The sequence below is a fragment of the Dermacentor variabilis genome, chromosome 3, assembly GCF_050947875.1.
Source record: "Dermacentor variabilis isolate Ectoservices chromosome 3, ASM5094787v1, whole genome shotgun sequence".
Classification (NCBI taxonomy): Eukaryota; Metazoa; Arthropoda; class Arachnida; order Ixodida; family Ixodidae; genus Dermacentor; species Dermacentor variabilis.
The window spans coordinates 117604297-117892654 of NC_134570.1; the positions used below are offsets into that span (position 1 = coordinate 117604297).

General features: G+C 45.6%; 1 protein-coding gene across 2 annotated transcripts; it reads left to right on the forward strand.

Moving 5' to 3' along the window:
* Positions 1-36579: 36579 nt before the first annotated feature.
* LOC142574124 (uncharacterized) lies at positions 36580-213266 on the forward strand. 2 transcript variants are annotated; one of them, XM_075683280.1, is made up of 4 exons: positions 36580-37003; positions 168724-169058; positions 185749-186014; positions 212604-213266. In XM_075683280.1, exons 1-3 carry the CDS (start codon positions 36944-36946, stop codon positions 185933-185935), a joined length of 582 nt encoding a protein of 193 aa, XP_075539395.1. In that variant the 5' UTR covers positions 36580-36943; the 3' UTR covers positions 185936-186014; positions 212604-213266. The 2 variants fall into 2 exon arrangements, with proteins under 2 accessions (XP_075539395.1, XP_075539396.1); XM_075683281.1 differs by having other exon boundaries at positions 168724-169049.
* The last annotated feature ends 75092 nt before the right edge of the window (positions 213267-288358 follow it).

Here is a 288358-nt window from a genome sequence, read left to right on the forward strand (position 1 = left end):
CTAAGTACACCGCCCTGGGGGACGCCGCGGTAGCTATAATGTAGGCAAGTATGGCCTTCTTCGGTGCTTACAAAAAAGGATCGCATGGATAAATAGCTCCGTATCCATTTAAACATCCGACCACCCACTCCAACCTCTGCGAGAGCAGAGAGGATGGCTTCATGCGTAACGTTGTCATACGCCCCTTTAACGTCGAGGAATAAAGACGCGCAGAGACGCTTAAGGTATTTCTCATGTTGAATGTAGGTGACCAGGTCGACGACGTTATCGATCGATGATCGACCGCGTCGGAAGCCCGCCATGGCATCTGCGTAGGCGTTGTGGAAGTCCAAGTACCACTCCAGGTGTCCTAGGACCATCCTCTCCATTACTTTGCCCACACAGCTCGCCAACGCGATCGGGCGATATGATGAGAGTTCCAACGGCGACTGGCCAGGCTTCAGCAGTGGAACAAGGCGACTTGTCTTCCAGGTTGTTGGTAGTGTGCCATCTCTCCAAGATTCATTGTACACCTCAAGGAGAACTCCTCTCGCTCGCTCCCCCAGGTGACACAGAGCTCGGTAGGAAATTCCGTCAGGTCCTGGCGCTGATGTGCGGCTACACAAAGCTAATGCTGCCTTAAGTTCGTGTATTGAGAATAGTAGATCCATCCAGTGATCACGTGGTGGCGGACAGCTACTCGAAGGCGATGGAATGTTGGTAGCTGTGAGTTGACCGGATAATCTGGCGCAGAAATCCTCTGCCACGTCAATCTCCGATCTCTTTTGAGAGAGGGCAAGCGCCTTGAATGGGAATCGCTGTACGGGGAGTGTCGGGAGGCCGCGCACCGTTCTCCATAGTTGCGATAAAGGCTGGCGTGGATCTAGCGACTCACAGAAGGCAGTCCAACGTTGCGATTCGAGCTTGTCTAACCGGCGCTGTATCTTCTTTTGCGTGCGCCTGGCGGTCCGTAAATCGCCCATTGTTTTCGTACGTCGGTATCTTCGTTCAGCACGTCGTCGGATTGCTCGAAGTCGTTCTAGTTCCACATCAAATTCATGCAGTTTCGAAGAGCATGTGAGAGTACGCATAGCGACTTGCACCGCGCTCTTGATTGCCTCTTCCAAGTCGAAAGATGGATTGGCGTCGCAGTGTTCTTCCATGATAGACTGAAATTTAGGCCAGTCCACGCTTTGGATCGTATCCCGTATTTTGGAAGGGGACAATCCTCTGATCTTGATGTACGTGGGGATATGGTCGCTTCCGTGCGTCTCTATGTCTGCAAACCACCCTGCACGTCTGACAAGGCTTCGTGAGACGAAAGCCAAGTCAAGACAGCTGCTGTAAGTGGAGCCACGTAAGAAAGTAGGACTTCCATCATTCAGCAGCCAAAGTTCATTACTGGAGGCGAAAGATACCAGAGCTCTGCCTCGTGCGTTGACCATCGGACTTCCCCAGAGTGTATGATGGGCGTTGAAATCTCCAATGATGACCCAGGGATTGCAGGTTGAGGAAAGGATGTCTTGTAGTCTTTTGTAATCAAATCGACTTGACGGAGATAGGTAGGCGCCCACAAAAGTAAAGGCCAAATTCTTTTTCCTTACGTTTAGGCATATATATTGATTATTGTCATTAGGTGGTACAGGCTGATGAGTGTAGGTGAGGTCACGGCGAATACACACCAAAACCTTACTGTTTTCATAAACAGTGGACGACATAAATAATTCATAGCCAGAAAGCTTATTGTGTTCGATAAGTTCGGCTCGCAAATGACGATAATGGGAAACATATTGGCGTACACGAAGCGACGGAAATCTGAAAGGCGCGCTCTGAGTCCACGCGCATTCCAATGAAAAATGGCTGCTTGTCGGACCTCTTCCCTTAAAGATCGTGGCTGTGGAGCCATGTTCTACTCAAGGGTTGCAAGCACCGGACTCAGAGCATCCAGTACTTGAAGCGCCCTTCTGGCAGACGGTTTGTGCATGTTGCTTAGCAACACACGAATGGCATTCATTAAAGGCCTAATAAGTGCTATCACTTGCTCATCTGTTTTCCGCGACTCCTCGGATACAGCACCTTGCTGTACTGGGGGCGGCTTCTTCTGCGGCTCTTCTGGCGGTCGTGTACTTGGAAGTGGCGGCCATTCCTCTGTGGAGAGAGATGTGGCAGTTTTCTCCCTTCCAACATCTTTGTTCGGAGGGCTGGAAACTTGCGCTGATGATGCTGATTGACGAGTTGACTGTTCCTGAAAGCTTGATGTTTTCAGTCGTGAAGACCTTCGACGGTGACGCCGTCTTCGCCGTACTTTCACAGCAGCCTCTTTGTGGGTAGAGTTGTCTCTCACCATTTGTTTAAGAATGGTAATCTCTTTCTTGATCTGGGGACAGTCCTTGGAAGAGGCGCAGTGATCACCCTGACGGTTAGGACACTTCAACGTGATTGCGCTGTAGGTGTCTTCTGAGTGGGGTTCGGCACATCGAGGGCACACGGCCGAATTTCTGCAGACACCCTTCACATGGCCCATCTTCTGACAATTGAAGCATTGCATTGGTCTTGGAATAAACGGTCGAACCTGGTGGCGAAAGTGGCCGACCTTCACGTAGGGTGGAAGGCAGTCGCCTTAGAACGTTAGTCTCACACAACGTGTGTTGCCGAGGCGACAAACATGCACAATGACGTTGCGTTCACTTCCTGGTTTTATAAGAACTGGGAGGTCTGCATTAGGAATTTCATTGTCAATGTCGTAGATGACTCCTGTTATTGTAGCACCATTCGTTGGCATGATGGATCGGACCTTGATGTTTCCCAGCTGCGTTACATGTTGTAGTATGGTCAGCGCGCTCGGGTTCATCACATCGATTGCCAGGATGTTTCGCCTAGTGTTTATCCTGACATCCTTGATCTCGTTTGGCACAGTGTTTTCGAGATACACGGAGAGTGCTTGCCTGTTGAGGACGCGCAGGTTGTCGGTAGCGTTCTGTGGCACAAACAGGATGGAGTGAGGCCATCGTTGAGGCGCTGTGTTCACAGTGTTCGAGCTAGACGCCGAAGATGAGTTGATAATTCTTCGTTTGGCCTTGCGGTACTGGACTAGTCGAAAGCCGTCTTCCGAGGACTCGTCACCTGAAGCGGAGTACAGCTCTGTGTCCTCGCTACCACTCGATGTATTTCCTCGCTTCCTCGAACCGATGTCCGCGGGTGAACGGGAACCAGGAGGATCCTCGGGGTGTTGCACATCCATCACCGCAATGGAGGGGGCGGTAGACCCCACAGGTGCAGTGAGAAGTCCAGAAAAGCACAGAGACAGGCGAGATGTGTTCCGCAAGAGAAGCACTTCGTCTTCCTTCTTCGCTTGGGAATTAAGTTCCAAAATCAATAGTTGATTATGAAGCTCGCCTTAGTAGAGAAATTGGGAATTATTTTGCCTACTTGGAGTCATTTATAGTGCACCTAAATCTAAACGTTTTTCGGAAGCACAGTGCCAGTGGTCCACCCTCACAGAGTGTTTCATCTGTTATTCGCTGTTTTCGTATTTCTTGACATTCAATTCTTAATCCTCAATGGCTCCCTATGCTCTGTGCGTTTGTGAAGTGGAAAAGAACATGTTAGGAGTCTACGAAATTCAATTAGGCGAATGGGACTTTCTTTCAAATTTGCTATAACCGCTGCAGTTACTCAGTAGCTATGGGTTCACTTTGCGGAGCACGAGGTTGCGGGTTCAATCCCAGCAGCGGCGGCCACATTCTCATGGGAATGGAATTCGAAACCTCTCGCGTGCGGTGCAATAGGGTGCACGTTCAAGAACCCCAGGTGGCCGAAATTAGTCCGGAGTAACGTTATATAGCGCGCCTCATTATCAGTATGGCGTTTTAGCACGCAAAACACTAGAACGTTATTTTTGTTTCATATTCGCCACTTTGCATAAACCATAACTTCACCGCTGTTGTCTAAAATATCCGCGCACACTGTTTTATTGAACTTGAGTTTCTTCTCAAGTGATGGGATAATGTGCCGCAATCGAGATACAAGGGACGACAAAATTATTATTAAAAGGCAGCTAAACAAAACGGCTACAATTCGTGTCTACAGGAACAGTACAAGATTTAGGCGTCTAGGCGATGTGATTTCACAGTATTCTCACGCGTCGTTTACATGCATTACGCTTGCATTTTTTTACCGAGTTATCGCGGTTTTAATGCATTGTCACTCAGTGTAAAACACGCCCACAATGTGGGATTCTTGAGTGTTGTCGCCATTATTATACCAAAACAAGCGTGTCCGATCACAATGCACGTGCTCAGCGAATATCCTTACAAATTCTCGAACGCACAAGAGCACCAGTGATTGCTCTGAAAGCTACAATTCGACCTGTATAACGTAGAAGGAATTTATCCGCGCGATCAAATATTATGGTTAGTGATGATTGCTGGCCAGAATCATCGTAATTTTAGTGTTGCGGGCACGTATATTATAAAAATTATAAACACTCAGATGAGGTTCATAGAGAGCCCGAGAGATAAAAGCAAACGAAACACACAGAGCTTAACCAGGGAACATCTTCGGTGAGCCATCCAGTTTGGTGCACTGGACCATCGGCAACTGAAGTACCACGAAGTTAAAGTAAACCACAAGTTTTCTTTTTTGAAAACTGAATACTAATATTGTGTTTAAACTGAATGTGAACCGTGGTATGGAATACATTTCTTAGCATTTTCGTTCAAATAGTTTTACTCTCTGTTTACTGAGTGCCCTAGAAAAATGGTCAAACTGACTGCCTCCAACTCTCCACGAAAGCATTCATTGCCAACACAGCGGATCACTCGAAATAAGCTGCCATCAACAAAGCAAACCTTCCACCCAGCATCAGTCCTGTCCTTAACTCCAAGCTCATTTCTACATGCGTCATTCTCCGACGCGAAAGTGGACTTGTCCTGCCTAATGCACTTGTCATGTCTATCACAAATTATTCGCAGCCATCCGCTTCGGTTCCAGTGACACGTCCCAGAAGCAAGTTTCCTGCAGTGCTTTCTTTCGCTGAGCAGTAGGACGTATAGCAAAGACTCGGGTACTCAAAACCATAACTCGCCTTTTTGCTTCAAAACGACAGTGATGACTGTTAAAACAGAGTATTGCCTGCTCTTTGCGCGGCGCTCATTAGCGTTGACGCACAGATGCAAACTTCCAGGAATTCGCAAACTACTTCGGGGTGACCACTCCCAGCGTTCGAACTGTTCAGATGAAGATACTGGTTCGGCTAACACTGGCATGTGAGCATTACGCTTGCAGTGTTCTTCACCATCCACAAATCATTTCCCCGGCAAAATATAGCAGCCGGTCCAGTTGCTTGATCTGATGGCGGCCAGTCGAGCCTTCAGCATTCGCGTTGCTCTACAACTAGATCGTCCGTAAAGCCGCCGCTGCTTGCTCGACAATTTCAAATGATGGCTTTTGATGAAGACATTAGGGCAGCGAGGTAAAGGTTCCTATAGATGCACTTTATATGTACGGACCCTACAAGCTTTGAAAGAGGACACGTGCCATTTGAACGAACCGAAATTTTTACTAAATGTGACCTAATGAGTGGTAAGGCTTGCATGAAGAGCATTAAATTATGTTCGCATTCCTTAAATAGCGCTTAGCAGAACAAATGTTTCAGAGATATGGTCTACATAGTTGACAGGCCCAATCTTACGTCTCGATCTTACATCTCTTACATCTCGCTTGATAAACAAGGTGAAGTAGGTATGAGTGCGAAAATAAAATATCCTTGAATGTCCACTAGAAGGTTCAATAGCGCGTGGATATATTTCGAATTAGTAAAGGATCCTTGAAAACACAGTAATAATAATATACGGTTGGAGGTGCAGAATCCTGATTTGTGCACTTTTTGCACTTTTTGTGCACAAACTCTGTACGTTTGATCGAGATCTTGGAAAGGATTCGTCTCATGCTACGTGTCCCAGATGTGTCACTCGACCATAACGAATTCTGCTATAAAAAAGAAATTATCGCTATCTAATACTTCGCTCACAGTGATTTCGGAGCTTCTAAAAATATTCTTGCCACGTAAGGTGCTTTCACAGTTTGATCAAATACAGAAAACGTGGCCTTGCAAAAAAAAGTATTATAAAATTTTTGAAGGTATTAACGCTTCAAAACCTGGCATTCTGTACGTACAAGGATTTGTCTTGACATATAAAGTCTGCCATTGGCAATTTCACACAGAATTCCCTTAGGAGCCCCAAATTATGAAACGATTGACCGAATCGGCCCTTATTTCTTGTCAAAACTACAATGGATTTCTTTATTGCAATGACTTCACTGTATTATACCAGAGCTCTACGATACACTGAAATAATTCAAGCGCCAGTACAGATGAGTCAATCTTTAACATAATGCCAGAGATACAAAAATTACGTTTTGGACCAATGTCGTCGGCGATTTTCACAGTGGGGTACTCCTTGTAAATATATCACACAAAATGCAGTAAATAAAGCTGCTAATTGACGTGTGATATCCGACATTGTCACTATCTCATATTGATTTTTGTTTCAAATTATATATATATATATATATATATATATATATATATATATATATATATATATATATATATATATATATATATATGGCTGAGGAAATCACGCTGGCACCGGTAGTAAAATGAAGCAATAGAGTACGACGTACGTTGGATAAGCACAGTTTAATTGACTGATGTTTCGCGTTTGTACAGTGCCCGTACAGCTTTGTAATATAACGCGACCTTCACCAGCACGTGAGGACACGACTGCGCAGCCCATTCCCATCAAGTATTATAATATTTCTGTTCATCTTATCTTTTTGTCGTATTTCCGACAGTGCGCAAGGAGCCAAGACGTCGTGCGAGATCTCTTAGCGTTCCTGCTTTTTATTTTTTTGTGGCGCCTTGCCTTTGTTCCCACTCCTGCCAAAGGAACTTCAAAGCACACACCTCAGCGCAGGCGTGCAAGAAGACTAGTACTTTTGGATTAATACTCCTGGAGTATTCATCCAAAATAGAAGATACAGCTTACGATGCTTTTCTATCCAAACTGAAAGCTATTTACGACACTTTTTTTCGTCTGAGGCACGCAAGAAAATGCAAAAATAGAAAACCACGGATAACGACAGAACTAATTCGTGAAATTAAATTAAAAGACAAGTTATTTACGCAGTTAATTAAATTTCGGGACCTTGCAAAATTAGGCGCATATAAAAAATACCGTAATCAGTTAAACCGAAAACTGAAGAGGGCGAAATTGGAATATTTTAACCATCTTTTCGACCCCACTTCGAGAAACAGTGCCCGAGACCAATGGGACCAACGAAATCGCTTCCTTAACTTCCGTTCACGCCGTCCCATTGCTTTCATTGAAAAAGAAGGCGAAGTTCTGTGCGGAAAGGAACTTTCCAACCAGTTAGATAGGTTTTTCATTAGTATTACAAAATCACTTTGTGTCGCACCAGATGTGCCTGTCAGTTATGCCTGTGCGGCACCAAGCGTTCACTAAACCTTATTTATGTTTCCAACTACCAAATCTGAAATAATATTCGTGTTTTCGAACCTCCGGTCGAGTAAATCCAAGGGTAAAGATGGTTTTCAAATCTAACCATTTAAATTTGTAATAGACTTATTAGCCCCGACACTAGTATATTTTATAACCTTTGCTCAAGTACCGGCGTCTTCCCAAAACAAATGCAGATCGCCAAGGTTGTTGCCATACATAAAAGTGGATCTGTTTCTGACTTTTCCAATTACAGACGAATATCGATTCTTCCAGTACTGTCTAAAGCATTAGAAAAAATTATTAATTGCCGGTTGACTAACTTTCTAAGTAAGCATTCTGTTCTTTCTGACTACCAGTTGGGATTTAGAAAACAGAGATCGACTGAGATGGCATTGACTAAACAACAAGAAATTATAATTTCCGCCTTTGAAGAAAAGCTTCTTGTTCTCGGGGTATATATCATCATCATCATCATCAGCCTAGTTACGCCCACTGCAGGGCAAAGGCCTCTCCCATACTTCTCCAACTACCCCGGTCATGTACTAATTGTGGCCATGTTGTCCCTGCAAACGTCTTAATGTCATCCGCCCACATAACTTCCTGCCGCCCCCTGCTACGCATCCCTTCCCTTGGAATCCAGTCCGTAACCCTTAGTGACCATCGGTTATCTTCCCTCCTCATTACATGTCCGGCCCATGCCCATTTCTTTTTCTTGATTTCAACTAAGATGTCGTTTACCCGCGTTTGTTGCCTCACCCAATCTGCTCTTTTCTTATCCCTTAACGTCACACCCATCATTCTTCTTTCCATAGCTCGTTGCGTCGTCCTCAATTTCAGCAGAACCCTTTTCGTAAGTCTCCAGGTTTCTGCCCCATATGTGAGTACTGGTAACACACAGCTGTTATACACTTTCCTTTTGAGGGATAGTGGCAACCTGCTGTTCATGATTTGAGAATGCCTGCCAAACGCACCCCAGCCCATTCTTATTCTTCTGGTTATTTCAGTCTCATGATCCGGATCCGTGGTCACTACCTGCCCTAAGTAAATGTAGTCCCTTACCCCTTCCAGTGCTTCGCTACCTATCGTAAACTGCTGTTCTCTTCCGAGCCTGTTAAACATTACTTTAGTTTTCTGCAGATTAATTTTCAGACCCACCCTTCTGCTTTGCCTCTCCAGGTCAGTGAGCATGCATTGCAATTGGTCTCCTTAGTTACTAAGCAAGGCAATATCATCAGCGAATCGCAAGTTGCTAAGGTATTCTCCATCAACTTTTATCCCCAATTCTTCCCACTCCAGGCCTCTGAATACCTCCTGTAAACATGCTGTGAATAGCATTGGAGATATCGTATCTCCCTGTCTGACGCCTTTCTTTATAGGGATTTTGTTGCTTTCTTTGTGGAGGACTACGGTGGCTGTGGAGCCGCTATAGATATCTTCCAGTATCTTTACATATGGCTCATCTACACCCTGATTCCGTAATGCCTCCATGACTGCTGAGGTTTCGACTGAATCAAACGCTTTCTCGTAATCAATGAAAGCTATATATAACGGTTGGTTATATTCTGCACATTTCTCTATCACTTGATTGATAGTGTGAATATGGTCTATTGTTGAGTAGCCTTTACGGAATCCTGCCTGGTCCTTTGGTTGACAGAAGTCTAAGGTGTTCCTGATTCTATTTGCGATTACCTTAGTAAATATTTTGTAGGCAACGGACAGTAAGCTGATCGGTCTATAATTTTTCAAGTCTTTGGGTATATATAGACTTACCCAAAGCATTTGATCTAATTGACCACTTTCTATTATCGCAGAAACTCAGTCACTATGGCATTAGGGGCATCAGTCTTGCTTTAATACAGTCTTACCTAAAGTACCGTAAACAAATGGTGGGTTTAAATGAAACCTCATCAGATGTTGAGCCAATTTTATCCGGTGTGCCCCAGGGAAGCATTTTTGGGCCTATGTTGTTTTTAGTTTATATAAATGACATTTTCCATACCCCCTTTCCGGTTCATCTCGTAGCTTACGTTGATGATATTGCAATGCTTGCCACAGGAAACACACTAGCTCAGTTATCCATCCGTGGCAACCAACTTTTGGAACATTTGCGCCACTGGTGTAATAAATATTGTCTTAAAGTTAATACGAGTAAAACAAAGGCTGTGATATATAGAACAAAAGTAAAGTAGTAAGTGGTGATATCGAACTATTATTAGGTAATGACAAGAATGGTATTGTATCCAGTATAAAATCTCTTGGTGTTATATTCTCTGAGATACTCCATTGGGACGTACAAATTGAAAATATTCGTGCTAAAATGAACAGGTTAAATGGCGTGTTATGTAAACATAGGTTAACGCTTCCCACACAGGTTAAGCTCCTCATTTATAATTCATACATAGTGCCAGTAATTACTTATTGCCACACAGTTTGGGGTACAACGACACAGCACAATAAACAGCGCCTTCTAATTGCACAAAAGCGTGTGGTAAGGCTAATAGCTAATATACCGTGGAATGCTCACACCAGGGAATATTTCAGGCAGTTTAATATTTTAAGTATAACTGCCTTGTATATGTTCAAACTGCTTTGCATTTACAAAACTGCTGTAGCAATGAACAATAACCTTATGCTAACAATGTTTCAGCTTGTACGTCATGAACCTACATCTGATGTGCGTCACTCTATGTGATGGACCCTACGGCTAAGTCGCACCAAATAATTTGCCTAGGTACCTAAATGTTCCAGAAGACAATAGTTTTTCTCTTAGGTTGCTTTCTACAGAAACTTTCATGGAATTGATAAATCTTTTCGAGCCTTGGAACGAATAGCTCACCTGTGTAACTGTATGACAATGCATTGTAGCGTACTTGAATGAATTCTATTTATCTGTATTTTTGTCTACGTTGGCGTTTGAATTGTGTAATGGGAATTGGCGAAGAAATGATGTAATTGCATTAACTGTGTAAAATCATGACAATATAATAGATTACGTGTAAAATTACAATTATGCAATAGATTACGAGTATTGTGATTTTGAATTCTGTTTCTGTGTATACTTTGTAACCGGTCGCATTGCCCTTGTTTTTCACCACACTGCTACTCTGTAGGGCGTAAGGCGTCCTCAAGCTGCATTCGGCAGCTTTTTCCCTTCCGACCTCTCTCATTTCTGTACTTTTTTTTGAGAGAAATAAATCTATCTATCTATCTATCTATCTATCTATCTAGTAGAAAGCGGCTTCTGCTAGCTCTGTCGCAAGCGTCTGTGCCCGAAAACTGATTACAAGGTGCGCCGCTGAGTGGGCGCATCGAGGTATCGTTTATGAACAATGTAACTACGCATTGCCATCGGTGAGTGGTGTCGACCAGGGGCGTAGACGGGGGGGGGGGGGGCTTCAGCCGCCCCCCTATATTTCTTTATGCTGTCCGTGCACCGCCGACCTAAACAACACCCGGTGCCAGAAGTGATTCTGGATTTTGTCTAGAAGGTCTTTTTCACGCACGAAAAGACATCTCAGCGCGTACATTGCACATTCGGGCTAAGTTTCGCGGCGAAGAAGTCCCGTCCCAGCACAAAGTTTCAAGGGGGTTTTGATGGCGAGAGAGCTCGTTGCGCCATCTTGTGGAGGCCGCGGTATATATTGAGCGCATGAATTTCAATTCCCAGACTTTATGGATCTAAAGTTCTCATAAAGTTTTCGGGCGAAAGGTGCATTGACATTTCTAATGTCCTGTTTAAATTTTCAATCCCGGGATTTTGTGGGCTTAATGTTGTTATAAACATTTGACGCGGAAGATGCAATAATTTTTTTAAAGCCGTACATCGGAACACCCAACGAGACAAGCCAAATCAGCCCAATATCAGAGAAGTTGACAAAGCACGCAACGAGGTCCGATGAGGTGAAGCGTTCGGGTGGTTCATTTGTGCCATCATTTCACGCAAAAAACTATCAACATTTTTTAACCTATGCCAAAGCATCCATGTCAAGACACTAAAGCCAGCAAAGGTAACTCTTATTTATCTTTCTACTCGGACTTTTATTAGCGAAGACGCATTGAGCCTCTTCAATTTTCTTGTTCTCGCTATCCTACTCGCGGCCTGCCAGAGCCAGCCAGAGGGCACGCGTTCTTCTCGTGTTGCCCCGACCACCGCGCGGCGCGCTTCGGTGCGCGTTCGTTCATCTTTGGCCGAATGGATTTTCGCCTGGCAGAGTAATGGACCCCTTCTGGCTAGCAAACGATAAAAAGGAACAACGGTCACTCGCGGCCATCACTGTGGCGGCTCGACGTATTGTAACTCGTTCGCCTGAGAGCAACCTCTCCGGAAAGTTTCGTATCGCAGGAGTAGGAGACCGAGCAGTATGCGTATGGTTCTCTGTGGACCAAGCGTCTCACGTTTTCTTAGGTATTCCTTCTGTAGCCACATTATGTGCCCAAAGTAGGCATTACATTGCGGCAAACACACTTCGCGTTTCTTGATTGCAGTGCCGCAGCCCCACAAAAGAAAAAGAAGACATCGCGGCGGCGAAGTGCACCATGGGAACATTACTCTCCTAAAGTTCTAAGGATGTCATTGAGAAATTTTCATTTTTCTCCTTGACCTCGACTTGGAAAGCCACTCCACTGTCGCATTTATACGGGGTGTTTTCTATAACTTGAGCCAAGCTTTAAATGTGCGCGAATGCTACATAGCTGGATTGAACCAAGGTAATATTATTTGCCATCGCTTGGAGATACTCACATTACTCTTTTTTGATTCCGCCTAATTAGATCATTAGTCCTAATTGATTAATAAAATTCTCAATTATTATAATTAGATGAGAAGTGTCAATGAGAAAATGATATAGCAACATGAAGTACTTCCGATACACGAGTAGGAGAAGGAGGAAAAGGGCGGAAGGAAAGGTAGAGAGGTTAACCAGACGCACGTCCGCTTTGCTACCTTACACAGGGGAAGCGGTTTAAGGGAAGAAAAAAGCGAGAGGGGAGAAGAAGGTAATATCTGTGTGAAAACGTGGGAGTACCCATAACCTCACGCCTACAATTGGTCGCTGGGGCCAGTCGCTTTCATGAAACGTAGTAGTGTCCACGTTGCTTTGTAAGCCTGCGACGCGTGAGGTCATGGTCCGAGAATCTTAGTCTCTGTAAATGGTCTGTTATCTAATCGGTTTAACCCCCTCCGAAGACCATTGGGTTCGTTGTCATAGAGATTACAAAAACATCTCTTAAAGGTCTTATTGAAACGACGATAATCGACGCAAAGTCGGATGGAACCATCTTTCCTTTTAACAAGAACGATTACAGATGCCCATGGACAGCTTGATGGATGAATAACGCCTCTACTGAGCGTGTCGGTCACCTGTTCATCAATAATCTGCCTTTCTGTGTCGCTGCCGCAGAGGAGCCTGAGAGCCAGTGTCGATGCTATGGAAGACAGCTGTGGCACGACCCAAAGAAGCAGTGCTGCAATCAAATGAAGAGCTGAGTTGATGAGGACGACTGAGAATCTCGTTGCGCTGCGTCGAAGTAAGGTTACGGTCGACTGATGAGGCAAAGGGGCGCGGTAAAGAATTCGAAGAGAAGATCTACAGCAACAATGTAAGCGGCAGGAGGATCTCCGTGCATGTTGAAAAGTAATAATATAATATTTGGGGTTTTACGTGCCAAAACCACTTTCTGATTATGAGGCACGCCGTAGTGGAGGACTCCGGAAATTTTGACCACCTGGGGTTCTTTAACGTGCACCTAAATCTAAGCACACGGGTGTTTTCGCATTTCGCCCCCATCAAAATGCGGCCGCCGTGGCCGGGATTCGATCCCGGGACCTCGTGCTCAGCAGCCCGACACCATAGATGTTGAAAAGTAAGTGTACCGGCTAAGCATGGCCGAGGCACTGGCGGCATAACAAATGAAGTGGGACCGACGTTGCGTTACAAACACACATGTAATTGACACCAGCATGGAAGCAAGCACGTCGAATCACAGCACAACCATTCGGCGACAGCCGAAGACGTCGGACGGCATAAAAGGCGCACTACCGCCCCACTGGGAGCTGCACGATAAGGAGGTGATCAGAGACGACCACGAACCTATATCGATGTCTTCTGTAAGGACAAGTTTGGCAGGTGACTCTTCTTCAAATGGCGTGTCACAAAGAAGAGCGAACGCAACGTCGGCGCGGGCCCAGTCAATGACGGCATGGTGGAGTGAAAGAAAATCCCCTCCCAAGATGTCTTGAGAACAGCAGCAGTGTACAAAATATTCAATAACATACAAATCCTCTTTAGTGGTGATTCGGGCTGTGCAGTCCCCTAATGGCTCAGTGTGTTGCATACTAGCTCTGCATAGCGAAAGACCTAAAAGCGACGTCATTGCTTTCAAAAGTCTGCGGCAGAAGCGGGCATGCATTACCGAAATGGCGGCTCCTGTGTACTGTGTACTCTGCACTCCTGTCAGAACCACATCAATCGTGTTACGAGAGGAAATCGGAGACATTGAATATTTGGCAGGGCACGCAGTTCTCACCTCCCGAACTGCGGTGACCGGTTTTCCTGGGGCCGAGTGGGTAGGTCGATGCTTCATGGGCGATATGGCGCGCTGGCGGTGGGAAGGCGGCGGACGACTGGCGAAAGCGGATTCGTCCAATGAAGTCATAGAATAGAAAGGCGTATCCGGTGAAGCACGGCGTTGAAATTCTCTTGGCGGTTAGTTGAAAGTCGGTTGCGAGAAGCGAGCAGTAGCTGGTACATGCGCCGGTGGAAACGCGCCACGTGGCCAGCGATTCCACACGAATAAGAAATCGGCTGTTGTCTGGTGTGCGCCATAGGTTCTATTCTGCATGCGTGGATAGTGTGACACTAACCGGGTGCCAAACTCTGATGTCCGCGTTGGTGCCACGCATTCGCGTACTTTCCAGTGCCATTCCTCTTCCTTGCACAATCTCTAACTAGACTTGATCATATCTATCATGCTGAAAAGCAGGGGAATTTATGCAGTAGATCATTAATGAAATTTAACCGAAAAGTCAATTTCTTAGTTTTGGGAGGAGTTTCAGCGCATACGCTAAATTATAGAAGTTTGAAAATAGCCTATCTGTTTCATCTATGTAGTGAATGTTCAATCAAGATAAGCCACATGATCATGCGAAAGTTTGAGGATCCTGGGTTCTTTGGGCACAAAGACTACATCACCCGCAACAGAGTTCGAAGCTCCGCCCTCTCTTGGCGACAGAGTTACAGCTACCGCGCAGCTGGTGCGCACTGATCACGGAGGCGCGCACTCATTGGCGATATGACTGGGCGTCGTTCGCCGCTCACCATTCTCCACAGCTGCTTCGGCTCTGGCGAGGACTGCAAACATGGCCATAGAAAATCAGCCTTACTTCAGCGTAAGGCGCCATAGCAAATAGGGATAGGCCACGATACCTTAATCCAACGAAGCAACAGAACCTATAAAACTTTATTTGCAAACGCGCAAAGAAGAAGCCATTATATATTGCTTCGCGCCACGACACTTCTCCTTGAAGGAGTTTCGACAGTAATTTTTACGTGCATACTTGTACGTTACAATGCATTTGTCGTGTCCGAGGGCAAAAATGTGGGCCGATCCCGATGAAAGTGAAATACCGGGCTCACCAGCGGCTGGGTAAAGCAAGCTTCAAGCCCTAATAATAACAGGAAGAAATATTAAACAATTTAAATAAACAAAACAAGATTTCCACCTATCTTTGCTGTTTTTGCGCCAATAATAAAAAGGGTGAGCGTGGGCCAGTATCCGAGAAAGTGAAATGCTGGGCCGACCCGCGGCCCAGGTGAAACAGGCTTCAAGAACCCCGCCCTCAATGATAATGACGTAATCGTGATTACGTAGGAATATTGCAGCGCCAAGGTTGCCCAAACTTGTGGACCGGGACCCATGTGTCACGCATAAGTTAACGCCTGGTACGCTTGCTTGAGGGGGCGGAAGGAACACACGAACGCAAGATGCAGCACACACGTAACATTCATTCAATAGGCTATTTTAGCAACAGGAACACACGGTAAGATTCAACACATTGCACACGGCATGCGTCCTCCCTTACTAAGCTTTTCGCTCACACTACCGCGTTTACAAACGTCTGTGCGGCGATTGTCTATTCGCTGTAGTAGGAGCGCTTACAGTACCGGTACTGTTCGACGCGAGTATCGGCGTCCCCCCGGTCTGTGGTCTGTCGATGCGGTCTGGTCGTCGTCAGTCGTTGTTAGTGTCCGGCGTCACCGATGCCCCAGCCGACCTGACGACGGCACGGTCGCTGCGGGTCTGTCGCGCTCCGGCAGAGCGCGGCTCGTGCCGGCTGGCGCTCCCGGTGCTCACCGGCCCAGCGTAGTTCTCCGGACGGGACAGTGACTGGCTGTAGCCAGCCTCCGCGCGTCCACGGTCAGCGGCAGCAACGCTGACGTGTCTTGGCGGGTAGGTCCGGGCCAGCGGTCGTTCCAGGGACGTCGGACATCTGCTCGCCGAGCCTGGTACTCGGGCGGGACGTCGATGTGTCGCCTAAGATCTGGGGCAGGACCCAGACAGGCGATCTCCGGCCGTCTTCTCTTGGAACGCTGCGCCCGGTCACCACGTCCTTCTCTGCGCGCGCCCCTTTCCCAAGATGGCGGCTCCACGCGCCCGCTCCACTCCTTCTTCCTCGTCCTCTTTCTTCGTTAACGCTTGTCACTCCTGACAATGGCCCCCTTGTTTTCCGAGTTTTCGCTCCGCGAAAACTTCCTTCACTGCTCGTCACCACTTGGGTTTAAGACACTGCACTTCCACTTCACTACACCACATATAACTTCACTGCGCCACTTCTTCACCCATCACTGCATTTCACCGCGCTTCACTGTACTACACCACATGTAACTTCACTTCGTCGTTTCTTCATTCACACATCACTACACTTCACCGCACTCCACTACACCCACGCGCACATCACGTACATTTCTGTCAAATCTTAACGATACGTCAGTGTCAACGACAGCACCATTCACAATGCATTCTCTTCCACGAGTGTTTTTAGGAAGACTCCTCAGAAGCTCTAAACACTATATGCATGCGCCGCAAGGTGTTCCCGAGTATACGAACATATTCACACAGTAAACACGTAAACGAACATATTCCGAAAAGTCAGTGATGTCCTTCGTGTCACGTTTACTCACTAAATCCGCGTACTCCTGCCTACCGGTTGTTGTCTGACATCGATACAGCCAGACAGGAAGCTGTGCACTAGTCCTGATTCTCGACGCTGGCGTCTCATCGCGACATTGCCTCGAGTAGAATGATTTAGATGAAACCAGGAGTTGGGGCGGGACCCAGCCCTGCATGCCCGGGGCTTGTCAAAGTGGTCGGACACAGCGATGATGCGTCCATTACTCTTCAATTCTTCAGTCCGTCTTTTCTCACATACGCTTGGTTTCGACATCATGCTTGTTATCTTCGCCTTCTTAGGCGTAATTTCTGTTGCTGGGATGTCTGCTTGGTAGGGGCTTTCAGCAACCAACTCTGTCGTGACCATTCCGGCGTCCTTTTGGAATGGTTGCTCAATAATAGGCGTAGTCCCTGGAGATACGTTTGATATCAACCTTTTTGGTGTGTTTCTCTGACATATCTCGCAAGATCTCACAAACCGTTTCGTGTCACTTTGCATGCACGGCCAAAAGAATTGTTCTGATACTCGGCTGGTAGTCTTCCTTACTCCTTGATGGCCAGCCATAATAGTGTGGTGCGCCAGCTCGAGCACTGCTCTTCGTAAACTCACTGGCACTACTAGCTGTCGTGTTTCTCTTCCATCGTGAGTTCTGGCTATTCGGTAAAGTAATTCTCCCACCTTCTCAAACTTATGTACGACCTGGCTTCTCTTATTTGGAACACATTTCCCTAGAATTTCAAAATACCGTCGCAGAGTACTGTCCGCTTCTTGCTTTTTCTTCATTTCCGTCGCGGTTATATCCATGGCGGTGCCTGAAGTGTTCTTTATACGGACATCTTTCCTCTCCTGGTTCCTTGTGCTTTTCTCTACTGACAATATCCTAGCTTCTCTGGTATACGGATCCGAACTTCTTTCGTTGTCTCTGCCCCCGGCTTCGGTGGATTCATGCTCCATCCTACGTGTAATCTGGATATTGGGAAAACTCCAGAGGGGATCTGGATCATCCACTCTTCTGGCTCCTGGCACATTCCCAAGAATGACGTCGTACAGCGGTTCTTTGACGCATCGGGCTTCAATCCAACCCCAATAATAAGGCGTCAAAAGCAACACACGAGCCCTAGGCATTCGCCGTACTGTACCATCCGCCAATCGAACTGGCGTTTCTGTACCGGTGATATTTCTTTCCGGCACCATGGATTGTCTTACTAGAACAATGTTGGACCCAGTGTCTCTGAGTACAGACACTTTTCGTCCCTGCAGCATTCCCACTACTACTGGCATCGAGGTTTCCGGGTCTTCTGACCTCGGAACTGTCATGACAGCGCCTGCCTTGTCGCTGTACTCCGGCTCCATTTGTGTCCTGTCACCTTCGATGTGACTTTTGCTCGCAACAACACAGGCAGTCTTATTTTCTGAATTACCTCGGCAGGTTTGTATTGTATGTCCATGCCGTCCGCATCCCTCGCACTTCAACGTCGAACTGCGAGTCCGACCCAAGGGGCAATTCACAGCCCGATGCCCTATCCTGTCACACATAAAACATTTGATTGTACTTCGAGTCTGTTCTCTCTCATCTGGCGTCTTTTTATCTTCCTTCCCCTTTCCCAAATTCTTTTGGCTTTGGGCTTCTAAATAGCGGTCGGCGTGTTCAGATAGTTCCGCCACCGTCCTCAAGTTGCGTTCTTTCAGGAATATTGCCACGCCCTGATGACATGATCCTAGGAACTGTTCTGCAATCATCTTGTCCCTCAAGTCTTCAAACGTCTTCTCCATGTTAGCCATCTCCAACCAACGATCAAAGTAGTTGGAGATTCGTGCGGCGAATTGCTGACCCGTTTCATTTTCTTGTGGCTTGGAGTTTCGGAATTTATCCCTGAAACCTTCGGCCGTTAGTCTGAAGCGTTGTAGGAGAGCCTTCTTCACCTTGTCATAATCTAGTGCGTCAGTCGCTGTCATCCGACTGTACACGGCCAACGCTTCCCCCACGAGACACATACTCAACCTTGTCGCCCAGTCACTCCTCTGCCAGCCTTGTCCAGTTGCTATTCGCTCGAAACGTTGTATATAGGCATCTAGATCATCTCGCCTTTCGTCAAAGGGGGCGATAAGCTTTTGGGGACACACTGTCGCTATTCTCTGAGGTAGCACGTATGAGCTATTTCCTACCTCTTCTCCACTATTACTCATGCGCAGCTGCAATTTCTTTTCTGTAAGCTCTTTTTCCAACATCAAGTTCCTATATGCACGCTCGTTCGCATCTTTCGCTCTCTCCTCAGCGGCCTTGGCTCTCTCCTCAGCGGCCTTGGCTCTCTCCTCATCTTCCTTCGCAGCCTCTCGCGCCTCTGCGCGTTCTTCTCTTAATCGCTTCTGTTCCTCGTGATACAGTGCTATTATGGCCTCAGCCGACATGCCCGCGGCACTCCCTGCCGTCATCAAACGTTCAAGGTCCATTCCGCTGCTCAAGACACACCGAGGCACGTGACAAAGTTAAAGGGATCCTGGCAGGCTCGCCAATGTTGTCACGCATAAGTTAACGCCTGGTACGCTTGCTTGAGGGGGCGGAAGGACACACGAACGCAAGATGCAGCACACACGTAACATTCATTCAATAGGCTATTTTAGCAACAGGAACACACGGTAAGATTCAACACATTGCACACGGCATGCGTCCTCCCTTACTAAGCTTTCCGCTCACACTACCGCGTTTACAAACGTCTGTGCGGCGATTGTCTATTCGCTGTAGTAGGAGCGCTTACAGTACCGGTACTGTTCGACGCGAGTATCGGCGTCCCCCCGGTCTGTGGTCTGTCGATGCGGTCTGGTCGTCGTCAGTCGTTGTTAGTGTCCGGCGTCACCGATGCCCCAGCCGACCTGACGACGGCACGGTCGCTGCGGGTCTGTCGCGCTCCGGCAGAGCGCGGCTCGTGCCGGCTGGCGCTCCCGGTGCTCACCGGCCCAGCGTAGTTCTCCGGACGGGACAGTGACTGGCTGTAGCCAGCCTCCGCGCGTCCACGGTCAGCGGCAGCAACGCTGACGTGTCTTGGCGGGTAGGTCCGGGCCAGCGGTCGTTCCAGGGACGTCGGACATCTGCTCGCCGAGCCTGGTACTCGGGCGGGACGTCGATGTGTCGCCTAAGATCTGGGGCAGGACCCAGACAGACGATCTCCGGCCGTCTTCTCTTGGAACGCTGCGCCCGGTCACCACGTCCTTCTCTGCGCGCGCCCCTTTCCCAAGATGGCGGCTCCACGCGCCCGCTCCACTCCTTCTTCCTCGTCCTCTTTCTTCGTTAACGCTTGTCACTCCTGACACCATGGAATAGGGGGGGGGGAAGTAGGATAGAGTATGAAGTCGCTCAACTAGGCTTGGAAAGTTAACACCGGCTCTCGTCCTTGCATACGCCTGGAAAGCTGCGCTTTCTCACAGCTCTGACACAGGCAAATTTTCATCCCGCCTGCTTCGCTCCTGAAAAGAGACGAGTTGAAACCACCGCAGCAGTCACAACTAAAACGAGGTGACTAGAAGCTACCGCTTTCCCATCAGGTACCGGGGGCCTACATCACTTTTATATGTTTTATTCACTATAGCCTCACGATTCTCACGTGACGCTCACTCACAAATTTTAATGCAACGTATTCTTGTCGACTTCAATCAAGTTTTCTTTAACAAGTATGCAACTAGTAATTTCCCGTTATAATCGGCTGATCTCAAATATAGGGCTGTTTAGAACCCCATATCTGCACATACTCCGCACCGGGTATGTGCAGTTTACAGTAAATGCCTTGTGCCGCTGGACATGTGCCCCTCTTCAAGGAACCTCACTGACTCGGGTATAGCCACTGCATATGTGCTACTTGAGCCACAGGAGCTTCCGGGTTTGAGCCATTGTGTATATGCCCTTGGGAATCTGCCATTTTTTTGTGGACATCATTAGGTGAACTTGGGTATATTTTACTGGGTATGTGTCCCTGAGGCCTCTGGGTATGCACCTCTAGGTATGCGCACAAGGGGCTAGGAGATATGCGTTCCATAGGTGCTATAGGATAGGTACCATTGTGGATGAGCCTCTACTTAATGAACCTATTTTATGCCATAATGGGTCACTAGGAATCACAAAATTACTTACAACGCCTACGTAGTTAGTTAGATCTACCTAATATTTCGTGATTTCTTTCTGGCTTTATAACACTCGAACTCAATTATGTGAAGCCAACAGATAATGAAACCAAGGGAAATATTTTTTGCCTTATTGACTAATTTATCTTATCTATTGTCTTCACTATGATTCAAGAAATTGCGACTAACAAAAATATGGCCCTCCGGTTCCATATTCGAGAGTCTGGATTCCAGCAGTTTGATGCCTTCAGCTAGTAAACGCAGGTTTATTGGCCAGCTACCTGGTCTTATATTTTCATGTGCTACGTGGCACCAGCTCTCAATAGGATATGCCACATTCACCGCTACGGCCATGAGCTGAACTGGCTCACTCCCAAGGTCAAATCTCGTACGGATATTAAATATTTCAGGTCATTGTTATTGTTACGTGGCATGCCTCGTATGGCTGTGTTGTACAACCATGTTACACCACGTGACGGGTTTGAGCACAAAGCTAAACTTCGCTACCACTTGTATTGCTTCGCTCTTTGGTCGAAACTGCCCTTTTTTTCTCTACAGGGAGCAATGAAACACACAGACCTTCAGACATTGCACATAAGCTTGCGCACCGAGGCTCCCATAGTTTTAGAATCATCATAATTTGGTGAAAAGCAAAGTGTGATTTGCGCGGATCATACCACTAGGGCACTGGTTTCGGGTGACAGTTTGTGTGCAGTTGGTTTACTTGTATACCTTGTCAACTCTCACATCTAGGTGGCGTCATAGGCATGCACGTTTGCGGTAGCGCTCAGCTTTGTTCCGCTACTCTTAAAAGACTAGTTTGCGCTGCGCTGCACACCATACGAGAGTGTTAGCGCTACATTTCTCCTTTACGCTAAAGCGAGTATATTAAGTTCTACTACAGCTCTCTAATAAATATTCAGGCAAAACCTAAGGATGGATCTAGACGTTAACGCGATTACAATTTAAGCTATGAAGCGACACACGGATAGTATTACTGCCAAAACGCGTCATGTGTGAGCCGTGTGTGAAGCCTGTATTGCGCTTTTTGTTGCGCATGCTGTGCCATCTAGCGGCACAGCCAAGACGACCGCGTGTACCGCGTGTGTGCATAGATATACAGAGAAGGCTGCGTGAATAGATATGACGTGTGTTCAGCGCCGCCCAAGAGCGGCGAATTTTGTTTTTTGAAGCGAAGCTTTCTTTGACTCAATCGGTCTTTTGGTCGCTAGTCGGGTTCTTCTCGAGTAGACTGAATGTAACCTAAAAGAAAGCACGTTAAGCGCCGGTATTTTAACCTTGACCCGTCAGCGTAGTCCAAGCCAATAACCGTTAGGGCACAAACACACGTATACTTCTCTCATGCCAACCAGACCTGGCTGTTTCAGATGGTGGCCGCGTGTTGATGATGATTGCGACTTTCATACTATGGGCACACTGCTACAACGTGCGACTGGCCAAGAAGTGTGCAAGACATCTCGTGCCACAAACTAGGTATTTGAGAGGATCGCCGCATGTTGATGATGATAATAACTTTAAGGCACACATCCGGAATAAGGTATCGGCCATGAAGCTTGTCCGGCTGGTAATTATGATAATAATTTCTATAATTTGGCACATAACCATAACGGACTATCAGACAGGAAGCGGGTGGTACAAACTGCACCACCAAGTAGATCTTCGACATGATCACTATGCACTGATGATGATTAAAATTTCCTTGTATGGCATATAGCCACAACGAGGGATCGGCCAAGAAGCGTGTCCACGTGTTGATAATGATGCTGACGATTTACATACAATGGCACATACCTAACCAATGGGTGGTGTAACGGCATATGCCAACGACAGGAGATTTGCCAAGAGGTAAGCGCTACATACGGTGACCATGCCAACTATCTCTGTGTGATTATGAATGCCTGTTGATGATTGTAATTACCATACTACGACACATGGAAATAGAAAATCGGCGAAGAAACATGTCTGCATGTTGATTATGATGATGATTTCCATGCTATGACACATGGCCACAACACGTGATCGGCCAAAAAGAGGGTCCGCGTGTTCGTAATTAAAGTGATTTTCATACAATGGCAGAGACCCGCAACAGGGGACTGACCTAGGAGCGGGCGGTCTGTATCGGGCCACCAACTAGCTCTTTGAGGTGATCGCCGCGTAATGATGATGATTATAATTTCCAAACTATGGCACATACACACAACGGGAGATCGGACACAAAGCGCATACTCATGTTGATAATGAGAGTAGTGATTTCTATAGGTAAGGTTCATACTGGTGTATCTGACAAATATTCAACGGTTTTCAGACTTTCAAGGCCCTCGGGGTGAATTTTCAAGGACCACATTACTTGTTTGAAGACCAAATTAGACAGATGTAAAGGTATTGACAAAGACTTAAAATGATAAGAATTCGCTGAAAAGCGGGAATGTCGCTGTAGCCAACGTTTCAACAACGGGACAAAACGAAGGCTCCAGCAATATTTCCTTCATCGACCATTTCTCATCATTGTTTGTTAGAGTTACACGGATGGCCACTTTCAGTGTGTTAGAAAAAGCAGACGTTTCTTCGCTAAAGCAGATAAACCAAGCAACAAACACTCACTCAATCTTTAGGTGGCCTCATGTTGCTTCTCCTCAATTTTTACGTCAATGTCCAAGATCTCCTGTTGCTTGTACTTGGCAGTTATCTTTAGGCTGTTTCCCTTCATGATGCAAGTCAGCTCACTGGTTGCCTCCACTTTTTCTTCGTGTGAATCTGCTTAAGCTGTCAATTCTGCAGCAGCGGCTTCTAGTTCGTTTGTCTTACTTCTGAGAGTTTCAACCTCTTCATCAATGCTCTGTTTCTTCCTCTGGTTCGCAACATCACGCTCCTGCTTTTTCTGTGTTTTCGAAAAGGCACGGTATTGGTTCCTCGCCGAAGACGCAGATGTTCTCAATTACTTTGTAATAGGCACATTGAAAATGCAATCTGCTACGTGCACAGCGCCACACATAATGTGCTGTGAAATGTGAGGCACTTCTGTAGTGTTTTCTGCTGAAAACTGGCAATTCACGCTGCATCCTCTATCTACGCTTGCTGGGCCATGACTAAGTGTAAGCAGCAGTTTTACAATCCTCCAAAGCTCAGCATATGCTCAGCCAACCTTTAGAAGCTCACGGATAAACTTGTCAAGTGTAGGCGAGCTCCTTTCAAATAGCTGCAACTGATGTTTGCACTCATACAGCAGCTCAATCAACTGTGCAAGCACAGTATCCATTGAATGCTCATGGATTCTCTATGCTGCAATGAGTGCATCCAGAATTTCCTTTAAGCCTTACAGACACCAATTAGGCTTCGATGACATCTGCCTGGCGTCTAGTGAAGAGAGGCCTCTCACAATGGGATATGGCAGGGAGCTCTTGTCCACCTTCTTTTTTGTGACACTTAGAAAGAACTGCTTGCACTGGATGCGAAATGCAAATGCAGCTTTCACACTTACTTTGTGACTTTTAAAAAGCTCCTCAGCTGTGTAACCAACATCTATCTTCTCGACTGGCACACGTTTGTACAAACCTTGAATGTAAACCTTCATGAGGCCAGTGATTCTCACCGATCAACAGAGAACAGAAGATTTGAGAAACTTTGTTAGCAGTTTTCTGAAAATATTCTCAATTATTCTCAAGGTCCTTTTCAAAAAGAAAACAACTAGCTTATCTGTCTAAAAGTGTGTCAAAAACGGTTGAAAGGTCATCGCAATAGCAAGTGCAAATGTGAGCTTTGCTACCACTAGTGGATAGCAGAAAAAGTCACAAAGACATTAAAAGAAATCGCACTTGGGAAAGTTCACATGCTTGCTTCTTGTCACATCCACATACTCTTTGACGCCAGGCTAGAGAAGTAGAACCCGCCCTATGACCGCAACGTTCTCGATCCACCGATGTGCACATAACTTAAGAGCAAACGGAGTTTGTCTGGTGACAGCTACGAATTCTTCTCTCTGGGCAGGTGCATCAACAAACAACCTGCTCACACTTGAGAGCACAATGTACGACCTCTATTTTTTTGCTGCGAGACCTCCCTTTTAGGTATTATGCACAGTGTGAAACCTACAGCTTCCAAAGTCTAAGCACCTCACCTGATAGTTCTGTAGGTGCTCCAGCAGCATTTTGAATGCCTTGAGATTCACACTGGAACCATCCATTGACATTTGAACTATTTTATGTAATGGAGGTAGTTCTAAAACATCAAGTAGTCTTTTTGCATGTCTTCAGCCCTAGCGCGGCCCATAAACACAGATGTGAAGTAGCATACAGTGACCGACTGTGATGCATACCAGTTTTTTAGATGAACGTCCTGTTTGCTTTTGCTGGTGATTCTCATTCAGAGACTCGTGGAACAAGACGACGTAGTAGTCGCTGTTCTCTCTCTCCCGCCCCAGAGAGGACAGAAAGAATAGCCTAAAGCCATGGCACGCAATATCCGAGAACTTCTGCTCTCTGCATGTGAAAGCTTGTGCCACATCCACTGTCTGAAAACTTCCTGTTAAACTATTCCCTCACCTGTGATGACGAATGATATGAATTGTGCAATGTTATGACATTCAATGTCCACAGAATTTCTGCGTCCATCACAAGTTCATCCTTGCATGCATCTATCATGCTTGACGACTGCGGTGGCGCTGGCTGTGGTTCATTTGGTTGACATTCCGAGATCGTCAGGAAGCTCATTATCATGCAGCTACTCCAGACGGCTTGCATGTGCTCTCCATAATTTACAATTTTTAGGATGCTTTTTAGTGCCGACTCCCTCATGGCAGTCACGTCAAAGAATTTAAAGCAAACATTGAATTTCGCCTTCTCCGGATTTTATATGTCCGGCGCAAGCCACTCTCTGTAGTAGCTGTAAAGCCACGACCGCTGAAATTGGCGTTTTCCAGGCATTGTTGGAATGCATGTTTACTGGCACACGCTACGCTACACGTGCACAAAATGTCACGATACCGCCGTACATGCACACATAAGCACTACACGTGCGCTACCTGTCGCGTTACAACCATACATACACACATCAGCGCTACATCCGCACCAAATGTCGACACAGCCACACACGTACGCATAAGCGCTACACGTGCACAAAATGTGACCGTAAAACCGCACAGACAAATGCTAAACACGCAGAAAATGTTACGATTCGACCACACAAACCGCACACAAAGTAGGGGCCATTTCTCTACTCAACTCGAAAGTAACGTAAATCGTGTACAAGCCTAGATGTGTCACTGTGGCTTAACATTCACCAGCGTCCGCTAGGAATGTGCTTAATTCACATTGTACGAAACTTAGGCCATCTTTAATATCGCAGCGAGAATTCAGGGCGGCTAAAATTTTCCGATTACATTCAGTGGGAGTTTATAAAAATTAATATTTAAGAAATTTAAGGATATTTAAGGATCTGCTAAAATTCCAGGACTTTCAAGGTCTTGAAAACTATCTTTTCAAATTCAAAGGTTATCAAAGGTTTCAAAGACCCGCATGAACTTTGAATTATTAGATTGGCACACTCCCAGAACGGACGATAAGCCATGAAACTGCCGGTACATTGACGACAAATAAGAAGAAATGATGAAAGATAAGCCTATAAAAACTTCTTCCATTGCGTAGCACGGATGAGAGAGAGCACATGCGCAGGCCTGTTTCCTTTACACCAAAGGCGAAAGATTGAAATGGGCAAGTTTACAGGCATTTTATTAACCACTTCATGAAAACTTCGCTTCACATAGATTCAAGCGTGTGCGCTGCATCTGCACTTCTTCTTGTGATCGAAGAATGGCACATACTCCGTGATGTGAATTCGTAGGTCCATTGATGAACGAGACACTCCCAATGGCACAAAGCCAGTGGCCTAAGTCGGCATGAAAGCGCTTCATAGAAGAGCTGAACATGCCCAGCAGCCATAACTTGCATCAAGGAAGTACTTAGAGTAGTGTCACTGATCTTGTTGCACATATCCGGTTGCACAAGCTAACGTCGATGAAATTTATTTTATGGCCGAACTTGAGAGCCATTACGAAAGCCTTGTAACACTTAAAACAGACACAGAAGTTCTCCGCGCCGACACAACTAAAGCTACTCGCTTAATTTCAAAACTAGAGGCACGTTTTGATGATGCGGAAAACCGAACGCGACGGAACAACTTAGTATTCTACGGACTCCCTGAAACTACACCTGAATCGTACGCACAATCAGAACAACTTATCATTAAACACTGCCGCGAGCATTTAGATATACACATCGACACAAAAGAGATAGAGCGCGCCCATCGTCTCGGACGTCATTCGGACGACAAACCCCGTCCAATAATAACAAAATTCACATTTTTCAAAACAAAAGAAACTGTCCTGTCGAGCGCCCGGAAACTAAAAGGTACCAATTATAGTATTGGCGAAGATTTTTCTCGTGCAGTTCGAATTGCTCGCAGCCAGCTCGTTGCATTTGCCAGAAAGCAATCTGCCCCATTTAATCTGCGCTACAAAACCCTGCACATCGGACCGAAGCGCTATGTGTTTGATAGCGTATCTGAAGCTGTAAGAGAAGTGTTATAGCAATCGTCCGCCCGAAAAAATGTGATTACCCGCCCCCAAACCATGCCAAGAAATAATCTTTCATTGTCTGTCATATTCACAAATATTCGCAGTTTCCTACCTAAGCGTGAACTCGTGTCTAACATCATGATTTCTTCAAACAGCAGCATACTTATACTAACCGAAACATGGCTTACCCCTGATGTCACTGATACAGAAGTACTTGCCGACTTGGCAGGTTTCGAAGTTTTTAGAAATGACCGCAGGTGCACTCGATGGGGCGGTGTCTTGATTGCTGTGGGCCCTAATTTATCGTGCACACCATTAGACATCGTCTCTGATCTGGAAATGTTATGGTTAATTTTTCGCTCACCGGCGCAATCCGTTTTGCTTGGTGTACAGGGCACCGCATACTTCACCTAACTTTGCAAGTGAGCTGAACAGTATTCTGAGTGATCTCGGTACTGCACATCCAAATTCACATATATTGCTATTCGGAGATTTCAATTATCCCGGTATCGACTGGCAGAAACTAGCTCCCTCAGGTGCGAACCACAGAGAATTAAAGGATTTTATAGAAGTATGTTTGAATGCTAATCTCACTCAGTTAGTAAGGGAACCAACGCGTGTTGCTGGCGTGAGTGCTAATATCTTGGATCTTATACTAACTACGAATCCTGAGAGCTTATCACATATAACTTACCTGCAAGAAATTAGTGATCACAAAGTTATCCACGCCGAGTTTTCGTTCTGCCTTGAACGGCGCGAAAAATGTAAGAAAACAATCCTTCTATATGAGAAGGGTAACTATGACGCAATTAACTACGAGCTTAGAAATTTTTTCCCGTTATTTGAAGCCCAATTTTACAGCATGCCTCTCCAGGAGAGCTGGGAGGTATTCAAATACAAAATACAGGACTTGGCCAACAAATTCATTCCTAAAATTACTTTCCGTGAAAATCGCCAAAAGCCATGGTACACTAAGGCACTAAGGCAACATTAGAAGGCAGAAAAAAGCGCTTCTTTCGTGCTGCTAAGGCAAGAGCCTCGTCTAATGCGTGGCAGCGGTACTATACTGCCGAGAATGCCTACCTGATTGCTGTGAGAAATGCTAAGTTCAAATTTTTCAACAACGATTTGACAAAATTGTTAAATGATAACCCGAGAAAATTTTGGAAGGTCATCAACCCTATCGAATCGCGCGCTATCACTCTGACCAACGAATTGGGAGAAACCGTCGGGGACCTAGAATGCGCTAACACCTTCAACATTGCTTTTAGCACAGTTTTCACAAAAGAACCCAGCACACCTCTGCTTACGACACCAGCTAAAACTCTGTCTACTATGCCTGCTATCACAATAACTCATGATGGAATTTTATCTTTGTTAGATAACATTAAGCTTTCTTCATCGACAGGCGTCGACGAAATCAATTCCAAGCTGTTAAGGAACACCAGACATACCATTACTGCGTATCTGTGTATTTTGTTTTCTCATTCACTCTCTGTAGGTCACTTGCCAAATGATTGGAAAGTGGGGAAGGTTGTTCCTGTATACAAATCTGGTAAAAAAGATTCCCCGCTAAATTACCGCCCCACATCATTAACAAGCGTCCCGTGCAAAATCATGGAGCATGCCATTTATTCTAATATCATGGCATTTCTCGATAAAAATAACTTTTTTCATCCATCTCAGCATGGCTTTCGAAAGGGCTTCTCATGCGAGACCCAACTGGCCATTTTCATTCATGACTTGCATGTTAACCTCGACACCAACATACTAACTGATGCCATTTTCTTAGATTACGCACAAGCGTTTGATAAAGTGCCGCATCAACGATTACTTTTAAAACTAAACCAGTTAAACCTGGACCACGACATTCTGATTTGGATCAAGGAATTCTTGTCTAACCGGTCCCAACACGTCCTTGTTAATAATCATACCTCTGACCCTGTTCCTGTAACATCTGGTGTGCCCCAAGGTACTGTTCTCGGTCCTCTCCTATTTCTAATATATATTAACGACTTGCCTCAACACTTATCTTGCCAAATCCGTATGTTTGCTGACGACTGTGTAATTTACCGATCAGTTTCTAATCATTGCGACGCAGCAAAACTTCAGCATGATCTAGACCGTGTCCAGGAATGGTGCGACCGCTGGCTAATGACCCTTAATCCGACTAAATGTAAACTTCTTTCCATTACTCGCCAAAAGCACCCCGGTACATTCCCGTACATAATTGCTAACGAACCTATACAAGCAGTAACATCGTTCAAATACTTAGGCGTTACTTTCTCCAATGATCTCTCATGGCATGCACATACTACATACATCATATCATCGGCAAATAGAACTCTCGGTTTTCTGAAACGTCACCTTCGTAACGCTCCCCAACAAGTTAAATTACTAGCCTATAAGTCACTTATCCGTTAAAAACTTGAGTATGCGTCAGCCATATGGTCCCCACATCAAGCATGCATCGTAGATGACCTTGAAGCGGTACAAAATCGTGCCGCCAGATTCATTCACTCATCTTATTCTCACGAAATCTGTGTTGCCGCCCTCAAAGCGGAATCTGGGCTGCAAGCTTTATCCCTCCGCCGACGCATCGCAACACTTTGTCTATTCTATAAGCTTTACCATTCATCACTTAACAGTGCCCCTTACATAACACCACCCACATACATATCTCCGCGCACTGGTCACCAACTGCAAGTTTCCCGTACACGTATGAGAACTGTTAATTTTTCAGCATCTTTTTTTCCTCGTGCAGCCAAAGACTGGAACGGCCTTCCTCGCAATATCGTCGTTCTCACCTGTCCATCATCTTTTTCTGCCAATGTGACTGAGTACCTGTCGTCACAAATTTGAGTGTTTTATTTTTTAGGTACACCCACCCCTTATGTAATACCCCCTAGTGGGGTCTTTAAGGTAAATAAATGAAATGAATGAAATGAAATGAAATTTATTTAGATTCGGCACACACACCGTTCCACATTGTTGCCAGCTGCCTAGTTGGCATCAAACAGATTCCATCATATATGGCACGTACCCAGTGCCAGATATCCAGTGACCCACTTTGTTCTTACGATTGCTTTCGAATCCTTATGCCAATACACTACCCATAACAGTAGCACCAGTCATCTAAGTTGGTGGAAAAACAGTTAAAGACATGCCAGATGTCTGTCCAGCTGCCCCAAACATTTAAAAATTGGCCTGTGGGAGATAGCACATTTCTCACCTTCTAGCTAAATTAATCGATAACGTGACCATCACTTCAAGAAGAAATCAAAGTTCTTAATTTAATAATTAGTCCAGTTACGATAACTAAATTTTAAGATAATTACGTTATGGCACATACCTCAATTCAGGAATTGTAACTAGTGAATTCCCAAGGCCTATCCACCTCAAAGGATTTCTACGAACTACACCAGTTTCCAGATAATAATTGTAAATGTCTGACGAAACGCATTAACATATCAGTTACTATTGTGCATTATAGCATAAAAGAGCGTTTTAAAAAAAAGTGACATTATAATGCATTTTCATCGCAAGGTAAAATGTGGCGCGCATCTCAAAACCGGTGCCTACATCAGTGTTTGTTACAAGTAGATATGCCGTTCAAACTTACTAGCTACAATTCGCAGAATAAAATAATTACGTAAGGTAAAAATTGAACGGTAATTAGTGTAATGATGTTAACCGTTTATTCAAGCATTTTATGACAAAAATATGGTAGAACGCATCTCACGATTTCTGTCGGTGGTAATGCGAATAGCAAGCGAGCGATGCAGCGACAAACCGCATTCTTGAAGTTAGGTTTATTCAACACGTGTAGTGGTAACTATGAGACTGTCGCTACTTCGGTTATATGTGGTATACTGATATTGTCGCACTTTGATATGGCTCTCGCTTGCGAAGATGACCCATGAACAGGGAGGTATGACAATGCAGTGGCGACGCAGTATGACGCCGAAGCAGCGACGATGCAATGACAAAGACAGAACGATTATGGCGATGGTATAACGACGACAACGTGACGACGACTGTATGACGACGATGGCATGACGACAACAGTATAAAGACGAGTTGAAGAAGCGCGAATGACGATAATGGTACTTCCAAAACGGCATGAAGAGGATGGCATGACAACGAGTGCATAGTAGCGTCTGTGTGATGACGCAATGATGACGATGGCATGACGACGGTGGCATAACTACAATAGAATGACAACATTATGATTTCGGTGGAATGACCAACAACGTATGACGTTGATGGATCGATGAAGGTGGTATGATTACGATGACATGACGACAATGGGATAACAATACTGAAGTGATGACGATTCTGAAAAGTAAACGTGCTGCTGATGGCTTGGCGACAATGGCATGGCGGAAGTCAGATAACCATGATAACGATGAAACGACCGCGATGGCATCCGAACGACACTATGACAAAGGTTGCATGATAACGACTGTATGGCGACGATGCAGTGACGGCGATGGCATGACAATGGCATGAAGACAATGGAGTGTCGAAGAGCATACGATGACAATGACTTGATGTTGACTGTATCACGAAAGGTTTATGACGATGACGGCCTGATCACAAGCACATGACGAGAGTCGGCAGACGAAGTGGGAGTGACGGTGATGACAAAACCACGATGGCGTTACGACGACGGTCTGACAATGGAGGCATGATAACGACTGAGTTCACAGCATGACAAAGGGAGCCATAATCACCAATGACGAGAGTATGATTAAATACAACAAATGAAGTTTGAGGCCGAGTGAACACAGGAAGGCGGAATGACGATGACTGCATGACGATAATGGGATGGCGTTACTGAAGCGATAGTAAATATAAAACGACGGCGTGACGACGGCGGCATGATGGCGAATGTGCGACAACCATGGCTTGGTGACGATGGCATGACGAGAGTCGGGTGACAAGCTTGGAATGACGACGCCGGAGCTACCACGACAGCATTAGGACCCTGAACACATACACAGTGCCAAACAGGGACCATTGGGTCAGAGTATAAGGAGTGATTACAGCAGCATGACGAGGTTCAGATTAAGAAGCTGCAATTGTGATGATTCAACGACCCCGACGGTGTCACCATTGCGGCGTGACCACGAACACATGACCATTTCACGACGACGATGGAGCGCCATACAGTGTCATGCACTGTACGCATCCTAGAAGGGGTCGACCGGAACCTCCTTTAGAGCCTTTCTCATGGCCGTTTGGATGTCTTCGATGGTCCCAAAACGGACTCTTTTCAGGGCGCTCTTGATTCTCTGGAAGATAAAAGAGTCCGCCTGAGCCATGTCAGGACCATAGGGGGGCTGGTGCAGCGTCACCAGGTTGTGCTTGGCCAGGAACTCCCGTACGCGCAGAGAAGTGCGGCTAGGAGGGTTGCCATGATGCAAGTGGCAGATATCGCCGATATCCTTTCGCGCTCGGAGGATTCTTTTTCTTAATCTCTCGAGCACATCTACGTAGTAGGCAGCGTTGACTGCCTGCCCTTGCAGTAAGAATTTCTTGTGAGCCACACCCTTGGCGTAAAAAAATAAATAGCATTTTTATCACTTTCGACTTTCTCATGCTTGCCTTCTGGGGCGAGGGGACTCTGAGGTGTGCCATTCGGAACTTTGACGCTTCGTCGAAGGATCGTACTCAAATACCCAAGTTTCGTTGCCGGTAATGACGCTGCCCAAAAAATAAGGTTTAATTTCCACGCGTTCAAAAAGTTCGTTGACGAGCCGCACTCGGTTGTTCTTGTTGTCAGTTAACAGCTTGGGGACCAGCTTGGCGCACACTTTCCGCATGTTCATATTGTCGCTTACGATGCCGTTCACGGTGGTTTTTGGAATACTGAGAGTCTGTGCTATCATCCGCACACTCATTCGATGGCCGGTGTTTAAAAGATCACAAACACGAGAATCATTTTTGTCACTTTTGTTCGTTGATGGCCGTCCAGATCGGGATTCTTCATCCACGTCTTCTCGGTCCCCGTTAAACGCCTTCAACCACATTGAAACTTGAGAACATGACAAAGCAGAATTTCCGTAAGCTTTCTGAAGTATTTGGTAGGTGTTGGCAAGACTCTCACCAAGTTAAACGCACAACTTGATTGCGTACCATTGTTCGCGTGCGGATGCCATCGCACGTCGTGACAGAGCACTATCAGGAGGTTCACAGAAACAGCGATCTCGACGCTCCCAGAGCGTGGAGCAGACTGCGCTAGGCAATGATGAAAACCTAAGGGTCCCCCGCACCTAAACCAACCAATCCGATCATGGTACGTACAATAGCAGCGCCGCAAAAAAAAAAATAATTGCGTTACTTTCTGGACACAGCCTGTATGATGCGTCGTTTATTATGAAGAGCATCATGTACGCAGTGACATGACCGAAGTTAGCGTTAAAGAGATTAAGGGAAGAGTGGAGCATACCTAGTGACCGATGTGGGGGTGAAACATGTTTATTTCATAGCGGTGCATATCCAATGACACATGCCCAGTGACTCAAGTTGACTTGAAAGAGATTAGGTTACACGCACGCAGACAGACAGACAGACAGACAGACAGACAGACAGAAAGGAAACTGCGTGGAGTTCAATAATATACACCCTAGACACAGTTACACCCTTTGGGGAGTATATTTGCCACAAAACAATAAATGTCACCTGTTTTGCTAGCATTTCCTTTCTTTAATGCTACGAGCGCGGCACTTCCAAGTCGGGAACGACATGCGCGTTATTAACATAACAGAGCATTCTTGACAGGAAAGTAACGAGCGCAGCATTTTCACGAAAGGAAACGCAAGCAAGACAGATGACGATTATTGTTGTGGCAAATATACGCCCCAAAGGGTGTAATGGTTCTTAAGGTGTAGGCCATAACTTAGCACCAATAACAATTTTACTATACGACAGCGTGTATAGATAGTGGTGATCTTGAAAGCTGTGGGGTCGTGCATGTAGAGCGAGCTTGTATACCATTATTTATTCAAGGGACCATTTCGTACATTGTATCATTTTTAGCACACAGTATGACCTCATCACGTAAGCTCAACACATTTCGAATTTTCATGTGGTACCTAAAAATTTGGAAGAAGTCTTCGTATAATGCTATAAAAATTTACGTACCAAATGGGGGATCAAAGCTCTGTCATCCAGCACAGCAGCCCAATGCTCTAACCACTAAGCCACGAGCGCACGCATGCTTGCTGCGTACCAAAATCACTCTTTGAAACATCTGGCGCGTGCGTGATGTGCAAGTTGATGAGACTCTTCAGAGAAGCGGTGTCGTGCCACTTCAGTTCTTTGTGGAGCTCACCTCACAAGCCATGTGTGATCAATGGTCTCAAAAGAAACCAAGCCACCTTACTGCTCCGCATTCGCACGGGCTCTGCTCGTACCCCTGCGTGGAAGTATAAAACTGGCCTGGCGTTATCACCATTATGTTCAACGTGTGGTGTGTACGGTGACATAGAACATTACCTAATGTGCTGTATTGTGTATAACGCGGAAAGGAGGGTGTTATTCTGGTCCCTCAAGAACACAGGACTTCCTCACAGTTCTCTTCAGGACATTGTTTTCCCGCGCGGGAACCGATTGTGTAGGACGGAGGTCTCTCGCCTTCTGTTAAATTACCTACAGGACACGGATTCGGCTTCCACATGGTGAACTGAGGAGTGACCATTTGTAATTGGGAGGTCTGTGTCTGATTATGTGATTTATTTATTTTAAGCGTCGCTACGGTGGAGCAATTGCCGGCAGCAACTGCAAGGCTAATCCCACCAGTAGCCTACAACAACTCAACTCAACGCATTATTCCCTCGTGACTGCTAGTGCTTTGAGACGCTGTGTTAGACTCCGCTGCCTTCAGGGTCGGCCCACATTTTTCGTTTGACGGATACCTACAAAGAGCATGCGGCTTGCCTTTAATGCTGCTGCGTTAAAGATGCACCTTTACGCAATCTCAATAGCAAGCGCCACATCTTAGAAAGCACACAGGCTTTTCTTTTACTTGTTTCGTTTTGTATTGCCATCTTCGGTGTCCCATAGACTATGGCGTAACTGTGGCCTATTTCTAATATATGTTGAATTTATAGCACGTAAGCTCCTTCATTTGAGCAATGCATTGCTAAATGAGAAATCTGATTGAAGGAGAGTTACTTCAATTATTGATAATCGCTTGAACAGTTCAATCACCGATTATATGAATTCGAACGTCTGGCTACGTAGATAAGAATAGGAAGCGCCGTATTCCTTCCTTTTGTAGGAAAATAGTAGTATAGTTATATCTACGTAGAGGTTGAGATTACTTAATTTGGAAGAAGTACACTATATTAAACGACATTTCATCTATCGCACTCACTTGCATACCCTCATTTGCTATGAGTGCTCTTTATTTCACCTTGTCTGCGTACTCTTCGCAGCCAACCTCCGCAAACAGTCACCAAACCACATAAACACACCCAAACAACGCACGAGCACATGAACCCATGACACACACACACACACACAAACGCACGCACACACTTCAAGTAACAAATGATTCAGATGTTAGCAATAACAAATGTTCTAAATATATTACAACTTGGACGAAAGCCTTGGGATTCCTATCAATCAGTTTTCCATCAATCAGCTCTACTTTTCACATTTTGTACTCATTTATGTCCATAATTATGCATTTTTTTCTTTGACGCTTACTGTCATCCGGGCAGTTCAGTCTAATGACCCAATAGCTCTCCAACATACTTTTTTTCTCTCTACCGACTTTCAACCTTCTGCAGGCTCCGCACCTTTTCGTCCTTTTCCCGTCCCCGTCATACGAGCTTGGAATAGGCAAACAAAAAAATGGAGAAGCTCTGGAAAAAATAGGAGAGCGAACCGACAACTAACTCAGAGAAATGTGGACCTTCTCCGCTTCAAAATTTCCCGTGGAAGAGGAGCGTTATGCCCAGCTGCCATGCGAGGCGCCACCCCCTTTGCCCGACAGAATCCGGCGAGCTTCCCCTCTTCCATCGCCCACACCTCATCCCGCTAACTCCCGCGCACTCCCGGCTCCCTCAACCCGCCTTCCCGTGCATCGCGCTCTCTAACGATTGGACGCCCAACTCCCGGTCACGTGGGTGCCGGCACGCGCTTCCATAAAAGCGCGCCGTCACACGAACGCCAAACTCAGAGTGCTCGCGCGGCACGCCGCAATTCGTTCACTGCTGTTTCATTTCTTCTGCAAGTGTCACGTCACCAAAGGAAAATAAAAATAGTGTAAGCGGTCTTCAACGTTAGCAAGAATCATTGAGCACGTGTGGTTGCAGAGTAATCTGTGAAAAGAAGGTGTTAATCTAAACGCTCAGTTTTACTAGGACAACGGAAAGGCAGTTAGCGAAGAAACGAAGGCGTCAGTCACTTTGCTTCGAAGTACACTACAGCCTAGCTAGCTTGGCGCAGCAGTTCGTTTTCTCCAGTTAGAGTTAACTTATAAGACGGCGGGTGTAGGGTAGCACAGACAGGCACTACTGCACTTCGCTCGCAACTTCAACTGCCTCGCCGACCATGACGTCCCTGTTTGGCGTGCTGCTGCTGGTCACCGCGTCGTTGTGTTCCGCCCTCATCGTAAGTGTGCTCGTTTTTGTTATGCGCAAACCTTTGACAAGTAGATGTCACTGCAGTAATGCGGCAGGCTTAGGGAAAAAAGAAAAACGTACGCTCATTGCCAGAATTATATCATGCTACGCTCTCCTATTTGTTTCTATAAGCGCGTCTATGTTCTGTTCGGTCAACTTTCTTTTCACAATTTCAAATTTGCTTTATATTGAAGCTTTGTCCGCAGAGTGCATATCTTGGCGAATTAAGCGGCCTTGTTGAGTGAGCATCAAATAATTTAGGGGCAGAGAACGTCATCAAGAGGTCTTGTTTCAAGTGTCACAGAAAGCTTATTCTAGGAAGCGTTGTCTCATGGCGCGATGGCGCGTTGCCTCACGCGTTGGCTACTGTAATCTATAACTAGTCATTTAAAAGGATCCACGAAACTACATGTTGCCTAGGAGAAACAAAAGATGTGTGCACATTATGACTTTACATTTACTTTCTTTACAAGCGAGTAAAACATCTGCCGCATTGCTCACCAAAAGAATAGCTCAGCCTCAAAGCCCTCATGTTGATAGCTCTCATGTCGGTCGTTTAATTGTTCAGTTCAGCTGCTTTCGCTGCACAGAAATCCTGCTCGGTCATAAGACTGGCATAACACTGGGCAAGAAATTTGCTGCTAACTAGACCCGCCACCGAAGCAGTGCGAACGAGGGCTTACTCCCTCCCAGGTCGCTCCTGCCAGCTCCCTCACAACAAACGTGGGAGGAGCTGCTCAGAACACCGGACGGAAAACTACAAAAAGCCCTCGTTGCCTGGGCTGAAAGGGTCGTTCCTCGTGAGGGTCCATTCTAGGACTCGGGCCTGCCAGATCATAACTGAGCAAAGTCTCAATAAAGTTGTTACCACCACCATTACCTAGACCAAATACGTCGGTTGTCCACTGAACTAGCCCACTGGCTATGGTTTTCTGACTCTGAGCACGAAGTCGCGGATTTGATTCCCGACGGCAGTGGTTTTTTACTGTTGGGGAGGTCTGAAATGACGGTGTGTGCAAGTGGCCCAGTTGTTCAAAATATAAAAAGAGGATGATGTAATAAGTCTTATCTTAAAGCTTTCGTATTTCTCTGGGTTGTCACGATCAACCAATAAATAAAATCAACAAAATCAACCGATCCACCACTCAATTAAACGCTTTGGTGTCGGTGCCAGGGCTAATGGTTCCATATGGTATACATTAGAATTGCATAGATTAGCGATACTCAAACAATGAAGAAGAAAGAGAGCCACGTCGGTTCAATTCATTATCTTGGTGTAAATCGATAAAAAATTGTAGAATATAGCGCGTCATTTGAGGGGGGGGGGGGTATGGGAATCGCAGAATAACTTTGGCAACTAAGTTTTTCATTTAAATGGCAATGTATTGTTCCACGTGGTTCTCATGTACATCAATACCGCGCTAGTGCAAATACGCTAATAAATATGACGCCATGCTGAATACAGCAAGGCATCTTGCTTTCTTGTACGGCAAGTCATTACAATAAAAGCTTCTTCTGCAGTGCGAATTTAAGAAAAGGAGAGCAGGAAATGCACAAATTTTTAAAGTCACTGCCTCTCTATGATTTAGTGGTGGTGTTATTGCACTGACTTAGTTACGCGCGTTCACAACCGCGGACAAGCTTGCACAAGTAAAACCTACACCGAGCTTTCCAAGGCCGAATGACAATGGCAGCGAGAAGCTTGTATGTCCTGCTCACGAGACAGTCGCATTACAAGTGTTTTCGTTTTCTCTTATGCATTCGTAAAAGCCTATCGGCATGACAACATCGACGGGCCGGCGTGGACGGCCTTCCAATCTTCACTGGACGTTTTCTTCTCTCCGTAAGCCCATGACAGAGGTTCCCACAGGGGGTTCACTCACAATATAGTGCTCGAGGACCTCCTCCTCTATCCTAGTTGATGTATTACACTTAGTAAATCAATAAAACATGACTCTGATTCTGATGGAAAGAAGAGGCGGAGAAAGAAACCGAACAGCCAACTCTCGTATTACCTGTTTTATGCTAAAAATCGATGCCGCTGTTCGATACCGCCCAAGATCGGCACCAATTTTGTTGCGGATCATTACGAGATTGACTTCGGAGAGTAATGCGGTGCAGCCAGGCTTCCTTCAAATGCCATTCGGCCGCCAACAAAATATGGGAAGTATCTGCTTAGTTCGGCTTAGGCATAGCATATGATTTAACTATGCCTGCTTAAGTGTTGCTGCTGGCAAAAGGACTGCCACAAAGGAGCATTAAAACGTTTCAATATTTAACTTAGTGAGCAAAATTATTCACCGGAAACGCTATCATGAGCTATATCGCCTCGCCAGTAGCAAACTTTTCTGACCCGCCGCTGTAGGTTAATGACTCGAGGTCGAAAGTTCGATCCCGACCGCACTGCTGGCCGCATATCGATGTGGGCCCAAATGCGAAAACGCTTGGACAGTTAGGCTTATGTGATAGTTAACGAACCGCATGTTGTCGCAAGTAATATAGTGTCCCCGACTATGGCATCTACCAACCGAGATTTAGTACATTTTATCCCGTAAACTATGATAGAATATTCGTTCTCGGCATGCAAGTCGTTGTTAAAGATCGCAGAGCCACACAGTGTTACTTCAAATGGTATGTGTAGCCAATGTAAATAATACAGACGTGCCGAGGAAGATGGAAGATTGAAGTTTGAAGAGACCAACAGTGGCCGCGCAACAAATGTCGCTGGAGTCGAAGATGCCACGAGGAGACGTATCTTCGTAAAACTTGCAGCCTTGAAGCAACATTAGCCCAAATACGTTATTCATCCCACTGCTGTAAATTACGTGCAATTAAAATAAATGTGAACTGATGGGCCACACGTCACCAGAACAGCACGAAATTGCCGAACTGCAAGCGCGCAGTGATTACTTGTAAAAGAGAGAAATTAAGAAGTGAAATGAGGGAAGGGGGAAATATAGGTGGGAACTGAGTTTGTTGTAATGCGCTCAGGTGAACTTGCCGCCTGTCTGGCACAGCACCTTTGCTAATTTCCATGGTGGCCTAATGACTTCAGAAACAGATTTTTTTTCATTGTAATACGCGTGTACGAAATTATGTGCCACCGAGCGCATTCAACACGCCCGCCTCACCGTCAATCACAATTCAAATTCCACAATAGCGTTCAAAACCGTGAATTAAGTGGTTTGTACTTTATAATGTTTCAGTTTCGTTGCACTTGTTCTCCTAAAGACAGACTATGAGCTGCGACAACAGGAATCGACAGAAGGCTTTCTTTATGTAAAAAAAAGAAGTTGTTTTGTGACATTGAATTCTGAGCTTTTACGTCTCCAAAACCACGACCTAGGTATTATGCACGCAGTAGCGGGTGACTCCGCAATTAGTCATACCACCTAGGGTCATTTACGGTGCGCCAAAATCTGAGCACGCGGGCGCTTTTGGATGTAGCTTCCCACAAAATCTGAGCACCGTACTGGGATCCATTCGCATTGGCATGTGCTCGGCAGCACAATGCCATACCCACTGGGCTGTCGCAGAGGGAAGCGGGGGAGTGGGAGGGGGGGGGGGGGTGTCCTTAACATATTCGTCTCACTACTGGCATTCAATTGCGTGCTTTTTCGAGTGTAATGTAGCCTCTCCCAGAGCGAACAAGTAAACTGCGAATAGTGCTCTCCAGAGGGCACTTTTGGGCAAGTTTGGCAAAGAACGCAAATGTTTACAATAGGTACGTGGTGTTCCGGGATATGTGTAAAGGCGTAGTGATTGCAGGACTTCGAGTATCGCATCGATTGTTTCCTCGCGCATAAGCACACATTTATAGGGCATGTTTCCGCTGGCAGCAATAGAAGGCGTTGGCATGGCTCAGTAGTAGAGTCGCTGACTCCCACACAGCAGGCCTGGCCTCGATCCCGGCAGGAACGGGGTTACTTTGTTCTCATCTCAGGCTATTTCGCTTGGCACAATATCGCCAACCGATATGGCTATTGGAATGAGCCCATAAGAGCTTGCGTTGTAATATGCCTAAAATCAGTCCCGAGCCTCATAGACATACAAATGATAATGAAGGCGCTGACTCTCCCTGCGACATCTCTATTTCTCCGAAATTTTCACTTGACTTAAAGCCCTGCAACGCTATGTGTTGCAGCACTTCAAGTGAACCTAAAATTCAGGCCAGCAACAAGAAGGAAATTGCAATAAATTAAACTATATAGCAGATAGATGAGACGCCGTTAAGAGCTAAACAAAGTGCCATAGAAATGTGACACCAGGTGAGGATGTATGGAAGAGGAAGGAAGAATTTCCCCTCACAGTCGCGTGATTATTTCTCACTTCACTGTGTCGACTGATCGTGACGCTGAGTTTCTAACTGTCCGGACCTCACTATCGAAAGACATGTCTAGAAACAAAATTACAGCGCGCGAAGCACCCATTCGTGAAATACATGTATTTTACCCGGCGCCATGTGCTTAAAACACAAAAAAACGCGCAGATTACGCGGACCACATTATTCCGTCAATTAATCTGGTTCGTAGCCAATGATCTATTTATTTTATATATTTTTTATTGCGTCTAATGCTTTTTATTGCGTTGACGAGGCGTGTGGGTGGACGGGTGCAAATGAGCTGTCGTCGGCGGACGTCTAATTCGCGTTTAACGATTCTGCCTGATAAGACGGAAGACGCCGTCCGCGTGAGTCGTGGACAACCGTGTATCTGGCCTCTTCGGTCTCATTATTTAGCTCCGGAGATGACGGTCTCACCGGACACACCCCTGTAAGGAATCTGGGTCGAGGAAGTTTAGGAGTGCCAGACCCAGCTGTAGCGCAATTAAGAAAGCGGAGCTAATTAGTTGGATTCGTGGGGTCAACGACTGGGTAAACTATCGCCTAAATAGATATTTCATTCTGCTTTTTGTTTAGCGTTTTCTAGGTTGATCAGAGAATGCATGTACATTGCACGACATTTTTCAAATCTTTATTTTTGCATGTCGCATATGAATGTTTAGGGCACAAGGTGAAATATGAATAGATGCAAGCGCAGTGCTTTTAACTTGCGTAAGGATTTCCTCAGATACATCAATGCTTTGATGGGCTGACCAAACATTGTAATTCTGTGCTTGGAGGTCAAATGAAGAAAATGGATATATAATTAAAGGGGGAAATAAAGGAGAAAAAAAGAAACAAGCATATAAATAAATAAAGAGAGAACGGACGAAACAAAGTAAGAAACTGAGAAAGAATCACGTAATACGTAATACTAATTATTACGTATTACGTAATACGTAATAGTATACGTAATAATCACGTATACTGTAGTGGGCGCCTCTTCTATCATGTGCGGGAGATTATCAAAATATGCGGAAGGGCGCAACAAACATCGGCGATTGAACGCTGACTGCACTCCCTTTGATAAAACTCCGACATAAAATTTCAAATCAGAATATACAATTCTAATAACCCGCAAGGAAAATTTTAGCCGACGTGTCCTTCTTGTTGATCAGGACTGTGTTCGTCGCCGCCGAGTACATTTCAGGACATAAATTTTTTTTGGGTGAGTCGGTGTTTGCTGAGCGTCGTGATATTCTAGAGCAAAAAGAAAAACGACAAAGAAAGATTGTAAGTGACTGACAGAAGAGAAAGAAAGGCGGCGCTATCTTTCTTTCTCTTGTGTCGGTCACTTAGAATCTTTCTTTTGCCGCTGCATTGTGCTACGATATCATGGCGTTTTACGAGCAAGAGAACGAGATTGCCTTGGGAAATGCACGAACGAAATACTGCTTAATATGGGCAAGAACTTTTAATTTCGGAGAAAATTGTAGGAATCTTAATTTCCTACTGTAATGCTTCCTGAGAAGCTTCAGGATTCTATAGCAAACAGTGATTTCTCAAGTACGGGCACCTCTAAAGCGGTAGTTATGTGGGACGTATGTCCGGCGTACATGCACAGAGGCGTCACTACGTTGCCGTGCTCATTTCGGGCTGCGGCTTAGCGGTTTTGCAATTCAAGGTGTTGTTGTTCCTTGTGATTACCTGCGGGAATTTTACAACCAGTAGAGCACACACCCCTTAGTAGTTGTATCATCGTCAATCGGACACTGCGCTTCAAGAAGCGCGAGGTAGACGGAAGCTGACAAGCTGTAAGAATGGACGTTTGTTTTCAGTTCACGTCGCAATATAGGGGCAGGGAAAGGAAAAATAGCAAGAGAAACAAGGTAAGGGAAAGACAAGATCCATGACCGATCCCCCAGACAGGGTTGCGCCATTCCACTAGGAAACAACAACAGAATAGGCAGCCGGGATGGCACGTGTACCTGTCGGCTTCAGTTAAGCGAAGATATAACAACAGGAAACTTACAACAATAGTCGCAACACTGCAGTTGCAAAATTGTTCGTAGCTAGAAAATCTACTCTCCTGCGTCAGGAACCAATCGCAAACTTCTTCCATAGTGGCCCGTCTCCATAGCTGTTTCTTAAAGAAGAGACAAAGAAGTCTACAGCCTAATTGCGTAACAAAGGAAAAACACTACGGACAACGACGCTAACACTGATGCTAAAAAAGAAAGGCGAGTAAAAATGATCATAGTGAGGCTATGTTGAAGATCCCATGTGCCAAGGGAATCAATGTTCCACGAACAATTTTGCAGGTAGCTGTGGCGAAATTCACAAAGCCTTTTCTTTGTTAGCGCTTTTTTCCATTGACCAGCCGTCTTCTCCATTGATATTCGTCCAGGGTCGCCATTCGCTGAACTATTATTTTACAAGCATTTCTACCGTAAGGGCTTTTCACAGCGAAGCTGTATGTGGCTAGGCATTTTCGTCGTCCGCGAACAGCCCGCACACTACTAGCTCGTTGGCGCCCCTCGGCGCAACGGCGCAAACGTAGTCCTGCAGCTGCTCACGCGTTCGTCGTCGTCGTCGCCTTCCCCAGCTGGCTCCGTTGCCGCTCATTGCTTAAGGGCGTGTGAACCATTGATTGGCAAGATGAAAGCTGGCTCCGTTGGCGCTGTACATTCCAGCGTAGAATTTGATTTCTCTTCTGTCGTCGTAATGCGAGGTCGCAGTGAATTTTTTTTATTTGCGGTGGCATGAACGTTTGTATAAAGGGACTTCTTCCATTCATTGTCTGACGCATTTAATAACAGAGGCGATACGAGAATGTGTGTGCATACCTACCATCACGATGTAGACCGATCAAGAACATAAATGCGTTCGTACCTTTCTTAAAAATTTATGTCACCTCCGTGTCATGTGCTAAACAGCTTGGATGGTCATGCATTTTCTCATAGTGGAATGGCTCATAATTTGTTGTAATTAAGAGAGTCCTTGTCAGCAAACACCGTTTCGATTTGGCCTAGTTAATTGCAGAGCGCCGACCTCCGCTGCGACAGGCTGTGGGTACGATTTCCACCGCCGCCTGGCACGCGCTGGTTTAAATGAGCACAAGTGTGCGCCACCCTCGCATTCGACTTCCTTCACGGTGGATACGCTTGGAAGAGGAGCCTGTGCCTAAAATTTCCGTCGGAACCCTCGTGAGCGCAAGAAAAAGGAGAGCGTGTGTGCGTGCGTGTGTGTGGAAAAATCAGCAGAACATCAATGGCTGGGAACAGGATACTGCGGTATAGTATGACACTGGTGAGGAAGCCGTCTTGTAGCGCACTGCCGCACAGGACACAACCTTACTATCGTTTGATGCTTATCTTTAAATAGGGCACCGTCTAAAAACTAGGCCGAAATGCAACCCTGCGCCACACTGGCACAAACCCGTCCTGGAGGATTGACCAAGAACAGGTGCGCACCCCATCTCTATGAAACAGATGTGCACATGCCCAGTGGCCGAGGAATAGATTAGACAAAGTACGGCACATTTGACAAATTTACAGAGGCTATTGAATTTCATGTATGATACCAACAAAAGGCCTTGTGCCTTGGAGGTACCAAGGAGTAGACATTATATGTGCAGGATTTACGTCTTCATTTGAACAGAGCTGCCCTGACTCGCACTACATAGGCGCTCGATCACACTTTGTTACCCGCTCACTGTGGGAAGGCCCAACATGGCTTCGCTTTAACAAAGCCAGTCTCGGGATAGAGGCTTACAGTATATACATAGATCGAGCAGAAAGCGCTGACATCCCAATACAGAGAAGTTCGTATTTGCGCAAGCGCTATTATCGAAGAGTTTCGCCGATATGACATAGGATGCAGTTAATGAGCGGTATAATAGGCCAGCATGGGGAGAAGGAGCTTTTCGCGTCGTTCTACGTATTCACTGGCCGTAAAAACTTCCGCTGCGCATCTTCTTCAGAATGCCGTTGCCGGCGGCCTAATTGTTTCTTTTCTCACCGCAGACGCTACACCTCGGATAGCCTTTGTTGCCGTTGTTGTGGGTGCCATTAGCCACAGAGAAGGTCCAACAGCAGGTGTTCGCGGCACGTCACCGCTTTTCGTGTGGGTTTGCGAGCCCACACACGCAACGGAAGCTTATACAACGCAATGAGGCGTGACCGCTCGGGGGAAGGAGGTGCGAATCGTTCAGAGAGGCGTAATACTCCGTTTCTGCTGATAGGTAGTAGGTTTTAGTGCACTTGAGCAGGAGGACAAACTGCTACGTAAAGAAGACTGCAGAAGAAGTTAGGGAGAGAGGTCCCGGTTTGAGGAAGTGGCAGGGGATGCAGCGGCGCGGGAAAAGGAAGCCCGAAAGCAGAGCTAATGAGGTGACCACGGGCTACGCCAATTATGGGGCCTTCGCGAGCCGGGAAAGCTAACAGGCGTTCCGGCAGAATTGCCAGGACAAGCCACTTATAGCCGACGCGGAAGCCGCTGGGAACTTGGTTCTATCGAACGAACAACACCACATGCGTTTGTGGTCCCGCCTTTCGCGTTTTGTTTTCATTTATTTATTTATTTTTCGTGCACCCGAATCCTAATAAGGCTTAGTCCTTCCGCGAAATCCCTGAGGGAAGTCCACAACCAGCAGTCGACAATAACTGAAGTCATTTTACTGGAACATCGACCAGACTATGAACCGAGCTTTGGGGCAGTTTGTGCATGACTTGAATTTTAGCATGCCACGGACTTGACCAGCATGTGCGAAAATATCATATGACGGACTATCTATTCGTGCCCTCGGCCGCCTACATCACCACCACTAGTACCTAGATCTTTTCGTTTGTCAGACACAAAGTAGCAGGCTGGAGGAGTCTAGCTCGGGCTTAACTATTTTCCATTCCCTTAATGAATGTCTTTACCCGTTTTTATAAAATACCCACCGCAGTAGAACCAATCACAACTTGCCATTGACGGGTTCGATTTTTTAACGCGGTGTCACGTGTTCACTTGCTGATCCGAATGACTGTACGAGAACGCACCAAGGCGAAAGAACTGCGATAAAGAGTAATTCAGGTGTCGGTGGTAAAATCCAACGTATCGAAAAATAGTGTGGACCTATTCGTTCTGGCAACGCTAGTTGGCTTCAAGGTACAAAAAACGCGAGCGAACGGAGTATTTATAACGCCTGAAGCCAAAAAGAAAAACAAGAATAGCAGACTTCTGAAATCTGGCAGAGTCACTGCCTAATTTCAAGCGAAGCTGGTGTTTAGTCTAATTGCGTTAGGAAGTGCCATTGTGTGTAATCAAGCCAAAAGCATTTAAACTTTGCAAAAACATGACACAAGAAAAGGACCCATGTTTGCGCAAATATGTGCCAATAGTGTCGCATTTGGTTCCATAAGGAGACCGTCAAAAACATCCGTGGTATATCGTCGTAGTTAACCCGCCTGTACAGATTTAAACGCCGCACGCATACCCAACGTACCATTCTTCCATTCCCACCAAAACTAGGGTCGATGCCGTTCTCGCTTTAGGAATTACAGTGGGTGAACGTCTCCTACACTTGGTATAACACTTGTAAAACTGTACAATGTGGGTATTCCTTAAGCAATTGCGAACTAATAGTATCGACAGCATGAAACGGCACGCGCGACGTTTCGTGCTGTCAAAAGTTTCTGTATGCAATGCCAACTGGCCCAACGTACCTTGCTGTTTAAGCAATTGCTAAGCTAAGAAACGGTGAACTTTCCCCACACTTTACCCATACATTACGAAACGGGAACACGTTGTCACGTACAGATTTCTGAGGAGACTGCAAAACATCGCAGATGACGGCCGTATAAAGCTTTTGGGCATTTGCCCAATGAATTTTATAATTCAAAGATCGTAGCTTAGCCACACGCAATTAATTTCGCTTGCATATTAGCCGTTACGTTTGCGCCATTTTCTCAGATTTAACTCAGTAGCTCTTACAATTGAGTCAGGACAGCAGAGTAAATTCTACGCTGTTCGTAAAACACGTAATCACGGCATCATCGCGCACTGAGAGAGTTAGCGGTGCTAAGTACGGGTCAATTTTTGATGTTTTGTCTTTGACGTACCTTTTTTAGGGAACTACTCGTCAGATTACAGGGGTATTTTACAGATTATAGCACATTGCATTGCCGACAGTCAGAACATAGATATTAAAACAGGTCACATGCTTCATCCTCCAAAAATTAAAAATACTACCGTTTTGCCCTCATGCGCCATGAGTTTTGTGAGCAATACATTTTTAAGCAAGTTGTTAACACAATCCGAATTATCTTATGTTCTGTTTCATGGCAGTAATATTTGGAATACACCTGCCAATACACATACATGGTCTTACAGATACACGGGTTCGTGGGAAAAGAAGTACGCTGAAGCATGAAACTTTAACTAAAATGTGGTACACGTAACAAAAGTAACAAGAAACCCCTAACAGAAACCTCTAACAAAAGAAAGCGCGCAGCGGGGAAGATCTGTAGAAAAATTTACATATGCAGGAGTTTTGAAGACAGAACGCTGAAACCAAGGTGACCCCGTTTACTCAACCATGCCCGTTTCACAAAAAAAAAAAGAAAAAAAGCCTCGCTCCGAAAGCAAAGACCTCTGGCCTCATTCTAATTGCGCCAAGTGCGCCTGCATTACGGTGAGAACAAACACGGAGAAAGGCTACGCAACACGCTCGACTGCGTGCAAAACATACGTTACGTGGCTTACGGGGCGTTGTGACATACTGCATTATGTTCGCATATACTCAAAACAAAACCTCGGTATACGTGTAGCTGTGTTCTCAGATGGGATTGTTCGAGCCGTTGGCAATTAGAATAACAAGAACGGTGTGTTTTCGAACCGCACCCTTGTGATAGAGTACACAATGCGTCGTTCTTTTCTTTTTATTGTTTCACCACACACGGGGATGCCAAGCCAACGATGGAAAGAGCTCATTATTTCTTGCCCCTTGGCTGATTCTTCGTTGTGGCTTGTAAGAAACGACTCCGCGCCCGGCTTTGTAAGAAAATAATAATTTCTGTCAATATTTTTCATTATTTACTGGTGTGGTGGGGCGAGATTTTTGGTGACCGAGTATTCCTTTTTTTAAGGTGTCGCTCATCCTGTAGCCCTACTTAGTGAGAAAGTAGAGCTGGATCATTTCATGAAAAAAAGTGCGCTTCCGCATTCCGCTTCTCCTGCTCGCCACTTCTGTTCCTCTACTTTATTTACCTTGCATGCATAGTGTGTTTACGCGTTAGTGCTTTATTGTTATTCATACTTTCTTTGTACGAATGAGCGAAGAAACGATGACCATCAAGGCTTTCAGTAAAGTGGTAAGAAATGATGGCGGCCCTCTTCATGTCAGGCTCAGCTATTTAGATCGCCACTCGTAGCCATCGCGTGTGTTCATAAATTGAACACCTCGCTACCATTAACGTTGTTCATGAAGTAAAAAAAGAGGTATACTTATAGTATTTGTTTTCCGCAAATCGAGGAAACCTGAAGAAAAGGGAAACTAGTGTTAGCCAAAAAAAATTCCGAACTTAAATTTGCGAGAGGAGGGAGAGAGAAAGAAATAAACAATCAAGAATCAAAGAGACTTACTTTATCAAATAAAAATAAAATTGATGAACACCGATCACTTGAGACTGTTAGGTTGACGTGCTCCATGCACTGAAGTCGTCAACTAAGCGACCCTAAGTTCGTGTTATTACAATTAATTATGGCACTTGTGTTGCCTTTATGAAGGGCGTTTCTACAACAACGCTATTAGGGGTTGCTTTCCCCACTACCGTGTCAGCGTGTAGAAAAAGATGCCGAAAATAGTGCAATGGCCGGGCGGACCCGCGGCGGAGGTGACGCAGGCGTTAAGCACAACCCACACGTGGGCCCATCCCGAAGATACTACAATACTGGGCCGATCCGCGGCGGAGGTGAAGCAGGCGTTAAGCAATGCCCATACATGGGCCGATTCCAAAGTAAGAGCAATGCACGGCCAACCCGCGGCGGAACGGAAGCAGGTGTTAAATACTCCCCTCCCCATACTTGAGTTGATCTCAAAGATTGTGCAATGCCGGGCCGATTCGCGCCAGAGGTGACGCAGGTGTTGGGTGCTCTCCATACGCGGCTGTCGTACAGTTCACCATTAAGAGGAAGCTTTAGCTGGCGTGCTCTTATCTAAATACATGTAAAAGGAGAATTCGTTTTTCTCGGCAACCACTGCACCAAATTTGACGAAGTTTGCTGCATTTAAAATAAAAGCTCAAATCTAGTGACTGTTGGTTTCGAATTTTCGATTTATATCCTCAATTTTTTTATAAAATATTCGCAAAGATCAATAGTTTTCAGAAAACGAAACTGTCAAGTTTACAACTCTGGAACTCAGCCACAAAAGTGATAATACAGTTCTGTGAATTGCGCCTAATAGTAAATCTAAAGCGAACAAAATTGATATGTTAAACATGAATCTCAAGAAATTTAGTAAAATGGAAATACAGCTTTTGCAGAGCCCTTGTAAACAACGTAACAAATTCATGTAAGATGTAAGATGACAAATCGAATTTATCCGCTTTCAATGGTGCAATGGATGCCGTTGACAGAACCGCGATATCAGCAATGAATTTGTAAACTTCGTGCTTCTATTTTTTTTAACTTACAAATTTTCGAAAATTGTTGTAACAAGATTCAGGACCTAAATCGAAATTACGCTTGTAACAGTCACTAGAATTTAAATTTCTCTCTCAAATTCAACAAATTCCGTTAAAATCGGTCAAAGGGTTACATCGGAAAGACGTTTTTGCGTTTTACTTGTATTTGAATAGGCCGCGTCGGAGTTGGGCCCGAGCTAAAGCTTCCTCTCAAGGGGCCTACATACACAGCTTTGCTGGCCATCCTTCTTCACATAGTGGAAGTGCACTGATATTTTTTAACTACAGAAACTAATTAACATATGGAAGTTTCGCGTGCCACGTATTTGGTTTAAACTGAAAGTCTCACCGGTAAGGATACAGCTATTTTATGAACTTCTATAGGCATCTTTTGGCGAAGGAATGTGCCTCGCGAAGTATTTGCTGTATTCTCTTTTTATTCACTGAATGATGTATAGTCAACTGTACAGAAAGGGAAGTGCTTCAGGCAAGACCGAACTTGTTACGACTGGCGCTTTCTTGATAATCCAGTCAGCATGGGTATAATTCAAGGCAGGTTGGTTGGAAAACGACAATCGATTTGTTTTGCCATCCATACAAATAACAAAAACAGGCAGAAAGAAAATACGCTGCGCTAAACTGACTGTCGCACAGCAGTGCCCCTATTGCGAGTCACCTGGAGACGCCATGCCCGTTTCATGCGGTTTCAAGACCGCCCCGTAATTGAGACGAAAGTGAGTTTTATTTCGTTATGAATAATGCGATAGCACTCTTTGGGGATTTCACGTAGATTTCGGTATGTTTGTTTGACCATTTGTTCTCGGGTACCGCCTTTTACGCAAACTTGGGTTATTATAGGTTGTCCGTGGTCTGATGGGTAGAACATCGAGCTGCCGTGGTGAGAAAAACCGGGATTAGAACGAATCGTCTGACCAACGTAGGCCCCTTGGTATGTGCCATTGGGCACTTCCCACTCGTCAATGAAACTCTGTGACAGACGCCAGCGTGAGTCAGTGGGCTCGTCCCATTGGGTATGTGCGGCTCTTCAATTAACCTCTTGGACACGAACTTGTATAACTTGGAACTAAGACACACGAACGCTCTCGTTTCAGGGGCAAATAGCTCGCTTCTTAGCACGCTTCCTAGCCCTGGGCAGGTGACACCGGATATATGCCACTGGAAATGGCAGCTAACTATAGTGCAGCATTTACGCCATGTACACCAATTGCACAACCATTATAAGATATACCGCTAATCGTATTAACGTCGTCAATCATCTCCACAGGATGGATGAGCCGCCAAATTAATGATACTTCATGGCTCGCACTTCGATCAAGATAAGATTTTTATGTCTTGGTGACGGATCAAGAGCCTTTCACCAAGCTCGATGTAATAATTCAATAACCACAATAATTTTTAAGGGGGTATTGAATAAAAGCGTAAATAAAAGCAAATAAATGCTGCTCAGTAATGGTTCGATGCCGTAGAGACTTCCCAGCAGTACGGCCTCTTTACAATTGCTGCTTCCAGCGCACGCAAGCGACATTACTGCCGTTATGTCATTCAGAGTGGAGCCAAGCGCCCATGTGGCGTTGACGTCACATGAGCACCGTCTCCTTTTTTTGGCTTTCTGCTTTCTTCCATGCTGCACGGCCAGTTTGTAGCGGCTTTTTTGTTCGCACTTAAAGTCATGGTAATCGCAGGGCTGCTCGCATTGCTGCTGTCTATTCCCACGCTGCAGGGGTCAGACCCGTGACGTTAATAATGCATTCAGCTAGGGTAGCTTGTTCGACCTTTGTACAAGCTAAGACCACCCAGAAACGAAAACACGCAACATGAAGAATACAAGAAGGCAGAGGAATAGGGCACCCATCCTTACGTCTTGAAGTAGCGTGTTTTAACACCGCAACGTCAAAATGTCAGTGACGTGGAGGCGAAAGCTATGACAACGTGTCTGTTCGCGCCGGTACTGCGACCTTTGAAGAGAAGAGATTAGTGTTCTTGGGTGGCGTATGCATAGGTGTGAGTGTTTGCAGGCACAATAGTAGCCAGTGATACACACACCGCTTATTGATTTTTGGGTGGTCTAGCCAGTTGTTTGCATCAGGGCGAGATGAGCGAATGCCGATAGACGGAAATTTTCAGTAAATTAGGAACACCGTTGCCATTTACCACAATGCCGCACTTAGTCCACCCCACATTACACCTCCAAACGTCGAAGAACAAGTCAGACTTGAAGCATTTACACAGTTTGGACACGTGTACGACGACAATATAGCAGACTTTGTGGAAATGCTATGGTAAGATTTATTACTCATGCGAATAACGAAGTCTCAAGAAAGTTTTTTTGCGTTTCCCATTACTGTTCCGCTGACGATATATAATCGCCGACTTTACGCTATATCAGACAAGCTGATAGCCTAACAGTACACCATAGGCTACGTCCCATTCAGGGTGTTACGGCGTGCTGTAACTTGATCTTGAAGAACAGTTCCTCGCACTTGCGTGACGACTCGTTCACTTAGACAGCCCTTTCGAAGACGACACTATGCGAACATGATATCCGCAGCGATGTGAGCCGGTTTCATTTGAAGCCAGCACAATGAGCGTAAGCAGATTGCATATGACTAAGCGTGTCGCGTTGAGTGCTTTCGGAGCTGAAAAAAATTTGTAGTGACGAGGCGGATGATAGATGAATCGCGCGCACGGGCAGCTCAGAGCAAAATACGGTGTTTTATTCCTAGCAGATTGTTGACATCACGTGACCCGTGACGAAGAGCTATAGAACATGAGAGTCACGCATTTCAGGCGCACAGTCAGCAGCCCTCAATACACCGAGCAACTGACATTTGTCAAAAAAAAAATGGAGGACGCTTAAGCATCGCCTTTAAGAGTGGAACGCGATAGCACTCAAAGATCCCTGACAGCTTCTCAAGCTTCCCGGCAACTGCATTGTATGTTTCCGTAATGTTTACCGGGAAACACTGGCGGCGAAGGCTATGCACGAAGGCGGGCTTTCTGGTCTAAACGCGGCCTCTTGCGTGGGCGGCGATGCGGCGGAGGCGAGCGTTATCTGGAAGTGTTTCAAGGAAGTGGGCGCGCCACTCCGTGGACTCTTAGATATTTACGCGCCGGCATGTGCAAATGGCGGACGCAGTACCCAGTCTGTGCATTGTATAAAGGCTGGAAAAGGGGCTTGTTCGCGTTTTTTTTTTTGCGTAACACTAGTATGTTTTCTCATACATTGGAATTACAATCTGAGAGCTATCATGTCTGTAGGATGTGTGTAATTCTTAGTTTACAATTTTCCACGTATGCTATGTTGAAAAATTCAATTAGTTCAGTGAAATCCCTGCGTCAAATGAACGGCCTGGGTATGTGTGATAAGAATACATTTGTCGTAATGACGCCCGACCCCGGACGCTGGATGGCGCCGCGGGACGCTGCCGCCGACGTCAGATTTTCTGAGACACGGGCACATTAACGCTATCAAGTCAAATCTGTAGATGCGTTAAGGAAACGGTAGTAAAATATAAGCACATCCCCTTGCAGTCGTCGATTCTCAGTTTGCTGAGTGCTGATTGCACTTGCCGGTTTAATTTCCTTGGGACGTTGATTCAAGTTGTGTATTGTTCGGGACCGAACATGTCGAATTACCGAATGAAATATTTTTCATTTATTGGTAGATATGTGGATAACTGTTAGGCTCACTTCGCCAATCGTAAAGGTGGAACTTCTTCCTTTTTTCTATTGACTCCTGTAAAACATATGTTCAGTTCTGCAACACCTAGAACACGGTATTTCACAACATGGTATTCGTGTTGTGAAATACCGCGTCTCTACGCTAAGTCATGCTACATGGCGCAAAATTTATATATCTGTCCTCCCTCGTATCTGCGTATAGGCTCGGTCCTCGAAGTTTCTTCGTAGAATTCTTTGACATTGCTACCGCAGTTCATGTAGTAAACGTGTTTTTTTTTTGTAAAGAGATTTTTCACTTAAACAAGGACAGCACCTTTAAAATGCAGCCAAACTGCTCGAACCCATATCACCAATTGTGGCAGCAGAGGTTCAGATAGCCGGCATACAGTTATGTGTAATACCTTGTGACACAACTAAAGATTCACGATACAAAACTGCTGCATGCTACTCAGGAGCTATGGCCGACAGATATCACATTATCATATTCTCATCACTGCCGTCAGGTATGCAGTAATTTTGGCTTGCCCTGGTTTGGAATATGTGCGCCCGATGGTAATGCCAAAATAATAAAAGCCTCTATGCTTAATTAACATGCAAACTTCAATAGCCCGTGAGAGCGCCCAGAGTTGTTTCTTTTTTTTTGCATATGTATGTATTAAACATGCTTACATGCTTACGTACTTTCATTTGGCCTATCTCAATGGCTCCGGGCACAAAGAGCAGTCAGAAGCGTAAGGGGTCACATTACAAGTACTAGACTTGAAGACTTCTAATGTGGTGTTCTGAATGCACTGTTCACTGTGTCGAAGTCATTTAAGAACAATTAGCTGTTATTAAAACCTGCAAGACTGAATAAATAATTTCCTTTCACAATTAAAAAGCCTTATCAAGGCTAGTATTGTTATGTTAATGTATAACCGAACAGTTGAGAGTGTTGATGGCATCAGGTACCTTGTAGCTATATTTGAGAGTCATCTCCATAGGAAATACCAAAGCCAAGCCGCTTGTAAAGAGCTTCCAATCCAGTGCTTTGCTACAATCCCTGTATTACAGTTTCTATGAGTGCTGCCTTAGCTATTGTGAATCGGGGGGCCAAACATGCACACTTTCCCGAACTATGTCACTGCTTCGACAAACGCGGGCTTTCTACCGGTGCAACCATTACAGTGACACACTCCTTTGGGCATTATGAGTGCGTTCATTTGCCAGTTTAAGGAACTACACGAATTTCTGCCTCACAAGCAAGGTAATAAACACTAACGTCCCCCTACTTCGTGTCATCTTCCTTTTGCCATCGCTAAACGTGAGACATGCAGACAGCGGCAATCTAAATCCTCTTGTGAGCTTCAATGTATACAACGACCAAATATGCTTAAGCTTGAACCAAACCTTGTCCTTATCTTATTTGTTTCGTTTATCCATTTTATTATTATACACTTTGTGTGCTTGCTTTATTTCAGATATCACGTGAATATTATATTGCTTATCCATATTACAATTGTGTTGAAATGAGTAATTGTGTAAAACAATTGTTTGTATATAATACACATTCCGTACTATTGGAAAACACTGCCTTAAATCGGTCACTAGCCATTGAGGCTATCGTTACAAAGATATCCGTATGAACTTTTCTAATCACGCAGTAAAGTTTACTTTGTTTACTTGATGAGATTGTAGCGTAGAGCGAAAACTTTACAATTTATTGCAGGGCCCACAACATTTCAGCTTATTTTGCCAAATATGCAAGCCCCTCTAAAGCAAAAGAAAAAAAAACCTAGAAATGAACCGTAAGCAAGAGCAAGCCAGCAAGATTTTCGAGTGTGTCTTCTTGAAGCCTCACTCAAGATTTGCAGCATTTTTGTATTTTAGGGTTTCGGCCATGATGAAAATAACGCCAATGTAATTTTTTTTGCTCATTGAAGACAACCACACATGCTATCTTCAGCATTTGAATATGCAGGAGCAGTGCTTTCGAACTGTCATGACGCGACAACACTTTCGGCCAGATTCTTGGACTGTATCAGCTATCTACCGTTGTCTTCCTGAGTTCCGCAGTCTCGCAAACTTGATCTATTCTTGACGGAGCGAGGGTTTCAGGGAGCAAGAAGGAGGAAAGCCATTATTCACTGGATGCATTACCAGTGATACCCATTTAGCATACAGGATGTGTACATGCAATCACCAAGCGCGCACATGCGCTGGCACCTAGTCCGCATTTTGTATCGCGCTCCACAAAATTTTCCGATGTTTTACGCCTTTCTTGTAGGCGACGGTTGCCAAGATTCTGAACAAAGGAACAAAAAATTAATGAGGCATTCCCCTCTGTAAAGGTGGATGGCCAGGGAAGCTGTTTTGCTCACGACACAGAGGTGACACAGAATTTTGAACCAAGGGACGAACATATTTTGTGCCCTGATCAGTGGTCTTCGTGTTTATAGGTACGAAAACAGATTCACCTATACCCTGTGTTGTTAAGTATATTCGTCACGTAAGACAATTGATGACTCATACTGCCTGAATCAGTGGCTCTTACCGCCGTAAACGCGGCCTTCCCATTACGTGACAGAAGAGAAATGAAATTCTACGCTGGACTGAAGAGCAGCAACCGAGCCAGCTGTGGACGATGGAGTTGATGAACACGTGACCAGTGCCACGAGTGCCTTCGCGCGGTTGCGCCGAGGGATGGCAACGACATACGTTGATGCCGCCAGTACAGCGAGCACCCAGCACACGCGCTCAACGTCGTCTCCACCCTCGGCAAATACTAGGTTACTGACTCGGTATGCGCGCAGTCCTGCCTGGGAGCGGAGGAAGCTGCCGTAGCGCTAGCTATCGCTACCTATACTGCCACACTCGTTCTAGTGACTCAGAAACGGCCATCGGAAAATATTCCAAGGGCCTGCTACACACAGCAACCCATCAAATTCTCAATTCAAGCGCCACACTTCTTCAACCATTCAACTAATTTGGGTCCCGGCGCACGCGGGCGATCCTGGCAATAAAGCCGCCCATTCTCTTGCTCCAGTACACGGAAACCGAGCAGGGCGCGCCACAAGCCTGGGGCTGTCTATAGATCGACTCCTTACATACAATGAAATCACTCTCCCCTATCGCGAAGAACGACTGCGATACCCTCCACCCCACAAGAGATAGAAAGAGAAACTACTTTATTAATTCATAATGAAATGGCGCGCGGTAAGCGCCTGATGGGACGGCTCCCTCTTCGCGGGTTCCATATGCTTCCAGGGCCGCCTGGCCCCTGTGGATCAGTCGGAGCTGGTCATCCAGGGCGGGGCTGGAGAGCCAGATCTCCCATCGCTCGTACAGGGTGGGATAGTAGGGTGGTTACTTATGGGTATAGGTGGGGGTGGTCTTTGAAGAAATTTCAAATTTAACTCTCGTATGACGTGCCGGAGGGTGCCTAGTGCAATGCAGTAAGGACATGTGTTCTCGTATCTTCGTGGGCATATTCCATTCTGGAGGCGAAGGTAGGGAAAAGATACTGCCTGCATTTTGCCAGTATATTTTTTGTTCGGCTCTGGTCAAAGAAATGTTGGGGGTGGGGTAATGTCTTCCTACCGTCCCTGTCATATTTGACAATATCTGTGTAACTGGTGATGGGTTGCCATCCCCTTGCCTCCTCCTCGGTCTGGGTGGCCCGGCAGTTGAGCGCTTAGGTTTGTTGATGAGCATATTAATTGCCCTGAACTGAGGAGTGGGCCGGGAGCAAAACTAGTTGGATTGTTTGTTTAAGGGGCGTATCTTTTCTAAAGATCTTTAGTGTCGCATGGGACACTCAGCCCGATCTATAGTTCTTGTACGCAGCTTGCGACTCCGTGGCGATCTTGGTGACGTTAGGTTGGAGGAGTGCGAGAGCTATCGCCACTTCTTATGCTTCCTCCGAGCGTTCCCTCGTGGAGCGTTTGTGTAGAGAGTCATTTGTATATAGGACAATGTCGTCTTTCTCAAGGGTCCTGGAGACGGCCTGCGAACGTCATGTCGTCCGACGTGTCTTGTGGGGCTCATGTTAACCGGTAGTGGTTTGTGTTGCAGCTTCTCATTCGACTTTTCGGTAATTGGCCATGACGGGTGTAGTGCGATTCTTGTCATCCGATCTTGCGGAGGACGCTTCTGCCTGCCTTGGTCTTGCTAAGGCGGACCATTTGATTGGATAGGCGGGCTTCTATGAGCTCGGCTACTGTGTCGAGGACTGCTACTCCACAAGTCTCTCACAACACTTGGAGGCACCTCCAAGCACGGACCTTTGTTTCCCCCGCTTTTTCTAGCCCTAATCCATCCCACACAATTCTTCCCAGAATGCAGCCTCTGCGGAGCTTGCATTGCCGACTTCCACCGCATCCTCTACAATTGCTCAGAACCTTAACCACGCTCCGAATTGGGACTCATGGATCTAGAAAGTTTGGAGGTCGTGGTTTCCCGCTCCGATCCGGCTGCGCAGAGGCGGCTGATCAGCTGGGCACTGCAGGTCCCCGAACGCCACAGGCTGCCGACCAGCGCCCGTGACCAAGAGCCACCACAAATTTATTTGGTAATTTAAGGTTACATATTTATTAACTGCTTTAACCACCACCCCGGCAAAGAGCCAGCTGTGGAAGAAGCCATTGCTGATGATGATAGTTTCTGCACAACGGAGCCAGCTGTAGAAGTAAATGACGACGACGAGGACGAACGTGCGAGCAATCACACGAGTGCATTCCCGCGGTTGGGCCGAGGGGGGCCAACGAAGAAGACGACGACGCTCGAGCCATTGCTGATGATGATAATTTCTTCTCGCAGACGCCACAAAACGCCGGATCAGAGCCATATACAGTTTCGCTGCAAAACAAAACAAAAAGAAATCTGACGATGCAGAGTGTATGAAGCCAATATTGACTTCATCTTGACACGCAGACTGCGACGTAGAAACGAAGGCTTAGTTAAACAATGAAGCGAATCAAAAGCCTAACGATATCTTATATATTCCTCATCTGAATGGCCAACAGTCTTGCGACAAATTTAGAGGATGTGAAAAAAAAAGTGACTATACAGCATATTCTATGCCAGTTCGCTTCCTTCGCCTCTGAGCGATATGGTATGCATGCCTACTAGTCTCAGCCGCTTAGACGACAAACTGTTCTAATAACAAAAAAATACAGGAAATCAAAACAATATTGTTTTTCTTTAAAGGTAACTGGTCTAGATGAGCGCTTGTGGCTATATAAGTGAGTGAGCATTCATCTACGAGGGTCAGGCGTAGCGACTCTCTTTCTTCCTGCTTTCCCTTTACCCCACGTGCATTGTGGCAAACCACGCGCGATCATGGTTTAGCTCACGGCCTTTCCTTCTTTATAACTTTTCCTCGTCCAACCTGTCAAAGAAAAATTTGTTTTATGTAGTTTTCTTGACAAATATATGTGGTGTCTACGTATTTGTGTATTACGGTTCACATATTCGGTTATAGGCTAGACGGACATGGACCGGAGGTGTTCAAAGTGGCTTACAACTGCAGCCAAGTAATACTGCGAACCCAGACATCAAGAACCCGCGTTTGCCAATGGCAGGCGGTGTACTATTTTTACTTCCTACTTTTCCCAGAGGCTGCAAGAGGCGTGTGCGACGTGACATTGACAACAGCTATAGCGGCACTGCATATTACTCAGCAGACACCTCGAGGGGGGAGGGAGCCGGGCGTTCCCCTGTACGTGTCTATGTTGTATATCTACGGAGGTGACAGGGTGGTCGTTTATTTATTTTCCTTTCCAGCTCTCCTCTTTGTGCCGCAGCTGTTCGGTTCCGTCACCCTACACGTGTGCACGCACGAAAATGCCCACAAAGTCGCATTCTTTAATCGTCGCAAAAAACACAAAAAAAAGCGATGTGAATAAATAAGTTCCCTTACTTTTGGCGCGCGGCCTAATTGTGTGGAACGCACCATTATGGGCGAGGACGGCGCTATGTATCTCCTGCGGAGCACACCTTACGAGCTGCCTCTTACAGAAGTGGGGCAATATAAGTGATGGAGCAGTCACGTGGGAAGCTGCGGTAGCGAGACAGAAGTTCCGATAGTCGCTAAAATAATTGCAACTCTGAGTGTCCTTTTTGCCGGTGCTACATATCATTACACTTGTCATGGCATGCAGAAATATGCCAATGATAAGAATAACCTGCGGCTAGGGGAGTATACACGGCACGCCGTAATGAATGCCCGCGTTATCGATCATGCGCTACGGTTTCTTTCGTTTCTGTTTTTGGCTTACTCTGCCTATACGCGAGTGGCCATCTGCCCGTCAGCGAGCACGCATCAGTAATCATTCTTCCTTTCGAAACATAGTTTTGTCTTTGTGTACCAATCGCGAGCAGTAATAATCATGATTCCCGCTAGCTGCCCTTCCTTGTTCAGCGTATGCAAGCTGATTGATACCACGTGGAGAATAAGCAGCAAGCGATGTACGTATCTGTTATCTTCATTGCAGGCGTGGAAGAACTTGAATATTTTAGGTTCTGAAGTTTCAGATTATGCAATGTCATTGTTCGCAACGAGGCGAAGAATACGGACCATGTTTTCTCAGATTTTGTGTAATGCAGGCGAAACAGGAAAAAAAAAACATCCCATTCTACGTGCATGGGTCTCTGAACTTCACTTTGCCCAAGCGTGAATCCAGTGACTGTATATCGTGTGCCATCTGCTATTATTATTATTATTATTATTATTTGTTTTGAACACATATACACATATATACAGTTAACAGGAAAGGGAAGGCGAGGAGCAGGCTGGCAACTGCCACTGGAAGGGGCACAACGCCTGCCTACTCTTCTGAAGGGAGGTGACAGCAACACAGAAATGGAAGATAGGAAGGAAGGGAGGAAAGAGGAAAGGAAGAGCAACAAGACAAATCTAAAGACTAAAGTAGAACGCAGTACACTAGCACGTTGTTCCGCCGAGTTTCGACTCTGCAGTCGGAATTAAAGTGACGCCGCATCGAACAGCCTCCACAATTATCAATCACATCCATGGCTAGTTTGCTACGCGGCTAATTGTGCGCTCCACGATGAGACGCCAAGTATAGCTGCACGCAATCACCGTTTCACTGGTAGTCGTTTCACAATATACACTACAAGGTGTTTGAACCCGCCACTTCCCATCTTCGAAGGAAGAAGCGTTAGGACACAGTACAGATCACACACAGTAGGGCCGGTCACTGAAGGTCACGCTACTACAGAATGTTGAACGTTCACGCTACAAACGTGAACCTAAGTTAGTTAGCTCTAGAAAGCTTAGTAGGGCGCGATGGGCCTGATCACGTTTAGATGCAAAACCACTGGGGTATCAGCATTCCTCGAGTGTCGCACACCGCAGGCCAAGCAGGTGATAGTTTCTCACTAGCGACATGCGCTGCGCACTGAAAGCGGGACACTCAAATATAAGGTGCTGAAGTGTCTCGTATCAGCCACAAGACGCACAGAATGGACTAGCCACACGCCCTTGTCTGTATAAACGTTCGTGCACGCTCACGCAACCAACCCTCAGCTTGAGCAGTTGTGCTCTAGCGCGACGAGGCAAGCCTCGACCACGAACACGGGGCGGGAACGTTCCATTTGCGACACGCTGATCTGGATGCTGCTTAAGTAGGTGGCGACGTATCAGGAGACGAGCGTCATCAAGCTTGCACAGAATTTCTGGGCAGTCACAGTTGTTATGAGCGCAACTTGAAGCGAGCCGATCAGCTTCTTCATTTCCGGCTATTCCTACGTGTGAAGGTATCCATTGAGCGACGACAGATACCTCACGTGATGTAATTTTGCTCGCAGAGTCAGTAATGCTGCGCACAAGTGGGCAATCAAGCTCACTGCGTTGTAAACTGCTAAGGGCAGCACGGGAGTCGGTAAAGATGACAACTTTCGATGTAGTTAACTCCTCTTGCACGTATTTCAATGCAACATTAATCGCTGCTAGTTCTGCAGTTGTTGACGAAGCTGGATGAGGTATTTGACATATACGTCGTACTTTAGTTGAAGGGCAGAAAAAAGCTGCAGAGGCGCCTTGACCGTCGGTGTGTACAGATGCATCTGTGAAAACTTGAAGATAATCTGGAAACTTTTCGAACATGTGAGACTGAGCCAGTTGGAATATTGCCGAAACAGCCATATCAGACTTTTTGTGCATGTCAGGGATTGTGAGGTAAATGGGAAGTACGTGTTTCGTGATACCTTTTGGAGGCGGAGCCGTATCTGAAGCAGCATGTTTAGAAATGGTAGTGATATTCATAAATAAAGCCGCCATTTTTCCCATTCGAGATAACGGGCGGTTAACGAGACGATCAAGGAGCGATTGACCATTCGATGCGCGGTGCAGACGCTCAATATTACCTCGTGAGGCGCAATCTATTGCATTACTCACTGAAGCGCATCAGTTACCCCTGAGGCTGCAAGCAGATCAGAGAGCTCTGTATCTGCTAAGAGCTATAACAAGACAACACACCCGCTTTTAGCCAGACAGGTCGCGTGATAAACTATACCGTCCATAGGCGCAAAGTTTTCATTTTTGTGGCCGAGGCTGGGGCCCTAGCACCTTTCCGAACCCCATGTATATATATAGGTCACAAGTCGGAGAATGTAAGCATATGCGAATTTACAAGACTTCTTAATAGGAGACAGTTCAGTTTCACAGCCTGAGCCCTCTCGCATCACAAAGAATCTGGCGTCTCTCGGTGGTGTAATGTTCCTTCTTGTAATAGTCGTATACTTGGCTATCACTAATACTGCCTCGCCTTTCTGAAGAAACTGCAGCCTCTCTATCTCTCTCTCTTTCTTTTGTTTTTTGGTTTACTGTGAGTCCGAGTATAAGCGCTGCTGCACATGACTGCTGTTGATTCCGCTTTCAAGTGAACCTGGCTTCGCCTCATTTCGGTTATTCAGTTAATTGTACAGGGTGTCCGAACTATCATGCACCAAAGCTTAAAAAAAAAAGAGCAGTAACGTTACTCCAGCCACCAGTAATCTTTTTTGTTTCTGAGATTTACTTTATTAACTGCAATTAATTACCTAAGTCGAGCAGTACTGTCCTAATTATCCAAGTCTCTATGGGACATTTGTAGGCCGTCCCAAAAGACCTGCTGTATATTGAGCGACGTACTAATTGCGTGAATTTTTTTCTAACCGCTAAAGAAACGCACAAAATACGAAAAATACTACGTGACTGTGCTCCCACCTACATCATGAAGCATCGCCCTCAAGTAAGCTGATTGAAGGCAAAGTTGTACTTCGCATCTCGTAAACCCGAAGAGACAGCGCCTCTCTTTGATAATGGGAGTAAAGGCGCTCCAACAGCAGGTTTCGCGTTTCGCTGCTATTCTTTCCTCTAATTTCTGCGGCACACTTATTAACCACCTCTCAAGACCAACTGCTTCCATTGATAACAAAAGCCCCTTGATAACGCGGCCGAAGCGCTGCTCTGCCCAGGCATAAAAATCGAAAAGCAATGTAATAGGCATGGAATCCTTCAAAATCCCGGCTCTGTTCGCACCGCATCAAAAAAGTACGCGAGCAGCTATATTTCACGCCAGAAACTTGCTTCGGACCAAAGCCAAATTAAACTGATGGTTTTATTTTCCATGAAAGTGCATGCGTGCTGCAAAAACAGGTTCGTTGCGAAAAAGCGCGAAACAAACAGACCGAGAAGTGACCTACGCGTAGAAAAAGGGCGAAATGGATGCCTTCAAGAAAAAAAATATCACTTCTAACTCAGGCGAATTTGCAATCGAGATGCCTGCACAAAAGATGTGTGTGTATATATATATATATAGATATACACAAAAACATAAGATTTCATTGCGCCCTTATTATCTATGAATTATTAAGCGCCGCTGAACACCAGCTGCGGCCTAGAGGACGTGTTCGAATAGGTCTCCTTCTGCAGTTACGCAGTACTGAGTCCGCTTGATCACATCTTCAGTGGCTTTCTTGATGACCGACGCTGAAATTCTACGGCCATCCGCTATCTTTGCCTTGAGCCGATCTGACGTCCGTCTCGATCTTGTAAGTACAATCTTTCACATAACCCAAAGTAAGAAATTGAGCGGAGAGTGGTCATCCGACCTAGCCAGCCAATTTACAGGCACGCAACTTCCAATCTATTGCACATGAAAAGATGACAAGTCGCATCCAGCCAGTTTCGTGCGCGGCCGCTGCAGTGAGCGGGTGCTCCATCTTGCTGATACTAAATAAGTGGAAGACGTGGCAGCGGGACTTCGCTCAGAAACTAATCCACCACTCCTTCAAGGATTTCGTTCACGTAATGCTGTACAGTCAGTGTGTGATCGAAGAAGATGGGACCGATTATAGCACCGGGGTAAATTACGCATCACACATTGAACGACCACCGGTACTGTTGTCGAGTGCGCTTTACCCAGCGTGCATTTGAGTCACTCCACCAGTATGCATTATCAAATTTACCTGGGCGTTTCTGCAAAAGTTGGCTTCATCTGTGCACATGATGTTGCCCAAAAAGTCCGGCGACGCATTTGCATTTGTGAGGACTTAATTCGAGAAATCTAGGCGATTCTACAGGTCCATATCTTCGAAGCGTTAGTGCTGGTTAAGGTGGTACGGGTGAAAGGCCGTCATTTAGAATCCTCCAAACTGATGGCTTGAAAACTGGCACCTGGGTGGCCACGTCCCGCACGCTGGTATGAGGATTTGAGGCCATAAGTGCTACAACATCGGTGCATAGGCTAGCACGCAAGGATGGAACCCTCCGCCGCTGTTTCTTTAAGCTGCCGGCTTGTCTAACATCTTCAGAATTTTGGATGTGAGTCGATGAATTGGGTCTACCACCACACTTCCATGACTGACATCTGCGGCCTTCCTGTTGTAGCCATTTGCAGCTCCCAAGGCAAGGATCATGATTTCCTTTCGCCCATTAGAGAAATACATGGCGACTAGGATGAAACAAAACGCAGCTTCAAACATTTGCGCTGACGTTGTCATTTCGCTTTTGTGATTATAGGTATCGTGGCAAAAAGAAAAAAAACATCCGTGTGTTTTGTCTACGCTAAGACAACAGCCTGTTTCCAACTAACACCAAACCCGACGTGTTACTTCGGCCGGGGCGTGGCAGATAAGGCATTAGCTTGATCAGGGTGTGTTCCTTTATTTCCTTTGTTTCGTTATGAATAACTCAGAGGGAGCCTGTTCGAGGCCGCTGCTTTAGGATGCGGGCGGAAGCGCAGTCACGTGGTATTCTACATATTTCGCTGGGTTTACTATGAATAGTAAAAAATTAGTACGCAATTAGTACCTCGCGAAATATACCGCAGTTAGAAGTCCCTCGGCTGTGCCTACAAATGCATCATTGGCACTTTTATAATTAGGATAGTACGTCTCAACTTAGATAATGAATTACAATAGCCTAATTAAATCTCAGTAACGAGAAAATTACTGGCAGCTACTCTACTGTACTGCAAACAATATGCATTAGATTTTCTTCGAATAACGTATCGCTCTTTTTTTTAAATACTGGTGAATGATAGTTCATTGGAACACCATGTATATATTAATTACCTCTGCATGCAAGTGACTATGTTGCCATTACTAATGAATGTTATAAATTATTTGAGTTATTTTTCTTCGTTATTCGTTAGCATTGTTTACTGAAAAGAGGAGCAATTCTGAGTCACATATCATCCACGTGCATTTCACACGCCGCTGATAAACGACTCTGCCGAAGGGGTCACTGAAGTCCTTAGGTTTTCTTCTGGGCCAAAAAAGCACGCAATGTAATCTGAAGGCGTGGTGAACATACATCAACATATTCATTCTCGAGGCATAGGCTATCCATACCTTTAGAAAGAATTGTTGATTGGCTACCTCGTTCTCTTTGAAAATTATAATGAAATTTGCCCTGCTTATATATTTAAGTATACTTTGTATTGCATAGTTTTTACAGTGCAAATTTCAAACAATGTTGAATTGAGAAAATATATATGAGGCAGCCGCCTCTGATGCTTCTAATGCGCTTGTCCTCCTGATGTCAGGATTTGAAGAAATAAAGTGAAATTATGAATTAAACGCCGTGCACGTTCACGCCAGCAATGAAGTAGTAAGCTATTAGCCACCATGAAATTTTAAGTGAAAAGGTCGAGGCAAGTCAAAAGAAGCCTCAAATGATGTAGGTGAAAAAACTTTAGTAATGACACTTTAGGTGTGTAGGGGGCAGCGGCTCCGGCACCGCCGGGGGAGGCTCTGCCCCACACCCGAAAAACTCCGGAAGGGCCTCGGGCCCCGAAGCGCCTCTACCCCCCTCCCCCCCCCCTAAATATCGGCGCCCTACGATGCCGTCGGAAGTAGATGCTGCCAATTGTCGCCAATGACAAGCTTCAGAGCTGCTATGCATGCGAATCGAAATTATCGTATTCACTTTGCTTTGAACTAAACAAGTAGTAGCGCAAAGAATAGTTTTCGCGTGACCATCACAATGTCAGAAACTCTACGCATTGACACATTGTGAACATGACTCTGCAGTGCTAAATTGAGCAAGGTTTGACGATAATATAAAAATCACATGATTCTGACTAAATTGGTTGTTGGAAGAACACAAATATACACATCTTGCAAGAACAGTTACGCTGGCGGTAAATCGGAAGCAAATAATCGATAAAACGTTACATGCATTATGAACGAAGGATGGAGTGGTAGACGAAAAGCGGACTCAGAACTGAAATGTTTTTTTTTTGTTTGTTTCAAGTAAACGCTTATTTCGCCCTCGTATAAACATATTACAAGTTCGAACAACTGCAGACGCACGTAAAAAAAGGCCAAAACAACCATTATTTTAGCGTTTCGGCCGGGGTTCGTCCTTCATTAAGAATGCGATTGCAAGCACCGAGACCAAAATTTGTGCATTTTCTCTGCAAGGGTGCAAAAGTTAAAAAAAATATCCTATGGCTTCATGAACACCAACACGCAAATCAGGCCTACAATGCAGGACTCGATAGCAACCAAAGGTCAGTGGGACACCTCACATTGGGTGCTCACGGGAATACTGCAAATGAAGCTGTGCAGGGTGAGTGGACTGGACAAGTTTCTAAGGGAGGGAAGCTCACAGTATAATTGTTTATGAAGGACGACTGAGGAATATGTAAAAATACAAATGGGCTGGAAGATTGTTAAGCTATATTTATATGAAAAAAACATTAATTCACAGTGGAGGAAGCATATCAGCAAATATACGACCTATATTATGAGCAGCATAACAACAAAGAACGTCAAGCGGAAAATCAGAGAGGCTGAGATAATGTCATGGGTGGCGGCAATGGAAAGAAACCTGCTATGAGTAACTACTTAAGAGGACAAGACGAGATCAGGAGAGCAACAATTTATGGTAGCTCAAAGGGAAGCTCTTTACTTTTCGAAGCGAGATCAGGATGCCTTAAAACATGCGTTTATAAAGCGAAATACAGCAACGAAGAAGAAAAATGTGTTTGCTTCGGCAAAGCTATAGGGAAACGATGGAGGATGTTTTATTAGAATATGAAGATACCTGCGCAGCGGTCGATTTAGGCACCACTCGCCTCCTTGAAGCCCTTGGGTTCAGCGAGAGCAGGGGAAGAGTAAACATGTCCTCAATAGAGATTAATAAGTGATGATTAGAAGATCCGTGGCAAAAAAGTACGCCAACGACAAATAATTGAGGCGTGCAAAAACTTAGTTCGCAATAGGGGTTCAGCAAGTTTGGTTAGAAAAATTTGTCTTGTTTTTCTTTCTTTCCTTTTTTTTCGTTTTTAAAATAGGTAGAACATTAGGCAAGATAATAACAAGAGCTTGGCGGCGCAACCCACCACCTCGTTCCAAAGGGGACGCTGATAGCATTCATCGATCAAACTTAACGCGCTTCTCTGTATTTTCTCCGGCGCGCCATTTCCTTCTCCACCTCTAGGTGCTTTTCTGCTCTGGACCTCGCTTTCCTCGCTGTGACACACCCAATCTCGGCGATTTCACAGACGGAGCATGTACGCTTGCGCGTAAAAACACCGCGCACATGAACGTATCTGCATTGCGTGCATTGTGTTCCCATCGCAGATCGCTTTCAAGATATGGTTCGAGGGGCTGTGCGCGGCCGCGCCATACTCAGCACATGCCGGAGTAGAACGCTCACTCCGTCCCCTCTCCCCGGTGCTTTGCGCGCGACAGAAGACGGCACACTCCCACCACCCCGCTTTCCTCCCTTGCGCGCGAGCTTGAGCCGCCATCGTCGTCTCACCGTCGTCGCGCGCTTTCACTCGCACATACAGCATACGGAGCGCGAGAAAATGTTATCGCCTTTGGGCTTTATGCGCAACGACGCCGACGGTGATACGGACGGCGACGACGACGGAGTGTCCATATAACTGCTATCTCAATAATAAAAATATGCATGCACAGTAGCGCCCGCTAATGAGGGGCGTCATAAATATGAGATGGAAAAACGCAGGCAGTGGAATTCAGTGGTGGGGCCGCACTCATCGACCCAGCTAATTCATTGCTGATCACTTAATGAGTGCGACGCGTTCTTGCCACACTCCCCGTTTCCTCCGACCTTGCGCATGTACGCCCGTTTCTTCTGCTGACATGCCAAGGCGGGTTCAAAGGACAAGTGCGATTCGTGCTCGCAGCCGTTCTCCGATCTACAACATTTTCACCGTCGCCATGTTCCTGATGGCCACCGATTCCACTGGAAGTGCTTGAACATTGTTGACGATCAGTACGACCTATATATGTCCATGGGATGTCCCAGTGTACTAGCCGCAAGGGGTGCGACTGTCATCACCATCACCAGGCTATTTTTATGTACACTGTAGTACAAAGGCTTCTTTCTGCGACCTCCAGTTACTCCTGTCTTGCGCTTGCTGATTCCAACATGTGCCTGCGAATTTCCTAATTTCGTCTCCCCACCTAGTTTTCTGTCATACTCGACAGCGCTTCTCTTCTCTTGGCCTTCATTTTGTAACGTTAATGCTCCACCGCTTTGCCACCCTACATATTACAAGGCCTGCCCAGCTCCATTTTTTTTCGCCAAATGTGCGCTAGAATATGTGCTATCACCATTTGCTCTGTGGTCCACACCGCGCTCTTCCTTTTTCTTACTGTTACGCCTAACATGTATAATTCTGTCGCTCTTTGCGCGGTCCTTAACTTGTTCTCGAGCATCTTTGTTAACCTCCAAGTTTTCGCCCATACGTTAGCACCGGTAAAATGCAATGATAGAACACTTTTCTTTTCAACGACAGTGCTAAGCTCCCGGGCAGAATTTGGTAATAGCTGCCCTATGCACTTGAATCCTTTTATTCCTCTGTGAATTTTTTTTTATCTGGGTGCGACAGTACAGGGCTCCAATAGCCGGATGTAAGTGCGTCGCTATAGCAGGACGTCATTCGCAGTGATGCAAGCTGCTGCCAACTTCGTTTCGTCGTGCAGGTCCTGTGCGGCAAAATCGCTTCACTTACAGCAGCAGTTCTTGATCAGAAGGAGCTGTACATGGCTTAACCATCTATAGCGTATGCCCCTGCCTGATCAACCAACGCCTGTGCGCCGACACACATTGTACCACTTTCAAGAACGGTTGCTGCAAGAATTAATTCCCGTTTGGCGCGTAATACCACGTTAGATAACTCGAACACTCCGCAGAACTCTCAGCCTACAGCTTGCACAGGCTCGATTCGCATGGTTATCGCACTTGTGGCCAGTTCCACGATATGTGAATAAACACTGTAGTTCTCGGCGAAGGTTCGCAGTTGCCTTCACTAATTCAATCGCGCTAATTGGAATTCCCAAATTCATTGTATTGCTTTGGGATATACGTTCGCTAATTAATTCTGTCTGACCGGACTCGTGTGTGCGTAGTGAAGATCTGACGCCGCTATCTATTTATTTATTCAGTTTACCCTACAGGCTCGGAGGAGCATTGGGTAGTTGGGGGGGGGGGGGGGTTACAGAAAAATGACAAATAATTAACGCAAAGAAGGGAACTGCATAGTAAGAGAAACAAATAAGTTTGTACATTGGAAAAAAAGGAACACTGTTAAACATTGGAAAAAATACATACAAATTCAAGGAAATACAATGGAAAACAAAGTACAAAAACAATACAAACGCGAATACAATACAAAGTCGTACAACAAAGTCAAGCGAACATGTGAAGTTCCAAATGTTCACGAAATTTCGCAGGATCTTTTGTTGAGACAATATTATTTGGAAGGCTATTCCATAGTGCGATGGCGCGCGGTAATGCAGAGTTATTGAATGACTGTGTGCGGCCAAAAATGCGCCTGAAACTGAGATGATTATGAAGTCAAGTAGATGTGCGAGAAGGAGTTTCAAGCGACAAGCGGCTGGACCTGGAGTTATAGTAGTACTTATGAAAGAGGCATAGGAGAGCCACAGAGCGGCGGGGGAATCCAAGTCCGGCAGGAGAACATCGCGTTTAATTTGGGTGATGCTAGATTGACGACTGCAGTTAGAAGTTATAAAGCGGGCAGCACGATTTTGGATGGATTCCAATTTATCTATTAGGTATTGTTGATGAGGAGACCAGATCGAAAAAGCGTATTCAAGTTGAGGGCGTACAAAAGTTTGGTAGGCCTGTTGACGGATGGTAGATGGCGAGAGGTGCAGATGACGACGTAAAAACCCTAAAGTTCGGTTAGCTTTAGCGCATATTTTCTTGATGTGAAAGCTCCAGGCTAGGTTAGTAGAAAAATGAACGCCAAGATATTTGTAAGTAGAGTCACGGGGAACTTCCGACGAGCAGATTTTGTAAGGAAACTTAGGATATGATTTCGTACGAGTGAAGGAAAGAGCGCAGCACTTAGATGTGTTAATTGTCATTTACCAATGGTCGCACCACTGATTAACTAGGTGAAGGTCACTTTGCAAAGTTAGGTGATCATTATGACAGTTAATCGTTCTGTAAATGACGCAATCATCCGCAAAAAAGTCATATGCAGGAGGAAATGTTGCTCGGTAAATCATTTATAAAAATTAGGAAAAAAAGAGGGCCCAGCACACTACCCTGGGGTACACCTGACGTTACAACAGACGTGGAGGAGCTAAAGTTATTCACAGTGCCGATTAGATAAGAAATTGCGAAGCCAAGATAATGATAATGAGTCAGTCTTAAGAGCAGTTAATTTAGCTATTAGACGACAGTGAGTCACTCCGTCAAATGCTTTTGCATAGTCCAGAAAGATGCAATCAATCATTTTGCTGTTATTCATGCCATAATGTAAATGTGATGTAAATTCCAATAGTTGAGTGTCACAAGACAACGCTTTACGGAAACCATGTCGATTTTGAAAGAAAAAGTTATTAGATTCAAGATGGTGGGATAAATGGGAGGCAATGATGTGCTCGAGAAGCTTACAACAAATGCATGTTAGTGAAATGTGGCGGTAGTTACCAGGTGAGTGTCTGTTTCCATCTTTGAATATAGGAATAACTTTGGCTATCTTCCAGTCAGCAGGTAGAAGACCTGTTGATAAAGACTGCTGAAAGATGTAGTACAAAATCTGACTGGATATAGCTGACGTGTTCTTTAGAATTTTAGAATTAATGTCGTCAATGCCACATGATGTAGACACCTTTAGATCGCGTATTAGTTTTGAAATACCCGCCGTGGTTGCTCAGTGGCTATGGCGTTGGGCTACTGAGCACGAGGTCGCGGGATCGAATCCCGGCCACGGCGGCCGCATTTCGATGGAGGCGAAATGCGAAAACACGCGTGTGCTTTGATTTAGGTGCACGTTAAAGAACCCCAGGTGGTCAAAATTTCCGGAGTCCTCCACTACGGCGTGCCTCATAATCAGAAAGTGGTTTTGGCACGTAAAACCCCAAATATTATTAGTTTTGAAATGCCTTCAACACTAATATTTATAGGGGACATGAAGCGATAATGAAGGTCGGAGACACAGGGAATGGAAGAGCAGTCTTCATTGGTGAACACAGAGCTAAAGAACGAATTGAACGTTGAAGCGCACTCAGAGGCAGGGACAGGAACATTGTCAGCGTCATGTAATGTTACTGTATTACTGCCACGATCAGTGGAGATAGCTTGCCAAAACTTTCTAGGGTTAGTGTGTAGAAGTGAGGACAGATCTTTGAAAAAATACTTCTTTTTGGCTTCACATATTGCTAGGCAGTAAGATTTTGAACAATCCTTATATTTATACCATGCCGAGGGACACGATAGCCGTTTAGCAGAAGCGTATAACCTTTTCTTTTTATTTCGGAGTGATCTAAGTGATTTATTAAACCATGGGTTACGTTTGGCATTAGATATAGGAAGTAGTGCCACATATTTGTCTACTAGGAGTGTCATAATATTTCTGAATGAATTCCAATTCACTTCAACAGAATTATTTGTAAATGATGGAAGAAACGTTTTCTGAAAGAAAAGCTCAAGTTCATTGTTCATTTGTTCGTAATTTGCTTTGCTATAATCCCTTATAATCTTACGTTCACCACCAGCGAATTTCAGTGGAATATGAATTGAGAACTGCCGTAGGTTTTGGTCACTAAAGCCATCAAGTTGCATGACAGGGCTTATGCTATGCGGCTCTGTTGCGAGAATAAGATCTAATATGTTAGTACCGCGGGTAGGGTCAGAAAAAATTTACGTAAGATTGAACTCGAAACACAGCTCAATAAAATCACCTGAGTCAGTGCTCGATGAAGACAAGCGAGACCAATTAATATCAGGGAAATTAAAATCCCCAAATAGGTATATTTTATTAGTGGGAAACTGTTCAAAGGCCCTGGTAATACTTTTATGAAGATCGGACACGAACAAGCGGTCAGCGGCAGGTGGGCGATAACAAACGCCCATCAGTAACTTCCCGTATGATGTAGGACAAGCCACCCAAACTACCTCAAGAGCAGTGTCAGTGTCAACGAGAAAAGAAGGAATAGTTTTATTGATGGCCACCAACACGCCGCCCCCCTTCTTATGTGAACGATCATGGCGATAAATGGCGTACTGATTAGAAGTATGAAATAACTCGGAGTCACCTACATCTGCATTAAGCCAGGTCTCGGTTAACAATACAACATCAGACATGCTATATTCAAGATATGATTCAAGCATGACACGTTTTGGCAACAGACTGCGGATGTTGGTAAATGTGACTGAAAGTGATGGTGCACGTGTAGTTGATAGCCGCTGTACTTTAGCACCGCCCACATCGGCAACTAGCTATCGAGCAGGTACTACGGAATGAGAACAACTATCGTAAATATGCGTGGTATTATCGATACGAAGTTCGTCAACATGCAGTTGACAAACTTAGTATCAAGTGCTTACTGCACCGCTGTTCTCGCTTCAACGATGAATGCCACATTCTCCGGGACACTGGGACGAAGGCGTGCGAGGTCAACTTTTTTGCAGCTACTGTCGAGGCTCTGAAAATATGGCGTCACGCTGGAGCTTTATTTTATATCTTCACAAGAAAGGGAGTATTGGCTGCAGCGCATTGACTTCCTACAGGTATTGTCATCGCACCTTTGTTTCACCCGATTAATTCCGTGAATAGCTTTGGCCGGCTTCTATTTTTTTTAATTCAACCCGGATTAGATGCACTGGTACTTTTTGGGGGGCTGGCAGTAATTGAAACATTTCTGTTCTGTACTCGAGCATCTTGAAAAGCAAGCGAATTTGTTGCTTTGCTGGATTCACACTCAATATTTTTTTATTCTTCTGCACTATCTTCCTCCCCTCTGTTGTGTAGTTGGTCTCAGTTAAAACTTTCTGTTGCGAAATTTCTTGCCCCATTCAGACAAAATGTGGTACTCTGTTTCCTGGCGCTTATATCTGCATGCGATGCGACCGACTTACGTGCGATCAACATAAGCGCCTAGAGTTCAAGCAAATATGCTCTTCTCTTTTATTCAAGTACTGCTGAGCTTGGGAGTACTCGTGCAGTGCCGTCTACAGCACGATGAACATTTATGACGAGGCTACCTTATAAGCCGGCATGGCTGCACATTCGATATTGTCTATAGTATGATACTCGTATCAGGCAGTGATTTCGTCAGAATCAGCAGTTTTGTGATCTTATTCGCGTTATACGTCTGTGCTGTTGGAATGTTCGGCTATTTACGCCGCTTTCAGGCGCAATTGCTTCCATTGGCAAAAGAGTTCATAAGAGCGCAGCAATAACGCCGCCAGTGTAAATCGCTCTCTAAACGGCGTTCACGTTCGGTAGGGCATTCCTATACGTTCTGTTCGGTCACTTTGACTTTACCAAGGCGTAATAAAGACCGATGGGAGTCAGGTAAGCGGCGTTTTCGATGCCTCGATAATGAGCACTCAAAGCGAAAGAAGGCGAAGCTTAGACTGAGCTTTCTACGTGCACTACCCAAAATCGGAAGCTATACGTGAACTGGTTAAGGCTGCGTGATCCGACTAAACTTCGTGGAGTGTTCCTAAACCACTTGGCGCAGTTGCCGGGGCCTATAACGGGGGGGGGGGGGAGGTTAAGAAGGAAGACGCACACGTCTAGCCTCTGTTGTGCAGAACGTCGCACAAGCGAAGAAACAACCAAAACGTGAAAGCGTCGTAGCTGCGGATGCTCTTCCAGCTGCAAACGCACCTAATCTAGTTGGCGCGCTCCGTGCTTGTAAAAACGGGATTCATTTTCCCGAAGACGCTTGCTGGCGCACTTACCTATACCCGGGACTTCGGTAATGTTGTTTGGATCTTCTTTTTTTTCCTTTCTTTCCTTGTGGAGTTGTGCGTGTACCTGTGTGCGTTTACTTCTTGTTCCTTTGCCCCATTCCCGGTCTCTATCAGTCCGATCTCACCCACTCGAGACTGAACACGCCGCGTGGGTGAGTAAACGACCGGTTCCGTCACGACGATGCGCGAGTACGCGTTTCTTATGGGGAGTGTTTAATAATGTTGGAATTTGGGCTTGGTGGTTGATCATATTTTTCACACCTACCACTGATAGCCACCCACACTCGAAAATTTCGCATCACTGTGTTTTCCTCTTTACAATGGGGGAACAAAACGATTGATGCTATCATCATTTCCAAATGTTTTAAATCAATAAAACTCTTTACCATTCTATTATTTCGCATCGAAACGCGTAAATAAAACTGTTAAGGCATGCCTCTTTCCCTTTTACTTGACCTGCGGGTACTTATTATTCGAAATGGAGGACAACATTCTAACATGTGCTTTGTTGCCCTTATTGTTAAGCATTATTGAATATAAAGTACGTACGTTTTCTTTTATTATTTTTCATGACGAGAACTAGAACACTGCGTGCCCTTACTACGTAAGATAATTCAGTTGAAGGATTAGTATCTTTTTTTTTATTTTAGCTAAAATGTTGCGGGTTGTCGTTACTTCTTCCGGCGTCCCCCTTTATTGCTCCCTCCGTAAGACTTGCAATATCATATTGTATATATATATATATATATATATATATATATATATATATATATATATATATATATATATATAGATATTCATCTGGGTGACTTCCTATTCGTATGTATGTATGCATGTATGTATGTATGTATGTATTTTAATTGGACGCCAAAGCAGACAGTTGTATCGAGAATTACTCTTTCATATCTTAAGTATCACCAAGGAAACACTCATGACATCGCAACGCAAGGTAGTCTGTCTTGATCCGGTAATAGGCGGGTGTTCCTTGAGTTACACAGCGTGATGTTCGTCGAAGTTTTCTCGGCAAACCCTCTTATTTGCAGTCGAGAATCGCTTCTCTTTCTTTTTCCAGTTTCGAAGGCCTGTAATAACGGGTCAGTTTTCGTCATTGGCAAACAGAGCTCTTGAAAGCGTGTTACTATTACAAATATTTGTCGCCGGTCAAATGACCGGAAGTGTAAACTTCAGCAAAACGCTACGCCAGCTTCAAGATGAGCTGTGAGACTTCATTCTTACTACTGTATTTTTGATTTTATACATTGGCACCTGCAATGGAGGTTATTTATAGTTGGCGTCGTATTTAGTACTAATATCTCCACCGCAGCGTTGTAAGTTTTCAAGAGTGACAACAAACTTCAACTAGAGGTCAAACTAGAGGTCAGAGGGACGTCCTTCAACTCTTGGCTTGCATGTTTAACGCGGAAGGCCACTTACCTCTGCTAAATAGCGCACATAATTCAGCTTACGCCACCCAGTGAATCAGAGGAGTCTTAGAGATATGAAACGAGGGAAATTGCGCTTAAGAGTAGACAAAAGGTGGTCGACATGTGCATCGTCTACGTAATGTACAAAATTGCTGTAAAAGCGTGCCTAAACTTCAGCACGGTTATTGTACCGCAAGCGGCAAGAAACGCAACACAAATGTGGAAACTAAAAACCAACAACCGCAGACGGTTGTTCTTCCGTGGAACAGTGATCAGCATCAATTTTCAGCACAATCTTCTTGTCAGCGCGCAAAGTGGCACACATCTTTATATCTTGCGTAACCTATACGACACACAGTAGAAACCACTAAACAAATTTTCTAAGTATTTTTATTGTTAATCGTTGAATGCTATCCTACTTACGTTTGCCCAATACAGATAATTCAATTCCGGACCGCTGCGTTCCCATTTCGCTTTCACACGTCATCTACGCCATTCCAATCGACGACGCGTAGCGCCACGCAGTGAAATGCCCCGCTGCCTCGGTTTCAGAACAAACGGCGCGAAAATAAAGCAGCGATCTTGACCAATCTAAGTTCATCAGCACGGCTTCTGCTACTGTTTTTGCCTTCTTTGCGATTCAAACTCGCACTCTTCTGGACGGACAAACTTTATAATCTGATTGCGTGCCTGCCTACACTTGTGCAACGCACAATGGAGTTTGTCGCCAGTTTCTAACAAACCGGCTACGAAAATTACGGAGAGCGGAGTTTTGCTATGACGAAAGCACTTTCAGCGTTAATTTCGCTTCAAGGCCTCTCAAACAGTGTCACATTCCTAAGGCATCACCATGCTAGGCTGAGCCATTCAGCATAGAATGCATTTATTGAATTCTTAATTTAGTTAGGCCCCTTGAAATTTGGGTTAGTTGTTCGAGTCTAACGTGTCTTGAAGTAACACGGCAGCTACAGCGTTCATGTTCAAGTAGAGTTTCGTAATTCAATTTATTTGCAAAAGCCATATTACCCTTTCCTTTGGTTTTTCCTAATTTGTTTCCAGCAAGACTCAAGCTACAAGCACAAGCCATAGTCTATGTACAAGTTCGGGCAATCAAAGACATTGCAGGAACTGTGGTTATGAATATCGTGGCTTATTGTGAGCTGTCGGAAATAACATCATAACAAAACTGGGTGATGCTTGGTCAATGATGTGCATCTTTGTCGGTCCATAACCTGGGTGAATAGCGGGCGTAGGGATAGGTACGAAAGTTGAGGTTAATGAAACTTAACTGATATTGATGAAATGCAATGTGAGAATGCTTGGTTACTCCGATAAAAGAGAATTACCGCACAAAGGCTCTTCAGTTAAGCTCCGTGCTGTTCGGTCAGCAGGCTGTGCAAAATAATGTAAATAGAGAGACGTGACTGTATTAGTGTTCTCATAATTATACATTTTTTATACTGCTTGTGCAAACATCACACCAACTATATACCAATTATTCCGCTGTCATCTACAATAATGAAGAATCATAAGAAACTTATGAAATGCTTGCGTAGTGTTTCAAAGGTGTTCAATATTTTAAACGTAGCCGGATCACTCAGGCATGACACAGTTGCTGAGCTGGTTTAGAACGCACTGTGGTACGTGATGCGCTACGAAAATTTATTACTTGCGATAACAATTTTTGTCATGGTATTTTTATTTTAGTTTCTACGAGTGATAACGTGTCCGACAGTTTCATTCCGCAAGCCATAGCTGCCTAACTAGACCCGTTCTTTGTAGTGATATTCCTTGACCGAGTTCCAAGCTCCGCGGTTACATTTCCAGCGCATGACCTTCACCGAGGAAATGTTTCTAGTAGGGACCCTTCCTCCACAACGCACAACGTAGAACTGCACGCAAGAGGTGCGTGAACGCGTCATGAAATGAGAGCCCACGCGACCGGCGGCATTCAAGAACTTGCGAAGCAAGGACAAAAACGAAAATATAATTATTTGAATGCCGGGGTTCCAATTGATTGATTGATTGATTGATTGATTGATTGATTGATTGATTGATTGATTGATTGATTGATTGATTGATTGATTCGGTGACTGACTTACTGACTGACTGACTTTCGTTCAATAGAAAGAAACTTGCTTACGAGAGATGCCATAGTGGCGGACTGTGGATTAATCTTTGACCTGCTGAGGCACTTTCTATTTCGGCCTAATCAAAAGTGCACGAGTGTTCCTGCAGACCACTCCGAGTGAAACGCAGTTACGGCTGGGGGAATTGAACCCGCGGACCTCGTGCGCAGCAACAGAATGCGACAGCCCCTGAGTCACCGCGGCAGTCGCGTTTACTCTCCGTCCTAGCACGCGGTCAAAGAAGAACCGGGGAAGGCGGAATCGCACCTATTGTCTACTCGAGAATCCATTGCTCGAGCTGGCAACACTCCCCAAATAAGCAAAAATGTCTACTACATCCGGGTTCTCGGCGGCTCGTTCACTTGGTGCTATGGTCACGTCTGTCTTTTGTGGCTTCGAATCAAGGTATTTCGCGGAAGCCGAAAGAGTCCTTGCTACTGATCCCTTTATTTTGATCGGTCTGACCGATTTAAGCGACGAAACCTCGGAAATAGTGCAACTGTGCGTGCAAACATCCGGCCTGCCCGGTGAGCAGCATTAAGCTCTTTTAAAAACAAGTAGTCTTTCAACCCAGCCGGAGTTTAAAAAAAAATTGGAAATGTTTGCGTGTAGCGGGCTTCCGAAAGATGCGAGCAGTCGTTCGCGGTGTTGGTCCGCCGCTACAAGTACGACACCTGCCTATTTTGAAGCTTCACAGTCCACTCCACACTGCGACTCGTGTTTCAGGATATCACATATATATCCAAATATATCACTATCCACAGAGAGTAAAGTTTTTCGTGCTGTCCGAAGCTATATATGGATATTATCCACTGACGGAATGAGGCTAAAAACTATAAAGTTATCCGGTCAGTGTGTCTCTGTATAAATCCAATTAGAGTTCTATTGGCGAGTCGGGGTGCACTTTCCCTTTATAGTTAGCTCATGCGTGTGATAAGGTCGTCTGCGTCCGATGACTAGCGCTTGCTCGTGCTCGCAGGGGCGCAGCGTTGGAGTTAGAGCCTGGGCTTGCGCACAAAGCAGACGCCCGCCGGCCGTGGAAATTCTAAAACCCGGAGAAACGTGAAAAGTGAATAACAGCCGATCGGACCAAGTTTAGTTCCTGCCGACAGGCATACCAAATATCGCAACGGTTTTCTTTTGGCAAACTCCGTTGCATTAGCTTAAATGCGTGACGTGGAAATGAATTGAACCAACTGTAATGAAACTTAACTGTGTGCATGGTGTCGGAATGCAGACTAGCGGCGCGGTGCGCAGATTGAACACTCGAAACCTGGAACGAGCGCTGTTTGCAGTTGCTTCTAAACTTTTTTGCGAGCAAATAAACTGGTAAATTACCGCGTTGAGTGAGAAAACAGCATCCGCTGCTTGAACCGCTGAAATAAAGCATGCTACAAGAACGATATGTGGCTTCGAGGCGTAACATGTTTCATGAACAACTTCAGACCTTGCGACGTAGCTATAGTTCCTGCTACCACGCCTGCAGTAAAAAAGTACATTAGCGAGAATATTCCTACTGCTTAAAGAATTAGTAAGGCACGGTGGGACGAAAACCTATAATCGAACAAAAAGAAATTCAAGCTTAAGCATGCATCAATATAATTTATCAAAGCGCCTGTCTGAACGAAGTACGCTCTGCGATTTGAAACGCCAGGTAGATATTTAAAATAAATAAAAAGAAAGCAACGGTCTATTCACCGGGAGTAAAGAAAGGGACCCGAATGAAGCGTATCGAACAAAGCGGTATAGTATCAGTCACCTTTTCCCGATGCCGAAGGCTATCAGTCTCCCATGCGCGTCGACTGATTCTTTCTAGAAACGATGAAATCATACATTGCTTTCTTTCCACCGTGACGACACGCATAATAGTACACAACAAAGTTCATTAGACATGCGTTCTTTTTTCATTTTCGGGCCTCTGCGCAACGGCATCACGACGATTTTAAGACAACGAGGCACTCAGCTCATGCCGCGATAGGACACCCTCGTTCGCTTCAAACTTTAACCTGGATCGGCTGTTTGTCGGTGCGGCCGCTAGGTAACGACGGTTTACTTGCCGTCGCGAATGTAGAAAGCCTGTAGCACTGCACCTGATGTCCTTGTATCAAATGGCCTCAAATATGAGTCGAAATCTGCTCCGAAGAACTTTTGAAAAAAAAAACGTGCTTCAACGACAATCAATAAATTATGAATATTTTTATCCAAGCCCATTCAGTCACTTGTATATGTTTCTATATATGACTTTCTCGAAGGATAAATTAGTGCGCGTAAAGAAATGAGTAAATATTTATACTTCAGGTATTACACTTTTGCAGCTGCATTTTCGAATCGATCATATTTCTGTAAAAAATAATTTTTGTTTTATGGGGTCACTTTATTTTAACTATGTTACAAATTGCATCCGGGTGCTTGAGGGATTGTCTTTGCTTAGAATGCGTGTGAGCGGCCTTTTCTTGCTATATGCGACTGAAGTGCTCCTTTAGCAGCCTCATCAAAACGGTTGTACTACCCCGCGTCAGTGAAGTTCAGCGAGTCACTGAGCTAACAAGACAGTGAACCGCAGCAGTAGGACAGAAGCTGTTGCGCTAAAACGATTTATCGATGCCAAGCGATTCCCTGAGTCAATAGAGCGAAACTCAATGGAAGGTCCCGGCAGATTTTCTCGACCTCTACGGAGTCTCTCGGCCCGATGATTTATTACTCCCGTGCTCGAAAGAAAGCGAAAGCGATCAATGACTTCCGCCCAATTTGAGACTTTCGAAACCCTCGTATTTTCGCGAGGCCGTCGATATACGGCGCTCGAAATCTCGAGAACAGTTGGGGTAATGAAAGGATACGCTGACATCTGTAATGAGATCTGCTAGATCGAGTCACTGTCTTTTCACAAGACTCCTCTTCAGAGTTTCGTGAAAGCATAGGCTGATGAGGCTTTATTAATTGCACTATGGAAAGGGTCGGTCGGCCTTGGAATACTTACGTTGAATTACAGTATCAAGAAGTAAAGCGCTGAAGTACACTGATGTTGTGTCAATACACAAGCAGGTATTGGTGCGTCCGGTACTGCATGCATTGTGTGCCTTTAGTTCACACTAACTACATCGTTCAAGTGTTCTACAACGTCATTATTTATGTTATATTTAGGCACTGGTACTCTATAGAGCGCGTTCGTTATAAACGGGCCCTTCCTTTCGTGCAAGCAGGGGCATTGCCGTGGCGTTTTTGTTGCCGTAGCGCCAGTGCAGTGTCCATGAAATACATGGCGAAAGAGGCACCGTACTGCTGCTTTCTGATCAAAACAGTTCAGCTGCTTAAGCATTCAAAAGCTTCATACGGCCCTGATATAAAAAGGCAATGAAAGATAATTTAAGTGGTGGTGCCAACGTGTTAACTACCCAAGCCACGGAAGCACCAATGCGCGCCGGATTTCATTGCTTTCAACAATTTGTACCTCTGCGCTCGCTTGTTTCTTTATTTTATTTTTAATAGCCTGCTTCTGACACAGTGTGTCCAGACTCGCACGGAAGTCCTCATTTAGTATGAGTTGGATTAGCGCTTCTCGTTAACGACGTAGCTACGACAGTTCCAATGCCAGTGTTTTAAAAAGGGCAGGAGTAGTCTTCAATTTAGGTGAATCACCTGTCATTTTGCTGGCCAGAAGTTTTGGAAGTGGAAGAGGGGTGGGTGATTTGGGGTAGGGACGCCGCCTGCATTTGGTTGGTTGCCTCTACCACCATTGAGCTTATTTGTGTGCTGAGCTGGGTACAGAAGTTATCTAGTTTGTTCTCTAAAAGTTTGAAGCGTTCGTCAATGAGGCAGTCCATACGAGTTTCTAGTGTTGGAAATCGAGCCTCGAGTGTTTGTAGGCGATTTTATAGAAACAGCTCAAATTGATCGCGCATCTTCTGTTGGAAGTCTGCTAGTTTCGCTGTCAATTTTGCCTCAAGTTTGGCTTCAAACTGAGCCTCCATCTCAGCTGCTTTGTCTGATGGTTCAATCTCAGCTGTTTTGTCTGACAACGGAAGAATTTTTCTTTTCTTTTTGTGGGTGGCGTGGAAGTTGAGGTTTCGGCGGGACATCAACTCTGAGTTTCTAGGGATAAAGGGTGACCAGAAAGTGGGTGCGAGGGCTGGGTGATAGTTTGGGTAATGGGTGAGGGGTTAGGTTAGGTGATGGCCTGTCGTAAGTCTCTTACCTCCTCTCGAAGGCGGGCCAACTCCTCTTCCTGGGGGGCTGATTTGCGGGCGATTCGTTCTGCCCATGTGAGTGCCTCGGGGGCCTTCGTGGGGGCTGATGGATTCCACTCTAGGAAATCTTCGGGATGTAGCTGCAATCTACCAGTTGTGCTCTTGTTAACTAAAGGCTTCGTTGTTTGTTGTCGCTGTGTTGCTTTCCACCATCCCGTTCCTGTAAGACGCATCGGAGCATGCACTGACGCCTTCTGCCTTCGCCGTGATCTTCGCCGTGATCTTCGCCGTATCTTGGACATCTCGGTATATTCTCTTGCGGGCATACATCATGTCTGTGTCCTGGGGCGCGACAGTTCGTGCAGGCCTCTGGTCGCACCCTATATGGCGTGTACAGGTGCACTCCCCCAAAGTAAATAATTCTACGGGGGATGGGTCCCTGAGCAAAGGTTATAAGGATGGACTTAGACTTGGCCCATGCGTCTTGCTAGTAGGATGTCTGCTTCTGAATTTCTCGCTTGTAGATCTTGTAGAAGCTCTTTTTCGTTTCATCCCAAAAAGCATTAGCAATCACGCCTCGTACTGCGCCCGCCGCAGGGACTATGTAAACTGCAACCCCATAAGATTTTGCGTTTAGGGTAATGTTTCTGATTTTAACCAGGTTAAGGGCTATTTCCTGCTTAGTGGTGGCCACTGTGCACGTGTTGTTCGTTGGGTGAACGCGTAGTTGCCCTTCTGCTCCTATCGGTATCTCAGCCGCTTCGCAGAGGCAGCGGACCAGCAGCTGCGGCTGAATCTTGGGTAAGAAGAGGCCTCCCTTCGAGCGAAAAACTACCTTTATCGCATGTTGCGGCAATGGAGCCATTTGGCAACTTCTGCGCATGACTTGTTGCGTTGCACGCATCTGCGCCGGGTCCGGGCGGTGCCTCGGACGCCACGTCGACGCGGGGAGCGTTTCGGTGCGTTCCTCACATGCGTTCTGTTTTCCGCGTACCCCGTTCATATCCTCCCTTGGGGATTTTGATTGGGACTTGCCTTCATAGGCTCCGATGATAGTGGTCCAGTCTGCTCGGATGTAGTCCTCCTCCGGAAGGGTAGTTCCTTCGGCGTGTACTTCCGTCATTATGGGCTCTCGGCGCATGGCTTGGCGCGGCCTGTGCGGTGTGTCGGTCTTCTCTGGCTGATAAGTCGGGTATGCTCGGCGATAGGGTCACCAAACTTGCAGAGTGGCCTCCACGCAGCTTTCGGTAGCTGTACAGCAAGATTGATGAAACTAGGTGACGATTCACTAAGCACTGGTTTTACGTAGCCGCTGGCCGTTCCGCGAAGCCTCTCTCCGGAGCGAAGAGGACCCAGCGGCCAGTCTCGGGAGTAAGGCGGTAGGTGGGAAACCGCGAGAAGGCCGCTTATTATTTGATGCCTGCGTTAACCTCGATTCCTGCCGCCGTCTTCGCGTTAGTTAGTTTTGGGCCAGCCAGTTTCCGTTGCTACTGATTGACTGAAATGTACGGGTCCGAAGCAACACATAGCTTATGAGGTACACTATAGCGAACGTTTCCAGTTCAGTTTGACCATCTGGATTTTCGCGCAAAGCTAGCTACTAGTCGTGCTATTTCTGCAACTACGTGCAAAGCTCGTACTAAGAAGTATTTTTTTTGCATTCCGCCCATAACTGATATCGCCGTGGTCCGTTAAGCCTACATCTAATGTGTTCTAAAGGTTTTCTACACTCAGCCCACATAGTTTACACTTCATGCGCCGGGTGACTACTATGCATCGATAAAGGGCGGAGGTCAGCACGCATCGAATGCATAGTTTCGGAAGATTGCTGTTTTCGGTATAGAGGTGCGCGAATATGCTGCCAGCACCCACCGTGATATTAGTGGTTCACGTTGTACAGATTCACGTATCGATAAACGGTCGCCTAAGAAAGAAGCCTAAGAAAGAAGCCTAAGAAATACGAACAAAACAGACAGTTCGTTTTTATAAAATGCGCACCTTGGTCTCGTACTTATTTTTTTTTCTTTTTGACAATGGAGCCGCTATTCACTAGGCCCTGGCGGTTTGTGTGCATAGGAAAACAGATGGCGGCCACCTCAGAGCGAAAAGAGCTAAAGCATCAACCAAAAACCTATCGCAGGGTGTGCCCCAGCTGCGTTTATTCACGAGAAGTGTCAAAACGTGTTGTGGTAAAAAAATGTAATAAAAGAAGTAAAACCAGAGTAGACATTATTTAGTATGGATTGCGTCTTGACGTCATGGGTTCTATAGGGAAACCACGTATCCTCATCTCAATTCCCTTCCACCCGTGCAATGGGTAGGCCGCGTGCGGCGAGGACTGCTGAAGAACAGTGCGCCTACAAAAGAACACCATCGTAAACAGAAGTGGGGTTGTACGCGGCGACGGCGGGCGGCACGTAATACGGACGAAGATCGTGTCGCAAACACCAAGCGTACGCACTTTTGGTTGAATCACCCCTACTAACACTACTCCCATCGAAATTGTGGGTGATATCAACATGGACGCGTCTCTGCCACACGGAAAAATGTTCGTGGCGTTTCTCTTGGAAAGGTTAGGCATTCAATGTTGCACAAACATGAGGGTGCCAACGACGCATCATTGGTTGTGTATAGGCTTCACATTAGCCAAGAACCGTTCCAGTGTGACCACAGAAATACTAGTCGTATATTATAGCCATAATAAAGTGATAGTCCCCTTGGTGACCAAATAACAAATCCAAAGAGGCAAACGAAACAAGGTTAAACATAAAAAGAAGCACTCAAATTAAATTTAATAAAATACCAAGAAATTGCAAAAAAAAACAGAAATTTATTCTGGCATGTGTCTTTTATTTTGAATCAACATATTTATTTTCAACAAATGTATCACCATATATGCAGTTCCGTTGGTCATGCACTTTCATAGAGTGAAATGCCTGAGTATCTTTTTTAGAGCGAATCTGTTTACCTGATTGACCCGTATGAAGGAGTAGTATGCGTATAGTCTTGTAATATAGGGGGCTATCTGGGCTGGCTAACCTCCGTAAAGTGAACAAAAAAGATGGTGGCGTCGCGTGGTCTCGTAGGGGAGGTCTCTGGGCTGGCTAACGTCTGCAAAGTGAATAAAAAAGGTAACGAATGATATTACGGCTCAGAAGAAAGAAAGGACACGTGATTTTACCGCGAGTGCGTAGTGGGGGAGTGCAACCGCGCTGGCCGCCGTTGCTGTCGTCTGCGTCTGCTGTCGTCTGCCCTTAATACAATGGCGCGGCAGTTGTGGGGGGAAAACACAAGGACGTGCGCCGTGGTAGCCGCCGTGGTGTGTAAGAATCGGATTGTGAATTGCAGAGGTAGATCATTGTAAGAGTTGCAACTCCAACAAAAATGGAAAAAGTAGGAAGACCACGCATTCTGCGCACGGCTGAAGAACGAGTCGCGTACGAGGAGAGGCGTCGACAGCAGAGACGCGACTATAACCAACGACAATGTGCCCGCATGAAACGAAGAATGCAGCCAGTGACTTTGCCTTCGAAGAACGTCAGCAAGAGCAGATGCGAGAGTCTAATCATCGGCGCCGAGCGCAAGCTATCGATGAATATCGCGCACAGGAGGCCACTCGTAAGCGTCAAGCTAGGTCGTTCGAGCCTGCGTCAGAACGGCAGAAGCGTGAGTTGCAACCTCCCTCGAGTTTCACCCGGGTGACTTCCAAATTCAAGACAACGTTTCTGGGCGCGGAGTTTGGCCATAGTTGCCCGGTCAGCTTCACTGGTTAATCCGCCACCATATGGATGGCTCGGCCCCATTTTTTTTTCAACGCAAGGCATTGTGTGAGCAAAATGTTACTACGGAAGTAAAGACGAAAGCCGCCACCGACGTCACGAGTTTAACAGCACGTGATGCATGGCACGATTACTAGGCCGACCAATCGTCTTCGTCCTTAAAATGGGGATACGAGGAAGGGCGAGCCTTCGAAAGAAGCCGGCGAAGCGAAATCATGAAACAACGCCAGCACGAGTGGAAACTATAAGCGCATGGCACCGAGCACAGACTGCCGAGAACTGACGGCCAGAGTCAGCGGCGCAACTCGTCAAACCGAACCGCACTCCTACACTGGGGCTCGCCTTTCAAAGGCAGCGATCATTGTCTTCGCGCTTCGCGAAATGAACCCTAGCGTAAGAAGCAGTTTCCGTATAGCGTTCTATGATACTACCCCACGGCTTTTGTTTGTAGTGATGGTTCCACAGCCGCTGCAATAAGTCAGTGGGTTCGTAAGAAAACCCTACATTTGTTTCAATAACGGGCCCCTGATCATACGCTTTTTGCCGTTGAACTTTCACTCGTGTGTGTCTATGATGAACTTTTCTTTTCTGTCGTCTACAGCTTCTCAAAAACAGCGACCGCCAGCTTGGACGAACGTCGTGCATCTGAGTACTATAACCTTTGAGAAGCTTCACGTTGGTTTTATATTTCCATTAACCCTCACGTCTTTTCGGGTGCGTGGGTTTGTTTTTTATTCATACGCGTCTTGTTGTTTGCAAACAAACAATAGCGTCAGACTTTTGTCTTCGTCGATATACTTGAGCCGCGAAAGCAATTTTTCATCGCATCGCTCAAAGACCGCCCGTCACGTCCTTGGTATTCCTCTCTTGGTATAAATTTATTTCCGCGAGCATGCGGGAAAAATCCATAAGGGCACGTGACTTGAGTTGCGTGCCTGATAAACAAGCGACCGCGAATCAGCACTCTCTCCAGCCAGACATCACATGGAGCAGAAAGGCGCTCGCGGAACCACTTGTCCAGTAATGCAGGAACCAATGCGAACGAAAAAAACAGGCACAGTGGTTCGTTTATATTGGCCACGCGTACCTCGCTGTTTGCGTGTTGACAGATGTCCAACTGACATTTTCGTTTTTCAAACTCTAGAAATGAAACCAATGAACCATCATAAAATAAAACTTATGATACTATTATGGGTCTCCTCCTTCGAAAGCGAACGAAATGTAATAGCGATTACCAAGTGGAGTGCAAGTCTACTCTTGTAATTGCGTTTGCATGAGCAGGTCAACAACCGTTTATGTCATTTGCAATATGCTAACACCATGGCATAAAGTTTTCTCTCCTGTGCAAAGTAGCAGGCCAGAGAATGCTAGCTCAGGCCGACATATCTGTCTTTCTAATAAATTATCTCTCCTTTCTTTAGGGGCTGCTCATTTATCGGCATTACTTCTCTCACATATTTTACAAGTCAGAAGTTCAGCAAGTCGCATGGCTCATCACATGCTCGCTTGCCTGCTTAACATGTTTATTTGTCTCTTTGGATGCGATTATGATTCCTTGGTATGGGCCCTGTGGATGACATTGCAAGGAGCTAGCTTGTAAGGATTAGGGGTTTTTGTAGATCGTGAGCTAAGCAACTCACGTGTGTGTACAGCAGCATGCTCTCGAACAATGGACGCGGTTGTTCACTGATCACTCAATGATTCTTATTGCGCTCGTTAGTCCAAGTTTTTCCAGCCGCACATAGCACTGCACTACTTGGAGCATAGGTTCCAGTTTTCCGTGATGCACACGTGCATAGTGGCGCAACTAGTTGATTCTATGCAAGTGATAACATCCTTCCTCTATTCCATCAGTTTTCCCGGAACTGCGTATCCGTCCGCGGTAGCTCAGTGACGACTGCGATGCGCTGCATAGAACGAGATCGAGGGTTCTTTATTCTTTATTTAAGCGAAATTGGCACCGCCATTGGCCTTAATTCAGGAGGCATAAGAAAGGGTAAAACAAATCAACAATGTTTTGGCTCACAACCTCGGCAGCTAACAAATTCCACTCCGATAGGGACCGCGGAAAGAAAGAAATATTAAAGAAGGTCAGTTCTGGGGACATACTTCCGAACTTTAAACGCATGGTCTCTTCGGCTCGATAAGTAATACGGAGGACGCAGATATGACGAGGTCTTGATTCCAGTTTCATTATTGTATATATCGTAAAAAAATTTCAGACTATGCTTTTTGCGGCGCTCCCTTAGAAGAGCCTACGCTCGATTTCTTTTCATATCCGTTGTACTATCAAACCGATTGTACCGCCCACAGGCATTCCTTGCAGTGCCGGACTGTATGTGTTCTAATACCTTAATTCATACATAATGGGATGGATCCCACGCAGGGCAGGCGTAGTCAAGTAATGGTCTTATGTAGGCATTGTATGCAGCCCCTTTGACCTGATTTCCCACGTGCTTGAGATCCCTTCGAAGGAAACCGAGCGAACCAGGCGGCGGTGGCGGAATTTCAACTGTGCACAGGATGCAAAAGCACCTGTTTATTAAGCGGTGGGTAGGCGCTAAGAAACCCCAGATAGTGGAAACTATTCCGCAGGTCTCCGTTACGGCATCCTACAATTTAGTTTTTAACGTAACTGTCATGGGTGTTGTGTTTGGAACACAGAACTCTCAAACAAAGATGTATGCTATTCCCATGCAGTTGTGCACCTGGTCGAAGAGAGAGGCGAATTCTTCTCAGTAATTATTTACATCATATTGTGAAACGTAAAATAGGGGTGTGAACACTCTGTGACGAGATTTAATAACGTATTTACTGGGAGGAAGATAACGAACGTGCGCACAGAGTCAGCAGCATTGACAGCATCAAGCGCGCAGCAGAGGCTCGAGCTCGGGAACTGCTCGGTGCATCCTAGAACCGACGGTCGCTACGAACCCAAATAAATCTCCTTTATAAGTGGTGGCGGTGTGAGCTATCGATCCCCGTTGATGATGACGCGTTCCAGATGCTTCTGGCCAAGGACCCGCGCACTGTTGGCGACGTCATCAGCTTGCGCCAGAGGTGTGATGAATTACGTAAGCAGCGAGCTCTGACAAGGCGACATCCCACACCAAATGCGACGTCACTCTGCAGCCTGACCACCAGCCCAAACAAGCCTCCTTGATAATTCAAATCAAGGATTTCGTCCGCGAAGAATCGCACGACAGCTATCTCTGGTGTCCGTCACTGAGGAGTCTGCCAGCACTTTGCCGTCTCATCTCCGTAACGTGATCCATGAAGAGGTCGCGGAGGCGCTGCTGGCTGTTCACCAGCAAGATATCGTGACTACACCAGTCACTTATGCTATGGTTGCTCCAATGGCCCCTCTCACTGTGCCCGTGCGTCGCTTCCAGCAGCCTGTGCACCGCCCTCGCTCTCCCGTCCCCTGGACCACCACTGCCGTCGCTAACCCGTGGCGTACACCGGACAATCGCCCTATATGCTTCCCATGGAGGTATCCCGGTCATGTTGCAAAGTTGTGCTGCCGCCGATCGCAGGCGTTCGATGGCGATCGCCGAGCGCCCTATGTGCCGTCTGATTCAAATGCGCCTTACGGACCTTTCGACCCATCACCAGCTCGCTCCCAGACTGATCGCCGTCCTCGCTTCGAACGCCTCCGATCACCCTGACCACGTCGCCGATCGCTTTCCCCTATGCGTCAACAGTCCGTCTCTAAAGCAGAGAGAAACTAGACGACGCAGTTCCTGAGGCAAGAACTGCGCAAGTGTCGACATGCCGAAGACCTCCTCATTTACCTCCCAATGTCATTGATGTGTTTATCGAAGAGGTCGCTGCAGTCGCCCTCGTCGATACCGGTGCCGCTATTTCAGTTATGCATTCCAGGTTTTGCCGTTCGCTTCGTAAAGCGAGGACGTCTCTGCCTGGATTGTCGCTTCGAATAGCGAGTGTTCGACCCATTTGCCCTACCGCTGCTTGTACTGCCCGTGTGACCATACAGGACGTTTTGTACACGATTGAATTCATAGTTCTTTCATCGTGGCCCACGCCGTTATCCAAGGATGGGATTTTCTCTCACGCCACAATGCCATCATCAATTGCGCTCGGGCTGAGATTGAACTTTTCCACCTTGGTGACCTGGCCTCCGTCGATGCTCATCTTGCCGCTAAAATTGTCGTGAAAGAAGCCACCTGTATTCCCCCGGGCTCTTCAGCATTCTTACCAGTCTTCTGTAGTACCATATCCGACGGGATGGTCTTCTTCATGCCCTCTCATCGCTTTGTTACTCGAAAACCTCTTCCTTTGCCCTTTGCAGCTATTGACCTTGCCGCCGGTGTCAGCCCGATGCCCATTTTCAATCAACATTCATCGCCGCTATCACTGCTCCGCCGCGAATGTCTTTGTTACGTCGAGTCGGTCGATTCAACTCGAATTTTCTCTGTCCTCGACGAAGTGGCCTATACTGCCATCTAGGAACTGAGTGCCCTCTCCGCACCCGACTCGACATGGACTGGTGTGTTCAGCCCATTAATCGCCGAAGATCAGACGCATTCGCAGTGATCTGAACTTCTCGCAGTCCTTCCGTGCTTCCGGCGTTCTTTCGACGTTGCGCAAACATCTCTTGGCCGTGCATCGACGGTCGAGCATTACATCGACACTGGCTCTCACTCACTGCTACGACAAAGACCATATCGCGTGTCCGCTACAGAACGTCGCGTCATTGCAGATCAGGTCGATCATGCTCCGTCGAGGCGTCATTCAACCTTCCCAAAGCCCATGGGCCTCTCCCATGGTCCTCGTCACAAAAAAAGACAGTTCCATCCACTTCGGTGTTGATTTTCGACAGTTGAGCAAGACCACGCTGAAGGACGTTTACCCATTACCACGCTTCGATGATGCTCTGGACTGTTTGCAGGGAGCCGAGTAATTTTCTTCGCTGGATTTGCGGTCAGGCTACTGGCAGGTTCCGATGGCAGATGCCGATCACCCAAAAACTGCCTTTGTTACACTAGATGGCTTGTACGAATTCACCGTCATGCCTTTCGGACTTTGCAACGCACCTGCTACGTTCGAAAGAATGATGGATAATGTTCTGCGTGGGCTCAAATGGAAAATCTGTCTTTGCTATCTTGACGACATTGTGTTGTTCGCCCCTGATTTCGCGACGCACCTGCTCCGCCTCCAGCACGTCCTCCCTTGCTTGACCAACGCCGGGTTGCAACTTAACGTGAAGGAGTGTCGATTTGCTGTTCGTCAGCTCACAATTTTAGGCCATGTCGTGTCAAAGGAGGGCATTCGCCGGGATCCCGAGAAGCTACGTGCGGTTACTGCGTTCCCATAACTTACCACTATGAAAAAGCTACGCAGTTTTATCGGCTTCTGCTCTTACTTCCGGCGATTCTTTCGAAACTTTGCGTTAATTATATCGCCTCGCACGCAGCTCCTTGGTGGCGCTAGATATCTGTCATCATGGTCTTCAGCGTGTAACGACGCCTTCACAAACTTGCGCCGTCTTCTCACGATGCCACCCATTCTTCGCCATTTTGACCCTCAAGCGCCAACCAAAATCCATACCGATGCAAGCGGTGTAGGCCCCTTGGCGCTGTGTTGGCACACGTCACCCTGGCCACACAGAAACGCCGTCGCATACGCGAGTCGCACGTTAACCAAGGCGGAGAAAAATTACAGCGTTAGAGAAAAGGAGTGTTTGGCCATTGTGGGGGTGCTTGGCAAGTTTCGCCCACATTTATACGGCCGATCGTTGGACGTAGTGACCGACCACCACGCAATATGTTGGCTGTCCACACTCAAAGATCCATCGGGCCGCCTTGCCCGCTGGGCATTGCGAATCCAAGAATATGACATCCGCGTGGATTACGGTTCCGTGCGAAAGCACTCCGACGCTGACGTGCTATCCCGACCAACGCTTCCCCCGAAGGCCAGTGACGACTCCTCCTGCGAGTGCACATTATCCTCTCTGGGCGTTCACACTATCGCTGCTGCACAGCGTAATGATCCCTGGACTGCATCTCTGCTCGACCTTCTCTCGGATACGTCGAAAGTTCCGGCGTCATGTACGCTTCGGCGCCAAGTTCCTCATTTTGCGATACGAGACCAGCTGCTATATCGACGCAACTATGCCCCTGAGGGACGCAACTGGTTACTCGTCATTGCGAAAATCTTGCGATCACAGCTATGCTCCTCGTTCTACGTCGACCCTCAGTGAGGCCACGCAGGAGCCTTCAAGACCTACGAGACTTCGACACCGCTATTACTGGTGAGGAATGTACAATTTCGTTCGAAAGTTCCTCCGCTCTTGTCATGAGTGGCAACGCCGCAACGCACCACCACACAAATCTGCCGGTGAACTCCAGCCTTTACAATGCCCATCCCGACCCTTTCATCGCGTGGGCATAGATCTCTACGGGCCACTTCCGTTGACTCCTACCGGCAACAGGTGGATAATCGTTGCGGTAGACCACTTAACCCGTTATGCGGAGACTACTGCTCTCTCCAACGCTGCAGTACCGGAGGTCGCCAATTTCATACTTCGACGTTTTTTTCTTCGTCATGGAGGTCCACGTGAACTTTTAAGCGACAGAGGCCGCGCCTTCTTATCTGAATTCATCGAACAACTGCTTGCTGAATGCGCTATTGTTCATCGTAAATGCACTGCTTATAACCCACAGACCAACGGTACCACGGAACGCTTTAATGGAACTTTTGGTGACATGCTCGTCATGTATGTCTCACCTGATCACTCTAATTGGGGCCTAGTTCTTCCATTTGTCACCTACGCCTACAACACCGCGACTCAGGCCACTACCGGATTCTCACCCTTTTACCTTCTTTACGGCTGTCATCCTTCAGACACAATTGACACCATTCTGCCCTACCGGCCGGACCCATCCGAATGCCTGCCGATCTCGTGAGCCGCCAGACACGCCGAGGAATGTCGCCAGCTAGCCTTCTGATTCACCTCGGAACACCAGAACCGTCAAAAAGCCGTTCACGATGCCCAGAACTCGACTCCCATTTTTCTACTGGGTGCTCTCGTCTAGTTGTTAGTGCCACACCGCACGCCTGGGCTCGCTTGAAAATTCCTTCCGAAGTACGGCGGGCCATACCGCGTTCTCGAGAGAACATCCCCGGTTAATTACCTGGTTGAGCCGCTAACGCCGCCGTCCGACATGCGACATCATAACCGCGAAGTCGTTCACGTTCAGCTCCTCAAGCTGTATCACTATTATAACGTCATTCCAGAAAACTAAGTCGCCAGGATGGCTCATTTATTTCCGCGGGGCCATTGTAAGGAAGATAACAAACGTGCGCACATCGTCAGTAGCATCGGCAACATCAAGCCCGCAGCAGAGGCTCCAGCTCGGGAACTGCTCGGTACATCCTAGAACCGATGGTCGGTACGAACCCCAATAAATCTCATTTATGTTACTAATATGATACGCGAAAGTTCTTAGAAAGGAACTTGTGCATAGAGTCACGTGTAAAGTCTATATAGGCACAAGGAGCATCCCTTGCAAGTACACGCGTAAGCAGGGTATGGATCATCTTGCGGACCATTGCAAAAGACGTCAGTGCCCGCCGATGTTTTACAGCTCACGTTTACTCAATGTATATAAGGATGAAAATAGCAGCTTGAGATGCGAGGACGTTTGAATACAATAAGCTGACTACTTCTTTGGCACGTTATATATCGGGTTCTGGAGAACAGAAATTGACTACTTGAACGAGAGTACGTGTCGTGCGCGCACCTGATGAGCCCTTTGATCGGTGTGTCATGTATTCTGAATTACCAACGCTTCTCTAAGCTTGGCATGTACGTACTGTAGTAAGTTGTGCATTAAAGCCTGCTCAGTGCATGTTCAGTGCCCTTCCTATGCATTTCGTGTTTGTATCATCGCCTTCCTTAGCGCTATAAACATGTTTTATGTCTACGGAACTTTCAGTCATCAATTCAAAGCTCACTCGGTGCAATACTGTGGCCATATGATCTTGGCGGCGTCCAGGGAGATTTCTTTCCAATATCACTTGTCTCTAATAGCCCTCTATCATGACCCAGTCCACATGCGTTGCTCATAATGTGAACCGAAGGTATCCATAATACGTGACACATGCTTTGAATGAATGTAATTGAATTCTGCAAATTTGTGTGCGAAAATTGCTACTTGATTATGAGGCACGGCATAGTGGGGGGAGTCCGAATTAATTTTGACTACCAGGCGATCTTTAATTGTCCCCCAATGCACGGGACACGCGTGTTTTTCGATTTCGCCCCCTTATAAATATGTGACATACCCGTACGTGCTCCGATTTTTAACATTATTCAATTACAGTTCACGAAGTAGCGCGAAGTGTTTCCTGATTGCATATTTTTACACCTTACGTTTAGCGCGATTGGTTTCCACTTACAACATCTTCTTGGAGACACGTATTGTAGAAAAACGGATGGAATGCAGACCGAGTTAACGCATCAAGTAACACGACCCATCATGCACATACTAAACTGTAGATATTTAGAAAAATTAGAAAACTTCCAAGTGTTACGCCAGGCAGCCTGCTGTGAGCTTTTTTTTTCTTCTGATAAATTTGTTTTCCTTAATTGGTTCAGACACAAAATAACATGCATAAACTAGACTGCCTCCTGTTACACATAAGAACATCGCGTAAAGCTCAATCTGTCAAGTTGAGTTCAGTACTAACGAAAGACAGACTGAATGGTGTCACTTTTACAGAGTCGGACGACATGAAAACAGACTCGTCCAATTCCAGTAAACGTTTTCCCAAGAATTAGGAAACGGAATATCAGAGAAAGCGTTTGATTCAGTCGAAACCTCAGCAGTCATGGAGGCATTGCGGAATCAGGGTGTAGACGAGCCGTATGTAAAAATAGTGAAAGATATCTCTAGCGGCTCCACAGCCACCGTAGTCCTCCATAAAGAAAGCAAAAAAATCCCAATAAAGAAAGGCGTCAGGCAGGGAGATACGATCTCTCCAATGCTATTCACAGCGTGTTTACAGGAGGTATTAAGAGACCTGGATTGGGAAGAATTGTGGATAAGAGTAAATGGAGAATACCTTAATAACTTGCGATTCGCTGATGATATTGCCTTGCTTAGTAACTCAGGGGACCAACTGCAATGCATGCTCACTGACCTGGAGAGGCAAAGCCGAAGGGTGGGTCTAAAAGTTAATCTGCAGAAAACTAAAGTAATGTTTAACAGTCTCGGAAGAGAACAGCAGTTTACGATAGGTAGTGAGGCACTGGAAGTGGTAAGGGAATACATCTACTTATGAAAAGTAGTGACTGCAGATCCGGATCATGAGACTGAAGTAATGAGAAGAAGAAGGATGGGCTGGGGTGCGTTTGGCATGCATCCTCAGATCATGATCAGCAGGTTGCCATTATCCCTCAAGAGAAAAGTTTATAACAGCTGCGTCTTATCAGTCCTCACGTACGGGGTAGAAACCTGGAGGCTTACGAAAAGGGTTCTACTTAAATTGAGCCGACGCAACAAGCTATGGAAAGAAGAATGATAGGTGTAATGTTAAGGGATAAGAAAAGAGCAGATTGGGTGAGGGAACAAACGCGAGTTAATGATATCTTAGTTGAAATCAAGAAAAAGAAATGGGGCATGGGCAGGACACGTAATGAGGAGGGAAGATAACCGATGGTCATTAAGAGTTACGGAATGGATTCCAAGGGAAGGGAAGCGTAGCAGAGGGCGGCAAAAGTTAGGTGGGCGGATGAGATTAAGAAGTTTGCAGGGACAACATAGCCACAATTAGTACATGACCGGGGTAGTTGGAGAAGTATGGGAGAGGCCTTTGCCCTGCAGTGCGCGTAACCACGCTGATGATGATGATGATGATGATGATGATGATGATGATGATGATGATGATGATGATATCAGAGTCTTTTCACCTAGATGAGTGCAGAATTGTGCAAAGCTTTCCGGGCCCTTAGTTGAAACGCGAAACATCAAGAAATATTGACATGACGGAATACAGCCATTGCAGTCTTCTCCGAGAGCAGATTGTCTTCAATCAGGCATGGCGAGTAGATACCATGTGAACGGAGGTTGGTATATACTAAAAATTGGTCAAGAAGAAAGCGGATAATCTCGAGGCAGTAAGTGTAGAAGCAGACAAGTTCAGGTTGGTACTTGCAAACAAACATGCAGCCTTACAACAGAGAGATGATGATGACATAGAGGTAATGAATGAAACCGTAACTAGGCTGGCTTCAGAGGCAGCCACTGAAGTGGGAGGCAAGGCAACAAGGCAAGCAGTAGGCAAGTTCCGCCAAGTAACAAATGTCCTAATAAGACGACAAAATGAAAGCGTCCAACTCAAGAGATACGATCGAATTCGCTGAACTGTCAAAACTGATCAAGAAGGCGATGATACGTCATATTGCAAATTATAACGTGAGAAAGACTGAAGAAGCCGTAAAAATGAACGCACGCTGAAATCAGTGAGAACGAAACTTGGCATAGGGCAAACCAATATGTATGCAGTGAAAGATAAGCAGGGTAATATCATCAGCAATCTTGAAGGTACAGTAAAATCAGCTGAATAATTCTATACTGACCTGTACAGTATCCAGAGGACTCAGGATAACTCAATGCGTAACAGTAATGAACAGGATACAGAAACTCCTCCTATAACTAGTGAGGAGGTCAGAATGACCTTGCAAGACATGAAACGGGGAAGAATGGCAGGAGCAGATGGAATAACAGCCGAGTTAAGCAAATGTGGAGCAGACATAATGCTTGGAAAACTGGCGGCTCTCCATAGGAAGGCTCTGTCGACTGGAAGAATCCCAGAAAACTTGAAGAATGCAAACATAATATTAATTTACAAAAAGGTGCACCTCAAGGAATGGAAAATTTATAGGCCCATTAGGTTACTCCAAGTATTATATAAAATATTCTCCAAGCTATTCTTCAATAGAATAAGGGAAACACTGGACTTTAGTCAACCAAAGGAACAGGCAGACTTCAGGACGAGATACTCTACAATGGATACCATCCATGTCATCAATGAAGCAATCGCGAAAACCGCCCAGTGCAACTTCTCTATATGGCTTTCGTAGATTACGAAAAGGCATTTAATTCAGCAGAGGCACGAGCAGTTATAGAGGCATTACGTAATCAACGAGTACACATCGCTGGCGTAAATATCTTGGAAAATGTCTACAGAGATTCCACATCTACCTTACACAAGAAAAGTAGGAAAATACCTACAAAGAAAGGGGACACACAAGGATACACAATGCTATTCACTGCGGGCTTGGAAGAAGTATTCGAACTATTAAACTGGAAAGGCTTAGGAGTAAGGATCGACGTCGAATATTTGAGCAAACTTCGGTTTACCGATGACATTGTTCCATTGTATACGTATGCAACACTGCATACGAATTACGACAGATGCTTGAGGACCTTAACAGAGAGAGTGTAATATTGGGGTTGAAGATTAATATGCAGATGACAAAGATACTGATAAATAGCCTGTCAAAGGAATACGAGTTCGGAATCGCCAGTCAGCCTCTTGAGTCTGTGAAGGAGTACGTTTACGTAGATCAATTAATCACAGGGAGCCCTGATCCTGAGAAGGAAATTCATAGAAGAATAAAGATGGGTTGGATCGCATACGGCAGACATTGTCAGCTCCTGACTGGAAGCTTACCATTATCATTGAAAATGGAAAGTGCACAATCGGTGCATTTTACTGGTGCTGACATATGGTATAGAGACTTGAAGATTGATAAAGAAGCTTGACAACAAGTTAAGGATGACACAAACAGTGACGGAACGCAGAATGCTAGGCATAACGTTTAGAGACAGAAAGAGAGCGGCTTGGATCAGGGAACAAGCAGGTATAGCCGATATTGTAATTAACATTATTTGATAAAATGGAGCTGGGCGGGTCATGTAATGCGCAGGTTAGATAAGCGTTGGGCAATTAGCATTACAGAATGGGTACCAAGAGAAAGGAAACGCAGTCGAGGACGGCAGAAGTCTAGGCAGAGCGACGAAATGAGGAAATTCGCGGTCGCTAGTTGGAATCGGTTGGCGCAGGACAGGGATAATTAGAGACATGCAAGGAGAGGCCTTCGTCCTGGAGTGGAAATAAATAGGATGATGATCATGATAATAATGATGATGATGATGATGAAAAGCAGTTGACAATCTATGGCGTGGAGTGGAGGCGAGAAGGAATGAAAGATAGTGCATTCCGCGTTTCAGTAAATTTATTCTCAGACATCAAAGGACATTGACGCATCAAGTGGAGGAACATTCAATGGTGGCAGTTGTGGTAGTGGCGCCGGTGGCTTTTTTTCAATAGTTTGTTTGGTCAGTTCCTAGCCATTTCTTATTTACTGCAATAGCAATAATTGGGTAATCCCAGGATAATTTTCGCCGTCATCCTGTCAGCCGCCACTGGCGTGATGTTTTATATGAAGCCCCAGAGCGGTAAGATCATGTAGCGGCACACGCGCTGTATGCTGTCGGTGCGAGAGAAAGCTGTCGAGGATGAGCCATCTTCCAGCGTGCCTTAAGTAGGAAGTCCCATAATCAAGCGCACGCTAAACAGTGGTAGAGGGGGGGGGGCGAGGGAGGGTGCACGGAGAGCGTGCAGGAACTTCATAAATAACGCTCTGAGGGGGAGGGGCAGGTACGCGCACCTCTTCTCCTCTACCCCGGTCATGGCTGCACATCGCTGTTCACGCCGTATCTTCATTATCATTATCATCAGCCTGGCTACGCCCACTGCAGGGCAAAGGCCTCTCCCATACTTCTCCAACTACCCCGGTCATGTCCTAATTCTGGCCATGTTCTTCCTGCAAACTTCTTAATCTTATCCGCCCACCTAACTTTCTGCCACCCCCTGCTATGCTTCCCTTCTCTTGGAACCCGTATCTTGGAGGTAATTTTGGAAGGGTGCAAAGCCTTAGGGGGAGCCCAGATGGCTCGTGAATTCGTAGAAGCGGTGTTCTCGTGCGCCTACTGTTTGATGTCGCGTAATTTCGAGTTCCCCAGAGGCGGTGAAGCGACAGGCGGCACGAGAAGTTAGCGCCACGCTGCTGTTGGCGCCCTTCGTCACGTTAGCGTTGCGACAGCGAGTGTCGTGGCCATCGAGTGAGATATGTCCGTGTTTGCGCGCGTGGCACCATGGTTATTAACTTATTCAGGTAGTGAATGCTTACTGCAATATATATCGCCAATAATACTAACAACCTTGCGTGTACGTTGCTAATACATTGCAATCACAATCCAATGCTTCGTTTTGGGGCGCCACTGTATCTATTTCATAAAGGCACGCATTTACCTTCGTTAACGAATTTGTCACAGCGCTCCTCCCGCGTTCAATGAGTGTGATCTCAATAGCAATTGTTGTAATGTCAAGTGAGTGGGCAAAATCCTTACCCGCTCCAAAAACACATTGATAAAAATCAGAACCACATGCACACGTAATTATTGAGAAGCCATAGTGGATGTACAGATTTCCAGCTTTGCCTACGCAATGACGAAAACGTGCCCGTTGCTTTTCTTTCTAAATATAAAGACGGTGCTCGAGAATATCATCGAGAATATCTGCAAAACCAATCCCCAATCTATTATAACGTACAAAATTAAGGAAACAAGTAGAGTACAACAAATATTTGCAACTATTGTTATTTAAAAAAATGTGAAAATTTCGCCACGCATTACTTACACTTGCCATTCCTCGAATCTCAATGAGCTTGAATTTGCGGTATTGTGCAGTTGTTATAGGATGCTACCAAATATTGCATATTACAGCAGTACGACACTCTGGAACGTTTGACTATAGCATTTCCTTCAAATGCTGGTTTTTAATGCAAACAACTTTAACAACTTATATTTCTAGCTCACCACAATACTTCCTACTTCAAGAAAGTATAAACGATGTCCCTTTCATCATAGAAGACTGGGTAAACCAACTACCAGCTTTGTATACGCATGGAAGTTGGGAGTATTCAGTAATTATTTCGCAAGCACATAATGAACCTACATGCTACGAAACTGCCAAAAATTTGTTCTGCATCCTATGCTTCGCTAAAATTTTGAGATAGGCTGCCTTTTCGTGGCAAAACTGTCCATCTTTCACCGCTCATAAAGAAAGCAGGGAGCCTGCGCTAGTTATTACAAGCAACGGCATCGTAATGGCCGAGCGTGAAGGCATATGCCGTGGTGCCGGCACTTATTGCGCTTATGACGTAGCTTTGGATGCTTTTTCGCTCTTTAAAATTGTGTCTGAACACGCCTCTATGTATCGCAGCCATCTAAGATTGTTTCAGAGAAGGAGGTATCGAGACAAGATTGAGGGTCACAGATATTTTTTTTCGCGACTGCTCTTTGCGAGTCGATGACATCTGAATTATTGTGCAATACCGTGGCCAAGTGAACTTATGCTGTTACACTTCTTACAGGCAGTTCCTTGGTCAAACTTTATTACTTTATACCTACTTTCTTCATGATCCCCGCACCCACAAAAAAAGCTTTTTCTTTTTTTTTTTCTACGCTTGGTGTGTGCAACTGGTTAAAATGTTATATTGTGTCATATATCGTCATTTCAATTTTAGTTTGAGTAATATATCGGTAGAAGTGACAGAATGGCCATGGAAAAGCACCACAAATGCTGGAATAGTGGTTCTTCCGAAAGCCCTTTTTTCATCCGATTGTCATTAGGTATAGGTAGGGACCACTGGCCATTGCTTTCGAACGAAATCCGGTAAAATAGGTAATTCTCCTAAACCTAAACCTAAACCTAAACGGAGGCAAATGCCATGAAGAGGCATTTGGTTTAGTAAAGATATCGGCAGTCATAGCGGCATTACGTAATCAAGGAGTACAGGAGGCATGCACGAATATTTTGAAAAATATCTACAAAGATTCCACAGCTTCTTCGGTTCTTCACAAGAAAAGTGGAAAGTTACATATCAACAAAGGGGTCAGACAAGGGTACATAAACTTTCCAGGGCTATTCATAGCATGGTTCGCAGAAGTATTAGAGCTATTAAACTAGGAAGGCTTAGGAGTGAGGATCAACGGCGAATATCTCAGTGACCTTTTGTTTGCAGATGGCATTGTCCTGTTCAGCAACACTCGTGACAAATTACAACACATGATTGAGGACCTTAACAGAGAAAGTGTAGGAGAACGGGTCGAATATTAAAACGCAGAAGACAAAGATAATGTTCAATAGCCTGGCAAGGGAACAAGAGTAGGGATCTCCAGTCAGCCTCTAGAGTCGGTGAAGAAGTACGTTTTCTTAGGTCGATTACTCACGGGAGACCCTAATCATGAGAAAAAAATTTATAGAAGGCTAAAAAGGGTTCGGAGTGCATATGGCAGGTATTGCCAGATCCTGACAGGAAGAGTAATGCGGATCAGGGAACAAGCGGGGGTAGCCGATGTTCTAATTGACAATAAGATAAAAAATGCAGCTGGGAAGGCCATTTAATGCGTAGAATTGATAACCGGTTGACCAATAGAGTTGGAGAATGTGTGCCAAGAGAAGGGAAACGCAGTCGTGGAAAGCAGAAAACTGATTGGGGTGATGAAGCTACGAAATTTGCAGGCGCAAGATTGGAATCGGTTGGCGCAGGCTATAGGGTAATTCGAGATCGTCAAGGGACGCCTTCGTCCTGCAGGGGACGTAAATAGGATGATGATGATGACGATGATGAATCTGGGAAAAATATAGTTTAACGCTGTGCCACACTCACCACTCCTTCATTCTTTTTTCTCTGACATATAGAACGGGGTGCCCAATTTATATTGACTGAAGTGGACAAATATGTATATTTGAATGGGCATAAACCTAATAAAGCACTCTATAATTCGTAGTTTAGTAAAAATGCACAGGACCTGCACGATGGGTAAAAGTGCATCACTTATAGCGTGTCTCATCTCGTCTTTTTTTGCTTCTTCTTTTTCAACTATTTGTTCCCACAACATCGCTCTGAGCATCACGTCCACATCGCCCTGGCTCTTGAAACCGAACGGATCGAGACGGACGCCTGCTGCAGCTCTGACGGCAGTGGCGAGATGCCAGCCGCTAAACCCGCGCTGTCATTCGGGTCACGCACACTGTCCTGCTGAGTCAACAAACAGCACTCAGTGCACTGGTGCGGCCCTCGCGAACACGCTTCTGAACACGCTCGCTAGCATGCCGCCTGCAGACTGCTTCATGCCTACCGGCAACGCTGGCAGTCTGCCGAGAATCAGGCACCGAGCGAGACAAGCCCCAAAAACGGACGTCTCTAATAGTGATTTTCTTAATGTCGTAGTTACTTCTTCTTACTCTTCGAGCATTCTAGATAATGGCACCGCCTGCTCCATGCCTGTCTCAGACCACCTCGCATATGTTTTGGGCTGTTCAGTGATGTCATGCGCGGGTTTCGTAAGGCAGTTCAAACCAAAAAACCATTGGAATCCTCACAATTTCTGGGGCCTTTGCTAAGGCTCGCAGATTGTAGCTCTTTATGAAATAATAATGAGGATGAGCAATATTCAATGTTCAATGAGCGACAATGAGGATTTCAAGAAACGATAAAGCTGCTAATGCCTTCTCATGGCCATGTACAACGATTCTTGACCTTCGCTAAATTTTGGAAAATGTGAGAACCTCGGCTGCCTTACTCTTGCTCTCCGGCATACCTCCATTCACTCTATAGCTCTCGTTGGCTTGCTACCATTTGTCGTTCCTTTATGGCCACCACAGTTTCTCGTTTCAAGAAAGAATAATTATTTAATATCTCTCTCGTTCAGAATGTAATGAGTATTTAGGAAAACATGCTACTTCTTTTTCTATTTCTGGCTGTTATCGTTTTTCGTGCATATGGCAGCAAAACGCGCAGTTGTGACTTTAGTGTTGTTTTTACGGAGTAGCGGGTCCCGATGTAGTTCTCAACAGGAAGAGGCAGTGGTTGACGAAATGCACACACTGTTTATTAAACGAACTTAACCACCTACAATGGTCGGCGCGCACAAGGAACGAATTGAACACTAAGCAAGCTTGTCCAGTCTTCCTGCATTGGTCGCCTACCACTCACCGATTAACTTTTGACCCAGCAAGGCGCATGCCTCACACAGGCACGCTAAATACCCCTCAATTTTCCAAAGTAGCGCCATTCTTATATCATTCCGCCACCCCGCTCTCCTCGGTGTTCTCTCCTCCACGCCTCCTGTCACCCCAGCCTTCTCCGCTCCCCTATTGGTCAATCTGTGTACGTGGAAGCACGCGTTGCATTTTTGTATATATTTTTTTTTATTTCCAGTGCCCTCCTACCGCCATTTCTGGAACAGTGCGACGAAAGTACAAACGGACGGATTGATCGCGGCAGGTCGTCGGATAAAACAGCGACCGCGGCGGCCGCATTTGGATGGGGCGATATGCAAAGACGCCCGTGTCTGGTTCATTGGGGGCACACTAAAGAACCCCACCTGGTCAAAATCAATTTTTAGTCCCCCGTTACGGCGTACCTATAATCAGATCGTGGTTTCGGCACGTAAAACCCAAGATCTTTTTTTTTTCGCATTGTGTGCCTTCACTTTTGCAGTTAAAGCAACAGTGTTTCCCCGCAGAAACTTACAACGCAAGGTAATACAGACGGCCGTAGTGTACAGATATAAAATAAGCACTTCAATAAAAGTGTTCGTGCTGCTAAGGAGGGGGGGGGGGAGCGGTAATCATTTTCAGAACCTCTGTCCAGTTGTCCCATCAGGTTCATTCTTACTATCAAATTCCAACTACTTGTACTGTAATGAACGAATGAATAAATAAATAAATAACGATTTCATCTGCTGGTACATTGTTCAAATTATCATTACTGTCTACGCGTGAAGACGTTGTTCATGGCGGCCACAACCCGTGCATGAGCTAAACACATCTGTAAAAGGCGCAGGAGCACAAGCGGTCCAGTTGCTAGGCATTGGTGGTGCCAGATAGTTGGAATCTCTCCCGCACCGGCCGAATAAATATATCCTGCAGGTGCGTAAATGAACCTACGAAACCAGGTACACATAATTTCACGCAGTCGAAATCTGAAACTGAGATAACGACGCGCTTGTTTGAGCACACCGTGTGCATGCGTCGTGTTTCAGCAACCCGAACTCTCAACGTGCGGGCGCTTTGCGCCTTAGGTCGTGGTCCTTTTCTCTGTTTTCAACACGATTCCAACACGACATTATTGAGGCCAGTTACCGACTGATGTAGCGAAATCTCGCCTCAAAAACTGCTCCGCAGAACTCGCACGAACTTTTCCGCGGATTTTTTTCCGGTAGCGCGTTAGCCATCGTCGGCTACGGCAGGGACAAGATAGGCGGCGCCACTGTCGAGGCCGAGCCTAGCGCGGGAGTAGATCGGAGGGGGAAGGCAGTGGTTGGCGCTACTTTGAGAAACTGACGGGTCTGAGGCCACGCTTACTGAGGTCTGAGAAACTGAGGCCACGCTTACTGCATTTTCTCAAAGCAGATATTCCTTGAACCGATCATTACGTCGACTTGTAACACCGTGGCCCCACTTGCTCTGAGATGCGCAGAACATCAAGAGACCAATCGAGCGCCATAATTCCCGCAGAATCATCACGGGGAGGGAGATGTTTCTGATAAACGCGTCTGGTAATATATCACTGATTATCTTAGTGATTCGCACAGGGTTCGCATTCAGTGTGCCATGGTTTTTCGTTTGTCCAGGAATACAATGATGTAATATGACTGGCGATGTGTTGGCCGACAACATATAGAGTTCGAGGTAAGTAAATTAAAGAAATTAAACGAACACAGACGCCATGAAAATAACTGTCTTAGTGTTTGTAGATACTTTGAGAAGAGTTACCTTCATTCGTGAGTTTTTCGCGTTGAACGAGGTACTTTATTTTCTTTGCACGCGCGAATTAGCGACAGAAGAGTATTCATGACGGCAAATAATGCACTGACGGCTAATAATGCACGTCTAACGTGACTGGATCCCTTATATTTATCTTGTTTTTCTACAGTGTCAAGCGAGACCTGTATTTCTGGTAGGTTGGTTTCGACCTACGATCTGCAACAACATCCCCTAGAATAACACGCAACAGGGCCGTTGGAGCTAGTAATTAGGGCGAAATATCATGCACTTGGTGCTTTGATTACTGTCATTAGTGGCATGAGTCTGCCGAGCATAAAGATGTGTTTGTGGGCAGTTCCTGGGAATTAATGATACAACAGCAACATATAATATAGCAGAGGTACTCGGCATGTTTTTGCATAAAAGTAGAAGATATTGCTTTTTGCGGAAGCGTACCTGTTGTATATTTTGTCCAAAGTATGTTTGCCTGTAATTCTGTGCCTTTCTGATTTATCCCCAGAGAGCGATACTGTCTGCTGCATCCAGTTGCGCAGAAACGAAAAAAGAAAGTTAGGACTAATGTCAAGATTGCAATAATCGGAAGCAGTGTGTATTTGTTTCTATATTCTGGATACGGAAGTAGTCCCGTGTTATGATTATCGCAGATCTTACGCTGCCCTTACACATGGAGGTCTTCAGTGGCCGTAAATACATCATTTCATAAATAAATGAAATAAAGACTAGTGCAAACGCCTGTGTAGGAGGAATATTTTCTGCACAAACCCACAGTAAATATTACAATGCAAGCCATTTGACTGACAAGTCTTCGTTGGCTTTACACTTCAGCGTTACTCTGTTGCAACTTGGGCAAACCCAGAGAATAGTCTGTGATGGCTGACTATGAGATCAAACTTCGACATTTGCATCTATAAGAAATGACATTAGTGGCACCAATTTCCACTCGATGACCGCTTCATAGTAAAGCCGTTGCTAAATATTCAATTTTGTGGATGTATGCGATCAGCAGTTAAATAATGTACGTGTGGGCCAAGTAAGTTCTTACAATTTCTTTCCATTACTGCGAAGACTGTTCGAAAGCAACGCTCGGTTTATCTTGCTTATAGGGTCTGACATAGCTGTCCAATAAATGAATATGGGATGCCAATGCTCTTGAATATTATTTTCGTGGAGAGTCGGCAGGCGTTGTGCGAATTCTGATGTTCCTCCTTCTCTCTGTCTATTGTATATATGCCAGGTGTTTCAGCGAGCACTATCATTCTTTTTTTTCTGATTGCCTGTGGCAGACAGCACAATTATAGTCCATGAGCTGCTCTACTGAAAGAAGCGGACATTACTTGCAAAAAAATTGAAATGTTTAACCGACTAATTAACAATAGTTCACTAATATTTTACTTATTACCTAATGACACATATTGTAATTTACAAATTCTAGCCGGGGAGTTCGCAAGGCGGGTCCGCATGGAACGAATTCTCCGAATGATGCCAGTTCCGAGATATTACTTTCCAAACTTTGCGGCGAAATGCATGGGCGTTCCAGTTACGTTTGTGCTTCAACGCTTAAAACGACGTTTTGCTAAGAAAGTAAGTGGAACGGCAATGTATTTTTACCGCAAGTTTGACGGAGCATATCTCGTAAATGGTGTCGCCCAAACAATTAGTTTCAAGTAAATATGCCTTGCAGTCTCACGCGCTAGAAGTTGTAAATTTCAGTATGTGCCATTAGGTAATTATTTAGACTCTTAACTAGTGGATTCGTCTTAATTATTTGATTATACATATCATTTTTTGTGCAAGAAGTGCCCGCTTCATCGAGTAGACCCACTCATAGACCATACTTGTGCTATCTGCCATACGCAATTTTGAAAATTTTTTGAAAGTGTTCGATGAAACACCCTGTATGCTTTCAAACCAAATAACAATGAACATAGTATGTTTGCAAAAGACTCATGGCACAGAGATCATGGCATTTAGCACAAGTATTTCCTTGGTTCTGGTTCAGTGGTATGCAGATGAAATAAGTTGCAACCTGGATGGGTCATATCACACAGCGGAGTAAAAATTAATAAAATTGCCGCTTCACGTTATATTTAATATTATGCTTCACACGAGGCGAAAGTTTATTTTCTTCCCTTTTTCTTTTCCCTTTTTCTTACCAAGACGTTAGTCATGGTAAGCGGCAGCCTCAAGGCTAGTGTCAGGTGATGACTGTTCAAAAATGTGATACATGCAGTAACTTTTTTTTTTTCTAACAAAGGAGACGCGTCAATTTTTTTATTGCATGCACAGCCACATCAACAAGCAGTCAGATGGCATGGGCTGCCTGAGTGTGTCGCGCTTAACTTATTCGCGAACACTTCCTTCAAGCAAAATCGGTATCGGGGCGCGCCTCTTTGACACCTGAAAGAGAGGGATCTTACGTACGTTCCACTGGAATGTGCTGCGTTCGCTGTCTTTCTCTTTGTTGTTGTGCCCAATCCTAGCAGAAAGCACCACTTTGCTGTTTTTGAATAACACAAACGATGACGTCGTTTGCTAGACAATATGGGTCACTGCAGGAAGCAGAGCGCAGTGGCCAGAAGCGCCTTGCGTCTGACTTCTCTATAGCATCCCGGCAACCCAAACTTTACTACGATCGCTACGATGGCAGTGTGAGCCCACACTTACGGGAAATACTTCACTTGCAGCGCCGCGTGATAACGCTTGTGACACTTGAGCCTCAACCTGGCGCGTTTCACCCAAAACGCTTCCGCAGGAACGTAAACAGGCGACCCGAGAAAAGCATGCGACATTACCTATATACAAATGAAGATAAATCTCAGCATCTATGCCGTTTTTAATGAAGCAATTATAATCACCTCTCCTCTCTCACGTAGTTTTCAGACCATGCTTTTCTTTCTAGCTGCTAATATAGCTCGAGGGACGCAGCCGCCTTACTTACTGCTCGTTAGCTGGTGAGCGAAGGTGAAAATTAGCTGACGGCGGCCCCCGCGGAAAATCCGAAGACGTGGGTGAGCTTTCGCAAACTTGGGTGACGTGCGCAAACTTCATCATGATGGCCTCAGCGCGTGTTTTCACAAGGCCGATCTGACGTCTCCGGTCTAGCGCATTTCGTTTCACGAGGGGCTTTTAAATTTTATTATTTCACCTTTTGTACCGGCCTGCCTCGTATCAGTGCCCCTCAGCTGCGGAAATTAAAACATTTAAATATAGTGAAAGCAGTCGCTTCTCTCTAAAGTGTGGGGGTTGCTTGATAGCGCGGGCAGCGCAAGACATTTCAGGCAACTGAGAAACTGAAAGAACTCAACAGAAAGGCCAAAGTTTTCATCGCATGATAGTTAAACTTCGCGCGCCATTAGTCACCTCTTAAGAGAGGCCTGAAATAACATATTCACAGGCACTCTTTCCTTTTGCTAATTCTCTTGGTTTTGGCTCTTTCATAATATGTATTGGCGTGACGGGATGAGAATAACAATTGCATTCGGTTCTCTGACAGTTAAGCTATGTTTCTGCTTCTTTTTGTTATATGTGGTCATGCCTATAAGTGTCCTGATGAAGAACAATAAACTGCATTTGCTTTCTCTCAAGAGCAATAGACGAATGCTTATTCCTCTCAGTCATGGTGTATGCACATTACTGTGCGCGACTTGCTTATGCAAGTGCTGTCCAATGGAGGCCAGAAAACAAAACGTAGACGTTTAACTGCTGGTAAATTGAACCCCATGCATGTTCACTGTGCCTCAATTTCACCTTAGTTTGCTGAGTATTATTACAAATGACCAGTTTATTAAAAGCACGACAATGTTTGCCACTATGTTCAATGTGCCCTGTCAAATCAACAACGGAGAAGTAGCTTTCTTTTCGGGTACTGCTTTATGCCGATGAATAAGCTCTGCATGTGTTTTAAAGCGCTGTCTGAATAATTTGAAGCGCAAAAATGTGACGTATTTGAGCGCTCATTAAAAGTATAGACTGATATCCCATGATTTTAGGATTGCTTAAAAATTCCGAAAGGTTCACTTTAGAGCAGTGAATATTTTTAATGAGATGTGCCATGGTTTGGGATGAAATTTTTGTGACTCAGTGCATCATGAGTCCTGACCGAACATTTTTTTTTTTACTATTCGGCGCAATTGTTGCGAAGCATGCGTAATAAAAAAAATAAAAAATAATGCCATCAAGAGGTTTCATGGCACATTCACGCGATAATTAAAATTTTCTCTTCAACTGTGGGCCGTCCGGCACGTCGAGGAAGCCGCCCGTGTGCAAGGACTCGAGGCCGTCACTAAGGCTGGGTTGCTTATGGTCCCACCCCGCCCTGCCGGACATTTTCAATAAAGTTTTCCCTCACTCACTCTTGCACTGCTAGTGATTATTACATGTACGCGGTAGAAGCTTCGCTTTAACGCACTTTCTCATGGTCAAGATTTCGTGGTATATAATAGAGAGCAATAAATGCATCTGTGGTTTGGGTTCGAGAATATGAGTAAAAGCTATGTTTCTCTACCAGCTCTCAATGTCTCAGTAAGTTGGCCATACACTTCGAAGATGGTTGTCTCAAGAAGCCTGTTTCCCTGGAGTCACCGCGACAATATGCTACCATAATACAAGCTAGCCAAACGAAAGGCGTCCTTGAGCTTCAATTTGGCCGTTATGTTTACTGTTCACATCTCCTCAGCTACCATCTTGTACAAATTTCGAAACTAGAGTCTATTCGTGATGTTTGCGATATAAGAGGAAGGACTTTCCAGGAACGTTGGAAAAAAGAGCACATAATCTAAATTACCTATAAAGTCCCGTAAAATAACGAGGTTACATTTCCATTAGAGATTTAATGGAAAATACAGCGTAGAAAATATTTTTTATGTGTGCAAATAATGTGGTATTTACAAAACAGTCCGAATTTCGCGAACGGGCTGCAGACCATAGATTTTTCTGCAAAGAAATCATTCACTGATGTACGTACACCAATTTCGCAAATTGTACATCAAAGCTAGCGAAGCTGCACAAGCGAAGTATCAATCCCTTCGCAAGTACTATACTTCGTTTTGAGAGAGAAAAATCTCATCCACCCGAATGTAGCATGAAGTGCAAAGGTTTCGATCCAGGGTTCTAATCTCGGACCAGCGCGACTTTTTTTCTCAGCTGTAAATCTTACTTCCTGAAAAGCCCGCTTGGGTTTCCTTTGTAGCGTGATCCTACATTTGAGTGGATGACATTTTTCGCTCTGACGACATTTTCTCCTTGCAGGATTGCAGCAGAACTGATTTGCTATACTCCGTTTGATAGACAGTAGCTGGAAAGCTATTAAAGCTTCAGGGACTTCTATCACTGTTTGCATGCGCGACCCAAACGTAGGGCTTCACGTATGAAAGATATTAAGCACATGCATGAAATTTTGTGCAAAATTGTGTCATGTGCTTTTACAATACGAAAAGAAATGATGTATTTAGCCTAAGACAATTGTAAACCTATTTACCGCCAAGCGAGCCGAGTAACATGTTTCCGCAACCAACGGCTACAGCGCATGACTTGCACCGCGGCGAAAACAGAGTACGTCGCCTACTAGAAGCACAAATATGCATAACTGATGTGTGATTTGAGGTCAACTTGCGCCCACAATTTCTAACTGTAGTACGTAAAGCATCTATTTATTATACAAGGGGTTTTTTGCGTGTGTTTTGCTGCACCAAATATTTCAAAAACGTCTGCGACAGCTAGCGCAACTCTAACCCTTCAATTAAATTACTCGATGAGGCGGACATTACTCCTACGAGAAATCAAAATGCTTAATGGAGTCATTAACATAATTCCATCAATTACTTTTTAGATAATTACATGATGGCACATAGTCTCAGTTGAGAACTGCAGCCCTTAAGGCCACGAGGTGTATCCACTTGGAACGAATTTTCAGGGTGACACCAATTTTGAGATAATAATATTGAAATTGCGGGACGAGACACATTTGCGTTGGAGGGACTTTTGTGGTCCGCATAAAGCCGCGTTCACACACTCACAAAAAAGGCGAGTGTTACAACAGCGTATTATGATCGCACGTTCTTGCAGTGTATCTCGAAACTTGTCCGCCTTCTCCGCGCGGCCGCAGAAAGAACTAGCTGGCCTCACCCAACGTAACGACGCCATAATGAGGCGTGAGAAACAAAACTTACGGATTGCTCTTGAAAAAAAAAACACGCATTTAAGTTGTTTCCTACTAAAACAACGTATACGCCAGATGAATGCAACCAATCATATACTACTAGGCTATTATAACGATTACATGCGCTAACTTGAGCAATTATTCATTTATTTTGCAGATGCAAGGCGTCACGAGACGGACATGTTTTCCCGTGGCACTCGTCAAAGAATGCTTACGCATTAGAAGGTTATATGTATGCTGTCCAACTTAAACGCAGTTTGCACAGATGCGGCAGTAAATTAGGTTCGCTTATTTTCGTGAAATCAAGCGCCCTTGCACGTTAACCACAACAACAACAACAACAAAAAACTGCTTTCTTCGTGCAGATCTGTCCTTGCGTGCCTGGTCTTAGGATGGAACTTGAACGTCTTGGCAATTTTGATGACTCATCGTGATATCAGGCCTAGCTGAAAGTAATATTTCGGCTCAAAATAGCGAGCTTTTGTTGTCGAATTAGCCAAGCATTTACATTAGCAAACCGAAATCATTATGTTGAGAGTGGACTCGAGGTGACACAGCTCTCTTCCCAAAGATGTAGGGTAAATCTGTTCCTGTAGTGTCGGCGGGAGCTGCTAGCATGGTTATTCGGCAAGCATGGGAAGCATACCCATCGCATGGGTTTGCTTCAGCTTTCTCCTGGTGGCTTCAAACGTCTTTGTGACGTTGCAGGTTGGTAATTTTCGAGAAAGTATTGCCTGATAAAAACAAAATTTGCAATAATTACACAGAATGGCAGTTACCAATTGCGATGCCCGGTTTAGAAATGTGTGAGCGCTTGAAAACATAAAAAGGTAAAGCATAACATATAACGGTAAAATCAGATTCGGTGACTCGAAAACGAAGATTGAGCAAACGCAAATCCGTGCACAAACCATCATTCCCCTAAAGGTATAACGTTCGCTGTGTCGGACAATTATCTATTAATTATATTTATTGCCCCTATGCTGCACACAAATGGCTGGTGTCGTGATTCGTTGAACCACAGACACGTCACGGATGTCTGAGTACTGAATCACCGATCCTGCCCGTCGAATTAATACTGAAAGGATCCCAAGGGACACGATAAGTCGTGCCACGGCCTATATCGTTTCAATCCCTTTGGTGAAAACACAGTCTAATATGCAGTATGCTCGGGTTTCACACATTATCAGATCTAAGAAGCTACAGGGGCCGAAGTAAAGAACATTCCTACGCTGGAATAGTTCATAGGATGGTCTTCGAGCGAATGCCTGTGCTCGACATATGATTAGCGAAGGAGACTGGTCAATGGCCAAAAGCATTTACCAACGAAAATATTGGTCAATAATGGCTAGGACTGTTGGACGCCGCAATCATTCATAAAAAGTGAGTTTTTCGTATTGGTTTATTATTTTTCGGGAAAGCCACCTCGCCAGATTATCCTACTTTCGCTGTGCACATTTTCACTTTCAGCAATTTACTGATTTCACATATGAAAGATTAGTTATGCTCCTTTGTGCTTACTTATAATTAGTACAACTACCATAAGATTACCTAAGTTTCGGCATGCTGTTGTTCCATTATTGCATCTAGCGCACAACGCAAAACAGAGTGCGCCTGTCTTCGTTAGTTTTCACTCTGTCCTTTTCTTGTATTGTGAGCTGTATGCAATAATGCAAAAGCTACTACTCCAGCAACAACACTAAAAATGATTATTTAGACTTTACGTAATGCGAAGCATTGGAAACATCTCAGCGCGGTGGCTTCTACGCGGGATATTCTTTGGAATGCTCTATTCTGCCTGTGGATGCATTCGTCTATGGCATTGGTTACCCCATCGATATTGTTTGCTGGAGGAGTTCTGCACGACTCCGGCCATTGGGCAATTTTATTTGCGTTAATTTATTTAACTAAATATATATACTATAGAACCGGAAGATAGGTTAAGCTTTCCTTTTTTTTTTCAAAATACCGCGGCAAGAAGTTCACCCTCTTCTTATATAAATGTCATTTTATGCCTGTTGAAAACGGTCTTTTGTTTCATTTTCCTAAAGTTGAAGTTTGGGGGGTTGACTTACATTACGGCCCGACCTGTATTCTGGTTTTCACGGTACACATATATATCCTGAACATCATGGCGGCCAGTATACCCAGTGGCCCCAAAGGCAAATAAAAATAAGAGATATAGAGACGGCAGTGTACCGGATCACCCCTGGACAACGCCAAGGTGGGTCGCGAAATGCGCACTCTGAGGCACACCACAAGAACTGGCTTCACTCAGTGAAACACGCTTCGTACACGACAAAAATTACGAAATGCTTTTGACTGGAATCAAGCGCTGAAATATAGAACTTCCTTGTCATCTTTTATGGCGCTATTATAACTCTGAACTCTCACCGGCTTTCTCAGTGCACCTTAACTTTTGGTACTTAGTAAATATCATCTTCATCATCATCATCAGCCTAGTTACGCCCACTGCAGGGCAAAGGCCTCTCCCATACTTCTCCAACTACCCCGGTCATGTACTAATTGTGGCCATGTTGTCCCTGCAAACGTCTTAATGTCATCCGCCCACCTAACTTTCTGCCGCCCCTTGCTACGCATCCCTTCCCTTGGAATCCAGTGCGTAACCCTTAGTGACCATCGGTTATCTTCCCTCCTCATTACATGTCCGGCCCATGCCCATTTCTTTATCTTGATTTCAACTAAGATGTCGTTTACCCGCGTTTGTTGCCTCACCCAATCTACTCTTTTCTTATCCCTTAACGTCACACCCATCATTCTTCTTTCCATAGCTCGTTGCGTCGTCCTCAATTTCAGCAGAACCCTTTTCGTAAGCCTCCAGGTTTCTGCCCCATATGTGAGTACTGGTAACACTCAGCTGTTATACACTTGCCTTTTGAGGGATAGTGGCAACCTGCTGTTCATGATTTGAGAATTCCTGCCAAACGCACCCCAGCCCATTCTTATTCTTCTGGTTATTTCAGTCTCATAATCCGGATCCGTGGTCACTACCTGCCCTAAGTAGATGTATTCCCTTACCACTTCCAGTGCTTCGCTACCTATCGTAAACTGCTGTTCTCTTCCGAGACTGTTAAACAATACTTTAGTTTTCTGCAGATTAATTTTCAGACCCACCCTTCTGCTTTGCCTCTCCAGGTCAGTGAGCATGCATTGCAATTGGTCTCCTGAGTTACTAAGCAAGGCAATATCATCAGCGAATCGCAAGTTGCTAAGGTGTTCTCCATCAACTTTTATCCCCAATTCTTCCCACTCCAGGCCTCTGAATACCTCCTGTAAACATGCTGTGAATAGCATTGGAGATATCGTATCTCCCTGTCTGACGCCTTTCTTTATAGGGATTTTGTTGCTTTCTTTGTGGAGGACTACGGTGGCTGTGGAGCCGCTATAGATATCTTCCAGTATCTTTACATATGGCTCATCTACACCCTGATTCCGTAATGCCTCCATGACTGCTGAGGTTTCGACTGAATCAAACGCTTTCTCGTAATCAATGAAAGCTATATATAAGGGTTGGTTATATTCGGCACATTTCTCTATCACTTGATTGATAGTGTGAATATGGTCTATTGTTGAGTAGCCTTTACGGAATCCTGCCTGGTCCTTTGGTTGACAGAAGTCTAAGGTGTTCCTGATTCTATTTGCGATTACCTTAGTAAATACTTTGTAGGCAACGGACAGTAAGCTGATCGGTCTATAATTTTTCAAGTCTTTGGCGTCCCCTTTCTTATGGATTAGGATTATGTTAGCGTTCTTCCAAGATTCCGGTACGCTCGAGGTTATGAGGCATTGCGTATACAGGGTGGCCAGTTTCTCTAGAACAATCTGACCACCATCCTTCAACAAATCTGCTTTTACCTGATCCTCCCCAGCTGCCTTCCCCCTTTGCATAGCTCCTAAGGCTTTTTTTACTTCTTCTGGCGTTACCTGTGGGATTTCGAATTCCTCTAGGCTATTCTCACTTCCACTATCGTCGTGGGCGCCACTGGTACTGTATAAATCTCTATAGAACTCCTCAGCCACTTGAACTATCTCATCCATATTAGTAACGATATTGCCGGCTTTGTCTCTTAACGCACACATCTGATCCTTGCCTATTCCTAGTTTCTGCTTCACTGTTCTTAGGCTTCCTCCGTTCCTGCGAGCCTGTTCAATTCTATCCATATTATAGTTCCTGATGTCCGCTGTCTTACGCTTGTTGATTAACTTAAAAAGTTCTGCCAGTTGTATTCTAGCTGTAGGGTTAGAGGCTTTCATACATTGGCGTTTCTTGATCAGATCTTTCGTCTCCTGCGATAGCTTACTGGTTTCCTGTCTAACGGCGTTACCACCGACTTCTATTACGCACTCCTTAATGATGCCCATGAGATAGTCGTTCATTGCTTCAACACTAAGGTCTTCTTCCTGAGTTAAAGCCGAATACCTGTTCTGTTGCTTGATCCGGAATTCCTCTAGTTTCCCTCTTACCGCTAACTCATTGATTGGCTTCTTGTGTACCAGTTTCTTCCGTTCCCTCCTCAAGTCAAGGCTAATTCGAGTTCTTACCATCCTATGGTCACTGCAGCGTACCTTGCCGAGCACGTCTACATCTTGTATGATGCCAGGGTTCGCGCAGAGTATGAAGTCGATTTCATTTCTAGTCTCACCATTCGGGCTCCTCCACGTCCACTTTCGACTAACCCGCTTGCGGAAAAAGGTGTTCATTATCCGCATATTATTCTGTTCTGCAAACTCTACTAATAATTCTCCTCTGCTATTCCTAGAGCCTATGCCATATTCCCCCACTGCCTTGTCTCCAGCCTGCTTCTTGCCTACCCTGGCATTGAAGTCGCCCATCAGTATAGTGTATTTTGTTTTGACTTTACCCATCGCCGATTCCACGTCTCCATAAAAGCTTTCGACTTCCTGGTCATCATGACTGCATGTAGGGGCATAGACTTGTACCACCTTCAATTTGTACCTCTTATTAAGTTTCACAACAAGACCTGCCACCCTCTCGTTTGTGCTATAGAATTCCTGTATGTTACCAGCTATTTCCTTATTAATCAGGAATCCGACTCCTAGTTCTCGTCTCTCCGCTAAGCCCCGGTAACACAGTACATGCCCGCTTTTTAGCACTGTATATGCTTCTTTTGTCCTCCTAACCTTACTGAGCCCTATTATATCCCATTTAGTACCCCCTAATTCCTCCAATAACACTGCTAGACTCGCCTCACTAGATAGCGTTCTAACGTTAAACGTTGCCAGGTTCAGATTCCAATGGCGGCCTGTCCGGAGCCAGTAAATATACGACCCTACAAATAAAATGACCTTTGAGTACCCATAGACCCTGCATTTTTCTTCTACTGCGCTGGACAGCAATGTGTAGCAGAAGGTAAATAAATATAGCGCCAAGATAAGTGGACAATTTATGTTGCTCCGGCGGGCTCTCTAAGATGTAACATTGTCTTTGTTACTTTAAGATTTTGTTTTATAAGGCACGTTGAAGTGAAACAGATTTCATCTTTCACCACGTGAAGCAAGGTCATTTCCAGAGAGGCTTTCGTCGCTGAAGTGGCTATGAGCGTTTACCCCAGTAAGACGGCTCTGTATGTTCTACGATGTGTCGACTGTCATCGTGGCGTTCTCAAGTAGTCGTCGTCGTAGTGTTCATCGTTGACGTGGGGCCTGCTGCCGCCATCATGATTTCCGGATCGTTGTTATCATGGGATTGTTATCGTTAGCCTCGTCATCATTGTGTAGTGATCGTGAAACCACTAATTGCTAAGGGCAGCATCCATCAATTGACGACGCTAAACACGTCCAAGCAGTGCTGTGTTTCTTACTGCTAGTACTCGCACTCTAGACTCGCATTTTAAAAAACAACCGTCACCCACCGCGGTGGCATAGCGGCGGTGGTGTTGCGCTGCTAAGCACGACTTCGCGGGGACAAAGCACGGCCGCGGCCGCCGCATTTCGATGAGGGCGGAATGCAAAAACGCGCGTGTCCAGTGCATTGGGGGCATGTGAAAGATCCAGTGGTGGTAAAAATTAATCCGGAGTCCCCCACTACGGCGTGGCTTATATTCAAATCCTAATAATTCAATTTAGTTCAGAACAACCGTTGCGCGAGTATCACTTTTCTCATGTCTTGAGCTTTTTATTAAGAGCACTGCAAGCTTTGCACTAGTATAGAGAAACGCGCTTACTGTATACGACGCAACACGCATTGTGGGAACCAAGTCCTGAAGTTATGTCACGCGAAAACGTTCACAAAAAACAAAACTATGTAGGTGGCCCCAACCGTTCACCTGTCTTACGGAATGGCTCTGCTTGAGTAAATAAAAAAAATCAGATCACAAATGTACACGCAGGCTAAATATACTGCGGAATATTGAACTTTTAGTTTACTATTGTGTTCTATTTTCCTTTCTTGCCAAAGCAAGCACAGGGTGGTAAGCAGTCGGATAGCAACATCCACGCCATGAATATGTGAGAAGGCTGAAAGATATCATCTAAGAAGGGCACTGGTCGCTTGTATGAGCTAACGCTAGCGTTATACTCAAGTAAAACTCTTGCTTGGGCTAGTTGGTTCATGCTTGAATTAGTTCAAGCATGAACTGAAGACCATGACTCAAGAAGAACACACACGACAGGACCGGCGCCGGTCCGGTCGTGTGTGTTTTTCTTGAGTCCTGGTCTTCTGCGCCTTGCCTTTACTAGTGTTATACCTTCGACGTTATCTAGGTCGCAGGGAAGAATTGTTTGGATGGAGAGACGGCACAGCAATAATAGAACACATGAGAGCGATCACGTGTTTCGACGGAACTGCGCGGTGTTCCCGTAAGAGTGATTGATGCCGAGACGCTGGCCGTAATGGACTAGCGGATTCCTCCTCCGACGCTTGGTAGAGCAAATAAATTTCAGTTACCTTCCAATTTATTGTTTGTTTTGTCCGATCATGTATGATATTGCCGACCCTTCCGCCTTTTAATGTTTTTCGTGTTCTGCTGGATTTCCTCCCTGCACGTGCAACGGTGAGCAGGTATGAATTTTGCACAGTGCGCAGAGGGTATCCATAACAACTATAGCAGTTTGTGGGGATGAGAAAAAATCAAAGAGAAAAGGAAAGCTACATGCAATCGCGAGAACTCCAGCACCTGCCAGCGCGGTCTCAACGCTGCCCTCTTCGCAATAGGCTTGTCAGGCGAGGTCAAACACGAGTGCTGCAGGGAGCCTCGTAACCTATCCCAGGCGCATCAGCGTGCTATTTTTCATGTGCCTTGCCTGCTTCGCTCCAGAATTAGGAAGGGTGTGTAAGTTGTAAGCTTTTGCATTAGTAGCCGATGTCACGCATAAACCTTCCGCAAGTTCTATCGGTGTGTCAAACGCACGCTCCAAGAACTTACCGACTAGGGTGGAACAATGAAATATGGCATGTCATGTCTGGACTGTGTGAACACGCCTGTAAATTGTATCAGATCTCTTCATCTTAGTTACTAGCCTAATATTGTTCCCGACGGGAAGAAGACGTGACCCAATAGCCTCCATTTGAGCAAGAGAGAGAGAGAGGGACTCTGTATTAGAAAAGCAGAGAATTTTGCTGACGTGTATACAAGCGCTGGCATGCTACTCTGTATAGGGATTGAGGAATTGAATTAAAAGATTCCAGATGAGAGTGGGAGAAAAAGAGAATAAAAACAAATATGAAATGCGCGAGTGGACCTGTTGAAAAAATTGACATGGCGGATAAATTTAGGCTTTTGTATATGAAATGTTCAATCTTTAAAGCTTTCCTATTATACCAGTTTGACAGGTATTTGAACAATAAATACAAAACCCGCCGCTGTATTAAAGGGCCGGGCATTGAGCCTAAGATACTGGTTATTGTTAACGGATTGTGGTAAATAATGTCCATTTGTTGCTCAAAGAATTGTCTCTTGTCGCGGTACACGGGGCATTTTAGTAATATGTGCTCGATTGTCTCTAAGTTGCTACAGTTATCACAGTAGGGATTAGTGGTAAGCCATATGTGCACAGACAATTGTTCGTGTATGCCACGTTCAGTCGAAGGCGATGGTACAATGTCTCTAAGTGTCGAGGAAGTGGTCGTGAAATTTTCGGTCTCATTTCTGGGTCAATGTAACGCAGGAAGTTATGTTGGTGAAGCGGCAGATTCCAGATGCGGTCTCTTTCTTGGTAGGCATATTTTTGCCATGTTTAAAGCGTCGGCTTTTGTAAAAAAAATGTTCTTTTGAAATTGCGGTATTGGAGTCCATTTCTGGCAGCTTCATCCGCTTTTTCATTTCCCGAAATACCGGCATGGCCAGGTATCCACTGGAACTTGATGCAATGCCGAGCAATCTTAGCCTTATGGTGAAGATAAGCAATGTCAAATGCAGCAGGTTGATTATTACAACGCTTGTGTCTGTTCCACATACTTTGTAGGGCTGCTTTTGTATCCGTGAGAATCACCCATGTCTTTGGCGGCTACTGTCGAAGACCATACACAAAGACCTCCTTAATACCATATAGCTCTGCTGAAGTAGATGATGTCGCTCGCTTAATACGAAAGAAGAATCGTTTCCCTGTAGAGGGAACAAAAAGTCCGCTGGATGAGCGATGCGGAGTTGTAGAGCCATCTGTGAAAATGTGCGTTGTGGCTGCATATTATTTGTGCATATATTGTGAAGCTATCTGTTAAGTCACTGCTTGAGGCATTTTTTCGCATTGATTCTAGCGATATATGGCACGATTTCCAGTGGGGACAGTGTCAATGGTGAAAAGTTTCGTGGCATAATTTGTGACACCTGAGCAGGAATCTAAATAGATATGCTTCCGACTGCCTGTCCAATGTACCACGGGTTCTGTAGCACGGGTTCAGGAAATATCCTTTAAAAAGTGGGTCTTCGTATGAATATCGTCTCGAAGGTGAATTCGAAGTGTCTCCTGCGAAGATAGCACTTCAAGAGGCAGGCAACCAGCTTCTGCTACAGTTCCTGAGCGGGACGACCCCTTAGGAAGGCCAAGACATACGCGAAAGCAGCTGTTCCGTGTAGCCTCAAGTTTTGGCTAGCTTGTGGGAGACATTTTCTGCAGGATCGGGAGGTAATACCGTAGTGTTCCGTCGACGTAGGCGTTATGGAGGAGCACCTGTGATCCACATTTGTTGCCGCACTGTGATCCGGCTAAAAATCGGAATACGTGTGACGCCGAGGAAATCTTCTCACTCAGTTTTTTTTTCATTTGAGGCCACCATGTGAGGTTCCGAGCGATCGTCACTCCAAGAAACCTTTGCGTTTTGACATATGGAAGGATACGACCATCAAACACTATAGTGGGTATTTTTCCATACACCTCTGCGTAAAAGCCTTAGCAACGCTTTTGTCGGGCGACAATTTCAGACCCCCTGGATTTATCTAGGCCGATATATTTGCCAGCGCTCTCTGGAGACGTTGTTGGGTGGTACTGCGGGAACGCGCCGCGCTCTAAATGCAGATACCGACCGCATACAGTTTGATTTTAACGCCACGGGGCAGGTTCCTTTTCAGATGGATGAGGACTAAATTAAGTAATACCGGGCTTAACACAGGTCCTTGTGGCACTCCCTTCTCGACGACATAAAGCGCCGTGGCGTCATCCGGGGTAAACATGAAAAGTTGTCGCCCTTCTATATAGTCTTCAATCCATCCGTAAAGCCGTCCTCCAAGACCAACGGTTTCCAAAGCGTCAAGTATTGCTTTATGATAGACCGAATCATATGATGCCTTAATGTCCATAAATAATGCAGTAGGTGTGTTTCCACAGACCAATTCCTCTTAAATTGCGGAGGCCTAGGCAATGACATTGTAAATTGCGGACTCTTCTTGCTCGAAGCCTTTTATTTCCTCCGGGCAACCCTTTGTAGTTTGCAGGAACCATTGGAGTCGTTTGTGAATTATTTTTTAATATAGCTTCCCTATGCAGCTAAGCAGAGATATGGGTCTGGCGGAGGCGTAATTTGTGGGCTTCTTCCCAGGCTTCAATACAGGAATAACCTTAGGAAGCTTCCATTCCGTAGGAACCTCCCTGTTATCTATAAGGCGTTGTAGTAGTCCAGAAGGCGTAGGAGAGATGTGTGGCATAGATTTGCGAGCGCTTCATAACTGACACTGTCATGGCCAGGTGATGATCACTTGTTTGGGTAGCCGATTTCTGCCGTGAGCTCTTCAATTGTAAAGGGTAATTCTAAGTCAGGAAGGGTTGCTCGAGGTGGACTAGGCTGATGACTTGCAATTTGCCGAGAAGGTTGTGCCCCGCGGGAAAGGAGCCTACAGTACTGATCTGCCACCTCTTTCAGGGATGCGCGCTCATGTAATGAGAGGGCGATAAAAGGATAAAGCTGTTGCGGCTCTATGCGAATACCTCTGACGACTCGCCAGATTTTTCTCAGCGGTTGTCGTATGCCCAGTGTCCCACAAAAGTCCCTCCACCTTTTTCGGTTCAGTTTGGTGAGGTAACGCCGTATATGTCTTTGTGCCCGTCGACAAGTTCTGAGGTATTCGATATTCTTAGTAGGGAGAGCCTTTCTTTCGCCACGCCTTCGAATGGCACATAACCTCTCAAATTCCTCGACGTTAGTAGGCACATTACAATGCTTAGTGGCATAGCGGGTACTTTGTTTGAGGCAATGGGCCATTTTCGGTATTAATTCTGCATTCGTAGTCGAGGCTGTGATTCTTTTGTCTACGGCTGCTGTGTGCGCTTCCCAGTCTGCCGACTTCACTTTCACTTTTCTATGCGACCTCCGAAAACGGAGGGCAGAGATTAGGATCGGGTAGTGATCACTACATCGAGTCTCGAAATCTGTACACCATCGGAACATAGGGGTAACTTGACTTGATCCCAGTGTGACGTCAATGCAGCTAACAGTCTTCGGATTTTTGAGGTATGTTATCCTGCCATCGTTCAAGGGTTCTATATTGTATCTTGAAAGAAGCATCGCCAGCTTAACATCCCGAGCACATGTATGTTAACTCCCCTGATCTCGTTATGTGCGTTAAAATCGCCACAAATAATATGTGGAAATTGACCGTTTGTTAACAAGTTTTTTAATCTTGACACGTCGAAAGGTGATCCTGGTTCCAAGTAGTCATCGATCACGGTAACCACTTTAGATGCGATCACTGTGGTTGCGGAAATATATTCATTCTTGTCATGTGGTGCTACGTCGATCACAGAGGCCGGCACGTCGTTGCGAAATCCAACGAGCAGTCGGCTAATTCCGTTTTGTCGCCTTGAATGATGAAAATAATAACCCTTAATCCTAAACTGCTCGTTGGCGCGAGACTTGGAAATGACCATAAAAGGGAACCGGCACACTCGCGTAAGATACATGAACATAGTGAGAAGTCCGCTAACTTCGAGCGCAAGCCGCGAGCGCACCACTGAAATATAGTACATGTGCGGAAGTGTTTGTTGGTGTACCTCACTTGTTAGACGATTGTCGGTGAAGTCATCGCTGTTACTGCGAAGAATCACGGCGTTGCGTCGTGAAAGAACACGACGCCAGCGGTTCCAAAGTCAGGACAGCCTCTACCTCAGGGATGCTTTTAAACGATAGACTGGCACGGACATAATAGCCTTGATTGCTCCGAACATCATGGGAATCGGCATAGTTGATATCTCATTTACAGCGCTACCATCTAACAGCTTTTCTTGGTTCTTCGTGTTCTCCTGCTGCGACCTTCGGGACACTTGTTGTTGTGGGCTTGAGGTTATATCACTTGAGGGCTTTGATCGACTCTTTGCAGATGAAGGCCTTTGCTGGTTTTCTCTCACGACTGAGGCGAAGGACTTTTTCGAAGCCGTGTGGCTGCACTGCACCGTGTCGTGTTGCTTTTCGTTTGTAGATGTACATATCACATCCGGGTTCGGAGGTGGTTCTCGTCGTTTCCGCACTTTTCCCTGAATTTGCTCCATTGTCCGTGCAAGAGTGGCTGATTTCTTTTTCGGACACCCTCCGTATGATGCAGCATTCTCAGCTCCCCAGTTTGCACATGGAGGCTGGGAACGTGACGTACACTCCTTTGCGTATGTGCCCCAGTGCATATCTTGCAGCTGATGGAGCGTTTACAATATTTCGCTATATATATGCCCATGTCTTTGACATCTAAAAATTGAGTATCGGACCCCATGTATTCCGTCACGGCATAACTGCAGAATCCAAGCACCCCTTGGTTTGGTAAAGGGGTGTCCTTAGAGAATTCTAGGATGACTGAGCGTCTTTGGGTTTCCGTTACCACGCCATCTTCGTTAGGGACGTACAAAACTTGCCTTTCAGCAGATACAACTCCTTCCTTGTTCGCTAAAATACTCCTCGAGGTTGTCATTCGAGTACTCAACAGGAACGTCCTATATCCTCCCGTACATGGCAGAGTAGGAGTATGAAACTCGAGCTTCCACAGGAATACCTGATAGATCTGTCACTGTGAGGAGGCGATTAGCTGCAGGAAGTGTAGACACTGTCAGCACGAGGCTGCCATCTGTGTTGAGGCGGTGGCTGAGTATGTTCTCTTGGGCTGTTGTCACGACCGCAGAACGCGGAAAATGTGGGTTGACTTTCCATAAACTGCTGTCAGGCGGAGTTGGCTTCAATATAACCGGAAAACCGGCGGCTCTTTTCTTTTTGTAAGAGACAACAGTGAAAGCTGTCTGGTCCATCTCTTGGTTGTATCCTGTAGATTCCCTTGAGTCGATCTCTTCTTCGCGTAGCCTTTTCCTTGCTTGCTCATCTTCTCTGTGGTCTGCAGAACGAACATGCTGACATGATTGCTGATTGCTTGCGATGAATGCCATCAGAAAATCACGAACGGCGGGCGACAGCGGAGGCTCGCCGCGCTGCTTCAGTCCGGTGCACTTCGGGAGCCGCTTGCTGTGCTTCTCTCGCAGGACGTGGCCGCAGATGGGCGTTCGGTGAAAGAGAGGCACAAAAAGCAAAAACGAATTCTACACTTCCTAAAAAAGACAATATTACAGACGGTCGTTCGGAAGCGAGCCTATCGCTCATCGTCTTCTTCTTTCTCCCCCAGTTGACCTACTTTGTCGCCGGTCGCTTTCTGGCTACGCATGATAATTCCCTACCCTCTCACTCGACCTATTCCTCTGCCAGATGTTCATGGCAGACGTGGGATTCCACCATCGGTCGCACGGTAATAAAGCGATTAGCATTTTTGCCTACTTCAGGCGTCTTCATTCTATCGATCTATTTATCTGCCTAGATTCTTACACCGACCCACCGGTACAAGTTGTCTACCAGCTTAGCCACTAAATATGTGGTCGTGGGCGTAATGCCCTAATTGTAGTTTCATCGAAGTTGCAGCAGTTTTGCCAGCGGATTCTCGTCAACCGTCGTCATCAGGCCTTTCACGCTGAACCAGTGGGCCAAGTTGTCAAATAGCGTGAGCCACTGGGTATGGAGTCGTAATGCCCTCGAGGCCGTTAAGTCATCGTCATTCCAGCTCCATAAATCACTTCTCCTCATGCCATCATCGTCACCCCATCGTCGTTACGCCACCATCGCCACGCAAGCCTCGTGACACAGTCGTCCTAAAGCCTTTATCTAATTGTCTTGCCATTGACATCATTCTGTTATCGTTAGACAGTTGCTGTTATGCATCCACTGTCATACCGCCTTATCATGCCTTCCTGGTCATGCAATCGTCACCACTCCATCTTCGTCATCCGGCTCGCGACATGTCGTCGTTGTCACGTCATTGCTGTCATACAGACTTCTTGATACAGCAGTCTTCACGACATTGTGATCATATCGTTATCATGGCCTCGTCGTCATACAGACGTCGTCATTCATTTGTTGTCATACCATCTATGTAATAATGTTTGGGTGATTCCAGCTGCGGCATTCTAACTTCAACACTGAGCACTCGCCATGCAGTTGTCCTCACTCTATACTCACTTGTCACTTTGTCATATCGTCGTCATCACACAATCGTTTACCATCGTCACCCCTTCAGAACCGTCATCTCGTTGTCATCGTTTCAGCATCGTCATACTGCCCTCGTCTATCCATCGACGTCATTATTTTTATAGCAATAGCAATTATATGTTGGCGTCGCCGTGAGGTTCAGCATAAAGTACAAGGGCGATAAAATCGTCGCCGTGCGCCCTATGCTGTATGTGCTAGTGAAAGCATGCGAGAGTGACCGGCCATTGCGGCTCAATCTCGCACACGCATGGGAGGAAAGCGGGGAGGAAGCGTGCCATCTTCTGTTGCGGGCGACGCTCCGGGAGAAGGGTAAAGAGTAGGGGGCGCGTTCTACCCCCGGCAACCCGGGCGGCCGCGCGTGCCCACCCGGGCCACTGAATGGTGAACGCCATCTGTGACGCGAACGCAGTGCGCCCTGGGCTGTGTTTTCGCGGCTTATTTCGCGTTGATGCGAACGACAGCGCGAAAGTCAATTCGCTCGCAGCTGGTGCCGCGCTTCTTCACTCAGGCATTTTAACAGCGAGTTTCGGTGGTCATCGAGGTGAATGTGTTCATGTCTGCTTGTGCGCGCGTGACTCCATGCTTGTTAATTTTGTTAGTATGCCTATACTCACAAGTTTATATGGGGGGTAAAACTACTATCCTTAATACGTATAGTTATCCACTAATTTGCTATCGTAATCAATGCTTCGCCTTTCGGACGAAACTGCCACCTGTTTAGCCATTGTATTGTAATTATGCTGACGTCATTCAATCGTCATTACGCCACCCTTGGTAAGGCATGGTAGTCATTGCGCTCTGAGGCAGTGGCTATCGCGCATCCATTGTCATAACGTCGTCAACGCCATGCCGTCATGGTAGCTCCGTCGTCATTTCAGCTTCGTCAGCCGGTTGTCGTCATAACGTCGTCGATGCACCATCGCCGTCATCTCATTGTTCTCATGTCGTATTCGTCACTCTGTCGCCGCTATACATTAGCCGTCATTTAGGAATCGTTATCTCATTGTCGTCATACCGTTGTACTTATAATGTCTTTGTCATTCCATCGACGCCATTTCTTATTCGTCATTCTAGAATCGTCTGGCCATCGGCCTCATATTGTCGTCGTCATGTCCCCATGCTCATAGGCGACCTTGGCAAGTGAGTGCCATAGCAATCTGTGAGGGTACCTGGTCACGTCACATATAGCCGAATCAATGGAAGCCTCAGAGTCACAACTAAACTGGTAAATCATTATCATCACCGTATTTTTATGTCCTTGCTGGAAGAAGGTCTCTCACTGCAATCTCCAATAACCCCTGTCCTGCGCCCATTGATTCCAACTTGCCCCTGCAAATTTCCTAATTTCATCACCCCACCGCGTTTTCTGCGGTCCTCGACTGCCCTTCCCTTCCCTTGGCACTCTTTCTGTAACTCTAATGGCCCACGGGTTAACAATCCTATGCATTACATGGTCTGCCCAGCTTTCCTTTTTTCTCTTAATGTCAATTAGAATATCGGCCTTCCCCGTTTGCTCTGTGATCCACACCGGTCTCTTTCTGTCTCCTAATGTTACGCATTGTTACATCCTTCTCTGCGCGGTTCTTAACTTGTTCTCGATATTAAATAAGCTTAAGAAATATAGCGTATCGTTACATTACTCGAGGGCTAGTCGCATTATCATAGACAGGTATCGTGAAATGAGCTCAGCCGCAAATCGTTATTATATTTTTATTAAAGCGAGGCGAGACAGGAACCTACTTAGCGCAATATGCTAAGAATGTCCCACTGTGACGCATAAGGTACACAATCCCTAAATATTGCTTCATATCTGTTTTATTTTCTGTGCTTACAACTGCCATCATCATCCTTCCCTCGACAAACATCATTCTTAACGTTCGTCCTTGTGACATCACTGCTGTACACGTCTGAAATTATGAGTTCACCCAATTTTCGAGTTTCTATTTTGGTGTGCCTTTACTAGTTGTAAAGAATTTAAATATGCACTTTACCTAAGCTCCACTTCACATATATTCCAACATGTGTGTTTGATCTGCATGATGATGTAAAAATACACCATAATGTTTTGGCTTCTACAGCCGGTGATAGAAGCCGTGGCCTTGTAGCTATAGCAGAAAAACAAAACAACCAATTTGTCCCCATAAATAATATCCCACCTTTGCTACTTTGAATTAGCAATAATATAGCAGCTCAATGACACCAATGGCAGCTGCTGCAAAACCATATTTCTTGGCTCAAAGACAGCAGTCACGTGTATCACTCTATTTACAGCACAGTCAGAAGCAGCGTTGCACGCTCACTTTGAGATGGCGACTCCATTAATCTCTTCGGTTTAGCCAACAGACGCCGGGTGCTGTGCTAAGGGCTTTCTATTTGCAGTGTCGAACCCGAATGCAAGAGACGGTTCTAATGCAGGCATTCTTGCGAAACACAAATTGTCAAACTACTATGCATAGTTTCAGTTGCGAGGTTTCCCAGAGAATCGAAATGGTTTTAATGGGGCTAGTTTCATCCCAGGTTTGCTGCAGTTGGTACGTGTATTTTACATAAAGCGACAATGATCAGGGAATTTACTTTTATTTTATGTAATTTTCACTAGAGCGTCCTTTCCAAGTCCTGGTTTCGATGCACTATAGTTTCACGAGCAAACAGTCGAGAGAAAATGGTCTTGAGGCTACATGCAGTCTGGGAACAATATTGAAATTGTAGCTATGGGAGTTCTAGCAGAAAAGCAACCGTTGCATAGCGTAGAATTGGAGGGTATTCCATCTTATCAATACTGATTCTACTAAGTTTGCTGAATTACGACTTATAGTACAACTCTATCAAGACAGTAATCAAAACCTAGGGGAAGCACCCAAAATAAAAAGAGTGCTTTATTCTCCGTAGTTTACAGCACGGGCCACTTCATACATTTTGCTCCGGTGATGCAGCGAAGGTATGGTGGATGGTGACAAATGGTGCAGCAAGGCTACTTGCTGATCATCCTCTTGTGAATAGTTTGGGCCCAAGAAGCACAGATATATTTTTTGATGAGCTGAGAGGTAAATATATCGAGAAAGCATGCGCCCTACCCCGTAAATAAATTCGATAACGTGATCTAGAGCTTTTGCTGTTTTCTGTCTCCTGTTTTCGTAGACTTACTGGCCCTTCACTGGCGTGCACAAACCAGAATGAACGATGTAGTGTCAACTTAGTAAACAGTACTTACTGACTGCGTCCATTTCACATTCATGTTTTCTCACTGGTTTTCTTGTTGACTTGTTCTCGATGATAAATAAAGGCGACTTAAGAAATACGGTGTGTCGCTACGTTCCTCTAAACGAAGTTTTTTCCAAGTGCACCAGGCACGTTTTGTGGGCCACATACGCTGCAGCATGCCTGTGCTACCACATGGGATCATCTTGTATGCGCGCGCTGGATACCATTCAGGCACAAGCACTGCGGATATGTCTTGGTTTTCTACGCTGCACGTCAACTAAGGGCACAACAGTGGAAGCACGGGCTTTGCCGATTGACATATGCAGGTTTTGTGGACCTGTACATAACTATCTTCGCCTGCTGGCCAGACGCTCACACCATGCTCTGTCAAGACTTCCAAGAATCAACCTTAACTGTGTTTTTTCTAAAGCAATCGCATGTCACGCAAGCATTATATCTACGAGGTTCCAGACCACCAACAACCCCGAGACAGCTCCATGGACAAAACTGAGACCACTAGTGAGGCTTCAAATACCCGGAATTACGAAGAAATCCAATGTCTCTTCCATTTGCTTGAAACAACTTACCGTGTCCCATATATTTACGTTATATAGTGGGACTGTACTTGTATATACCGATCGTTCGGTCACAACATCTGCCACAATGGCAGCATTTGTTATCGCAAAACTTGGAATTACTCGGCGATTTCAATTATACCACACATCGGCGTCTACGGTTGGCAACTTGAGGCAATGCGGGAGGCTGGTCGTTTTATGAGAACGCAGACACATAATTTATAAACGGTGTTCTGCGATGCCAAATCAGCGATAAATGCACTAAAATGCATTTTAAAGCAATGGCCATATCAACTACTCGTGCTGGAAATCGCTGAACTTCGTCATGGTGCCGAGATATGTGGCCACGTGATCCCTTTTCAATGAGTACCTAGTCATATTGGTGTGGTTGGAAATGAACTCGCTGACAGTGAGGCAAGTTTGGGATTCTTTTTCTCTGATGAAGCACGGATTCTTACTTGCCATCTGGCACCAACTCTATGACCAAGGCACTCACACAGGACCTTACAAAGGCATACAGAGCGAACGATCACAACATACACAGACGCCTGCATATGATTTACCCAGATGGTAAATTGTGGCTGCCCTCGAAGATTAGGCAGGGCAAAACATTATTCCTACACAGGATTCAGCTGGGAGTTGTTTTCACCTGCCGCTACGTACACCTCGTCGGCCAGTCGAACAGCCCTGAATGTGAACACTGCCAGACGCCTGAAACATTGCAACACATATTGTGCGATTGCCCAGCATACATGCTTGAGCGAAGGACGTTGTAATGTTCCCTAGCCAGCATTGGCAGGCAAACACTGTCGGAGGCTGCTATCCTCGGTCCATGGCATGACACTGCAACTCCAATGCGAGCAACTAAGGAGCTGTTGAAGCTCCTGCAGGACATCAAGCTAGACCAGCGGCTCTAGTAGGGATAGTGTCTAATATACTTAATGACTCACCTCTTCCCTTATCACTATCATCCTTCTCAGTACTTTTACTGCCTTTCCCTCTTCCCCAGTGTAGAGTGGCAGACTAGAGCGCACTAGCTCAGGTAGACCTCTCTCACTTTCTCGTAGTTAAATTCTGTCTGTAGTCCAGAACTTTCAATGCCAGCTGAGTTGGTATTGAGTATTGAATACTGAGTATTGAGTATTGTGTAGTGAGCTTCTGAGCTAACGCATATATTTCAATAATCATGTGTTAACTTAGATTTGGCAAATCCACTTTCATAGGCTTCATAAGCTTAAGACAATCGTGCAGGTTGCAACATATGTATCGCTGAACTTTTGTCCTTATTTTCTTTCTTTTGGGTCACAAAAATATAAGAGCGGTGTAATTGGTGCAGGAGTAATATTAAGGAATAATATACATGGCATCCACGACATAGTTACTGCTCTAGCGCAGTCATTTCTGCTTAAGCCGGTGACTCAAACAAGTATTGTAAATCATACTTCCTCTAAGCGAGAATTGTAACTCAGTACATTGCCCAAATGCAAGGTCGAGGAGCAACTAATTCAACGTGAAAGTATGGACGCCGTCGCTGAAGCCACGTTTGCACCATCGCCGTGGCCATTTTCATGCTGTTACAAAGCGGAGAGCCTTGGAGTATACCCTGCAGGCCCAGCCATTTACAACCCACATTATAGCGCTCCAGGAAACACACACCGATACCGAACTTGCCAGCTATACCGCTTACAACCAATCGGTGGCGCCGGATCTCCGCCCGAGCACCGCCATCCTTGTACACCGCAACCTCACCGCCAATCAACTCGATCTTGACTGCTCCGAAGTCACACACACTTTCGTGCAGGTCCTTCCAAACAGCCGAACCGAATCCCCACTCAACATCCTAAAGGTGTACAGCCCCTCAAATGACAAGATCACTAATGTAGCCACTCTCCTCCGCAAGGCTTGTGCGACCGCGCGGAACGAGATGCTACTTATAGTGGGTGACTTTAACGCACCACACCCCGAGTGGGGCTACCCCATCAAAGCCTGCGGTCTCAAAGGAGCCAAGGCCAAGGTTTGGGACACTGCCCAGACACTGGCTCTGACGCTCCTCCTCGACCCCGAACGGCCCACCCGTTTCGGTAATAGCATCACGAAAGACAGCTGCCCCGACCTCACTTTCGCCCGCAACATCCCAGATGCGAACTGGGAAAATCTCGGTATGAACATAGGTAGCGATCACTATGTTCTCAGCGCTACCTTCACAGCCATACAGAGCAAGGGCCCCCGCTGCACATTCAAACACACCTACTGGGAGGCTTTCCGGTGCGTACGAGCTCAGCGTCCGCAAAGCCCCATAGACGACCTCGACAGATGGACAGATACTCTGCTCCGCGACGCAGCCAACGCCACCTCCACAGTCATCCAGGAGGAGGGTGGCCCCACCGCAGATGCTAAACTCATGCATATTTGGGAGGCCTAGCGCAGCCTCCACGCTCGCTGGCCCCGACGCAAACACAACCGCCCTCTCAAGCTTCGCCTCGTTCGCCTCGAACGAGAGATCAAAGCCTATTCCACCAAACTTAGTCAGGAACAATGGCTTCAGACTTGCGACCGACACGATGGGCAGTTGGGATGCAAGAACACATGGTTTCTGCTCAAGCACTTGCTTGATCCGACCCACACCAAGTCTGCATCACACAATAATCTCAACCGCGTCATACACGCGTTTAGGCACGAACCAGGAACTCCTCGCTACCTTGAAAGACAAATACATAAACACCTCCACCGACATTCCCACCCCCTTAAATTACAAAGGCTCCCAGAACCCAGACATGGACAGAGACATCATGGCGTCGGAAGTCCGCGCCGCTCTCAACCGCATCAAGACTACCGTGGCCACCGGCGATGACCATATCACCAACAACATGCTCCGTAACCTCAACGACCAGTTTGTCGCAGCACTTGCCGACCTTTTCAACCACCACTGGCATGAAGGTAGCCTTCGAGGCTCGTGGAAGCATGCCAAGGTAATCTTCATACCCAAACCAGGCAAACGACTCGATCTGGGCAACCTCCGGCCCATCTCGCTCACGTCTTGTCTGGGGAAGGTTATGGAGCTCGTAGTTCTGAACAGACTCCACACTCACGCAGAGAAGGAGGATCTCCTCCCCCACCCCACCATGTTTGGGTTCCGGGCTGGACTCTCTACCCAAGACATTATGTGGCAGATACAACACTACATACTCGACCCGGGTCCCATTCGGGTGACACGCACCATTCTCGGCCTCGACGTCAGTAAAGCGTTCGACAACGCGTCGCACGCTTCCATACGGGCCAACCTCTCGCAGATGAATGTAGGCACTCACACCTACAACTATATTGCCAACTTCCTTGACAACCGCACTGCTGAACTCCACAATGGAAACCTCTGCAGTGACAAAGTCACCATGGGCACCTGGGTGGGAACACCACAGAGAGCTACAGATACCCCTATTACAACCTCCGCCGCAAAGACGAAGAGGCGGTAAGTAGCATCATCCGCTCAGCGTACAAGGCGGCAATGGGACTGCCCCAGTCCGCCTGCACACAGCGTCTCCTCCAGCTTGGAGTATATAACACCCTCACAGAGCTGATAGAGGCACACAAGACTGCACAGATACACCGTCTTTCTCGCACCGAACACCGTCGTTACATTCTTAAGCGTCTTAACATCAACCCTACAGGTGACATCCACCCCACTGCTCCCCTCCCGGCAGGAGTCTTCAGTCGGCTGGTCATCAAACCCACGGCCAAGAATAAGCTACCCGGCCGCCACGATAGGCGCCGCCAACCGAAGACACAAGCCTTAGACGTCACGTACTCCGCCGACGAACATGCCATGCACGTGGATGCGGCGAAATACGACTCTAACACATACGTAGCCTGCGTAGCGACGCCAACCACCACTCTCATCAGTGCCGCCACAGTGCGCACACACTCCTCCACCGCTGCCGAAGAGGTCGCGATCGCGCTAGCCATCGCGGATCCCCGCACAAGCACGGTCCTCAGTGACTCCAAACAATCCATCCAAAATTTCTCAAAAAGCTCACTCTGTCTCCCCGCCGCACACATCCTCCGTGGTTGCGCTCTCGATAGAACTGTAAGCTTAGTGTGGGTACCTGCTCACGCGGAGAACTCGGGGAACGAAGGGGTCGACCGTTTAGCCCGAGGCCCAACTAACCGGGAGGCCGGCCCCTCGAACCCAGGTGCGCTCGCAGAGGCCCCCAAATCCTATGCTGAAATTACAAACTGCTGCAAGGAGACGAGACGCGTGTACCCGCCTCCGCACCCCGACCTCGAACGAGCGCAAGCCACCATGCTTCGCAGACTGCAGACCGATTCAATTCTCAGTAATTCTAGGCTTTATTTAATCACTGGAGGGGATTACGACCCCGTCTGTACTAAGTGCGACCATGGAGTGTTCGCCACTCGGGCACACATTCTCTGGGGATGCGAGGGTAACCCTCCCCCACAATCATTACTGCCAGCTCCCTCCGAGGAGGGTTGGAACCAGCTGCTGACAAGAGCAGACAAGAAAACGGAACTGGCACTCGTCTCGTGGGCCCAAGATGTCGCCCCCACCTGAGAGCCACACTAGGCCTACCTGCCCTAACTTCCTACCCAGCAGTGACAAATAAAGTTGTTTATCTCTCTCTCTCTCTCTCATGCTGTTACGAAATTCACGCGCATGCGCCCAACACACGTACAGGCACGTACAGGTGTCCAGAAACGGCGTAGTGCCTTTGGCTGTAATAACGACGAACCGAAGTCAACGCTTTTTCACGGTGCTCTGAATCGGCTGCGGCTTCCGCTGCATGGTGTGAGCCCTATGGGCATGGAGATTCATTAACATTCCTGCATAGCAGCTACAAACCACGCCGTGGTACGTACGCTAATCCGAGTTGAACTTGCCGTAAAGGTCGAAAAAATCTAGCTGTTACCATTGTTTGGGCACTGGCGAACCCCGATGGGTCTGCTTCAGTATCATCGGACATGATGCCGGATCAATTGAATTGAATCTTTGCACCACCGAGGTGCGGTGCCCGCCACGCCGTCGGCGGAACTCTGCATCGCGCCAGCTCCCTAACACGCCTTCATCGCGACGCGAAACGTTGCTATTGTTTTCGATGCTTCGCCGTAGGGCGAAACTGTCAATCTTTTTGGGAGACGCACAAGACACGGCAAGGCAGGATCTGACCTACCTACCCAGATCAGTGTGTACAGTCGATGTCAACATAAGAGTTCAGTACTCTCTCCACCTAAAAAACGCACACCACCTACCTAGAGAAAGCCAAGCCAGCTGGAGTCCACTCACGGATTTATAACGTTGCTATGTAAATGCTAGGGTTATTGAGGAATGAAAGCTCGTTGCTTCAATCTAACATATTAATCTTGGCTGAGTGATGATATCGGGATCATTAATCAAGATTTCCAGGAGGTTCGCGTTTAATTCTAAACCTAGTGCAACAAACACAGATCTGCATATAGCAAACAGCCGTTTTAAACACGAAAAACCGCTTGACGTGGCCGAAATAAACGAGCCTGGTTGGCTGGCGCGTCTGTGAAACATGCATTTGAGTTGGACTGCATACATATAACCTTTCAATTCTCATGTTTTCAGCGACTACGCTTCTCTCCCCTGTACTCTTCTGTTCGGGGCGATTTAGAGACGTACCGTTACTTTTATAGTCTTGTTTGTTTATGTTGCCCTCACTCAAGGCACAGAACCGTGCTTGCTTAAGGGTAGCCGATTCTAGCGCCTCTTCCTTTTCACAATAACACTCTCTCTACATGCACTTTTACTGGGATAGCCTGTTCTTGGCATACGCTATGCTGTTTACAGTAACAAAGAATGCTCTGCATGAGACGTTCCGTAGGTTAGTAACACACAAAAAAGAAACAGGGACTCGCAATGAACGAAAAGTTTGAGCCGATCATTACAGCGTCGTCACGAAGGTGCCACTTCGTATAACTTCCACAGTTTGTCGGATTACCTAAGCAAAACATTTTTCAACTTCCTTTCACTTTTCATACTTCACATGATGCGCACGTTCTGCGATACGCATTCCTGCCATGCGCGGACGCCTGTTATCGTGACGCCTCTTTTGTAGGCAAGAGAAAAAAATTTAACCATCATCGCTATTAAAAAATAAAATGAATAAAGGGAAAATGAGACATCCACCCGCTCGTAGCAATTGCTACAAAGGAAACCCATACGGGTTCCTCGAACGAAAAGCCTCATAGTTGAAGAAAAATTCGTCCTGGTCCGGGACGAATTTTTCTAATAAAATGAAGAAACGTTCAGCCGCCCGCTACTGCCAACTGCAGGCTGGCGTTTGCGTTTTGTTTCCAGGGGCGCTATAACGTAAAACTATTCCAATATGTTTCTATTCCAATATCCTGACGTCAAATTTGCGTAACCACTGACGCAAGCACCGAGCGGTCACCCGCAGGGTTGTCTGAACACACCAATAAAACGCTCTCCTCGTTCATGTGAGGTCACTTTTGTTTGCTTGAAAAACGAATAACATTGCCTACACTGAGCGGCTTGTCGTATCTAATTGGCTGACAAGAGATGAGGAGAACGGTCAAGTGGAGAGGGATTCAGTGGGGCAGAGCAAGTGCACTAAAATCGATAACCGGATGAAGAGGGTCGTGCCGGCGTCTGCGATTGGTTGGCTTTCCCCTACTTAGCTTGCGGTGGCTGGTCGAAAATCACGGCGGCATGCAACGGAAGCTTAAGAATGACGCTAAAAGGGACACTCAGTAAAGAAGAGTTAACAGAATGAGGTGGTAAACGTGCCGAAAGAGCTCGAAAACGTTACACGGCCACGCAAGAAGTTTTATTATGCGCAAATACACCCATGCTATCCAGCAGGTGCGAGTAGCCAGCGCCTGAGCGATCGGTGGCAGCCATCTTTTATTCCTTTCGGAATGGGGCAGCCTGCGGCTATTCAGGAAAAAATTCAGTTTTGTTCGGCATAATAATGCATTTTTAATGCGTACACGTCACTTTGACGCGGTGAGTTTTCGGGGTTTTGTGACGTCGCGTGACAGGCAGGTGAAGGGGTGCAGCCCGAAATCTTTTGACCAATAGCCAGAGGCTAATGGCGAAAAGGCGTCGAATCAGAAATAACTGTTTTTCTTTTTTCTGTCAAATCATGCATAATCAGTGTGTACATATCATATCAGATGGGGAGGTATCGCGGTTTTCGTTACGTCGCGTGACAGACAGGTGAAGTGGGGGTGGTCGAAAAAAGTTTTTCACCAATCGTGGAGGGCTGATAGCAGAATTGGAATAGAAAAGTTTGGAATAGTTTTACGTTATAGCGCTCCAGGCGTTAGCCGCATAGATATTATTATTAGACGGTTTTGGAATAATATTTGTCACCTCATGTACCTTAAACGCAGACACATTTCCGAGATGTTAGGGTGCGGGTCCCCTCGAGATCTTAGGTGTAACGTACAATGCAAACGTAAGGAAGGCGTTGGAAGACAGCGCGCCGTCTGGTGCCTCTTATCAGACGTATCCAAGCCAGGCGATCCATTAGAAGGCATCTTGTTGCTATGCGGACGCGTCTCGTTGAGCCATATGGACGCTGGAATCACCGAACGATCTTAGGAAGTGGACGCGCAATGTGCTTATAACTAACGTTACGGCTGCGTTTAGAAGAAGCGACAGTTCATTTATATGGCTGTTCGCCACCAACGCGAATGAGAGCTTAACGATGACGAGAATTCACGCTGAAGCGGAATCCATGGATGCCCCCATGTTCGGCAACACTATTTCTTAGCGTACGTAAACATTACGAACCGTAAACTCACCCAATAACGTACGTTGTCATAGCGCACTTAAGCCACGGAAACCTACTTTCGGTGCGTGCGTCATGGAATGATTTTATCTCTTTACGTACGTAATGCCTTTACATTTTGTTGTTAACGCTATTCTAAAAGTGTATGTTGAGCAGTTTTATAATATTGATTTTGATTTCAGATGTGGACAAGGCATGAAGTAAAGAAGGTGCGAAGGAAAAGGCGGTAAACAACAGTCAACATCAGAATTTGTACAGAAGTGAATAACTAAATTTTAAAAAGACAAATATTGTTTATATAACTCAATAGGTGGGGGAGGGGGAGGGCAGGTCAGTAATGAATATGAAGAAAAGACTCTGTTAAGCGGACAGGAGCCTTCGGTCTTCTTTACGGCGCAGTTCACTCATAAGAAAAATGGAACAAGATATGACCCCACGGATGTATGAATACGGCATCAAAAACTTGTTGATGTTCAAATACAAGCAAGCAGAAAAGCACAAGCACGCATACATGGCTGTGTACGCGGATGGCTAGCTATCGAGGTTAGTGAACGAATCTGAAAGAAAGAAAGAAGAAAAAAAATGAAGAGAGTAGGTGCTTTACATTATTCTTCGACAAATCGCAATGAAGTTATATTTGCGCGGGGTGTTTACGTTCAAGGAAGCGTGCGACTAAGAGCGTTAGGACAAGAAGCAGCGGGGCAGGGAACGTCTTTGCTTCTGCCAGCTCCAGTGCTCTTGGTCTCCTCGTTTGCTCAGCAACAAATGATTCGCAGCGAAGCCCTGTTGCTCAGCGCTTTTGACGGTCTTCCTTGTTTCACCCATAAACTTCTCTTTGTGGATGTCTATACACTTGCGCCTTTTTACATTGCCGCCTACTAAAACCTTTCTGGCAAACAGTTATTTCTTTTACCGCATTGTTCAGGCGTCTTCTTTACCCTTCTTTTCTTTCTCTAGTTTCCTTTCACCTCAGTTTTGAGGTTTACAGTTACCGTTTTGCTTGTTTGACTCATGACTAGTTTGTTCGTTTCTTCTTATTAGCGAACGTAGGACCGTAGCTTGCGAGGTGAAAATGATGTCGCCGAATGAAAGAATTGAAGAGGGACAGCTAAGGCGTGTTAATATTATGATTTTTCTTTACCTGATGTCTTGCAGGAAGCGTTCGGAATACTCGGGCATAGAGAGGAATGTGCCACTGTGGCGAGTAAGCTTGGAGGACAATGTGTCTATTTTGCAGTGATCGTATGTATATATACATCTCGAGAGACTGGAGTAGCACAGAAAACGGCGAACGCTTGCATTGTGCGCCTTATTACATTTTCTGTCCTTCGGGGCTTCGCGACTCTTCTCGAAGACGTCGAGGTGCCCGTACAGGTTCTCGCATGATTCGATTAATTCCCCCTGGACAGGCGAGATTTAGGATTGTGCCATTCACGTCGTTCGTTGTATTTTTTCCTAGGCTCATACTGTCGTCATCGAACCAAGGTGCTGCTCGCTGCCAGCAGATTAGCTTGTATTCGCGTTGTTACGCGATTATTCGAAGCACGTCAATAAGGCTGTTTCGTGCTAATAGTAATGCCACACTATTACATTCGTTCAAACTTCTGCAACAACAGGGAAATAATTTCCAATACCGTGTATCTGTAATAAAAGCGTAGCTTTTTTCCTTTGTGAACCTCGTCGGGTTTTCGAGACTGTGGGTGCTGCGTGGCTGCTTGTTAGCCGAATAGGCCTACCAGTCACGACGGAGTATCTGCGAGACATCGTGGCCACTGGGTTCCTTTCACCACCACCAGATGGCGATTAAGAGACTTAGATGGGCTAGTTGGTTGCTGGCTTGATGGACCCTGGTTATGACGGCGCGTTTTGAGGACAGGACTCAGAAAGAACGCACAGAGGGCAGTCGCCGAAACTCAGGCGTTTACCAAACGGTTTCTCAAACACTGGGCATCGGCTACTGTCCTGTCCTAAAGGACGCGCTGTTATAAGCATGTTCCATCCACGAGATGGCGCTCGCCTCTCTCCATCCGTGGATGTGGCGACCGTGTGGTCGAAAGAAAAAAGAAAGAATAACCTGAAAAAATACAAACTCCTGCTTCAACTCTTTATGCACTCACACAAAGATTCGCTGTGTTTAGATTCTCACTCGTCGGATCTGTTGCACTTGTTTCATAGCGAAAATATTATTTAACTTCAAGTGCTTTATACAAAATCAGTTAGCTTCTACCTACACATTTTGATTCAGTTTGTCTACAGTAACTGATGTTGACTTACTCAATTGTACTCCTAATTCCCAGGTGAACCAGGCTTTAGAGTAGCGCGACAGTTTCACAGGCGCCAGCCTGTATTGGGATCGGCAAAGTCATGCGCGTCGGTGATACGTTCTCGTCCTGTCGTAGTCAGCTGTCACGCGTGAACAGCCGACGTAATGGACGATGAAAGCCATTAAAAATATTTTAGTCAGAGGTATCCAAGCAAAGTATATTTCTTTATGAAATATTTGTACAGTTTCTTTAAAACTTCTCCATTTTGTGAAAATGAATATTCGGGATAGTTACACTTGAGTCTAAGCGTTGGCCTAGAGGGCAATGTTGCGGCAATGAAACCGTCAGGAGAAAATAGAGTGAAGGATAACGGGAAAGAACGCCTATTTGAGGGAAATATCTTTAACGTTGTTGTTTTTTTCGTTTCAAAGGTGGCAAGAACACAACCACTCCCCAACGAGCATGCTCGCAAGGATTGCTGCGTTAGTGTCGCAGGAGGAGACTCGAAGGTGCGACACAACGTCCCACTTTGGGGTCAAACCAGTTGCTTTGACTGAAAGCTTTCGAGAATGCAAAGGCGCTAGCATTTTCACGTCTTTATATAGAATTGAGAATTGTTCACACATAAAAACTATAATTGCGGAAACACCGCAGAAAAAATAAGTGATCTGGCTATGAGGCAACCAATAAATGCGAAATGAAGAAGGCGCTAAAGAGAATGAAGGCGAGAGCCTGCACGCTCTCTAGACATTCATTAAAAAACTTGACATTATCATTCAAATGCGTTGTTACTTCCGATTACTTGTTCTCTCCCCCCCCAAGGGTTCTCGGCTTCAGTGCTTTAATTAACTATATCTTAATTATCTACTTCATGATTAGCTTCGCGATAATTTGCACCGAAGGCAATGGGTCCTAATTAAATTCACCTCATTAACACCATTGACCCAGCTCGAGGGTTCGACTCCCACCAAAGCTCGAAGGTTCGACACCCTATGAATTTTTGTGCAATAACATGGGACGGCGTGATGCCGGACATGGATTTTTTTTTCCCACGAGCCATCTACGGCTTTCGCCTTGAAATGAAGTTTTGTGTAGGCGGTTGCTGCCACCACGAAGCGGGCGTGGGTGGGATTTGCAGGATTTTGAGGGATTTACCACGTTTTTGTGCTCATGGATCAAAGGGCGAAGTGCGGCTTAGAACTCCGACAGGCCTCGCCGGGATACCGTAGAGATTTAATCTTCGAATGTCGTCGGTTCTACAGTTGTTAGTTTCAGATGCAATGTTGGATCAAGCGATGCCGATAAAACGTACAGCTGGGGTATTCCAGGCGACCCACATTGTTCCCCAGAAAAGGCATACAATTTGATTCAGATAGCTGGTTCTCCGAACAGATAAAGGCAAAAATTGCATGCGCGATTGTAGTACACATTGATTGGTTCTCTAGCTATGTAACAAATGAAATTGAACCCTGCCTCGATGTTATTTCCAACCGCCATGAAACTCATTTGAAGCTAATACGAAACTCAAAAGAAACTCATGCGAAACTCGTATGAAAATTGTACTCGCGAATATTAAATCTCACGTAGCGGACGTGGGCAATCGGGGCGGGAGATATAAGAAAGAGCTGCGTCATTATGGTGAAGCATAGAGATGAAAATGCAACCCAGTCAGACACGGCTGACGCAGCTATTCATCACCATAGAATTGGTGTGATGTAACCTCGGGCTTATCACATCTACCTTCGCGAAGTCGCGCTTGCTGCCGAACACCGCACGCACGCTTTTCTTATGCCCGAACTGTTCTCGACTGCTCAGGGGTTCTAGTTGCACATAATCAATGTGCAAAAATGAACTCATGGCATAACGAAGAAGACTCAAAGGGGAGGAGGTCTCATGGAGTACGCTTAGTTAAAGACAACAACTGTGCTTTTTTTTATAATTGCAGTGAGAACCACTCCCACAGCTCGTATAATACAGCCTTATCGTGATATACAAGTACTGTTTTCGTTTGTTTTACCGGATATTTGCGTACAATAAAAAAATGAAGCACAAGAAAAATGTTTCTAAGCGGAATTCTCTCCATTTTCTTTGTAAAGCTTCGAGCCTTCACCTTCACTGACAAAGTGGGCGCGTCACTTATGAGCAGTCTGCGCGCCGAGCTATAAATAACAATGCCAACGCTGGGAAGGCCGCTTGACATCTGAGACAGCCATGGTGCTTTATTTACGCCGCAATTTGCAGAATTTATGCTAAAGATGCTCATTTACATGGACACACGCGCACTCGGATTGGAAAGTAGGCGCGAATTGTCATTGATAAAGTGGTCTTCTTACAGAGAATCGCTCATTTCCGGTGTCTTTCACAGCAATAGCTGTTAGGGGCTCACTCCCCAGGTCATTTCGATTTCTGTTGTCGTAGTCGCACGTATACGGAAATTTTTTCCGAGAAAATTGGAAAGTAGGAAAAATGATCGTTCTGCCGTGCTGATTCCAACTTACGGCCAAGATATTGGTAGTCTAGGATTCTACCTCTCAGCCACACTTCTGATGCTACAAAAGTGCATCCTGGAAAGTGCGATAGCTTCAGCAGCTGCCCTGATTAGCTGAGGCGCGCTCAACATCGGCGTACTGGATAGGGCTGGCGTGCTCGCTTTCTTCGTGTTCATGCAAGTCGCCTGATCAGCTGTGGAAGCGGTCCGAAGTGCTTTTTTTTTTCATGTGCATGTAATAAAAAGGATTGAGTTCGTGTGCTTCGTCTTCTCTAGAATTCTTCTAACCCTCGATTTCTTCTCGTGTGTACTAGATGCTGCTAACGTCGTGTTTTTATTTTTTTCAAGGCTAGCCTGAGGCTTGTTGGCGGTGGGGGGAGGGCGTCCCAAATAAAAGTTTAAAAAAAGCCAGTAGAAAGCAGCTAAAGGGTTGTTTTAGTATGGACCGCTGGCTACATCTGGATAGATCATAGAAAGAACAGCCGAGTCCTTTCACTTCCTTACTAGGAGGCGCAAATGTGCCACACAAATACGACTCATACTTCTTTTGCTTCTTCAAAGTAGACTGCCTGCTTGCCCCGGCGAATGCGTGCTCCAAGAAGCAGCGAACGAAGCAGTCCAAGCTCCTTATTCTCAAACGATGTTCTCGACTCGAAGCTCTTCTTACGCTTGACGAAGTAGAGTCACTGACTCTAGACAGATTTGCGCGCAGCGCCACCCCTCGACAGAAGAAAACACTACGCTTCTTAGAAATTACCGAGGAGCGTCGATGAGGCACAGTGGCCATTTCTTGTCGAGGAGCCGTGAACTTTCGTGAACCGAGGTGGAGAGTTGAGTGAAGGAGCGTTCCAAGAATAAGGGGGCAAAGCTTACTGCGCAATATATTTGCATCACGTGCATACATCGCGTTAAGAGTGAATTTAATATTTCTCTTTGCCTGCCTCGAAAGCCGCATTCCCGCAGGGGTGACCTCAAACAATCTCCTGCGTAAAATTTCCGCGCACGTGCGAAAGCTCCAAGCAAGGTGAAAGTAATTGATTCCAAGATTACCTTCTGAAGTTGGCGTTAAGTGAAAGAAAGAATCAAATTCCAACTGCAAGTGAAGTTAAGGGTGCCTAGGGCACAGCAAGAACATGGCCATGAGAACATGGAAGCAAAAAGTAAGAAAATGAAAGGGCGGGGGAAGGGGAGGCCAGACACTTGACCCCTTTAAACTTGTAAATCAAGACTCTGTAATAAAGTGATGGTAAGACACTCATGTTTCTAATTTCCCGCTCTTTAGCAACCAATCGCTGATACGTTTACGAAATAAGTATTGCACTGTACAAAAAAAAGTAAGTGAGCGTCACTCCAGGAAAAGTAAGGGGTTGGATGTGAAATTATGAATTAAACTGTGAGGACTAACCTTCAAAACCAGTTGTTTGAAACTGTTTATGGGCCTTTGTAGAAGTAGCGTAAGTTAAATTCTAATTGTCTGGGGTGGAGAAAATTTTGTTTGACCACATGACGACGATGGCGTAATTCGAAGAGTGAATGCACTGGCTGCTCGATAGCCGAGAGCAACAAAGCCCCTATTTTAGGACAGTATTCTACTATGCAGTAGGGGTGCACTGGCGCGCTGTCTCTCTCTCTCTCTCTCTCTCTCTCTCTCTGACATTTGGAAAAGGTGTTTGAAATGTTTACAATTCAATTGGTCCCACAGCGCGTTCTGACAGCTAAGCTATGTATGGCTACGGTTCCGTACATGTTTGTTCTCCGTGAAGAAAAACTACCATCATCAATTGACCATACCTCCGTAAGCAGTCATGGTCTCGTTGTTTCTAATCACGCATACAACATACAGAACAGCATGTCGAAAACTGTCATCAATGCCTCGTACTCCCTCGAGCAATGGCTCATACCCCAGTGAGCAATGATTTGTGGGCAACCAAAAAATGCAATGATTCGTAGAACCCGTACGGTTCATGGCTACACACTTTGCGTAAATTAGCTGCGATGACAATTGCTAGGATTTGGTGGACGTCTCATTTTCCCTGTAGTAATTGTTTCTCTCCCCCTTGCGGGTTTCCGCAGAACCAATACGTCAAACATGTCATGGCGAAGGACAAATCGGGGCCTGAAATTTCCTTATGATTGATTGATTGAATAAATAAATAAATAATTTAGAGAGTAGCAGGTGAGTGAGCGATTTTACGTAACGTCCTAAAGGAACAAAGGTGCAAGGAAGCGGTGTAACTGCCAAGCTCCAGCCTGATTGGGACCATTTGGAACTCTTATTTGTGCATACAAAACTGGCCCAAGGAGTGGTTATGCATGCATGTTGGATCGAAATGCAGCAGGCGCGTCCTTAAATTGAAGCCACGGCTTCGTGCTAAGCAGAGCACTATTAGCAACTAACAACCGCTGCAGGCTGTAAAATTCATTTATTCTTTTCTCTCATTCCATTGTTTTTGTTTGCATTTACTGGACGTGTACAACTGAGTCTCTACTTTTAAAGGTATTGCGGTTGTCTGCGCCTCTACACGTCCCCATCATTTGCTACCAGGCCCACTGCGTCTTTACTCTGCTATACTCACACGCAAAAATGGCGCGAAAGCGGTAAACCTGATATGCTAAGATATTCGCGTCACCTTAGGAAAGACAGTTCGTTGACATTTCACGTGCCTGCAGGCACGTGAAATGTCAACTTGAAATGCCCGCCTGCAGCGCAATGAAGTCTCACAATGGTCATTATTGTATGAAGAATAAATAAATTGGGGCACACTTACATGCGAAAGACACCTCCCGCCGTAGTTTTTATAATATAACAATGTATTTGGGCAGGGCGCTTTCTGTAGTTATGGTAAATATTCCTCCATCGGTTCAGTAGAGCTTGCCAGTAGCCATAAAATCAATTCATGATTTGATCGGTGTTCCGCTACGGAGTTCCGAAAATTGGCCAGACCCCAAAGGCGATAAAAATAATACACACGAAATTCTGTGCAGCGTGATCTTTCCTCTTCGGAACACCGGGTTTCGAGACACTCTTCAGTAATTTGATGGCGGTACTGTTTGTGGTGTCTGCGTGTTCCCACTGACTCCCTTTTCTGTTGCGCTGGGAGTCAAGAATCTAGCAACCAACTATCCTATTAATAGCATTACGTACACAATGAATATAGACATAGTTTTTTTCTCTTCCTCCGAAACACGGTCAAGCGTTGTTCCAGCACCGGCTATTTGTTCACCAATATCATTGCTACAGCATCTAAATACTCAACTTTTACCATTCAATTATAGCTGATGTCAGTGAAGCAAAAAGGTAACGAAGAAACGAAACTCCCCATGTTTTAGAAAGGGCTTTCTCCGTTATCAGCCTAATTAGGCCTAAATTGAGAGGCGCAAGACGCGCATGCGATGCAAAATAGTTATGCTTCGAAATTAAGTTGTTCGCCGGACTTTCTTGCGAAGTTTGTAAGCAGAACCTATTCACACGAGAGATCTCAGGAGACAAAACAAATATTATGAGGTGCATCATCCTTACGGAATAAATTAAGTAAGAGAAGATAGGTCCATGTAAAAACCATCTGCAATACTAGTGGAGAAGCAAAATGCAAATGTCCATAGAATCACTTCATCCTTCGATGCTGATTTTCAGTAAACACAAATTTCGGTTAGCGCACAAGCGTAGATGGTTTGGCATCGAATTTTGGAGCTCATTTGGACAGCTTCAAATTGCCGAGGCACCATGAAGAATGCCTCGTTCCGCCAATACTAACGGCGCTGAAATTGGGCCGTGTGGATTACTATACATCATTTCATTTTAACAGAGCAAATGAAGAAGAAACATATTGATCCTCCTAACACTAGCACCAAATTACGAAAGCTTTTGGAATTGCTGCTACTCTAGCACGAATATTCTTGCCTTTAATGAAACTTCCCGCAAATTGCGGATTTTCGTAGAACTGACAAGGAACGTCTGTTTATAAGAATGCGCCTAAGGAAGGCCTAAATTCGCATACAGAGAAACTTGAAATTTTGAAGTTTCATCGTAGTTACAAAGTCAGGCAAGCCAGATTTTTATTGCTGCTTCAGTGTATTTAAGTGACATTCGATGACTGGCTACGCTAGTATGTTATGATGTACATCTAATTGTGCGTTGCGAAACCATTTATGGTTAGTCAAGTTAGAGCACCAAACTATTCGGCGTACTTTGGTGAAACTTTTTTATATCATCACAACGTACTCTTTGCGGATTGAAGAGATCTTGGCCTCTAATTACTGCAGAAAGCGAAAGTTCGCTAAGCAGTGACTTTGTTTATATCCTCCAACCACTGACGTCGCACATTTCATATTGAATAGCCTCCCAATGACTAAACATCTCGGAAAGATGCAGTTCAAGTCGCGCTGCAAACGTTACCGCAGCGCTTTTCTTATGGTCCTCTTTCATAAATTGTTTGACTTATATTTGTCGCCTAAGCATTGTATATATGGTGTTTAAATTTCTGGCTTTCAGCTTTTTCCTCCGTAGCGCAACCAACGATTATGCTTATTTCAGGTTAAACTTAAAATATGACAGGGAAACATTTATTTTCCGGATTTTTCATGCATGTTGCAGTACAGCAATTCAGAAGGAATGGTTTGATTTGCAGAAATTTTCTAAAAATATTGTTACGATATCATGGAGCGATGCTCAAGGGTCGAGCCGCCGCGTGAACGACGACGAAGTAGGTCTGTGCCCTTGGCGTGGGCGAGTGTCGGCCTGGTTATCTGGCTCCACTGTAAATACCCTCTATATAGCCTCTTTCATTTGTGTTTTTCCACACGTAACATTTTGGTGGAGGTCACCGATCCCCGTCCTCAGCACAGAACTCCGGAGTGGTCGGTACATCGAGCTTGTCACCATGCCTCCCGGTGACGAGACAGCCTCTGCAACGGCTTCGGCCTGTCCGACTGCTCCAATCATCACGGTTTCCCAACATCGCGACCCTGGTGTGTTCTCTGGCATGGGGGGAGAGTACGTTGATGAATGGATCAAGCTCTATGAACACTCAAGTGCTAATAACAGGTGGGATCCAACGATCATGCTCACCAATGTCATCTTTTATCTCGGCGGCACCCCACGCGTGTGGCACCAAACGCATGACGACGAGATAAACATTTGGGACAGTTTCAAAGAAAAGCTCAGGGAACTGTTCGGCGACTCCATTGGGCGCAAGGCTACCGCGAGAAAGGCTCTTGCGTCTCGTGTTCAGACATATATAGAGCCGTACCTTTCATACATCCTCGGCGTCTTGGCTCTCTGCTGGAAAGCTGACGATACGATGTCTGAAGCAGATAAAGTGTCGCATGTGCTAAAAGGCTTCGCCGACGATGCTTTCAGTTTGCTTGTTTTGGGTCACGTCTCGACTATCGACGCCATCATCAAAGAATGCCGTCACCTTGAACAAGCTAAGAGCCGCCGTATCACACATCACATCACGCGGCTACCCAACACTGCTGCTACGTCGACATGTGAGGGTCGACCGCGTCAGACCACCCCTGTGACGATGTAACCCGTATTGTTCGCCGCTTGTCGCGTCGCCCTGTTGATAGCGCTGACTCCTCCAATATTACCAGTGCTGCTTGTGTATTCTCTGTGTCGCAGCTGCTTCATTACGCCTACGAGCAACACTGTGACGCCTACATCAGAGCACTCATTGAGCGTTTTGAACACTCTCCGGCCGACGCCACTCTACGCCTCTTCGTCCTCCGCGACGGTACTCTGTACCATCGTAACCTTCATCCGGACGGCTCTGAGTTCCTACTTGTCGTACCTAAACACCTCCACTCAACCGTTCTAGAAGAGCTCCACGACGCACCACCGGCAGGTCACATCGGTGTATCTCGAACCTATGACCGTGTACGTCGCCGTTTTTCTGGCCGGGCCTTGCCCGTTCCGTACGACGTTACGTCGCCGCTTGTGAACTTTACCAACGACGCAAGAAGCCTTCCCAGCCGCCCGCTGGTTACCTGCAGCCGCTCGACATCCCTGCCGAGCCCTTCCATCGTGTCGGCTTAGACCACACGTCAATATGCCATTCACACACGTAACAGACACGTGTCATTCACACACGTGTGGTTTTTCCACACGTAACAATATGTCATTCAAGTTCGTTCAATTTGCACCGAATGCCATCACATGCACGAGTTAGAGCTTCCTGAGCTAGCACTGGTTCTAAATTTTTGGGAATGCAGAGTGCCTGTGGACCTGCATCGTGAATTAACACAAATAAAGAAACGTATAATAGGGAACACATTTGTCTCGCAGCGATGTCGGCACAAGCATGGAGCGAGTAAGAAAAATGGCCTTGCGAATACTGAGAAAAACACATTATCACGTCAAATGACACTGTGACGATGTGTGAGGAATATGGCCCATTACAAAGCACCTCTCACACAGGTACATGAAGGCTACATATGTTTGAACACAAAAGGTTTGCGAATGCTCACAGGTCATGGTGACGCTTAGTTATAGCTAGATTTCACACCAGAGATTTTGCATGAAAACCTTGCTCAGCACGGATCTCTATCGAAGCTGCTGCTGCCGCTGCCAGCATAAACATCGAAGTACCAACGCCTTTAAGCAAATGGTATGCGAGTATTCAGCTACCGCAGGTTTGTTACTGAAATTCTGTTTGTTTTCGCTATGATTGTTGTCAACTTCTTCGCGCACCCATACGAAAACCTGCAGTTGTCGAATTACCGCATGAATATTTAACGAAAACAGAGGCTCACATGGTGACAGAGAGTTAAGTTTTCATGCGGTGGTAAAACAAGAAAAGCAATGCAGCCGAAGTTTCGAAATTGCGAGTTGCCTTGACGAAGGGAAGTGTATTTCTTTAAAAACATTGGCAGCCGACATACCTTTGGTTCGACTGCATATGAAGATTGGCCATTTTTGCAGGGTCTGGATGCCGAACACCCACTCATACAAAATAAAGAAATGAAAGGAAGAAACGAAAAATTTAGAATTGGCGAGGCAACAGTAAGATCTTAGGCTCGTGAGAGAGAATTTGCAATTTCCCAATTTTTAATTGGCGCTCATACAATCTTAAACGGCTCGGTACTGAAACCTTTAACGTTACTGCACCGAATTAAATAAGAACATTTTAGAGGCGCCTACAAGGATGGGCGAAGCGGACAAAGAACAATAGAATAAAAATGACAGGAGGGAGGTAATTAAACCTTAGTGCTGAAAAAGCCGTCAGACAGAGGAGCGCGGTAAAAATTACATTTCCTCGTGTGTCAGCAGAAAATATACGGCTTCATTAAAGCTGAACCAAGAGCCCGTGTTCGCTCTATTTGTCCCTTTCTATCAGTCATGGTAGGAAAAAAATATTACCATAGTGTCATCCCGGTTGTTGCATCTAGAGCACATGTATCACTTCGTTGTCGCTCGGGAAGGCACTTTGGTGCTCGGAAGGACAAGCACGCATGTGAACTCCTCTGTACCCATATTTGCATAACAAAAAGCGTGTGGGCTATGTTGTATCAATATAAATGTTTCCCGGCACTGTTATGTATGTCGACATGAAATAAGCTTCTACGTAGCGACAATGCTATTCCACAACGAATACCATTTATAATGAGATCACAACAAACGTAAAGGTACTTTGCTACGACATTTCATGAAGAGCTCCGCCCGAATGGGCTTCCGGGCGCCCTACGTTGGTGTTTTTCTTGCTTTCAGCAGGAATAATGAAATGCTCTCGGTAGATGGGTGTCTTTCCAGCGTGACCCTTTACAATTCCTACAGGCATCTTCCAGGCAGATTCCTATAAAAAGATTCAGCACTGACTGAATATGCACGACAATGTTGGTTGTGACTGTTTGTTCTGGGAAACAAAAGAATTAGGCGTAATTTTTGCTGCTGATGTGGGTTCGGAGTAGCCGGCTTCATGATAAACAGTAAAATATTTAGGTTTCACATGAGATTTAACATTCCTTGAATAAATCGCCCCAAATTCGTACACACGGGAAGACGGGGTCCCGTGGAATAAGTTTCAGAGGTTTCCGCACGGATTTTTAACGTTCAAGTTTCTGCAAACGTAACGAGCTGTATAGTAGATGAGGAGCCTGGCTTTTCTATCCTGACGCGAGCTCCCATGTGCCGCTAACAATTGTCAATAGCGCTTTCTTTCGTTTTCTGGACAGTCAATGAAGACAGTCAGAGCAGCTAGCCGAAAGCAGTCCTGCCTATACTCTCAACGCTTTCACTTGTTCAAGGTCTTATTATCCAACAACTGCAAGAATGAGATACTGTTTTCAGTTATTTTCTCGTTAGAAAGCAACCCACGTGCACAGCGCATCTTTGTGCCTTAGATTACTGCTGGTAAAGAACAGCTTCTTGAAACGTCCTGTAAGCGAAAGACAGTACAAGCCGGGAACAGCTGATGGAAACTGTAGGAGAAAGTGCTGCGAACAGCGTTATTATCCTCTCTGGTGGAGGTATCAAATTAGATCACAATATAAATGCCACCTTTCGGGGACATAACGGCCCAAAATCGGTGTCATTTTTTTCGACAGCTCATTCAAACGGCAGAATGGATGAGAGCCGAAAAAGGTAGCTGTGAGAAAAGAAAACGCCATGAGAGGATGCAGTACTGGCAACGTTCTGCACACGGTGTTGTTCAGTGAAGCTATACAGCACCTACAGCTGCATTTCTGTTGCCCCTTAACCCAAAGCCTGGCGAATTTTGTTTAGACCAGAGGCCGTACAGCAGGAAATAACCACGGCGACCAAATGCAGGGATTCTGCGCTCTCTCGCTTGCAGCTCTGTGCTTGCTAACACAAACAACATTCACAATAACAACATATTTCCAGCATTGTAACCCGTCACCAACACAGAAGACATCCGGTGAGCTAAGGAGAGGAAAAAATATTCTTCTTTTTCCTTTCTGTGCTAGCCCATGGAATAGCACAGCCGGATTGAGTAAGAGAGGTCCTAGCGAGATTGGGGCGTGGGCAGCGAACCGGCAGCGGTCTGCGTTGCTTGGTAGCCACAGGGAAGAGATGAACTCTCAGCGGGGGCCGAGGCTGTGTCAGCGCTAACCGAGTGGTGGAGGCCGGGAGCGGGCACACCGGTAAGCCGTAAGCCCATCTGCCTTCCATCCAAGGTTTTTCACATTTTTACCACTGCAACTACGTCCGTTTGCTGACACAGATAAGCAAGCGGGCAGTAGAAGAGCGGTGCTCTGCGGGTAATCGCTAGGATTCTGACATCGTCGACGCTTGTCTGGGAAAGGTTGGCAAAGGAAGAAATAAACGCCCAGATTCGGAAAGCATCGGCAAGAAAAGCAAGCGCCTCCGTGCAGGGCGCTAACGTGCAGTATTTAACAGGAGAGATTCAGAACGAGGCAGTGAACGAAGCAACCAGAAAGGAGTGGAGCACCCAGGAGTTGCAATGTTTGCCAGAAACCTTGAGGGCCCAACTTTAATCGTCTTTTTACGCTTATTCGTCTTCTCACGAGAAAATGCAGTATGCACCTACGTATCGAGCTAGCTACCGCCACTGTGACATTTGCAGCGAGAGTGGTTATGGAAGCTCCCTCAGAAGCAAGAGACCCGTCAAGGCGTTATCTTTAGATATTCTTGTGTTCGTTGTGTCTTATCACCACTCCACGTATACTTATCTTTCCCGGTGACTCTCCTTTACCGGTTAACAAATGTTCAAAGTTATCGCCAAGCGCACGACACCCGTTTCTGTATGGGAACTCTCTCAAATGTTATGGCTCGTTTTATCTGTTTACAGAGTGGCCGAGCCTAGTGTAATCTGGTTGCGCGCGCCACAAGAATAGCCGTGGACATTCGAGGAACTACGCGAGCACAAGCGATTGCACTGGAGTGTTCATCCAGTCATGAATAAGTAGCCGACGCACCTGATCCGCGCATCATTTTTGGCAGATCGGCAAGTGCGCTCAACGCCATCATTGTGCTGAGTACTACTTGTTTTGCTGGGCACAGGTTCACCCAATAAGCAGTTAATTCTGCGATTTTGGTTGCGCCACTGTAATTCTTCCACTGCCATGGCAACGTGGCAATAGGCCTTTTCGTCGCATCGCTCACAGATTTGCCTCTTGTGTTTTCAACGAAACTCAGACGCTTTCCCTCTAGAGGTAGCTCGCGATTCTTCATCCTAGAAATGTAGCGAGTTTAGCGAGTCACTGAAATTTGACAGCCGTGGGCTGCTAATTCCATGGGCTGCTAATCGTCAGAACAAGAGCACTGGTGCGTGTGAAGGCACTTGATTGCTTCTTTTCTTGTGCATCACAGAGTTCTGGTCAGTGCCTCGGCCTTTCGTTGTCTACAAACACGACTTCACACAACTATTGGCTTAAGAACCACACGCGACGGTTCGAGAATGTAATATATTTCGCCAACAAAGAGTAGAAGAAACGGGAATAATGAAGCAAACGGTGTTGTCATGCTCAGGAGAACAGATACGGTGCTTCCAGACACTAGGTTGACCTGCAGCAAGCGACACCCATCCTGCTCCTTCTTCTTCTCGCTCTTTTACTCCTTCACCTCTTTTGTTTGGTGTTGAGTGCTGTTCTACCCTCTCAAAAGTTTTGAGGCAATTGCTTTATCCCAATCCCGTAATTTGTCGATATCCTTCTAACTCCTAACCCAGGAGGTAAGAATTATTAGTACAAAAAGAACTTTACCGCTTTTATGGCAGCGAGCCGTCTCCACCCTCCCCCCCCCCTTGTCTCTATATTTAAACATCATATATAATTAAAAAGCGCTTCACGCTATCCGATGATACACCGAACCTTCTTCAGCAGCACAGGAATACGCGCTGTTCATTGTCGAAAGATGGATAATATAGTACCAAACATGCTCCATTCTTTACAGTGTTACCAGAATATAAGACTGGCAATGAAGCAGGCTCAATTGTAAGAACTTGTGCTGGCGCGTATGCAAGGTATGGTTATACTGCATGGCTTTTCTAACTAATATTTGCCCAGATTGCTTTTCTGAAGCGTTCTTCAAGGCAGTCCTTTCTTTCACTCTTAACAAGTTGCAAAATTTAACTGTTCGCTGTTGCAATGGTTCATGGTGGAATGGAAAAGGTTTTATTCGAGGGCGAGCAAGGACTACGAGGTCGGTGCGTTGTTTGAATAACAAGCGTGTGACTTTGTTAGAAACACTCAGGCCTGGTATAACGAATGCATCTTGTCGTGACATAACTACAAATTTCCCGATAAGAGAGGATTGCACGCTGCCCACCCCACTCCGCCCCCCATTTAAAGACCTACGCGGTAAATATCTTGTGTTGTTGAAATTGGGTTGATGCGTCAATTCTGGAACATATATGCCTGTTCAACTACTGAGTCCTACGCCTAGTATACCTACATGCAACCTCTGGAGGAAACAAATAAAGAATGGTAGAATGAAAGTTAAGTTCCAGAATTTAAAAACACGTAAATAAAGCCAAATACTCTTATGCAGAAACAATAATTACGACATAACGACCACGAAACCCGACATTATCAAAAACATTCGTCAAGAAAATACACCGGTTAGCTTGTCACTGTCGAAACCTTTGTGTAGAAATGTTTCATCACTGTCTGGCATTTAGAAGCTTGCTTGGAGGAGGCGCAGTAGTGTTGAAACCAAGGCATCATGGGTCTAATGACGTAGCACTGAAGGTTAAAACTAGGAAAAAAAGCACAGGCTAATGTTATTGCAGTTGTTTGCAACATTACTTGAAAGATATAGAATGCACTACGTCTTGTGGACGTTGTTGTCAATTAGAGCGGTTGGTGTGAATTGATTACCATGTGCTCATGTAATATTAGAGCACTCATTTCATAACAAAAATTCAAAATTTGGAGCGAGCAGTGACAACATGTACGTTTAGACCTATTACGTTAAATATCCTGTTACTCTTCTCATGCAGTAAAATAAAAGCAATTTTGCATTTTCTTAAAAGAATTTCCATCTTAGCTGCTTCTGGTAGAAAGTACACAAGCATACGCGAACGTGTTTTATGCTGGCTAGTTTGCACCATCATAGACTGCAGGCATCGCTGCGCCAATTTACTCTTGTAAAGGGCACAGAGGTTACCTTTCCTGACTAAATGTTAAAAGTGAGAAGCCTTGCGACTTTACACCCGTATTGTATGAAATTTTGTAAGCCTGGAGCTTCCGCGCATTGTGCCCTGAACAGCGGTGCTCTGGCGGAGCAATCGTCCTCACTGACTTGCCGACTAACATCGACTGCAACAACCACAGAACCATAACACATCGCCAGCATCATGCGCAAAGATTTTTTTTAATAGATATATCCTACATACCTTTGTGCTATTTGTCTTTGCAATCTGTTCCGTAGCTTGCTCACTTCGAGTAGCGAGTCCCCATTCAGAACGCTGCCATATAACTTCCGGAGCAGCTGAGCGGTTTTTCTGCCAACGTTATGCGAAAAAGAACCTGCCCCAAAACTTAGTTATAGTTGCAACGTCAATGATGCGCGGCAAAGTTACTGAGGCACACCCTAGCCGAAAACAAATGCATGGTAAGAAAACCTATAGAATCCTAGCAAATGTCCCGTGCCCTCATCGAAGCCCCACTTCCCAATATAAAAAAAACTTATATATAAAGCTACCGGCGAATCTTGGAAGTGTTCCTCCTGCAGAGAGACCCGCGCAACCCAAAGCTCACATGGCAACAGAACGCTAACACAAATAGAAAGGGGCTCACGAGAGAACAGAGCGAGCGTGTCAGCAAAGAGGTGCACCAAGCGTTACCTAGGGGCTTCGAAAAGACCAGGTGAAGTGGGCACGCCCCGGTCGTTCGGCAATCACATCAGCGTCGACCTTGTTTCGCGGGCTCCTGCTGCGTAAGACCAGAGGAGACGCGTCGACGCGCGGCAGCGCCTCTACAATGGCTGCGTGCGAATCGTTTCTTTCCCTTGTGCCGGGTCATGCTTTCCAGGAAAAGCCATCCCGTCCCTGGCCGGCTGCAAGACTGTTCTGACGCGACAGCGTTGGGAGTGCTGGGGAGACAAGAAGGCGCGTGTCTTGGCGCCCGCTTTTGACTCCCTCGGTTTCCGATGCCCCGTTTAGATCACTCATTTTTTTTTATTCTCGTTATCAGTAGCCTTCAATTTTATTACCGCTTAGCAATGCACAGCCAGGAAGGACAGCTATTGTTCATTTCGTCAGACTTGTATCGTCAAGCAGTCGGAAGGAGTGGGTAGAAATGCAAAAAAAAAAGACGGAAAAAAAAGAAGAGTAGAACGCAAATACCTAAACCACATCCACCGCTTTCGATATTTCCTTTAGTGTGATCACCAATCAGACTGACGAATTTCTGTAAACCGCGCGCACCGCCAGAGAAGGAACGCGTTTTCATAAACCTTGGCTGGTACAATGATGTTTTTTTTATTATGTGGTATTTAGGAGATGATGCCGTCTTTAATTGACGCCGGCTACTCCTTTTCACATAGGGATTAAAAAATGATAGTAAACATTATTCAAATCATAATAAGGTTAAGTTCAGTCACGTAAGTACACTTAAGTGAAAGGTAACATTAAATCATGAAACCACATAGTCCATTTAAATAAGTACACTAACGCCACGCTAAAACTGAAAGTCAACTCAGAGACACAGTAACACAAAGTCTAGTCACATAGGTGCAGTAAAGTAAACAAAGTCCTGTCTATAACTAGACTAAAATCAGGGCACATAAAGAAGCACGGATTAGACTCATATGAAGATAGATAAAACCAGGCATTGATTTGACCTTTTACCCTGAATTTACAAACTTCATCGAAAGCGTAAACGGCTTTTTGGCATCCTCGAATTGCCACTTCCTCCTAATCATTGGGAAATTTTTTACCTAGTCACGCTCTCTTGTTCGTTAGGTTAATCTTGAATCAGTGTGCAAGATTAACTGCATCAACTCAACACTGAAGACACCCTGCTCAGTCATATGTCTGTGCGAAACATAAAACAAAGATATTTTCACCGCAGAAAGTGCCTTAATTTCGAAGCTGATTTCTTTACTCAACATAGCGGTTAGTAGAGTGAATGAATTGCAGGAGAAATAAAAGAAGGCAGAAAAAATTCCGTCGTCCGCGCTACTAATATAGAGTACGTTGTGTATAAACAACATTAGAAGGAGTCTGTTGACTGATGATGAATTGACCAACAGCATTGATTGATTTTTGAAGGCGACATTTAGGAATAGCCCGCGCTTGCTGAAGATCGACATAGTTCCAAAATAATATAAAGTAACGATTTCGGCGCATCAGACTTGCTGAGTGTACGGAGATCCATGACGGCAAAATATTCCGTCCTCACTGTCGTTTTTGTTGAACAGCAGCAAACCCTAACACGTGTTGCTCACAGAGGTCGTAAACCATGCGAGAAACAGCACCTGCGAAACTGCGCAAGCACATCCAGGCAAGCGACGTTCAGCGGCGATGTGAATAAATAAAATGTCGTGTACTAGTGGTGCGTCTTCCTTCCTGCTTGTCTGGCATCCGTTTCTCAAGCCTCGGAAGATCTGTTTTAGTAGAAGCAAATACGAAGAAAGCGAATCTCGGTGCGAGCGCCACGGTTATCCGCCGTTCACTTTAGCAGCTAGGAAGCACCAGCAATCATTCATCACTCGCGATGGGAAACAGGTATATCGAGCGTTCGTCCAGCGATCGGGAAGATATTCTGACGTGGGCTGTAGAACGATGATAGACGTACAACTTTCGGGTTAGGCGGGGATATATCTCTTCCTCTCAGTTGATGTTTGATAGCTCTAACTTCGGTCGCATCAATCACCTCTTGCAAAATGAACATTCGTATGTATGTATGTATGTATGTATGTATGTATGTATGTATGTATGTATGTATGTATGTATGTATGTATGTATGTATGTATGTATGTATGTGTGTGTATGCGTGTATGCATGTATGCATGCATGTATGTATGTATGTATGTATGTATGTATGTATGTATGTATGTATGTATGTATGTATGTATGTATGTATGTATGTATGTATGTATGTATGTATGTATGCGTGTCTTAAACAAAAGATATTCAAAAAGCCACAGTTGAGTCGCAGTTTCGAAAGATTGACGTCCATCGTAATTCAGTATTAGTAATACTATTATTCGTAGTACAAGTATTATATTATTTTTATTATTAGTGTCAGATTATTAAGTGGTTTGTAACATAAAAGCTATCACATAGAGGATAAAGCAGATCCAGCTGACAACTGCAACCAGGAGGGGTACAATACCTGTCGGCTGTAGGAGGGGAAAGGACACATCGACAAACGATAAAGAGTGAAGAATAGAAGCGAAATTAACAGCGACTCGGCATGAATGACAGGAAGAAAATAGAAAAAACAAGAAAGGCCACAGAGCACACAGCTACGAACCGAAGGCATTCTTTTTTTGCTTCAACACGTTCTTCTTATGTAGGGCACAAAGGGGATGTGCGTATGATTGATTTCCCCTCCCTCGCTTTGTTTTTCCCCTGTGTTTATCATAACAGTTAGTAAACAACAAAGCTTGAGAATTCATTGTGGTCTATGAATTGAACCCGGCATCCCCACCTTCTCTATGCCACCAAGTGAGCTAAGCAACGTTTAGACTTTTCTTTTACTAATTCGCCATCGTGCTAACATCTGCTTAGCTGCTCTTTCTCGCTAACCAAGTATAACAACTTTTTGGGGGTGTGCGCAATGCGGTGTTTCTCCAATGTAAAACATAACGTTGAATGATTCCAATATGTTCTAATTCCAATCTCCTGACATCAAATTTACGCAATCACCGACGCAATCATCGGGCGATGACTCGCAGAACTGTTTCAACAGGCCAATGAAACGCTCTGCTCGTGTAGAGGAGGTGAATGAGTGAGTGAGGGAGCGAAACAACTTTATTTCGCCCACACTAGACGCCAGGAAACTCAACGTCACCTGGCGAGGCCAACTCGGGGACCATCAGGTGAAGCCTGACGGCCCTCTGGCAAGTCCTTTGGACTGCCAGGATTTGAGAGGTCTGGTCTAGGGCCCTAATGAGCTTCATTAATTCCTCTTGGGAAAAAGGGGGACCGGCCCAGGCGCAGCCCCACAGGACATGCTTGAAGTCCGCATAACCACCACACAGAGGGCAGTCCGGGCTTGGGAACCGTATGGGGTACATTGTGTGCAGCGCTGCGGGGCTTGGGTAAGTGCTTGTTTGCAAAAGTCTGAGAGTGACTGCCTGGGCCCTGCACAGCGAGGAGTGCGGCAAAGGCTGGAGTCTTCTTGAGAAATAATTATGTTTGCAGGTCTCGTTGTACGAGCAGAGGGGCTCGGCTCGCCCAGGGGATAATGCATTACCCGGCGCACAATCAGTCAAACCTCGTGCCGGCCAAGTGCGCTTCCCCGTTGGGGTTGAGCAAGGCACCCTCAATGGTTCCAAGGTGCGCAGGGAACCAGGTCAAAGAGTGATGTTTGATATATTTAGCATTGTGGATGATACGTAAGGCCTGGAGAGCCACCATTCCCATCTGAAAGGCCCTGACAGCGGCCTTGGAATCTGAATAAATCGTGTAATGTACACTGTCCGTCATTGCAAGAGCAATAGCAACCTGCTCTGCAACACTGGAACTAGAAGTGCGGATGGTAGCGCAGCCGAGGACTTTGGAATCACAGTCGATGACCACTGACGAGAAGGCTTCTTCTTGAACGTGCGAAGCATGTTCGATCCTTGTTCAAGCGGGCACTGGCGAGCAGAGCTTTACCCCTGGTTCGTCTTCATCCTTCGTTGTAGGTGGGATGCATATTGCGTGGCATCCGGTGTATGTAAATCTTGGTTCTTACGTCGCGGGGGAGCTTCACAGCATCGGGACCGACAACCGTGGGGTTAGGTCCCAGCTTGCCAAGTATGGCACGGCCCGCTGGGGTACCGGAGAGTATGACAAACTGAGAAAACTCTTGGGCTTCAACAATTTCTTCGAACGTGTTGTGAATTCCCAAAGTGAGGAGGTCTTGTGTGTTCGTTCGGACGGGAAGGCCGAGGGCAAGCTTGAAGACTCTTCTGATTAGAGTATTGATCTTGTTGCGCTCCGACACGAGCCAGTTCTGCTTAGCCCTTGAATAAGCGAGGTCACATAGCACGAAGGCGTGGGTAATCTGGATCAGATTGTCCTCCCTGATTCCGCGGTACCTGTTGGCGATTCTTCGGATCAGGCCGAGCGCGCTTTCGGTCTTGGAACAAATGCGTTTGAGGGCGGCTCCATTGGGCCCGTTCGAGTCGATAAACCTTCCTAGGACCCTGATAGTGGTTAACCGCGGTACTGGGGAGCACTTACCGGTGAATAACGCAGTGTGAATAACGCTGGCTTCCAGGACCGGTGAGAACCACCTCCGGGCTTCTTCTTGTAGAGCAAGAGCTCGGATTTAGTGGGCCAGCACCTTAGCCCTGCGGGGATAAAATACCACTCCGTCACATTTATGGCCTCTTGCAAAGCACTCTCGACGTGACCCTCACATCCGCTGGGGCACCACAATGTAGTGTCGTCCGCGTAGATCGTGTCACTTTTATTTTCTTTCCAAACGAATAGCATTACTTACCCAGACAGGTTTTTCTTATCTAATTCGGTGACCGGAGGCGAAGAGAATGCAGTAGGAGAGAAAGTTTCGGTCAGGCTGGGCTGGCTCAGTGAAAGTAGATAACCTGATGAGGAGGGTGGTGCCAACGTGCGCGATTGTCCCTCTTTCTTGTTGCTTAGCTTGTTGCTTAGTTCGGTGTCTGGTATAAAATCGAGTTGGCGTTGAACGGTAGGATAAACACGCAGCTTAAACGGATCCTCAGCGAAGTAAATTTGGCATAGCCATGTCGCGTAAGTGCTGAAAGGGCTCAACAACGTTATAGCGCCACGGATTTTTTATTTATTTTACCAAAGTAAATCAATTCTCCCCAGAGCTGCGAGACGCCCGTGTCAGAGGGATAGGTGGGCAGCCATCTTCTATTCATTTCGGAATATGGAAGTCTCCGGATATACAAAAAATTAGGTTTGTTCGTCATAAAAATTTATTGTTAATGCGTAGACGTCAGTTCGAAGCAGTGAGCTTTTGCGATTTTGTGACGTCGCGCGACAAGCAAGCGAAGTGGGCGCAGACCGACAACTTTTGAACAATTACTGAGGCCTTGTGCTGAAAAAGGCGTAGAATAGGAAACGGTTATGTTTCTTTTGTTAGATTTAATCATGTATATAGTCCGTGTGTTCACGCCATGCGCGATGCGGAGTTGTCGCAGTTTTTGTGACGTCACGTGACGCACCAGCGAAGTGAGCGTGCCCCCTCCCCAAAATTTTCACTAATCCTGGAAGGCTCATTGCATAAATGTAATAGAAAAGATTGGAATATATTCACGTTTTAGTGCTCCTGAACAGAGCTTTTAATTATTATAATAATCGCTTCTAATATTTGATCACTTTGCTTTCGGCGCACAATTTCCCATACAGTGAACCGCCGAACATGTGCTATTTACGCGCCGAATCAAAGCCGGCTTCAAATGGCTGCATCATTTGTGTGCTCCATTTATTACTCAGTAGCACATACGCCATGCTGTTTAGAAAGCACGTGACATGTGCAATCGCATAAAACACGCATTATTCATCTAACATTTCCGACTAACAGGCAAATGCTAACAGATATACGTTCAACACGCCCAAATACCACATAGTTCTGCCAGCGCTAAGACATCACAAAACGGTCTACAAACCAGTGAAATGCCCCCTAAAATTCTGAAGGACTTGAATTGCAGGCAATTCGTCGTTATTTGATTCCCAGTGTTTAAGGGACGCAGACATGAATAGACAGACAAGGACGTTGGGCAATGTCCTCGGCTTTAAGTAAATTTGCAACGCGATTGCCGAAAATATATTTTTTCGCACTCTCAACATAGCCACATCCATATATTGTGCATGGCGTTATCTTAATTCATATATAGAAGCCTAAAGAACGAGCGACTAATCTAAGTTTTCTGGCGTTGTAGCGCTATTTCTGACTGCAATAACATCAAGATAAGAAAGAAAGAACTATAGGCTAATGCATAGTGACGAAGAATTAATTAATGCAAAGTTGTCACTTGGGGGAATCAGAGATTCACTGATTCCGCAAAATATTTGTCGATTTGGGAACGGTTCCCTGAAAAAAAAATGCCCACAGCAATTCTTTATATCGCGAAATCGCACGCACTAAAAAATTATGGTTGCAGTGACTATATACGCATGCCAAGCCAGCAAAACTGCATTTGTTTATAGAGCTCGGAAAGAAAGAATCGAAGTTTAGGAAATTCCCTTATTAAGTTAAAGTACTTGCCCACACACTCAAATTCAATTCATTTCGCATAGTTTTCGCATTCCCAAATAGACCAAGCAGGCGAGGCATGAGATTAACAAACCCTCAGATACCAGGCGGAGACGGCTCATGCAATCCTGAGCGATAAGTGAGATGCCGTCGTTATGTACGCGAATCGGTGGTGACGAGATCGAGGGCAATGATTGGGTAATGTGGGGACAACTACAAAATTCACACGACCCGTGTTCCGTGTAGTTATATCCAGTATACGCACTTTCTCTCTGCGTAGCCACGCTCATCACTAAGCACAAGCGAGCTTCTAGATATAAGTAAACAAACTTTGCGCCACGCACTGAAAACTCGAAGGCTTACAGACGAAATTCAATTTAGCGTTTGGGCTTTCACCTACAGCGCAAGCGCGGAATAGGCCGCAAGGGAAGCCACTACCGCCAAGTCGGTCGACGACGGCGGCATCTGCTTCCACGAAGCCGTCGGAGGAGCTGCATCCTTAAGTGGCCAATAAAGCAAGCTGGATTAGAGGAGACAACGACAGCACCTCTATCCGGGCGCACGGTCGGTTATGAGAACGCACAGAGTGCCGAAGAGAAGAGACCGGGGAGGGATGTGCCCCGCGGTAATAGAAATGAGCGGTAGGTGCCCCATAGCGACTTGAGAAAATCGGGAGGAAGTGGAGGAAGAAACGTGGGGGAAGGGAGAGCACGACGATGGACGTCGGGCGCGACCGGTTGCCCGCTTGCGGCTGAAGAAACGGGCGGCGCGGAGGCGACACTGCATACGCCAGCAGGCTCGACAACTCATTCATTCCCCGCCCTGCTGTGGCTGCTATACCGGACGTTCTTGCATATTCATGAGCGAGCTCCGAGTACTATGCACGCGCTACGGTCATTTCGACAACGCGTCTTTCTTGTTTCCCCCCCCCCCTCTCTCTCTCCTGCCTTCCCTCCGCGCATTTCTCACCGTACTCTCATTTAGTGCTTTGTTATCGGTTTCCTTCAAAAACTACCTACTTGCAGTGAACTTCGACCACACAAGCACGTCACTCTCGATGCGGTTTCAGATGGCCCTGTGGCGGACGGAAAGTCGTTGGCACTTCCAGCGTGCCACACAAACTTGGACGCGTGGAGTTTGACACGTTGCGGGGGGACAGTCGCTCGCGCGTGTTTCGACCCATGTGCACTCACTTTTACATCGTCAGTGAACATGCACTCCACTGCCTCCATCCAGCTCGGCACATCAACACTGGCCCTAATAGGTCCGCTAGAAACCGGCTTGTCATTGGGCCCCTGGCTCTTTGCTGTTTTACTGTCGGCAAGATAGGACAGCGTTGAAATAGAGTATATATGCAAATCGCGAGCAGTCGACGGGGTAGCTGTGCTCAGCCCGAGACACACTACGTGAAATCTTTTGTGACGCCAACTCTGACCATGTTGCAAAATTTTTTTTTCTTTCCGCCAGGATCTCTTAAGGCGTAACTAATTTAATTTAAAGTGTAGACAGCCGTTTTTTTTTTTTGAGAGAGAGAATAAGAGCGACTAATTCACTGCAGCACGCGCCTGCTGTAGAATGTTAGATGATCAATTTAGCTGATAGGTCAGGCTGGCGCAACCAAGAATTTCAACTGCGGAAAGCGGCAGGATCATGGCCCTTATTCTCGAAAACGTCTTACGCTAGAATTGTTCGTAAAAGAAAATGTAAGGCAATTCTGATGCTGTACTTATTATTAGCGAAAGTGGTCAGTCGATGGCAAAGAGTCCTTACGAACGAAAATTCGACCCCTGATCCTTAGTATGCCATCGAGAGTTGCTTCTTGGCTTAGACCAATGCCTATATGCGATGGAATCAGTTGTCGCTGAACACCCGAATTACCGGTTGGGCTGTCCTTCTAAAACGAGTGTTTAGAGCCGTGCAATAAACGTCGTTAATAACGCTCGTTGCACTGTTCCTTCCAGTGTACGGGCGCACTCTATACGATGCAGATATATAAGAAATTCTTTTCTGACAGATTTCACAGCACTGTCTTAGGACAGCTAGCGGCAAGATGTTCAAAATTTGAACGAGCGGCTTTCGTTCACAGATGACTTCGCTTTGAATGTCACAGCTCTCTTTAGGTGCGCGGTGAATGTCACCCTACGAGAATTAACGCATAGCTTGCCATAGAACAGCAAACTACAAGGAGTACGACATGTTCCTAGCATCATCGGCTGAGGAGCGCTCCGTGTTGATTTAGAACATTCACCTAATCCTCCAAAGTAAGGACAATTGAATGACAAAGACATTTTAAATGGCTCCTTCTCCCAAGCGTAGAGAAATGCGTCAAATATAGAAAGCTTCGCACCTTCTTCGCAAATTGCCGATTGGAAATAATAAATAAATGGGTGCATACATTCGTATCCTTTTATCGAACCATCGCTCTGTGTAAGTAGCCACAGCGTCCATACCAGTGTCAATTGGGATATGCTCAAAATTGGGTCAACAATCAATATACTGCATTGCAGGGTGAACAAATCAACCGTGTATTATAAGTCATCGAGCCGAAACATCCAAATTGGTGATATTTTCTTGTTCTTGAACACGGAATCGCAAGTCTCCGCAGAAAAGAAGAATAGGAAAAGAAGTTATTTAGAGGTGAAATTTGATACCCTTCTACATCCACGCTATATATCGGATGTGGCCCCTTCAAAATGCTACAAATTTATTGCATCTACTATTGTTCTATGCACTTCAGGCGAGAGCTTTCACGATGCATAAGAGATCCAAATCGCTTCCAACACATTTCTTTTTTGCTAAACCAGCATTTATTAGGAGCTGTGTAAGTTAGCAAACAGCTCTCCTCGGAGCTCAGGCAGAGCATAGGGAAGAATCGACACTAGCGTATGCATGAATGAAGATGTGTTTATTTGTGATGAGAATATTTCATTTTTCAGTGATAAAAGAAACTGCGACTGACTTAAATGAAATTTGCGAATTATTTCTTGCAGGCACCCAATTAAGTACTGTAATCAAACACGACTCATTTCATTTCTCTGTAGACCATGACAATACGCAGCAAAATGTGGAACCACGTAGCTGAAGTGCGAACCCACTTTTAAATTCGTCTAAATTGTTCGTGACTTGCTCAAGCGAAATTGAAAATCAGGACGCGGGATATGACGCTCACTCTACTTGAGCAGTCCATTAGCGACGGTTTCGCTCAAAGGCATTGATAAGGCTCACAGACGCCGCCTTCTCGAGATTGCTAAATCTGTAAAGCGACATCTTTTCTATTGGTCCGTAACCAGGAGACGAGCTTTATTCACTCGGTAAAAAGCTACAACCGACTACCATAGGCTCAAGAAGTTGCCCTTCTCTCTCCTTTCCTGTCCCAATGGTCATCCACGCGCGCAGCACAGTACCGTAGCCGCTGTTGTATACACGTTGCGCTCACTTAACGCCTGAGCGGTGCGAGCGAACTGGGCAGTGCTGTGCGTCGTGGTTTCGTACGCGAGACGACAAAAGAACAAACCACGGAGCAAACCAATCCTCACCGGTCAGTCCGAATGCGATGCGATGTTTTTACGTGGCATATTCTCGCACAGGTTCGCCCACAAGTTTCACGGTATTGCGCATTGGTAGATACGCGCACATGCGTGTTCTTTGAGCACAAAAACAGCACAACCCACGTCTACCCGCACCTGTGGACAAAAAAACAAGGTGGTTTTTTTCCTACAGCGAACATTATTCTGTGAACGAACAGTGGTCCTTCTAAACACAAAGCGTTTGGTGGATCGAGCGCAGAAGATACGTTTTCATCGACTCACGATGACACTCAGTTCGCGTCTTTCCTCTCCTTTGTCTCCTCCTCCTCTCCTCCTCGCGCAGCTTGCTCGCACTTCGAGCTTGTCCTAATATAGATCGCCCTCGAGGCTTCTTTTGATCACATGGATCCTTGCAGGTCCATTGCGTTCCACACGCGAGAAAGATGGACGGAGCCGTAAACACAAAAGAATAAGAAATTGCGCTCGTTTCATCTCGGACTCTCAATGAGTCGGGGCTTCGTGGCGACCGCGTTGTCGTCGAACCTTTTCCATCAGCGGGCATTCGTCTCTCTACGGTCGATTAATCGGTGCCACACCGACAGCTACTTGTTCTCTCCGTCGTGTAGAAACCCTGAAAGCAACGAAGACGGATAGCGTCGAGCAACGCACGTACCATCAACGCGGTATCAGAAACACTCGCGCACACGTATACCGGACGCCCGACCGCGACCGCGTTCGCCTGTGGCGAGGTGGGACAGCATCCTGCACACGAAATCACACACGCGCCCAAACGCACAGGTGCTCGAGTGAAGCCCTTACCAGGACAAGACGAAGAGAGCAGAAGAGTCTGAGAGCGGGCGCCGGCCTGCATTGAATCTATGTACACGGGACAACCGGCGAACCGTGTAGCACATTTGTTTGCCTCGCGCTTTTTCGTACCGTAACCGGCGTTCCCGATAAAGAAACTCGGCGCCGTCGCACGAAGGCGCGAGACCAGTGCGTCCCGCCGGCGTCTTTGTCATCTCGGTAACGGGACGAGCTGCAGCTGCAGCAAGTTCGGCCACGGCGATTACTTCGTTGTATGTGTTTGCGTGCGCCCGACGGTGTGTGTTTTGAATTGCCTGCTCTCGCGTTTCTTTTGTTGTTGTTCGGGGTTCGAGTAGTTTCTCGTCCGGCGCAGCAGCAGGCCCTTACGCATCACTTGTTAGGACGGCGGTCGAGGTGCTTTCATCGCGTGGGAAAGGTGCCAGAAGCGCGCACACAACGTCGGTGTCGCACAGAGCGGCGTGTCGCAAGATCGGCGTGCCTTCGTTCGAGCACCTGCCACCAATACCCTTTTCTGTTTACTTTCTTCTTTTTTTAAGAATCTTACTCACATCGAAGGTGCATTGCTAAGAGGACGTGTGCGTCACAAGAGGCCACTGCGTCTTTATTCAGTTACACCTGATCGAGGGATTTTGCATATTTTCAATCTGTCTGTACAAAGGATTCGTTCCGCTATCAACGGCAACGTCCTACACGTTCAGCGTCTGAAGATCAGATAATAATCTTCGCGAACTATGGATGAGGCTCCAACCTTTCCGGACCATCTGTTATGGTATTCAGTTATTTGGTCGGACAAGTGATAAATTTCGCGCAGATTAAAAGCTGAATATCGCCTTTAAAACTGTTGTTTCGTAAGCTCATTGCGCGGTCCTTTGCCAGTCCTGCAGGACAGAGACCTATAAGTGGCAGCACTATTTTGTCTTCGAAATCCTGATTCTAGTTAACGAGCAGATATCAAGGTCGTGTTGCCCTAATATGTATATATGGAGAGACTTGTGTGGACTCCATCACTCCTGTCACCATCTTATAGTTACTGCACTGTGCGCTTGGTGCTAGTGCCCGTAGACGAGACATTTCTTGTGCACTTGTGTTCGTTTGTGTATCGGACCTTCCTTGAAATATTCTTCTTTCTTTTTTTTTTATTTTTTCTTGCGTAACGAGTCTGATTTTTGGGATAGCCGGCTTTTATGATGCAAGAGGCCTGGAACACCAACATCTCGATTTCTTTTTCTGGGGAATGATATCATACAGGCCGGGCATTGATGCCTATTTGCAAACAGAAGTACCTAGTACGATGCACCAATGCACAAATAAAACCCTGGTTCATGCTCCAGTGAAACAGTCTGTGCATTTAGTATGGCAAAACACTTCACTGGCTAGTCGGTTTGTAACATGAGTTTGACTGCTCCGAAATACCTGCGTGGTGTAGGCAAAACAATATTGCAGCAGAAGAGCGAAAGCATGCTGAGTTCTGAAAGTACTAGCACTGTTTGCGGCCACTTCTTCGAGACAAGCTATTGGTTGTAGGATGGTTCCACATTGTTTACGGCAAAGAAAAGCGAGATCTTTCATCTACGGGGAGTTAAAGACCAAATCATGGAGTTTGAAAAAAATGACCTGGTTAACGTTACTGTATTTTTCTCACGAATTCCATCTATATATCTATATATATATATATATATACATTACACTTAAGTGAATATACTGCAAGCATGTTTACGATTAAGTCCATGGCATTAAAGATGGCGTCAATATTTGTGCGCCTGTCTGCCTCTGTGGCCTAGTGGACATGTCCTCATACGCTACTCTGTAAGAAGTAGTAGGTTCTATTTCCTGCTCGATTGTTCTGTTCGGTCACCGGCACAATGCAAACATACCCATCTTATAGAAGTTTTACTGAACGTCAAAAATGCCTCGATATGAAAAATAACCCGAAATATCCCAGTAAAGTCGTCCCTCGTCTCTCAGGCGTACCAGCGGGTCATTATACAATGCAAATTAGAATTTTTCTTAAAGAGCCTTAGCCTGTCGAAATTTTTTGGTACTTACTGGTACACCGTGTTATGGGAACCATGGACAACAGTGGAAGCGCTGGTAACGGTATCCCGCAACGCTCTGTCCTACCACAACACATCTTAAACGTTTTTCCACTGCGTCAGTGCTCTCACCGAAGGAAAAAAAACCATACCATGCTTCACGTTACCATGCTTGTCGATACCGACGCTTTACGCCAGAACTGAAGCAGCATAATGTAGATGGCTGTTAGCTTTGTCTTTTCGGTGGTTAACCTCTGCGTCATGAGATGTCGCTACGATTTTTTTTTCTGACACACATCGCTCCGGTAAAACTGTGTTCCGCAAACCTTAACCGACAAGCTGCAATTCTCTAATAACGTTTTCCATCCGTCTGCTTTTTAACTTGCAAAGTGAGCCTGCCGCTAAATCAGTGAAACATATTCACGCAGTAAAAGCCACACTTTGTTCGCATAATCTGCCATAGCGTCATTGCTGCCCTCCATACGAGACTAATATTTTCTTCATCACCTTTGACACATCCTCATCCTTTTCTGAACGTTGAAAATGTCACATTGCCTGCCTGGTTGAGACTCCGGTCCATTGATTTCTTGCACGGTCCATTCTTTGCCATTATTCAAGCGCACTCTGTCTGCAAGCATTGTGAATGGAAAGAAAAAGGGTTGGCTGTTCCCGTGTGTTTTTTATTGATTTCCTTGAAGTTTGTGCGCACTTTAGTTGCTTTAACGCACTCATTTCTTTTTCTTTTTAAGAGCCATCGGGACCGTTAAAGACTGTAATCGTTGCTAGACGTCTTCATCATGTTCGCGCGGAGGGATTATTTTGACATTATGGCTTCTTTTGTTCCGCGTCTTCTATGCTCTTTTCTTCCCAGATCTGACTGTTCAGCAAGACAGTTACTCTACTATCTGTACTTTCTCACTATACACCAGGAAAGCAGGCCAGCTACGCCGGCTTCCCTTACTTTCAATTTTGTTGAGAAATGTATACCTTGGCAATTGATCTAACACCAAATACGGCCAAAAGAAGTTTATGTTCAGACAGCTGTGTGATCCTAAACAAACGAGCATTTATTAAACAGAAGCTTTCTTTGCGTTTTCCCTGGGTTGTACAAGCGGTCGTTATGTTTTTTGCCGAGTACGTTGACTATTTAGCACGAAATTCTTACCGGCAAAGTAGCGCCAGGAAGAACACTCCCATTCTATGTAATAGCAGAATAAATCCCCACACAAAACCAGTACATACGTTCTTGGTTCATATGTGTGTTCTGGCTGCGGCATTTTGCAGGATACGTCGGAAGTAGCAGGTCCAATTCCCTCCCGCGATGGCCGCATTTTGACGGAGCCGAAATACAAAAGCGCTCGTGCAGCAGGCATTGGCGGCCACGTTAACGAACCCCAGTTGGTAAAAAATATTTCAGTCACTCCCCCCCCCCCCTTCTTTTTACTGTGCGTCTCATAATTAGACCGTAATTATTGGCGCGTAATAGGTATTTCTAATGCAGACATACATCTCAATGAAATAGCGCATGAAGTTAAACGACTTCTGATATTTCCTTCATTTGGTTTTAACTGAGCCACCCCAATGCTGGGCCACTCTTTACTGCCGCTTGGTACGTTCTGTAGGGTATACGACACTGCGAATTTTCTCATTACAAAGAATACAACAGAAAAACGCGCGAGCAAAGTTGGAAACGTGATCGCACAAAACTTGGTTTTATTTTTGTTTCACAGGAGGTGCGTGGTGAGGAGCCAGGTGGCGTCGCGGCTCCTGCGTCGCCTTCGTCCAAGGGAGCTCGCACGCTGGACAAGTTGAGCGGCGGCGAGTACATCCGCGGTCTGGGCGGCCGCCGGCGGCTCGACAAAATCAGCGGCGGCGAGCTGCTGCATTCGGCCGACGACGCCGAGCTCCTGCGCGAGCTCGTGCTCCCCTACGCACTGCGAGGAGTGCCAGCCTCGTCGCAGGGCTCGGGGTCTCGCCGAGGCCTGGACAAGATCGGCGGGGGCGAGTACATCCGCATGGCTGGGGCTTTTCCGCCTGGCGCTTCGCCGGCCAAAAGGCAAGCTGCGTGCGTATCAACAGGGATTCTCACGCGTTTCTGTCCCGGCCATTTTGTTTGTTTTTTTTTTCTTTTTGTCTGCATCCGCTGTATTTCAGAAGTTTTTCCTTCAATTCGCCCCTTATTCAGGTTCTCAAATATAGGCGTGTATGCTTGTTAGAGTTAAATTGTTGAAGGTAATAATGTTGCTCCAGGAAGGGTTAGAGTGGGAGACATTTACACGAGACTGATTTATGGGAGATGGGGACAATCAGCCGTAGCAATCGCTGGTAACAGCTTAAGCCTATGCAAGCTCGCACTCTGCACCGTTGTGCATTCTCCTAGTTAAATAAATGGTGTAAGCCTAAAAGAAATAGGGCGCCGTAGATCCGGCAAGAAAACCCTCGTGATTGTTAAGGCATGTGAAAATGAACATTAAGTAGCATAAGCTTTCGTCAATATGCCAGGTGGCACGTAATACCGTGCCAAACAAATAAATTTTAAAATAATAGTGTCTCGTGTAAGCTAATTTTTTTGGCGAATGTAACGAAGAAACGTTTAATCACGCCTGTTGAGGCGTATGGAAGTCACAGATTGGTTCGAAACGGTGATGTGATCGGTATGGTTTACCCTAGTACGAAGCGATTTATCACGTATAATTTGCCAAGTGTATATGATTGACTCATTTTCAAGCAATTTCGCAAATTCCCCTACACGTCCATGGACGAAGTACATTCGCACTTCTTTTGTCGAAATGGCGAGAACTGCGTCGCTGTGTGCAAGCCTAAGGCAGTTAGCTTGGGCGGCTAAGTGTGGGTAAGTGTGGACTACGTGGATCAAGAGTATCCTACCTTCTTTTTGTCTAGTCTTCTTGTATGTCACATTTGGGAGAGCTAGCTACAAGGGTAGTGCTCACGCCAAGTTTGACTGTGTTGAATGTGGAGCCGGGCATACGTAACAACCGTTGCTGTATGGTAGAGCAAATTGCGTCCATGCCTTCGAAAGGTTAGAACGACCTGTAAACATAATTGCTCTCTCTTTTCTTTTCTGCGCTCCAGAACGATACAATATGTTAGTTATCAGGTGAAGCAGGAACTCATAGAAAAACAGTCACCAGTACGCGCACTGTGACTGCAAGGCGTGGCGTGATGGGTTCCATCTTTCTTGTGCGGTGTGGACACTGCTGTCCCTTCGACAGTGCTGCGCCTGCTTCAGTCATTGAAAAGCCCTATTGCGCACAATGTAAGGACCTTAGAGAAAAGAACGGAATGGTTGCCGGAACGCAAAGTCACCAATGTGCCGCTATTGAAGACGCGTGTACTTATTATAACACAGTTTTATTGAGCAATGGCTACAACGGCCACAGAGCGCCAGCGTGTACTTGTATAGGAAGCGATCAGATGCTCACTGAACAAGAGAACACACGAGAAACAAATACCTCCTTTACTGTGAACAGCGTAAAGCTGTTTTCAGTGTCCAATATTATTCAAAGTGCTAGTGCCAAAACGTTTCTCATGGCCCGTGGTGCAGCCCAAGAACGTTAGGCTCAAACTTGTATTACATGCCTCGTCTTGGGTGCACAGCGCATGAAAGATGAGAAGGTATTTTATCGCGCCAGCTCATTAGGCAATTGCAGTAAGAGCTGTTTTGAAAACAATGCGGGCCACAGCGATCACAGAACACGCACGTAAATAGTCATTACGTTCCTTACAATGAAAATGCGCTCAGCGTACTTTGGCAAATTGAAACTTGCCTATTAGGGCCTTTACTAACTGTTTTAAAAAAAGATACGTTTGTCTCACAGCACACCATTAGTAGTCTAAAAGCACTGTTTAATTAAGGTAAACCATTTTGAAACAAACTCACACGTGCGACAGCCCTAGTTTGCCATTTGATCACATGAGTTTGTACGGAAACATACGATTTTTATACAGGATCCCACCATGATGACTAATGATCATCTCTTATATAAGACATATTGTGCGTGTACGTTTGTATTATAAAATTTTTATTTTAGTCTCTAAAACCGCAATTTTATGACATGCTGACAGCAGAGAATATCGACATCGATAGTTTCGTGTGGGAGCAGCCGCTTTCCTGTTGATGTGTCGACATGCTTTGCAATGCTTTAAGTTTACACGCGAGGATTATAAGCGTAGAAGCTAACGAAAAAGTCGATCATGGTTTCATTGATGCTATTATATCGTACAGGCACGTGTGCCCAAACCATGAAACGTGAACTTGTATATATGTTTCGGCCAATTAGGTGCGCTAGCTCTTCTGAAACTACTGTGCATTAATTACCCCAATGTTTCTAAAACTGCACGTCTATTTCGACCGCTTGCGAGTACTTTCTCTTGTCACACACTGTGTTGAAAAGCTGCATTTCGGTGAACGCATAATAAGTTAGCGACTTCGGTGACTCTCAATCATAGCCGCCCCGCAGAGTGCTGTGACACTGACAAAAAATGACAGCGATGAAGTAGCCACCGAGGACATGCAGAACTTTGGTCATCAAACTTTATTCCGCCTAAAGTCGAAAGTTCATGCCCCTGAATGAACGCATTAAAACACAGGAGTGCTCTTGTATGCCCTTTACTCTGCCCTATATTTTCGAGCTGTGCAAGCTAGGTGCCTGTTCGCTCAAAGCTATAACGATCAATGGAGAATGCTGGGCAGGTTGGTCTGTCATAATTATTCAAAAGACTAGCGCAAATAACAGGGACACAGACAGAGAAGACGACAGGACGCGCGCCAGGACATTCCTCAGAAAGGTCAAGGATATTCGTGAACCGAGCTAGCAGGCGTGTTGGCAGCGGCTAAAGCAACGCGTCTTGCGAAGTGCGACGCGGTATATAACCGATAATTTATTGTCCCTCAGCAGGCAGGGGCGCCGCAATATCCAAAGGAATTTACTGCCGCCAAGCCATAATGGGCATTAATGCACACACACGTTCTGGCGCTTCGGCGCCGGCTATGCGTATACGGGTTCCAGTCTATTGTGCCCGACGCTAGGTTTCAGAGTGCGGCTCGTAATTGATTGCTACTTTATCTGCACAGGGCAAACGCTGCCAGTTATCTCGCGACGGAGTGACGACCGGCTGATTGTAAATTACCGTCTTGACTTTTAGTGCAGATCGCTACTCGAAGGCAATTATCTTTTTTTTTGTATTCTATGCGCGCACAACGGCGTGGCACTTCCGTTAAGCCCGTTCGAAGTCGTGCTCTCGCGGTGCGTCGAGACGGACGAAGTGAAGATTTATTCGCTATCGGCGGACTGCTGACGTTAGACTGGGAACATTACGTTGACCACGTTTCGACAGCTTAGCGCTCTGTGCCACTAAGCCTTGCAGAAGTGTCTCTTCCCGCATAGCCTGTCCTGCAAACACTTTTTCTCAGTGTGTCGGAACGGAAAGAAAATAAAAAGGAGAAACAAAAAAAATGAAATTATATTTTGGACCGAAAGGTTATTTATTATTTTGTTTCTGAATGAAACCGAAATAATTTTTTATCAGTATTCGGATCAAGGGTAAAGCTGGCACTCCGAAACAACCGACGTCAGACATCGTCCGCGTTACCGCGTATCTCAGGCAGGGATAGTGCAAGCGATAGGCGGTCAAGCGCCCCATTAATCGAAACCTGCAGCTCGGTGCACAAGCAGATCAGCAGCGTAGCAGAACCCAGGACTTGCGCGCTGGAGCGCTGATCGTTTCCTTTTCTACGGGTACAACGCTCTGTTGCCGAAGCTCTATTGTTCGTTTATGGCCGTTTAATTTCGGTTTATCAGAACAGCGGCCCCGCATGTCGTCGAGGACGCTAGATGACGATTTGCTGCTAAGATAATGCGCAGTGCCTAGACTAAAGGTACTCAGCACTATCTCAGAACCCCTAATTAACTTATTGGAAAAAATAAATACTGCGTTTTTATCGCGTCATTGCTTCGAAAATTTTGAATGCGAACCAAAACAGTTATGAACCGCTACGGATAATTTTTTTTTGTTTGTTTCGGAGCAGAACCCATAAGGAACATTTTTCAGTTCAAGGAAGGTAAAACCATAACGAGAAACATTTCGTTCCGACACCCTGTTTTTTTTTTTTCAGAGGGGACCATTCAGTAGCATCACGAGCACACCTACTTGATGTTCTGAGACGACTCGGATGAACTGCGCATTCACTTACCGGCCTCAGTGATTCGTAGCAGTGAAGTCGTGGTCAGGGAAAGATCTTCCAACTCAGCAAAATAGTATCCCTTTTTGTTGATGCCACGCGTGAGGGCAAGTGATTAAGAGAAGGCACAGATAACTTTCTATGAGTTAATATGTCAGGCCACTCAGTTCTAATTCTTGTTCACGTTCGGTGGACGCCAATTCAGCAATCAGTTAGAAATTACGAACAGTATTCCGGTTTTCGAAATCCATTTTATCCAGAACGACAAATCTCCCGACATAACAGACAACTAGCGTATTCTGTCCTGGTCCTAATGTTAACTTTGACCTGCAACAATGATCCTAATCGCTTCTCCTGTATCAACGCTTGTGAGTCGTTGCATAAATATTCATTTTATTGACTCATTAGTGTTGTCACTACAGAGAAACCAGTCTGTTTTTTCCTTTCTTTTTTTATTGAGGGAAGTCATGCTAGAGAGCCGAAGAATGGAATGCTTAGCCTTTTTTACCTATGCTATACAGAATTACAAGATATGAGCTTATTTATTGTGAGCCTTACGCGGCTGAAGAACTGGAAATGGATACCTGTTATGCGTTGAAGGTGACGCTATGTCAGTGTAATTCAGTGCGGATAAAGTAAGCGCCGTGCGTTGTTCACAACGCGAAATGTACAGGGAAATAAAAATGACTTGGGAGGTCAGACGAATTATCTGCATGCCGCCTTCAACGTCGTTGCAAAACATCTCCATCTCAGAATACTGTTTAAGAGAGCAGTTCATAGATAAAATACAGCCGCTCCAAACGCAATGTTGGAATCTATACAACGCAAAGACTGCTTAAGTTAGTGACGTAGCAGCAGTAGCGCGGGACACAAGCACAGCCTCGTAGGCTGTAGCTATTAGCTGTTTGCGCCACAAGGACAAAATCGATGTGTATAAGCACGAAGCACATCTAAATACGTTTAAGACTTCATAACCCCTTATGACAGCGGCGCTTCTGTTCTGCGAGATCGGCCATTGAATGGGGGCGCATACTCAGAGCCGCATACGGAGCGAGAGAAGTCTGCTGTTCAAGAGAGCAGCTAGCAGCAAGTTGTCAAGTGGTGGCATGCATATCCAGTGGACTAAGTTGTCTATATGCTACATCGAAAATATGTCAGGCATGCAAAAGCGGTAGAAGGAATGGAAGGATGGACCAAAAGTCGACTTAATCAAAGATAGAGGATCGATTGTACTTAAAAAGCTTGCGGAGCTTCATCTACAATGCCTCACCACATCAAGTGTACTCGAGCGCTGAATGAAAGCCAACATTATAGTTATAAAGAAATTAAGAATTATAGGCCTAAAAGCTTGCTTTCAGTACTGCATAAAATATTTACCGAGGTAATTTTCAGTACAATCAGGCCAACACTTGACTTCAATAAACCAAGAGAACATGCAGGTTTCATTAAGGGGTACTCTACAATAGATTACATCCGTATTCTGGCTAAGCTTCCTGTCTTCCGTCTATTTCTACTCCTCCTACTTCCTCCATATTATCAGTCACCTCAGTGAGAAATCCGCGGCGAACAATTGACCTTGCTATGCGGTTTTCCTAGATTATGAAAGGGCATCTTATTTAGTAGACATAGCGAAACGCATAGAGGCATTGTGTTATTAAGGACTTCAAGAGGCACACGTGAATATCTTTGGAAATATCTACTAGGATTACACCGCTGCCTTGGTTGTCCGCAAGAAAAGCAGAAAGTTACCTATCAAGAGAGGGGTCAGGCAAGGAAACACAACTTGTCAAATGCTGTTCACTGCACGTTTAGAATATTTATTCAAGCTTAGACTGGGAAGATTTAGGAGCGAGGGTCAACAGCGAAAATGTCAGCAACCTTCGGTTTGCAAATGACATTGTCCTGTTCGACAACACTGGGGACGAATTGCAACAAATGATCAAGGACCTTAACCGATAAAGTGTAAGAGTGTGGTAGCAGATTAATACGCAGAACAAGAAGATAATGATCAATAGCCTGTAAACAGAAAAAATTGCCGACGATTGCGTTACTTCCTAATGCGAAATTTGAGCGCAGCAAATAAGCTGTTTCACCTTTTCGATAGATTGAGGCAAAGAAATCGAGCAACACATGTATGCGCTATCACAGAATTTTTTTTTATTTTTCACACATATTCCTTTAACAAAGACTCCACTAACAATTCTTGACAGTCATGAAGGAAGCTTTGTGGTCGGAGAAATAGACTGATATATGTTCGACTTGGTACACCAATGCTTGATTCTCAAAGACGAGATCTATACAAGTGCCTCGCGAGGTTGTCACAGCCGTGGGACGCGTTACGAGCGAGAGGAACGGGATGTTCTCCCGCATAAGTGTTAGGAAATTGCTGTTTGTCTTTATGTCAAGCCGCCACCGATCTGGCTCTCTGATTGCCACCGCACAGGGCGAACGGCAGCGGCAATTTCGGCTCGGGCGGTGCACATATACAGATCCGCCGCCACCGATCTGGCTCTCTGATTGCCACCGCACAGGGGTTGCATTGGAGGAGGAGCGAAGAAAGGAACTAAGTTCGAGCCGGCGCTTTGACAACCGGAGACTCGCAGGAAGAGGGGGGAGGGGGGCGGCGTGTACACCCAGCGGCAAACGATGGGGGCAGAAGCGCGCGCAGCAAGCGGGCAACACGATAAAGGGAGGAGGGAAGAGATAGCAGCGACTGACTGATGCCGCTGACGCCGATAGTGAGTCAACCCCCGCTGCGGAGTTGGTTTCAGGGACAACGAATAACCGGCGCGTCGGCAACTGAAGAGCACCCTATCCGCCACACAAGAACAGGGGGGGGGGGACCCTTTCCTCCTCTTTCTGCATGGCGGCGACGGTGTTCCATGCAGTCACGTTATCTTGACTCTCTAGCGGCGTCAGCGGCATCCAGCGGTATCAGTCGGTCGCTGCTAGCGCTGGGGGGATGAAAGGGGGGCGGAGCTGGTTACGAGGCCGACGACGACGCCGACGCGAAACCCAGGAATGGACGCCAAAGAGCTGCGCTCTAAAAAATTAAGGATCACCTGTCAGCCCCTACAGTCTGCATAGGGGTAGGTTTATATAGGCCAATTAATAACAGGTGACCCTGATCATGAGAAGGAAAGTTACAGAAGAATATAAATGTGTTGCAGCGCACACGGCAGGAACTACTAAATTCTGACCGGGAGCTTACCACTGTCGTTGAAAAGAAAAGTGCATAGTCATTGCATTCTACCGGTGCCAACATATGGGGCAGAAACTTGGAGAGTAACAAAGAAGCTCGTGAACAAAAATAATGGCAAAAAAAAGTTGCAGTTTCACCCGAAAGGCGAACCATCGATTGCGATAGCAAATGCGTGGACAGCTATACGAAATCATGATAGCAGGTTTAACGGCGATAAAAGCTTGCAAACATTCGCTTAACATCTAAATTAACAACCACAGTGTCAGCGCACACAGGCAAGCATGAGCACATCACTCTCGATGACCGCTGACACTCACCATCAAAACGCTGGCGTGAGAAAGTGTAGCAGCAGCAGCGATCACAGCACGATAGAAGACGGTGCGCTTCCCTCCCGCGTTCCTCCCTTGCGCGCGCGAGATGGATCCGCGATCGTCGGCTCCCGTCGTGACCTTTCACTTCTCCCTGCTGCATGCTGCGCCCGCGTTATCACCCTTCGACTTTACATGAAACATCACACCGTGGCAACAACAACGACTGAACTGCGCCTGGAGTGTCCATACATTTGCTATCGCAATAAAATGTTAGGCGGTATGGGTTAGAGAGCAAACGGGGATAGCTGATATTGAAGTTGATATTAAGAGAAAAAATGGAGCTGGGTAGGCCATGTAATGTGTAGGGTGGATATCAGGTGGAGCGTTAGAGTTACAGAATGGGCGCCAAGAGAAGGGAAGTGCAGTCGAGGACAGCAGAAAACTAAGTGGCGGGGATGAAATTGGAAAATGTGCAGGTGCAAGTCTGTACCACTTAACGCAATAAAGGGTAATTGTAGAAGGCCAGGCGCTGCCTTCGTCTTGCAGTCGACATTACAATAGGCTTTTGATTATGATGGTGATGATGACGATGTCCAGTGGAAAAGAACAACAAACACCGGGGAAGCGATGGAAAGAAAGCTTCATATTAAAGCTAGGAGTAGGTTTGCTGTGCCCATTCGTTCGATCGCCATTTCCGCTAATCGGCGTCGTTAATGTCTTGTTGTGAGGCCACCTCCTCATCTTTAGCATTAACCTCGTTTTAGACAAGGAAATAAGACTTTGCCTGCCACCATCACTAAATCGCTAATGCCGCGGAACACCACAATCCTGCAAAATTACTGATAAACCGCAACATTTTGATTCACGAAGGAGCGATAGTGAGCTTATCTCTACCTGTTCAAGCAATAATTCAAAGCATAATACTAGTGTCGGCTAAACCCCAGAGATGTAGATATGGGAGAGCGTATTATATTCAGCGGTATCGTTATTGTAACTCATTAGGTATCACATACGAACATCGCCAAAACACGCGGGTGACACACAGACCAGTCCTTGCGGATTTAAAAATTTTTGCTACTCGAGCGCTGGGATTCCAACCTGACATAGCTACAACAATGTGCACTTCGACTCAGGATGCGTTAGTCACTGCTTTGTCACGTTCGTGTTCGAGGCAATGGTGCCAGGTTACACTTAAAACACACATACATTGTGAGAATTGGTGTCTGCGCATGAATTTCTGAGCCGCCAACAAGCAATACTATAGCAGACGAGCATGACGTTATGCACGTAAAAATATAAGTTGATCTTAACTAGATGGTGCTGTCAGCGGTAAGCGAGAGAGAGAAGAGCTGAAAAGCACTGAAGTTAAACTGACGCACTTGCAGTTTACTACCCTTTACGTGGGGAAGGGAATCCATGGACGAAATAAGAGGGATCGGTGAGAAAAATAACAGTAGTTGCACGCGCACCTTAGAGGTGCGCACCGAGTCTAAAACGGTCGCAGAAACCTATCAACCTGAGGTACTGCTCTAATGTTCTTGTTGCTTTTTTTACGGCAGCGAGAGTCTGCTGCTGGCTCTGCTAAATGAGTTCAGCATCCGGGGAAATGTTACGGTCTAGAGTTTTTTTCTTTTTTTGCACTGTACCACTATTACGTAACCATCATCTAAATATAGCTGACTACATCTCGAATTGATAAACACTAAGCCGTGGAAACCGATCTACCAAAGGGCCGCACAATCGCACAAATTTAAATCATTTATTACCCGGAAGCTAGCTTCTGTTACAAGCGCTCGCGGCTACTTTTTGTAGCCTACGGTGTCTTGTAGCCTGCGGCGCCCATTGAAGTCAGTATCTAGAAACAATCTCACACTCACATCTCATTGACGTATTGTCTAGGCAACCAGTCAAGCTCGATGACGACGCTGTGGCGAGAAATATCAAGAAGGCCACAGTGGCGTGGACGCGCGCACGTAGATCCCCCAAAATTAAACATGAAAAAAAAAAATACAGGCCTAGTGCGTTGGCTGCAGTGCGAGCTTTGGTATCGTGTTATCCAATTTTCCCTGTCAAACATGAAATTTCTCCATCGTAGATGCATGCAGCGAAAACATTCTCCGCACCGCCGAGCGCTCGGCGTTTTTACCGTCGCTCCATATATTGTGAAGTAAGATGCGCAGCCATATCTTAACGTGCAGGGAAGGAAAATAACAAGGTTCTAGCGATGTGTCACGAAATCGACGTCGACCTAGACTTTGCTCCCAACAACTTTCGTACTTTCCACGATGAACGCCTCGTTATAGTATAAGGTAAAGTGTTCACGACGACAGAAAGTTCAAAACTAGGCTTTGTTTGTTGATTCGTTTCGAGCTTGCTGAAAGTTGACGCATCGATTGCTCGTATATAAACAAGCTGCCTGCGCCAAAACACGAACGCCGTGCTGTTTGCATAATCGAAGACTCCGAGCAATTTGGCGCGGCAGTGCGGCTACTGCTCTAATTTTCTTGCACCTCTCCAGAAAAGATCCACAATGTGACCCGTAAGCGTAGAATATTCGAAGCTTCGATACTTCTATGTAAAGTGACTGTCGCCTTGGGTGATGCGATCCGCCTTTAGGAATGTTGAAAGTCATCTGCCTACGGCATTGCAAGTGCAATACAAAGATGTGGGTTCCTACCCCACCTTCGGCCACTCGTTTTTTCATCCACTTTCATTCACGTTAATTTATCATCTCCTTAGCTCAATGGCGACAAAATAGATACAAATAATCTAATGGTAGATAACAAGAAATAACACCTTCCTGCACAAAACAATTGCCAAAAATTCGACAGCAAAAGAGAAAAAAATTACTGACGATTACAATACCTCCTAATGCGAAATTTGAGCGCAGCTCATTAGGTGTTTTAAATTCCACTGATTGCGTCGTTTATTATTCAGACACAACGCGTAAACACGGGAGCGCGTGGCTGGGGCGGCAGCGCAGGCGAAGTAGCGCATGCGCAAAGGGTGCGAAGTCGATTGCAGAGCTTGGTTGCCATTCATGGTATCGATGGACGCGCTCAGCGCACGCGTTAGTAACGACGTCGTCAGCGACCAAGTCACGGCGCACGCTACGATTGCTCCATCTCATACCGGGTTGACGCCGTGGAGAACGCCTTAGCCAGCAAGCACTCTGCTGTAATCCTTACCAGGCCTGTCGTCATATGGTACTCCTCCACTTTCCTTCTCGCTCCCTCTTCACTGTCACACTGTCTTTCATCCTCCGCTGCGCTCCGTTTCTTTGTTCTGCCGGTTACGCCGAGGCCCACGCACAACGCGGGAATGGGCGCCTGAGAGCTGCGCTCTAAAGCGTTTGTGTATTCTCGAGGGTGCTGGCGTGTCCCACGGCTATCACAATTACCCTTCAGGCTGCCTAGAATATTTACTCTACTAAACAGCGAGCTAAAATTACATCTACGGTGAGAGAAGGCGTAGTTACAAAATGTATAATAATTCTGACCACCACGGTAGCCACCCCATAAATCTGATACGAGGGTTTGACAGTGAGAGTTGTGAAAGGTTATTTCGTGCAGTTTGCATTTTCTACGGTCCTGTTTACCTGCCACAAAAGAAGTCACTGAAAAAATAACTTTGGCTTGCCCCCTCACAGCTCGATTTTGAAACATGAATTAGTGTTGAAATACGTAAACGACGATATAACGAAGATGTAACAGCGCAGCAGGTCTCTTTGGTAGGTCATTAGTCATGAGACACCCGCCTTTCCTTGAGTGCGAATACTCGGCAGAAACCGTCGTTTCTGATCCGATCTTGCGTCGCCCAAGCAGCCGAAAATCTCGACAGCACAGGTTCCACACTATACAACAACAAGGAAGTCCGTCTTGGAAACGGTCCCAGCCTGGGTCCAAGGCAATGGGACAGGGTTGACCCTGACTGTGCACTCTATCCGCAAGCAACGACAACCTGGGCCACTGCTACGCTGCCGGTAGCTTAGGTGTATTGCGCGGAGCCGGCGGTACCGCCCGGCACAAACACCCACCACCTACCAGTCCCGCAGCAGAGCGTAACCAACAACCACAAAACTGGTAACTAATATGTAAGCTAAAGGGGCTTTTAAGGGTTCTGAACACTAGGTCCGATTGTATCACCACGAAATCGTCGTGCACTTGTGATCACTCTTCTACAGAGAGAGAGAGAGAAAGACGGAGAGAGGCACTCCTTAGCGGGCGTTACATATGTTTGCCTGAGCACAGGCTTAGCAGGCTACTTCAGGTGAGGTTGACGTCTCAGTAAATGACCACCTCATATAAACCCAATGCACACGCACGTGACATGCGCAAGGAAGAGGCGCAAGGCTACACGGTAACAAGCATCGACAGATTTTTTCTGATCACATTAGTCACTGCTCACTAAATGTTAACGCGGCCTATTTGGGCTGGCACGCGCATTGAATACCTTGCTACTGGGATTATACCCTCGGCACATGGTTGTTAAGTAGTCTGGCGCTCAGATTATTTGCATGGTGCCTGGATTATTTCAGCTGGCTCTCGGGTCAAAGGGAGCAGGAAAAACCAGGAAGAGCGTCTCGTTCAGGCCAGTTTCCCAGAGGAAGGCTAATAGTGTTTCTGTTGCGTGAAGGAAAAGTAATGCACGTTGAAGCGAGCGAGTCTTCACCATTAAACGTGGTTGCGACAATATAATGTGGAGTTTCTTTCTTTCTTTATTTATTTATTTATTATTTTTATTTATTCATTTTTTTTTTTTTTTTGCTGCAGGAAGGTCTTTGACAGCAATGTAGCCTTACTCGGAAATATGGTCGTACATTTCCTTTTCCCGACTTTCAGACTGACTTTTCATTTGCAATAGGCGTGTTTTGTTACCTGAGAAATACCACACGTCCCTATGAGTCAGAGGCTTTCACCACCCTCGTACTCTCCGGCCTAACATGTCACGGAGACAAATCATCGCGTTTTGTGGCGCTGGTTAAAAAGCTTTATTAATTACATACGGATATGACCTGTTCTTCAAAGGGACACTAAAGGCAAATAATAAGTCAAGTTATATTGACAGATTAGTGCTCTAGAATTTTTAAGGCATCAATATTATCGCGAATAGAGCCTTAATAATGGAGAAATTGAGGTAAATGCAGGACATGTTTAGAGAGTTCCCCGGGAAATTCAACTATTTGACGATTACGAAAGCGCTCCAAAGTTACATTCTGTCACTAGTACTGCACCAACCGTTACAAAAACACATCCTTGTATTGGATTATGACAGTAAATAAGAGGCTACTTGTCTAGTTATATTTCATTTTTTAGAAAAAGGATATCATTGAAATTACCCTTTACCACGACGCGGGCGGTTTTTGTTCGATTGTGCGCCGCCCACGCTTTAACATTTCAGGAGTGTCGTTATCACGCAGTGCCGTGCTGGTTTTGCTGGCTCGCGAAATTCGCACGAACTGTAAGTAGCAGAGAAATCAACTTCCATGTGGTGTCGCGGGATGCCCGAACGGTCTGCGCCACTTGACCAAAAAGCAGCTCCAGCGGAGAATGCACCGCTCTGTCTTGGCGGCAGCAAAGGGCGGTGATGGCGTATGCAGCGTCACCACTCCTCCGGTTATGTGTCAGAATATCTGCATTTCGAAAAATGTATTCGAAACCTTCAGATGCAATCTTCTTAAAATAAGTTTTTTCTTGGCACGAAACAAGCGTTGCGAGATTTCTGGTATGGTATTTAAACAGTCCATGACGGCTTAGTTTTTGGCTTGAGGGTCCCTTTAAATATTTACCAAGTTTAGGAACAAATAGGGATGGGGATGTTCGAGGGAAGTGGTGCAATTAAATGTACGCTATTTGCCAGTAGTACGCGGTCAATTATGCCTGCTACCAGCAGGCTTACTCAAGCTATTTAACAGAGTTCCTAAGTTATTTAGTAAGTTGCAACGTTCTGCGTAATAAAAGGGCTCTTTTACTGTGCTTAGAGAGCAGCGATGTGTCGCCAGCTTCACGAGAACCTCACTGCACAGCTGAACGGCACACAGGGTGAATACGCCGAGTAGCCGTTACACTTTTGTCAAATCCATTAGTGTATATCAGTGTACGTCTTCGTTTCGAATGACGTTTTCTTTTCTTTTTTTAGGGTAAAGTACATATAGGCTCTAACTCCGAATACCAGTTGCTTGTGCTGTGCGTGACGCAAGTATGAGGGTAAAGAGTGCAGCGCTGTTTTCGAGTCGCATAGCGCGGACCATAGCGGACCATAGTCGAGCTTTTTCTTGGCTGAGGATACCAAGCGCGGTGCAACGACCTGAAAATCCTTAAACCGTTGACGTCGTCGCGCAGGAGTTCATGAACTTGGTGGTGCTAGCTCTTGATTGCAGGACGATTGGTTCAGCCTAGTCACTGAGAATGGCTGAGCCCCATTAGCGCAATTAGCTACTTGGTCAATATATTTCACATGCAGATACGACAGTCGCTCATGTACTATCAGATTTAGAATAACTATGCTTCCGTTTGCAGCATGACTGGTACCTGCTTGCTAGGAAATGAGCGTGAGCATGTATCGCGAATTATTTTCCTTAGCTCCTTGCTATCAGGAAAATTTCTCCCTCACCATTCTTCGCTTCCCTACCACTTCCACGCATTTTTTTTTCTAATGTGTTCAGCATTCCTTGGGAACTTCATCCTGTTTGCGTTATAAATCTGACCTCTTGTCTGCCCCAGCGACACAAGTTGTCTACTAGCTTGCGGCGCTGCTGTCTTAACTAATAGACAGCTTGTGTCACGGAGTGCCAGCCCGAACGGACAATTTTGGCACTGCATACGTGATTTCGGTATGTGCCCATTCATAGCCTATCTTACGGAATAGATTTGCAAGGTGACATGCATGGTATGTAGCCTTAAATTTAGCAAAGTCATAGCGTCCCTTCCCAAACAGGCACCTGCACAACGAGCGCACCCGCCTAATGTATAGCCCAGGCCCGTACCCAGGGGGGTGTAGCCCGGGCCAGGCCTGCCTCCGAATTTGAGGGGCATACGTCGCACCCCCCTGCCCATGCACGCCACCAATCCTCACACACATTCCTAAAGCCCCACCAAATAAAGCTTGAGACTTGACAGCTATTCGGTGGTCAATAGTTAGCTGCCTTTTTCACTCCATTTGGATGGCAGTAGTTATGGGCATCTCCTCGGGTGTGAAGGGAAGTTTTCTCATCGATTCGGTGCCTGCGCGATTAACTTGAGATGTGTTCAGTTGTCACCTTCTATTGCAACGGTCACGCGCATCGCTGTTGCTTCGTTAGTTCAACCTTCTTTGTTTAGACCCATCCAGGGACCAGGAAAGGGGTTCGGTTCGTATAGCTGGTTTCTATGTTCGTGGAACGAGTTGCGGCCGGATGAAACGCCAGTTATGTTTAACTTTTCCTTCTGCCTCATTGATTCCTCGAGTGACGGATCGCCGCGACGCTGGCACATCCTCGGAACCACATACCCAAGATATGGGTAAGATAAGGTGGAAAATAAGACCATGCGAAACAGAGTCCGTCGGCAAACCCTGCAATAACTGTTAAACCCATAAGCAATATGAATGTCACCCGTTACCTCGTCTGGATTTTGCCTATATAATTGTACAGCCTTTTTTGCGCAAATTGGAAACTGTAAACAAGAATCGCAAGGAGTTCAGAAATCTAGCGATCTATTAAGGGAGAGAGCCGAGGCAACAGCCATGCAGGAATAAAAATCGAAATTAACAAAGTTAACCGTTGTTTGGGAAAAGATTTATGGGTCAAGACCTTTTTTATTTAAGAAAAGAGGTCGAGAAAATGCCGCCGGAAGCGGACAATGATTCCGTGTGCTTTGAATGACGCTTCTGCAGTTATCAGTCCAGCCGCCTGACGTAGTCACTTCTCTGCTGTGCGAATGTGGGTGTTTTTCTCACCTTCCGCGGTTGGTGCAGTACGTCTAGAACCGTAGCGTCCGGCGCTCTACGCGGTTGTACGGGACCTGTGGCCATACATCGTTACGCAACTTCCCAAATAACAATACGATTTGATTTTGGCACCTGATAGAGCAAACGAGCCATTCTAAGGAGCTGTGATTGTCCGACCAATATATATTTCATTATATTTATTCGAGACGTAATTCAACAAACGCTACTAGAAATTGTTGTTTTAGACTTTTGCTTGTTTACTTATCCTTCGCAATGTTCTTCCTGCGCTTTTTTCCTGCGCGAGTGCATTTGATGTGATTCCATGTTTGTCAGGTAAAGGAGACGTGTATCTCACGGGCGCACCTTTGAGATACCCCTTATTTAATTTCTCTTTAGCAGGTTTACGCGTCTTTATGACAAACGGTAGGCTTTATTTACGTTTGTACTAGTAAAGGTCCCCCCCCCCTCATTTTTGTAGAAAAGTTACCTTGGGTTGTGCCCCTCCCCTCCCCCGAAAAAAAAGTACTGGTTACGTGCCTGGTATAGCGTTGCAACGAAGTTGCAGCAAAAATACTTGGGGTAGTGGTAGTTGATACGGAGTATGTACTGGGCGTGCAGGAAGCATGTACTGTGTCCTGGTATACTGCGTCATTATGGTTGTCAGCAAGATTGGCAATCCGTGTTTCTGCCTCGAAACCATACGTGATCGCGATTCACGGCTGTTATAGGGATATGACACGCGGATACTGCAAATATAAGAATTATCATAGTAACACATAAGCATATCATCACCAACTATACATACCACTGATATGAAAGATCGCTCAATCACTGAAGTTTTTGAGGGCGCGCTTGCCGTATTCCTTTCTAAATAACAAAAAAAATTAAAGTTTGGTCTTAGATGATGATTAGTGTGTAAGATGTCGGCGAGTATTTGGAAAAGGTAGAAGAGCTTCGTGCTGACCGCACCAACCGTGAATGCTTTGTGACTGACTAAATCAATGCAAGAATTCACTTGTAGGAGATGTCAAACGCTGTTTTTGAGGTCGCAACACACCGCATAGAATGCGAAGATCTGCACAATTGAACACGTATACGCCACCCGGTTTTGCAGGTTCGACTCCCTAAGCGGTCTGACGTTCGGCGGCGACCAGGGTGGCCTGCACAAGCGTGGCTACGGCCACGGCGAGTTCGACGAGATCGACCACGCCGGATGGCCGGGCTTCTACAAGCGCAACTTCGACGAGATCGATCGGACCGGTTTCGAGGGCTTCTACAAGCGCTCGGCCCGGGAAGAGTGAGCGCCCGAAACCGGCAAGATTTTCCCTCCACTTCACCACAGTCTACCCCGCAGTCTCTGCCACCTGCCCATCATCTTAGGTGCGTACCCACCGGTGTTATTCATCCGTAACCAGCGATCTTGAACGGGCTAGTTGGTCTATGGGCTATTGACTAATCTTACTAGTGCCATAAAACAGAGAAGACGCAGAGAACACAGTTGTAGTGCAGCGTTTTCGGGAGTATGCGTCTTTTCTCTGTGTCCCGTCTCTATCGCGCTGGTACTGTGACTTGGCAAGCCTCTCTGCTTGTACAGTCAGTAAAAAACATAATGCCGTTACAATGACAGTCGCTTAGGAGCATCTTCTCCTTAACCACATTCCCCCTACATGCGTAGGAAGCAAACGAGAAGCCCGTCTGCCTGACCTTCCTGTCTTTCCCCTGTCTCCCTCCCTCTTCCTCCTTCATCTAAAATACACGAGCCGGACGTAGACTTAAGTGGCTAAGCAGTCCTTCGTATTGCCAGCTTCTCTCCCGAAAGTTGGATGCCAATTTGGCCCCCTGCTCAGGGATGGGAAATGACTTATTTAAATATTAGCCGTTTATGTAGCTTTAGGCGCAACCCCTCTTTGATTATACATTTGAATCTTGTTCAGCGGAACCTCATGCGACAGGAGAAATACGTTCCGATTACCGAACATTTGGCTTACTGAGGCTTACGTTCAAAGATTCAAAGCGCTGTTAGCACTTTTAGATATGTGAAACGTAAAGAACTGAATTTAGCATCTCCTTTTTCCCGTCTTTTAGGCTTGGTGTACGGCTACTGGATTACCAGCTTTCTCTACTTCACGTTTTGTGGAGGCACCAGCGGCACATCAAAACAGACGCATATCTTTTACTGCTCCAGTCGTTGGTCGAATAACACACTGTCGTGCCGGGGAGTCCACATTGCTGAGCGGCACCATGTGAAGCCTCCGAACTTTCGTTTGCCGCCATTTTGGTCATTTATGGGGCGAGTGGCGGTGCCGCGAAGCTATTCATGTCTGTACAGATGTGTATGAAAAATCTATCAAAATTTTGCCCGCTTGAGTGTTTGTCACCGTTTTCTTAAGGGTGACTTTCTGGCTAGAAGACGGGTGTCGCAAGAAGTATATTTCAGATGCTGTCTATCTCTTCGAAATTTTTCAGAGCATGCTTCTGTGGATCTGTTTGCAGAGAATTGCAAGAGATTTGGTTCTGATTAATGAAAGTTATTTTTTTTTCATTGCCCAAATAAACTGTAACCAATTTAGAGCCTCTTGATTCGATTACGCAAACGTTCAATATAAGCTAGTTAGGCCTACCGAGATTCTACTTTATGGCTACTGCTGCTGGATCGCAGGGAATCCTTGAGAAGACATATTCAAGGGGCAGCATTCGCGGTGATGTGTAGTACTTCCAAAACAATATTTATTTATTTGATTATGTCATGGGTCCCTTACTTGCATGTGCGCACTAGTTCCTTTCCTGCAGCTGCCATGCCAAGTTCGTAAATCGTTGAACTCCATAGCATGGTTTGGGTTACCACTACCATAGTCGCAGCATGAAGGGCAACGTTTAATTTCGTCATCACAAGGCAATTATTATGTTCACTGCAGGGCGAAGATCACTCCCAACAATCTCCATTTTCTCCTGCCTTACCCCATACTATGCGTCCGAATTTCCAAACTTCATTACTCGACATAATCTTTTGCGGCTCTCAGTGGCGTTTCTGTTATCTTGGCACCCGTTTACACCAATACGACAGATGCTTACTCCACGCGCGCATGGTTTCCCGAAGTCGAGTTTTTTCGTTTAATGTCAACTAGAAATTTACATACTCGCTTTCTTCCTCTAAAATTCACACTGATGTCTTTCTTTATCTCTCTTATCTCCTAATGTAAGCCTATCATTTACCGATCTGTCATGCTTTCCACATTTGGTTCCTTCTATCAGTAAAATTTCGACAGGAAACGCTATGCTGGCAAGCAACCTCATTATGCAATTTTCTGGTCAAGGACATCTTTAAAGATATCGTTGTGCTTCTTGGGGCGGCTGCTAGATAAACCATTTGTCCAGGAATATTTCAATCTTTTCAAAACAAAACTGAAAGTAAATTCAAGAGTTTACGTGCCACAACCATGTTTTGATTATGATGAACGCCCCAGTGGGAAAAAGCGTATGAATCTTGACGATCCGAGTTTTTAGACGCAGCGCTTAGGCACCCGTTCCTGCAGTGAGCGTTGGCCTCAGCGTCGGCGCTATGGCAGAACGAACGAGCCCACCGAAGGACGAAAAAAGAAAGCGAACGCGGAGCACAGCAAATGATGGACGGCGAAAGTGAAGAGAGCGCGAGAAGGAAAGCTGAGGAGGAGGGTACCGCGGAAGCATGAGGAGGAAAGTGGAGGAGGAGAGTATGACGAAAGGGTGAGGAGAAAACCGGAGGGTGGTTTGAGACATGCTTCACGACTGCGACGCGCCACGGTATGGCTCTACAGTAGCGGGCGCCGTCCGAGTAGGTTATATGCTCACACTTCTGGTGTTGAGGTGTATCTCCAAAAGTGAAGCCAGTCACCACCGCCTTGATCGAGGCAAGAAGCCCGAACCGCCGTAGTGGCCGTTACAGAGCTCATGGTATATTCCTCGGGCTTATAGGTCGTGCACTGTTGGAACAGTGTTTAAATTATTGTGGCACACTTTCCGAGGGCATTACAACACCTCAGGACGCCATATATGCACCAGCCGCGTACAGGCGACGCCGGGTGTATTGTTTCACTTGTAACTAGAATGTACTAAAATAAGTATACTCTACTTGCAACATAAATTGCCATCACCTGCTCGGGACCGTCGTGTGCTTGCTTTTACGACGACGTAATCTGATTTGTACCGCTCGGCGCCCTTGCTTTAGGAGGAAGCCGCCGAAGCATGCGCATACACGGGATAAGACGTGGACGGGATGAGCGCTGGACTTACAAGTGAACAGTTGCAAGTTCAGCGCTCGTTCTGACCACTTCTCTTGCGCACGCCTCTTCAGGTTTCGTAGGCTTCTTGTTTATTAATTTGCGCCAATTCGTCCAGCAAGGAATTTTTTTCTAGAAGCTGGGCTTGAACACAAGAGTGAGAGCCCTACTATAAGAATGTTTCAGAATGCTATTCAACGTTTTGAATACATCACATCACTAATAAACTAAACCAGCGAACTGTGAAGAAAAAGTGTGAACACTGCTTTCGAGATTGTAATAATTAAAATTATTGAATTCATAACCTGATTTCCAAATTGATCTTCTACGTGAATATTTTGAATCGCAGAGGTTTAGGTGTCAATTGTATATCTTTTCTGCTGTGTAGCATTTCTGACTGATATGGTTTAGTCGACGCGTGCGTTAAAATAACACTTTCTGGATGGGATGGTAGCGTGGTATAATATTTTTTGAGCAGATGCGAAATATAGGACAACGTCTACGGTGAAGTTCATGACGCAAGCTCAATCTTCAGCATATGAATATCAAGGTTGTCAGGATGCTAAACACATATATAGCTAATGGCGCCTTGTGCAAGCCAGCTCGTAATATTGTGTACTAGGTTGAAAAGTAATTAAAGGTAAACATAAATAACGTGACCTCGAATGTAATACAAGGGGGCTTTTGGTCTATTGGAAAAAATATACTATAGTAAACTTGCCATACAAACAGGGATTATTACTATAGAAACGGGAAACAACGCTCAAAAGCGGATGGTCTGAGGGCTTTACTTACAGTTACTATAAAGTGCCGCCGCAAGATAACTTGAAAGGTCAAGTACTGATATATTTATCACGTCAATAAAAGAAAGTAGCCGCGTTATGTTCGCCTTATATGAACCCGCATACACCCCAAGGCGTGTTCTGAGGTCAGAAATTTCGAAATAAATCTCGCATTATACTCGTGTTAATACGGTAATATAGTATTGCGTTTTAAGCAAGGGCTGTATTTATAAAGAATGTCTTTTGTAACTACCCGCAGCATATATAAACTATTCAGTACAGTTTGTGGACATGTCAGCAACCACGTGACAGCGCTCACGAAAGATGAAATGGTCCAGTGGCACCATTGAGTCACAGGTTGACGGATGGGAAGTGTATTCAGTCTTTATGCAAGGTGTCTGATAATTTTTCACCTCGTTTAGTTGTTACACTTTGAGGAATGTTCATATAGCACTGACATCACACAAGCTTAGTGTGTACGAATAGACCGTTCGTAATTTAACAGAGAGAGGAAGTGCGATTGGCGAAGAGTGCCGCCGATAGCTTTACTCAAAGGCCGCGGCTATAAATTGACACAGGAGCTTTTTTTTTCGACAACAGCAGCACACCTAACTGGTGGTTTATATATTTTTAGGGTGTTTAATCTTACGTTTCATCGCGCAACCGGAAGCTGAGGGCGTGACACGCGTGTACCATGGTCGCCATTGATGGAGCCGCGTTCTTTTTGTCCTCGAGCAATATGGCCGCCGGTGGCTTCACTGGCTGCTGTAGGCGGCGGCTGGGACTGCAACTCCACAAGTTTAAGTATGTAGTGTTTGGAACCCCACCGATGGCAACGGTTGTTGTGGTCGCACCGCTGGTGCGATCGGTTGGGAACTCGGCGCTGACGCCCGTGGTTGTACCTGGGTCGCAAGCCCCAAGGGTAGCGTTGGCCTGGCGGCCTGGGGTACAACTGGAAGCATCCGAAGGTCCCGGCAAAGCATGAGTCGACTGGTAACAACAAAACAACTTGTTTATTTTAACATCGCAAAGAGTTGGCGGTCAGGTTGACCGAAGTAGAGAGACGGGAGTGCACTTTACTCAACAGAAGAAATCGGAGCCCTCTTTTTGGCGTCCGGGGCAGCTGTTTTTATACTCTCGCAGTTGAGGGCAAGAAGGAACCCCTCAATAGACGAGCACGTGATTGTACAATGGGATAAGGTGACGCATACTGTCGTAGCGCCGTTGGTCGGGCACAAAGACTGGGAGGAGAAGGTAACCTCTACTCTCGTAGCGCCTCTGGTCGGGCACAATGACTGGGAGGAGAAGGTAACTTCTACTCTCGTAGCGCCTCTGGTCGGGCACAATGACTGGGAGGAGAAGGTAACTTCTACTCTCGTAGCGCCTCTGGTCGGGCACAATGGCTGGGAGGAGAAGGTGACTTCTATTCTCGTAGCGCCTCCAGTCGGGCACAATGGCACATACACTCACACACGCACATGAAGACACGTGGCATCGGAACATGCCTGGACGCGCTTGGCGGGGAGCGTAGCGGCGACGCCGAACGGGCCAAAATGTCTGCCGCTTTGTTGCAGTCGCGCCGGCTAAACCGCGCGTCGTAGGCGAAACGTAACAGACCGCCCCGCCGGGGGAAGGAGATTCCGATGGACAGGGGACTGCATCCGCTGTCCGGAGGGATGTCGCTCGATGATGCTCATAACCGAAGTTGGGCGTCCCTCGACGTTTCTTGAGCGCAGCGCACAGAGAAGGCCTCGTTCTCTCGTTCAGGTTCGCACGGGACACTGCAAAGTGACTTCGGGAGAGTTCACATTTTTGTTCTCGTTCCCGGCAAGCGTTAGAACTACGCTGAAACTCAACCGCTCAGTCAGCAAGCACGGCACAACCCTCACTAAGCCCCGCCAGGCTCTTTCCCCTTTTTATACCACTGCCTAGTTCCTTACAGTAGTCTAGCATCACTCAGAACGCGTCCACAAATTGGAAAATTGCACTAGAAAGCATATCATCACTTTGAAACACTAAACAAAAGCAATATGTTAAAAAAATCCTGCCTCAGGGAGAAAAACATCAGTAACAAACAATTTTTGAGGCTGATTCCTACGTTAGGGGCTTCGACTTAAGCCATCGGCGTTACCGTTGAGACTCCCCTTTTTGTAACGCACCTCAAAGGAATATTGTTGCAAAGCGAGGCTCCAGCGCAGGAGGCGGCCATTTTTGGGAGAGATGGTCTGCAGCCATTGGAGAGGGCAGTGATCCGTCTCAATGATAAACCTTGAGCCGGCTAGATAGCATGACAATTTCTGAACGGCCCACACGAGACACGCACACTCTTTCTCGGTGGCGCTATACGCCTGCTCACGACTGGTCAGCTTACGACTAGCATACAGGACGGGGTGTTCTACTTCTCCCTTTTCCCGTTGGCACAGTACAACGCCCATGCCTCGCTCACTAGCATCGCACTGAACAACGAACCCTTTTGTATAGTCTGGCGATCGTAGCACAGGCTGGCTTGTAAGGGCACTCTTTAGGGCGCTAAAAGCTCTTTCCTTTGTCTCGTCCCAGACGACTGTTTGAGGCTCTGTCTTTCTTAGAGCATCCGTCAGGGGAGCCGCGATATCAGAGTACCTGGGGATGTACCTCTGATAGTAGCCGGCGACACCTAAGAACGACCGAATATCGGTCTTCGTGCGCGGTTGCGGGAAGTCTCGCACAGCGGCCACCTTTATTTCAGAGGGGCGGCGACGACCCTGACCAATCACGTGACCGAGGTAGACAACCTCGGCCTGTGCTAACTGGCACTTAGGAGCCTTTACTGTCAAGCCCGCTTCGCGCAGGCGGGTTAGCACTGCCCGCAAGTGTGCCATATGCTCAGACCAGGATGCGGAGAATATCGCTACGTCGTCTAGATACGGTAAAGCGAATTCTTGCTGTCCCCGCAACACTTTATCCATGAGGCTTGAAAAACAGTATGGCGCGTTCTTCAAACCAAAACTCAATACTTTAGGACGGAATGTTCCCATTGGTGAAATGAACGCCGCATACCTACTAGCCTCTTCTGTAAGTGGAACCTGCCAATAACCCCTGACAAGATCTAGGGTGGAAATAAACTGAGCGCTACTAACTTTCTCAAGGCGCTCCTCGATGTTAGGGATCGGATAAATTTGATCCTTAGTGATGGAATTAAGCCTGCGGTAGTCGACGCAAGGACGAGGTTCCTTGCCCGGTACCTCAACTAAAATCAAAGGGGAGGTATAATCACTCTCACCTGCCTCAATAACACCGAGCTGTAGCATTTTCTTTACCTCAGCCTCCATAATATCGTTCTGGCGGGGTGACACTCGATACGCCTTGGATCGTACTGGCTCTGGGGAGGTAAGTTCTATATCATGAGTAAGTACAGAAGTCCTACCAGGCCTCTCAGAGAACAGACCTTGAAACTCTTGTAATAGCTGGTGTAGTTCGGTTTTCTGCTCAGGCGACAGCGGTGCTTTACTGATAAGGTCACTAATGACTTGACCGGTGTCTTCCCTGTTCGTCACTGAGCCTAGTCCCGGAAGCTCGACCGGAAGCTCTTCAGGAACGTTTACCATCATGCACACCACTGCTTCCCTTTGTCTATAAGGTTTGAGCAGATTACAGTGGTAAACTTGCTGTGCTTTCCGCTTTCCTGGCAGACTTACCACGTAGTTAACGTCCGACAGTTTCTGAACAATTCGTGCTGGGCCCTCCCACTGCACGTCTAGTTTGTTGTTTAGCGATGTGCGCAATATCATGACCTCATCGCCCACCTCAAAACGACGGGCCCTGGCTGTCCGATCATAATAAACCTTGGCCCTCTGCTGGGCCTTTGCCATTGCTTCACCTGACAACTCCTGTGCCCTTCTTAAGCGTTCGAGGAGCTTAAGCACGTACTCCACCACGACTGGGTCGTCGCCCCTGCCTTCCCACTATTCTCGAAGCATGCGAAGCGGAGACCGAAGCGAGCGACCGTACACCAGCTCAGCTGGCGAAAACCCCGTAGCTGCATGCGGCGCGGTCCTTAATGCAAACATCACCCCAGGCAGACACAGCTCCCAGTCAGTTCGATGTTCAAAACACAATGCTCTCAACACGCGCTTCATCACGGAGTGGAGCTTCTCAACGGAATTCGACTGTGGGTGGTACACTGAGCTGTGTAGCAGCTTTACCCCACACCTTTCGAGAAAAGTTGTCGTCAAAGCGCTAGTAAACACTGTGCCCTGATCTGATTGGATTTCCGCAGGAAAACCAACTCGCGCAAATATGGACAGTAGTGCATTGACTATCTCAACTGAGCTGAGTTCTTTAAGCGGCACTGCTTCAGGGAACTTTGTCGCTGGGCAGATCACAGTCAAAATGTGTCTGTACCCCGTGGCTGTTACCGGCAGAGGTCCCACTGTATCAATAACGAGCCGTCTAAAAGGCTCCGTAATGATAGGTACCAATTTCAACGGCGCCCTTGATTTGTCCCCTGGTTTGCCCACCCGCTGACAAGTGTCACATGTCCTCACGAAATGGTCTGCGTCCCGAAAACACCCTGGCCAATAGTACTCTTGCAAGAGACGGTCCTTAGTTTTCTTAACTCCTAGGTGTCCGGACCACGAACCCCCATGCGACAAGCGCAACAGATCCTGACGATAGCATTGAGGAACGATCAGCTGATCGAACTCCACTCCTCTGCGGTCTAGATACTTCCGGTACAGGACTCCACCTCTTTCCACAAAACGCGCATTTTTCCTGGCGATACCTTCCTTGACATTGCAGCGCACGTTTTCTAGGCTGCCATCCTTCTTTTGCTCGGCTATCAAAGCCGACCGGCTGACTTTTAGCAACCTATCAAGTCCGTCTGACGTAGGCGCGATGAGCAAATCTGTAGATAGCTCTTCTAACTTTCCCGTGTCGGGAATTTCCTCTCCAGTATCTGGTGCCTTTAACGCTACAGACTCAAGTTTATTCAGTTCGGGCGTGCTCTGAATATCAGCTTGCTGCGCCTCTGACCCTTTTTCATTGTTCGATAACGTCGGCCCCGCAACTACCGCCTTTGCAGCGAGCTCCCGAACCTTCGATCTGGTTAAGGCCTGAACACTAGCTTCACCAAACAAAAGCCCCTTCTCGCGCAGGAGGTGATCGGACCTGTTTGAAAATAGGTACGGGTACTGGGGGGGCAGCATAGATGACATTGCCGCCTCCGTCTCAAGCGCTCCGAAAGGTCCTTCAATAAGCACCTTTGCTACTGGCAGACACACGCTATGAGCCTCCACGGCTTGCTTGATCCATGCGCACTCGCCCGTGAACATATGGGGTTCTACGTAAGACGGGTGAACTACATCCATTGTAGCTGCGGAATCGCGAAGCACTCGGCACTCTTTCCCGTTCACGAGGAGGTCTCGCATGTAAGGCTCGAGAAGCTTCATGTTCTCGTCAGTGCTGCATAATGAAAAAAACACAACTTTTGGTGTTGTTTCCGGACACTGCGCCGAAAAGTGACCCGGCTTCTGGCACGTATAACAAACGCGCGCTCGCCTCATCTCGAACCGCTTTCTGCGTTTGGCTGCCGCCGTCTCTTTACGTTTGGTCGGACTGCTTTCACTCGCATCCTCACTACGCGTGTCCCCCTTTAATCTCATGGGCGTGAATTTCGGCCTCTCAAACTTCGAGCCAAATTCACCCTTTTGACCGTCCTTAGCTCCGCGAGCCCGACGCATCACAAACTCCTCGGCTAGCTCAGCGGCTTTAGCCACCGTACAAACGTCTGGCCTATCCAAGACCCAGTACCGCACGTTCTCAGGTAACCGACTATGAAACTGTTCTAGCCCGAAACACTGCAGAACTTTATCGTGGTCACCAAACGCTTTCTCTTCCTTGAGCCACTCCTGCATGTTTGACATTAGCTTGTAGGCAAACTCTGTATATGACTCATTCTTGCCTTTCTCACTTTCCCGAAACTTCCGACGGAACGCCTCCGCTGACAGCCTGTACTTTTTTAGCAGACTCGATTTCACTTTGTCGAAATCCTCTGCCTCCTCTCTATCCAAGCGAGCGACTACGTCGGCCGCCTCGCCGGGTAACAAAGTGAGCAAGCGCTGTGGCCACGTTTCCCGAGAGAACCCCTGCTTCTCGCACGTTCGCTCAAAGTTAACCAGGAACAAACCAATGTCCTCTCCAAGCTTAAACGGCCGCATCAGGTCAGTCATTTTGAACAATACGCGTTCTCCTGCACCGTGTGCCTGACTTCCATTACGAGCGCGTTCCATCTCTATCTCGAGACGCTTCATTTCCAAAGCGTGTTGACGGTCACGCTCTTCTTTTTTCTCTTGTTGCTCTCGCTCTTTCTGTTCTTTACGTTCACGCTCTTCTTTTTCTTTCTGTTCTTTAATTTCGCGCTCCTGTCTTTTTGCCGTCTCCCTTTCCTCAATGGTCTCAAGGCATTCCGACAGCTCGTCATCCTCAGCCTCTAACTCAAGAATAGCCTTTAGCAGTTCTGGTTTTCTGAGTTTGTCTGAGACATCCAGACCCAACTCTCTTGCAAGCTCCAACAATTTCGGTTTGCGCAACGACTTCAAATCCATGGCTGCTCTGAATGCTGCTTTCTCTACTGCCTACTATTGTCTTGCCGCAAACTAACCCGGCAGCAACGACAACCACAATTACCAGCTCTGTTTCTAACACTAACAAAAGCCTGGCAAAGCTCAGAAGAAGAAAGTCCCGCACTCACCAAACCTCGCAGGCAGGAATTCAGCGCAGTCGTTCCGCTGCAGGCAACCAGTCATCACACAGGGCTCGTTGCACTGCTCCCGGGTCGTCGTTGAGCTGTTCAGCATACAGTCAACTGCATCTCTTCGCTGCTGGCCTCCGTTGTCGCGATCTCACCGCTGGCAGACAGTTGTTTGGAACCCCACAACCCCACCGATGGCAACGGTTGTTGTGGTCGCACCGCTGGTGCGATCGGTTGGGAACTCGGCGCTGACGCCCGTGGTTGTACCTGGGTCGCAAGCCCCAAGGGTAGCGTTGGCCTGGCGGCCTGGGGTACAACTGGAAGCATCCGAAGGTCCCGGCAAAGCATGAGTCGACTGGTAACAACAAAACAACTTGTTTATTTTAACATCGCAAAGAGTTGGCGGTCAGGTTGACCGAAGTAGAGAGACGGAAGTGCACTTTACTCAACAGAAGAAATCGGAGCCCTCTTTTTGGCGTCCGGGGCAGCTGTTTTTATACTCTCGCAGTTGAGGGCAAGAAGGAACCCCTCAATAGACGAGCACGTGATTGTACAATGGGATAAGGTGACGCATACTGTCGTAGCGCCGTTGGTCGGGCACAAAGACTGGGAGGAGAAGGTAACCTCTACTCTCGTAGCGCCTCTGGTCGGGCACAATGACTGGGAGGAGAAGGTAACTTCTACTCTCGTAGCGCCTCTGGTCGGGCACAATGACTGGGAGGAGAAGGTAACTTCTACTCTCGTAGCGCCTCTGGTCGGGCACAATGGCTGGGAGGAGAAGGTGACTTCTATTCTCGTAGCGCCTCCAGTCGGGCACAATGGCACATACACTCACACACGCACATGAAGACACGTGGCATCGGAACATGCCTGGACGCGCTTGGCGGGGAGCGTAGCGGCGACGCCGAACGGGCCAAAATGTCTGCCGCTTTGTTGCAGTCGCGCCGGCTAAACCGCGCGTCGTAGGCGAAACGTAACAGTAGCCTCCTTGGCGCCATCAGCCGGTCACCGATGACGTCAATACTAAGGCGTGCGGCGAGCGTGTCCGCCCATACCATATATGGAAACAAAGCGCTTGCGTGGGCTTCGAACCGGCTTCGCAAGCATTACTTCGCCTGCGTTGCCGCCGCAGTAAGAGAATGCGCTTCGCGCGATTCACGCGTTCTGGTGTTTGCGCCTTCTTTCTGAACAATGAGTGACGCAACCAGGGCAAGTGCTTCGTCTGCCGCTACCGCTAAACGACCTGCCCGAGCTGAGGCTCAGCTCCACTAGCGAGAAGACCCGGCCGTTCGGAATCAAATTCTTGGTCTCAGTATATAGCTACTTGTAAACACCCAAACAGCTGCGCTCAAATTTCGCATTAGAGGATATCGTAATGGTCTGTCATCTTTTTTTTTTTTTTGTATTCCAGCCCTATCGAAATGCGGCACCACAGCCGGAAATCAAGCCCTCAAAATTGTGCTGGGCAGCTGAACGGCATAGTCACTATGGGTAACTTCTCGCTTCAACATAATATAATCACGCTCTCCAGTGTGATAGACCAGCTCACCAAAAGTTCATTCTCAGATTTCGGATCTGTGTTTCGAGTTAGTATCGACCAAAATAAACGCGGGTGCCTCGAAATCTTTTTGAGGAGTCATCTAGAAAACGCCGGTAGGCCGCAACGGATTGAGAGATCGTGGTTGTGCGCTTCTCACCGGCATCTGAGGTATTACCTCTTTCATTTTATCGGCGCATTCAGTGTGCACGCTGTTTGCGAGGCATCACCTCTGGATGTTTGCCGGCCGTGAACAAACTCCGGAAGAAGGCTTCTCGCTAGCTGCAGGCAGACATTGTACTGCAGGTCGGCAGACAATGATTAGTGCACCCCCCGAACGCCATTTACCCACTGCGGTATAGCGCACGAGGACCCTTACAACGCGTGCAGAAAGGACTAACAGCGTGGACGCTGATGCTTCAGTGGACGACAGCCCACGGCACAACCGCGAAGCACGTTGAATGTGAACGGTGTCGACGCGAGGTCTTGAAGAGCGCCCCAAGTGAGCGTCATGTTTTGCTCTGGCGGCAGCCTATTCCGACCTCGCGGGCTTTGCGGGTGAGCCTTGATGCGCCTAGAGGCTAAGATGCGGTAGTAGAGCGTTCGGTAAAAAATTACTTTGATCGTTCGTTTGACGTTTTAGGAAACTAGGCAATAGCAAAAGGACAAAAAGCGCCTCAGGCTGCGAGAGCCCCACCAGCTTGACTTGGGTTGGCGTCTCGGGTTACAACAATTCGCTCAATGATTCGCATTACGTGGATGTCGCCCATAGTTGAGTCTGCCACACTTTTCTAGCTATTTTCTTTTTTACATTCTGTACAAAGATTTGCCATTTCGAAGGGGATCGCTACCGCCAGTGGAATTTCTTCCCCTATTGACAGCGCCGCAGAAGTACAGCATCGATTGCCGTGTTTCCCCCTCGCATGGTAACTGATAGGCGAGCGATTGGGGAGCTTAAATGTTATTATAAAGGGGTCTTTTTCTCGCACATATAGTTGCGCGTCAATTGCAAACTCATTCGATGATAAGCCATCGGCTTGCAGACAAACGACTTCTGGCCAAGACACGAATCTAAATCATCTCCTGGCAGCCCGTTCGACGACAAGTCTAACGATAAACTCAAAGTGAAACGACCCTAGACTTTCAAGAGGACAACGGCACAAGATACATGCTTCTGGCCTTTTCTAGTTCTCCACGACACGTCGTGTGCGTATGCTTCCCCTATGCTGCAACCCAGCGCATTTACTCGTTTAATGCCCGCACTTATTTTGCCTTTTTTAATGCGCAAGTATTCTAAAGCGAGTAGCACAGCATAATCGGTTCGACACGCGAAAATTGTAATGGCTTGTATCTGCACAAAAATGCGGAATTCGCGAAGTTAAGACATTTAATCGTTATGGTAGTGTAACTGTACATGATTGGTAGCTTTATATGTGATCAGGAATAATTGAAACCAAAAGTAAAGAAATGAAATTGATCAGAGAATATCCATACAATAAGATTTAGGCATACCTATAGGCATACATAGGATTCCATAGAAAATGCATGGTAAAACCTGTTGTAGGCCTGGGTCACATTAAAGTGAGGATGGGCCAACTGAAGTTTTGGACTGGGTCAACTTGAAATTTGGAGGTGGGTCAACTTGAAATTTAAAGGTGGGTCAACTTGAAATTTGGGTGTGGGCCAAGTGGACACTTGCGGGTGGGCCAAATGAAAATTGGAGGTATGCTACCTGGCCGTCATCCCTTCCTGCGCACCTGATGCGGTGAACTGGTATAAATATTTTAAGGGCGTACGTGCCATAACCGCTTAACATCCACTTGCGAAAGTTAACCACCACGCAGCTCAGTATAAGCCAAACGTGACGATTGATGAAACTCTTTTTCCAAATTTTCGCAGTCCAAAATATCTTCGTAGGCGATCCACGAGGGCGAGCCTTACACGGCACAAATACGGGTATTGCCGTTCTGCCTCCCACTAGCGAATTTTACTGTCCTCAGTGCCCTTTTCTTCTAATGTCGAAGCTGGGAATGCTGTTGTAATATGACATGTCGCAAACGCAAAAATCTACCATATAAAATGGAGAAAAAAGAAGTTCGTATCTGCTAACACTGTACCTCCAGCGCGGTTACTGGCCATTATGGGTGCGACTGCTTCCTTGTCGCCAATAATTTCGTCTATGTGACAAATGATGGGTAGCTGCCGCGCCATGTACAGCTATGAAGGGGACACGCGCGCAACCTTCGGGCTTGCTTGCGGCATACATTCGGCATCTGCGCAACAGGGCAGGGCCATCGAGGTCGTTATCTTTCCCCTGAGGATCGTGACTGGTACATCCGTGGTCTCAAAGCCAGAATGGCCTATCTCAGCCATGTGTGTCCATGTCCAGCCGTCGTATGCGATCGCATCAGTTGCAGAGCCGGTTGTCTAGACGCCAGACGCCAATGAGAGAGACAAAAAAAAAGAATATTCGCCATTACCGCGCCCCATTTCTTGCCCAGAAGCACGCACACTCCTTGTCACGCGCACAATGTTGATACGTACCTTCAAAACACGCAATGACGAGAACTCCGTCCACGCTTGCGTTACGTCCGCAGCGCGTGTAACAACACGCACCTATAAATACGTCTACGTGAAAACTGCGCGTAACTTGGTGCCTGTCGTTACGAGAAGCGCACATCTGTTGTGCTTTAGCGCACCTCGGAGAGTCGTGCATGACAACTCTGGACGTAAGTGCTGCGCTCGGCGCCTGATTTTCGCGGAAATAAAATACCAAATTTGAGAGGAAGTCAAAGCTACAAACAGAGGCACACAGTTGAGGTGACTGGTACTAGCTACATCTCTCTCTCTCTCTCTCTTTCTCTCTCTCTCTCTCTCTCTCTCCGAAACAAAGAAGGGTGCTGCCGTCTGACCTCGGTCGTCCAGGTCTCAGCGACGCCCCTGGGAGCCGTGAAGGCGCGATCAGACCGGCAGCCCGCATCACCGTCGCGCCTGCCGCTTGCTGCGCGCTCCAAATGCTAGCGCGCCCGTCACGTTCAGCCGTGTGCCAGCTTTTATCTTCGCACTACCTCACTCTTCTTCTTCTTCTTCTTTTGAAAAGCTGCGCGTCTAGAGATTACACAAAAGCACGTTTTCAGCTAAGACGTTCGCGATAGAAAAACGATAATTCCGTCGAGACGAGGGCCTCGTAAACCTTTGGGGCCGGACCATACAGCGCGAGCGCTTCGGTTTCTCGTTGTGGTTTGCTGCTATAGCTCGCTTGGATGCGTGATCGAGCTGCATGGCTTGTCCTACTTCGAAGCTGGCCGCTATCTGGACATCCACCCCACCCCTACTCCACCGAGAAAAGAAAAGACACGCTTCTGGAGCGAAGCTATAGTTCTGAAGCTCGCATTCATTGGCGATCTCGTAAACGCGTGCGCGGTAGCGAAAACGATGTGCCCCACGTTCGTCGAACGTGTGAAGAGCTGGCTGACGTTTTTACGGCGGTCGCAGAAACCGTTTTTGGCGTGTCTCGGCCGACGCTACAGACGTTGCGATTCTTGGCTTTTGTTTTACTTTCTGTGAAGTCCATCAAGCACGGAATCATAACTTTTGGTGTGTACTTGCGCCCGCAGTTAATCTAAAGCGCGTAAAAAGCCGGCAAACACGCGCTCACTATGTCGAAAAATGCTTCAGTTGCGTGATGAAGCATCTACCTTCTGTATCGCTGTACAAGACAGCTTGATGGGCTTCCCATCTCGTCTCGTGCGAGACGCCGGCTCGCAATCGGCATTGCTGAGTTCTTGCTCTTCGTAACAATTTTTATCAGGGTTATTCATGAGCAAAATATGTTCGTAATTCGATATATGTGAAGTTACTTGCCTCTATCAACTACCTTACACACTCGAGCAAAAGCTTCGCTCGGGAAGATCCGCGCCCCAAACAGAAGTACGTAGGTCGGGAGTACAAAGGCAGCAGACAGCTTATTATGGTGGTCCTTTGTCTTTAATGGTGCTGTCATTTACCTATGTTTACCTGCTTATTATCGGAAAACTATTCGAAAAGTATTTTATGTTCGAGTTGGTGCCAAGAATTGCTATTCGCCCACCCCGAATCATTCTGTGACTTGTAAAACAGTATGTGACATTCGGGGGGTGTGACCTATACCTAACATGGCATTTACTAAGTTCAATTAAGTTCTGTCATCTTACGGGACAAGACCACGATAGCAATTCGAGGCAGGCCGTGTTGCATGGGGGGCTCCCGAATCATTTTTGACCCCCTGGGGTTGTTTAATGCGCACCCACTGCGCGGTATGCAGGGGCCCAACTAAAATAAAGCGTATAACTGTCAGAAATGTATGCGTAATAACTGGGAGAAGAGGAAAATTATATTTACTGAAGTTTCTGCTGAATAATGTCGTTGATCACGAAGTAGCGTGTTCGAGTTCTGACCTCGGTGGACAGATTCTGTGTGAGGCCAAGATGCGAAACCTATCGTGTACGCAGTTTTGGCTGCGCAAATATAAGAAACAAACGTGGCAAAATTAATCTGCGGCACCTCTGCGGCGCATTTCGTAACTCCTGCCATGGGTTACTATGGGAGAGTGTATTGTACAATTTCCGTTTGCTACTTTCCCCACATCTTATAGATATAGGCTTTATTGTACTTGTGTATAATGCGAAAAAGTGCTGCGCGTGTCCCAAACGCCAATTTTACATGGCGCGCTGGCGCTGACGTTTGCCACAGTTGTCTATAATGCCAAGTAATAAAGCATATCGTAACCAGACGACACGGCGCTATACCATCTAGGTAACCGCATTTCCGTTTTGAAAGCGACAGAAGCACTGTTTTTAAGGAACAATGCAAGAGCCTTGCATCGAAGTTAGTGATTTCTTAAAATGATAATGTCAGCTCCCTTCTTAAGTCAGATTGTTCTAACCTGAAAATTACGGCGAACATAAAAGACATTGCGAAGAGTCGTTCATTCTGCTACGCTAACAACTACGACATTGGGAACACTTTCGTACGTGTCCACGTGTGCCTTATTCCTGCTTTTTTTTCTTTTTCTTTCTATCGCTTGCCGCGCTCGTACTCCAGTAGGCGTTGCTAGCAATATTCCCAAAAATTTTAAGGAAAAAAGCCTTTCTGCGCTGATGGTGATGTTTGTGTCAGCAGACCTGACCGCCGGAGTGTCTGCCGAAGCGTTATCACGTCATATGAAGATAGACTAAAGACAGATTAAAGAATGAAAAATGATTGATAGTGACAGTTAGTGAATGGTAACATTATAATAGTGATTGGTAGAGGTTCATAATGACGAATAATGACTGCTAATGACTTGTACTGAATACTAATGACGCGGAAATGACTAATATATCTAACGACGGCTTGTAGTGACCACAATTGATTACAAATCGCTAAATATGCTTACTAATGAGCAGTAATGACTAATAATGACTGAAAAGACTTGTAGTGACTAGGAATGACTATGAAAGGACCAAGATGTCTAACGACAACTGGTTACGACTACAATTGATTAGAAATGACTAAAAAATGTTTAGTAGTGACCAGTTATGACTAATAATGAGTGAAATTACTTGTAATGGCAACTGATCCCTACCATATGACCAACATGTCTAACGACGCCTTGTAATGACCATAATTGATTACAAATGACTAAAGATGATTACTAGTGAGCAGTAATGACTAATAATGACTGAAGTTACTTGTAATGACTAGCAATGACTACTAATCACCAATATGCCTAACGACGAATCGTAACGACTACAATTGATGACAGATGACTAGAAACGCTTACTAATGAGGCGGGTGATAAGTGAAGGAAGATTATAGGCTTTCACCGTTCACCTCTTAAGAGAGACCTTAAAAGACCCTGTAATTTTTTTTATTCACTCATCACGCCGCAAAGCAGTCAATAGCAGAGCCATACCGCAAAAATAGCGAAACGCGAGACTACTTAATTGCACCGAACCGCACCGCTGGAGTCATTTTCCACCCCGAAGTTTCGCCACCTTGAATGCTCCAGCAAGCCGAAATGAATTTGCGCTATGCAGAATAATACTGCTTTCTCGCCGCACGCAGGCCGGGCTATAGAGGCTGGACATTCCGAAATGTGGCTGCAGTCCGAACTCCATGGGGCGACAAATTGAGCCACGCTACTCCGCCGGCCCGACCGTGATACGGTGCAGCCGATGCGATGCCGTTGCGATGGCATCGCCCGGTTTGCGCCGAAAAGCAGCTGCTCCGGAGCTACCAGTAGATCGCACAGTCTTTACGCAATATTTATTCGGAATGCGCCTTCCCATTATAAGAGTTGTGTGAGACGATCCCGGTATTTCTTGCATTGTCTTTCTCGCACTCTCGCTTTATGTCTGCCCGTGGCATTCGATAGGTGATAGTAGCATTTATTATTATTTCGGTTAGTGCGTGCGCGTTCGTGCGAGCGCGTGCGTGTGCGTGCGTGTGCGTGTGCGTGCGTGTGCGTGTGCGTGCGTGTGTGTGTGCGTGCGTGTGCGTGTGCGTGCGCGTGTGCGTGTGTGTGTGTGTGTGTGTGTGTGTGTGTGTGTGTGTGTGTGTGTGTGTGTGTGTGTGTGTGTGTGTGTGTGTGTGTGAGCTTGCGCGCGCGCGCGCGTGCGTGCGTGCGTGCGTGCGTGCGTGCGTGCGAGCGGGGGGGGGGTGCAAGGCATATTTTCTTACATGTCAATGCTTTCTTTCGAAAACGGATATCGCCTCCTATTTCCCATCATCCATAACGCATACACGCTTCTTTATATGAAACAATCAATATACTTTAGCGCACATTTCCGTAAAAGAAAAACATCATCAATCTCCTGGTAAGATTGCAATTGTTCGCATTTCCTTTCTATTTTTCGTTCTTTCTTTTTTGCTATCATTTCTCTATGCTGTCGTCGCTTATGATGAGTTTCCTCCTGCTCACCCCATCAGTCGCCCACTTCTTTCTCAGCGGGTTACTGGAGAAAATCTTCGTGGATGTTTCCTTTATTCGCCGGCTTTGCGTATATAGGCTGACCCACTTTATATCCTAATAAAGAAAAGCAAGCTTGATGTGACTGAAAGAAACAAACGCATACTGCGGGGAAGCTTGCCCCTTCTCTATGCTTCTCCGTTTGTACTCTTGTTTGCTCTCTCGATAACTTCGGGATGCGAGCCTGTCTCGAGTTGCACCGGACGCGTTATATCCAGCAACGCATCAACGTATCTTTCTGTTTGACAGCGGCGTTTTGTTTCGCCTACCCCGCAATAGCGATCCTGAGAAATGAAAAAGATTGAAAGCGAGAGGGAAAAAAAAATAAAAGACAAAGGGGGAATGAACACCTGCCTTTGCGGAGAAAATTATAATTTTTCTGAGCGCTCTGCCAGAACAAAACACTAAAAGCGATCTGTACAGCGAGAAGATAAAAGAAAGAAAGAAAGAAAGAAAAGATGCGGAGCGGTATAAGAAACCTGGAAAACTTAGGATACCTACCTCAGTTTGATGGAGCTGCGGAACGGTAAAGACCTGAAAGCGATTATCGGTACCATCGAAAGGAAAATACACAAAGAAGTTTAGAGGCTATTGGGCTTGTGAAAAAAAACTCTCCATTCGGATGCAAAGAGAATAAAATACATCGTCAATATGAACTTTGTTGATATCCCAGAACTGAAGCTGGTTGGGAGAGGTGTCGCCAAATCATGTTGTTACGTGGGCAGCACTTATAGGAAATCTACGTGATAATGTTGGATTTCGTTTTATTTAGTTTCAAGTTCACAGGATTCGAAAAAAAAAAGCATTGCCGCTGGCAGACAGCACAATTCTAATTCTCGAACTCGATTGCTCAGGGAGACAGACATTACTATCGCATTACATAGAACAATTAAGATAACTTCACTAACTTGATATTTAGCTTAAGACATTACGACACCGCAATATACAAACTGTATACCTGGTGAGCTTATAAAGTGCGTCCACTTGAAACAAATTTTGAGCATGACACCACTTTTTAGGTGTGTCCCATAAAATTTTGCTGTGTAGCGCACTGATCTTCTACTTACATTTTTTTTTTCTAAGCTCTATTTTATGTATTGCCGGGTAAAAATAACTGGAACGTCAAAAGAAAGCGAGAGATAGAGAAAGATTTACATGGGATCAGAACGTAGGGCATGATTTGTTAGCAAAATCAAAGTCTAATCAAAGCATTAATAGATTCATGAATGATAATACGTCATGCTGAACGTCAGTGTGACAAGCAACCAAGGGGGGTTCACATTATAATATATTGAATAGAGCCGGATCAGGGCTGCATAGAACTCAATGGCGTGACAGAGGTACGGCACGCAACCACTATTGCCTAGCAATGCTATTTAAATCATACTAATTCAAAGCGTACTCTCGTTTGGCTACGTGTATACACTGCAAGTTATACTGCCAAAATCCCCGAATCTAGTGTCGCATCGCGTATAGCCATTACGAGGGCGACTCACTCGTACGATCACGTCAGCCGTATTGGGAACGAAGACTCTAACTCGTCTGCGTTCCGTTCGCACAACGCCTACACTCAAATAATGCACCGCTCTGGCGTCGTAGACCAAGCGTCGTGATTTCCATGCCTTACACTACGCATTCCAGCGGCTTTGCTCATGCAACGTTCGCTGACGAAAGCTGCGGTCGGACCTGTGACACGGCACAGAGCGCTAACAATATCTGGGTCCGAACAGGCCACTACTGCAAACTGAAACTGACAACCTTTAACACGCGAACACTCTCGAGTGAGACTAGCTTAGCACTGCGCTTTGAGGAATTACAAGGCGTTGCCTTCGATGTTATTAGGTTTTAGTGAAGTTTGAAGAACTGTTGGGGTTTATACAGTGCTGAATAATGGCCACATTCTCTGCTGCAGCCGTCTTCTGGATAAGGGAGAATACGACGCACGATTTCTAATCCTTAAGAACTTAGCAGGCACATTGATGAATTCTACAGTTTACCAATAGGGTAACAGTCGTCGTAATAAAGCTTAAAAGAAGGTATAGAATAAAGGTATTACTGGTCTGCTCTCCAATGTACAGTCATGATGACGAAGAAATAGAACACTTTTATGAAGATGTTGAATTCGCAAAGGGAAAGGTGCAAGGTAAGGTGCACTGCAGTCATATGCGATGTCAATCCAAAAGTGGGGAAAGATCAGACTGGGGAGCAAGCAATGGTCGACTAGGCCATAGATTGTTGGACCAATAAAGGAGGGATGCTGGTAGAACTCACGGAAAGCAATAGACCCCGAAAAATCAACACCTTCTTTAGAAAGCGCAGCTACATGAAGTGGACCTGGAAAAGCCTTAATGGAAAAATAAGAAATGGAATAGATTTCATGCTCTGCGGATCCCAGCATGTTGCAGGATGCAGAAGTGTTAAATAGCGTAAAGGGTAGTTACCATAGGTTAGTGAGGTCTAGGATTTACTTCGATTCCAAGAGAGAAAAGGTAACACTGGTCAAGAAAAAAGAGGCGAACGTACACGCAGTAAGGGTAAAATCATACTAATTGAGGCAGGTCCTCGCAAAGAAATTATGCACCTTTACAACATAGAGATGAACATAACATATACGCAATGAATGAAACCATAACTAGGTTGATTGAGAAGCAGCAATTCAGTTGGGAGATAAGGAACCAAGGTGACCAGTAGCTGAGCTCCCCAAAATAATAAAGGACCTAATAAAAATTTACCGACTATTGCGATACTCCCTGATAGTAAATTTGAACGCAGCTCTATACGTGTTTTCATTTCGCGATATGTTAGCACGTGCGGACTATCTGTGCTTTTCTAAATAAGCGAAGCGCTTCGAAAGAAGTGACACTCAAGCATAACGATAGGGCGAGCAGAGTCGGTGATTGTCGAAAATCTGATCTGCGGTTCATGCGCGCCGGCTTTTATACGTGACTCATGAAAGGTTTCAGTGTAATCGCCGGTATTTGCGTGGTTTCGACAAGGTGCTACACAATCCGCGTCGCGGCATGCAATCAGATTACAAATTCTATGGCGCCATCTCGTAGTCTCATGCTGTACTCTGGTTTCCTCCTTGCTCTTTCGCCATGCGCACCTCCTGGCGCTTTCCGCCGCATGCTTTCATTCAAGCCTCCAGCTTTACTTTTTTCCTTGTGCTCTCTTCTTTGACCTCCCACTGCGCTCGACGTTCTTTTTCATCTTCGCGGTGCTAGGTGGCTCCGTTACAAGGGACAATTCCAACGCTCACCTCAGGAATGGGCGCCTAAGAGTTGCGCTCTAAAAGAAATGACAAAGCATTAACATTATGAAACATCGTTCCAGCGCACAATTGAAAACGGACGAGAGGAGAAAGACATCATCCGTGTTCAATTGTGCGCTGGAATGATGTTTCATAATGCTAATCATAACCAACTAGCCCAGCTGTCCATACTTAGCGACAAAGCATTAAGCTGCCTGACTCGAGAGGTCAAACATAATTCCCCGAATGGTTAAAACTTATCAGAAAGAAGAAACTAGGGGATATTCCAAATTCTTACTTGGGAAAGGCCGAGGAAGCAGTAAAGAAATGGTCGCAGCACGAAAACAGTTCAAAGGAAACTTCGCATAGGACAAGGTAACAAGTATTTACTGAAAGATAAGCCGGGTAACCTCATGAGCAATTTCGATGATAACGTAAAAGCAGCAGACGAATTAAATACTGACCTGTACAGTCCCAAGAACAGCCACGCTACCTTCATTGAAAGTAGTGATTAAATCGAAAGAGAGGCTTCTCCTATAACAAGCGAAGAAGTCAGAAGGGCCTTGCAAGACAGCACTTGGGCAAATGAGCCAGTAGAAGATGGAATAGCAGTCAGATTTTATCAAAGATGGAGCTGACTTCATGCTTGTAAAGCTTGCGGCTCTTTATACACAGTGCCTCAAGTCTACAAGTGTACGAGAGGGCTTGATGAATGCCAATGATATACTAACTCATAAAAAGAGAGAGGGTAAAGAATTGAAGAATTATAGGCCCATTACCTTGTTTTCAGTGTCGTACAAAATATTTACCAAATAATTATCAATAAGATAGGGAGCACTTGACCAAGATAACATCAACCAAGAGAACAGGCTGGATTCAGGAAAACATATTCTACAATGGATCACATTCATGTCATAAATCACGTAATTGAAAAATTTACAGCGTACAATTAACCGATCTATATGGATTTAATAGAATATGAAAATGCACTTGATTCAGTAGCGATACAAGCAGTCATAAAGGCATTGCGAAATCAAGCACTGCAGGAGGCATACGTGAAATACTTGGGAAATATCTTCAGATTACACAGCTACCTTGGTTGTTCACAAGGAATGTAGATAGTTACGTATCAAGAAAGGGGCTAGGCAAGGAGACACGTTCTCTCCAATGCTATTCACTGCATGCTTGGAAGAAGTATCCAAGGTATTAAACTGGGACGGCTTAGGAGTGAGGATCAATGGCAAATATCTCAGCAAAGGAATTCGGTTTACATGTGACATTGTCCTTTTCATCAACACTGAGGGCGAATTGCAACAAATGACTGAGGACCTTAACCAAGAAAGTGTAAGAGCAGGGTTGAAGATTAATATTCACAAGCAAAATATAGTGTTCAATAACCTGGCAATCAAACAGAAATTTGGGATCGCCACTCAGTCTCTAGTGTCTGCGCAGGAGTACGTTTACCCAGGTCAATTACCCACAGCCTACACTTATAATGAGAAGGAAATTTGCAGAAGAATAAAAATGGGTTGGAGTGCACACGGTATACATTCTCGAATGCTGACTGGAAGCTTAGCACTATCACTGAAAAGAAAGCTGTACAATCACTGCATCCCTCTGGTGCTAACACGTGGGGCAAAAACTTCGAGGTTAACAAAAAGCTTGGGAAAACGTTAAGGACCGTGAAAAGCGCGATCGAACGAAAAACGTTAGTCGTAAAATCAAGAGACAGGAAAAGAGCGGTGTGAATGAAAGAGCAAAAGGGGATAGCTGATAGTCTAGTTGACATCAGGAAAATAAAATGGAGTTGGGCAGGCGATGTAATGCGCAGGGTAGCTAACCGGTCGACCATTAGAGTTACAAAATGAGTGCCGAGGGAAGGGAAGCGCCGTTGAAGACAGCATAAAATTAATTGAGGTCATGAAATTAGGAAATTTGCTGGCGCAAGTAGGAATCAGATAGCGAAAGACAGGCGTAATTGGAGATTTGCAGGGAGGGGCCTTCGTCCTGCGCTAGGCATATATATATACGCTCGAGATGATGATGATGATGCTCCAAAGCGGACGCCTTAACTTAAATAAAGTTCGTTGTACTTACCACTTTGTCTTCGCACTATTTACTACGTCGGTATAACTGTAATTAGTAACGGTGCAGTTAGCAGCATTACCGACTAGACAGGCAATCGCTGTAACTATTTGGTTCCAGCCACCAATTCTAAATGCATTAGTACGACCAGACAAAATGTAGAATATCTGTAATATATATATATATATATATATATACATCATATACTATACAATATCAGATGTAGTATATCATCGTAGATGAGATACTATATCGGACCTAGTCTGGATATGCTAGAGCAGATCTGTTAAGTGCGTTTAAGGCTATCAACTTTGTATTCGGTAGTAATAACCGCGTTTGAAATGGGTAGCGGAGACCTATTACTAACAGTGACTGTCTCGTTTATTCAGTAATATAACTAACTCTACCGTTACCAACGGCAGTTATACCAAGGTATTAAATAGTGCGACAAGTAAATAGTAAGTACAACGACCCTTTTTTTTTTGAAGTGCGTGTTTCACTAATTTTCGTGTGGCACGTTGCATACCTGATAAGAAAAGACAGATGGCGATCACGCATTATGATCACAGGTCTATTGTACGGAAAGCCCAAGACCGGTCATCCTGTCACTATATATCGCGCTTATAACAGACAGAAAAAATTAGGTTAACAAAACCTACTAGTGTAAAGTAACTTGATAGACATGATGGCTCTTAAGGGCAGGCGACACGACCACTCAGCTACCTCACCTGAGCTTGCCACTCCTTCTCTAAAGGATTCTGCCGCGCACGCTACCACAACCACAAAGGGATTTTGAACGCAGAGTACATCTTGGAGGGTCTGCGTTGAGCCCGAAGTTCTTGTGAGTGCTACAGTCCCTGCACTTCTTCAAAGTCAGCGCTTTCCTTAATTTCTACGTGTACATCCTAAGCTACATCATACACGTGTCGAAATAGTGGAAGAGTAAAAATATTCGTACCTACCTAAACTTATATTTTTTCCCAGAGTGCCGAAGGCGGCACATCTTGCTTAACGGAGTGCATTTAAAACTGATACTAGCCATCGCAAGTCATGCTACTTCTCGACTATAAGCCTTCCGAACACTTCACCAAATTTAATTAAGAATGTCACGTCATCAAGCGCCACGGGATGTAATGTTTTTGGCCATTGGCAGAAACGAAACGTAAAAGAGAGGCAACGCTGAAGCAACCACCATGCCTAATCTATGAGCGGTCGTAACAGAGGTTATAGGTGACGTTTATCCAGCTGTAGGAATTGCAGCAGAACTTGTGATGCCCATGTGATGCAAAATAGAGTAGTAATTCCGTCCCAGACGATGGCGTCGTATATTTACCAAACTTGCGTGTGTGAAACTTTTCGCAGAACGTGGCGATGAACGGAGCTCCAATTTCGAGAAAGGTCTCTCGCGGCCCATTGATCACGGATTGCCTGGAATTTTTCGATTACCGCTGCAAACTCGCTCGCTTACGATTGCGAGTTCATTAAACCGTGCCGCTGTTGAATCACGATCGCGGTTCAACACAAACAGTAAATGGTGTTTTCTAAAGCCGGGAGGGGCACTGTGCACGCAAAATTAGCGTACGCATACATGCATCGTATATCGCGCGCGCGTGTAATGCCTATGTGTGTGTCTTTATTTGATGTGTGTGTGCGAGCGAACGAGCATGCGTGTGTGCTCGCACAAATGGAGGCCTTGACTAGAAATTATGCGAAGCGTGCACTAAATTCGCAACGGTATCTTTCGTCTGTGTCATTACATTTAGCCCTTTGGGCTTTCGTGCAATAAGTGGGGTGAAAACAAGACATATATAGCAACTGGTATCGGCGCATGCGATGATGGCAGGCAACGCAGAACTCATAAATGTTGAAAATTTTAACGCTAAGTTAATGAAAAGCCGTCGCGGACAATTGACTTCGATGTCGGGCTGGATTGACAATTGTAGCATAGCGGTAGCGTGGATGAGTATTGATCTCGTTGGTGCAATAAGCCTTCGAATGAGTCATTTTACAACGGGACACGAACTTTAGAGCCTTTCCATTATTTTACAGGCTTTCTAGAGTGTTTTCTGTTTTCATTACCGTTCTGTCTTTTTTTGTTTTTTGTGCTTATCATTTTGGTATAGCTGGTCCTATCTGTGGCCGAAATTCAGCCGATATTTTGTATTTATTAACAGAGAGGAAGAAGAAAAAAGACGTGATGACACTTGGCGTATGTCGTCGATTCTCTCAACCGGTCTTTTAAAGACAGCCGCGCTATCCTAAACCACGCAATCAAGAAAGGGCTTCTCATGCAGACCTGTTAAGTTTGTCTGTATCTCTTTCTTTCTCTACCACACAGGCTTCCCGATCGTCCCGGTTCCAGCACCTCTTCAATTCTTCGTACATCGTTCCCGCTAGTGAAAGCGTGTCTCAACCAGACCAAGAGTCGGAACCTTCGTGCTCCATCACGACAGCCCAGTCAAGCCAGGCAACAACGTGTGACCCCTCTTCCAAGCCAGCGTAGGCTCAATCAGAACGGCGTCGGCTTTGGTGCTGCCTAAAGTGCCACGCCCAACGCCAAGCATGGCCGCAGATCCTTTTTGCTCCAGAGCACGGCCGCTATAGCATTGTCACTAACTGCCCTCATCGTTAGTCATCGTTTAACTATCCCCTCGCGTGGTCGACGTCTGGCTCACTTGCTTTCGAGCACGTGCAGTTACGATAAGTTCGGTGACTCCCCGTCATCACCTCTCCTGCCGTTGTTGCTTTGTGCACCTCCTCATGTGCAAAGCACTCGCTGCCCACTCCTGTTTGTTTCGGATGCAGCTGTAAACACGAGTCGCATCACCACTAACGTCTGGAGGCGCTGCCGCTTTATACTGGCGATGTAAGAAACTAGAGGTAACGCAACGACAAGATTGAAGGGTCATTAAGTAACCGGGAACACGTCACCCCGATTGAAACATTGTTAAGAAAGAAAGCGATTTTTTTTTGTTGCAATAAAAGCCTCTTTATTCCTGTCTTGGCTGTGTCTTGTCTCTACTAAACGCATTAATTCCTCCGTACTGGTCTAGAAAAAGCGAGTGCCTCATTTAAGTAGGCGAAAGGACAAACGCATTGTTTTCAATGTTCATTCATTGCGCATCGTCCACCAGAACCTGGCGTAGCTCTCTCCACCCTTAGCTCCAGAAAAGGCATTGTTATGAGAACAAGATTTAGATTCTTGGCTGTCGAGTAAATGTGAACCCTTTCAAGCCTCCCATGCCTATTGGGCCTCCCTCACGACAGCATTAGACACGACAGTACAAGGCCACACTGCAAACCGCGGCCCAATTTTCTCTGCTTTCCCGTATTTCTAGGCATACTAGGCGCTAAACAAGGAAGGAACGCTGAAGAGGATTATCAAGATATAGTGGAAGACTATGCTTCAGAAATAACAAAGCGGCGATTCCTATCATGTGAGGTCACTTGGCAGCTCTGAAAACACATGAAAATTCAAGACGGCTGGAGACGCTGGTTCGTGGTTCCTGCCCCACTTCACTGTGGCGTCACCAATTTTGGCAGCACCAACTTCGCCCTATTCAATAGTTTATCAGTGAAGTAGCGCCACATTGCACTCCAATCTAAGCAAAGAATAGTTGTAGCAGCTTTGGCGAACTTTCATGCGTAAGAGTGCTGATTAACTGGTCCGGTTTAACTGTCCTTCCTTTTCTCCGCTGTAGTAATTTTCATTTTTGTCTTTTTTACCCAATGAAGGCCAATTGAGTCTGCAAAGAGGAGTCAAAATGCATTTGGGATTAGCTATGGATGTATGCTGTTGCACTTGCTGTACAGTGTAGCACTTATCATACGGTGTTAAGTTAGACTTTACTGTTCTCGTACCTTCCCTAATAGAAAACATTAAAAATAATATCACTTGTAATACACTCGTGCTCCGTAATTCATTGCGCTATGATTTCCCGGCTAGAAACAATACGAACATATCAGCAATAGTACGATATACCTTCACCGCTTTGCAATCCGAAAATAAAGCATGACATATTTCTAGCGGATATATATGCTGGAATGTAAGAAGGGAGAGGCGAAAATCAGAGAAGAAAGACAAAGGGATTAGCCAAAGTTTCTGTTGGTTTAGCTACACTGCCTTGGGGGAAGTACTCGGCAATGACTATAGTCCTTCATACTTCAGTTGTGAGCCGCAGGAAATCTACAAGGGTACGTATTTTTTTAAACCATGGGGACTTCTTAACATATAAGAAAACAACGACAGTACACAGGGTCCCGCCATTTTCTCACTTTCCAGTGCGCCACGTTATGTTCAGGAAGTGTAAACTAGCGTATAACTTTTTAAATTAAAGAAAGTTGCCACAATAACTATAATACACCAAGTTCTTTGTCTCTATCGGGAAGACTGAGTACAGCATGCAACCGCGGTAGCCCGTTGAGTGCCCGGCTGAGACTTGTAGAGTCTCTGTCAGAAAAAAAAATATATTACGCCTGGAAGGCATAGTCGCATAAACGAGTGACTGCTACAGAGGGCAAGAAATTAAGCCTTCGATGCGCAACCTGGCATACATAATATGAACACTCCTCTGTATTTTATGCGTGGTGGAATCAGCTCTCACAAGGCATCATCCCAGCATAGTACAGCTTACAGTGCCCAATATTTGCATAAGAATATTAATAATAAATCATCAATAAATAAGTCGAAGGTGTTTATTAAGGTGTCCAGGAACAACCTCGAGGGCCTTAGTGCTGGGGCATTCGGCAGAACAATGCAAAGGAAGAACAATGCGAGCTCACACACAAATGTCTAGTCATTTCACTAGCGCAGATTTTAACAGAGAATAAAATGTGTACAAGAAGAGAATACAAAGCAATTGCGTAGAAACAGAATAAAGGATTACAGAATGACGGAACATACAACATATATGAGAGTTTTTGTTCACTTGTTGAAATTGCTTTGCATCTTCTTTCAGGAAAATACTAAAATTAGACATGGAGATATGCAGGGACTCTGAATGTGCTTTATATGGCGCCTGCACTCTAGATAGAGGGTCACAAATATCTGAAAGCTGAAAGGCGCGCTTTTCCCTTGTGCCTTGCGGCGAGATGTAAAAGCGCACATGAGAAAGCAAGTGCGATCAGCAGATTTTTCCATGTATGCTACTGCCAAGACGAACAGCTCTGGGCCGTCCAGCAGGTCCTCGGGGCGCTCGAAAGGCAGGCACCCAGCGCGCCGGCAACGGCGAGCGGAGACCCGCGCCGAGTAACGGCGACTTCGCAGATGACGTAGGCCCTCCTCGGGGCGCGCGAGCGGCCAACTGCAGGCACAAATAAAGTTGGCTCCAATCCAATCCAATCCATGGATTCATTTGTGAAGAAAAAGAACATCCGATTTATTGCGTCTGCAGGTGAGGGTAGATAACGTGAGTGTCTGTGTTAGCTCTATGGAGATGGAAGGCTTTTGACAGAATAGATGTCTAAATATCGATGTGAACTTCTTTTTGCACATTTTCGAGAAGTTCATAATTCGACCTACAAGTGCCGCCCCAAACCACGGAGGCGTACTCAAGAACTGGAAGGCATACGACCTTAATAATGTTACAAATGGCCCAGGTTGTTCGAAGTCTCTCGTCACCCGATATACTGTGCCGAGCGTTCAAAGTGCACGCTGCCTCGTCTGTTCAGCGTGGGGCGAGAAACGCAGAGAGCTACCGAAGTACACTCTAAGGTCCTTCGTTCCCTGAGCTCTTGGCAGGAAGGAAGGAAGGAAAAAGTGGAGAAGGAAGGCAGGGAGGTTAACCAGTGTAGCGTAACCGGTTTGCTACCCTACACATGGGAGCGGGATGGGGGGGATGAAAGATGGGAGGAGGAGAGAGAGAGAGAGAGCACATAACACAGCAAACACATCGTCAGTTACAGTCCGTCACTCTTGCGCGGTACGCGACATCACTGTCACGGCCGCTTGTCCAAGCCCGTATCCTTCATAAACCGAAGTAGTCCCTGCGTCGCCTTCAGCTGCGATGTCTTCTGTCGGCGATATGTGAAAATGGTTGCAACTGACAATGGTCTATTGTCCAGGTGCGCTAGAACGGACGCCATGGACTGTCTCTGAACATTATATTCAGGACAGTCGCACAGAATGTGTTCCAGCGTCTCCTCGCAAAGACAGGCATTGCAGAGAGCGTTGTCGGCCATTCCAATGGGAAACGAGTAGGATTTCGTGAAGGCCACCCCTAGCCATAAGCGATAAAGCAGGGTGGCCTCACTTCGGCGGAGTCCGGTTGGCATACACAGATGCATCAATGAGGGCAGGTCGTGTTGATGATTGCTGCGGTTCGTCTGGATGCTTGGTGTGCACCATAGAGAGAGCGTGATCTCCCGTGCAAGCACGTGAAGGCTGCTGGCTGCGTCGGACCGTGAAAGTGGTATGGCCTCTTCCTGTGTGTCTTCAAGAGCTGTCCGAGCGGCTTTATCGGCGTCTTCATTTCCTATGACGCTGCAGTGACTTGGCAGCCACTGAAACGTCACGTGATGTCCTTTCTCATGTGATATATGAAGGAGGCATCTAATATCGAGCACGAGCTGTTCGAATGGCCCGCGACGCAGAGCTGATAGCATAGATTGTAGGGCTGCCTTTGAGTCACTGAAAATTGACCATTGTCGAGGTGGTTCCCGATTGACGAAACAAAGTGCAGCGCGAAGAGCAGCTAGTTCCGCAGATGTAGATGTCGTTGGGTGGTCAGTCCTAAAGCTGATGGTAATACCTCTTGCTGGGACGACCACAGCACCGGACGAATACTGGATGTTTGTGGAACCATCTGTATAAATATGTTCACTGTCCGCGTACCTCTCGTGCAGATGAAGCAGAGACAGTTGTTTCAGCACAGGCGACGACAAATCAGACTTTTTCCCGATTCCTGGTACACTGAGATGGACTGTGGGGCTGACAAGGCACCAAGGGGGTATCGAGGTTTTAGATGCAGCGGTGAAGCCCGAGGGAAGTTTGTCGTTGTACTTGACGATAGCTTTAGAGAATGATGCTTGGTGCCTGTCTGAAGGTAGTGTTGCAAGGTGGTGATAGGGGGCACGTGCAAAATGTCTGATATGCGTTGTCAGCGCTTCCACCGTGATGTGAGTTTGCATTGGATGGTCCCGAGCAATCGCAATAGTTGCCTCAGTTGACGTGCATCTGGGCAAACCAGGACAAACTCTGAGTGCTTGAGCTTGTGCTGCCTGCAGAACACGAATATTTGTCTTGCAGGTGTTGTTCAGTAAAGGTAGACTGTATCTTAAAAATACCGAGTAAGAGAGCTCTGTAGAGTCTCAGCATTGCGTCTACTGACATCCCCCACGTCTTCCCTGTCAAGTATTTAAACAACTGGGAGGTTGCTGTCAGGCGCCGTTTCATGTAGGCCACGTGCGGGCTCCAACTGAGGTCTCGGTCGATAATTACGCCAAGAAATCTGTGGGTTCTGACGTAGGAAATGGTCCGCCCATTGATTGAGATGACATAAGGCGTCATTGGTTTGCGAGTAAATGCCACTAGGGCGCATTTTTCTGGCGATATGTTCAGACCTCGTTCATACAAGTAGCTCGCTGTCAAAGTAGACGCTCTTTGAAGCCGTGCACGTATCTGAGGACGTGTGACTGCCGAAGTCCAGACACAGATGTCATCTGCGTATATTGAAATTTTGGTGGTAGTTGGGAAGTGTTCAGCAAGCCCAATAAGAGCGAGGTTGAATAGCGTCGGGCTGAGAGCACCGCCTTGAGGAACGCCCCTGCTGGTATAGCGTCGCGTAGTTGGGCCATCGTCAGTTAGCACATAGAATGATCTTGCAGAAAGATAACTTGCAATCCACAAAAATACTCGACCACCTAGGCCAACCGTCACAAGAGCGTCGAGAATCGCCTCATGTAATACGTTATCGTATGCCCCTTTCACATCCAAGAATAAAGCTGCAGATAAACGTTTACGGGACCTTTCGTGCTGGACATATAAAACGAGATCAACTACATTGTCGATGGAAGAGCGGTCACGTCGGAAACCAGCCATGGAATTCGGATAAATCTTGTAGTATTCGAGGTACCATTCCAGGCGGCCAAGGATCATCCGTTCCATTATCTTTCCTACACAGCTGGCCAACGCTATTGGGCGGTAAGAGGTGAGCTCTAGCGGGGATTTGCCCTGCTTCAAGATTGGCACCAGGCGGCTCACTTTCCATTCGTCAGGAACATTTCCCTCCTGCCATGAGGTGTTGTAGAGACTCAATAGTGCTATCCGTGCGGATTCTCCGAGATAGCCTAAGGCTCGGTATGATAGACCATCTGGGCCCGGAGATGATGAGCGCCTGCAGAGAGCTAGTGCCGCCTCGAGCTCCTCCATTGAAAAAGGGAGGTCCATGCGGCAATCACGGGAATGGGGGACGTCATCTCGGGCTGGAGGGTCTGGACGTGTCGCTTGGTCTGCCATCCGCGCACAAAAGTCTTCTGCAACATCGATGTCTTGCCGCCCCTGGAAAAGCGCGAGCGCCTTGAATGGAAAACGCTGTTCCGGAAGGCAATGCAGACCTTGCACCGTTTTCCAAATGTAAGACAGCGGCTTGCGGGGGTCCAGCGTCTGGCAAAACGTTGCCCAACGTTCAGACGCTAATCTATCCATTCGACGCTGAATCTTCTTTTGCATCCTCCTGGCTGTCCTAAGGTCATGGATTGATTTAGTACGCCGATATCGACGTTCCGCCCGGCGACGAAGTGCGCGAAGTCGCTCTAATTCTATGTCGAAGTCATTTCGCGTGTAAGAGATCGTCAGCATGCGAGTGGCGTTTCGCATCGTATTTTTAATTGTTTGTTCTAACCCAGAGGGTAGGCCCTCGCTGCAGGCATCTTCCATATCAGATTTGAAGTTGGCTATAGGGAAGAAAGCCCTGTTGATAGCCTTCCACGCGAAGCTTACAACTTTCGTTTTTCATGAATTTATGTCCAGCTTGTTTTTAGCGCACCATGAAGCAAAATTTGCAACGTCCTTCTGAAGAGCGGCGCAATCATTTACAATTTTTACCGCTTTGAAAAGTTTCGCGTCATCAGCATCTAGCAAAATTGAAGAGTAAACTTAATAAGCAGACAGAGAAGAAGAGGGTCCAGGACCGACCCTTGGGGATCTCCACTTGTAACTGCAGGAAGTTCTGACGACTGACCATTTGTGCTAACTTAGCAGAACCGGTCGCGTAGGCAGCTTCTTATCAGGGCTGTGACATAGTGTTGCAGATGAAGTTGAGCCACCTTTTAAAGGAGTATTTTAAAGGAGTATTTTATTTCATCGTATATATTTTTTACGATGTCAAACGCCTCACTGAGGTCAAAATAAATTACATACAGCTGTCCTTTCTTATACACTGCTTGAGAGGCATGCATCATGAAGCTAACGAGCTTGGTAGTTGTGGAGCGTCCCGATATAAATTTTTGCTGCTGAGGAATGACAGTATATTTAATAGAGGATGAAATTATTGAGTGCAGAACTGACTCGAATAATTGAGATGCTGCGCAAAGGAGAAATAATAATAATAATAATAATAATAATAATAATAATAATAATAATAATAATAATAATAATAATAATAATAATAATAATAATAATAATAATAATAATAATAATAATGATAATAATAATAATAATAATAATTTATTTATCATGTCTAGGAACAACCATGAGGTCTGAGTGCTAGCGCATGCATGCATTATAAAAAATACCTAAAAACAACGGCAGGGCAATGTAAGAACAAAATTACTAAAAATAGCAGTATTGAAAAAAGGCATGCATACAGTAAGGCGCAAGGTGAATATAAAAGAAAAAGGAGGAGAATGTCAGTTGAACAGCATATGAAACTATGCCACAACAACACATAGCGCGTCAAAAAGCAATAACGGCATTATGAAAAATATCAAGTGCATGAAAATAAGCGTTATAATAATGTGTATTCTGTGGATGGTTGAGTGTTGCTGATGACAGGCAGGAACATAGAAAAGTGATCTTGCGCGCAATGCGAAACATGATACAACTGACGAGTTCGGGACAGGTGAGGATACCGTGATGGATTTGTAAAGAAACTGAAGGTCAGCGCGATTACGTCGGCAGCGAAGTAAAGGCAATGACAGCAATTCAACAGTGCTAGAACAAGGTCCAATGTCCGTGTTAGCTGAGCGGTGACGATATATGTTTAGAAACTTTTTCTGGACTCGATCTATAATGCCACTGTTGGCTCTGGAAATGCCATTCCAGACGACTGATTTGTATTCGAGTTTAGGAAGGGAGATTGTGTACAATTCGCGAAATGGCGTAAGCGAGTTCTCTCGATAGTCTGAAACAGAGCCAAGAAATCGCATAACCCACATTGCTACACGTTTAGTGTGAGCTGAAAAGTGTACGGATCTGTCAAACAAGCCACAGGACTGCATGGCACACGCAGCACAGTCACAGCATGAGCTTGGGGGGCGTCTCCATAGGAGAGTGTCGTAAGCTAACTGAACACAGTGAATAGCATTACTAAGTATATTGAAAGTCGTGTTGTTATTTGCGCACATTTATGGAAACACTAACGTGTATTTTTTGATCAAGAAAGTAGGTCGAGGACGAAACGCAGTGCAGCAATAGGAGTACTTTCATGTTTGTAGATACAAAGTTCCAACAAGAACCGGTGCGCGAAGAACAGCATTCAATGCCGAGGTCTTCTTGCATCCAATGTACGAACCAGTCATTGTGAGTATCTTTATGTGTATACGTTGAAATAACCCGTAAAAATTAGGGGAACATCGTGTTGAGGAACGAAAGTATGTGCCAAGAAGTCTGCAATCTTCCCATGTTGATCACCTGGCGACACATACAATGAGGCAACCACAATACCCTCAGAGTTACGTACTGCGCACACGTCGGCAAAGTCTACGTCCTGGGCTCCTACGAGTCTGAATGGCAGAGACTCATCTCCTCGTTCGTATATTGCCAAACCTGCGGCCAGCTGTACAGCTATATTTACTGACGACACACTTGCAGCCGGTGATGTCATCTGGATGACCCCAGGTGAACGTAGTAAGGACACTCGCATTAATATGTAGTCGTGCATGACGTGAAGCTTGCGTACACCCAGAGAACGTTCGTTAGAGAGCGGTTGGCATATCCGTGGGACTCATCGAGCAGTGCAAAGCAATGTTACATGACTTTTGTCAAGGCGATGTTCCTTGAGTCTATGGAATTCGTCGCGAGTACTTGATCGGGGTTTTCGGTGGCGTGGAAAAACATGAAGTGGTCTTCAGCGTTCGTCATACGCAGCGCATTGACAGCATGATCTGGAGGAGCGTCTCCATAGGAAGCCGTGGCAAGCTGATTGAAAAATGTAACTGCAAATAGTAAGTATATTGAAACTCGATCTGCTTCACATCAAGTGAAGTAGATCGACTGAGTGCCTCGTAGACATGCTTCCGGGGTGACGTTTGTTGTATGTGTGAACAACGCCAGTATATGTGCCACCTTAAGACATATCAATTGTTGTTTCACTAGCCTGTAAGTTAGGAAACTGTTTGCGGCGACATGTGATGCCAACCTTACGGCTTAACGTTTCGGTCACCATGCGTTGTTCAATTGGTACCCACTCGGCGCGGACCTCGCTCCCTAGTACATTGCGCAACGGTGCTGCTTGCCAGTGCCTTGCCAGTCTTCCCATGGTACTACAGTGGAACCTGAGCAAGAGTCTTTTTGGGAGTCCTGGCTCATGTGCCTAAATATGGGCTAGGTTTCCAACCGCATGGTTGACCATCCCGGCCATTACGTCCATCTTGATGGTTATCATGTTCGGTGAAGCTCTCGGGCCTCATTTTCGTCTTCTCGCACGTGAGAGTCTGCGCGGCGAAGCTCGCAGGCTTCATTTTCTGCTGTACCCACAAGAAGGTAATCATGGCTATGCTGTCGGGCTACATTTCTGGCTGAGCATACATCAGGTTGCTCACATAGAAGCGGCCGTGCCTGATTTTCGACAGCACGCACGTGAGAGTCTTGGCGGTGAAGCTGCCAGGTCACATTCTCTGCTGCACCCACAAGACGGTCTTCATGGCGAAGCTGTCGGGTCGTATTTCTGGCGGAGCATACATGGGGTCGCTCACATAGAAGCTGTTGTGACTCATTTTCGGCAGCACGCATTTGAGAGTCTTGGCGGCGAAGCTGCCAGGTCACATATTCGGCAGCACGAACTAGAGGGGCTTCGCGTTGTTTCCTAGAAAACGAGCTACACTGTCCGCCCAATGTGGACGGCTTCATGCGCATTGTGCTGCTCTTTGCACACCAGTCTGCTGGTACCGAAGGTACCAGGTTGCAGCCTTGTGTGTAGCTCCACGAGTCGTGTCTTCCGCAGCGGTTCGTAACTTGTGAGGAGTCGCCATAACGCGTTTTGAAGAGGAAACACAGGTAGCGAGACCACGCGGCGCAGATATCGCATCCCTTGCTACAGGTCACGATGCGATTCAAGTGAAAACTGGAGAGTCCTAAGCATTCAGTCCGCAGGAACAGTAGTAGCTGTTGTCGCAACAAAGCACGGCTCGTACCCATGAGGGGGATTGACCACACTGGATGAAAAAAAAAAACCTAAACCCAACAACATACCAAAAGGGGTAAAGGCGAACATTCGGAACAAAGCATTTGGCAACTGACTGATAACACCGATTTTAGAGAACCTATATATGAACCAAATAAATAAAAATAAGTAGTAACTGAAAAAAAAATTAACGGGGCGATGCCTCAATGACCACATGCACGAACACTCAAACAAACTTCAAAAACGAGCTAGAAATAGTCACTTTTCACTGTATTGCAGTGAACGCGGCTGCAAGCCGTCTTATAAAGATGTGACCTGCCTATCAAAATACCGCGATGACCGCGCACGTCTGATTTCCAAAGCTTTCCACATTCATGTTAGCGGCGAAACATGTGTAAGCCTTCCTTCTATTTCTCTCCTTCCGAAGGAGATTGCCGTCCTATCACATTAATTGCATTGTCTCTGCTGCGCATGCTGAATTCTGTTGATTCTGTGCTTTGAGATAGCGGCGGAGTATATATATGCTGACTGAAAGAATAAAGACACTTGGTTGTTAGCCAGCGCCGTTGTCCGTGTCCCTCTCCTTGTCCTGATGTTTAGCGCTGTTTTACTGCTCGTAATCATGAACCAAGCAGCCCAAATGTGTAGTTTTCTGCAGTTTATTTCTACTACATCGGGCTCTTTTCCTTCGTGAGTGCCTTTCTCGTTTTCCCGATCTTCAGTCGTCTGCATCAATTTGCTCGCCACCGCGACTTGTAGAACTCGTCTCTACGCTTACATTTCTACAATCTACAGAACAAGAAAAATAAAAGTTTGCTGTTTCGTGTGTGAAAGTCATGACTTTCAGTCTTAGCAGCATTCGAAGTGAGCTTACCACTGCACCATTAAGAAATAGTAAACAGGTGATACTGCAGGATGCGACAGTCATCAACAGTATAAATTTTCTTAAAATGTTGATGTCATCGGCATATAGAAGGAATGAATAATTACGAATAGCAAAAAGAACGTCAGTAATAAAATTAAGAGAAATGATGCGGTCACAATACTGATCCTTCAGGGACGCCGCTAATAACCATGTAAAAAGAAGACGATTAGCCACTGAAATTATCTATGAAGATGATACCTGCGCAAGACATTTAAAATTGACGACTGAACAACGAAATGCGTAAGCTTGATAAGAAGCACTGAGTGACTGAGAACAGCCTCGCTGACATCACAATAAGTGCTGTCAACTTGTCCCCTATGAAGTACCGGCACGGATATCCGTGCCAGGAAACTTGCGCGATTTGTGATAGTGATTTGTGATTTGGGAGCGGCCGGTAAAAAATTTATGCTGATTCGGAATCAATGAGTTCCTCACGGCAAAGGAAGAAAACGACCATTCCAGTCGCGCTTACCAGAGTTGTCACTCACCTAAATGGTTCTGTGAACAATTAGCGACAAGCGAAGAATGCAGGGCTGGAATTCGGAAATGTTCTAGCACTTAAAATGTATGTAGGAGCACAGGCCAGCTGATCGCAATGTGTCACGTATTATTACCGAATCCGATTGGCCCAATTGGAAAATGGCGCTTAATAAGTAGATGTATTCTGATTTCGGGCCGAGATGTAGGTCTTCTCCCATTCGCTCCGCGCTCGAGAGCTTTGATATCTCAGTAACACGGCTTCAAGGCTCCGCCATGCCTTGGCAATAAACAAGACGCACGACATGGTCAGGCGCAAAAAGGCAAGAGGGGAGCTAGAACAGCAAGAAGCGGCGCGAGCGCTAATGATAACGGTTGCACAAATGAACGTGTAAAGAGCGAGAAGAACCTGTGCTGCCACAGGCGCCGCCAGCTTAGGAATGTGAGTGATGACGTGCCGCTAAATCCATGGAGATCAAAATACAAGGGGCTAATTTTCACCCTGACACTGCAAAAATTTATGAGAATACAACTGGTTACAACCATTTCACGAACATAACCTGAGTAGAACTTACGTTCCCCATAAAAACACGGCGCGAAAAGCGCGAGTGCTTTCCTTAGGCAACTGGTGAACCGACTTGAAATAAGTCAATTGGGTCTTCTCTTTAAGGGCGGAAATCTAATTTCGGGGACCGCGGCCTAGGCGTCAGTATAAAAGTAGCGTCTCCGTTAAAGTAATGACGCCAGTAATGCCGAAACAACCGGATCTATTTATCTTCGCTCTACGTAAAACTCTTAGTCCTAAATGAATTAGGTGTATTCAAAATTGCCGCACTTCAATAACGACGTTCGAACCTGTCCAAACCGGCGGCTCGGCGGTGCAGGACTGACCAAAAAGGCACGCACGCTCGTGCCATTTATTTTGTGTGAGGAGCAAGCTTCCGCGGCGACTCTCCCAAGGAACATTTGGTATCCCTTACCTTATAATCGGTAGTTATTTATTTTTCCAGCCAATTTTGTTACTTCGAAGTTTAAGGGCTTCTAAAACTATGCACACACAGAGGGACAAGAAACTTCATTCAATTATAAAAATGAATTATTCTCATGCGAGAGCCCCAGTCGAGGGCCTCAGTGGCCTTAGCCATCCAACTGTATGTTCCGACCTTTCATGAAGCGGCGTCATGGTCTGCTTATTACAGGTCAGATAATAGGGGCTGAGTAAACGTAGAGCAGCAGGCGCTAGTAGTTAGCGCAGCGCAGTAAAACAAGCGGATAGGCAGCCGTGATACGTAACAGACATTGCTGTAACTTAGTTTGTATTCGGAGTGAATTGTGTTCACGCATTAAAAAAAATTGAGGTTCTGCGCAGAGCGCCCGCATTCAGACTTTAATGGAAGAAGAAACCCACTCATATTCTCTAGGTGATTCTGCAACGAAGAACACATATGGCACATTTTAAATCAAAACAATGATCCTTAGTGCAGCACCGCAAAGGTGTTTATATGCATTGCAGTGTGGACAGTAGAAAACGCAGAATAATGTTGTGAACTTTTTCATCGATTTAATGAGTGGTTGGCACTGGAGCAGCGTGGCAATGCTCTATGTGGCAATGACAGCACATGGAGTGAATGTCACGCATTTGATCTATTTCAGTAGGATTTCCTCATCAGAGAAAGATACACAACTGCCTTTCATTTTCTCGAATATTCGTGCCCTTTGAGCGCCTCTCAATATTTTTGCCAGCTAGAGATCAAGAGATCATTTTTGATGGTAGAACAGTTGAGAAATCCACATCTAGCCTGCTACTCCAGGCTCAGGAAGGGGTTTGTGGTAACAACCAGTCCGTAGCAGCTGCAGGGCGTCGATTATTTATTGCAGCGTGGCGTCGATGACACAGTATGATGATGGTTTTTCAGTATACTGTCGTTGCTCGCAGTGGCAGTCTAAGGGCCGTGTACGGAACGCCAAGCGTGGCCATACATTAAATTTTGGACTTGCGCGGCTCTAGTCAAGCAATGGTTCGAAGGGATCCAATGATGCCCATTCAAGTATACCTTCAGCTGGACCTGCGGAATTGGAGCCAGAGAGCTGTGGTTCGGACCTACGGCTTGTCCACGTCGACGACGCAATCGACTTCTTCGCTGTTGCAGTGACGCTGTCGCCTCCTTGTGAGACATACTTGCCTTGCTTATTTGGTTCAGAATTTTAGAGTGCTGCTCTTCCGTTTCGGGGTTGCGCGTTGGCGTCAATGTAACCGCGAGAACGTGCTCGTGCCACTCACTGCTCGCGCGTTCGTTGTCGTCATCTATCACAGCTTGCTCGTTGGCGCCCGTCGGCGTAAGAACGCTCTCGGGCCATTGCTTTCGGCGTCGTCGTCATCTTCCACTACAGATGGCTCTGATGCCGCTCATCATGCCAGCGCTCTCATACTGTCCCTCCCTCTGCGATGGTGATGACGGCATTGGCCCGCTGACAGTCGGTGCGGTGATTTTGGCCTTAAATTATTTGCCTCATTATATTACAAATCAAAAACACGTATAAGGATGCGCTCAAATTTCGGATTAGGGAGTATCGTAAGCGTCGGACATATTATTTATCTCCTTTTTTGGTTTAGGAGGATCCTTGGCTTTGGCCTCGTGCGGTCCATCGCGATTGAAACACTTCATTTCTTTTACTGCTAAATTAACCTTTATTGTGTTCTTCTTAGCTGTCAGGTGCACTAGTGGATTAATGGCTAAGTTCAGCGCGAAGATACAAGGTACAAAAGTGGGGGACCCATCCCGGTAGCCAAGTGGTTTTGGCGTTGCATTGGTGAGCGCAAGATCGGGTGCTCAATATCTGCTTCGGCGGCCGGATTTCGATCCACAAGAACGCTCGTTTACTTACATTTAGGGGCGCGTGAAAGAAACTCAGACGGTCAAGATTATTTTGGAGACCCCACTGTGGCGTGCCCAATTGTCATATCGTGGCTTTACCATGTAAAACCCCAGGTTTAATTTATTCTTTAAGTGTGAGAGCTCTCTCAAAAGGCCGGCGCCACCTGCCCTAAATGTACGACCACCTAAGAAGGTGTGGATGTGTACCACCTGTCTTGAACTTGCCTATGCAGGAGAAAGATCTGGGAGGCTTTCGTTGGAGCATCTGACCTCCGCCACGACCTACTGGCTTGAGCAGTTCTGTTTAAGATTACGCCTACACTGTCTCAAAGAGGGTGCTTATAATATCGACCTATCAACGTGGAAGTGCTACTATGTGCTATCGCGCTCAATGTGAGTTGCAACACGGTCACACAACCGTCAGTTATTTCGATAAGAAAAATGACACTTATTTTTCTTGTGAACAGGGGGCTACCAATAATCGGAACGGTGTTCACCAACTTTTTTGTGTACGTACTGCCATGCCGCCTTGCGGACACTATAGCACCAAAGCGTCGCTTACACGACGGTTTCTCGTGTTGCACCTTACATTGAGCACGATCACCGCGTCCATCCGTTGTCTGAAAGAAATGAAACAACTCCTGATCAATTTGTTTGAACTTGCCTTTTTGATATTGAAGCAGGTTTCTTTTTATAAATGATGCGCAGCGTTTGGTGATTACTGCGGCACTTCATTGTAAAATTCGACATGCATTGGCACAAGCAGGAACAACCAGAACAAAAATAACGGGCGCTGCTCGTCAAGCTACTCTAATAAACAACCGTCACATGAACGGTCATACATTTTGATTTTTTTTGGCGAGCCATCGCTCTCGTTCGGAGAAGATCAAGAACGGAAGAAGACACCCAAGAATACCACATGAAGAAAAATAAAAAAGAAATCGCTCCTGAAGCTAACGTAATCCGATTGGATGCCATGTGCAGTATGTCATGGTGTACGCCTTCCAAAGGGCGGCCTGCCATCATTCGGACGGTTAAACACTTGAAAACAGAGCTGGTAAGATATTTCCCCGTCATCCACAGCACCGCAATTCTTTAACAGTGTAAGAAAGTAGAAATTTATTTATTCGTTGAAAAGTAGTTACAGTTAGTCGCCCTCTTCATCATATATTCAAGAAAGAGTTTGTTCCCTCCTTCTACCCGGTCGTCCCCTATTAGAACCACTGCTGGTTCAAGTCCGTAATATCTGGCCAAGATTTATTGGAAAACAGCCATGAGCAGAGAAGACTACATATTGCAACGCTTAATTACTCTGTTCCTCCTCGTCCTCCATCTTATATTACTGGTACAACATACTTGGTTAATATCGTCGGATTTTCTACCACCTACAGCGCGCACCACTTCTTCGCTTCTCCGGCGCATTCAAATGAGTTTCTCGCTAAAGCGCTTAGTCCTAAACGAATCAATTATCCATTGATATGTGTTCACCTCCCCGTCTTCTTTTGTAGGCATTCCTCTGTCCTAACCGACACAACATTGACCTTGTTTCAAAGTTGTCCTGCGGTTTGTTTCCCTGCTTTATAATTGACGCAAATTTTTTGAACAATGCTTTGCTACTTTTTCAGAGCTGATATTATTTAATAACCACGCCAAGGGTAACGCTGCAATGCCTTCAATACTCTACCCCGCCTGGGCAACTTATGAGAATCTATTGCATTATAAAATTGGCGCCAGCTTACGCGTGAATAGCGCAAGATGAGAATATCCTATAATGGGGCCAACAAGGTTAGAGTCACTGCCACAAAATTGTTGTAAATGAAGCGATTGTTTCACAAAACGTGGTTAAATGAAAATGAATTGTGATGGGTTGGGGGCTGGCATATTTACAAGAAGTCATGACATCACGCAAGCGAGTAGTGAGCCACTTTAATATGACCGTTTCGTTTTTTATTTTCCTCGGCGTCTTTTCTACCCCCAAAGGTAATGACTTTGGAGTCTTCATTTCCTATTTCTTAATGAAATGTGCTTAAGTTACCGTCGCCATAATTAACGTTAAGGGTTGAAGGTTCAACTCCCACCATTGCTCTTGAGTTAGAGTGTCCTAATCAACCATATCTTAATTGTGTCCTAATTAACTTCGCCTTAGCACCAACGGCAGTAGGTTCTACTCTCGACCTTCACGATGTTAATTGGAATCGAACTTGGAGATATGACCCACTTATCTCTATGTTAGGTCGGGGGTTTGAGCACCTTAATCAGCTTCGCCTTTACACCAAAGGTCGTGGGTTCGAGTGCCTGAATTAACGCTACCTTTATTAACCGTGTTTTAATTACCTTCCCCTAATTAACACCAAACGATGCGGGCTCAACTCCCACCAGCGCTTTAGAGTTCGGGTGTCTTAATTTACCATCTTATTTAATTGTGTCTTAATTCTCCTTAATTAACACCAATGGCAGTAGGTTCGACTCTCGACCTTCACGATGTCAATTGGATTCCAACTTGGAGATATAACCCACTTATCTCTATGTTGGGTGGGGAGTTTGAGTGCCTTAATCAGCTTCGCCTTAACACCAAAGGTCGTGGGTTCGACTCGTACGACTTTCGATCTTCACGGTGTCAAGTGCAATTCAACATGGACATATCGCCGGTTCGCCTATATCTACAGGCGAGTTTGACTCAATCAATCAATAAATATTTGTTTTTGACGAAATCAAATACAGTATGGGTATAAGTACACATTCGGAGGTACCGAAGTAACAACTGTCGGGAGAAACTCCAAACAAGACATGTAGAGGGGATAGTATGATCGCGGCAAACATGAGTCACGCCATATATTATACAATTTCTAGATCATCACCGGAAATAAACGGTAATAGGGAAAGAAAATCTAATAAAAATATCACAAGTATAATCACACGTTTAACAAGAAAGAAAAATAATTGAAGAAATTTTAAAAATAACTAGAAGAAATTCAAACGAGGATAAGTGGCACGTAAAACAAGCAACGACGAGAAGTACCAATTATAGGCGAAATTCAGTGACTCAGTAATTGAACAGTATATTGCATAACGGTAAAGCAGAACAACATCTAATTAAGTCTAGGTTCGTTAAATTATACTCTGCGTCAGAAAGTGTGTTGATGAAATGCTCCTTCGTTCTACGCTTGAATGATAATGTAGATGACTTCATATCAGATGGTATTGAATTCCAAAGAGAGATGCCTGAAAACGCGACGGTAAATTTCCCATAACTAATTGTTGCTTTTGGAGGAGAACATTGAGTTGTGCTAAAAATCTTGTGTTGTTCTAATTGACGAGGATAGAGCGAGTAAAACCGGGAATATTAAACTCGGTATTTATGAGACGAAACATAAGTAGTGACAGCTTATGATTGGATAACATACGTAAAGGTAAAACATTTAGGGAACAGAATATGGAAGCAGAGGGAGATGTGTGCGACTGGAATACAAATAATCGCAATGCCTGCCTTTGCAAAACTTCTAGCTGATGAAGATGTATGGCATATGTATTACCCCAAGATGACAGGCAGTATGAGAGATGACTGTGCATGTACGCGCAATATAGAGACACCATCATACCAGCAATAGAATGGTTTGCTGAAAAAAGAGCGAGTTTTTATGATGATGTGAATACTAAATGAGATTTTTTGAATAAGTTATCTAATGTGGCACTGGAACTTTAGGTTCTCATCTAGAACTACACCAAGAAATTTAGTAGACGCGGATATTGCAAATACATTATTATTTATAGACACTACAATATAGTAATTGTACAAAGTTTCTGAAAAATGGAATACCATAAATGTTGTCAATGTTGTCAAATGTTGATGGGTTAATGGTTAGCTCGTTTTTTACACACCATGAATGAACATTCGCTAGGTCGGCGTTAAGCTTATCCTGCATTGTGAATAAATTTTTATCAGATGCGAAAATAGTGCTGTCATCAGCATAAAGAAGGCAGTGCGCATGCGTTAACATTTCTGGCAAGTAATTAATGAATATGAGAAATAAAAGTGTTCCGTGTATTGATCCCTGAGAGACGCCTATATTTATAGTTTTTGATGAGGAGAAGACACCATTAAATTCGACTATATATGGTCGGTCTATTGAGTAGTTGCGAATTAATTGTAAAGCCGGGCCAGAAATGCCATAAGATTCAAGTTTACTTAAAGGAATACGATGATTAATTGTATCAAACGCCCTAGTGAAATCAATAAAGAGAGCACTGACTAAGAGGCCTTGATGAATGGCTAATTTAACTCTCTCAGTAAAAGTAGTAAGCGCTAGTTCAGTTGAAAAATTGTCACGAAAACTAAATTGATCAGGAGTTAAAAGATTAAATTTGGATAAGTATTTAGTTAAGCGATGGTGTATTAGTTTTTCGATCACCATACTAAATAAAGACAATGACGATAGGACGATAATTACTCATGCACTTACGGTCACCTCTCTTAAATACTGGGATTGCTTTACCTGTTTTGAGGCGATGAGAAAAGATGCCATCTATAAACAGCCTGTTTGCTATATGTGCTAATGCAGGTGAGATTTCGTTAAACACAAGCTTAATGCTAGAGGGGCGTATGAAGTCGAGGCGTGGACAGGTTGTTTTAAGAGAATTGATAATATTACATACTTCTAGCGATGTGGGGAACAGGTAAAAAGAATGAGAACAGCGCGGAAAACTAAACAACGTTGATTGAGGCTGACTACCGTCTGCAATACTAAAATGGTCACTGAAAACATTAGCTATGACTTGAGGGTCAGTAATATAAGCAGAATCGTGGTTCATACACGATATGTGATTTTTAGTTGTACTAATGTTTAAAAATTATTTAATAACCTGCCAGTTTCTTGGAGAAGGTTGTCATTTCTGGCTTTCACAGACTCGTAGAATTCATTAAACACACTAAGACTTTGACGCATTTCTGCGACTTGAGAACGGAGAAGCTCAAGTTCTTTATCTAACTCGGGATTAGTGGGCATATCCAAGAATTACGCAGATCAATACACAAAGCAAAGAACGGCAGCAGTGGTAGCGGCGGAAACTTATGGTCCATAAGGAAAATTCAAGAAGCACTAACCTGCACAAATATGTAGAGAACGGTTAGAAGCGATTCGTAAGCCACAACCATTGTTGCCTAAGTGACGATCGCCGTTCCAGGGCAGTCGCTTATAAAGGCAGGATCCGTCTGTAGGCGGCGTTGCACGTGATGCAGTGATGACGGTGCTGGGGTCGCCGGCTTTACACGTGTGCGTCTTGATAGAATCGTTCACACAGGTGGCGCCGGGAATCAGATGCACACGAAATCTGCACAAATATGCAGAGAATGGTCAGAAGTGATTCGTAAGCCGCAACCAATGCTGCCTAACTGATACTCACACCAAAGGTCGGGGGTTAGAGTGCCTGAAATACCGCTGCCCTAACTAACTGTGATTTAATTACCTTCCCCTTCCGTTAATTAACACCATCGTTGCGGGTTCAACTCCCATCAACGCTCTTGAGTTCGCGTGTCTAAATAACCACCTTATTTAATTGTGTCTTAATTCTCCTTAATTAACACCAACGGCAGTAGGTTCGACTCTTGACCTTCACGATGTCAATTGGATTCGAACTTGGAGATATGACCCACTTATCTTTATGTTGGGTAGGGGGTTTGAGTACCTTAAGCAGCTTCGCCTTAACACCAAAGGTCGTGGGTTCGACTCGTACGACTTTCAACCTTCACGGTGTCAATTGCAATCCAACTTGGAGATATCGGCGGTTCGCCTATATCTACAGGTGTGTTCGACAAAGGTCGTGGGTTCAAGTGGCTATACTAACGCTACCTTAATTAATTGTGAGTTAATTATCATCCCGTAATTAACACCAAACGTTGCGATTTGAACTCCCACCAACGCTCTTGAGTTCGGGTGTCTTAATTAACCTTCTCATTTATTTGTGTCTTAATTCTCCTTAACAGGAACGATAGTAGGTTCGACTCTCCACCTTCACGGTCTCAATTGGAACCTAACTTGGAGATATCGCCGGTGTGCCTATATCTTCAGGTGGGTTTGACTCCCACCAAAGGTCGTGTGTTGGAGGCCTTAATTGCATCTATGCTAATTTAACGTCGCCTTAATAAATACCACAGGTCCAGGGTTGGACCGCCGACACTGGTGACGTTCAATTTGGGGGCCCTAACGCGGCAGGGTCAAATTTTCGTCTCATGAGCCGTCTAAAGCTGTTGCCTTAGTACGTTTCATTTTATTACTGTACAATTAGGCTCACACCCTTATTGTCGGGACTTTTCAGAGAAAGCTAGAAACATCCCGTGAACAAGTGGAAACTGTATTTAGCGCGAAATAAGGATATGTTTTAGGAAAGCCCAATTCAATATGTTTAACTTGCAAAGTAACACACCGGCCACAAGAGAAGCCTTGGAGGGAGGGACTCTAGGCTCGTATCCACCACCACCGCAGCTTCGTTAACACGTACCCAAATCGAAGTAAATGAGCATATTTGCAGTTCATACCCACAAAACGCTGACGTCACTGCCGGGAATCAAAACCGCGACCTCAGAATCAGCAGTAGCATGTCACACACAGTCAGCTAGTAAGAGCCACCATGGAGCCTAAATATAAATTTTGTCTGTAGCGACGTCAACGTGCAAAACGAGCACTGAGCAGCCGTATCCTACAGTACCGCTAATAAATAGTCGCAGTTGCATGAAACAAATATAATAAAATTTTTCCCCATTATCCATGCAGAGATCCTCTAATTACGTACTTAAGCTGCGTTGAGGCTGTCTTTGTCTCCGAGAGATCATTTTTTTTCTTGAAATTCACACCGTGTGAACGTTAAACAACAGGAGCACATTCTTCGACGTAACAAGTGCCTACAGTTCATTTATAACAAGTATTGTTTGAACATAGCATAACATTTATGTTTTGCTGAACAAAGCTTTCGTTGATCTGAAGCTCTGCTCGCTGAGTGAGACGCTTTGAGCGCGAGCACTTGGCGGTTTCACGGTCAGATAGGCGAGCAGTCTGTTCAATGGGGCTGGTTGGTTCATTTTAGAAAAAAAAATAGAAACAGCGCAACAAATGACGAGCGAGTAAAGAGCACAGGACAGAGCACCGGAAGTGTTTGTATCCTGAGCTCGTCTTATCACTGTCCCCTCGTACGCGCGTCAAAAACTTTCTTCCTCTGTCCCTTCCTAGTTGCTTGCCACTTGAAAAGGGTGTATGAGACTTCTTCGTTCACTTTCATCAAGCGTTAATGGAGCGCAGCTAGTAGATAAGGATGGAATGTACTTTCTACTGTCATTTTCTTTTCTTCAGCGTAAACATCCATTGTGTATGCCGAGGATCTAAAAAAGTTTCAATACAAAAATGAGATCGTTTCACGTCACCGTTTATCACCTTCACGACAGAGCAGAAAAATGTTTTTTTATAGCTTGAAAATTTGCAGAAACTTGCCAAGCACCATAGAAATTGAGAACACGTGATAAATAAAATGAAATTTATTAAAAATGAAACACATTCTATAGACTGCTGATTTTAGTGTAATGCTTAAAAAATAAAATCTGGCCGTCCTTTCACTGGCCACAGTGATATTAACATATACGGAACGAAGGAGATAAAATGAAATAAATCTGACGTGCTTCTATGGCACAACCTTGCCATAAGTTTTCACAGGACAAATCGTCAATTTGCCCGTTGACTACTGTGGAGGGTCGCTTTCTTTTTTACATTACCATCATTCAGATTCCATGCTCCCGGCACACGTGTTCTCTCTGCAACACTACTCACTTCCACGGAATGCCTAAACATGAGTATCCTAGAAAATATATACATTTTTTGACACAAGGCGGGAGCACGAGCGATCACACACGTCGCATGCATTTACAAAGCGATCATTTTACACCAAATCAGCCAGCGTTGTTTTCGAACATTTCAGATGTAGCTCAAAAATTTACGCATGTTCGTTGGAGTTCAGAACTAATTCTAGGCGTTTATTTTTCCTTTACAAAAATTCCTTAGCATTTTGGCGACAATTTAGTTTTCCTGCCGAGCTGAGCGAGGAGACATCAATCAACATTTGTTCAAAGGCACGTTGTATGAGTCAGTCGTCTGAAGGGTGTGTACGGCTAGATAATAAAGCAATGTGGCTGCCAAAATAGTCAATACGTAAAATATTTGAACACTTCCAGTGTTTCTCACACTATCACAAGCAGCTAATATTGCAAAGTTTGAATATTTCTTTCAGAACGCAGGGAAATACAGAAGCCACAAATGAAACACAGAATGGCAGCCTGGTTGACATAGTAAAGCCGAAAAATATTTGAAGCTTTGAAGGTTCGGCCCATCGCCTGAAAAAATATTCGTCAGATCTTAATTTTTTTGCAGAAAGCTTCGCGTTAAAAGATGAAAAAGGAGCTTTAGTGGTAGGCTTAGAAGTATATGATATCATTACATTGCTCTTCATGTCTGGTATTCATGTGAGGAGTTACAAAAAAATATTACTTTTACAAGAGAGAAATTGTTTTTTAAAATTTTTTTCTCAGCACCAATTTTTCTCTGACGTGCGCCCAAGCATCCCAACCTGGGTTGCAAACGGCAAAGTTGGGTTCGACTGGAACGTAGACGACAAAGAAACGTTGCCACGGCCTGCATTTTATTGTTAAGAGATGCACGCTCTAAGGTGATGCGGCTTGCACTTAGTGCGTGCCAGATGAGCCATTGCAGATGGAACATCACGATGTGGTCAATTGGTAAGTGAGTTCTGCATAGCTGAAGGTACGTTTCATTCAGCTTATGGAAAGAAATATTTGCACTTAGGTAGCCGGTACATCCAGAAAGAGCGCTCATATATGACTAATCGATTAATCGAATTAATGTAACCCGCCAAACGAATATTCTTCATCAATGTCCGCCTTCCATGTACTGGACTTAATCGAATAGACATGTTCGACTAATCTTTTTCAAGAGTTTGGCAGGAGTGGCGCAAAATTTGGAAATTCTAATGGAATGGCGAAGCACAAGTAGTGACTGTTGGGCTGTAATAGTGTGACTGCTTTTCCGCATGAAGCCGAAACGAGTGCTTTCCCTCCCTTTCCCCACACCAACCGAAGCCGGACGCTTGATATGTCCTCGCAATTCAAGGCGTACTATAGCAGCCCCTGCGTAGATCGCCGTGCCGATCACAGTCCACTAAAGATGTGACACCGCATTCGCGCCAGTTGCAGCATGTGTTTGACATAGCGATGGAGTTCACGTCGATTCCAGTGAATCTGTAGCATCCGAGCATCTGTTCTTCCATCCTGATTGTGTGGCCATTCAGAGAAGGTGTCGGTTTCATCCAAACATATGATCCAATTGACATTACTTCGCTCTGTGGAAGGAAGCAGGTGGTCTAAAATACGAAGCCACTAATTTTCTTTTCCGCTTTGCATATTAGAATGTCTTGTACGGTTTTGTCATGTTATCTTATTTCTTGTTAACTTTACTGTACATCGTAGCGACTCGCTTGTTCCGTGTATGTTATATAATTCTGCATTAAGTGACATTTTATAACATATATTGTTTGTATTATCAAGAGTCACTACCGCCAACTGTATTTAGTATTGAACAAGTTAATGATTATCCTTTATCGAACGTTTATACACTTATGTTTGAAGCTTGGTTCCCCTCTCTAAAATATTTCTTTTACGTTTTAAGTCAGGTATGAATTATTACAAACGGACTCAAATTTCAGTCTTTCTAGATTAAAATAGAGTCCTACAAAAGTAGATCGCTGTGTTTCGAGCTTTTTAAAAGAGCCTGGATAAAATTTCGAATAATCAATTACTCGCTGAAAGAACCCAGCATCAAAAATTTAAGGGATTAAACGTGTCAAGTCAAAAATTATCAATGATTAATCGTTAATTGAATAAAGAAATTATTAGACCAATGCTAATGGAGATGAAGCGCTGCTTAGCTGTTGGGTCGGTTAGAGTCAGTAAATTCATGTGTATTCTAGATAACTCTTAGGGCATTGTTTTTGAATACCTTCCAGTTTGTCTATATTTTCCTCAACGAGTCTTATTTTGACCACATACACATTTACTTGCGCGATTCCATCAATTCCTACAGCCCCACTGGAGCAGTAGTTCTTCCATCGAATTACATCTCTTTGCAGTATAAATATGCGCACAATATGACGTCTACATCAGCAGAACTTGTGGCTCTTCAACGTGAAATCAAGTACGGGCTCCAGCATCCTCCAAATTGTTGGGCGATATTCCGCGATTCTAAAGCAGCCCTATAAACGCTGCAGTTTGCCCTACGTGATGGATTAGACGAGCAGCTAGTGTACTATATAAGGCATGTTTACCGTCACGCGTTCGAGAAAGGCCATGGCTGCAGTTATCTATTTTTTGAGACCATAAGGTAATACGTAAAGTACTTACGATTTTCTGCTGCACTGAGAAGTGCGTTATGGATTGTATATTGAACAACAAATTTCTTCGTTTTCCTTGATATTGTTAGTACTGCTCATTTAGTAGTGTCAAGGGTCAGCTTCCAGTCTCTGCATCATTACTTGCCTTTTCCAATGCTCTGTTAAGCTTGCATGATGATAGCTCAAACTAATTTTATGGATATTGTGGAATCATGTGTAAGCAGTCTTGTATTGGGATTGAGATTAATCAGCAGGTTATTCATAAAATGAGACTTGGGATTAAAGCCAGGACGCTAGCCTGGGGTACTCTGAAAGCAAGGGAACGATATCAGATGCTTGGTTGGCAATCTAAACGGTTTCGGTATTACCGGTAATGTTGTCAGTCTTCCAATCGACTGTAGACCCTTTGCCTATTGTCGATTCAATCTTCATCATCAGTCTCTTCTGTGTCACGCGGTCGAATGCTTCGAGGAATATTGTAAAATTCTCAACTTGACCCTGGTTATTCATGCTGAGGGATAAGTTAAACTAGTTAAACCTGTTGGGTTAGCTGTGTTGTCGTAGACTCAACGTATTTCCTGAGCCAAAAATATGGAAGGCTCACTGACACCAGATTCAGAACATTCTACCGAAAGCTTCAAACATGTCGCGCTTTGTATGATTTTAGCATATTTGCAAGATGATGCATTGCCCAAAGTCTGGAATGCACCTGAACTCGATATCACTATTATGCTGCCAGCGTCATACACTGGCCTCGTACTGAGCCTCCCAATTCTATTCCTCTGCATCCTACTTAGGCAACTGGTGTTGTTAGCTTTTTTAATTTAAGGTCCTTGCCGATTGAATGCTAGCGGTTGTCCTGAACTTCTGTCGGGCGCTCGTACTCTACTCGCCGCGGAAGTGAAAGGATGCAATGTTATGGATACACGGACAGCCAGGCGGTGTTTCTTGATAAATTCATTGCAGCGCAAATAAAAGAGACAGAAAACAGAAGACCAGACAGCTTGATCAGCCTTGGTCCCTGGTTTTGTTGTTCCGTCTCCATAATTTGTGCCACATGGCTCCACCAACTATAGTCCGTTCCACTCCTAGCAGTCAAAGATGTGGAGTCTTAGAGAGACTTCTTGCAGTGACTTCGTTTGCACTTGGATATAGTTCGATGTCATGGAACCGCAACTGTGCGCAACTGCTTTTATAAAGGCTCAGATTTGAATGAGAAATGTTCTAATCCCTGCAAACAAGCACATTGTAGTAAACGGCTGCTAATGCGTTGTTTAAGATCATTTTCATTTTTGTTGTCCTTTTCAGGTTTTTTATTTGCAACCCGTCGCGAGGACCCTCACGTGCATGCTCGCACGAGTGAACGCCGTTGGCGCACAATGAGGCATGGACGGAACGCGTGGATTCTTAAATTTATACATATATATATATATATATATATATATATATATATATATATATATATATATATATATATATATATGTATATATATATATATATGAGTGAACGAGCCCTCGAACAAAGTTTTTTGGGGCAGTTGACGCATGAGCAGCATACTGCTCCTCACACCTTCCAACGTGTGCCGTGGCACCATCTGCCGCCATCAGCAGCCTAAATTATGTACACTGATGGACGAAGGTCTCTTCTTGCGATCTGCATTGAGCCCGCCCTTCGTCAGCCTATTCCATCCTGTATGCGCCTGCAAATTTCCGAACTTCCTCGCAGCACCTAACTTACACACCTATGACTGTGCCTGTCTTCTCACAGCACTTGTTCGGAACTCTAATATATCGATGGGGATCTGCAATACGAAATAAATGGCACCAATCGCCATCATCATCATCATCATCAGCCTGAATACGCCCACTGCCGGGCAAAGGCCTCTCCCATACTTCTCCAACTACCCCGGTCACGGTAAGTAAAACGAACGAACATCTTATCATCCATCACGTAGCATGTTGTGGCGCAAGCTCTGTTGCATAGGAATGAAGATTGGTTGCGCAAATAGCGGGAAAACGATACTTGGCCAACATCGGAGTGAATCCTGATTTCAGAAACCTGATCGCTGGTAAGTGCTTTCGCCATTGTCCGACTGCTTTCGCTAAGAATATGTGCAACCTCATGATCGGCGGGAGCCTAATCTTGCGAACAAATTTACGAACATGAACAAGTGTTCGCACATATATATATATATATATATATATATATATATATATATATGGGGGACATAAGTACAAGCTCCGCTGAACCGGATGGTATTTAGCTTGTCAATAAAGCAGGAAGTACCCCGATGGCGTGGGGTCGAGTCCCGGCTTTGGCGACTGCATATCGACAGGGTAAAATGCAAGAACGCCCGTGTAACGTGCTCTGACGCCACGTTTAGGAAGCCCAGGGCGCCATAATTAATCTGGAGTCCCTCGCTGCGGCGTGCCTCATAATCAAGTCGTGGTTTTGGTACATCAATCTTCAGAATTTATTTTTTTCATGAAGAAAGTTTCTACAGTGGCAGCTTTTATTATAGCTGTCAAATTTAAAGTGCATGCCTGGGGCGTCGTTCCCAAGGAGGTTCATTGAAGAAAATTTTTCTAGATCCATTGTCTATTATAGAAGACACATTATCATGTCTTGGTTCATCAAATCTGGCGCAGCAGTTCGCACTCCTGACAGGAAGTAAATATGGGTGCCTGGCACCTGCGTGATTTCCATTTGTGCTCTAAACCATGACTCCAGAACTGCTGAATCGCACAGGTGGAAACGTCAAGTCGAGATTATGACGGAATCCCGTCTGGTCGGGATGATGCATACCTAAAAGAACAAGTCCGCGCGTCGGCCAAAATGGTTTAATATACATTTACGTGTCGGCTCCCCCACGGCAGACTTATTCACAATCTCAGTGATCACTTGCTCGCCCTACGCCTGTCGCAAATGTATGAAGTCGAGATTATGACGGAAGCCCTTCTGATCGGGTTGATGCATACTTCAAAAGAAGAGGTCCGGGAACCTACCAAAGCGGTTTCAAACATATAATTACCAAAGACACCAAATACATAAACCCGACACCAAATACCCTGTTCATAAGTTGCTATTCCGGAAAATAAAGCAATAAGGATACCTCTCGTCATCACGCCGTGAAAAATGTCCATGAATTTTGGACATTACCCCTTGGCTATATGTCACATATCACCGCAGTGAACCAGCGTAACTGAAAATTTTTCATAAATACCCTTTAGGAAGTCCGCTAGAACTTCAAGAACTTTCAGTCAGCAAATCGACACGCTACGTCCTTTTATTAACATGCGTATTTACGGCATTGAGCCATAAGGCCTTTGCTGTGTTATAGTACAATTTAGGTCAAGAAAAAAATACACTGGCACAACGCAGCAATAAAGTTACAAATAAGCGCCGTAAATACTAAAGTTATTAGAAGGCTGAGGCTTCTAGAAGTTGATAAGGGAAAGTTGCAGAAATTCCGGCACCTTTTCGAAATATCAATTCCCAAAATGCGGCTCGTTGAGTTACACCACTGCATTGCGATGAAATTTAGCAGATGGCCCTAAGGGAAATGTCCAGTATTTCTGGGTATTGCGAAACTTTCCACTACACAGTTCCAGCTACTACGCCGAATCGAGCAGTGAAAAATGATTACAAGCAACTCGAGTAAAGCATTTCTTTGTCTACATTGGGTAACCGCAGATCTATGAAAATTGTCGATATGGATGCATTCGTCATGGGAAACTAGATATTCTGCAAATATGTGTGAACACATTTATGTACAACCGTGCGACAGGGCTGTTTTGCCTTCCTTGGTCGAAAAACTGCAACTTCTCTAATTTGGTATGGCATGGATTATAAAGCTGGCAAAATAACCCACAGTTTTAACGTCGACCATTCATTGATTTCATAGTACGCTAATAAGTAAGCTGCCATGGTATAACCTTGGTGGATCAGCTGTTACGGGGATTGGCTGTATTTCCAAATTGCAATTTGGCACACTTTATAAAAATACTCAACTATAGCCATATGCCAGAGTTTGTAATAGTGCCCATTCCACGTATACCCATGCAGTGCAGCGCCATATGTCCTAATTCAACAAAATCTTGTTCCGTGACTCGGTATTGAAGAGCCAGTCTTCTAGAAACTGACGTCAAATTAGCTTCCGTAAGAGGCCTTAAACCATGGCGCAAAGTATTAAGCGATGCCTGAAAGGCTAAATGATATTAATAAAATATTTGCCTCTCGTAAAGAGCCACATTCGTCTTTCCCAGCTCCATGGCGGAACGTTGTTAAACTGCGAAAACCAATTCAGCACAACTGCTACCAGAAGTATGAAGAAAAATTTCAATCCACGTTGAAGCGCCCGATGGCTTGATATTGCTCGCTATCATTTTCGCATTAATCCGCGCTGTCTGGGAAATTTCCCGTTTCTCCGTAACTACCACGTCGCTTACGGTATGCGATGCCTTCACTTCAGATAGTGCTTCGATCCGAGACAAGTGAAGACACAGGGGGATGTTGTTAACAAAGTCCAAATCAATGCAAGTGTCAATACAAATGTTGATTTTATCTCCGCAGCCTGCCCGACACTTACTGGAGAAGTTAGAAATAGCTGTGCCTTTGGTTTGGCCTGTTTTCGGCGAACTATTTAATTAAAGAAGAGCGCTCATATAATATCTTATAGCAATTGCTGTATTCATGACTAAAAAAAACACGCGAACGTCCAAGGAAAACTCTGACGTTCTATTGCACAAGATCATCTGGACAAGCTGACGTCTTACACATGAGGGCAAGTTAGGAAACATTACTCAACCATCCTTTTCCCGGAGGCTCTTTCAACGAAGTATGTTGCGCAAGCGGCGTTGCGCTGTTCGCACCGATATATAACAGGCAGCGTCGACTGTTAATTCTAATTTCGCATCGTGCTACCCAGCAAAATGTATTGTGAGTACTGTTATAACTGGAAAGCAAGTAGTTGTCGAGTATTTGAATGTTAGGAAAATAATTGTAGACATAGTGAAGAGCGGTCGCAAAAGTGTACTGGATCTTATAAAAGTGGCAAAATGTGTTGTATTTTCAAGTGTTGGATGCGTTGTCGCATCGAAGTTACCACCAGAGGAGCGATCGCAGTATGAGATATTTAGAGTAGATATAGAGGGTAAGGTGCGTATGTGCCCAACACCTGAGGCAGGGAAGTCACCTGCCCGATGCCGCCATATATTGCGGGGAACAAATAAATACAATTTTCATTGTGACATCCAGTCTGCTAACGAAATGCAATATGTCTTCGTAGTAGATCTGAGTACACTATGGCATCCCTATAGCGCAGCTACTTTCCATACACTAGGGAGTAGGTTCCCAAGCTCACTCATTTCGTTGTAGCAAAACAAGAGCAGGTCAGAAAGGAAGACACCTATTTGTATTACGTGCTTAGAAGGACTTGTTGCTTAAACATGATTAGAAATTTCATTGCCACTCATCTACAAAAGTTTTGATATCGTAATTTCTGCCTGTACCAAAGTGCCGCAACCGAGAACAAAAGTTTCGAGAAGATCGAAATGCTCAAAAATAAAAGTCCCGCTGCTATATCAGAAATGAAACGGATGTGTCAATATCGCTACACCTTCGGATTCATAAGCTCAGAAGAATGTATAAAAAATGGAGCAGAAATTTCTGGCGTCACTATCCGTGTTTGATCACACATCACAGAGCTTTCACAATTTATTTCGATTTATTATTTTACTCTTCGCACTGCCTTTCTTCCCTGTGCTCAAGACATATATGCAATGAACAATTTTATTCTGATCATCACACTAATGTGTGAAAACGCTACATTTCTAATCACTCCCTGTACCTGCTACCGTCACCAGGAATAGATACGCTCGTTCTCGAAAGTTAAGCGGACGTTTACAGTAGAATACAGCATAATACCTTTCACTCATAAAGCAAGTCGGGCGTTATATCTATATCAAGGCGTTATCTCCGAAGCGCGTCAAGATATCTAATGACTCGCCGAAGCAAAGCTTACTTACGAAAGTGGACTGTTGCAAGGTTGCTCGCCTAAGCGACGAAGGCTACATGTTGAATCTAGCGAAAGCGAAGTATATCTGCTGAAAACGGCGGATACTGTAACGTCTCATACGATAGATGTGGAGATTAAAAGTTTGTTATTCCATTACCACAGGCGAAGAAATTTTCTTCCCGTTGAGGAATCTTTGGTTTTGCGCTGGGTCACTTGGGCAACGTTTAGAGCCATTTCGACCGAAGAGAAGTAAATGTGTGCTTAAGTGATGACTCTAAGGAAGAGAACTGCGCCTAACTCATAAACCTGTTAAGAACGTTGCCAGCAGTGTATAGGTCCTAAGGAAGGGACACTTGTCGTTCCTAAGCTGTTATCGGAAATCGTTGATTTTATTATTACGCGCTAAAGAATGAGAATTGCATGCACATATTGGCCGGTGAAAAGATAATGTATGCGCCGGCAGTGTATAGGTAGGTATATTCTGTCTCAAATGCTTGTTTGTGAATATTTTCCTCTTGCAACACTCCTCGTACCCATTGTGTGTGCGTATGCATGTTGTTTACGACATTGTATACTGTATGTGGTATGGGCCTGCACGTGCAACAAGCTGTTTCATTTCGCTTTTGACTTTTTATGTCTCCATTGCAAATAAAGATAACATTTGATTGTCCTATGATGTGCACGACTTGACTGTCCGCTGAATTCACGTGGTTGTTAGAAAACAAACTCCCAGTCCCCCGATACCACGTATTCATCTCGCTTACTTCCCAGCTGTAACGTTTCGCACTATGAGGGTTGACCCTAATTGCAATAATTTATTAATCTCAAGGGGGCGTCAACCAGCGTGTCTTCCGGTGCCGTGTCAAGAAGCTCTCTTCGTGACACGGCACTGGTAGACACTCTGGTCGACGCCTTACAGACGTTGGTTCTACGTTATATAGGTCGGTTTCTCGCTGGTTGCACGTTATAAAGATTCCAATATGTGCTTTGTGTCGAAAAGCGCATATAGGAATTTATATGAAGGTAGGCTTTCGCCAAGCGGCGAAGTACATGCTGTAAAGCTAAATTTCATGCGTATACTTGCCCTTATTTTATTCTTATCCACTGTGCGATCTCATGCAACGTTGATGCACTACATGGTTCCCAGGCCACGCTAAGAATTTAAACAGCACTCCACGGGAATGCAATCCGTGAGACGCCGACCTAACAATGTGGCGAGAATGAAGACGATGATTGATATTTCTCGTGATATGCAGAGATATGCAGCTGTGCAAAGAGATAGATGTGTGAAGAAAGATACATCGTGGCTTCCGAGATCGCACCGGCGCACATTTGCGCGGCATTTCGATCTCGGAGGCCGCGGATAAATGTATGCAGAAAGCAGCGCGGTGCAAAAGGTTACGGTACGGATGACAATTATTTCATTGCTGCGCCTGTAACTTAATAGAAACTGGCGCCGCACGCACGTGCTCTCACACACGCTGCGCGACGTCATGTGCGTAGCAATCATACTAATCGTCTCAAAGGGACTCAAAGGGAGAAGTGTGTACCCGCAGGACAATGGAGGTATGTAGGAAACAATTATTGCTGCGAGGGAACCTAAGCGCCTCGTCCTGTCGCCTTTTCTTGTGTCCGTTGTTTTGCGCTAAACGAAGTATTTATGGAACCTATAAAATTAAAAGGGTTTTTATTAAATGGGCATTACTTAATAGTCGCTCATCCTTATATCGGCAACTGTAGCACGTGCCAAATGCTGAACAAATAAAAAAGTTCCATTTTTAAGGTTGATTGCTCAGCTAACTGAGAATGGTCATTTTTCATCAATGTAATGCCCTCGTATTGCTGAAGTCGGCCTGAATAGGTGGATGTGAGCTACCTACTACAGGCTTTTCTTTTTTTACTTTTCTACATGTGAAAAATAAACAAAAAGAGTATTCAACTCAAGCAAGAAGAATCACGCATGCACCGAGACAAACCAAAAAAATAACAGTAGAAAGCATTTGAAGAACATATTGGCTGCATTTGGGGCGATGCTTGTTTCTTAAACGGCAATATATATATATATATATATATATATATATATATATATATATATATATATATATATATATATATATATATATATATATATATATATATGTGTGTGTGTGTGTGTGTATGTATATGTATGTGTGTGTGCATGTGTGTGTGTGTGCGTGTGTATGCGTGTGTGTGTGTGCGTGTGTATGTATGTGTGTGTGCGTGTGTATGCGTGTGTGTATGCGTGTGTGTGTGTGTGTGTGTGTGTGTGTGCGTGTGTGTGCGTGCGTGCGTGTGTGCGTGCCTGTGTGCGCGTGTGTGTGCGTGTGTGTGCGTGCGTGCGTGTGTGCGTGCCTGTGTGCGCGTGTGTGTGCGTGTGTGTGTGTGCGTGTGTATGCGTGTGTGTGCGTGTGCATGTGTGTGTGTGTGTGCGTGTGTGTGCGTGCGTGCGTGTGTATGTGTGTGTGTGTATGCGTGTGTGTGCGTGTGTATGCGTGTGTGTATGTGTGCGTGTGTGTGCGTGCGTGCGTGTGTGCGTGCCTGTGTGCGCGTGTGTGTGCGTGTGTGTGTGTGTGTGCGTGTGTATGCGTGTGTGTGCGTGTGTATGCGTGTGTGTGCGTGTGTATGCGTGTGTATGCGTGTGTGTGTATGTGTGTGTGTATGCGTGTGTATGCGTGTGTGTGCGTGTGTATGTGTGTGTGTATGCGTGTGTATGCTTGTGTGTGCGTGTGTGTGCGTGTATGTGTATGTGTGTGTGTATGCGTGTGCGTGTGTATGCGTGTGTGTGTATGTGTGTATGCGTGTGTGTGTATGCGTGTGTGTGTGTATGCGTGTGTGTGTGTGCGTGTGCGTGTGTGTGTGCGTGTGCGTGTGTGTGTGCGTGTGTATGTGCGTGTGCGTGTATGTGCGTGTGCCTGTGTGTGTATGTGCGTGTGCGTGTGCGTGCGTGTGCGTGTGTGTGTGTGTGCGTGTATGTGCGTGTGCGTGTATGTGCGTGTGCGTGTGTGCGCGCGTGTGCGTGTGCGTGCGTGTGCGTGTGTGTGTGCGTGCGTGTATGTGCGTGTGCGTGTATGTGCGTGTGCGTGTGTGCGCGCGTGTGCGTGTGCGCGCGTGTGCGTGTATGTGCGTGTGCGTGTATGTGCGTGTGCGTGTGCGTGTGTGCGTGTGCGCGTGTGCGCGCGTGTGCGCGTGTGCGCGTGCGCGCGCGTATGTGCGTGCGCGCGTGTGCGCGCGCGTGCGTATGTGCGTGCGCGCGTGTGCGTGTATGTGCGTGTGCGTGCGTGCGTGTGCGCGCGCGTGCGTATGTGCGTGCGTGTGTGTGCGTGTGCGTGTATGTGCGTGCGCGTGCGTGTGCGTGTGTGCGTGTATGTGCGTGTGCGTGTGCGCGTGTGTGCGCGCGTGTGCGCGCGTGTGCGTGTGCGTGTGCGCGTGTGCGCGCGTGTGCGCGTGTGCGCGCGTATGTGCGTGCGTGTGTGCGTGTGCGTGTATGTGCGTGTGCGTGCGCGCGTGTGCGCGCGCGTGCGTATGTGCGCGTGCGCGCGCGCGCGTATGTGCGTGTGCGCGTATGTGTGTGTGTGTGTGTGTGTGTGTGTGTGTGTGTGTGTGTGTGTGTGTGTGTGTGTGTGCGTGTGCGTGCGTGTGCGTGTGCGTGTGCGTGTGTGTGTGTGTGTGCCGTTTGCTTCCCCGCATTCATCTTCTCCTGAGCTTCCCTTCCGTTCAGCGAGACCCCCCCCCTCGACGCTTATGCGCAAGGCAAATAAGCTCGAACGGTTTCAATCGGCAACTCAGCGACCGAACGTCGAAACGGATTTCAAGCAACTAGGGTTGAATATAGAGCGCTAAGTGAATGCACATAAAAACATCTGCTTCCAAAAAAAAAAATCGGAACACGAACCAGACTCGGCGTTTTATATTTCATAGTTCTTTTTCTTTTACTCTAATTGGAAAGCGCAAAAAAAAATTGAAATGCTGCACTTGTATTCTCGCACGCACAGACGTAGAACCCATCATCGTCGACAGCAGACTTCATCACCAAGAGGTAAAAAAAAGAATCGGATAGTCTCTCAATCGACAATCTGGAAACGTAATCCACGACGAAACCGCCACTTCCTTCCGTGAGGAAGCCGCTTTCATCAACCGACGCCCCTAACTGACTCCCCCCCCCCCTACTTCCCCTCTTCCCGCCATGCGTTTTTCCCACACCGTCTGGCCGCAATCCAATTAGGCCGAAGCGGGGATTAGCCCGGCAGTGCCCTCGACGTTTATTCTCCAAGCACGCGGATAGTTCCGCGCAGTGGAACGAATGGTAGGCGTCACTGGTTAGTCAATCATCCGGTATAGTGGGAAGCAGCTAAGAAGCAGATGAAGTTAAGAGGGGCTCCAACGTAATGGCATGATAACGGAGAAATAGTTTTCCTCGGCCTCCGAGGAGTCTACTTTGATGCGATTTGTTGAATATAAATGCAAACCTTATAATCTAGAGACTGTAAGGGAGGGAAGCAGAATTTTTATTTCGGTCATCAATTATTTTACAAAAGTTTTCGAGAATCTGAAGATCTCAAAGAAATGTCGGGAATCAAGATTACTAATACAACTGGATGATTAAAATTGATATGGCGGTCCTGCAAACTTTACTTATTCAGTCACCTGAAGCGCAGAAACATGATGTAATATATCGGACTCTGAAATATACCGGCATAAGTGGATGGCATGTTTGCAAAACATTTGCAAACATCCTAATAGTTTCATATCAGCTGAGAAACATGAATCGCATTGATCTTATTCAGACGGTGCAAAAGGCGTAGTTTAATACGATATCTGTTTTGGTGCAAAGTTAAGGATTGAATTTTGTGCGATATTTTTTCTTAATACCAATTTTAACAATGTGATATGATGTACAAGGCCCCAATTCAAAATTTCACTCGCTGCCATTGCGAAAATTGAGCTTTTACTCCGAAGTGCAACAAATTCCCTTCAACTCTCTTCAGCAATTGCGCAATGAAACCATTTATTCGTTGCACACGTATTTGTATAGGGAAATTGGTGTTCACCCCCAATGTAAACCTTCCTCTTAAAGAACCCACGGAGACACCGTATGCCAGTTTCGCTTTCAGGTGTCGCTGAAATAATCTGCAAGCACGTGAACAGGAAATATATATATATGTTTCTGCAAAGTGCTGCGTTGTCACCAATGTGTAATCTGCTTCTTTTACGGCTGAAGAAGCGTATTTTCGTGCGATGCACGTTGTGTTCTTTACTGTCCTTACTTCTTGCTTTTCACTACGATCAATGTAATTACTTGATAAGGTAGTCGTTTGTTGGCTGTTAAATACAAGGAATTTACCTTGACAAGGGACTGGCTTGAGAGAAGCCATGTTGTCGCCTTCGTTCTTCCTGTACGCTGTCTTGAGCACTTTTAGAAAATTTCAAAAATAACATAGCGGGCATAATCAGACAGCCGAAACGTCCATCCCGCCAACGTTATGGAAATGAGCCTGGCTTACGAGAAGACGATTACTCGGCAGAAACGGGAATGCGCCCTCTCTTTCCTACGAGACTGATCGTCCAATATGCATGCGGAAATTTACCACACATGTTTGCGCTAGCAGCACTGAGAAATTGGGCTTAAGAAACGCGCTGCCGTGTGTTGTTTGTGGATGCATTCTTCTGGCAAATATACTACGTGAAGGGGAAAGAACGGAAAATTTTGGGTGTGGTTATGCGAAAGGCACTTTAGCCTTTTACTTCACGTGAAATAGTTGTTAAATTTTAAAATTGTTGTCTTCACGTTAAATGATTGTCGTTTTATAAGCATTGCACATCATCTTTTGACTATATTTAGGGTTTCATTGAAATTTCTGGATTTACTGTTGTTTTGTGGTGTGGTGTGCGCTTGCTATTTAGTGATGTTAACTTAATCGTTATTTTCCCGCGCTAAATGATTACGATAGTAAAGTAGCACACGCATACTGTATGAAGTGTGCTTCCGATCGGCAGTGATCATAGGCTTGCATTAGCCTTTAAGGCTAATTAACCAAAACGTTTTGGTGTAATGCATGTTTATTGCAATATAATGGTACGGAAGGAGGAGAGAGAAATTTTTTATTGATAGGAATTCAAAGAAGCTGGCACCTTTAGCCGTGCCGGATGCTCCTCCCGTCGCAGGGAGAGCATAACTTGAAACAATGAAAAGTACTGAAGAAAGTCAAATGGGGCATGGACAATCTGTCTTTTATCATTCCCCTTTATTCAAGCCTCCATATATTTGGACGAGTCAAATAAATAAGTGGTTTCACGGGCAAACAGAAACTACGGCCCACAGCGACTACTATGTACATTGACACGTGTAACTTGTTTGTCTTTTTCGGGTGGCGTCGTTTCAGCGTTTAACAAATGTTATCGCTCAGCACAGGAGGCACCCGCATCTATCGAAAATTTCTCGAATGTTATCGATGATTCTATTTGCTGTCTGTTGTCACTGAAGTTTGTGTGTGTAAACTGACTGCATATGCAATAATATTTGTGTAGAACTTTCTGGAAGACACGCGGACACAATCGGTTACTCTGAAAACGTCCATTGCTCATGTATAAAAGCCGACACGCTTGCCCGACAGATCATATTTCCACAATCACCGACTATGTTCGCCTCTACCGTTGTTCGTTGAGTGTAACCTGCTTTTGTGAGGACAGGTTCACGGAATGAAAAGTTAGTTTCGTGGTTCAAATTTTGTGACTGCGTTCGTGATATTCCCTACAATATATATATATATATATATATATATATATATATATATATATATATATATATATATATATATATATATATACACACATACAGGATGTCCAAGCTAACTGTAGCCAGAGTTTCGTAATATCGTAATGCGATCTAAGATGACTAGACCAAGTGCATGTGGCTGGCTATTGTATAGACACGGTAAGTCACACAACTCTTCTTGTATTGTGCTTAATTGCTTAATTAGTCGAGATTAGTTAACCAACGTTGTTTGCAACGATGTTAGGCTGCAAATTTGAATTAGAAAGTTGTAAAGCGCTTTGCAAAACGTCCAATCATACAGTTCCCGAGATCCTATCTATTAACATTAGTGTTTTTCCGCCTACTGCAGATGCCCGCGATATACAAAAAAAAAGTTAGATACCACGTGACACGTCCGCTTGCGCGCCGTGATTCCAACGCCCGCAAATGCTCCCCCTACAAACGGACATAGCATTTAGTCGGGTGTGCTGCCGCTGCACCTGATTATCGCTTTCATGAACAACCGCGAGGGAAGCTCATCGATGGCGTAAATCGCACAGCCAACGCCTGCGACAGCGCCCGCTGACCTTTTAGGCGGCATCACCCCGTGCTAGTTCGTTTGTACGAGAAACTATTGGGAGCGCTGTAATGACGATGGGCAAGCGGGTACGCCACGTGGTATTTTTTTTTTTATTTCGCTGGCACCTGAACTACGCGGAAGCACTAATACTTAATATATTGAGTTGTAATATGTTTAATTGGACATTTCGCAAAGCGCTCTACAACTTTCATATGGGAATTTTCTGCATAAATTCGTTGCTTCAGAAGTTGGTTCATTTGACTAATTAGGCAATTAAGCAGAATACAAAAAAAAATTGTGACTTATTCCTTACATGAGTCGGCAACGTGAATTTGGTCGCATCGTCATAAATTTCATTGGCACAGTGTTAAACTCTGGCTAAAATTAGCTCGAACACCCTGTACTCACCTGTATTGCCTTCAGTGTTAAATAAATATGATTCCTTCGATGATCTTTGCACTCGGCCTCTCGCTTCCTTTAAGCTACATTTCATTAAATGTATTCGATGATGCTGTTATATCATTTTAAGTTTTTTCAAATTTCCTCTCAAGTGCGATTTTGTCACATGTATTTTATCCGTGACTTTCGTATTGCATCTTGTGCCCTTCGCAGTTTAAATGCTCCTTCTTCATTGCACGCCAACTTATACAGTGTCTGCGCACCGCCCTCGCGTGATATGTGCTGGAATTCTTTTCTGAGCCCCGGATGTAATCGAGCTATACATTTTTTAGCGCTTTGTAAGAAATTCAGCAACTAACTGGGATGCATGAAACAATTCATTAATAAAAATACAAGCAACGTGTTACTATGCAATGTGACGCATGAAAAAGACCATAGTAAAGTTGGTAATTATTCGTGCGTTCTGTTCCCACGGCCCGGGCCTATTCGAAATTTGCGCGCATAGACTATAGGCTCGCGTTCTTAAAGCGAATTGTCGCTTTGCAACGTGACGAGCTTGCGAATCATCACAAAGCATTGGCGAGAAAGAAATTTGTTTGCGTCTTAGGGTATAGTAGATAATATTACAGAAAAAAAAAACATTCGTGGCGTGACGGGTGCCAGTGCTGGGCGAATATATTTAGTAATGTTATCATAAAAAAAGATGAAAATTTGTATCCGTCATCAGGATTTAGCGACCTGTGTGTTCGGTATATAAATATACACAGAACCACAACTGATGTGTCGAAAATGCAAATACTGAGCCGATCTTTCTGAATATCTCACGATATATATACATGCAATCAAAGAGTATCCTAAGATTGTATCTAACATTCATTTTTCCTCGATACTGTCCAGATTTGATGGGCACGTTCTCGTAAGGAACTTACATAGCTGTAAAGACGAGAGACGAAGTAAGCCACAAGCAACACATTGAAATAATAGAGTAACAAGAATTAAATACCAACTAGACGACATTTATATGCTATTTAGACGGGTACAATGGACTTTTGAACTGCAAGACAAAGGTTCACATCCTAAAATCCCATAGTAAATTTGTAATTGTAAACTGTAAATACCTAAAACAAGCTAGAGAGAAACCTACCGCAGTGTGCTGGAAGCAAGGCAGCACCGCATTCAAGTTGCAAGGTCCTGATTATTGGTTCTTGGTCTACTTGCCTGTCAGCGACGTAGCTGTGACGTTTGTTCTTGTTGTTGTGTCCGAACACTTAATCATAAAAACTACGGATGATTTGGCCCACACTCGCTGCAATTTGAGTGTCGCATCTGGTTTCTTTGCCTTGCTAAATCTTTACCGAAAAACGAGAATCAATGGGCAAAACTGCTTTCATCTAGTCAAAGCCCTGGAATCCATTGTAACTAGTTTCACGCCCTCCAATCTCTTTCGCTCCTTTTAGCTATGATACATAAGTTCGTTAAACATGCCAATAGATGCCTCTGCTCTACGGTAAGTAATTCAGCAGGAACAAAACGATAGTTCATACAAACTAAGATTTTCTCGAGATCCCACCCCGACCAAAAATGAATTCGCCGCAACATTTGGGCTCATGCGTACCGACACGGCGCCTGACAAACAAGGTGCAAATATGACGAAGTTTGTGTGCCGTGTTAAGTAGCCAGACGTATTTCCATCAACTACTATGCCACATCTAGAATTCACTACACTCACTTAGGCTGATAAAAAAAACATAGAAAACGAGATACAAAAGATAGGCAGATGTTACGCATGTGTGAGAAGCTGTGACAAGCGAAGTTCTTTTCTTTGTTTACTGACATCAGTTTTCCTCTCTCCTCTCTTGCCTGTAGCTCGATGCACTTCTCGCAACGCACGCTCTGACCTAGTTTCGTTCCCTTTACGTCATTTTCCTCACTCGGCAGCATTTGTTGCCGGCTTCTTCACTACCCCTTCGGCAGCACATATTGCAGGATTGACCATTCATTTTTACATACCCAGTACCACATGCCCAGTTGAGCATACCATATTTGAGAATCCAGTTTGTTTTGGAGCTTCACCCAATTTGAGGTCTGTTTGTCCGTCATCAAACGGTTTTATACTAACTTGGGTCAGTGGGATGTCTATGGTTTAATGGGCAGAGGATTGGGCTGCCGTGCTGAGGGAACCGTGTTGCAAACCAACCATCGGGCATTTTTCGATGCTGTAAGCTTTGTTTGGAAGCTTCTCCCAGTTTTTGTATGTGTTTGTAGCTAACCTCATTCACGCACATTTAGGTAATTCGGTTCTGGCAATCGATATTTACCGCTGCTCAATGAATCTCTGTGACATCAACTTTGGTCCCTAGTTTGTGCCGCTTGGCATGTGCCAGTCTTTAGTTAGAAAATCATAATTTAACCTTTCCCTGGTGCTTGGCGGAAAGTAACTCACATAATACATACCTTGCAATCTTTTCTAAATGCTATGCGCAGACTTCGCCGCAGCACCACTAGGCTAGGCTTTTTCTACAGCAGTCTGGGAATATAAGGAACTGGTAGACGACGTTATGCTGCAGGAAATAGGATAAACATGACAAAAACTGTTGGATTGGTAAGAGCAAACCATGTAAGTGGCCGAATAAGAAAATAAACAAGCTATAGAAGAGCGTAAGCAGGTGTCCAGGGATCATAGAGAAGCCATAAACTTATTAAGGAAGAAGAGGTGCTCCTTAGATGGAACGAGTGCCGATAAATGAAAAGATGGGCGATTGAGGGTCAGCGAGAGAAAATTAAATGCGCAAGTGAATTGGGTACATAACATTCGCAATATAGACAAGGGTGCCCCATAAAAATTCAGGAATCATATAAGAGCACTCGGAGCTCCAACTAAAAATTAGCAAACGCCTATAAGGGATGAAGACGGTAACGTCCATGGCAGAGACGATGCACTGCGGTACAGCATAGTGGTTATTAGGAATAACTTCGGCACGAAAAAAAAGCGTAGTTCATACTCAAACTGATCTAGTAACATAGAAGCGTGAGAGATGAAAATTTAACATAGAACGCTCTTATTTGGAAAAAGCAGCAGAAAATGTCCCGTATAACGCAGCAGCAGGACCCGATGAAATCCCAATACAGCTAATCAAAAACCTCGCTCCAAAGAGCAAGGCACTGCTGACTAGTGCCAGAAAGCAAATGATTAGAACTAAGAAAATTCCGTTTGGATTGCGTGAAAGCAAGATGAGCCTCATCTGCAAAGGCAAAGGTTATAAGGTTAAACCAAACTTGTACAGGCTATTTACAGTAATGTTTGTGATATGTAGAATGACAATGCAAGCCATAAAACTGGAACTGTTGAAGTTGATAGGGAAAAATGATTGTATTGGGAGAACTCCAGATTAAGTTCAGGTCAGGTAGGTGCTTATAGGGTAATATCATTGTACTAATTTAGTGCACATAGATTTCAGTTGCTCTGGATACACCTTTATCAAGAGCCTTTCTAGATATTACAGGAGCCTATGACAACGCAGCCAGGAAATTGTTGTGTGATATTCTTAAGCAAGAAAGCGTACAGGGCGATTTCGTGAAGCTGCTGAGACAGATACAGGTGTATAGAGACAACAGTGTAAAGTTGTGTGGGAAGGTCCAAAAAGTAATTAAATGGTGCAAATTCACCAAGAACTGAAGCAAAGGCGTCTTCTCTCCATTGTTGTTCACGATTTATGTTAAGGACACAGAAATGCTACAAGAAAACAATTAATCAGGTTTGATTCATCTTGCATGTATAATGCACAAATGGTGCAACAGAAGCTCCTTGGAAGATATAGTGCGAGTAGCAGGCCATAAAATATTCTGGAATACACGTGGCAATGCAGCGACATATGAGGGCGTCAGGTTTAGCTCAGAGAAATTGGGAATGATGACCTTTAATGAAGAGACGAGCAATTATGTGGTGTGTATTCAGCAGCAATACATACCAGTAGTCAAGCAATACAAAACACAGTGACACACGTACTGTTCTGTATATTCCTGCTCTTCTAGCGTATAAAATAATATATTTCAAAAACAAAAAAAATTCTATTTGGAGGCTGTCACCTTCAGTCTTTGTTTAGAATTTACAGCATCCTGTGCAGCTTACTCTATCACTAGAGCTCCTCTCCCACTTCAGGTATATACGTCGGCGCAGTTGGCTTGCGAAAACTTTAGTTCCCCATGTCAACAACCATTTATGTAAGGAATAAGGCATAAGCAGGCTAAAACAGGTAGACGTCTTTTCATTAGTAAAAGCAGCAACAGAAAATGGTGAACTGCCACACAATACAGCCTAAATTCATAAAGACATAAAGTATTGAATTCGTGGTGTATTGCGACTACATGGGCAGTAGCTCAACGCTTGAGCTCACAGAAACTAGAAACATGAGTTATTGAACACATGGTATAATTTCACAAAAAAGCAAATGGCAAAAAACTCATAACAAACTACATCACAAAAATAAACACGTAAACTGTAAACGACTTTGTAGCAAGTGAGTAATTAAGAGAACAAAATATGTTACCAACATTAATTGTAAGATGTGACACGATATCTTACTCAAGGAGGATAGCTTGACAGCAAAGACGCCATATATCAGATAATAAACTTCAGTGGCATAATGTATTTTACACACCGTGGCTAAAAATCACGCATCTGTAAAAATGACAAATATTCGGAGGTGTTACGCACCAAAAACACGATGTGATTATGACGCACAGAGTAGCGTGAGGACTCGGGAATAATTTTTGATCACCTCAGGTCGTTTAACGTGCATCCAGTTCAAATACGCGTTTTTGCATTTCACCCCCATGGAAATGTAGCCGCCGTTGCTGGGATGGGATCCTGCAGCGTCGGGCTTAGCAGCACAACGCCCTAGCCACTACACCACTACGGCAAGTTACCACAAAAGCCTGTCAGCTGAAAAATTTAAAAAGTAAGCTTAAATATCATTACAGATGACATAGCTTGACGTAACACTCACTCATGACAAAATTCAAGAGATACGAAATATCATGCAGTATACATGGAACATATTGGAACCATTAATTTCCTTGGGGTAAAAAAAAAATACTTCACAAACGCTTGTACGTACGCCATGTGCTTGAGTACAAAGCATAGAAGTTAGTCTGCTACTCAATGACTGACCTCACAGCTAAGCACTGAAGTGCACATCCCCCACAAATATATTGCGGCAACTATGCAATTTAAACTAAAATAGCAATTTATCTCTGGCAACAGTTCCTGAAGCTTGTGTGGCGGTACGCGGACGAGTTGATAAAAAATATATAAGTCACATTTGTTGTATGGTATCGTTAGGACAGGCACAGAGACGAATGCTTTTGTCCATAATGTTTCAGAAAAGTTGCACGTAGCAAAGCATGTTGAGAAATTTTGGCATCAACATCAAATTTGCTACAGTGACTAACCAGTGCAATTGGTGAACTACACAAGCCCCACAGATCTCGCAACTTGGACTGAGACCAATTTGTAAGTTAGGAGAGGTCCCTTGCTAACACAACTAGCTGCACTTCGCTGTTCGTACGTATTATATTTAGCAAAAGCGAATTTAAACATATCATTGTGTTAACGTGGATGGTTTATGACTTCAATTTTATTAGCCATAAGAGAATCACGAGGCTGCAAAGGAAGCCGCAAGTCAAAGAAAAAATTGGGAGGGATAGTGTATTAGAGACACTTTCACTAAAGACTAATAAGTGTTGGCAAAAATAGAAATGCCACAGAGTGTAAACTGGGCGCCGTTACTGTCACAAAATAAACGTAACTGTTGCATTTACATGGGATATATCTCATTGGGTATAAAAACTGAGCAGTCGACTCTCACTAGCTCGCTGTGGAACTAAAATACGAGATACTAAATACCAAGCAGTGTATTGCTCATGTAGTACATCTATTGAAGAGGGAATTACCCAATATGTGAAAATCTTCTTTTTCTGTCTTTAAATGAAGACACGGTACCTGTAAACCCCAGAAACAATACTTCCAAGCCTCTCAGCACCCTAAATGATTTACTGTAACAGATTCTCTACCGCTAGTCTCGTTTTCGTTTCTATTGTGCAGTGAGTTCATGATGTGGTCAAGTCAAAACAGAACGTTGTGATGTTTTTACACAGGCTTCGGCTCTCTTTGCTATCCCCTATGCTGCTACGCCGGTTCTAAGAACGAGTGAATGAACCGACCAAGCAAGCCAGAGCGAGTGTCAAAACGTTACGATGTCCTACTCTGGCGTGACCCCCTTACCGTGTCATGACGTCAAACAGTGTCTTCGAGGGAAGACACCAAAACAGGCTAAAGAAAATGCATTATAATATAATATTAAAAACACTCTGAGGCTTGTCACAATATTTTCTAGAGTTTAGAGGTCGAAGTCCTTCTCTTAACACAAATAAAAGTTGAAAATATCATGTCAGGACCGCTTTAATGCCAATGCAGCAAACGAAAAAATTACTTGAAAGTCAAATAACGATACCTGCTTGAGTTGCTCATGAAGTCTGTGCAGAAATCTTTTTTCTGTGATATGTCTTTAGAGTTTTGTGTAGGAATCTTCATTTACTGTGTAAGATGGAAACGTTTAATACAAAGCTCTAACCGCGTTTTAGATTTCAGAAAGTTTTCTGTACCGACCTTATAAAGCTTTTTCAAAACTTGCTGTGAGACACTCGTTTGCAAGCTGCCACCATGACTTGATATGTACCTCAACAGTAGTCGACGTTATATCCGGCAGCCAACTCACTGCAACTGAAATTGAATCGAGTGCAAAACTATGCAGTACTTCAGGTTGCAGTACCCGCCAGTTGGAGGCGTGTGAACACAGTCAATGAACATTAATAAATAACAGCTCCAAATGTATTACACGGTTACTTATCAGTTTTCACTGACTCATCACTGACAGCATCAACCCAGAAGTAATTTGCAGTATGTTCTTGTGCCTATGAGCAGCAATTCATTCACAAAAAGTTGGCTTTGAGAAACCTGTGCATGCCCCAATTACAAATGGCGCAAGTTCCCCAGTCATGAATGCCGCACTAAATTGAAAAGAGTTGCGCTTTAGAGCTTTTGGCTAGCGGAATCCGATCCACGTTCCCTGTGAGGAACATGAATAAAGAAAGGTTTTCTACTTGCCTTTGAGTATACGGCAGGCCAGGCACGAATACGAAGAGGATGTACTAGCCGACACTCATGAGAACACCTAAAACTTTGTCGGGGCAGGTTTTGGCGGAGCTGTAAGGAGGCCGCCCGCGTCATTCGCCTGGTAAGGAAGATCCGAGAATCACTCTTTCTGTTTCAACAATTTTAACTGATCAGTGAATGGTATCCTATTAAAAGTACTAGGAGGAGGAGGAGACAAAGGAGAGGAAAGACAGGGAGGTTAGCCAGTGTAAGTACCGGCTGGCTACCCTGTGCTGGGGAAAGGGGTAAAGGGAATAAAAGGAGAAAGAAGAAGAGGAAAAAAAATGGAAAAAAAAAGAGAAAATGTACACAGTAACGCGAAACTACGCGCTACAATGTTCAAAGGCGGTCGCACAATTCGCAGTTCCTTAAAACTTCAACAAAGCCCTTAAGGCCTTGAGTGCCGAAGCCCGTCTGGACCAATGTCCTAGAGCTTTTTCCTCTGTAAAGGGGCGATTGTCCAGTTTTGCGAGAGCGGTCACGAGCACTTTTCTTCGCACTGCGTAACGGGGACAGTCACATAGGAGGTGTTGAATCGTCTCCTCGCAGCCGCAGGTGTCACATGTAGGGCTGTCGGCCATGCCAATTCGGAATGAATATGAGTTCGTGAATGCCACGCCGAGCCACAGGCGGCACAGAAGTGTTGCTTCCACTCGTGGCAACCCTGGTGGTAGGCGGAGTTGCAGACGTGGATCCAATTTGTGGAGACGTGCGTTCATGAAATCACTGGTGTTCCACAGATTATGCGTAAGCTCGCGGGCGAGGGAGCGCAGACTTGCGGCTGGATCTGTTCTTGACAGCGGTATGGGTATAATCTGGGCACCATCATGAGCCGACCGGGCAGCGCCATCCGCACTGTCATTTCCTGAAATTCCACAGTGTCCCGGTATCCACTGGCAGATGATGTTGTGTCCCTTGTTGATTGCGTGATGGTGGAGCAGTCGGATGTCTGCGACTAGTTGCTCATTTGGTCCATGGTTGTGTGTGTGTGAAGTGATTTTTGGAAAAGAAACGGAAGAGATGAGTGCAGCGCCGTAACTGTCTCTCACAGGAGGACACCTCAACAGCACTGCACGGGGAAGGGGGAATGGGAAGAAAAGGATGAAGGAGAGAAAGACTGGACGAACGTGGGAAGGGGAAAAAAAAAGAATGTGAGTGCGGGGCTCACAGCCGCGCTCTCAAGTGCGTCGCATTGCAGTAGTCTAGCAGTGCCGAGAGAGCATGCTTCACGATGGACGAGTGGGCTGCAGGGAATAGCAGCGCGGTCGCCGTATCGTAAGTCAGTCCCAGTCGCCGATAGACTGTACACAAGTCCGTGCGCTCCACATCGAAGGCAGGGCAGCGAAGTAGCAAGTGGTCGAGCGTCTCCGTATCGGCGCAGTTGCTGCACGCGGGGTCGCCAATTCCCTGCAGCCTGTGCGTTCTAGCAGCCGTCCTGTAGCAGCCGACGCGCAGGCGAAGCAGGAAAGAGCGGTCCGCCCGGGAGAAGCCCACGCGGGGGAGGAGCCGAAGTGACGCACCCGCGGCGACGCGCTGGTCCGGGTGCTGCGCACGGAGAGTTCGCAGAATGGAGGTCCATGGTTGAAAGGAGACAGCAGACACTGAAGAGCTGCCTTTGAGTCACATAAGATGGACCATGAATGTGATGATTTGTGAACTATAAACTCCAGAGCAGCACGGATAGCTGCGAGTTCTGCAGCCGTCGATGACGTAATGTGAGATGTCTTGAACTTGAGGGTGACGCACTCTGCGGGAATCACCACTGCTCCAGCTGAACTATTAGAGGATACAGAACCGTCTGTGTAAACATGGATGCGTCCTCTGTGCTGTTCATGTAGCACTGAAAGCACGGTTTATTTGAGGGCGAAAGTGGACATCTCCGTTTTCCTTTTGATACCGGGAATAGCAAGAAGAGCCTGGAGTGGATGGAGGCACCACAGCGGTTGAGGTGGTCGTGCTGCAGGCGTGAAGTTTGACGGTAAAGTTCCATGGTTGGCGGCAATAATCTTGCTAAACGCTGAACGAGGTCGAGCGGCAGGAAGGGAGGCGAGATGATGCGATGGAAGGCGGGTGAAGTGCCTGATATGCATCCTTAAAGTGTCGACTTGAAGATACGTGTTGATGGGGTGGTCATGCGCGATGGCTATTGTTGCTGCCGTGAACGCAAATCTGGGAAGACGAAGGCAAATTCGCAGAGCTTGCGCTTGTACAGATTGGAGGGCACGGAGGTTGGTCTTGCCGGTCCCACCCAGTACAGGTAAGCTATAGCGCAGGAGACCGAGGAACAGTGCGTTATATCTACCACCCAGCACCGTAAGGAGCCTCTGATACTTTCGCCAGTCACTGCGGAATCACATTCTGGATACGGAGTGCGGGATTGCATCACTCTTGGCACAAAAATTGGTTTGTCGCCATCTCTTAAAGCATCGGCACTGTCGTCACTACTGTCACAGACTTCGTACTGTCCGCCTTCGGCACAGGGCTCGCAGGTGCCGTTGTCTGTGTAATCTTCCTTCTGATAAGTCGGTGTGGCTCGCGAAGAATCGTATTTCAGCTGAAATTGGGTTATCAGCTACCAGCGTTTACTTTGGGGCGCCACGGCAAACGTTATTCAGGTACCTCATTGTTTTCTCGCTATTTTCCGCTGTCTTCACATTAGTCGATCTACAACGAAACCTACACATGATCTCGTCGTCGAGACTTGCAAATCAAAACGCGAGAAATTAGCAGAAAGTAGCACACTATTGCCCGAACATGCCGCTACCGCACAGCTCGCCAGTGGCAAATCACTGCATTTTGTGACAGCAAATTTAAAACAAAGATTACTCACCTTCTTTGCAGAAGCAAACACCGGCACTGAAGTAACTCGGCAACTTTGGTTTCTCGAGAGGCGCGAGGAAAAAAGATGACGAACCCTTCCCCTACCGGAAAATGGGGGTAGGCGAGGTTTGTCCTGCGTGCATCTGGCCATCGTTACGGTTAACTAACGCACAGGTAATGGTGCCAGATTGCTTCGACCTCCCACTCTCTAAGCTCGGGATCTTCTCGTTGCTGTCGGATCGCCGGCTGGCCGCCGCCGCCGACGGTGAGTCCTTTCTCGGGCGAGTTCTCGCCGCCGCTCGTCGAACGCTGCCCGTTCCTCCGGGGAATACACAACGCGTGCCCGTCCCATCCGTCTGCCGTGACTCAACTGAATGAAAACGAAGCCGGCGCAGCTAGCGTGAAACCCTTTCCTGCCCTTCTCCCTCCCCGGCGGAAGCGAACCGGCTCTGTTGGTTGCGCGCGTGGCGTGAGCACGCGGCTATGGAGCTGGAATCCTTGCTTAAAATACAGTGCGACGTACCGTGAGCGCGCGCGCACGTTACATCACTTTGGTGGGAACAATAGCGTCTATAGTTCGACGCACTGGCGCAGCCAGCGTAATCGGACGTGGCCAACGCCCTCGGACGCGCCCGGCGTCGAGCCGCGCTTGCCCGTGCGCCAATGACGTCGGACTATGAACACGCACTAAGTACCCACGCTCTGGCGCCGGCGCAGCTGTCAACTGATCAAACCGAACTTTCCCGCAGCTGCACTGCTCTGGGAGTAACTGTTACTTTTTTTTGCGTGACCACGACAACGTCAATCCTGAGACCCCCCCCCCCACCCCAATACAAGTTTCACTTTAAAAACAAAAACGAACGACGAAGGCCCGGATCTACAGCGACCCTAGACACCCACACACACGCACACACAAAATGCTATACGCACAAAATACGTAGGAATACGAGTGTAAGCCGAAGCATTGCATTGGCTATAGCCGGAACCGTAATCTCCCTTGCAGTGCTTGTAGCTTGCGACCGCGCACGAGCCCTGCCCCGCGCTCGTAACGATGCTTCGAATTTTTTTAGTTATATAATAGCATTATTATAAAATTACAAAATACATGCTTTATGGATGTCCTACATTAGGACCTGCATTCAGTTTATCATCATCATCATCTTCATGATCATGATCTTCATCGTTGACTGTAAGCAAACATGGAGGCGTGCGCTAGACCGGAAAAATGTATAAGAAAATTGGCAGCTTGTTTTACGTTAAACATAAATTCCTTATTGTAGAAAACAGAATGCCACTCAAGGGTGTTTTGTGTTGGCAACCAGATTTTCATAATCCTGGATAAACATACTGTTCCGGTGCCCGTGGTTTATCATCTGCGATTTCTGACAGAGTTCTGTGTTCATGGGTAGGTACATCGTTTGTAACATAGACAGCCGATGAATGATGTTCTCATGATTTAATTATGCTACAGAAAGAAATATATGGCTGATGGAAGGACACCAATAAAGTTTAGAATAAGATCTTGCTGGGCGAGTTGGCGCATGGCTATGTTCTTGGAAGATAGATAGATATACTTTATTGTCCAACGGATAAGGTGATCTACCCCCCCCCCCCTACACGCAGGTCAGGGGGCGGGTACCGCCGTCTCAGATGCATGCTGGGACGTCTTGGGTTCCCGCCGCCTCTTCAGCCAGTTGGACGAGCCGGAGCTGGAGCTCAGAGTCCGAGCTGCGCAGCAGGGTCTCCCAGATGTCTCTACTGCCTATATTGTGTGTCCCCTCGCGAGAGTTCGCATTCCGATATTATGTGGTCGGGGGCACTCTCGCCCCAGAAAGATTACACCTATCACTCCTGGCCTCGGGGATAGTTGCGCCTAAGAAAGAACGCACACAGGAAAAAACGAGGTAGAAGAAAAGAGCGCAAAAAATAATGCGCAGGGGAGCATGCATTGTCAGTTAGGAAAAGAGAAGGAGCACACTTGCCCGCTCATTCAAACGCATGTAAAGGATGTAGACCACTGTTTAATAAAATTAAGTTTCTAGGCAGAAGCAGGAAGAAAATAGCTTCTACAAGCTTTTCACATCAAAAAAAAGGGTGATGACTGCGTAAACGATACGTCTGTTGCCCTATATGACACTGACCACAATTGACGGTGAAATGCGCAGAATGTGTTGACATGAGGCACGCTTGATTTTCCCTATCATCCTCATTTCCCCCTTCGCTCCGTTTTTGTCACGTGTGAACACTGCCTATATATGCAGATTCGACACACACAAACCGACTTGATAGTCAAAAAAAAATTTCGGCTCATTTTGTCTGCCTAGTTTTTTCTTGTGTGTTCTTTCCTAGGCGCAACTCTTCCAACAAACACAGACACCAATGAAGCTGGCGCTTGGCGTCCAGCCAGGCAGCTTATCAAGAAAGTCCGTGTTTGAATATGCTATTTTTTGTAGTGTTCCATGAATACATCTCGGTTACATTTAGTAATTGTTATGCATGCATCGTGTGGTGTGACCGCGTAACTGGCGATGAAGGTGGTACATAATGTAAATTTACAGCGGGGCCAGCGCACTCATTGTCGAAAAATAAAAGTAGTTTTTTAGGGCCTATGAGTAAATATAATCCACGCACATGGACAAATTGGATAAAAATGGTTAAACTACTTGCGGAAAAGCGCAGCAGCCGGTTACAACAGCACGCGTGACTTTCTGCAGTACACAATCTGCGCCCAGCGCGTACTTAGCAAAACTCCGCTGGCGTTTTCCTGCGGGCGTCCTCTTGCAATCCGCAACAAAGGGTACCAATACGCCCGTGAGTGGCTTTGAGCTGACGTCCTAGGATTTTCACTTTCGGACAAAAAAATATCGCCCAGACTGTTACGTCTTCCGATCGTCTGTCGGGCGTCCGCTATCGGCTCTGAACGTTCGGTTCTTACCCGGATGTTAGCGGACGTCCTGCGGATATTCTTTGTCCAATAGGATGGTGCTTGCTGAGCTCTATCTGAAATTATTACTTTTTGCACGTACCAATCAATACAGTAAGTTCCACTCACGCTTTCCAAAAGGAGGAAAAGTGTGGGATCAGAATATTTTCTCATATTCTCCAATTCTCATTTTCTCTTCGCTCGCAGACATTGTACCGACTTTTCTATCAGAATTTTCAGTGGTAATTCTAGCCCTTCCTAAACTAAATACATCAACACGTTCCGCAGCTGTCTTGACGGATTCTCTGTCTGTGCTTCTCCCTCACTGCTTATGATAGCTCCCACGCTTTGCGAGCTTTCCGATCGTTAGTGTCCGCTCATTTAGCTTTGATTAGATTTGTTTGGGCACCAGGATAAGGACCTAATTTCAAACGAAATGGTAGAATGGTAGGCAAAAGCGTCTCTAAACGGCCAAGTAATTGAAATCCTAACGACATCAGTTTTCATCACAGGGGCGAGATTTCGGAAACGGGAATTTCACGCGCTGTTTTTTAACAAACTCTAGAGATTTTCTGCACTTGTCACGGTATGGGGACAGAAACTCTGTCAAACGAGAGCACTTGAAGTCGCAATCACTAGACTCGGTTGCTGAATTCCATTTCTGAATTTTTTACCTAAATAGAGCTCGTCTTGCTCTCTCACCGAACTGTCCCTCTTGTGGGCAACATCAAACAATATATTATTTCCTCATTAATTTTCAAGGACATTCTGAACTGCGAAAAAGTGCATTACAAACGTCGTTCCGCCTTCTTAGATTAGACTTAAGTGTTCAAAATTTAATATTTTGGGGGGCCTCGACCCTTGGGTACACCGACATGAAAGTTGGCGATGCAATCCAGGATTTTATTGCATGGTTCAAAATGTACAGACAATAAAATCAAACTTGGAGGTTTTGTAATAATTCTACAAAATCCATCATATCAGCCGTATTTTTGTTTTCATTTATTCCTGCATTCTATTAAATTCATGAGATAGCATCTACCAATTACTTCCCATGTACCTATTCACCAATTTCGCTTGAGTGTGCTCTCAATTTACTCGAGTTACTTATATAGCGATACGCTCGCTGCGCTGTATGGGTGCCTGCGGAGACGCACTTGTCCAGTGCCAATTGGGGTGTATATATATATATATATATATATATATATATATATATATATATATATATATATATATATATATATATATATATATATATATATATGATATTTAAGTTGTCTGAAAGTGTTAAAAATCGCCTTTTGCAGTAACATAACTCAGCCCTTGAGCTGGATTATTATAAGCGGCGGACATACATATTATTCGAAGAGGTTAACATTTCTAGCACGAGAAGTCGAAACACGTATTCAACTAATTAACAAAGATCCACTAATTATATTTCGAATTAATTTCATTATGGCACCCATTACAATTTACGCATTGTAACCGGTGAGTTTGCAAGGCCTATCCACTTCGAACGACCATCCAGAATGACGCCATTAAAGACATGCGGTATCAAACTTGCCACAAGATGCACGGTTGTTCTACTTTGTTAAGACAACGCCCTTTCATGCATTGAAGCGCAAAAGTAACTGGAACGCCCACGTATTTCGTTTCACCCTTTGGGAAAATATATCTAGAATTCGGTGCCATCCTGAAAATTGATTCATGTGGATACGTCTTGCAAGCTAACTGCCTACAATTCTTAAATTGCAATATGTGCCGTAATATAAATAATAAAGAAATCCAATGGTATATTTTTGTTAATTAGCTGTACATGTGTTTCGATTGCTCGGGCTAGAAATCTGAACCTCTTCGAATAATCTAGCTCCAAGGACAAGAATTATGCTGTCTGCCGCAGGCGATGTTTAAAAATTCCCTAATGCGTAAGAAATAATCATCGTCTATAGATATATATTCGATGATGTGCACAAATACCGCTGACAATATATACATATAAACACACACTCATAGCGTATTCTAGGGATAGCCATACAGAGATATTAGACACTTGATCTTGGGGTGTTCAGGCCTTGATATAATCAGGGATCAATACAAGCTCAAGACAGTGCGAACTCTTAACCACTCGCCGTGGGACACACGCGGAGCTCTAATTGCGCTATGGAACTATATCGAAGAGACTGGCCTGCGGGATCAAAATTCGTATCGATGTACCTTTGCCTTTTTTTCCCTCAATCACTTAAAGCATCGGGCCAACCTGTACGATCAAAGACGAATCCATCCACACAATAACACACATGTCGCAAGAACGTTCAACTGTTCGCTGCAGAAAACTTACGTGATTTATAATAACCATTCTCTACAAATCAAGCATGCTCCGCATTATGTGCACGTGAACTGTAATCGAGTCCGCCTAGTTATTTCTTCGCCTTAAGTGAGGGTGAACCTGGAGAGGAGGAGGGTGATTTGACTAGGTCAGACGTGACGGAAATGTCATGCACAGACAAGCTCCCCTCCCCTCAGAGATCGTACTGGGCCTCTTCGATTTTCAGAGTTCTGGCAGCCCGCTGGGAGCCAGACGGCAGCCAGCTAGTTCCGGTTCTGACAGGAAGTCACGTGGGCTGGGATCCCAAGACAACCCGAACCTGCCCGAAGTTTGCAAAATCGAACGCCGGTACAGCTGGCCAAATGTAAACATGCTACCAGCATGGCAGCGCCCGTCGAGGCCGACGCGCGCTCGGCGTAGTCGGCCCATTTATGCGTTGCCAGCTTGAAGATATATTGTTGCATTCAGGAATACGATCACTTTCGCGCGATTTCGCGCGACTCGGCGCAGGACGCGTACTCGGCCAACCTCGCCTTGCGCAGCGCAACAGATGGCCTCCGACGAGGCGGATGACAAGACGCGAAATCGTGATCGTATACTCGAAAGCGATAGCTGGAGGATCCCTGCTCGCAGCGATCACGTCGACCACCGGCGACATCGATGAGTTGGCGTTGTGTCATCACAAGACATGAGAAAGCAGGTTATCGGGTACGTCTCACACGCATAAAATTTCGCGCCGACCTGCTTGGGCTTCGATTTCAGAAAGTTTGTTGTCGTTGATGGTGCTTCTCATTTATGGAGCTGAGGACGCGGCTGGCGCGCGAAAATGCACGTCGCCTGTGACCAGCGAAACGTTTCACACAAAAAATAACATTGGTCGCAATCATGAGAGCAATAAGCCAATGTACGTGTACGTGTCTAATGTACCGAGTGCAATCAGTGTATTCTTATATAAACGGCCTGCAATTCGAACACATATCGGTTTCGAGCTGCCACCCAAGCATACGACGGAGAGACGGAGCGAACACGGGCTAGCTGCAAAGCCTTCGCTAACTGCAGAAAAAGGAGATACCTCCGCATACATACGCGAGATATGTGAAAAGGAACACCACCAGTGAAAGACGAACCCAAAATGTACCGCAATGTGGAATGAGCGCCAACAACTTGCGTGGAACACGATGCAGTTAACATGCACGCATGAGAGCGCGGCGCTCTGTTTACCTCCGCGAAGAAGCAATCAGGGGACAACCCCCCACACACATATACACACACACAAAAGCTTCAAACGGTTCACCACGGCTCGTATCACAACGCTTCGCGATGCGGAACGGAGCGTTAGCACCTAAAGAGATAACGCTAGAAGTAAGGAAATCCGAAGATGACCGTATACAGTTGGCTGAGCGAGGTAAATGTAAGTCCTCAAGCGCCCGCGTTGCAATCCGTGAAGTCCCAGCAAAGATGGCGGCGAGCGCCCATCGCCTGTTTTAGTCGTCTGCTAGCCAGAGAACTTCCAGAGAGCAGCCAGACCAAAATCGTCCTGGCAGGTTCTGGCAGCCCGCGGGTAGCCAGAACCGTCCAGCGCGAGCAAAACGAACGCCCGGCGGAAGTGCGTAGCGCGGTGGGCGGAGCAACCCGAGAAAAACGAAGACGCTCTGGCTGGCTCTGGCAGCCCGCGGGTAGCCAGAAGTGGAAAATCGAAGAAGCCCACTGTCGCATAAAACTGTCGCTTTGTTCGCAGCGAAACGACCAAAGAAACAGTTTTCGTACACGCCGCTCACCATCGAAGAAGCTGCAGAAAAGAGGACTGGTTGCGCCATCTGCCCGCACTTATGAAAAGCGAAGGAAACAGCGGGACGCGTTTTAAAATTGTAGTTTCATCTTTTAGCACTTGTTATGCCTACAAATCGCTATGGTAGCGTTGAAAGAAACGGCCAAGCTCGCGGAGCCATCCCGCCGATATATGTGTCCCCACAGTTTTCGTTGACTGGCGAGAGATGGCGAAAGTTGTCCTGCCTACTGCAGCGTGCGGATTTTCTGATAGCCTGCCGCACACTTCGTAGCAGTCGTTCTTTCTCTCTGTGAAACGCGGCTAGGCGCCGTAAGCTAGTACTGTATATCGTGTTGCGCGTCTGAAAGTTTCATCTTGGCACTAGATAAGAGCGATCAATATGATTACAAGTCAATATATTTTGATTGCCCATGTGCCTTGCAGCCAATACAACACTGCCCCCCACTGTAAATTTATTAAAACAAAAAGAAATGAAGAGGGCTGCTAATTTTCTAAAGATATGCTAGATACGCACGCTGAGTGTGTTCTCATATAATGAAAGATATGCTTGTACACAGCTTTGAGAGTTCTTTTTCTCATTTATTTCCTGACCCTTAACGTGAACTACTTAAGCCTTCTTTATTTACTTATTTAGCGGCTTAATCTTAAAGCGCTCGGACTATGGCCATGAAGCAAAATTATTATGATAATATGCTATAAATGTACCTTTTGTAGTACATTCCTCACCAATTACGCCGGCACATAAACATTGCACGAGGCATGAATATAAATTACTAAATGTAACCGAGAGGTTTTCAGTAAGCACTACAGAAAAGTAACATATTCAGACGCACACCGTCTTGATAAACAGCGTGGCTAGACGCCGCGTGACAACTTTATTGGCGCTATTTCATCAGCCGGATTTTTCTTTGCGCAGCATAATTAAATCATGACAAAAGCATTCATCGGCTGTCTATCTTATACATACGATATATCGACCCTTGAACACAAAACTTTCTCAAAGGTCGCAGTTGAGAAACCACGGGCACTGGAATAACTTGTTCGTCCAGGATAATGAAAATCTGGTTGCAAACAACCTCCGGCGGCATTCTCTTTTCTACAATAAGGCATTTGTGCATAATGCAAAACCAGCTGTCATGTTTCGTGTACCTGCTTTTTTACTACCGCGCGCCTTTGTATTTGTTTACAGAAAACGATAATGATGACGTTGATAGACTCAACAAAGGGTCGCACGGGCTCGCAAACTACAAAAAGGCCAGATGGCGACTGCGGCTTCGGCCAATGCCTTGCTTCTGCTTACGTTCGGTCTCCCGCATATCTTGTGTGTGTGTGTGTGTGTGTGTGTGTGTGTGTGTGTGTGTGTGTGTGTGTGTGTGTGTGTGTGTGTGTGTGTGTGTGTGTGTGTGTGTGTGTGTGTGTGTGTGTGTGTGTGCGTGTGTGTGTGTGCCTGTTTTCATCGGTTTTTTTTTCTGGAGCCTCTCGAGAGTTACTTCAGTACCGGTGCTTGCTTCTGGCAAAAAGGTGCGACTTCTTTTTTTTTAAGCTTGTCGTGAAGTGCAGCGATTTGCCAATGGCGAGCTGTGAGGTAGTGGCATGTTCGGGCTAAAGCGTACTAGTTTGGGCTAGTTTCGCATGCTTTGATTTGTAAGTCTCCGTCGCCGTGTGAGAAGACAGCGAAAAAGAGCGAGAAATGATTCAGGCACCTCAGTAACGTTTGCGGTGGCGCGCCAAAGTAAACGCCGGTAACTGAGAACGCAATTTCAGCTGAGATGCGATTCGTCGGAGGCTGCGCCGAATTGTCAGAGGGAAGATTGTACAGACAACGGCGCCTGCGAGAATTGTACCGAACGCGGGCAGTATGATGTCAGTGACATTAGAGGCGACAGCGCCGATGCTACAACAGATTGCGCCACGCCCATTTTCGAGCCGAGAGCAACGCGATCCCGCACTCCTTATCAAGAATGGAATGGTGCAGTGAGTGGCGAAATTGACTGGCTCTGGGCAGTCGACAGTTGTTTTAACAGGAGGCCACTCAAAATTGTCGAAAAAGGAAGAGGGCTTCTCGGTTTCTCTGTACGATGTAGACGACGCGGGTGGCCTCCCTACACCTTCCGCCAGGACCTGCCGCTACAAGCTCTCAGCTGTTGTCACGAGTGCAGGCTAGTACATTCACTTGGATTTCTGTATGGCCTACCGTTTGCGCTAAGGCACGTAGAAAATCTTCTTTCTGACGTTTTCCTCAAAGCGAACATGGATGGGATTCCACTGGACAAAAGCTCTAATACACAAGGGTATTCAATTCAGTGCGCCATTCATGACTGGTGATCTTGCACCATTTGTAGTAGGGGCATACGCAGGTCTCTCGAAGCCAACTTTTGTGAATGAATTGCAGCTCGCAGGTGCATTCAAAAACATACTTAAAAGTGATTTTGGAAAGGTGCTGTTTATTGGCCGTCAGTCAAAACTAAAGAATAACCGTGCATTGCATTTGGACCTGTTCTTTATTATTATTCATTGACTGTGTTCACATGTCTCCAACTGCCGAGTACTGCAACCTGAAGTACTGCATTGTTTCGCACCCGATTCGATTTCATTTGCATTGAGTTGGCTGCCGGATGGAATGAAGGCTACTGTTGAGGCGCATATCAAGTCAGGGTGGCGGCGTGCACCCTAGCGTCACACTCCGAGACATGAAAAAGCCTCATAAGATCGGTACAGAATTTTTCTTAAATTCAAAAGGCCTTTAGAGGTTTGCAAAAAGTTTTCCATCTTACACAAGAAAAAGAAATTCCTACGCAAAGCTCTAAAGACATAACAGGGAAAAAAATTCCTGTACAGACTTTATGAGCAAGTAAAGCAGGTGTCCTTATATGAATGTCAAGTAATTTTTTTTTGCTGCACCGGCTATAAAGCGGTAATGACATTACATTTTCAACAATTATTTTCTTGCGTGAAGAGAACGACCTAGACCTCTAAACTAGAAAATATTGTGACAAGCCTCACAGTGCTCTTAATATTTTATTATAATAACTTTCCTTTAGCCAGTTCCGGTGTCTTCCGTGGAGGATACAGTGTTCGATCTTAGGACACGGTAGGCGGTCACGTCAGAGCAGGACATTGTGACGTTTTGACACTTGCTCTGGCTTACTTGGTTGCTTCGTATGCCGTTAGTACTGAGAACCGGTGCAGTAGTAGAGTGGATGGCAGGGTGAGCCGAAGCGAGTGTTGAAACATCACGATGTCCTGCTTTGACGTGATGACATACTATGTCATTATGTCACAACAAAGTAGAAACGAAACCGAGAAGTAGTGGTAGAAAATCTATTATATATTAAATCATATAGAGTGCTCTGAGGCCTGTCAGTATTTTTTTTCTGTGGTTTTGAGGTACCGCGTCCTCGCTTAACGAAAGAAAATAAGACTTGGAAGGATTGGGTCATTGCCTTTTCAATTATTCTAATGCACGGGTACTACGCTGCTTGGTATTCTTTAACTCGTGTTTTAGTTCCACAGCCAGCTAGTGAGAATCTACTGCTCACTTTTTATACTCAACGATATATATGTCATGTCAAAGCGCCATATTTACATTTACTTTGTGACAGTAACAGCGGCCAGTTTGCGCTTTGTGATATTTCTTATTTTGCCCACACGCATTAATGTATCTAGCCAAAGTGTCCGTAATACATAATACCTCTCAAGTTTAATCTGTGACTTGTGGCTTCCTTCAAAACCTATTGATTCTCTTCACATTAGATGACATGCGAAGTCCTAAACCATCCATGTTAGCATCACGATGTATTTAAATTAACTTATGATAAATATAATATGTAACCGGCAGCAAAGTGGAGCTATGTGTGTTCGCAAGAGGCCTCTCATAATTTTCAAATCGGGCTCAGTCCAAGTTGTGATATCTGTATGGCTTGTTTAGTTCAGCAATTGCACTGCAGCCAATTTTATGTTGATGCCAAGACTTCTCATGTTCTTTGCAACGTGGAACTTTTCGGAAACTTTTTTGACAAAAGCATTCATCTCTATACCTTTCCTAATAATGTCATGTAGTTAATGTGACTTATTTATGTGTTTTATCAACTTGTATGCGTACCGCAATACATGCCTTATGGAATTGTTGCCTGACTTAAATTGTTATTTTAGTTTAAATTCCATAGTTGCAGCAAAATATATGTACAGGGTCGTTCAAAATATGTGCGAACGCGGCGAAGCGTGGCCGCGATCCGTGGAGCGTCAGCGCATCCGGCGCGGTCGCGCATCGAAACAATGTGGCGCAGGCGCACAGGAGTGTGGAGGCGGTGCTTCGTGTCGTCTGCTACAGTGCTGAAGCGCACCGTGCTTGCTTTGCTGGGAAGCGCACCTAACTCTGTGCTGGCAGCACCCGGACGTGCCGAGATGGCACTGTCGCATTTTACTGATTGCAGCGCGCTGTTCAGTCCTATGGAAGGGTATCAACTGGCAGAGGGAGCTAGCTTGGGCACGGCAATCTCTTATCCGCTGGCGCGGCTAATAAGCTGCTGCAAATAAGTGCCAAGCTAAGCGACTGCTCCGTACTGTGAATGATTCTGGGATGATTTGTCAAAGCACGATCCACAGCACATTCCTCATGTTCATCGGCTTACGAACGTCAAGCTATCAGTTTTAAAAGTAGTGATGTCACTTCTTTCTTTTCTTGCTTATTTCTTATGCTGCCTCAGTAATAAAAGCGGTGTAACAGTCGAGTAGTGCATTTTTCGCCGAACCTTGGTAGAGCAAGCGATGTCTCGTGTTCCGGAGTGCGAAAGATGGCGAATTGTAGCGCTAAGCCTCCAAGCATACTCTCAGAGGAGGATATCAATGCTAACAAACCGGCCACTTTCGACCGTGAACCGGATCGTTCGGGCATACCGAAAGCAGCGAAGAATCAAGGATCATCCGCGGACAGGCCGTCCCAAAGTCACCAATGAAGACGACGACATGAACATCGTTGCGGCCGCTGTGGACAAGCCCACTGCCAGTGCGACTGAAATTAAGAACACTGTCGGGCTTCTGGGTGTGTCGAACGCAACAGTGAAGCGTCGCCTGCGCGCGGCTGGCCTCAGGTCAAGAATAGCTGCACAGAAGCCACTTGTGAGCGTGAAGAACAAGGGGACGCGCCTGGCATTTGCCCGAGATCATCAGCAATGGACAGAGGACCACTGGGGAAAGGTCGTCTTTACTGACGAATCTGCTTTCACGACCAGATGGGACCAGCGTCAGCGAGTCAGGCGGCTTGAAAACTGCCGGTAAGTGTAATCATTTAAGCAATTGTATCCTAAAATAAAGGATCATTTTAGGCACTAGTATTTAGTGTTATTAAGCTTTAAACGTCACTATGCTTGTTCAAACAAGTATCTAGAATAATTTTTTCAGTGGCCTAACAACTGCAGCTTTGCAAAGCGCGTACATTAAGCAAAATTTCATGTTAAACTTCGACAAAAATAAAGAAATTCTCTAAAATAACGGCAAAGCTACAATCAGTGACAAACGCTGCAACCATAATAACTGGAGTTTCAGAGTTTGTGTCAGTTACGGCTGAAATCTGTTAACATAGAATGTTATAAGCTGGCGCGAACATTTAAATTGCGGAGAGCATATTGTTCAACAAGAAATATGGGAATGAGGAAAAAGTGACTGTAGCATCGATTAATATTAGGAACACGTTAGTGGGAAAGGAGGCTGCTATTGCCCTAGTGTGCGTCAGTACCAAAGCCAAGATCATCTTGTCCGACAGTAAGGCAGCTGTTAACAACTGTTGTAAGGGGGTGGTCTCCAGTCAAGCCGCCAAATTACTAAGAAGATACCCCTCAAGCAGGAACGTCTCCCTCATATGGGTTCCTGCTCATGAGGCATTCCGGGGGATGAGACTGCTCACAGCCTCGCTCGAGAATGATACATCCCAGCTGATCTGGAAGTGCCTCTGAGTGAGAATAAAGACCCTCTCATGACGTATGAAGAAAAACCGTAACACCTAGATTGGATAGGAGAACACTCTCACTTCGGAATAGGTCACTCACTCCAAAGGAGTGCAGGGCCTGGAGGAGGCTTCAGGTCAGCAGATTCTTTCCGTACTCCATACTGCACGATGAAGACACTGGTAGCCTGAGCTCTGCAGTAGCTCCCACAGAATGACTTCGCAAAATCACTTAATTTGGGAGTGTCAGGATTTTCCTGGGGCTAAATCACAAAGCATCCCAGACCTTGCCACCTGGGAAGAGCTGATCCGGAGCCAGGACCCGGATCAGCAAAGACTCATCATCGGTCAGGCGGAGACAGCTTACTACAAGACTGTCTCCGCGGTCTCCGGTGCTGAGAGCCGGCTGGGAGGCACCCCCTTCTAATTGCTGCCCCCAACCGTGAGGCCCCATTATGAGGGAAATAAAGTTCATTCATTCATTCATTCATTCATTCATTCATTCATTCATTCATTCATCAAGAAATAGTTGTCGATAGAGAGCCAATTTTTACACTGTGGCATACGTAGGAATCATGCTTTGCCTCAGTATCGGAATATTTGATGATCCCGCAAAACAATTGAATACATAAAAGAATGGCCTCGTTCGCAATTTTTGTATGATTGTGTTAGGTTAACCGGTAATGGCCTTTAGACAATCCTAAAAGATAGTAATTGATATTTTTGTTCCTTCTAGCTTGCCGGTTGCACCTGCATTTCTTACCAACACTAACAAGTTTTTTTTTTCGTTTTCTGCAGATATATGCCTGAGTACATGCAGCAAGTCGCTGCCAGCGGCAGGTCCGCTGTGAATGTTTGGGGCGCTGTGACCGCCGAAGGCCTGGGACCCCTGGTTCGCCTTGAGAGCCGCTTCAATGGAGAGACCTACTGCTCAATCCTGGACGATGTGCCCATCCCGTACCTTCTAGGAGGACCATTTCCGGACGGCGACTTCATTCTGCAGCATGATAACTCCCCAATACACAAATCGAAAAGAGTTGCTGCATTTCTTGAGCTCCGCGATATCGCAGTGCTGGAATGGCCTGCTCACTCTCCTGACCTAAATGTTATTGAGAACGTTTGGGGCATCATGAAGAGTGCTATGACCGGTCGACAGCTGCATGGCCTCTCAGCGCACGCACTATAGATTGTTGTTCAAGAGGAGTGGGAGCGGCTGAGGTCCAATGCGAGCCTTTGTAGATCCCTATACAGGTCCCTCCAGAACAGGATGAAAGCCGTCATAAATGCAGGAGGCGAACCGACCTGCCACTGACCTTGGTCATGGAACTCGTTGAAGAGCAGCACATACGAGAAAATAAAACTCCACGCCTGAGCAAACCCTCAACGAACTGGGTGGATAATAAATTTTATTTCCTACAATCAGTTTTACGTTCTCAATTAGATGCTTTATCTTGATCTCAAATTTTTTTTTGTCCATGAAAGGATACCTGGTGTGCGGGGTTGTAGTTCTCCCGCCAGTTGTCGGTTCTGATAGATGGTTGCTTGTTTCGTCATGTTGGCGATTTTTAAATGCGTACTGTATTCCTACTATGTGTAAAATGTCGGATGAGGAGCACCGGCACCTTCGGCGTCTATAGCAGGATACAATCTAAACTATTGACGCGCTATGAACGCGACTGTGTGCAAACTGAATGCGCACATTTTTCTGGGAGCGTGAGGCACGTAGGATGTTTTTCTGTCTTATGACGGAAGTAGTAAATAATGTTTCCGGACACACTGCGTAGGGTTCAGGGTAAACTAAGTGAAAAAGAAAGATGGCAGCAGAAAGTCAAAGGCAACCGGTGCAATGCTTGAGTGATAGCCTTAGTTCGCTATGCAGAGTAGGGTTGTGAGTAGGGTTTTTCATCGTTTACATTTTGATACAGCAATATTCAGCCAAGTAAGACAGAGTATCGCTTTTGTAATACGATGCGTAATGCGCTTCTTTGAAATTGCAATTCATTTCACTATCTTTCGATTGTTTACTTAATAATTCTTGGCATTTGGGAGTTCCATGTCTATGTGTTCTCGCATTTTGTACGTTTTCACATCCCCGCAAAATATTAGCACCTGGTATTTTAATCCGCAAAACTAAGCAATCTCGTGATGGAGAACTAAACAAATACTTCTTTTCGACGCGATAAACTTGACTGTGAAACGGTACAAAAAAAAACTGCTAACAGTATATATCAGTGGGCCGTCTGCCATGAGCAATCACAACAGTAAATGAAATAAGCTTTTTATGTTTGACAACAACAATGACCGCAGAGGCATTGAAACTTTAAAGCTAATTATTTCGTCTCAGATTTTTCTGTTGTGAATGAATTCTGTGTGCCGATCTTGAATGTGATTCCAGCTAAAGCCTTCAATCAACCTAGGTGCAAACGCTTCATTTTGTCGCTTTCATTCCTTGAGCCATTTATTACGAGGACTCTGGCCCTAAGTATCCTGCTGCAAGGAGCGTTTAACTGGCATATATCCCAAGCGCCGCGTTCTATTTATTGCCACCGTCACCACCTGAGACGAAAATTTTCGACTGCAAGCCTATAGCAAATGTGCTTCCTGCAATAAATATTTGTTCCTGATTAGGCCCCTTCCGCGCGGTTACATACGGCTGTTCCCTTAGCGTTACGCTACGGCACACCACGTTCGAAGAAAGTGATGCTGGCAGAAAGCGTCAGCTAAGACAGGAAAAACACGCTAGTGGCTCAGCAACAGAGAAGAAATAATTCTAATAAGGCATTTCAGTGCTATGATCAGGGTCCTTTGACTTATGTCATGAGCTACCAACCAAATACATTGTTGTTCAGCCTTCTTAATGGTGCAAGTAAGGATGTCTGGAGTAAAGAAAAAGTCACACGATTGTACAAATTTACATTGATACGTTTTCAAAAAATCGTACGAGGTTCGGTGATTTCTTTCATTTCTAAAGTAAAATTCCAAGTAGTGTCTAGCAATCTGCGGGCTCATCCGTTTTAGCTGATCATGGACCAAGAAGAGCAATGCTGAACCCAACTCCGTGCACACAGTTTAGCAGCTCTTGCTTAAAACATCTAATTCGAATTAGGAAGAACGCACAGAAAAGAAAGCTGTGCTCCGTTACCTCACGCCGCCTGCAGAGTGCGGCCAAGTGCTGAGAATGTTTCGCTGCGCCAGCTCTGTAGGGAGCGCCTGACCTCAGAGCCGGTGGAACCAAGTTGGATCTCGGCCACTGCGGCCCTGGTTTGATGGAGGCGAAAGGAAAGACGGTCATTTAATGTGCTATATCCGTGCATGGTAAGAATCACCGAGGGTCGAAATGATCCAGATCCCTCTACTACGTCGACATCTCCCATAGCGTGAGTCGCTTTTGAGCATTTAACAGCATAAACTAAGCCACACTAGAGCTGAGAAATTTTAAACAACGCCTGCATTTAACCGAGAACGCTGCACTGCAAACACACGCTGCTGAGTTGCCGCATGCGGAACAACAACGCGCTGCAGTCAGTAAAATGCGACAATGCCATCTCGGCACGTCAGGGCGCTGCCAGCACACAGGTGCGCTTCCCAGCAAAGCAAGCATGGTGCGCTTCCGCGCTGTAGCAGACGACACGAAGCACCGCCTCCAGACTCTTGTGCGCCTGCGCCACATTGTTTCGATGCGCGACCGCTCCGGATGCGCTGACGCTCCGCGGAGCGCGGCCACGCTTCGCCGTGTTCGCACATATTTTGAACGACCCTGTACGTGACGCGCACTTCAGTGCTTAGACGTGAAGTCAGTCACTGAGTAGCAGGATAATTTTAATACTTTGTGCTTAGGCATGTGGCGTACGTGCAAACGTTTCTGCAGTATTGTTTATTGCCCCAAGCAAATTAACGGTTCCATTATTTTCAAAGTAAGCTGCATGGTATCTCGTATCTCTTGCGTTTAGTCATCAGTGAGTTCTATGTCAAGCTATGTCATCTGCAAAGACATTAAAGCTTACTTTGTGAATTTTTGAGCTGAAAGGTTTTTGTGGTAACCTGCCGTGGTGGTGTAGTGGCTACGGTGTTGTGCTGCTAAGCCCCAGGCTGCAGGATCACATCCCAGCAACTGCGGCCACATTTCCATGGGGCTGAAATGCAAAAACGCGTACCTTGCATTGGGTGCACGTTAAAGAACCTGAGGTTGTCAAAAATTATTCGGGAGTCCCCGCGCTAATGTGTGCGTCATAATCACATCGTGTTTTTGGCGCGTAACACCTCCGAATATTTGTAATTTTCACACATCCATGGTTTTTAGTCAATATCTATAAAATATATTGTGCCACTGAAGTTTATTATATGATTTATAGCATCTCTGCTGTCGAGTGATCCTCCTCGAGCAAGATTTTTTGCCACATCTTACCATTCGTATTGGTACCATATTTCGTTCTCTTAATTCACTGCGTGCTGCAAATTCGGTTACAGTATACTTGTTTATTTCTGTAATGTAGTTTATGATGAGTTTTTCGCCGTTACCTTTTTTGTGAAACTATACCATCTGTTCAATCACTCATGTTTGTAGTTTCTTTGTAGTCAAGCGTTGAGCTACTGCCCATCTAGTCGCAATACACTATGTATTCAATACTTTATGTCTTTATGAAGTTATGCTTTACTGTGTGGCTGTTGACATTTTGCTGTTGCTGGTTTTTACTAATAAAAAGACGTCTATCTGTTTTAGCCTGCTGATGCCTTATTCATGACATAAATGGTTGTTGACATGTGGAACTAGTTTGCGCAAGCCAAGTGTGCCCACATATATATCTGAAATGGGACAGGAGCTCTAGTTATAGAGTAAGCTGCACTGTAGGCTGTAAATTTTCAATAAAGATTGAAGAAGACTGCTGTTAACTAGGAAAATTTAACAAAATTCTTATGTACTTTAGAAAAGCAGCAGTATACAGAACAGTACGTGTGTCACTCTTATTGTGCACATTCCTGCCCTTGTGCACTGCCTTTAATTGTTTATGTATATGTACTAATGAGCCAGTGCTTCCATACTTAATTTGCGCTTTTTGTGATGGCATACGATTTGCAAGAGTGTGTGTAGAAATACCATAGTGATGCCCAGTAGATGTAACGAAATCTATTCACATGAATGCAAATTCAAGCAACATTGAAATTTTTCCTCTCGCGTATGTTGAAGGTTGCTTGTACAAGTATCCCTAGTGATGACTGTATGCTGGTGAAATAAATGGCACAACAGAACCAGTAAAACAAGAGACACAACAGGGTATGAGAGAGCGATGACTGATATAGCCTTTACAGTAAGGCAGTGATGTACAAAGATAGAAAAACTGGTGTTGAAGTGGACAAATTCACATGGAAATAAAAAAAAAACAGTGACAACTATTCAGGTTACTGCGGTCGTTCTGGCGTGTGAATATTTGTACTTAAATAACAAATTTATCAGTTGGCAGCTTTCCTGTCCCTTTGTTGTTGCGTTATACAGGGTGAATTTTCGGAGCATACGGATTTTTTATCAAAAGAACCTCTGAGCGTAGCGAACTTGGCATTTCTGTAGAGCAGCTTCCTAGGCGAGGCGACATACTTTGCCTGAGTTTCAGAACAGTTAACAAATTCGTACTAATTTACTATGTAATTAGTGCTTTGAGGGCAGTTTAAATGGCAAACTTGGTGCCAGTCGAATTAGAATCCACCCCCATTAAGAAAAAAAGACCTTGCAAATTGCGCCTCATTCACGTTATTCGCCAACGGATTTCAACGCTCAATCCAGGCAGTATCGAAAACTAGCGCACTGGGAGCATAGAAAAGGCAGCCCCGCTATCACATCAGATAGAAACTCCCTGTAACTGAAAGTGCGACTGAGTTTGAAAGTGAGCATCGCGGCATACACTGCTACGCCCCGTTTTGCTTGGCAAACCTATGCCGCAACGTGTTTAAAATTATTTGCCTCGACATGTCATCGTCCAAACTTAGCTACAGGACGTTTCCCTGCGACGTGCCGGCGAGGCGTGCTCGCTTTTGTAATTGCTTGAATTGAGCTTGGCATTCGATAAAGAAAGTGGCAAGATTTAAAAACTGGGGGTGCATTAAAATTTGACTGTCTTGGGTGCTTTCTATTCAAACAACTACCCCCGCAGGCACTAATAAAACAATTATTACTAATTTCGGGCGATTGTTTCGAAATTCGCGTTATTAGCGGCAATGTACGTCCGCCTTGCCTAGAGCTCCTTTACAAATGTCCAGAGGTCCGCTACATTGACGTCCTCAGGTTGTCCAACAACCACAGAACGTCCCACGGCTGGCGTGCACTGGACATTCGGATATCCCGCGGACGCCGGTTGGCTTTGGCGAAACGCGGTAACAAAACGTAAATGTCCGAACGTCCGTTCTTGCCATCCCACGAACCAGTCGAAGATGAACCTTTGCGCCTTGTAGTCCTCCGCATGTCCCCTACTACGCCCCGTGGATCTTTTGGCGCGTCCTGCGGACGTTCTTAATTTTAGGCAACGTGGTCCGCGGGATGTCCGAGGGCATTTTGCTGTTCATTGGTATCGAAGTGAACTGTAATGGAATTAGTGTTGCAACAAAGAGAACTCAGTGCGCGAACTTGGATGTTTAACTCGTTTAGGAGAGTTTGTAAGAAAATATTTTGAGGTGTGTGGGATCACGGCAAGCCCAGGCCAAAAAACAAATCTGGCTGGGAGATGAAAGCTGTTTGTGAACGCTTTATAGGAGATTAATATAACTTTAAAAATAATTGTAGAGGTAATAACCCAAACCGCGTTACAAGAGAAGGCATTCTAGCTTCCAGGTATAAAGCTTCATTTTCTACATATTTCGCTAGTACTAAACATTGTATCAAGGCTTGCCTCTCCAGAAGAACAACGGGCCGAAGTATATATGCAGATGCTACCGAGTGCTGTACGCTCCCGAATTCCAATGTTATTGTTTGTTTGTCTTGTGTTTTTCATCGTCTTCGGGAAAAAGAAATATAATCTATAAATGCTTCACGGATGCTGTTTTTGCCAACGTCGCGCGCGTATGCACATTGTCCATCACTATGATCATCACATTTCAAGGTGAGCAAGAAGAGAAAGAAGAAGAAATGATCTCGTCGAGGACGGAAGCAATTTTAATCATCGGCATACATACCGTAAGTAACGATACGTATTGCCAATCACGTCTTATCCGGACGCCTGACGTTGTCCGAGTTGCTTCTCTAGAAACGTTAGCAGAATATTTAGCACGCTTTCCGTAGAGCGGAAACGTCTGTCTGTCGACGCAGGTACAGAACATCATAGGCCTACTCCGCTTCTCGTACGGGTTCCATAGAACGGGCTCAGGTAAGCGATATAGAGACCGCGAGAATTTCTCCATTGCCACGAGTGCCGGCATAATGCGCCTGTATCTACGGTTCAGAAAAAAAAAAAAACTTACTTTAACGTCCACTGGTTACTTCAGCTACAAAAAAAAAGGGGGGGTGGGCAGCTTCAGCCCGTAATTTTTCTCTTTTTGTTGGAGAGGGAAGACGCTTTCTCTCATGCACGTTCGACTTGCAGGCATCGTTATACAAGTAGACACGGTTTCCAGTTATACTTTTAGCATAATACTGCTAGCCTACGATATCATGCTTTAGATTACTTCGACATGTCCGTCGCACTAAGCGACAGTATCGTATCGTCGGCGCGCCTCGGCTGGAAGCAGCAAGTCTACGAGACTTCCTTGTAATTTCAACGAAGTATGAGTGCAGCTCCAGCTTCAACGGGCCACCAATGAGATATGAGGAGCCGGTTGAAACGTAGGAGTTGAGACATGGAGTTTGTAGGCCCAGTTTCATTAATCCTACGTTTCGGCAGTAATGTGGCCCAGTGCGTCCAAAATGCCGTCCCTAAATTTGTGCACTAATTTACGTACCGCCTTCGCAGCTGGTTGGCGACGCTTCGCACTCGACAACGTGGTCTGTTTTGGGTTTAGTGCGCTCTCGTCTGGCGTGCTTTTTATATGTTTGAGCATTGCGTGCAGACAGATTATCACAAGTAAGCTCTTTGGGAGCTTGTGTAGAAGCTGAGAGCTGTTCTTTTTCTTTGTTTTTTTTTCTGCAGAGAACATGGGACTCAAACTAGACGTCTGTCTCGGAACCGAGTCCTTCGCAAACATCCTCAGCGACGCGATCATCATGTTCCTGCTCTGGCAAGAAGTACACCCCGCTTTTCACTATGCCATAGCTTATACGGAGCGGTATTGGACAGTGCTGTTGCTTGAAGCATGAAAGAGCACCTACAGTGCGTATCTGTGCTGACACGCGTGGCTGCCTGCAGCTAGGAAAGAAATAAAAGAAAAAAGAAGCCACCGATGTTCGTTTAATTAAACTTGAGCGTGCTAAACTGGGCAACAAGAGCAGGACAGAAAGGAAGGCTCAAGATAAGCGTTCATGACAGTAACGCTATTGCAGCAACGCAGTAATATAGTACGCAAAGCCCCAAGCATGCATACAATTTGGATCGTTCAGTGAGGATGTCAGCCAGTGGCAGTGATGACAAAACACACGCGCGAACACTCTTGGAAGCTGCAAAGGAGCGGCGATGATTGGCTCCAGTCGAGTTTTATACCTGTTCATCTGTATCATTTGCTGCTGCCGTCTCAAGGCTCGTAAATTTTCCGTGGATCCCCCTCTACCCATTTCAATCATGCACTTTATATTGAAATATTTATGGTATTATTTGTGCAGTGTCTTATCCAACAAGGGATATCCAACAAGCGACAAAATATAACGCATTTTTACCGTTACCCTACATAAAAACTGACATGTTCACACCTTTCTTTTTTAACATACGAAATTGTATCTCAATACGGGTTTGAAATTTTTTTGAAACAATGGTACGAGAGTTTTTTTGTTATGCTGTAGCAAATGCGTTCCTGTTTTGGCAACAGCTCAGAAGATATTAAACAGCCTTGAACAATGTCTTCGTGTGCGCTCAGTCGGGTGCGATTACACACTAATCCAATCGAATTTATTCTGCAGGGGATTACAATGGAGCCAACTTTCTCTTTTTATTTGGTCTTTATTTCTGAATGCCAATAACTTCTTTTTTCACTTTCAGGAAAAAGCAGCTGCAGCGGACGTACGCTCTGTAAGTGCATCACATAATTTGTACATCTACCCAAAATTACGTTTCTTGACGATCCGGTTTACGGTTTCTTTTATTTATTTCATATTTCACAACATTCCTTAGCATGGTGAGTTCGTCAGAGAGCGCAATCGAACCAGTGAACTCGTTCTAATCAGCGCAAAGCCATAGCCACTTTGCTACCGGGGCGGCTACAGCTACAGCAGTAAGGTTCTAGGAGCACGTGGGTGATGCCCATTATCGAAAAGGGGGTTTCTTGTTCGTTCGTTCGTTTCTTCCTTTCTTCCTTTCTTTCTTTCTTTCTTTCTTTCTTTCTTCCTTTCTTTCTTTCTTTCTTTCTTTCTTTCACACGGTCGGTTGCTTTCAGGTCATTTCTTTTTGTCAATACGTTGCAGTTTTGTATGAAGGCTTTTGATCCAAGTCTTGCGGTGCGTTATGTAAACACCTAAGTTTCTTCGCAACACAGGATCAACGTTACCTTTATAGAGCTCAGGGCTCGTACAGAGGCTACGGCTGAATGCTTCACGTGACATATAGGGTACATTCATTCACCGTAGAAAAATATTGGCGCACTTTGTTGACGATGAACGATAAAACACTGCCAGAACTGTGAGCTCACAAAACACACACACACACACACACACACACACACACACACACACACACACACACCCACACACACACATATATATATATATATATATATATATATATATATATATATATATATATATATATATATATATATATTGTTGGTCAGCCTTTTCTCACTACACATAAGTAAAGCTCAAATCATTGCGATAGCGGCGAACGCGGTCGTCGAAATTGAAACTGACGAGTCAAGTCTGTCCACTCTTTATACTGACAATATACAGTGGACATCAAAAGTTTTCGGACCACGCGAGCGCGCACCAAGCGGCCTCTCCGCCATGCTTCCAATACGTTAGCGGCCACCGAGAGAAAAGCGGGGTCGCAAATATTTTCATCTTCTTGTTCTCTAGCGTGCCGCTTTTCTTGCTCGGCACGAGGCTTGTTTAAGCTTCTTTTTCTCACTCAACGCGCTCTTCGGCAGCCGTGGCGACGCCCTCCTGTCTCTACCGCAATATCATGGCAACTGATATCAGCCCTGAGCGACTGGCGGATATCAATACATGTTACTGGGTCGTACGCCTTTTGTAGGATGATGAAGTAGAAAAGCATCGAGTGGCAGAAGACGCGGGTGACGTTAGTGTACAGCTAGAGGTCATAATTCCCACATATAGCGCTGCCCTCGACAGTAGGTGCTTCCACGGTAGCTGGCACGGAGAGTAAGTTTGGCGCACGCTCTGGTAGGACGTAAAAGATTTCTGTCGACTTTAAAACAGCGTTCGCCGCGCGCGTAATCTCGTCAACAAGGATCTTTCAATATAAATTCGCTAACTACGTTCAGTAAATTGGAATACGACAGCCGCTTCTGCCGCCGAGCAATAGCTCGATAACAGCCATAATGCAGTAAAAAAGGGCCACCGACAGAAAAAAAATAAAGCAATGTAGGCATGACAGCATATAAAACTGCTTTTTGAAAAGGTTTTTCGACACAACGCGTGATGCACTTTCGCTTTCAGGTACGAAGCACGGAAACAATGCGAGGAAGTTTGACCTACGTGAGTATAAACCGACTCGGACCCCGGCGTGCCTGCTGTCGCCTGCTTGGGCGGAAATGAAACGGCCATTCCACCTGCTGCCTTCGTATCTAAAAAAAAAAAATTATACCTTGGTTCCCAAATACACTCTAAATTAGGAGCATACCATGGGCCACTGATTAACATTACCAGTGGGCGTCACTCTTGTTGGTTTCGTTAGAGGAATTCAGGCACAAAGCGTGATGAATATCTTGAAGGCACGGTCTAAGAAATAATGTGCAACGCAATGCCAGTATAATTGCAAAGGTTAACAATAACGATCGCCCCTTTTCTTGCATAGAATGTTATGCATGCAATTTTGAATCCGCGGTACTTTGATTGATGGATAGACTAATGTATTATTGATGGCTGGTTGGCTAATGGAACTGATTCAAATTCGTAAAGCACTACATACGAACTATTACCTACATTAGGCGGTGGAGGGCGAGATACCTTTCTTACTGGTATAAACATTATAAACAGGGATAAGGTGCCTCAAAAAGGCTGGCCAACGTTTTGATAGGAGGACCTAGTTTCGACAAAGGCGGCTTCGTCATCCTCGGCATGGTAGCTATAACGGGTTAGTAGAGTGACGTCACCTGCGGTTGTTGTCAGTGGTGGCTGGTTGTAAAGGGAGAGACTGCAAAGAAAATGAACGCTCTAGACTGACATCTGGTAAGGGTGGCTTCTAAGACGAGGGGACAAGAGCGGGAGAGTGGACAGGTGGAAAGAAAAGAAAAAGAAAAAAAGAAAAAAAAGGACCAAGAGCGAACAAAAATGAAAAACAAGAAACGATGGAAGCCAGCCTTTAAGACGCAAACACCAGCAGAGAAGTAGACAGTGTTTGCGTCTGGAAGGTTGGGTTGCATCGTTTCTGAAAGTACGTACCAACCGGCCCAGCAACAGGCTCTTCTAAGAAAAAGAAGAGCACAGGAAGGTGTCGCGGAGCGAGAGTTTAGGGAGCACTCAGGGGTGTCGTAGGCGGCACGCTTTTGTGGCTTTAGAAGAACGAGTCAGTCGATCAGTGCGCGAGTATAATTTTTATACCACAGTGGTGCTCCTCCATATACATCTGTCAGCCGCATTGTCAATTTTGTTTTATATTACCACCACCAATTCTTAACAGTGCACCTAACTTTTGGTGCACTTACCCATTCAGTCTTGCATGCCTTACTCATTCAGTCACCGCAATCAGAGGTAGCAAAACCATCGCATTTCTTATTAAAAAAAAATGTTCCTTCCGTAGTGCTGTTGATGCTTATTAACTCATGGGAGAAACGAAAGCTATAATTAAACCGGACGCTTGTGCGGCGCCACTACCCAATAGAGGGGCAGCGCGGCGCCGAGCGCAGCCAATTATGCTTCACCGTTTATTGCTTCGTTCTGTATTGATAACAAAATGCACGCTAACGTTGCTTACAGCAGGTATTTGATAACAGAATAAAATCCTGGGCAATATCTTGGAGTACTAGAAAGCGTCTCTTCTAACGTCTGCACCAAATTCATCATTTTTTTTTGTATGTGCTGCAAGTTTTTCCGAATCTACATCTAAACGAAAGAAAAATATAAAGTACAAGAGAGTCAAAAATACTTCTCTACCCGGTTATTGTGAAACAACCTATGCAACGAAAAAGATCGCCAGAGGAATTTCTTCCTGCAAGGAACATTAAGAATTGCCAATGCCGCCTATTGTTTAGGGCTTGTCATTACTTAGTTGGGTTGTGGGCTAGCTGTACAATAAATATATTGCATTCTTTTTCGATGATTTGTACGCAAGGCACAAAGTACGGATGCTTAAAAATTGCATTTTTTTAAAACTTATTTAAGTTCGTGGTTTCGCGCCACCTTTTGGACATTGACCCTGTTAACATCATTTTCTTTTTATGCCAAAACAAGCGCGTGCACCAAAAGAGTAAGCTCAGTTCCAATATGAGGGGAGATGTTGCTTTCTCATATAAAATGTTGGTTGAAAAAAATATGTCAGCACCCTGTGACAGTATTTGTTGAACAGGCGATGCTCAAGTGACGTGGTTTATGTGGCTGAAAATGGCCCAACCTAAGTCGTTAGAGTAGAACGTGCATGTAGCGCGATTGTAATAGGACCGCTAGCGTGTCGAGAATAAAACAGAACATTGATAGCATGCATTAAAAGAACTAAAGAAGCGCAACCACCGGACTTTACAACCAGTGTGACATGCGAAGTTAAACTGGAAGACCGTGGCCTCGTTATATGAAACATAAACCAAAAGAGTGGATTCCTATAGTAAAAGTTCTTCGTTCTTACTATGTATTACATTAGCGTAGCATTACGCAGGTTACATAGGTTTAGCGCAACCATTGTCAAAGTGGACATACTGGACAAAAATAGCGTTTCTTTTTACGCATTCCTTAAGTCGTATGTAATTTTGCCATATTGTAGAATTCAGGCCTGTCGAAGCCGAACAGCGAAACTTCATCGATGCTGTTTCCGCAAGATTGTTTCCGGGCATCATGATTCAAAGAACAAATTTTTGAGGAGCACAGGCACGCTATAGCATCTTCTGCATATATGGCTTGGTCTACATCTACTGTTATGGAAACAGTGAAGAAGCGAACCTTTGCGAAGTGATCCTAATTTTATTCGTAAATACCTCTCGTCAAATTAAAATTATTATTTCATTGTTCAAAAAATCCTGATTAGGCGTGGAATGAAAACACCGGGCTCTACGTCATCAAAGAGTGCAAAGAATGCAAAAACAATGAAGGCTGTGACCTGCTTAGCGGTCCCAGTTTCCGTCAGTGCGCGTGTCTCAAATACTCGGCAACATTTAGGCAAATACTATTCGCTTTCTCTCGTCCGCATGCAGAAACAAATGACTCGAGTTCTCGGCTACTTCGTTGCATGGAACGCTATTGCGGTGCATATCTGCGCATTTGGCAACTTGACAGGCCTGCTGTACCCGCCCAAGTGGGTGAGTATTGTTATGCCTTCCTGGCGTCGCTGCGACACAGAAACGACGGCCAAATCTTTCGACGATCGCTTCCGAGATTTTCGGACAATCGGGCCTATTTCAATTATTCATCAAAATCTTAGCTAGCCTCATCGTAAAAGACACAATGAAGTAAGATGAACATGAGTACCGAATCACTCGTTATGGTATTCAACTGCTCTCCTGCCCATTTAAGGTTCGAGGAGCCACCCATACGTAGCATTGAAACGTATGAGTAGCACCTGAAGGAAGCCTAAAGGCGAAAAATAAG

Coding starts and splice junctions, on each gene's coding strand:
- LOC142574124 (XM_075683280.1), top strand. CDS start 36,944: ATGACGTCCCTGTTTGGCGTGCTGCTGCTGGTCACCGCGTCGTTGTGT. Junction 37,004..168,723: donor CGTTGTGTTCCGCCCTCATC/GTAAGTGTGCTC, acceptor TTTGTTTCACAG/GAGGTGCGTGGTGAGGAGCC. Junction 169,059..185,748: donor CCGGCCAAAAGGCAAGCTGC/GTGCGTATCAAC, acceptor CCGGTTTTGCAG/GTTCGACTCCCTAAGCGGTC.